General features: G+C 53.2%; 6 protein-coding genes across 11 annotated transcripts; 2 read left to right on the top strand and 4 right to left on the bottom strand.

The window, feature by feature from the left end:
* Positions 1 to 2,588: 2,588 nt before the first annotated feature.
* On the bottom strand, positions 2,589 to 39,655 carry LOC120392475 (bromodomain-containing protein 2-like). Of its 5 annotated transcripts, XM_039517253.1 has the most exons (16): positions 39,645 to 39,655; positions 32,846 to 32,852; positions 30,936 to 31,109; positions 29,019 to 29,170; positions 22,579 to 22,991; positions 20,918 to 21,013; positions 18,244 to 18,474; positions 16,503 to 16,525; positions 13,252 to 13,367; positions 11,800 to 11,832; positions 9,759 to 9,823; positions 7,626 to 7,844; positions 7,186 to 7,406; positions 4,860 to 5,170; positions 4,110 to 4,232; positions 2,589 to 3,768 (listed from the first exon to the last, which is right to left on the bottom strand). In XM_039517253.1, the coding sequence occupies exons 4-16, from the start codon at positions 29,107 to 29,109 to the stop codon at positions 3,665 to 3,667; spliced, it is 2,046 nt and encodes a 681-aa protein (XP_039373187.1). In that variant the 5' UTR covers positions 29,110 to 29,170; positions 30,936 to 31,109; positions 32,846 to 32,852; positions 39,645 to 39,655; the 3' UTR covers positions 2,589 to 3,664. The 5 variants fall into 5 exon arrangements, with proteins under 5 accessions (XP_039373187.1, XP_039373186.1, XP_039373185.1 ...); XM_039517252.1 differs by lacking the exons at positions 32,846 to 32,852; positions 39,645 to 39,655 and adding an exon at positions 32,496 to 32,557; XM_039517251.1 differs by lacking the exons at positions 32,846 to 32,852; positions 39,645 to 39,655 and adding an exon at positions 31,356 to 31,453.
* On the bottom strand, positions 39,501 to 83,385 carry LOC120392479 (E3 ubiquitin-protein ligase TRIM7-like). The gene is made up of 8 exons (XM_039517260.1): positions 83,239 to 83,385; positions 82,023 to 82,455; positions 75,971 to 76,066; positions 66,873 to 67,103; positions 65,021 to 65,043; positions 44,460 to 44,575; positions 43,049 to 43,081; positions 39,501 to 40,930 (listed from the first exon to the last, which is right to left on the bottom strand). Exons 2-8 carry the CDS (start codon positions 82,437 to 82,439, stop codon positions 40,398 to 40,400), a joined length of 1,449 nt encoding a protein of 482 aa, XP_039373194.1. The 5' UTR covers positions 82,440 to 82,455; positions 83,239 to 83,385; the 3' UTR covers positions 39,501 to 40,397.
* Positions 83,386 to 95,257: 11,872 nt separating this feature from the next.
* On the bottom strand, positions 95,258 to 115,432 carry LOC120392351 (tripartite motif-containing protein 10-like). The gene is made up of 9 exons (XM_039517067.1): positions 115,414 to 115,432; positions 113,064 to 113,297; positions 110,288 to 110,700; positions 108,337 to 108,432; positions 105,672 to 105,902; positions 103,969 to 103,991; positions 99,682 to 99,797; positions 98,023 to 98,055; positions 95,258 to 95,914 (listed from the first exon to the last, which is right to left on the bottom strand). The coding sequence occupies exons 1-9, from the start codon at positions 115,430 to 115,432 to the stop codon at positions 95,391 to 95,393; spliced, it is 1,689 nt and encodes a 562-aa protein (XP_039373001.1). The 3' UTR covers positions 95,258 to 95,390.
* Positions 114,437 to 173,425, bottom strand: LOC120392477 (E3 ubiquitin-protein ligase TRIM11-like). 2 transcript variants are annotated; one of them, XM_039517257.1, is made up of 14 exons: positions 173,369 to 173,425; positions 170,003 to 170,391; positions 133,339 to 133,434; positions 130,552 to 130,782; positions 128,299 to 128,321; positions 127,508 to 127,629; positions 126,005 to 126,144; positions 125,104 to 125,126; positions 123,437 to 123,519; positions 121,936 to 122,040; positions 120,484 to 120,597; positions 117,635 to 117,813; positions 116,629 to 116,732; positions 114,437 to 116,034 (listed from the first exon to the last, which is right to left on the bottom strand). In XM_039517257.1, the coding sequence occupies exons 2-14, from the start codon at positions 170,384 to 170,386 to the stop codon at positions 115,902 to 115,904; spliced, it is 1,737 nt and encodes a 578-aa protein (XP_039373191.1). In that variant the 5' UTR covers positions 170,387 to 170,391; positions 173,369 to 173,425; the 3' UTR covers positions 114,437 to 115,901. The 2 variants fall into 2 exon arrangements, with proteins under 2 accessions (XP_039373191.1, XP_039373190.1); XM_039517256.1 differs by lacking the exons at positions 170,003 to 170,391; positions 173,369 to 173,425 and adding an exon at positions 135,168 to 135,587.
* On the top strand, positions 146,873 to 164,076 carry LOC120392480 (E3 ubiquitin-protein ligase TRIM7-like). Its single transcript, XM_039517261.1, has 7 exons — positions 146,873 to 147,456; positions 149,391 to 149,486; positions 151,874 to 152,104; positions 155,449 to 155,471; positions 159,635 to 159,750; positions 161,176 to 161,208; positions 163,323 to 164,076. The coding sequence occupies exons 1-7, from the start codon at positions 147,046 to 147,048 to the stop codon at positions 163,835 to 163,837; spliced, it is 1,425 nt and encodes a 474-aa protein (XP_039373195.1). The 5' UTR covers positions 146,873 to 147,045; the 3' UTR covers positions 163,838 to 164,076.
* Positions 173,426 to 209,261: 35,836 nt separating the features above from the next.
* On the top strand, positions 209,262 to 220,128 carry LOC120392482 (E3 ubiquitin-protein ligase TRIM7-like). The gene is made up of 7 exons (XM_039517263.1): positions 209,262 to 209,678; positions 212,081 to 212,176; positions 213,822 to 214,052; positions 214,458 to 214,480; positions 215,944 to 216,059; positions 217,565 to 217,597; positions 219,465 to 220,128. The coding sequence occupies exons 1-7, from the start codon at positions 209,262 to 209,264 to the stop codon at positions 219,956 to 219,958; spliced, it is 1,410 nt and encodes a 469-aa protein (XP_039373197.1). The 3' UTR covers positions 219,959 to 220,128.
* Positions 220,129 to 244,697: the final 24,569 nt, after the last annotated feature.

The raw sequence follows: 244,697 nt of genomic DNA, 5'->3' as shown, positions 1-244,697 counted from the left end.
GGAGTTCCACAAGTTGACTGCGCTGCATGAAGAACTTCCTTTTATTTGTTTTAAACCTGCTGCCTAAGCATGACAAGCCAACCCACTAGAGACTCACCGGGGAGCCGGCCCATCGGATTTCCCTCACTCACCCCCTGCTGGGCTTGGGGGGGCGCCTATCCAGGGAGAGGGCTGCTGCCCATGGGGCTGGGAATGGGGGTCGCCCCTCGTCAGGGGCAGCAGGGCCCACAGGGCTGATCCAAACCCCACTGCCGTCGTGGGGAAGGTTTCTCTTGACTCCAGTGGGCGCTGGATTGGGCCCCGAGCCTGGCTGCTATTGGCCAGAGGCTGCTGTCAGTCACCCCAGGTAAAGTCCCCCCCAGCCATTACCCAGAAGGCTTTGGGCCTGATTCAGCCATTCCTGGTCAATGGGGTCCCTGTGGGGCGGGATCAGGCCCATGGCTGGGGGTGGGGCAGCCGCAGCGCCCGGCTAACGGCCCCATCGCACCCATGTGCGGCCCCCCCGGGGTCCAGCCCTGCTGAGCCCAGCGCCCAGCACGGGGTCTGTGTGGGAGGGGCCCCGTCCCTGTCCAGCCCCTGCCCTGTGCCCCGGGGGTGTCACAGCCCTGCGCCCCCCATCGCTCTGCAGCTTTGCTAACAGCAATAAAGTGGGTTTGGGGACGTTTCTGAGGGTTTGAGCGTGATTTAAAATCTGGTCAGTCTGGGCCGTGCCCGCGGCAGCCTGTGTTAGCCCAGCCCAGCCGCAGCCCGTCCAGGGGCACCGGGTTACACCGGGAGTTTGGTATGAGAGGTAAGGAAGGAGCCAGGACTCCTGGGTTCTCTCCAAGCTCTGGGAGCGGAGTGGGGGCTAGCGGGTTAGACCAGGGGGTTAAGAGTCAGGATTCCGGGGTTCTAGTCCCATTGCTGACTCTGACTTGCTGCATGCCCTTGGGTAAATTATCTTCCTCTGCCTCAGTTTCCCCTTGTGTGAAATGTGGCCGTTCCCTTCCTGGGGCGGTGCTGGGAGCTCTGGAGCAGAGGGATGGTCCATGGAGCACTTTGCGATCGTCCCATGGCCGGGAACCCTGGAGCAGGGCAGGGTTTATGGGCCAGGCTCCCCAGGACTGAGCCCCGCAGGGCGAGCGGCTGCAGAGAGACACTGGCCTGTCTGGGGGCAGTGGTGACGTCCCCCAGGCTGGGGTCACTGTGACGGGAAGGGCAGGTCCCCTCCCCCCCCCCCAACCATGGCACCGAGCCCCAGCCCAGCTTCCTCGCACCCCTCCCCTGGCACATGGTGGGAGACCCCACCCACCCCCAGCTCCCACCAGCAGCGATTGGCTGCTCCAACCAGCCAATAACGCCACCAATCAACCAAGCTCTCCCATTGGCCGCTGGAGCCTTGGACCAGCCTCCTGCACATTCCCATTGGCTGCCGCTGTCCAGCTATCCCTGGGAGGAATGTTCCCAGGTCCCTTTAGGCAGCTCCAGACACAGGCCCTGGGCCCCTGCTGGCTGGGGAGGCCCTGGGGGGCTGGGAGCGCGGCTGGAGGGGGGGGGCTGTTTCCAGTGGGGTGTGGCGGGGCCGGGCCCTGGGGCCGGGCTAGTCAGTAGCTGGGTGAGCCAAGAGACGCTGTAACCCCACCGTGGGGCGCGTCTGCAGGGACACTGAGGCTGGGGCATGGGGGGTGATGCCGGGACAGGTCAGTTACACGCAGTGAGCTGGGGCACACAGGGAGCTGGGCCCATTCCCACGTGTTTTCACACAGTCAGGGGCCAGGCTGGACAGCGAGGAACCGAGGATGTAGGTCCCTCATGATGGGGGTCAGGTGGGCTGTACCCTGGGACACAGAGACTCCGAATGGAGGTGGGGCTCAAGGCAGAACCCAACTGAACATGCGCTCCCAGGGCCGTGCTGTGGCTCAGGGGGCAGGTGTGACCCTGGGCTGTAGGAACCGGGGAATATGGGGCAGGCGCCGGGAGATGGTGTCACCTCTGCACACGGCCCTGGTGAGAGCGTCACTGGCTGCTGGGTCCAGCCCTGGCGTTGGCCCTGCGGAAAGGCTGAAACGTTAGTGGGGCTCAGAGGGGAGCCACGAAGGTGCCTCAAGGTCTGGAGAAGCTGCCTGTGAGTGAGCGACGGAAGGAGCCTGTTCAGTGCACGGCTCAGGGTGACCTGTCCCGTCTGTAAGGACCCCCCGGGGAGCTGATTGCTGGGAGCAGAGGGCGCGTCCGTCTCCCAGACAAAGCAGAACGGGAGCCAGCGGCTGGGGCTGACCTGAGATGACCTCGGACTAGAAACTAAGGTCACATTTTTCACAGGGGGGGCCCCCGAACCCCTGCGACGGCTGAGCCGGTGGGAGCACATTGCTCTCCAACCACAGCCAGACCCTGAGACTGGATCTGCACAAATAGCCCGTGTGTGGGGGGAGCCCCACTGAGTCCTGGGTCCACCCACCGGCAGGGTCCAGGCTTTGGGTTAACAAGGCGTTTTAAGAACACTGCCTGAATGGCTGGAACATGCAAACCCCGAGCTGGACGGAGCTCACAGCCCAGTCAGGGCAGAGACTGGGAAACAGGAAGTAAATGGCAAAGAGAAAACGGTGACTCACCTCTCGTAACTGTGGTTCTTTGAGATGTTGCTCACGTCCATTCCAGGCAGGTGTGTGCGCGCTGTGTGCACGGCCGTTGGAAAGTTTTTCCCCAGCAGCTCCCAGCGGGTCGGCTGTGAAGCCCCCTGGAGTCGCGCCTGCCTGGCGCCGAATATGTGACTCTGCCGAGCCGGGGCCCCTCAGTTCCTTCCTACCGGCTGCTCCGACAGGGGGGAAGGGGGCGGGTGTGGAATGGACGTGAGCAACACACCTCGAAGAACTCCAATAATATTTTCTTTATTTACATGTTCCAGGATGGAAAGGTCAGAACAGCTGAGCCCGCCCTCAGGGTCTGACGGGGCGGGCAGGGGACGGGGAGGGAAAAGGAAGGAGTAGAAAACAATTGTACAGTCAACATAAAAAACAGCCCCCCTCCCCTCCCCTCCCCGCCCCCCCCGGTAAGGAGCATGCTGCCCGGGCCGGGCCCCCACGGGCTCTGTACACTGCAGTCCTGGAGCCGGGCGGGCGACACCCGTCTCTGCAGGGCCTCGCGGCCCAACCGCTGCTCAAATAAATAAACCCTCCCCGGAGAAGGGGACGAGGCCGCCGGTGGGACGTGAGATGGGGGGGCCGGCGATGCAGCCCAGAGCACGTGAGGGGCTTGCGGCTTCCGTCTGTCCGGCCAGGCCCCCCCAAGCCCCCAGCCCCACCCCCCAAGAGCAAATCCAAACATGGAGACTTCCAAACCCTTTAAAACCCAAACTCTGCCCTGGGAAAAGCTCCCATGTGTCAGAACCAAACCAACCCAAACGTTAAAACCTGGCTGGGGTCGCGCCGGGGCCTGCACAGGCTGTGCCCGGCAGGTGCCTCTGCGCCGACAACCCCCAGGGGCCTGCGAACTGTAAACACTGGGGCAGTGCCCATGTCCGTGAGGGGGCAGTCACTGGCACCCTCCCTCGCCTTGGGGGTGCTGCCCACCGGGTGGAGCTGCTCAGTCCGGTTCACATGGGGTCCGGTCCCGCAGAGCCTCTTCTGAACCTGCCCACGCTTCCACCCGGCCACGATGCCGCCCGCCCACTGCCATCGCCGCCACCGTTCTAGCCGGAATCCGAGTCGCTGGTGTCCGAGGACGAGGAGCTGGAGCTGCTGGCGCTGAGCCGCGACACGGGCACCTGCTGGGCAGACTCCGGCTTCTCGCTGGCTGCAGGGAACGAGGGAGCCGGTCAGCAAACAGAACATGCCCTCTTTATCCTGCGCTGGGAGCCAGGCTGGGCTGGCGGGGGGCTGCAGGTCGGGAGTGAGGGGCACTGGCAGAGCTGGGGGGCAGGGCTGGGCTAGCAGGGGCTGCGGGTCGGGAGTGAGGGGCACCGGCAGAGCTGGGGGGGGGCAGGGCTGGGCTAGCCGGGGCTGCAGGTCAGGAGGGCACCAGCAGAGCTGGAATCATTCCCCCTCACCCAGCTCCGAATCCCTGCCTCGCGGACCCCAACGCTGACGCCCCACAAAGGGAAGGCAGGGACCTCCCGCCCCCTGCCCAGCACTCACCCTTCTTGGGGGGCTTCTTGGTGGAGTTGAGCTGGCCGCTCACATCCTGCAGCCGTTTCTCCAGCTCCCGTTTCTTCTCCAGCGCCAGCTCCTCCTTCGTCTTCCCCACTGGCTTCTTCATGGCTGCAGCGCGCAGGAGAGACGTGCTCAGAGAGCTCCCCGTGGCTGGCTGGCCTCCCTGAGCCCCCCTATGCCCACCCCGCCTGGGGAGCAGACAAGCCCACCCCTGCACTCAGCCCCACCCCATCTCTGTACAGTGTGCGCTGGGGCAGAGCGCACTGCTCCCCAAGGCTCCCCCAATGTCCTCCCATCCCTCGTAAGGCCGACGGGGTTGTGTACAGGCAGGACAGAGGGTCACTGCTGAGATCTTCCCTTCCCCGGCTAACTCACTGCAAGGCTCCCAGGCATCCCCCCTCACGCTAACCCCAGAACATCCCCCCATGCTCTCACTGGGGGGCACCAGACCCCCTAAGCTCCCTGATTTCCCCACCCTAACAACTTCATCCCCCTCCACCCTTGCTGCAAGGCTCCCAGCCCCCCAGCTTGTATCTAGCGCTTCTCTGCAGGAGGTCTTGGGGCGCTTTCTCGACCACGTCGTCTTTACCCCCTGGTAGCAGGGCAGGGCCTCTCTCACGTCAGCACCACGAGGCTCAGGGACTGGACGGGGGGGTCTTTGGCAGGGCCGGGAACTGAACGCAGGGCTCCCACATCCTAGGCCAGAGCCCAGCCCGGGACCACCCCCCCACTCACTCTCGCTGTAGGGCTTGCGCGGCTTCTTGCGGAGGCAGGACAGCACGTAGCGCTCCAGCTCCCGCAGGGTGGAGGGCTTGAGGGTCTCTAAGTTGATCTCGATCTTCTCGGGGTTGGGATCGCGCAGCGAGGGCTCCCGCGACTGGATGATGTGCACCACCCGCCCCAGCTTCTCCCCCGGCAGCTTGCTGATGTCCAGGCTGAGCTGGCGCTTCTCGTCGCAGGTCATGGGCTTGCTCTCCTCCTCCTCTTCCGAGTCGTAGAGCAGGGGGGGTGCCGGCAGCGCCGCCTTCGACACCTTACTGGAATTCCTGGGGGGGGAGGGGGAGGATGTCATTCATGGCCAGATACCCCTCTTCTGGGCCACTGTGTGCCACAGAGCCAGCCCTGCCACCCACACGGCCAGAGACCCCATCCGGGCCACCGTGCGCCACATCTCCTCACACACAGCCCGGCCACGGTGCGCCACAGAGCCAGCCCTGCCACCCACGTGGCCAGCGTGGAAATCAAAAAGAACCTAACCGGGAACTGAAAAAGCAGGACAAAGCTTGTTTATCCTTTTCCAATCTCTGAGGAGAACTTAGGTGTGAGAGAATCAAATCTACTGGTTCCGAAGGCTTGAAGGACACGGTGACCAGAAACAATCACCTCAGTTCACTAACTCGTTCACCAAATCAGTGGTAAACACAAAGTTTTTGATAAGCTTCTTTTCTTTTACATTTCCAAGACATTTGAGGTCATTTTACTGAATTAAAAATCAGTCCAAAAACGTGTGCCTTTTTAAATTGCATTCCAATTTCCATCAAAATAGATCACAGCCAATCTAGTAAATAAATGCATCATTCCCAATTTCTTTGCACAATAAAACACGCAATATAATGGCTTAAATAAAAATGTAGAGATCTACTGTTTCTTCGTGAACCGCAAGAAGTATCACCAAATTTAGCATAAACCTTATATTCAGTTACATAAACAACATAGGAATGGCCACACCGGGTCAGACCAGACCTTCATCTAGCCCAGTATCCTGTCTGCCGACAGTGGCCAGTACCAGGTGCTCCAGAGGGAATGAACAGAACAGGGAATCATCAATTGACCCATCCCCAGCTTCTGGCAAACAGAGGCTAGAGATACCATCCCCGCCCAGCCTGGCTAATAGCCATGGATAGACCTATCCTCCAGGAACTTATCTAGTTCTTTTTTGAACCCATTTATAGTCATGGCCTTCACAACAGCCTCTGGCAAGGAGTTCCACAGGTTGACTGTGTGTTGTGTGAAAAAAATACTTCCTTTTATTTGTTTTAAATCAGCTGCCTATTCATTTCATTTGGTGACCCCTAGTTCTTGTGTTAGGAGGAGTAAATAACACTTCCTTATTTATTTTCTTCACACCAGTCATGATTTTATAGACCTCTATCATATCCCCCCTTAGCTGTCTCTTTTCCAAGCTGAAAAGTCCCAGTCTTATTAATCTCTCCTCATATGGCAGCTGTTCCGTACCCCTCATCATTTCTGTTGCCCTTTTCTGAACCTTTTCCAATCCCAACAGATCTTGTTTGAGATGGGGCTGACCACATCTGCACGCAGGATTCAAGGTGTGGGCGTCCCATGGATTTATATAGTGGCAATATATTTTTGTCTGATTATCTCGTTCTTAATGATTCCCAACACCCTCTTAGCTTTTTTGCAAATCAACATGTTTTAATGGTTCTCAACTAACAAGAATGACCCTCTGTAGGAAAAGAACTAAATACAAGGGCAAAACAGGATTTCAATCCAGATTTTCTGCTTCTTGATTGAAATCAATCCACCGTGATGGCCACAAATCCACCTCCTGTGGGTATCGCAGGAGCCAGCCCACCACCCAAGGCCTCTGCTGTGGAACTCATGTGGGGCTGGGGGGCAGGTGGAAGCGGAGAGTTAGCAAGACCCTTGGCTCACACCCCGTCAGGAAGCTGAAGCTGCTGAGACAGGGATTCACGTGGCAGGGGAGAGGTGCTCACACACTGAGGTGCTCCTGGGGACCCTGGAAGCCCCTGTAGCCACAGTGCGGGGACGCCAGGAGCTGCCCACTGGATGTCAGACCCACGCTGTGCCAGGAGCAGCTAAGCCCAGCGAGGACCTGTACCCCCACCCAGCCAAGGGAGACGGCGGCAGGCAGCCGTCAGACAGGCTTTGGCTTGTTCACACAAGGTCATCGCCACGGTCGATCCGCCGGGGAAAGAGTCATCACGCAGCTGCCCTCGCCACTCCCCAGCTGGTTGGGGCACGGGCTGCCCTGCCACCTCCACGTATCGCCACCTCCACGTATCCCCACCCTGCTCACTTGGTGATGCTGCTGCTCCCGCTGGTCTCTCCACTGCTGCCCCCTGCCTTTTTGGCCTTCTTCAGCTGGGCCTGGTGTGCCCGCGCCTCCTCATCGCCTCCCCGGCCCTTGTGCTTCTCCGATTTCTTCTTCCTTTTCTTCTCCTTCCTCTCCCGCTTCTTTTTGGGCTTGGAGACCGGGCCCTGCGACAGGGCGGCCAGCTGCTCATGCACTGCCCGCAGCTGGGGGGAGAGAGACACACCAGTGAGAGGGGACCCAGAGATACATGAATTCTCACCAGCTGCAGCTGGAGAGGGACGACAAGGAGCAGAGGAAGGGAGCTCAGCACTAGCTCAGAGACAGGGCCCCCGTGCAAGGGGGCCAGGACAGAGCCAGGGAAGCCAGGGAAGATAGAGAATTAGCAGCCTCCACACCCGTATGGTCAGGGTCGACGGCCTCACCTGCTCCTGCAGCTCTGCCAGCCGGTTGGCGCGCTCCTCCTCCGAGCTCTCCTCGCTCTCCGACGAACTCTCGCTGCTGCTCTCCTCGGCGTCCTCATCCTCATCTTTGTCCTCATCCTCGGAGGAGGATTTCGAGAGGGCTCCAGACAGCCTGGCCGATGGCGGGTTGGTGTCCAGGGGCTCGTCCGGCATCTTGGCATAGCTGAACTGGAACACGTCCTGCGGGAGGGCGAGGGAGGCCAGGGTTAGCGGGTGCCGTGGGGAGACAAAGGCGTGCTGAGCCCTGGGGTGGGGGCGGGGGGAGGGGAGTGCCCCTGGCCCCGCTGCCCCACTCACCTGCAGCTTGCGAGCCATGGCCACGACGTCGTGGTCGGGCGGGTTGTACTGGTAGCAGTTGGAGAACATTAACCGGACGTCGGCAGCAAATTCCTGCGCGTCATGGTAATCCCGGTTCTCCATCTTCCGCTGCACCACAGGGTGAGCGGGGGTGGCTGCACCAGGGAAGGGGCACAGACCCCACCCCCCAGCCCTCAAACTCCCCCCCCAGAGCCTGCACCCCCACCCCTTCCCCCACACTCCTCCCAGAGCCTGCACCCCCACCCCACATACCCTCCCACCTCCAAACTCCCCCAGAGCCTGCACCCCACCCCTGCCCACAGATCAGTGTCCGATCCTCCCTTGTGTCAGGAACCACAGATCTCAGAGGGGTTCAGAGCAGTCGCCGTGTTAGTGTGTCCCAGGAAAAACAGCGCGGAGTCCTCATGGCACCTTAGAGACCAACACGTTTATTGGGCAGAAGCTTTCGTGGGCTAAACCCCCTTCATCGGCTGCAGGGAGTGGAACATACAGGGGGGAGGTATAAACACACGACACGTGAACAGAGGGGAGCTGCCGGACCGAGTGGGGGCTCAGTGCTAACGAGCCAATTCAATTAAGGTGGAAGTGGCCTATTCTCAACAGTTGGCGAGACTCAAACGCTGCCCCCCGGGCGCTTAGGAGCTCGTCAGTCGAACCCCCCACCCAGTGTCCTGCTAACGCAGCTGGAAGAGCCGCTGGAGGGGAGCAGAGGACTCCAGTCCTGGGCTCTGATTGGGGGAACCCTGGGGGGCCCGACGGGTCCCCAGCCTCTGTGCACCCCAAGCCAAGGGGCAGGACGTCGTCTGTGCAGCTGGGTCCTCCCTGCCCAGCTCTGCTTCCCCTGCGACACCTGCCCCTGGTCTCCTGGGAACCTCTCCCGCCTGGCGCCTGGTTTGCCCTCTGGCCTGTCCCCTCCAGCCCCCCTCTCCCGCCAGCCCTGCCCCCGCTCTCCCCTCCCCCAGCCCCTTCAGCCAGGCCTCCCACCCGCTCTCCCCTCCCTCAGCCCCTTCAGCCAGGCCTCCCCCAGTTAAGGGGTCTCTCCCTGGCCCTCGGCCGGGTCCCTCCCACAGAGGGGCTCCCTCCTTCCTTGGTGGGACCCCCACCCCCCCACACCCTGAGTTGACCTCCGAGGAGCACAGAGACCCAGTCTACAGCCTCCCATAGACCTCCACAGCCATAGAGCTACGGGGAGAGCATCACCCCCCTTCGGCCCTGTCTGCGTGTGGGGGGGCAGTGGCTGAGTCCTCCAGGTCAGAGAGATCGGGGAGTGGGGGCTAGAGGAGCCTGTTTCATGGGCACAGACAGGGCACCTCAGGGACACAGCGTGAGCCGCGCACCAGCACTAACCCAGAAGATCGGGCGGATTCCCTCCCCGGCGAAAGAGGCTGGCGGGAAAGTGACAATTGGGTCCCCGGTACCAGCATCGAAAAACGACACCTGCCCCCCTTCATAGTCCAGACACACCCGGATCCTGCGGAGTCCCTGGCTCGAGGACAAGGGGATGCTCTGCTCAGGGGACGTGTGAGCCCGGTACTGATCCTCCCTGCATAGCACAGCCCAGATCCCCTGCTCAGGGGTAAAGCTGATCCATCCCTTCCTGCTCACAGACGCTCTGGCCACCCCCACATCACAGACTCCCCACGTGTCCTCCACCTCCACCTCCACCTCCCAGTAGTGTCGGCCCGAGGTGAATCCCTCGCAGCCCAGCACACAGGGCTCAGTGTCAAATCTCTCAGGGTTCTTGAGCAGATCCTGCCATGTTTCTCCCCAGCTCACACTTCTCCGATCCGCAGACAGGATGAGCTCGGGATGGGCCGTGTCTGGATCCAGGGTCACATTCGCTGCAGAGAGAGAATCAGAGCGTGAGGGGCAGAGCTCAGCCCTGGGGCAGGGTCTGATCGTGTCAGTGACAGAACCTGCCCCAGATGGGGAGTGAACCAGGCAACCTCCCCTGTCCCGGATTTACCCAGCTCTGCATGGGGAGCAGCGCTGAGATCTCAGCCATGGGCCGGGGGGATTCACACTCCTGACAGAGCCAGTTCAGGGACAGAGCGAAAGGATCAGCTCGGCTGAGCCAGGCCCCAGACCCCGAGTCTGAGTCTCAGTGATTCCATCCTTGTGCTGGGGGAGAAGACGAGGGGGGTCAGAGGGAGCTGGTTTTAAGCCACCTTTGTCCTTCCTTTAGTCTGCCTGGCCCCTCGCTCCAGGGGCCTCAGGGCTGCGAAGCAGAGAGCAGCCAGAGTGTGATGCCTCCTGTCTGTGCCCCCGGCAGAGCCGCCCCTGGGGAAGGCAAATCGGGGCGACCGCGCCGGGCCCTGCGCTTTGGGGGCCCCGCGGGCTGGTGCGATTGGCTGGTGCAGTCGGTCCCAGAAGAGACGAATCCGTCACTTCCACCCCGGACCCCCCTAGGGCCGGCCCTGGCCCCCAGCCCACGGCTACAATAACGGCTGGGGGCAGAGTTGCTGAAGAGCCCCTCTGCCCTGGAAGCTTTCCCCACCTGCCCCCACCGCTCCCCACAGATGTGACCAGAGACCCTGGCAGCACAGGAGGCTCCCAGCAGATCACAGGGCCCAACAATCAGGACATTTTAAAGGATTCTGTTGTGGGTTTTAGCTCAGTCTCCTGATGTTTGAACCCCCCTGTCCCCTCCCCAGGGCTGTGCATGTGACAGTCAGTGCTGCCCACTCTCCCGCCTGTCCTGGAGAAGGGGATTTTGGCTCCTGCTGCAGGAGCTCTCACCCCACATCTGCCCATCTCCTGCCCAGCAATTAATCCTGTCCCCCAGCCCCCATCAGCTCTGTCCCCATCCAACCCCCTCAATTCAGTCCCCCAGCGCCATCATCACCCCCATCAGTTCAGCACCCCTCCCCCACCGCCCTCAGTTCACCCTCCGAGCACTCACCCTCTCTGCTCAGAACCCACCAGCAATACAGCCCCCCTGAGCCCATCAGCCCCCCAATCACGTCAGGCCCCCTGCAGCCCCCAGGCCATAATAAAGCCTCCCAGCCCCACCTCTGCTCCTCCTAGGGCTCTTCACCCTGCCTAGGCCTGGGGGCTACAGTGGGGGCCCCTCTCTGACTTCCCAGGCTGGCAGGGGAGCAGCCGCACTGGGGTGGGGACAGAGGGAGCCCCAGCCGCGCCCAGGACACCTGACAGGATTTCTAAGTAAAATTCAGACTCATTTTTAGAACTCTCAAATGTCGGGTGGGTTTTTTCAGCCGCGGCTCTATGGTGAGATCATGAGTGAGGCTTAATTTTACTGAGAAATCGCATCTCTCACGATTAATTCATGAGAGTTGGCCTGTCTGCTAATGGGTGATGTCTAACCTCTTTTGACATTTTTAACATTTTTTCTTTTGACCTATAAAGTAGAGAGAAAACAGAAATGTCTATTTTTGTATGTTGGATTTTCCCATTCTTCATTGTACCACTTGTGCATTTGCTAATAATAATAATATGGCCAGGGGATGTGATGTATGCGCATAAAGAGTTCTGAGAACGAGGTGAGATGTTCCTCTCTGACTTTCCAAAAGGCTCATTTTTAAACTCTTAGATCTCTGCGGAGATACACTGCTCGCCCCCTCTCCCATACCCCCGCCCATCTGGGTAACCCAACCGCTAGTTACAAATTCTAAATTCAAACAGAGAAAAGAATCGTCTTTTCTGTTTTTAGGAAAGATCTGGGCAGCCACCAGTAAAATGTTGCTCAGCTCCTGTCAAATGCAAAACTGAAACAAAACCTGAACTATGGTGCTGCCAATGAGCCCCCATAATTCATAGGAAAGTTTTCGCTCCCTGTTCAATACGAGAAATTTACCTTTGTCAAATCGCTGTCTAGACGACAGTGAGTCTAGAGGAAGAAATGGGTGAAAAAAGTCGAAATGTGAGGTTGTCGTGTTTAGGGATCTAGTCACATTGTTAACGTTCTAATATAAAAGCAAAATGAACAGAAAACAAACTTTATGAAGTTCTAGTGAAGGAGGTTAAGTGCAATTCAGACCAGTACAAACCGTTCCACACCTCACTAAAAATAACCCCAAACATTAAAAACTAAGGACACGACCTAAGGTGACATGACAGACCAGAGATGTTTTACCAGCAATTACACACCTGTGGCTGGCCCATGACAGCTGACTTGGGCTCGCAGGGCTGGGGCACTGGGGCTGTTTCATTGTGGGGTAGATGCTGGGGCTTGGGCAGAGGCCTGGGCTCTGGGACCCTGTGACGGGAGAGGGTCGCAGAGCCCAGGCTCCAGCCCGACCCCGAACCTTGTGAGCCGGAGTCAGCGGACACGGGCCAGCCACAGGTGTTTAATTGCTGTGTAGAGAAACCCTCTGAAACCAACACATCATTCACAGACAGACCAACACACAGACACTTTGTCACTGATTAGCATTCAATCATTAGTACTCAGTAAATCTGGCTCATCCTTTGGGAGTCTCATTCTCTCCAGCTCAGGAGGATAAAAGGTGGAGAATCTCTAACGCAGGGGTGGGGAACCTACCTCTGCGAAGAGCTTCGGGAACTAGGAACGCGGGGGGTTCCCATTTGCTGGCCCCGCACCCAGGACTCTGCCCCAGCCCCCAGGTGTGGTCCCAGCCTCAGCCCCCTTACCCCATCCTGCTCCCCCCCTCCCAGGGCCACGGCCCAGTCTTGGTCCCCGCTCTGGGGAGAGGGGGCACAGACAGGGGTAAGGGGGGTGCCAAGTAAAATGTTTGGGGACCACTGGCTTTCAGCTCCCCCACTGTAAAGATTCTTCCAGCGCCACTGTCTCTGCAATCCCTGCGCAGCTGGAGCCGCGCACGCCAGCTCAGCCTGCTGCGGGGGGAAGCCCCGAGCCTCCACACCCCCTTTCTGTCCCCCTGCGGGTGAGTGGCCTGCGATTGATTTTTTCTGTGGGTCAATGGCCCATGATAGAAAACAGGTTCCGCAGCCCTGCTCTGAAGCAAGAGAGGGACTGTGGTGACACCGGAGGCCTTGCAGACAAACAATCCAAACAAACATACTCCAGAAACAGTGAATTCAGCAGGAAGCTCACGCTCAGGTTAACGTTCAAAGCTGCTAAGAAAGGAAACCCCCAGGGGGTCCGAATGTTGCCCCCTACCCCAGTGTGTGTGGGCCGTACTGAGAGCTGGGTAGGGAATTCATAGCTTCCAAATGATTAGCTGACGATCTCCATCCACAATCATTGTCCCTAAGAGATTTCCCCAGCTCTGTCAGTTATCAGTGTAACATAGGTGAGAAAATCCCCCAGGTGACTGGTTATTACCTGTGAATTCCTTCATTCTGGTCTCCAGAGGTGCATTTCTTTGAGACGATTCCCAGATTCTCCATTTCAGGTCAGAAGAAAAGGCCACTGGGTTCTGAAACTTCTCCCTCTCGCATCTGAAGAACAACCCAGTGTTACTCGCTGTGGAGTTCGTTCACATTTGTGTTTTACTAACATGTATTTTACTCTAGTGAATGGCTGTAGCTCAGCAGACCCTGGAGGTTAAATTCTCTGTTGCCCCAGGAATAGGTCCAATCCCAGCTTGGACACTACAAAGGGACTTCATTCTGGCGAGACCGATACTGGAAAACTGCATCCAGTTCTGCTGTCCCCATTTTAAAATGGACATTGAAAAAGTGGAGCCAGTGCAGAGACCACCAACAAATCTGATGTGAGGGCTGGTGAAAATGCCTTGTCCTGAGAGATCCCTGGCACTTGAGTGTGGGGTATAAATGCCGATGTGACGCAGCAGGGACTGGGGAGCATTGACCTGGGAATGTTGCAGGGGAGTTTCACTGGGACTGTCTGCATTGGGGATGGGAGACGTTCCTTGAGGGAAGATACCTGGGCGCATAACATGAGAGCCCAGGAGAGGGGTTGGGCCAGGTGACACCTTCTGCCCGGGAAGGGCCAAAGGCTGGAGGAGGAGCTGGGGGGAGGCTGGGGGAGACGGCGGGAGCGGGGTTCAGTTCAGAGCTGGCTGGGGAAACGGAGGGAGCCCCAGGACTGGGGTTTAAGCTCCCAGCCCCACAGAAGGACTTGACTGAGGGGTTCTGGTTGTACCTTCAAGCTCTGTTTTGGGCTGTGTTCCTGTCGTCCAATAAACCTTCTGTTTTACTGACTGGGTGAGAGTCACGGTGAATCGCGGGAAGTGGTGGGTGCAGGGCCCGGACTCCCCCACACTCCGTGACAACCTTCATGGGGAGAACAGACTTGGCACTAAAGGGCTCCTCAGGTTAGGAAACAAAGGCAGAACAAGGACCAATGGCTGGAAGCTGAAGGCAGAGAAATGCCCGTGGGAATCAGACAGACATTGTTAGCAGTTTTCAGAGTAGCAGCCGTGTTAGTCTGTATCCGCAAAAAAAACAGGAGTACTTGTGGCACCTTAAAGACTAACAAATTTATTGTTAGCAGTGCGGGTGCATTAACCAGTGGCAGAAACTGCCCAGGGAAGTGCTGGATTCTCCATCTCCTGACGGGTGCCACAACAGGGGGGCCGTGGCCCCATCACTTTTTAAAGGTGGGCGAGCTCTGCTCTCTGCCTTGGTACCTGCCTGAAAGGTGAGTGATGGGGGGAGAGGGCAGAGAGGAGGAGTGGGTAGGGTCTTGGGGGAAGAGGCGGAGCAGGGGTGGGGCCAGGGTTTGGCACCGGTGCCCCCCCCACTTCTAGGGAGCTTCAGGTGTTACTGTCTGTTGATGTCAGTAAATCTAGGCTGAGCGGCTTTCTGGAAGGTGCTTTAGTCAACACACGTCAGGATTTAGTCAAATAGAAATTATTGGGCTGAACACAGGAATAACTGGGTGAAGTTTAAGGACCTGACACACGTCAGCACCGACTCTGTGGGGGCTCCGGGGCTGGAGCACCCGTGGAACAAAAATAGTGGGTGCTCAGCACCCAGCAGCAGCCCCACAGATCAGCTTCCACCGCTCCCCCCCCCCCCCACAGCTTTACACTAGTTGCCTTTCAGCTGCACTGAACGTCCCCTCGGTCTTGTACTGTGAGTGTGGGAAGCAGGATCCCCTGACGTATCCCATACACCATGGAAGGGAGATAATTAGCGACAATCCTTGTGGTGATGTAGATGCCCATTGTACCAGGACCTGGAGTGAGACCCACTATCCCATTCAAAGATAATTTATGTTCTTATCTAGCTCTTTGGATACATACAATGGTCAGTCCACTAGCTCCGGGGTTCTCAGCTTACAAAGGCCAGTGTGTGTCCACCCCACACTGGGGGACGGCAAACGACTGAATGAACCTGCACTGCCCAGGGAGCCGGGAGCAGTGGGAGTCGGTGCAGTTCTGGGGGGCAGGGCTGGAGCTGTGGGGAACTGGCTGGCGCCTGGTATTGCTGGTTCATCAATGGCTGGGGGATGAGCCATGTAACACGGCCGGGCGGGTCCCTGCCCGTAGGTGTCTGTGTCAGTGCAGGGCCTGGCTTGTAGCTCGACATCAGCATCACGGGGCGAGAGGCAGCCCAGGCTGGGGATCTGGAGGGCTCAGCAGTGCCACAGTCCAGGCTGCACCCCGGGACCCCGTCGCACTGATGTAAATCTCCCTTGTGGCCAATTAAACCGATTCCTCCTTGTTCTGCCCTCAGGGGACATGAAGAACAACTGGTCACCGCTCTCTGCAGAACAGCCTCAGGCAGATCTGGAGACTGTTATCAGGCCCTGCCTCAGTCTCCTCTTCTCTAGACTGAACACACCCATTTATTGCAACCTTCCTCACAGCTCGTCCAGTCTAAACCTCGGGTCACTTCTGTTGCTCTGCTCTCAACTCTCTCCAATTTCTCCACGTCCTTCTCACAGGGCGGTGCCCAGAACTGGACACAGGATTCCAGCTGAGGCCTCCCCGTGGCAAGAAGGGGGGAACAACGTCCTCCTGTGTCTGACCCTGACACTCCTGTTAACACACCTGTGCTGGGTGCTCACCCCACATCAGCCCCGGAAAGGGTGACGGAAGCAGAGAACGAGGAGATTGGGGAGACAGGCCACACACGGGGGGTTCAGGCCAGAGCAGTGACCCCTGGCTGGACGATGAAGCTCAGCTGAGCAGGTGGGGGCTGGGCTAGTGCAAAGCCAGGCAGGTGGCAGCAGAAATGGCTGCAGTGAGGAGTCTGCAGCCCCCCTGTGCACTCGACAGGGCAGGAGGGGACCCAGGCAGAGAACAGGCTGCTGGGAGCCGGGCCCTGGGGGAGGGAGTGTTAGACTCACAGGCCAGAGGGGGCTGCCTGGGACAGCATCCAACAGTGAAAAACTCGTTCTCCATCCCCGATCCTCTGAGGTCTCCGTTCCACCAGCCACACTACAAATAACACCCCCGTCTGTAGGTCAATCACTCTTTTCTCAGGCTGCTCTATTCTGGAGTCTGGTCACAATGACAACAGCCCCGAGATTAGATGTAACGGAGGGACATTGGGAACCAGCCCCACACTCTGCACTGCTGGGCCGTGGGGAGCCAGGTCTCATGTCCAAAATCCCTTCCCTGCCCTGGGAAGTGAAAGGGAGAGTGAGAAGGAGCCACCTACCTGCTCAAGGTGCCTTTGATGTCCTAGAGGGGAGAGAGAAAAGGAAATTCAGTCCCAGCTCTCACACTAAGGATCCCTCCTGCTCTGGAGGGGACTCACTTTGTCTTTACAGTTGTAAGTTCAGAGAGAAATTATTTGTTACTTATTAATGCAAAGAAAAACATTCAATGTGCTGCCTTTGCTCTTTCGGGGAAGTGCTCTGACTGCAGGAGCTGGGCCCAGGAAGTTTGTACACGGAGGCACACGGGCTCTCTGTGTAGTGACATTTGCATAACCGCCCGGCACATGGAATCAAAGGCTCAGTCTTGCGATGTGCGGAACAAGGATCTTTCTAACACTCACAGGTGTGGGGAAGATCCCCTCCTGCAGACTCCAGTGGGGCCAGAGGGAGGGATGCCCCCATGCTGTGCTGAACGCCCCTTGCTGTAAACTCTCTCCCCACTTGCCCACAAACACTCTGAGGGCCTGTCCTGTGGGCTTCTTGACATCCACAGGAAGGTGGGGCTGGGTGAGAACAGTGGGTTTGGGGTACAGAGTAACACAGGGCCAATCACTATCCTACACCCCAGGTTCAATGCAGGACACCTGAGGAGTGAAGAATGCTGCCCACAGCAGATACTGGTCGCAACAGAGAATCTGACTCTAGATATCAGCTAGAGACGTCCAGGAAGCTACGTTTTATTTCTCACCTTTTTTTCTTTTCTTTCTTTTGCCCGTTAGAGCCTTCTTTTGAAAAATAAAATCATGAGAAGGCTTTTGGAATTCTAACGACTACTTACACGTCCAGGCTACCATAAGTAACGAACAGCTTCCCTGTCTAACTTCAGCTCTGGCAGAGAAAATCACCCCAGCCTCAGACCTCATGTATCAGTTTGAAGGCCAATATTTTCCCTTTTTGTGATATGTAGGAAAAGTGGCAAAATCAGGCTTTAAACGGAATCTTAGCCTCAATCTTAGCTATTTCCATAATTAAAGACTTGTTCCATCTTTAATCTTTTGGTGTTAGTGTTTGGAACACAGGCAATGCCAGACTGGCTCAGACCAGACGTCCATCTAATCACTATTCTGTCTCCAAAGGTGGACAGTGCCAGATGCTTCAGAGGAAGGTGTAAGAATCTGCCCCCACATTCTCATCCTTCTCTCTAAGCAACTGGCTGAAGCAATGAAGTATGAGGTTTAATATCACTCTGGTTATCCACAGAAATATCCTCTCACTTTTTGAGTTTTGCTAAATGCTTGGTCTCAACAGCATCCAGTGGCAATGAGTTCCACAGTCTAATTACGTGATGTGTGAAAAAAAGTGTTCAATGGATGAGTTTTTTAATTTATCACCTTGTAATTTTATTGAATTTCTCTTTGTTCTTGCATTCTGAGACAGAGAGAACAGCGAGTTTAACTGGACACTGTAAGACGGAGGTTCCTAGGGTTGTGTCTGGGACCAGAGATATTGGCTAGTGTCATTCGGTTGCACAATCCAAGCAACGGCTGGCCAAAAGTGCACCCTCACTTAGCTGAGAGCAGCTTACATGCCAGAAGCTGTGCGTGAACAGCCCAGGAGTGGGGGTCTCACAGCGGAGCAGGGTAAGGCTGGATCCCAGAGTCGAGGACTGGAGTGACCTAGCAGATCACAGGTCCAGATAACACCAGGGGAACGTCACACACTCCTACACTGCAAGAGTGAAGGGTTAGGAGACTTTCTTGCTCTGTGAAAGATTATGGGGTGTTTCTAACACTGTCTCACCTGCAGGAATTCACTCGCCGGCAGCTGGCACTTCTGCTCCATCTCACTGATCAGGGAACTGAAAGAGGAGAGTTCCTCAGAGAGTTTGGCAACATATTCATCCCTCCTCTTTTCAATTTCCTTATTCAACTCTTCCAACTGGGCCAGCAGGAGTCGCTCTTGTTCCTCCAGAAACTGGCGCAGTTGCTGAAATTCAGCCACAATCTTTTGCCTCCCAGTTTTTAGCTGTTTCTGAAATGAAGAGATAGAAACAGAGAAATCATGGGTCAAGGACAGGAACACGGAGTGAGTTATGGGACATTATATAGCCTCATGTATGCACATGGGAGCATGTCATTGCAACCCCGTAGAATTTAACTCCTGATATTTTATGGAGAACAAACTCTGTGCTCAGTAGACAGATGATTTTCCAATGAATTCTGAAGAACCCTAACTGGTGTTTAGAATATGAATGTATCTTGTTGCATTAGAATATTTTGTTATCAGTGGTGTCTAGAAAACCAGATCCTTCAAATAACAGGAAGGACAGCAGGTGTGGGATCCAGAACGGGACAGGCCAGGATTACTTCTGCGGAGCAAACAGTAGAACCCAAACTCGGAAGCGCTAGACTTGAACTGGGGAAGAGATTCTCCCCACAAAATACACCTAGATGAATAGGGCCGTGTTTCTAAAACTGGCTTCAAAAATCAGAGCTCCAACAATTGCTCTGATGAGTTTTGAATGCACAGTTTAGGATACAAACATTTAGTCACATCATAAATCTCCAATTTTAACCCACACAGGGATTCTGAGCACAAACTGGGTGGCTGGCAAGACATCTATTTGCAGGTGCAAATCTGAGTTTGCAGGGCATTTAGAAACGTGCGTGTGAACGGGACTGAAGCCCACCAAGTCATGCTCTTTCTGGAGCTCTCTAGCGCCTGGTACCCCAGAAGCAAGAAACTTACATCATATTTCGAACCCAGATCTTCTTCACGGCAATGTCTAGCAGCGATATCGCTGGGCCTGTTCCAAAGCTCACCACAGTCAACAGGAGTCTTTCCAATGACTTCAGTGGGGTTTGGTCAGGTGTTAAGTGACCAGCCTTCTCCGGGGCAGCAGATTTCTATAGCGGCTGCCCGCACTGTTCTGTTGTGGTTATTGTTCGAGGGTTTCCCTTAACCCTCCCCTGGTTCTTGTCTTGCAGCCAGAAAGCAGGAGACCAAAAGTCCAAAGTGCAGGCAATGTGACGCTTACTGGGGTTAGTTCCAAGCAAGGATATCCAGAGCTCCACACGCCAGCATATCCAGAGCTCTTTACCCCGTATCGCCATTCCCAGCTCTGATGCCACAGAGCCTTCACCCCGCGTCCCCCTTCCTGGCTCTGACACCGCAGAGCCTTGCCTGTGTCCCCGTTCCTCCTTCTTAGCAGGTCCACATATACCTGCAGTGCGCACCCCTAGTCACACCGCTTACAACTTATGGTCCTGTTCCGTTCTGGAGGGTCGGGAGTCTGGGGTCCTCATCCCACTTCTTCTGTGCCCCATGGGAGGGATGAGGAGTAAGGTTGTGCTTGACCTTGGCTTGAGAGAGGAGCCGGGCAGCCTTCCACTGTGTGTCTTCATATGTTACACTCCCACCTACCCTGTAACACTTTCTCTGTTCATATCCGTTCCCATTATACTAACAAGCCCAGCCAGCCAGGCAGAAGCCACACACCGTGTCTTTGTCCTTTGTTCTTCACACACATTAGTAAGGATGTCAGAGTATCACAAGTCAAACCCAAAATTCTCTCTCAGGTTCACAAACAGGCTTATATGCCAACAGTTCTGTCTATTGACAGTAAAGCCAAAAACTGGGGGAGGAATTTGCAAAAATTTTTGAAATGTCAAAGTTGTTTCCATTTTTCAGTGTTCAAAATGGGACTTTTAATTTGTTCGAAAAATATCATGAAATAACTTGAAAAATTCACATTTCTGTTTCCCCTTTTTTCTAAAATGTAATAAAATAATGTCCATTTCCACCACCCCACTTGTTCCTTTTATTCCATTCTGTCTGGAACTCTTCAGAAGTTCTCCAATTTTAGAAAAATTGTCAAAAAGAAAAAGGAAAAACTAGGAGAAAAAACCTGGAAATTATTCATGTGACTGTATCAGTGGCAAAAAAGAGTAAATGGGGAAACAAAGGAATAAAAAACATTTAAAATTTTGAAAAAATTTCAGCTTTTTACAAGCAAAATAATACTTCAATTTGAAATGAAAGTAAACATTTTGTTCATTCTGAAATTTCCTGTCAAAAAACTGATTATTTATTTATTTATTTATTGGCAAAAGAGTTTCCCAGGGGGGAAAAAAGTGTTTTGTACTAAATCCCATTTTGCTACAGGACATTTTTGTGATTGAAAAATTTCGACCAGCTCTAGCTGAAAGACTAAAGGAGAAACTACTGTCAGCTAAACAAGTTATATTCACATTATCAATGGAAATATTTGGGTTATTAAACTTCTTTCCTTAATGCTCCATTTTCCTGTTTATACTCGATTAAAGCAGAACAGTTTTTCTTTACAATGAGAATAAACAAGCAATAATCTTTCATGGAAGGGAAGATGTTGCTCACTGTTCTTCTTCCGTTAGACTAAGCAGAGTATCAATAACGTCCCAGTGCACGGTTGCCTCTGAGTAAGAACGGCACCTACCAGTAATTTCCAGCTTGTTTTTTCCCCACTCGATTTATACGACAGAATCTCGTCTCTCTCTTTTTTCAAACTCTCCAAACGTCTCTGAATTTGTTCCTAACAAAAGAAAAACTGGTTTAGTTTTGGTTGCCTTTGGAGGGCTTTTCCCCCATTTATTTATATTTTCAAGAATATCAAATATATAATAAAATGGGCAAGTGCTCTAGCCACATGACTGTACAGTCCTTCTCATACTTGCAGTCTCTCTCTCTCTCCCACAAATGACTCTAAGTATTTATCCCCAGTGGAACAGCATCAACAGGAATGATGGCAGGAATATCCCATAGAGAGGTGGCAGGTCCCTGTTCAAATTCCTTCTCCTCACCAGCTGGAAGAGGGACTTGAACCCATGGCCTCCCATGTCCCCGGTGAGTGCTCTAAACACTGGGCTAAAGGGAGAGCTCTGTGTGTGTGAGCTCACCTGAGGGGCTTGAGGCCACCTACCACATTGTCACCCAGGGCATGTTTTGATGTATCACCGGCCTTGGCATTTCTAAGTGGGCCTGAGAAACAATCTTCCCCCCTTCCCCTACACATAATCAATTCCTGACCCCCCCCCCACCCGCACCAAACACTGGGATTGCCAGAGAATGTCGGGGAGAGTCAGTGAGAGGGGAGTCACTGGGACACCGTCCAAACAGATCTAACCCAGTGACACCCAGACACTGGGGGCATGTGGCAGCTTTAATTCTTCTTTACCCCCCACCCCCTACCCAAAAAGTGCAGCTGAGCTGCTTGAGCCCTGCAACCACAGTGATTACGGTACATCAGTGAGATTCTCAAGACTCCCTGCTAGAAAACGTATTTAAGGTGGCTCGGGTTTTATTATGGAGAGGGAGCAAGAGGGGTGTTGCTGGCTGAGGAGGAAAAGATGGCAAGGAACGGACATAGTTCCCGAAGCCGGCGGGTTCTTCTCCCTGATCCTCCCACTCCCGGATAACAGGACCCTGGATCTTCATTTTGAAAATATGGGCGCCCTGCCCCTGCCGCCGCAGATTTCAAGCCATCTGCTGGAATGGGCCAGGCCCCCAGCAGATGTCCATCCTGTATGAGAAGCAAACCCTGCTGCCCCCACCCTGCAAGGATTCAAAGGAAACTGTGTGAGCTGAAGCGGGTGGAGTTTCCTGCCCCCCCACAATGGATTTTTCCCTGCACAGGGGATGCCCTCGCTCTAGGGTGCACAAGTCATACCCTGCCTTACACATCCTGGTGCTATTACAGCCGTACAGCCCTGCTGGCGTGGGTGTAGTTACACCTCTATAACGGTGTATCGCCTAGTCCTGTATGGAAAGGGGAACAGGCCTTCCTGGCATCAGGCACCTTTATACCAGCACAACTTGTATCCGCACTGGGGGGGTTTGCTGACATAACTCTTTTGATTAACCCCCCCACACACACACCTCCCCAGCACAGATCGGTACCAAAATTATATGCAGAGCAGGCCTTAAAAACGTGTCTCCTCAACATCTTCCTGTATAAAATCCCTTGTTTCTCTACCTTGTGATTGTAGGAAGCTAGTTTTAGGACCTTGCTGAGTTTCTATTCTCAGATGGCTCTGGTCTGATTGTTCCAGCCTGTCTGGCCTGGGATGCGGCCCACATGCAAACAGGACTAATTCTTACCTGGTAATCCTGGGCCGCCTCCTCGATAGGAAGCACGGGGTGGTCTTTGTGGCTGCGGGACTCTCTGCACACCAGGCAGATCGGGGTTTGATCCACGTCACAGAAGAGTTTCAAAAGCTCCTTATGTTTTTCACACGCTCTCTCCCCGCTTGGCGCTGGGATTTTTTTGGCTATTTCAACGACATTCCTCAGCACCCGGTTAGGCGGGAACTCCCCTGCCCGGAAGGGGTCTCTGCACTGAGGGCAGGGATACGGCGGGGAGGTTTTGGACTCCTGGCAGTACTGAGTGATGCAGGCTCGGCAGAAGTTGTGTCCGCACTTGAGAATCACCGGGTCGTTAAAATAAGCCAGGCAAATGGAACAGATAACAGCCTCTTTCAGCTCTTGTATCCCCTGTTTTGCGGCCATGGCACCTACAAGAAAGAGGAAAGTAACTTTCACTTCCGCTTCGCTCAGCAATGTGTCTATCCTGGATTGAAGCTGGTCTCCGCCCTTCCCGCAGCAGCTGCCTCCTTGCTGATTTGATGTGAATGTGTTCGCTGGGCCTGGGATCCTTCAGCTCTGGAAAAGAGAAAATATAAGGAGATAGGAGAGAGAGAGAGAGAGAGATAAAATAATGACTATACTGAACTCCTACATCTGTACAGATTAAACTTGAAACAAATATTTCCCCCTGCTGTCCTAAACAGGATTAAGTCAAGCCACTGAAGAGATACAACCATTTTCCAAATAAAAGAGACGATCATAAAATCCCTCATTCCATGCCCACAAAAACTTTGTAGAGGCCAACAGTCTTGGCAGAATTATGCCCAAACTATGCCATTATGCGGTACTTTCCTTCAGCCATCAGTTAGAAATTATTTTTAATAAATTCAAAACAGGATGTGATGGGAATTAGAAATAGATCAGAGTCGCAATGTTAGTTTGATTGGGACCGGAACTTCGCCAACATTCTGGTGTTCTCAGTCTAATCAGATCAATTTCTAATACAAATAATAACAGATGTGATTATTACTGTATGTTGCAACATTTCAAAACTTCCTTTGAGTTATCTAAATAATTAAATTAACAATCCAACAACTAACATAGTGAAGATCATGTAAATGGAGTGAGATTGGCAGCTAAAATAAGGAAAGAACAAGTTAGGAATTACTTAGGCCTGGTCTACACTAGAATTTATTGTTGTATAGCTTGTTACTCCGGGGTGTGAAAAATCCATATCCCTGAGAGATGTAGCTATACCGACCTAACCCCCAGACCCCATCTACACTGGCCACCATGCCTGCTCCACGCACCAGGCGATCCCCCGCTTGGAGCAGTGCTGAGCTGCTGGACCACATCAGCATTTGGGGAGAGGAGGCTGTCCAGTCCCAGCTGCGCTCCAGGAATTATGATGCCTACGGACGGATTTCACGATGCTGACAGAAAGGGGCCGTGACCGGGACACTGCAGTGCAGGGTAAAAGTGAAGGAGCTGTCACCTTCATTAACATCCAGTGACTGTCAGCTACTTCTCCTGCCTCTCACACAAACAGGCCTGGAACAGTTTATTTTGGGGGCGGGGGGCAGGGATTGTTAGGAAGTTGGGGAGCCTCCCCCATGCAGACCCTGAGCCTCTTCCGTTCAGTCAGACACATCTACCCTGTTCCCATGTGTCCCTGGAGTTCTCCAACCCACCCCCCTGTGGCCCTGGAGCCCCTGCCCCCACCCCAGGTGACCCTGCACCCCCACTTCCATTCAGTCCCTGGCTCAGCGCTGTCACTGCACTAGTGACTAGTCACTGCTGAGGATGGTGCAGAGAGCTCACATCACATGGCGGCTCCATGCACCAAACACTCACACTTAGATACGCTGGAATTGTTGGATCTGCGGCTGGGTCTGTGGAGAGAGGGAAATGCAGTTCCAGCCCCGCTCCAGCTGTTAAACAGGGAAACTGCAACCTACCTGTTTAACAGGGCGAGATCCCTTGAGGAGATCTACTGGGTAGGGGAGAGGGGAATTTATGTCGGGGTCACTGTTGCAAAGTAGATACACAATTAGCCCCTCCACACCCAGACGTGGCTGGAATCGGGGGTGGTCGTTTAGGGGACCCCACCGCCAGAGTCAGAGTCCAGGGAGGGTGAATTGTCAGGCCGGCTGCTTTGCAAAAGGCCATGTGCCCTGGGGTAGGTCGGGGGAATCTGAATCACGGGAGGAGAAAGCAGGCTGGGTTTTCCCACGGGCTCTGAAGCATTTTTGCAGCTGGTTAGTGCTAACCCTCCTCCAGGGAAACCCCAGCGGTGTTCGTTACAGAAAGGGGAAATTGGTTCGCTGACTAGCGAACTGATTTCAGCAGCGAAGGCGAAAAGAGCTGCCGGGATTCCAGCTGGAGATATTGACAAGCAAGTGGAGAGAAGATATAGTCGCCGTGCTCTTGACTCAGCCGAATGTAGAGATTTTGGTGAGCAAAGACGGTCACTGAGCCTCAGGTGAACTGAACTCTTGAGTTTCTTCTCGCTGTGTTTCTGTGCGGACTGAGCGGCTGAGACTGAATTTTTCTTTATCTTCAGTTTTATATTAACAGAAATAACGTTGGTGGTTTATAAAGTAGCCAGGTCATAGGTGCCGACTTCCCCTCTGGTCGGTGGGTGCTCCACCCCCCCTCCGCCTCTGCCCCCACTCCACCACCTTCCCCAAGTCCCCATCCTGCCTCTTCCCACCTCTGCTCTGCCCCGCTCCCATTCTGCCTTTTATCTCAAGCCCCCGGCCCTGCCCTGCCTCCTCCCCTGAGCGCACCGCGTCCCCGCTGCTCCCTTTCCCTGCCGGGGAATCCTGAAGTTTTTGAACACAGCAAAACAGCTATTTCGCGGTGGGCCGAGGAGCTGGGAAGGAGGGGGAGCAGTTGGTCAGCGGTGCCGCCAGTGTACAGGATGCGCTGGAGGGAGGGGAGAGATTGGCTGCCGGTGGGTGCTGAGCACCCGCTAATTTTTCCCCGTAGTTGGCACCTAGGAGCCAGGTTACGTTGTAGAAATTAAGTTATTATTTTTATTTTTGTGTTTTCTATCATTATCAGGCTTTATAAAGTTGATACTGTTAGGGATAAATAAGTAAGGAATGTTAGTACTGTTTAATATGTTCAATTCGTTGTTTTAATAATGTATTTCTGAGGTAATGTTAAGTGAATCACTGGCTTTAATAGACTCTAATATGGAGTCTATGAACTATGACCCCTGGACTCCATCTCTGTAAGCGAACTTGTTTACAGCTTAGACACTGGAGTCGTCTGGCCTAAACCGGACAGAACCAGCTTTTCCCGCCAGAGCCAGCCCCCAACATTCCGTCCCCTCAGAACGTTTCCCGCCAAAAAGGCCGGATAAGAGCTTGCCCAGCGCCTGCGCGGGGCCGCCCATTCCAGCCCTCACAAAGGTCATAGAATCATAGAATTCAAGATCAGAAGGGACCATTATGATCATCTAGTCTGACCTCCTGCAAGATGCAGGCCACATAAGCCGATCCACCCACTCCTGAACTAATTCTCTCCCTTGACTCTGCTGTTGAATGCTCCAAATCGTGATTTAGAGACTTCAAGTAGCAGATAATCCACCAGCAAGCGACCCCTGCCCCATGCTTCGGAGGAAGGCAAAAAACCTCCAGGGTCACTGCCAATCTACCCTGGAGGAAAATTCCTTCCTGACCCCAAATATAGCGATCAGCTGAACCCCGAGCATGCGGGCAAGACTCTCCAGCCAGACCCTCTGGAAAAGGCTAACAATATCCCAACATTGACCCTTTGTACTAATTACCAGTGTGGCACGTTATTGACCTATTGACTAAACCCGTTATCCTATCATACCATCCCCTCCATAAACTTATCCAGCTTAATCTTAAAGTCATGGAGGTTCTTCGCCCCCACTGTTTCCCTCGGTAGGCTGTTCCAGAATTGCACTCCTCTGATGGTTAGAAACCTTCGTCTAATTTCAAGCCTAAATTTCCTAACTGACAATTTATATCCATTTGTCCTCGTGTCCACATTAGCACTGAGCTGAAATAATTCCTCTCCTTCCCTGGTATTTATCCCTCTGATATATTTAAAGAGTGTAATCATATCTCCTCTTGTCCTTCTTTTGGTTAAGGAAAACAAACCGAGCTCCTCAAGTCTCCTTTCATACGACAGGCCTTCCATTGCTCGGATCATTCTAGTGGCCCTTCTTTGTACCCGTTCCAGCTTGAATTCATCCTTCTTAAACATGGGAGACCAAAACTGCACACAATACTCCAAATGAGGTCTCACCAACGCCTTATATAACGGGACTAGCACCTCCTTATCTCTACTAGAAATACCTCGCCTAATGCATCCCAAGACCGCATTAGCTTTTTAACGCCACATCACATTGCCTACTCATAGTCATCCTACGATCAACCAGGACTCCTAGGTCCTTCTCCTCCTCCGTTACTTCCAACTGGTGCGTCCCCAGCTTATAACTAAAATTCTTGTTAGTCATCCCTAAATGCATAACCTTACACTTCTCATTATTGAATTTCATCCTGTTACTAATACTCCAGTTTACAAGGTCATCCAAATCTCCCTGGAGGATATCCCGATCCTTTCCCTAATTGGCAATACCTCCCAACTTGGTGTCATCCGCAAACTTTATCAGCCCACTCCTACTTTTGGTTCCGAGGTCAGCAATAAATAGATTAAATAATATCGGACCCAAAACCGAACCTTGAGGAACTCCACGGGTAACCCCCCTCCAACCCGACAGATCACCCTTCAATACGACCCTCTGCAGTCTCCCCTTTAACCAGCTCCTTATCCACCTCTGGATTTTCATTTCGATCCCCATCTTTTCCAATTTAACCAGTAATTCCTCATGCGGTACCGTATCAAACGCCTTACTGAAATCAAGATATATTAGATCCACCGCATTTCCCTTGTCTAAAAAATCTGTTACTTTCTCAAAGAAGGAGATCAGGTTGGTTTGACATGATCTACCTTTCGTAAAACTATGCTGTAATTTGGCCCAGTTGCCATCGGCCTCAAGGTCCGTAACCACTCTCTCCTTTATAATTTTTTCCATGACTTTGCATACTACAGATGTTAAACTAACAGGCCTGTAGTTACCCGGGTCACATTTTTTCCCCTTCTTGAATATAGGAACTACATTAGCTAATCTCCAGTCGAATGGTACAACCCCCGAGTTTAGAGATTTATTAAAAATCATCGCTAACGGGCTTGCAATTTCACTCGCCAATTCCCTTAATATTCTAGGATGAAGATTATCCGGGCCCCCCGATTTACTTCCGTTAAGCTGTTCAAGTTTGGCTTCTACCTCAGATACCGTAATGTCTACCCCCATATCTTCATTCCCATCAGTCCCTCTACCACTATTCCTTAGCCCTTCATTAGCCTCATTAAAGACCGAGGCAAAATATTCGTTTAGATATTGTGCCATGCCAAGATTATCCCTAATCTCCACTCCGTCTAAAGTTTTAAGCGGTCCCACTTCTTCCTTCTTGGTTTTCTTCCTATTTATATGGCTAAAAAACCTTTTGCTATTGGTTTTAATCCCCTTCACTAGGTCCATCTCCACCCGGCTCTTTGCCTTTCTCACTGCTTCCCTACACCCTCTGACCTCAATAAGGTAGGTTTCTTTGCTGATCCCTCCCATTTTCCAGTCCTTGTACACTTTCTGTTTTTTCTTAATCACCCCTCTGAGACGCTTGCTCATCCAGCTCGGTCTAAAACTGCTACCTACGAACCGTTTTCCCTTTCTCGGGATACGGGCCTCTGACAGCTCCTGCAACTTCAACCTGAAGTAACCCCAGGCGTCTTCCGCCTTTAGATCCCTAAATATGTTAGTCCAGTCCACTTCCCTAACTAGTCGCCTTAATTTAGTAAAGTTAGCCCTTTTGAAATCGTAAACCTTAGTCTCAGATGCAATTTTGTTTATCCTTCCATTTATTTTGAACCGAATTAGCTCATGATCACTCGAGCCAAGGTTGTCCCCTACAACTATTTCCTCAACAAGGTCCTCGTTACTCACCAAAATCAGATCTAAAATGGCATCCCCCCTCGTCGGTTCAGCAACTACTTGATGAAGGAATTCATCAGCTATCACGTCTAGGAAAAGCTGAGCCCTATTATTATTACTAGCATTTGTTCCCAATCTATATCCGGGAAGTTAAAGTCTCCCATGATCACACAGTTCCTATTAGTATTTACCTCCTTAAAAACATTAAACAGCTCTCTATCCATATCCAGGCGGTCTATAGCACACCCCAATCACTATCCCAGGAGACGCTCTAGTAATTTTCTTCCCCAATGTCACCATTGCCCAAACAGACTCCGTATTATCCATTGCATTGTTAGTTATTTCATTACATTTCACCTCATTATTGACATACAATGCTACTCCCCCACCTTTACCTTTGTTTCGGTCTTTCCTAAACAGCACATACCCTCTAGTGAGTCATTTGTGCTGACAGCCGCAGAGGGCACCAGAGACCTTCCTCTTCCAGCACCACCGGCAGGGTGCACCTTGGGCCTCATCTTAGTGAAATCCAGGCTTTTCCCATTCTCCAATTTCCACCAGAATCAACAGGGAGATTTCCTGGGATTTGGGAATGGATCGGAGGTGGCTTTCAAAAGCTGTTGTGTTGCAGACAGAGACTGAAAGGCCATCTGGTTGGTCCCCTCCCAGAGCCAGGGATAGAACCCAGGAGTCCTGGCTCCCAGCCCCCCTCACTCTACCCAGATAACAGGGAGGGCTGCCCCTTGAAGGCGAGCCAGCCTGCCCTGTTCTCATGTACTTTATCATCCTAACATCTCAAGCTAGTAAACACACCAAAATGTGGCCTACTGAAAACAGCTATGTAATTAAAACAAAGTCATGGGCATGAAGTAAAAGCATAAAAATGATGCACTAGAGGCCCAGTTTAATAATCTACTCCTAGCAGAGACCACTACAGGGAGAGAGAGCTCAGTGGTTTGAGCATTGGCCTGCTAAATCCAGAGGTGAGTTCAATCCTTGAGAGGGCCACTTAGGGATCTGGGGTAAAAATCTGTCTGGGGATTGGTCCTGCTTTGAGCAGGGGGTTGGACTAGACACCTACTGAGGTCTCTTCCAACCCTGATATTCTATGATTTAAGGAAAGCGGCTCTGAAAAAATGAAGCATCTGCCAAAACTCGAGCATGCTCTGGGCTTTTGCAGTTCACAAAACTATCCCTCTTGCAGGCGTATTATCTGCGCACACGCTCAGCTTTAAGATGCTAAACAGAGCTATGAGTCCACTAGAAATAGTCATGCTCTCCTCGCAAATATCATAAATATTGTCTGATACTGGAAAGGAGAGTAAAAGGCATTCGCTCGGGTTTACGCAAGTTCTCTGGGTTGTCACCTCTTACTTTGATGAATACTGCACACAGAGAACAGTAAACATAAGGAATCAAGCGACACGGACAGCAAAACACACATGACAAGACGAAGGGAAGGAAAACATCAAGTGGTTGGTGATGGGTATTTTAAATGAGTGTTTAGGATCCAGGCTGTGTAAATACAACAGAGCCCTGTAGAAAGAAACAGGCTAGTTTCAGAGAGAGAGAGAGAGAGAGAGAGAGAGAGAGGAAGAGGAAGAAGCAGCAGCAGCAGCCGCCGTGGAGCACGTTGACACTGGGCTTTGGAGTTTGCAGACAGATCCCTGCTTCAAAGAGCTTGCAGATAAGGCCGTCCTCCTCCAAGTATCAGGGGGTAGCTGGCAGGGCCGGCTTTATGCCCCGCGGGGCCCGATTCCAATACCCGGCGGCAGTCCGGGCCTTCAGCGGCACTTCGCGGCAGGGGGTCCACTCCGGGTCTTCTGCAGCACCGGACGCCCCCCGCCGCTGAAATACTGCCGAAGACCCCCAGAGCAGACCCCCCACCTCCGAAATGCCACTGAAGACCCCCAGAGTGGGGCCCTCTTAGGCGCAGGGCCCGATTCCGGGGAATTGTGTGAATGGGCTTAAAGCCGACCCTGGCAGCTGGGTGAGTCTGCATCCAACAACAAAACACCTAAGCACCACCCCTAGTGCTTGGTACCTCGGAGTCAATGGGAGCCCTCGGAAGAGCTGGAACTACACCAGATCGCAAAGATGTGGCCGTAATGGTTTCCAATACCTCTCCCCAAACAAATTCTGAAACTTCATGGCCATCACCTGTCTGGAACCCAACTCTAATTGAAAGGCCGAACAAATAAACAGTTCCTCCAGTTTTAACAATTTCCCATGTATTCATTAGTAACACCAGATCTTTTTTTAAAAAATCATGAGGATCACAGTTTTCAGCGTCTGCAACACTCCACAAGATTTCTGTTGTTCAAAGAATCCTTTTCTCTCTTACCTTAAGCCAGGAACACGTCCTGTGGAAACCGGGTTTGAGATGTAACCGTGCCAATGTCAGGAGCGAGGCCTCGCCACGTGCTTCCACTCCAAAATTCATTCACCAAAGCCCCGATCCCGCAAAGGCCAGTGCACGGGAGCCCTCCACAGGCAGAGCTGTTGGCGGGACCAGGATCTAGGACAGAGTCAATAGCATGAAAGCAGCTTCTTAAAGTGACACCAAGCAAAATACAATGACAGATTTCTGTTAACCGTGGCTTGCTGAGCTTTATCCATCAGATCACTCCCACGTAGCCACATCCCCCCCATGCCCCAAAACGCCAGCAACTCGCACCCCCTGCAAAGCCTGCGCCCCCCGCAGCCTGCTCTTGTCTGGCCTAGCCTGGGGCTGGGACACCCCGAACTCCCCAACCCCCCTCACCTTCTCCCTATTTCTCCCATCACTTCTTCTTCCACCTCTGCTCCAGGGTCCATGTCAGTGGCACCTAATTTGGGGGGCCAGCCTGCATTCCCACTTTGGCCCATCGCCCCCCCCCCCCCCGCCCCATCATGTTCTACTGCAGGGGGCTCAAATTCCACCCGCAGCCCACGAGCCTCCCCAGTGTGGCCCGTGGGACTCCAGCAGTTTTGGGGCCAAGTGGCCCCACCCGCTGCCCCCAGTGCTCTCCCTCGCCCCAGGGGCCCCAGCTCCACGCATCTGCTGGCCCCTTCCTGAGGCCCCAGGATGAGGCACCCCAAGTGCCCCTGCACCCAATGGGAAGCTGCAGGGCTGTGCCTGGGGGCAGCAGCACATGGAGGCCCCCCTGCCCCGCCTTGAGCCCCAGGTAGCGCTGCACCCCCAACCCCTCCCAAAGCCTGCACCCCACCCCACATACCCCTCCCACCCCACCCCTCCCAGAGCCTGCACCCCACCCCACATACCACCTCCCGCCCCAAACTCTCTCTTAGAGCCTGCACCCCCATCCCTTCCCCCACGCTCCCTCCTAGAGCCTGCACCCCCACCCCACATACCCCCTCCCACCCCCACACTCCCTCCCAGCCTAGAGCCTCACACAGAGCTCCACAGCCACAGAGCTACGGGTAGAGCGTCACCCCCCTTCAGCGGGGGAGGGGGGGGGCGGCTGAGTCCTCCAGGCCATAGAGATCGGGGGGTGGGGGCTAGAGGAGCCTGTTTCATGGGCACAGACAGGGCACCTCAGGGACACAGCATGAGCCGCAGACCAGCGCCAACCCGGAAGATCGGGCGGATTCTCTCCCCGGCGAAAGAGGCCGGCGGGAAAGTGACGATTGGGTCCCCGGTACCAGCATCAAAAAACGCCACCTGCCCCCGTTCATAGTCCAGATACACCCGGATCCTGCGGGGCGCCCGGCTTGGGGGGGAAGCGGATGCTCTGTGTAGGGGATGTGGGAGCCCGGGACTGATCCCCCCAGCACCGCACAGCAGGGCCGGCTTTAGGCCAATTCCACCAATTCCCCCGAATCGGGCCCCGCGCCTAAGAGGGCCCCGCACCCAGTGAGAATCTCTTCCCTGGTTAGAGGCGCCTTTTTAATTTTTACTCACCTGGCGGCGCTTCAGGTCTTCGGCGGCACTTCGGCAGCGGGTCCTTCAGTGCCATCGAAGACCTGGACCCGCCACCGAAGTGTCGCCGAAAACTCAGAGCACCGCCCAGTGAGTACAAGCCCCATGTGTTTTTTACATTTTTTTTTTTTTAATATATAGACATCTCGGCCGGGGCCCCATCGAAACTGTTCGAATTGGGCCCCGCACTTCCTAAAGCCGGCCCTGTCGCACAGCCCAGATCCCCCGCTCAGGGCTAAGCCAGCTCCCCCCACTGCCTCCACACCCCCCGCGGGGCTGGAGCCGCGCCCGCCAGCTCGGCCTGCTGCGGGGGGAGCCCCGAGCCGCCGCACCCCCGCTCTGTCCCCCGGCGGGTGATTTTCAATGTGGGTCAATGGCCCGTGATAGAAAAATGGTTCCCCGGCCCGGCTCCCTGTCCCCTCACCGCCCCAGAGACCCCACCCCACCCTCCCGGGACCCCCGCCCCTCTCCCGTCACTGCCCCCAGAGACCCCAGCCCCCAACCACCACCCGGAACCACCCCGCCTCCTCACCGCCCCAGAGACCCCAGCCCCCACCACCCTGGGACACCCCGCCCCTCTCTCTCACCGCCCCAGAGACCCCAGGACCCTCCACCCCTCTCCCCTCACCGCCCTGAGACCCCAGGACCCCCACCCCTCTCCCTCACCGCCCCAGAGACCCCACCCCCACCACCTCCTGGGACCCCACCCCTCTCCCCTCACCGCCCCAGAGACCCCCAACCACCCCTGAGACCCCACCCCTCTCCTCACCGCCCCAGAGACCCCCAACCACCACCCGGGACCTCCCGCCCCGTCTCCCCTCACTGCCCCAGAGACCCCCAACCACCCCTGAGACCCCCGCCCTCTCTCCTCACCGCCCCCAGAGACCCCCAACCACCTCCCAGGGACCCCCACCCCTCTCCCTCACCGCCCCCAGAGACCCCCAGGACCCCCACCCCTCTCCCCTCACCGCCCCCAGAGACCCCCAACCACCCCTGGGACCTCCCACCCCCTCTCCTCACCGCCCCCAGAGACCCCCAACCACCCCAGGACCTCCCCGCCCCTCTCCCCTCACCGCCCCCAGAGACCCCAGCCCCCAACCCGGGACCCCGCCCCCAGAGACCCCGCTGAGCCCTGACAGACCCCCGGAACGCCCATGATCCCCTGTCCTCCCCGCCCCAACCTCTGCCCTCCCGGCCCCTCACCCCGCTCCCTTCAACGCCTCCAGCAGCGTCCCCGGCCCGCGGCGCAGCGAGGCCCCTGAGCCCCGCCCCCTCCGAGCCGCGCGGTCAGGGGCGGGGCTGGGAGCTCGCGCCGAGCTCAGCCCGGAGCGCCCCCGCCCCGCCCCTCCCCGCGCGGGTCGCTGCGGCGCTGCCCGGGGCCGCTGCTGGATCCGCTGAGGCGCCGGGTGGGGCGGGGCCGGCGCTGGTCTCGTGGGGCCCCTGCGGCGCCCCGGGCGGCCCGTCCACCCCACCCGCGAGCCCGTGATCCCGGCCGGGGCCGCCCCGAGCCCGCCGGGGCCCCGGCTCAGCGCCCGGAGCGCGACCCTCCCCCGCGCGGGGACACCGGGCCGGGTCCCACCCGCGGCGTGGGCAGCGGCACGTGACACGCGTGGCTCCAGCCCCTCCCCCCTCGGCTCCCGGCTTCTCCCGCCGGCTCAGCCCAGGGCCCGGCCGGGCAGTTACGGGCCCGGCTCCCGGCCCGGCCGGCTCAGCAGCCCCGGTGCTCGGGGGCTCCCGGCCCCTTCGGTGGGTTCCGGAGCAAATGCAGCTGCCTCTGGGGCTGAGCCCCGGCCCCGCTGTGCCCCGCGCGCCGCGGCCGGGCGCTGCTCGGGCCGGGGCCGCCCGGGGCTCGTTCCCGCCGGGTCAGCGACTCCTTTGGGAATCAAACCATCCCCGCGTGTCACCGGCGCTCAGCGCTGCGGGGGCTCGGCTGGACAAGCCCCCACTCCCCGGTCGCCCTTAGTCAAGGGTAACAGACTCCTCCTGGTCTCTGTCGCCCGTCTGGGCAGGGGAGGAGAAAAGGGCTTGTGGAACCGTGGAGCGATTCTGCAGGGACAGCGGCCTAGGCGGAGTCAGGAAGAGCAACTGCGTTTTACGTTTGCACCTGGTCTTAATTCAAATTGGGCCTCAGGTGTAGACAAATCCTAACAGAACCCAGGAGTCCTGGCTCCCAGCTCCCCCATCCTTCCCTGCTCCAACCCACCAGACCCCCCTGGCCTTCCAGAGACAGGTTAGAACTCAGGCGTCCTAGGGATGGAGATCAGGGCCAGATTCAGTGACTCTGGTGTAAATCGAGAAGCCAGTGGAATTGCTCCAGTGTAACTGAAATCAGACCCAACGTTTCATTTTCCACCGGCTCCATTCCCCCAACGAGGCTGAGTCCTCCACACACTCATCTCAGCTGTGCCTCAAAGGGAGATCTCAGACCCCATGACCTGTTTCCTCTCCCACTTTCAGAGCTAGTGTGTTAGTTACCAAGCCTCCATCCACTCCCATTCTCCACCGGCACCTGGGACCGGCACGAGGGACGGATGATGGATCCCTGTGCCTTGATTTTCACCCGCCCGGGGGTGCTGAGCGTGGAGAACATCGCCAAGGTGCGGAATCGATTGGCGTCCCTGGGTGGCCTTTCTCGCCCCATGGAGGAGTGTCTGGACCACGCGCTGCTGACGATCAGCCAGGAGGTCGGCTGCCTGCAGGAGAACACCCGGCTGGTGACCCGCTGCGAGGGGCAGCAGCTGCTGTTTGTCTCAGGCCAGGGCAAGAGCAACATCCAGGTCTCCTGCGGCCATGGGGTGCCCTGCTATGAAGTGCCGCTCCCCAGCTTTAACAGTCCAGTAGAGAAGTTACCCAGTGGGATGTTGGTGCTGAGCCTGGAGAACCTGGACAAAGTGATGGTCAAGATGATCTGCTGGAGGGAGATGACCAAAGGGCTGAAGTCCTGCTTGGAGCGGGCACAGAATGGGTTCTCCAGAGAGCCCCAGTGCATCCAGGACAACACCAAGATGGTGATGAAGAGCGACGGGCGGGTGCTGGGGTTCATCTCTGGGGAAGGAGCAAACACCATCCACGTCTTCCAGCTCCAAGATGGAAGCACCCAGTACACCATCAATGTGTAGAGTACAAGCCCTGGAGCACATTGACACTGGGCTTCGGAGTTTGCAGACAGATCCCTGCTTCAAAGAGCTTGCAGATAAGGTCTTCCTTTCTCCTCCCAGTATCAGGGGGTAGCCGCAGGGCCGGGTCCAGGTTTTTTGCCGCCCCAGGCAAAAAAAATTTTGGCTGCCCCCCGTCCTAGCTCTGGGCTCCTCGCCACAACCCCCTGCTGCCCCAGCCCTGGGCTCTCCCCTCCCCCCCCCCCACCCCAACCCCAGCCCTGGGCTCTCCCCACCCCAACCCCAGCCCTGGGCTCTCCCCCTGCCGCCCCAGCCCTGGGCTCTCCCCTCCCCGCCGCCCCAGCCCTGGGCTCTCCCCCACACACACCCTGTGCTGTCCCAGCTCTGAGCTTCCCCTTTTCCCCCCACCTGCACCCTCCGTCTGCCGCAGCCCTGGGTCACTGGTAACTCGCTCCCAGGGCGGGTCATTCAGCAGGAATTTTGGATGTGCACAGAACACAGACAGGATTGGTTCCCATATGGTTACAGAGCTGCAGTAAAGGGGAACAATTTTCAGCTGGTGGGATTGGAGGAGATATGGATGCAGATTATAAGACTCTCCTCCATAAATGAGGAAAAGTTGAGGTGCCTTTATTATTGTTTTGTTCCACTCTTTCTTTCTATGGGGAATTTGCCAATGCAGTATCATTGGGGGGGGGCGGCTGTGGGTGCCGCTTGGGAGCACAGCAGCATGTAGGCAGCAGCGTGTCTGGAGCTGCACAGAGCCAGACACGCTGGTCTGAGTGGCTCTGGGAGCTGTAGTTCCCTGGTTAGCTCCCTGCCTATAGAGCCAGCCCCGGAGCAGGGAAAGAACTACATTTCCCAGCATTCCCTTGGCCACGACCCACTGGAAAGGAAGGGGAGGACCTTACGCTGCAGCCTGTGCTGCGACTGGAGAGTTGCACTGTGAATGGGGAGGGATACAGTATTTTAACATTAAAAAACAGGACACTGGGGGGGGGGAAGCCCCACCCTGCCACCATCCACTCCCTCCAACTGCCCCCCACAGAAACCCCAACCCATCCAACCCCCCGTCCCCTGATCACCACCTCCCGGGACCCCTGCCCCTAACTGCCCCCAGGACCCCACCCCATCTAAGCACCACTGCTCCCTGTCCCTGATTGCCCCTCCTGAGACCCCCAACTTCCCCAGGACCCCACCCCCTACCAGTCCCCAGACAAACCCCTGGGACTCCCATGCCGATCCCACCGCTCCCTGTCCCCTGACTGCCCCCTGAACCATCCAACCCCCTTCTCCCTGCCCCTGACTACCCCCAAACCTCCGCCCCATCCAACCTCCCCTGCTGCCTGTCCCCTGACTGCCCCCCCGGAACTCCCCGGAACTCCCTACCCCTTCTCCAACCCCTAGCCCCCTTACCGTGCCACTCAGACCAGCGTGTCTGGCTCTGTGCAGCTCCAGACACGCTGCTGCCTACATGCTGCCGTGCTCCCCCACGGCACCCACAGCTCCCCCCCCCCACGCCCCGCACCAACACCCCGCACCAGCCTTCCAGCTCTGAACACCTCACAATTCAGGAGTCCTCAAGCTCAGTTTGGGCAGCTGTTACTTCATTTCTCCCAAATCAAATACACTGATCCACTGTAACTTGCTGTAGAAAAAGTAGGATAAAATTGAGCAAGAAATGCTCCCCAGTGGTTCTCAGGACTGGAATTGCTATTTTCAACAGCCAGTGCCTTTTTTTTCTTCTTCTTTTTTTTTTTTTAAGTTTTATTTGTTTAAAAGGAAGACAGTGATATTGCATTGGCAAATTCCCCAGAGAAAGAAAGAGTGGAACAAAAGAATAATAAAGGCACCTCAACTTTTCCTCATTTATGGAGGACAGTCTTATAATCTGCATCCAGATCTCCTCCAATCCCACCAGCTGAAAATTGTTCCCCTTTACTGCAGCTCTGTAACCATATGGGAACCAATCCTGTCTGTGTTCTGGGCACATCCAAAATTCCTGCTGAATGACCCGCCCTGGGAGCGAGTTACCAGTGACCCAGGGCTGCGGCAGAAGGAGGGTGCAGGTGGGGGGAAAAGGGGAAGCCCAGAGCTGGATGGGTCAGGGGGGCAGTCAGGGGCCAGGCAGTGGTGGGATCGGCATGGGAGTCCCAGGGGTTTGTCAGGGGACAGGTCGGGGGTGGGGTCTCAGGAGGGGGCAATCAGGGGACAGGGAGCAGTGGTGCTTAGATCGGGGGCGGGACCGGGGGAGCAGTTAGGGGCAGGGGTCCCGGGAGGTGGTGATCAGGGGAGGGGGGGGTTGGACGGGTGGGGGTGTCTGTGGGGGGCAGGCGGAGGGAGTGGAGGGGGGCAGGGTGGGTCTTCCCTCCCCCTGGAGTGTCCTGTTTTTTAATGTTAAAATATTGTATCCCTCCCCATTCACAGCGCAACTCTCCATTCACAGCACACGCTGCCGCATAAGGTCCCCCCCTTCCTTTCCAGTGGGTCGTGGCCAAGGGAATGCTGGAAAATGTAGTTCTTTCCCTGCTCCAGGGCTGGCTCTATAGGCAGGGAGCTAACCAGGGAACTACAGCTCCCAGAGCCACTCAGACCAGCGTGTCTGGCTCTGTGCAGCTCCAGACACGCTGCTGCCTACATGCTGCTGTGCTCCCCACGGCACCCACAGCTCCCCCCCCCCCCCGCCCCGCACATACACCCAGCACCTGCCTTCCAGATTTGAACACCTCACAATTCAAGAGGGCTCAAGCTCAGTTCTGGCAGCTGTTACTTCATTTCTCCCCAATCAAATACACGGATCCACTGTAACTTGCTGTAGAAAAAGTAGGATAAAATTGAGCAAGAAATGCTCCCCAGGGGTTCTCAGGACTGGAATTGCTATTTTCAACAGCCTTTGTTTCTTTTTCTCTGTACTTTTCCCACTGTGGGGAGTATTTTCTCATGCATATAACCTTGATGACAGCATCTGCTTTCCGCCCATCGTATCTAGTATTGGCTGCATCTAGTGCCAACCGGCCTTGCAGCAGCTGCCAGCAGTCAGCACAGAGCGCGGGAGTTACAAACGTTTAGTGAGGCGAACAGACGCGCTTCACAGAGAGGTACTTGGGTTCACGTAGGCCCAGAGCCAGTCTCCCGAGTTACCTAGATTTATGCCTAGTGACACCAACACTCCCATCACTTCTTCTTCCCCCTCTGCTCCAGGGTCCATGTCAGTGGCACCTAATCAGTGGGGCCAGCCTGCATTCCCTCTTCATCCCGTCGCCCCCCCCCCCCGCCCCATCATGTGCTACTGCAGGGGGCTCAAATTCCACCCGCAGCCCGCGAGCCTCCCCAATGTGGCCCGTGGGGCTCCAGCAGTTTCGGGGCCAAGTGGCCCCACCCGCTGCCCCCCCCACAGTGCTCTCCCAGGGACCCAGCTCCACGCGTCTGCCGGCCCCTCCCTGAGGCCCGGGATGAGGCACCCCAAGTGCCCTGCACCCAATGGGAAACTGCAGGGCTGTGCCTGGGGGCAGCAGCACATGGAGGCCCCTGCCCCGCCTTGGAGCCCCAGGTAGCGCTGCCCCACCCCTCCCAGAGCCTGTACCCCACCCCACATACCCCTCCCACCCCCAACCCCATCCCAGAGCCTGCACCCCATCCCACATACCCTCCCACCCCAACCCCTCCCAGAGCCTGCACCCCGCCCCACATACCCCCTCCCAGCCCCACACTCCCTTGTAGAGCCTGCACCCCCACCCCTTCCCCACAAACTGCCTCCCAGAGCCTGCACCCCATCCCACCCCCAAACTCCCTCCCAGAGCCTGCACCCGCACCCCTTTCCCCAAACTCCCTGCCAAACACGCCCACCCCCTGGCCCACAGATCAGTGTCCGATCCTCCCGTGTGTCAGGAACCACAGATCTCAGAGGGGTTCAGAGCGGTCGCCGTGTTAGTGTGTCCCAGGAAAAACAGCGCGGAGTCCTTGTGGCACCTTAGAGACCAACACGTTTATTGGGCAGAAGCTTTCGTGGCTAAACCCCCTTCATCGGCTGCAGGGAGTGGAACATACAGGGGGGAGGTATAAACACACGGCACGTGAACAGAGGGGAGCTGCCGGACCGAGTGGGGGCTCAGTGCTAACGAGCCAATTCAATTAAGGTGGAAGTGGCCTGTTCTCAAGAGTTGGCGAGACTCAAACGCTGCCCCCAGGGCGCTTAGGAGCTCGTCAGTCCGAACCCCCCACCCAGTGTCCTGCTAACGCAGCTGGAAGAGCCGCTGAAGGGGAGCAGAGGACTCCTGTCCTGGGCTCTGATTGGGGGAACCCTGGGGGGCCCGACGGGTCCCCAGCCTCTGTGCACCCCAAGCCAAGGGGCAGGACGTTGTCTGTGCAGCTGGGTCCTCCCTGCCCAGCTCTGCTTCCCCTGCGACACCTGCCCCTGGTCTCCTGGGAACCTCCCCCGCCTGGCGCCTGGTTTGCCCTCTGGGCTGTCCCCTCCCTCCAGCCCCCTCTTCAGCCAGGCTCCCCCCCTGCTCTCCCCTCCCCCCGAGTTGAGGGGTCTCTCCCTGGTGCTCGTCTGGGTCCCTCCCACAGGGGGGCTCCCTCCTTCCTTGGTGGGACCCCCCCACTCCACACAGAGTTGGCCTCCCAGGAGCACAGAGACTGATCCTAGAGCGCCTCACACAGACCTCCACAGCCATAGAGCTCCGGGTAGACCATCACCCCCCTTCAGCCCAGGAGCGGAGGGGGGGGGGCTGAGTCCTCCAGGGTCATAGAGATCGGGGGGTAGGGGCTAGAGGAGCCGCACACTAACACCAACCCCACTACAATCAACAACCAGGAAGATCGGGCGGATTCTCTCCCCGGCGAAAGAGGCCGGCGGGAAAGTGACGATCGGGTCCCCGGTACCAGCATCGAAAAACGCCACCTGGCCCTGTTCATAGTCCAGATACACCCGGATCTTGCGGGGTGCTGAGCTTGGGGGGAAGGGGATGCTCTGCTCAGGGGACGTGAGAGCCCAGTACTGATCCTCACTGCATAGCACAGCCCAGATCCCCCGCTCAGGGGTAAAGCGGATCCATCCCTTCCTGTTCACAGACTCTCTGGCCACCCCCACAGCCCAGACTCCCCCCTCCTCCTCCACCTCCACCTCCCAGTAGTGTCGGCCCGAGGTGAATCCCTCACAGCCCAGCACACAGGTCCAAGTGTCAAATCTCTCAGGGTTGTCGGGCAGGACCTGCCATGTGTCTACCCATCTCACACTTTTCCGATCCGCAGACAGGATGAGGTAGGGACTGGCCGTGTCTGGATCCAGAGTCACGTTCGCTGCAGAGAGAGAATCAGAGCGTGAGGGGCAGAGCTCAGCCCTGGGGCAGGGTCTGATCGTGTCAGTGACAGAACCTGCCCAAGCTGGGGAGTGAACCAGACAACCTCCCCCCTCCCGGATTTACCCAGCTCTGCACGGGGAGCAGCGCTGAGATCTCAGCCCTGGGCCGGGGGGATTCACACCCCGACAGACCCAGTTCAGGGACAGAGCGAGAGGATCAGCTCGGCTGAGCCAGGCCCCAGACCCAGAGTCTGAGTCTCAGTGATTCCATCCTTGTGCTGGGGGGGAAGACGAAGGGGGTCAGAGGGAGTTGGTTTTAAGCCACCTTTGTCCTTCCTTTAGTCTGCCTGGCCCCTCGCTCCAGGGGCCTCAGGGCTGCGAAGCAGAGAGCAGCCAGAGTGTGATGCCTCCTGTCTGTGCCCCCAGCAGAGCCGCCCCTGGGGAGTGCGAATCGGGGCGACCACACCGGGCCCTGCGCTTTGGGGGGCCCCGCGGGCTGCTGCGATTGGCTGGCGCAGTCGGTCCCAGAAGAGACGAATCTGTCACTTCCGCCCCGGACCCCGCACCCCCGTAGAGCCGGACCTGGCCCCCAGCCTGGCCCCAACCCACTGCTACAATAACGGCTGGGGGCAGAGTTGCTGTGCAGCCCCTGTGCCAACTTCACATGGACCGGGGGGGGTGGGGCTCCCTGGCACCGGAGCTATTTTCTGGGGTCTGTTTCCAGGCACATCAAGACCCCTTTGCTCTGACAGAGCAGCACGAACGGGCCTGACAGTCAGGCCCTGGAACCTTTCCCCACCTGCACCCACCTCTCCCCACAGATGTGATCAGAGACCCTGGCAGCACAGGAGGCTCCCAGCAGATCACAGGGCCCAGCAATCAGGACATTTTAAAGGATTCTGTTGTGGGTTTTAGCTCAGTCTCTTGGTGTTTGCACCCCCTGGCCCCTCCCCAGGGCTGCGCATGTGACAGTCAGTGCTGCCCACTCTCCCGCATGTCCTGGGGAAGGGGATTTTGGCTCCTGCTGCAGGAGTTCTCACCCCACATCTGCCCATCTCCTGCCCAGCAATTAATCCTGTCCCACAGCCCCCATCAGCTCTGTCCCCATCCAACCCCCCCAATTCAGTCCCCCAGCGCCATCATCACCCCCCATCAGTTCAGCACCCCTATCCACTGCCCTCAGTTCACCCTCCCAGCACTCACCCTCTGCTCAGACCCCACCAGCAATACAGCCCCCAGCCCATCAGCCCCCCAATCACTTCAGGCCCCCTGCAGCCCCCAGGCCATAATAAAACCTCCCAGCCCCACCTCTGCTCCTCCTGGGGCTCTTCACCCTGCCTAGGCCTGGGGGCTACAGTGGGGACCCCTCTCCCACTTCCCAGGCTGCCAGGGGAGCAGCCGCACTGGGGTGGTGACCCCGGGAGCCCCAGCCGCGCCCAGGGCACCTGACAGGATTTCTAAGTAAAATTCAGCCTCATTTTTATAGCTCTCAAATGTCGGGTTTTTTTTTTCAGCCACGGCTCTATGGTGAGATCATGAGTGAGGCTTAATTTTACTGAGAAATCGCATCTCTCACGATTCATTCATGAGAGTTGGCCTGTCTGCGAACAGGTGATGTCTACCGAACCCCTTCTGACATTTTTAACATTTTTTCTTTTGACCTATAAAGTAGAGAGAAAACAGAAATGTCTATTTTTGTATGTTGGATTTTCCCATTCTTCACTGTACCACTTGTGCATTTGCTAATAATAATAATATGGCCAGGGGATGTGATGTATGCGCATAAAGAGTTCTGAGAATGAGGTGAGATGTTCCTCTCTGATTTGCCAAAAGGCTCATTTTTAAACTCTTAGATCTCTGCGGAGACCCACGGCTCGCCCCCTCTCTCGCACCCCAGCCCATCTGGGTAACCCAACCGCTAGTTACAAATTCTAAATTCAAATAGAGAAAAGAATCGACTTTTCTGTTTTTAGGAAAGATCTGGGCAGCCACCAGGAATATGTTGCTCAGCTCCTGTCAAATGCAAAATTGAAACAAAACCTGAACTATGGTGCTGCCAAGGAGCCCCCATAATTCATAGGAAAGTTTTCACTCCACCTTTGATACGAGAAATTTACCTTTGTCCAACCGCTGTCTGGACGAGAGTGAGTCTAGAGGAAGAAATGGGGGAAAGACTAAATGTCAGGTTGTCGTGTTTAGGGATATATTCACATTGTTAATGTTCTAACACAAAAGCAAAATGAAAGGAAAACAAACTTTATGAAGTTCCAGTGAAGGAGATTAAGTGCAAATCAGACCAGTACAAATCATTCCACACGTCACTAAATAACCCCAAACATTAAAACTAAGGACATGACCTAAGGTAACATGACAGACCCAGAGATGTTTTACCAGCAATTACACACCTGTGGCTGGCCCATGGCAGCTGACGTGGGCTCGCAGGGCTGGGGCACTGGGGCTGTTTCATTGCGGGGTAGATGCTCGGGCTTGGGCAGAGGCCTGGGCTGTGGGACCCTGTGACGGGAGAGGGTCACAGAGCCCAGGCTCCAGCCCAACCCGAACCTCCTGAGCCGGAGTCAGCGAACACCAGCCAGCCACAGGTGTTTAATTGCTGTGTAGAGAAACCCTCTGAAACCAACACATCATTCACAGACAGACCAACACACAGACACTGTGTCACTGATTAGCATTCAATCATTAGCACTCAGTAAATCTGGCTCATCCTTCCTGGCAGCCCTGGGGGTCTCATTCTCTGCAGCTCAGGAGGATAAAAGGTGGAGAATCTCTAAAGCAGGGGTGGGGAACCTACCTCTGCGAAGAGCTGCGGGAACTAGGAACGCGGGGGGGGGGGGGGTTCCCATTTGCTGGCCCCGTACCCAGGACTCTGCCCCAGTCCCCAGGTATGGTCCCAGCCTCAGCCCCCTTACCCCATCCTGCCCCCCTCAGAGCCACAGCCCAGTCTTGGCCCCCGCTCTGGGGAGAGGGGGCACAGACAGGGGTAAGGGGGGTGCCAGGTAAAATGTTTGGGGACCACTGGCTTTCAGCTCCCCCACTGTAAAAATTCTTCCAGCACCACTGCCTCTGCAATCCCTGCGCGGCCTCCACACCCCCTCTTTGTCCCCCTGTGGGTGAGTGGTCAGCGACTGATTTTTTCTGTGGGTCAATGGCCTGTGATAAAAAAACGGTTCCCCAGCCCTGCTCTGAAGCAAGAGAGGGACTGTGGTGACACCGGAGGCCTTGCAGACAAACGATCCAAACAAACATACTCCAGAAACAGTGAATTCAGCAGGAAGCTCAAGCTCAGGTTAATGTTCACAGCTGCTAAGAAAGGAAACCCCCAGGGAGTCTGAATGCAGCCCCCTAACCCAGTGTGTGTGGGCCGTACTGAGAGCTGGGTAGGGAATTCATAGCTTCCAAATGATTAGCTGACTATCTCCATCCACAATCATTGTCCCTAAGAGATTTCCCCAGCTCTGTCAGTTATCAGGGTAACATAGGTGAGAAAATCGCCAGGTGACTGTTTATTACCTTTGAATTTCTTCACTATGGTCTCCAGAACTGCAGAGTTTTGAGAAGATTTCCCGATTCTCCATTTCAGTTCAGAAGAAAAGGCCACTGGGTTCTGAAACTTCTCCCTCTCGTATCTGAAGAACAACCCAGTGTTACTCCTTGTGAAGTTCGGTCATATTTGTGTTTTACTAATGTAAGCGGGGGAATGGCCCCGCTATTGTGGGGAACTTTCCTGGCTTCTGTGCTACCCCGGTGAAGTGGGCTAGCAAAAGGATCTGAGTCCTCGCTCCCACTTCCTTTACCCAGAGGCCTCCCTGCCCTTGAGGACTCTCCTGTTTGGCAGAGTTCTCGTAGCCCCAACAAGACTGGGCCCAGGATTCCTGGGGGGCTCAACCCCCAACCCTGCTGTGGCCACCTAGGACAGGGGCTAAGGTGTCCCCACTCCGGGGTACCCTCTCTGCACTGGGCACCTCCCTGACCCACTGATTATTCCAGACAATTTAAAGCAAATACAAGTTGTTTACTTAACAATCAATTTAAAGAAAAGAATAAGAATAAATGGGAACGGTTACAGGTGTTAGGCCTGAATAAAGATGTAGCACAAAAACCAGTTATGCCAATCTGACTGAAGTCAGCATGTTTCATAAAGCCCTGGGAAAAAGTGAGATAAGAAAGGGAGGTGCATTCCTCAAGTTACCAGCTGCGTTAACTCCTGTCTTCCAGTGTCTGCTGCTTGGCAACTATGCTGATAAGAAAGTTGCTGGGGCATCACAACTTGCTTACATTATAAAGAAAGACAGATGTGCTTTGTTATTAGGGTTTGTTACTAACCAAAGGGGGGTGGGATATGGGTTGTGTGAAGTGAATAATTTATGACGTAATAAAACTGTCTATATAGGCTAGTACTAAGCTGTAAAGGCTGCTGGTTCTCTTCGGATACGAGCAGTTCTTTACTGACACGTGCACTTGTCAATAAAGAGCTTTTGTTTTGGACCTTGCTGGTGTTGCCTGTCTCTCTGCGGTCAGACAACGAACTTTGCTGTTGGGGTTCGAGTCCCCGACATCTTTGGCGACTCCGGTCGGGACTTTGTCTGACTCTCCGGCGGGGGATCAGACTCTGAGGCAACGCAGCGCGCATCCTCTGGTTTAGAGGAGCCTTGCCTGGTAATCTGATCTCTGCGTTGGCGATAAGGCGAGTTCTGTGAACCAGCTGTAGCTCGTAGAAATCCAGCAACATCCACCTACCTGTTGAGTAGGGTCAAGGTTGCCTGGGTTAGAGTCCCAGTGCAGATTGTCGGGGTTTGAGTCCCTGACAACTTAGGTCTGGGTTAGAATCCCAGTCCAGGTCTGGGTTAGAGTCCCAGTCCAGGTTTGCACAGGATCCAAGTAGTCTGGGTTAGAGTCCCAGCCTGGGTTTGAGTCCCAGTCCAGGTGTTCGAGTCCCCTGGAGAGGTAAGTGAGCGCTCGACGCGGGAGGTGGGGGTTAGAGTCCCTTTACCTCGACGCGGGAAAGAGGGGTTAGAGTCCCCTTATCAAATGGGACAAGTTGGCAGTAAGTGCCTGGGGGACGCCCCATTGTCTCTAATACTTAAAAATTGAAAGAAGATTTCTGGAACTGGGTAGCTTTTGGAGCTGTATGTTTAAAGCTGTATGGAAAGCTCTTGTAAAAAAAAAATCCCCCAGCATATGCCCCAGAGCCACACTGGGAGGAAGACTGTCCGTGGGGACGTCTGTCTCTGTTGGGCTCACGCCATCTGAATTTATTGACTGTGCAGCAAGATAAGATGCATCGTGGTAATAGGAAATAATGGCTTTGGTGTGTGTGTAAGTGGAAAATGGGGGACAGTCTAAATATTCCACCTCACCCCCTAAGGGTACCCCAGCATATTATATGTACGTACATTATGGTCTTAAAACCTGCAGGTATTTAGAGAATTGGAATCTTTACACGCATGAAAATCTATCTAAACAATGCCCATTAGAAGGTACCTTCAATCTAGATAAGATCATATATCTCAAAGGAGCTTTTAATCACCAAAGAAAAGCCTCTGACACAGTGTGAGCAATTTGTCTAGGAACGGGTTAATTTGAAATTCAGCTTGACTTGGTGAAACTGGAGAAGCCACAGGCTGGAATCTGAACTGGAATCTCTGAAAGAGACACCGCAGGAGATTCCAGGGTGTAAAGAACAGCTCTCCTGAGAGCGGGAGCATGTTGGAAATTCTGAACAAGCTGCATACAGGATAATCTCCTGTCTACCTATTCCCTTCTCTGAACGTTATATAGACGTGGCCAGTTTGGACATGTGTGAGTATTAAAGTGGCTTAAGGGTTGAAGCATTCATGTTCTTCCTGAGTAATGTGGGAGTGTTCCCAACACTCTTCATTGTTGTTTTATTATTTCTAATGAAGCTTTAAAATTTGATTATATGGTGTGTTTCCCCAATGTCCTGCAGTGTCAGTCTGATCACCTGACATGAGGCATAAATTGGTAACAGAAATTTGTCACAGTTTGGTGAGCAATTGAGAATGGGGGAGCCCTGCAGAATTTACACCATCTATTTGTTTTACCCTTGTTATTTTATGTTTGTTTTGTTTGGTACGGTTGGTGTTATATGTTGAGGATTGCATGATTAAAGGTGAGCCCACTCTCAGCTGCAGTGAGTCTGAGAACTGGAGAGGGGTTTAGCATTTTTCTCTCCACCCTGGTTGACCGGAAGGGTGGCAGGTGGATCTACCCCAGTCGTAGCAGGACTGGGCAATAGAGTAGTTGGAGAAAAGGGAAGAGATGTGTACTTGATAACTGGAATTGAGCAATTAAAGGCATAGATCATGAACCAGGCGGCAACTCAAACCTGTGCTAGGGCAAGTTGCAGGCCTTGAGACAGGACTTCCAGTTAGAAAAGGAAGCCCTGGCTAAGCAAGTACCAGTCCTTCAGGGACTTGTTAAAATTTAACCATTTGTGCTCAGCATACGCCGTAACAGCAGTGTGTTTGCTACAAGAGGAAATTGAATAGTTAAACGCCAATGAGCTATGCATTTTTGCCTAGGTGGCAAGCCTCACAAGGGAGGACTCGGGTAGTCTTGTACATAAAAATGTTTTAGGGCAAAGACCAGAAGGGTGGGGGCTAGTTACGAAGCCCACCCTCCTGGCTACACTTGTAGTGACGGTTCAGCGAGGAAAACAGGATCGGGCCCAGGCGAGCAGGCAACAGACAGAGAAATTGGAAAACAGGTTGAAAACTTTTCAGGGTGTAGTGACAGGAAGGAGTAAGTGACTATAAGCATGGGGATTTAAAATACTCAAAAGGATATTTGAAATGGCAATCTGAATTAATAAGTGGCTGTTAGGAGACAATCAAGTGATTTAACGGAGAGTGAAAAGTTAACTCTTTAGTTGCTGGAGGGAACAGCAGTTGAACTTTGTAAACGTACTAAAGAGAAAAGTTCTTGGTGTCTTTGAAATGTTTGTAAATAAATTCAGGCAAAGAAATTCTTAGATTGTAATCATTTGGCTATGAACAATTTCCTTAAATTAGCTGAAGAACGTATACAGTGCTATGTAATTAAAATTGTATTAGGCTCTAAGCGCACTGTGAGTGATGATGTTTTCTTTCAGTGTTTACAAGCAGGAGTTACAAGTAAAAAGCAAGCCAGAAAGCATCTGTGTTAATGCAAATTATCTAATTAATATGGGGTAATTCCCCTGTTTTGCCTAAAATCAACAGGAGTATTTGTATATTTTAAGTAATAATTGACTGCCCAGAAGGGGTAGACCCTCTGTTTTTGTCTTTCAGATAATTAAAGAAAACTGATGCCAGCTGAACAGCATTCAACGTACCATGATTTGATGGCACAGTAAAAATTATGTTTTTTGTTCTATGTTCTGTCTTGTGGTGTTTGTCTTGTGGCCAGAATTGATGTGTTTAATATTTTTATGGGATGGTCTGATTTAAAATCAAGCTGCAGTGTTGGATTGAAATGCAGATATTTGTTTTGTTCAACTTAGAATACAAAGTGTTTGGATACATCAGAAAAATGTGATATACTAAAGTCTTATACATTTTCTTAAGTAAGAGAAAGAAATTTTATTGGCCAAATCTTTTCATTGAAAATTGTTATTAGAATTTGCATACCAACAGTCTTTGGAAGCAAGGACATGAAAAGTTAACCCACTCCCCATATTGTACATGGGATCCTCCTGGCTACCTTAGACTGCTAGCCAGAGAGCTGGGGATGGTGGGAAGCTATTGGACTAGAGTTTGTACTGAATGAACTCATCAAAGTGGGTGTACTTGTCCTGGTTTGTTGTTTTAAAGCTCTGTAATAAGGTTATTTTAGTTAAAGGGTATATGTGGCATATATTAAATAATAACACTAAGGTACTGTAAAACAGCAATGTGTATGTGTTCATTGTTAACAAAAGGTGCATAAGTAAAAAGTAAAAGTTTCTTTTGTAGGTTACAAAAAAAAAAAAAGCCGAGGAGGGAAAAGGAAAAAGGACAAGTTGACTGAGAAAAAATAGTTAACATGCTTGGTTTAAAGATGAGACGTCAAGGACACCGCTCACAGTTAAGACTTGGCTGACTACCAAGGAAGGGGAGGATGGTTGCTGCAGTTAAACGAGATTGGTGTGCAATGGGCAGCCCACCCTCCTCCTTGGGGACCTTTTGTAAATATTCAGATTGATTTTATTTAAATGTCTAAATGTTGTAGGTATGAATATGTATTAGTTTTAGTTAATGTATTTATCACTTGGGTTGAAGCTTTTCCCTGCAGGAAAGCAGCTGTCAGGACTGTTGTGAAATTTTGCTTAAAGATTTGTACCATGTTTTGGCATCCCTGTGAGTATCAACAGTGATCGTGGAACTGATTTTACTGAACAGCTTGTCAAGGAGTTATGTGCAGCTTTGCAGATCCAACACAACCTTCGCTGCCCTCACAACTCATGGTCTGCTGGGACAGTGGAACGCCAGAACGGGATTTAAAAAAAAAAATAAACTGGCCAAGATTTGTGCTGAGACAAACTTAAAGTGGCCAGATGCCCTTCCTTTGGCACTGATGAGTATGAGAGCCATTCCCAATCGAAAGACTGGACTCAGCCCTCATGAAATTTTGCCAGGACGCCCAATGCGACTACCAGCTGTACCCCCACTAACCCTAGCTCAGATGACCATTCATTTGATGGATAACATAATACTTAAGTATTGTCAGGCACTAATGAAATGTGTTAAGTCTTTTTATACACAGGTGAAGGAAACACTACCGAAGGATCCTGTGCAACCCTGTCACTCCTTGGAACCAGGAGACGGGCTCGCTGTAATGGTCCATCAACGAAAGACTGCCTTGGCTCCACGCTGGAGAGGTCCTTTCCAAGTCCTGTTAACCACCAACACCGCTGTGAAGTGCCAAAGACTGACTGCCTGGACCCATGATTCTTACTGCAAAAAGACCCCTCCACCTCAGAAGAATTCTCCTACTGATGATTAGCCTATTTCTTTTTTTAGTTTTACTGTGTCTTCTGGTAAAAGCAGGGAAAACAGGACAAGGTGACGTGCTGGTTAAACCTCTCCCTTGTCCACAGACAAATCTCCTGTGCCTTTGAATTTTTCTAAAAGAAGCAAAACCATTACAGGGTGATGTACTCATAATCTTTTCCCTGTAGAATGCTGAACTACGACTGCTTCGGGAAAGGAGGAACACTCACTCCACTGACATTGCCAAAGTCCAGGAATTCCTGACTAAAAAGGACATTGAGAACTGACCCTGGTGAAGAAACAAAGAATTATACACTGGCAGAAAAAGAAAAAAAAAATTGTGTGGGACCCATGCTTGGCAATGTGATACTAATTGGATTTTGGTGTTTATTCCACAGGCTGCGCCCTGTGGTTTGGATAAATCCTTCAGTATGTATTGCCCTTCCTAATTGCATTTTGAATAACATTGTCCTTATCCAGTTTTTAGATCACTTCTACATACCCAGATTGCTCACAAGGGGCTGCCATTAGATTAGCACAACAGAGGGCCTGGGTTATTTCCTCTGGAAAGAAAGAGAATTGACCAAATCCCTGTGGTCTAGGGGCCAATGGTACACAGCCATTTGGAATATTCTTAAAGGCCAAGAACATGATAAGAAATTGGGCCGACTAGAAAAGGCCAATAGCCTTATTTTTGCAGCTCAGCTATCTTAAGTACAGGCTGGAGTTGTTGAGTTACATGTCATTTCCACCCTTAGTTCTATGACCCAGAAGTTACTGACAGAGATGGTATTGAATATCACTGAGGCTGGGAAGGCATTGCAGTGGAATCTACTATGTTTAAATTGATCCTGAGCACTGGACTTGGCCCACTGCCCTTACAGACACACAGGAGTACCATCTGATCTGTGGTCAGGAAAACATGCTTGGACACTTTCTGGGTGGAAGTGTGAACATTTACAGTGCTCCTTCCAAGCATTTGGACCGGTTAGGGTGGGTGTGGGCTCCCACATACCAGATCCTGCCGGGTCCATGGGGAGGATGCATGTGGGACTGAATTATTTACCGAGACATCTGGGAAATTAAACCACATGGTATACCTAACTGATTTATAGTCAGTGCCCCAGACCAATGACCTGTTACCCTGAAGGCGATTTAAAGCTTCGTCTGCAACTGAAGAAACGTAACCCGGTTGTGCCCTGCCAAGCGATCATTTGTTGTCCCAAGAGTCCCGTTGGTCCTCTAGGGACAAAGGGGGGATTGTTAGGCCTGAATAAAGATGTAGCACAAAAACCAGTTATGCCAATCTGACTGAAGTCAGCATGTTTCATAAAGCCCTGGGAAAAAGTGAGATAAGAAAGGGAGGTGCATTCCTCAAGTTACCAGCTGCGTTAACTCCTGTCTTCCAGTGTCTGCTGCTTGGCAACTATGCTGATAAGAAAGTTGCTGGGGCATCACAACTTGCTTACATTATAAAGAAAGACAGATGTGCTTTGTTATTAGGGTTTGTTACTAACCAAAGGGGGGTGGGATATGGGTTGTGTGAAGTGAATAATTTATGACGTAATAAAACTGTCTATATAGGCTAGTACTAAGCTGTAAAGGCTGCTGGTTCTCTTCGGATACGAGCAGTTCTTCACTGACACGTGCACTTGTCAATAAAGAGCTTTTGTTTTGGACCTTGCTGGTGTTGCCTGTCTCTCTGCGGTCAGACAACGAACTTTGCTGTTGGGGTTCGAGTCCCCAACACAGGGAAACACATCACCCTGCTCTGCGGCAGGGAACATTACAAACAGTGATTCTGGACATCAAGGCACTTTGCAGTCTGTTCGTTGTAGGCCCCAGGCCTCCTTCTCAGGCCCTGGCTGTGCTGCAGGGATGCTGTGGGTGGGACACTTGAAATGGTGGTGACCACACACCTCCGGGCTTTGGGTGGTGGGATCCTTCTTCCCAGTGCCAGCCCCCCAGTCAGGTTAAGATCCCCCTCCCAGCCTGGCCTGCATGGACCCCTGGCTGGGGTGTCTTCCTGCGCTGGGCCCTTTTACCAAGGTTCCCCCCCTTGGCTGGCCCCAGTTGCTCACCACACTCTGGCTCTCTGGCTGCAGCTCCGCTCCCAGCACAGGATCTGCTCCCCTGGGCTGTGCCTCTGGCTCTCTGGCTGCAGCTCTGCTTCCAGCACAGGATCTGCTCTCTCTGCGCTGTGCCTCTGGCCCCTCTGGATCTGGCCTGGCTCTGCTCTCCAGCTCAGCTTGGGCCCCTGCTTCCTCCTTAGCTCGGCCCCACTCTGTCTGACTCAGGCACATTCCTGCTCACACGGAGGACGGGACCCACCCTGGCCTTCTGTCTCCCTGATTAGCCGGCCTGCCCTGTCAATCAGGCTGACCTGGAGCATTGGCCTCTTGCCATTGTTCCTGGGGACTGTCAGTCTCAGGGTCCTGATTTGCCATCAATCCCTCCCCTTTTAGTGCTGGGAGCTAGCAGCCAAAACACCCCCACTGAATGTTAGTAAGGGGGCAACAGTCCCCTTACATTCCCCCCTGCTAAAATTCTGCCACAGCCACAATAGTTACACCAGTACATCCGGGCCCCATGAAAACAACATATATCCACATCATATTATATTAAAAACCCATTAACAATTACGAAAAGAACATTTAACATAGTTAACACTCCACATCTACTTCTTAATACTATACATAACAATATTCATCAACACACTACATAGAACCAATAACATAAGTATCTCTAAGTCTAACAGGAAGTACACCTTTATTAGCCCTCTGGGACCTCCTTAAGACTGGTGGTTCGTTACCCATATTTTCTGTTTCCCTATCCTCGGGTAATACTGGGTCAGTTTGAGGGATCTGGCCATTCTCGTTAGGGTTTGGGTTTGCCCCACTCTGTCCCCCTCTGTATTCGGTTTGTGGGACTAGAACCATTTCCCAACTGGTTTCAGCCTCCTCAGAGTGTACTGATCTACGCCTCCTATGGTCCCTGTCTGGACTAAGAGTGCAATGTTTCAACTGGTCCCTGTGTACTACTCTCTCAGGACCTCCGCGTTCAGGCCGAATGGTGTAAACTGGTAGCTCGGGATTGGTGTGAGCAACTACAATGTGGGGCTTTGACTCCCACTTGTCCTGTATTTTATTACGCCCCCGGTGTCTATGGTTACGAACTAGTACACGGTCACCGGGCCTGATGAGAGCCCCACTGGACTTGCGATCATAAGTCCTTTTCCTACTTTGGGCAGTGTCTTTAGTTGTATTGAGAGCAACTTCCCAGGCTATCTTCAGCCTGTCATGGTGACCTTTGACCCAGTCATCCAAATTGGTCACCTCATCCTTAGGAAAGATTTCTTGATGTTTCTCTGGCAACGCCCTTATGTTAGCCACATGTGCAGGAATCAGCCCTTGGCGTGCCACTTGAACAGGAACTGGCAGTCTCCCATCACATCTTTCTTGAAGAAAGGTAAAAGACGGTTACTCACCTGTAGTAACTGTTGTTCTTCGAGATGTGTTGCTCCTATCCATTCCAGTCAGGTGTGCGCGCCGCGCGTGCACGGCATCTCGGAACTTTTTTACCCTAGCAACCCCGGCGGGCCGGCTGGCGCCCCCTGGAGTGGCGCCGCTATGGCGCCCATTATATACCTCAGCCGGCCCGTCCGCTCCTCAGTTCCTTCTTGCCGGCTACTCCGACAGTGGGGAAGGAGGGCGGGTCTGGAATGGATAGGAGCAACACATCTCGAAGAACAACAGTTACTACGGTGAGTAACCGTCTTTTCTTCTTCGAGTGATTGCTCCTATGCATTCCAGTTAGGTGATTCCCAAGCCTTACCTAGGCGGTGGGGTCGGAGTGAGACGTGGCGGAATATAATACCGCAGAGCCGAAGGCTGCGTCGCCTCGAGACTGTTGCACCAACGCGTAGTGGGAGGCGAAGGTGTGGACTGAAGACCAGGTGGCCGCTCGACAGATGTCCTGGAGTGGCACATTGGCCAGGAAAGCGGCCGACGAGGCGTGCGCCCTTGTCGAGTGAGCGGTGAGGCGGCCTGGCGGCTCGCGAGCAAGCTCGTAGCAGGTCCGAATACACGCAGTGACCCAGGAGGAAATTCTCTGGGAGGAGACCGGCTCACCCTTCATGCGGTCGGCGACGGCCACAAACAGCTGGGTCGAACGCCGGAAAGGCTTTGTCCGCTCGATGTAAAAGGCAAGCGCCCTGCTGACGTCCAGGGTGTGAAGCTGTTGTTCCCGAGGCGAGGCATGCGGCTTCGGGAAGAAGACCGGGAGGAAGATCTCCTGGTTGAGATGGAAAGCTGAGACCACCTTCAGGAGGAAGGCCGGATGCGGTCGAAGCTGTACCTTGTCTGCATGGAAGACGGTGTAAGGTGGACCCACCGTTAGTGCGCGAAGCTCAGAGACTCGTCTCGCGGATGTAATGGCGACGAGGAAAGCTGTCTTCCAGGAGAGGTAGAGCAGGGAGCACGTGGCCAAGGGCTCGAAGGGGGGACCCATCAGCTTGGCCAGGACGAGGTTCAAATCCCAGGTCGGGGCAGGGCGCCGCACTGGCGGGTACAAGCGGTCCAGGCCTTTAAGGAAGCGGGAAACCATCTGGTTGGAGAAGATGGACCGACCTTCCAGCGATGGACGAAAGGCGGACACTGCTGCCAGGTGAACCCTCAATGAGGAGACTGCAAGACCTTGCTCCTTAAGGTACCAAAGGTAATCGAGGATGGTAGGTACCGGAACTACGAACGGATTCAGACTTCGCTGATCGCACCAAAGCGCGAACCTCTTCCATTTCGCGAGGTAAGTGGAGCGAGTGGAAGGCTTTCGACTCTCAAGCAGGACTTGCTGAACTGCCGCGGAACAGTCCCTCTCCGCATGGGTCAACCATTCAGGTACCAAGCTGTAAGATGGAGGGACTGCAGGTTCGGATGGCGGAGTCTGCCGAAGTCCTGGGTGATGAGGTCCGGCCACAACGGAAGGGGGATGGGTTCCCGAACGGAGAGCTCGAGCAGCAGGGTGTACCAGTGCTGTCTCGGCCAGGCCGGCGCTACGAGTATGACGTGGGCTCTGTCCCTCCGAAGCTTCAGGAGCACTCGGTGCACGAGCGGGAACGGAGGGAAGGCGTAGAGGAGGCGATCTGTCCAGGGGTAAAGGAAAGCGTCCGACAGGGAGCCTGGCGAGCGACCCTGGTATGAGCAAAACAGGTGGCACTTCCTGTTCTCTCTGGAGGTGAACAGGTCTACTTGGGGAAACCCCCACCTCCGGAAGATTGTGTGGACGACATCTGGACGGAGTGACCACTCGTGGGAGAGGAACGACCTGCTGAGATGGTCGGCCAGCGTGTTCTGCACTCCTGGAAGAAAGGATGCTTCCAGGTGAATTGAGTGGGTCACGCAGAAGTCCCACAGGAGTATCGCTTCCTCGCAGAGGGGCGAGGAGCGGGCTCCGCCCTGTTTGTTCACGTAGAACATCGCGGTGGTGTTGTCCGTGAACACTGTCACACAGCGGCCTTGCAGGTGGGCGCAGAAGGTGCGACAGGCCAGACGGATCGCTCGTAGCTCGCGAACATTGATGTGCAGGGCGAGCTCCTGGGGCGACCACAGGCCTTGGGTGTGAAGATCGCCCAGGTGCGCTCCCCAACCGAGCGCCGAGGCATCCGTGGTCAGAGTGGCGGACGGGCGCGGAGGGTGGAACGGAACCCCGGCACACACGATTTCCGGGTCGAGCCACCATCGGAGGGACTCGAGGGTCGCTCTGGAGACCGTCACCACCATATCGATCGGGTCTCGATGCGGCCAGTACACCGACGTGAGCCAGGACTGGAACGGGCGGAGGTGGAGCCGCGCGTACGCGGTCACATACGTGCATGCCGCCATGTGGCCCAGGAGGCGGAGGCAGGAGCGCACCGTCGTGGTCGGGAAGGTGACTAGGTCCATGATGATAGCGACCATCGTCTGGTGGCGGGCGCGAGGGAGACAGGCCCTGGCTATGGTGGAGTCCAGAACCGCTCCGATGAACTCCAGCCGCTGTGTCGGAATCAAAGTGGACTTCTCTGCGTTGATGAGAAGACCGAGCCGATTAAAGAGGGATATGATTTCTGACATCTGATCCATCACCAGTTGCCGGGACTGGCCTCGAACCAGCCAGTCATCGACATACGGGTAAACGTGCATCTGACGACGTCGGAGGGCTGCGGCGACTACCGCCATGCATTTGGTAAACACCCTCGTGGCGGTGGAAAGTCCGAACGGCAACACGGCAAACTGGTAGTGAGTGTCGTTGACCACAAACCGAAGGTAACGACGATGGGGAGGATAAATTGCGACATGGAAGTAGGCGTCCTTCATGTCGAGGGCGGCAAACCAATCTCCCGGATCCAGAGAGGGAATGATGGTCCCCAAGGTGACCATGCGAAACTTGGGCTTGAGCAGGTACTTGTTCAGCTCGCGAAGGTCCAGGATAGGACGCAGCCCGCCTTTTGCCTTGGGGATGAGAAAATAACGGGAGTAGAATCCCCTGCCCCGTCTGTCCTGAGGCACTGCTTCTATGGCACCCACGCTCAACAGAGTCTGGACCTCCTGCAAGAGGACTTGCTCGTGAGAGGGGTCCCTGAAGAGGGACAGGGAGGGTGGGTGGGAAGGCGGGGGCGAAATAAATTGTAGGCGGTATCCCGACTGGACTGTTTGGAGCACCCAGTTGTCTGATGTTAATTGGGACCACGCCGAAAAGAAATGGGAAAGGCGGTTGTAAAACAGAGGGGAAGGATCCGGTAGGGAGAGTGATGGGCTGTCCTCGCGCGTCCCGTCAAAAGGCCTGTTTGGCCCCCTGAGGGGCCTTCGAAGCGGCCTGGCCCTGGTTGCGGCGGTTGCCGGATGGACGACGGCGATTTTGGGCCGGACATCGGCTGTTGTACAGGCGATACCGGGACTGGTAGGCCGGTCGGGAGGGCTGTGGACGGAATGGCCTACGCTGCGTCGCTGGCGTATGCATGCCTAACGTGCGTATCGCGATACGGCCGTCTTTTAAAGTTTGGATCCTAGAATCCGTCTTCTCAGAGAACAACCCTTTAGTATCAAAGGGAAGGTCCTGCAACATATATTGGACCTCCGGCGGCAGGGTGGAAGACTGCAGCCAGGAGATACGCTGCATCGTGACCCCGGAGGCCAAGGTCCGTGCACCCGAGTCCGCAGCGTCGAGGGCGGCTGAAATGGAGGACCTCGACGACCTCCTTCCCTCCTCCAACATGGCCGTGAACTCCTGTCGGGAGGCTGACGGCAGGAGCTCGGTAAATTTCGCCAGGGACGTCAGGATGTCGAAGACGTACCTGGCGAGGAGGACCATCTGGTTGGCAATCCTCATTTGCAGGCCTCCTGCAGAATAGACCTTTCGGCCTAGCAGGTCCATACGCTTCGCGTCCTTTGACTTGGGCGCCGCAGCCGGTTGGCCGTGCCGCTCCCTGTCATTAACCGACTGGACTACCAGGGAGTCCGGGGTCGGATGTATATACAAGTACTCATAGCCCATGGGAGGGACAGAGTACTTTCGCTCAACACCACGGGCTGTAGGGGGCACGGACGCTGGCGTCTGCCAGATAGTAGTGGCTTTTTTCTGCACCGTCCGTACAAACGGAAGTGCAACTCGCACCGGCATGTCAGCCTCGACCACGTTGGTAATAGGGTCCTCATCCTCGTGTACCTCCTCTATGGGCAAGGCCATCGTCGTCGCCACACGACGAAGGAGGTCCTGGTGAGCTCTCACATCAATGGGGGGAGGCTCCTTAGTTGCTGCACCGGCCACCGCCTCATCAGGCGAGGACGAGGAGGACAACCCCTGGACGACCGCAAGAAAGAAGTGAACGCTAGGGATCGTGGAGAACGAAGAGCACTCCACAGTTCCAACTGGCCGTCACGGGCGGTAAGAAGGAACTGAGGAGCGGACGGGCCGGCTGAGGTATATAATGGGCGCCATAGCGGCGCCACTCCAGGAGGCGCCAGCCGGCCCGCCGGGGTTGCTAGGGTAAAAAAGTTCCGAGATGCCGTGCACGCACGGCGCGCACACCTAACTGGAATGCATAGGAGCAATCACTCGAAGAAGAACTCATCCTCCCTTCTCCCTCATCATCTGCAGCTCATTTTCTGGTACACCGCGGTGTTCATCAAGGATCTTCCCTTTCCACGGAGGAATAATGGTCTTCTGTTTTCTGCCCACTTTAACATTTCCAATATGCCTTGTGGGGCCCAGGGAATGACTCTGCCTCTCCGCTCGAGCCAGTACTCTACTCCGCACAGCATTCTTCGTATAGTGCTCGTGACAGTTCATCCTCCTGGTTCCTTCTCCTGGTAAGAGTAGCTCCTTCAGCTCACTAATGATGTTCATTCCTAGAATCCCTGGAACTTCTTCTCCCATATGGCTCCCTTTTGAGGCTTTGTCTTTCAGGATGAGGATGCATTTTCCTGGCAGCGTTTGGCCCATATACTCTATGTCTGCTTCAAGGCACCCCGCCACTGGGATTGCCAGTCCATTAACAGCTGTTAGACGTACAAACCGTGTGCTGTGCATGGTCAGGTCCTTGTCCTTCAAATATTTTTTAAAATGCGACTCTGTAATGGTGGTGACTTCGGAGCCAGTATCTAACAAACATCTGGTCTTCACCCCTGCTATATATACTTCAGCAGTTAGACAGTCTCCAAATGCTCGCTTACAGAAGTCGCTAGATATGCTGGCACTGACCACGTTCCTCTCACTGTATGCAGAGGGATTTTCCACCAAGGACAGGCCTAGGAATCCTTCTGCCACTGCTTGGCCTTCTACTCTAGATGGACCACTCGCTCCTGGTGCCCCATTGGTTTCGAGTGCCTGGGACTCTGTTCTCCTTCTCAGTGAACATTCTCGGCTAGTATGTCCTGGCCTGTCACAAGTGTAACAAATGTATCTTCCCAGCTCATCCTTCAGTGGGGCTCTTCTTCGGGGTCCTGGGGCCCTTGGATATCTTGGCATATTGGTGGGGTTTTTCCCTTTCATCACCTCAGTCATTACTTTCAGCATCTCCCCCTGTTGGACCGCCAGTTTTTGGACAGCTTCACTTAAGCTTTCCAATGTTAGCTGTGTTTGGGGCAGGGCTTTTTCCCAGCAGCTGCATTCACTAGGCCCCACTTCGTGTACAGGGGTTACTCTTGGCTGTCTCTGCCACAGGAACTTCCTCTTCTTCTGACCACATAATGGCAGCCTGCATGAGTTCATAGAACTTCTTACTGGGCTCTTCCTTAAACCTCCTTTTCATTTCACGTCGGAGGGAGTCATCACGAAGCCCCAACACCAGCTGCTCTTTCAGAGCTGTATCTGGGTCTGGAACTCGTTGAGGGTCTCGCCGCTCCACTTTGCTCATTCTCTCCTGGAGGTCATATGCATATGCCCGGATAGTTTCACCAGGCTCCTGCTTTCTCTCAAAGAACTCCTTTAGTCGGGTTCCAACAGGCACCTTGTCTCCATACACTTCTAGGAGGAGTTCAAATACCTTTTCCACATCTTTCTTGTCTGCCACTGCCATGAACTTTACTGTGGCCTTGGCCTGGCCCTTGAGATGTTCCTCTATGAAGTCCACATGGTCTTCTACAGGTACTCTTAGCACACGCAGAGCTGCCTTCACAGACTTGACCCACTCCTCTACCGTAATGTCTCCTGGTCTTGTCGGGAAGCCACCAAACTCTGTGACCTTCCGCTCCCGTGGGACATAAATAGTAGGGGGTTTCTTAGCTTCTGCTGCCTGTTGGTCTATCACTGCCTTAGCCAGTGATAAGGCTTCTCTCTGTTCAGTTCTAGCTTGTTGTAATGCCTCCGCTTGGTCTGATAATCTGCGCTGAAGTTCAGCAAACTGGGTTCGTAGTTCTTCAATTCCAGCCATGGTAGAGTGCTCAACCAGGCCTGGACAGTGCTACTAGAACTCAACCAGTAAACCAATGGGGTGGACCCTGTGGATAGGATCCTGTTAGTGACACCAATTATGTAAGCGGGGGAATGGCCCCGCTATTGTGGGGAACTTTCCTGGCTTCTGTGCTACCCCGGTGAAGTGGGCTAGAGAAAGGATCTGAGTCCTCGCTCCCACTTCCTTTACCCAGAGGCCTCCCTGCCCTTGAGGACTCTCCTGTTTGGCAGAGTTCTCGTAGCCCCAACAAGACTGGGCCCAGGATTCCTGGGGGGCTCGACCCCCAACTCTGCTGTGGCCACCTAGGACAGGGGCTAAGGTGTCCCCACTCCGGGGTACCCTCTCTGCACTGGGCACCTCCCTGACCCACTGATTATTCCAGACAATTTAAAGCAAATACAAGTTGTTTACTTAACAATTAATTTAAAGAAAAGAATAAGAATAAATGGGAACGGTTACAGGGAAACACATCACCCTGCTCTGCGGCAGGGAACATTACAAACAATGTCTCTGGACATCAAGGCACTTTGCAGTCTGTTCGTTGTAGGCCCCAGGCCTCCTTCTCAGGCCCTGGCTGTGCTGCAGGGATGCTGTGGGTGGGACACTTGAAATGGTAGTGACCACATACCTCCGGGCTTTGGGTGGTGGGATCCTTCTTCCCAGTGCCAGCCCCCCGGCAGGTTAAGATCCCCCTCCCAGCCTGGCCTGCATGGACCCCTGGCTGGGGTGTCTTCCTGCGCTGGGCCCTTTGCCAAGGTCCCCCCTTGGCTGGCCCCAGTTGCTCACCACACTCTGGCTCTCTGGCTGCAGCTCTGCTCCCAGCACAGGGTCTGCTCTCTCTGCGCTGTGCCTCTGGCTCTCTGGCTGCAGCTCCGCTCCCAGCACAGGATCTGCTCTCTCTGCGCTGTGCCTCTGGCTCTCTGGCTGCAGCTCCGCTCCCAGCACAGGATCTGCTCTCCCTGGGCTGTGCCTCTGGCTCTGTGGCTGCAGCTCTGGCCCCTCTGGATCTGGCCCGGCTCTGCTCCCCAGCTCAGCTTGGGCCCCTGCTTCCTCCTTAGCTCGGCCCCACTCTGTCTGACTCCAGCACATTCCTGCTCACACACGGAGGACGGGACCCACCCTGGCCTTCTGTCTCCCTGATTAGCCAGCCCGCCCTGTCAATCAGGCTGACCTGGAGCATTGGGCTCTTGCCATTGTTCCTGGGGACTGTCAGTCTCAGGGTCCTGATTTGCCATCGACCCCTCCCCTTTTAGTGCTGGGAGCTAGCAGCCAAAACACCCCCACTGAATGTTAGTAAGGGGGCAACAGTCCCCTTACATGTACATGCATTTTATTCTAGTGAATGGCTGTAGCTCAGCAGACCCTGGAGGATTAAATTCTCTGTTGTCCCAGGAACAGGTCCAATCCCAGCTTGGACCCTACAAGTTTCCCCTTTGTTTTGGTGAGGCCGATACTGGAAAACTGCATCCAGTTCTGCTGTCCCCAGTTTAAAATGGACGTTGAAAAAGTGGAGCCGGTGCAGAGAAGACCCACAAATCTGATTTGAGGGCTGGTAAAAATGCCTTGCACTGAGAGATCCCTGGCACTTGAGTGTGGGGTATAAACGTCGTCACGGGGAGAACAGACTTGGCACTAAAGGGCTCCTCAGTTTAGCAAACAAAGGCAGAACAAGGACCAATGGCTGGAAGCTGAAGGCAGAGAAATGCCCATGGGAATCAGACAGACACTGTTAGCAGTGCGGGTGCATTAACCATTGGCAGAAACTGCCCAGGGAAGTGCTGGATTCTCCATCTGTGGATGGGCACCAGAACAGGGGGGCCGTGGCCCCATCACATTTACAAGTGGGCGAGCTCTGCTCTCTGCCTGGGTACCTGCCTGAAAGGTGAGTGATGGGGGAGGGGGCGGAGAGGAGCGAGCAGGGGGCGGGGTTTCAGGGAAGAGGCGGAGCAGGGGTGGGGCCAGGGTTTGGGCACCGCTGACCCCCCCCCCACTTCTAGGCAGCCTCAGGTGTTACTGTCTGCTGATGTCGGTAAATCAGGACTGACTGGCTTTCTGGAAGGTGCTTTAGTCAACACACGTCAGGATTTAGTCAAATACAAGTCATTGGGCTGAACACAGGAATAACTGGGTGAAATTTAAGGACCTGACACACGTCAGCACCAACTCTGTGGGGGCTCCGGGGCTGGAGCACCCGTGGAACAAAAATAGTGGGTGCTCAGCACCCAGCAGCAGCCCCACAGATCAGCTTCCACTGCTCCCCCGCCCCCCCCAGCTTTACACTAGTTGCCTTTCAGCTGCACTGAACGTCCCCTCGGTCTTGTACTGTGAGTGTAGCAAAGAGTCCTGTGGCACCTGATAGACTAACAGACGTATCGGAGCAGGAGCTTTCGTGGGCGAATCCCCACTTCGTCCTGCTCCAATACGTCTGTCAGTCTACAAGGTGCCACAGGACTCTGCTGCTTTTACAGATCTAGACTAACACGGCTACAGCTCTGATATTGTGAGTGTGTGTAAGCAGGATCCCCTGACGTATATCCCGTACACCACTGAAGGGAGATAATTAGGGACAATCCTTGTGGTGATGTAGATGCCCATCGTACCAGGACCTGGAGTGAGACCCACTATCCCATTTCAAAGATAATTTATGTTCTTATCTAGCTCTTTGGATACATACGATGGTCAGTCCACTAGCTCCGGGGTTCTCAGCTTACAAGGCCAGTGTGTGTCCACCCCACACTGAGGGACGGCAAACGACTGAATGAACCGGCACTGCCCAGGGAGCCGGGAGCAGTGGGAGTCGGTGCAGTTCTGGGGGGCAGGGCTGGAGCTGTGGGGAACTGGCTGGCGCCTTCTATTGCTGGTTCGTCAATGGCTGGGGGATGAGCCATGTAACACAGCTGGGCGGGTCCCTGCCCGCAGGTGTCTGTGTCAGCGCAGGGCCTGTCAGGCCTGTAGCTCGACATCAGCATCACGGGGCAAGAGGCAGCCCAGGCTGGGGATCTGGAGGGCTCAGCAGTGCCACAGGCCAGGCTGCACCCCGGGATCCCGTCGCACTGATGTAAATCTCCCTTGTGGCAAATTAAACCGATTCCTCCTTGTTCTGCCCTCAGGGGACGTGAAGAACAACTGGTCACCGCTCGCTGCAGAACAGCCTCAGGCAGATCTGGAGACTGTTATCAGGCCCTGCCTCAGTCTCCTCTTCTCTAGACTGAACACACCCATTTATTGCAACCTTCCTCACAGCTCGTCCAGTCTAAACCTCGGATCACTTCTGTCGCTCTGCTCTCAACTCTCCCCAATTTCTCCACGTCCTTCTCACAGGGCGGTACCCAGAACTGGACACAGGATCCCAGCTGAGGCCTCCCCGTGGCGAGAAGGGGGGAACAACATCCTCCTGTGTCTGACCCTGACACTCCTGTTAACACACCTGTGCTGGGTGCTCACCCCACATCAGCCCCCGGAAAGGGTGACGGAAGCAGAGAACGAGGAGATTGGGGAGACAGGCCACACACGGGGGGGTTCAGGCCAGAGCAGTGACCCCTGGCTGGACGATGAAGCTCAGCTGAGCAGGTGGGGGCTGGGCTCGTGCAAAGCCAGGAAGGTGGCAGCAGAAATGGCTGCAGTGAGGAGTCTGCAGCCCCCCTGTGCACTCGACAGGGCAGGAGGGACCCAGGCAGAGAACAGCCTGCTGGGAGCCGGGCCTGGGGGAGGGAGTGTTAGACTCACAGGGCCAGAGGGGGCTGCCAGGGTCACCTGGTCTAACCCCCGTCAGAGAGCAGGGGGGAGACGAAGGCCTGTGGGAGGGGAGGGGGGAGCAGCCCAGGGAGGGAGCAGACGGTGCCTGCATGTGGCAGGGTCCCTGGGCTGGACCCTGGAGCAGTGGGCGGCTCGAGCTCCCCACCCAGCCCTGGCTGGAGCGGCATTGCCTGGGCAGTGGGGCCAGCGAGACTCTGCCCCCCAGCAGGGGAACCATCCAGTGACCTGGCTGGGGGCTGAGTCACGCAGAGGAAGCTGCAGCTCCTGGGGGGAGAGATGAGGCTGCAGAGTGAAAGAGAGACAAGGGCGGGGCGGGAGACGCCAGGGGAGGGGTTGGCCCTGGAAGAGCTAATCCCCAGAGCAGCCAGCAGGGGGCAGCACCTGCGGTGAATACAGCAACCTGGGACAGCCTCCCACAGTGACATCTGCCTTTTGCACAAGAGCATCACCCTGCCGCCTCCTTCACTGTGACCCACTGCAACCCCCAGAGCTTTTCCTGCAGTCCTGCTGCCGCCCCAGTGATTCCCCATTTCCTAATTGTACGTTTGATTTTTCCTTCCAACGTGCAGCACTTTGTCTTTATTGAATGTTCCCTTCAATTGATTTTAATCCTTCCTCCCTCCGCCCTGTGTCTCTTGTGTCTATTTAGACTGTAACCTCCCTGGGGCAGGGACTGTCTCTGTCTGCGTCTGTGCAGCACCCGGCACGTTGGGCCCTGGTTTTGCCTTGAGCCTCCATGCACTGCCATAGCGCTACTGATAACAGCACGTTATAAACTCCTCAGAGCAGGGAACGTCTCTGCCATCGTATCTCCTGCCCGCCCAGCACACGGCTAGAGCTCACTGCACAATTAGAAACAATTAACAAACAGCTCATTGAACAGTCATCAGATGACACTGACTTTCCATGTTTTATTTTATAATTGGAGATATACCAATCTCCTAGAACTGGAAGGGACCTTGAAAGGTCATCGAGTCCAGCCCCCTGTCTTCACTAGCAGGACCAATTTTTGCCCCAGATCCCTAAGTGGCCTCCTCAAGGATTGAACTCACAACCCTGGGTTTAGCAGGCCAATGCTCAAACCACTGAGCTATCCCTCCCTGCCTACCATCCCTGGTGGGGTTTGGAGTCTATGACCTAGAAATGAAAAGCTCATTCTCCATCCCCGATCTCCTGAGGTCTCCGTTCCACCAGCCACACTACAAATAACACCCCCGTCTGTGGGTCAATCACTCTTTTCTCAGGCTGCTCTATTCTGGAGTCTGGTCACAATGACAACAGCCCCGAGATGAGATGTAACGGAGGGAGATTGGGAACCAGCCCCACACTCTGCACTGCTGGGCCGTGGGGAGCCAGGTCTCATGTCCAAAATCCCTTCCCTGCACTGGGAAGTGAAAGGGAGAGTGAGAGGAGCCACCTACCTGCTCAAGGTGCCTTTGATGTCCTAGAGGGGAGAGAGAAAAGGAAATTCAGTCCCAGCTCTCACACTAAGGATCCCTCCTGCTCTGGAGGGGACTCACCTTGTCTTCACAGTTGGAAGTTCAGAGAGAAATTATTTGTTACTTATTAATGCAAAGAAAAACATTCAATGTGCTGCCTTTGCTCTTTTTTAAGAAGTGCTCTGACTGCAGGATCTGGGCCCAGGAAGTTTGTATAAGGAGGCACACAGGCTCTCTGTGTAATGATATTTGCATAACCACTCGGCACATGGAACCAGAGGGCTCAGTCTTGCAATGTGCTGAACGAGGATCTTCCTAACACTCACAGGTGTGGGGAAGATCCCCTCCTGCAGACTCCAGTGGGGCCAGAGGGAGGGATGCCCCCATGCTGTGCTGCCCCCGTGCTGTAAACTCTCTCCCCACTCGCCCACAAACACTCTGAGGGCCTGTCCTGTGGACTTCTTGACATCCACAGGAAGGTGGGGCTGGGTGAGAGCAGTGGGTGTGGGGTACAGAGTAACACAGGGCCAATCACTGTCCTACACCCCAGGTTCAATGCAGGACACCTGAGGAGTGAAGAATGCTGCCCACAGCAGATACTGGGCGCAACAGAGAATTTTATTTATCAAAATGCCATTCCTGTGTCTCTTCAGAACAGCGTGTTCTGTGCAGCTTTAGTAATAAAGCTAATTGTTACCCAGAATGCCCCATAAAAGATAAATTACCCCGGTTTTTCATTAGCATTATGTATTCTCACCTCTATGTTCAATATGTAATAATTTTCTATAGCCGTGAAACTTCAGAACTAGATACCAGCTAGAGATGTCCAGGATGCTACATTTTATTTCTCGCCTTTTTTTCTTTTATTTTGCTAGTTAGAGGCATTTTTTGAAAAATAAAATCTTCAGAAGGCTTTTGGAATTCTAACGACTACTTACACATTCAGGCTACCATAAGTAACGAACAGCTTCCCTATCAACTTCAGTTCTGGCAGAAAAAGTCACCACAGCCTCAGACCTTATGTATCAATTTTGGGGCCAATATTTTTCCTTTTTTGTGGTATGTATTAAGAGTGGCAAAATCAGTCTTAAAATGGAAACTCAGGTTCAATCTTATCTTTTTCCATAATTAAAGACTGGTTCCATCTTTAATCTTTTGGCGTTAGCGTTCGGAACACAGGAAATGCCAGACTGGCTCAGAGCGGACGTCCATCTAATCACTATTCTGTCTCCAAAGGTGGACAGTGCCAGATGCTTCAGAGGAAGGTGTAAGATAAGCTGACCCCCACATTCTCATCCTTCTCTCTAACAGTTAGCGATTGGCTGAAGCAATGAAGCATGAGATTTAAGATCACTCTGCGTATTCTTGTTATCCATATAAATATCTGATTGCTTTTGAGTTTTGCTAAATGCTTGGTCTCAACGACATCCGTTGGCAATGAGTTCCACAGTCTAATTACGTGATGTGTGAAAAAGCATTTATTGGATCGGTTTTGAATTTGTCACCTTCTAATTTTATTGAATCTCCCTTTGTTCTGGTATTATGAGACAGGGAGGACAGAGTGTGGAGTTGGCTATATTTGGAGGAGTCTTCTCCCACTAGAATTCAAAAGAAGAATTACTATTCATTTAGGTCTCGATCCAATGCTCATTGTATTCAAGAAGTACATTTCCATTGACTTTAATGGGCATTTCATCAAGCCCTTAAGGAAAAATAATGTATATTGTAGCAATACTGTATGTTCTGACCATTCACTCCTACACCCCAAAAGTGAAGGGTTAGGAGACTTTCTTGCCCTGAGAAAGGTTCTGGGGTGTTTCTAACACCGTCTCACCTGCAGGAATTCCCTCGCTGGCTGCTGGCACTTCTGCTCTATCTCACCGATCAGGGAACTGAAAGAGGAGAGTTCCTCAGACAATTTGGCAACATACTTAGTCCCCGTCTTTTCAATTTCCTTCTTCAGCTCTTCCAGCTGGGCCAGCAGGAGTCGCTCTTGTTCCTCCAAAAACTGGTGCAGTTGCTGAAATTCAGACACAATCTTCTGCTTCTCAGTTTCTAGCTGTTTCTGAAATGATGAGATACAAACAGGAAAATCACTGCTCCAGGACAAGACTACGGAGTGAGTCATGGGACATTTTATTCATGTGGCAGCATGCCATTGCAACGCCACAGAATTTAACTTCTGACATTTTATGGAGAACATACTCTATGCTCAGTAGACAGAAGATTTTTCAATAGATTTTCAAGAGTCCTAACTGGGGTTTAGAATATGAATTTTTCTTGCATGATTTAGATAATCTGTGATCAGTGGTTTCTAGAAAAGCTTCTAACAGGAAGCACAGCAGGTGTGGGATTCAGAACTGAACTGACAAGGATTATTTTAGTAGAGGAAACAGCAGAACCCAAACTAAGAAGCACTAGTCTTGAACTGGGGAACAGATGCTGACCAGAAAATACATAGAGACAAAGGGCATTTAAAAAAAAAGTACTACAATTTGAGCTCCATCATTTGCTCTCATGAGTTCTGAAAACAGTTTTCGATACATAACATTTGGCCCACCATAAATCTTGGATTTTAAGCCACACAGGTACCTTGAGCACAAATTGGGCTACCGGGAAGACCCCTTTTTACACATGCAAATCTGAGTTTGCAGGTTGCTTAGGACTGAGTGCGTGTGAACTAGACAGAAGCCCATGAATTCATGGTGTTTCTGGAGCCCTCTCTGGCCCCGGATACCCTAGGAGCCAGGAAATCAGACCAGATTTGGACCCAGATCTTCTCCATGGCAATGTCTAGCAGTGATACCAATCAGAGCCTGTTCTTCTTCGAGTGATTGCTCCTATGCATTCCAGTTAGGTGTGTGCGCCGTGCGTGCACGGCTCTCCGGAACATTTTTACCCTAGCAACTCCGGCGGGCCGGCTGGGCGCCCCCTGGAGTGGCGCCGCTATGGCGCCTGTTATATACCCCAGCCGGCCCGTCCGCTCCTCAGTTCCTTCTTACCGCCCGTGACGGCCAGTTGGAACTGTGGAGTGCTCTCTGTCCTCCACAACCCTAGCTCTCGCTACTTTTTCTGTACATAGTTCTTTCATTACTTAGTGTAGATAGTTCGTTCAGTTAGTTAGATAGTTTTAGGATAAGGATAAGGGGGTTTTTCCCCCCCTTTTCCTCTACCGGTGCGGGCTCATGCCCAAGGCACCGGGCTTTAAGCCCTGCGCATCTTGCCAGCGGCACATGCCGGTCGGGGATCCGCACGACTCCTGTCTCCGTTGCCTCGGGGAGAGTCACAGGACAGATAAGTGCCCTATTTGTTCGGCATTTAAGCCTCGGACGCGTAAGGAGCGGGACATTCGACTGAAGCAGCTCCTGATGGAGGCATCGCTCCAGCCCCCGGCACCGACCGCGCCGGCACCGAGGGCATCATCGGCGCGTAGCGCACCGGCGGCCCCGAGCCGCTCCGGCACCGAGGCTCCTCGACCTCAGCCAGCGGCACCGGTGACCCGGCACCGCTCCCTATCGCCATCCAGGAAGCGTAAGCCGGCGAAGGCAGCCGCAAACACCCACACTCAGGGTCAAGAAGCCCAGCCAATACCACCACCTACGGTACCGGCTGTGGCCGTGCACAGGACGTGCACCGTGCCGTTGCCTCCGGTGCCGTAAGGGCCGTTGAGTCCGGCACCGCCATGCTCCCCGGCGCCAACCACGGTTGAGCTGCAGCTGCCATCCACGCCTGAGACTTTCTCAACGGCGCGGGAGCTCATAGAGCTCACAGAGGCACCGAGCCTCCGGCCCCCGGCACCGCCGGTGCGGGCTGTTGTATCGGCGGGAAAGTCGGCAATGATTCGACCCCCTTCTCCGGACGGACGGCACAGACGGCGCTCCCGGTCCCGATCTCGTTCCCGGTCCCGACGAAGGTCACCGTCCCGCCGCTCAAGATCCCGGCACCGCTCACCATCGCGGTACCGGTCGCCGTCTCGACGCCGGTCGCAGTCCCGGTACCGTTCAACATCGCGGTACCGGTCGCACTCCCGGCGTCGCTCCAGGTCCCGATCGCCTTCACGTCGGCACCGATGGAGGTCCGCTTCCCGGTACCGATCCCGGCACCGTGACTCTCGCAGCCACTCCCGGCACCGCCGGTCCAGATCCCGGTCGAGTTCCCGGCACCGGTCGAGCTCCCGGCACCGCGGCGGACGTTGGTCTCGGTCACCATCCCGGTACCGTGATGACCGGCACTGATCCTCGGCACCGTCCGGGGACAGGCTGCCGCTTTCGACGGCGCAGTCCATCAGCGCCTCTGCATCCCCATGGCCATCTCGCCCCACGGTCGGTCGCTTCCGGGGCAGGCAGCAACGGGCACCTTCCGCCTGCTCCGCATGGTCAACCTCAGGGTGCACAGCAGTGGGGCTTCTGGGTCCCCTGGGCCCAATACGAGACTCGGGGGGTGCCTTTCCCTCCAAGGGCCCCTGCCTCCGAGCGCAGGGTACCAGAGACCACCATAAGTAGACTGCCCCCTTCGCCACCAGGTTCGGTTTCGATACTGCCTGACCCCCAGAGGCACCCTCAGCCCGAGCCAGCCGACCAACCGGTAGAAGATCCATCTACAGAGGCTGTAGTCCAGGGCTTATCCTCGTCGTCGTCACCTGACGAGGCGGTGGCCGGAGCATCTGCCACAGACCCTCCACCAATAGACTTGAGGGCCCACCAAGACCTGCTTCGCCGCGTGGCAAAGGCCATCGAGCTCCCCATGGCGGAGGTCCAGGAGGATGAGGACCCAGTAACGAACGTCATTGGAGCGGAGGCTCCAGTACGGGTGGCCTTACCGTTCATCCGTACGATCCAAAAGAACGCCACGACAATCTGGCAGTCACCGGCGTCCGTCCCTCCTACTGCCCGCGGGGTCGAGCGAAAGTACTCCGTCCCCCCCACGGGATATGAGTATCTGTATACTCACCCGGCCCCAGACTCGTTGGTCGTACAGTCGGTCAACGACAGGGAGAGGCATGGTCAGCCCGCCCCAGCGCCGAAGTCTAAGGAGGCGCGGCGGATGGATCTGTTGGGCCGCAAGGTCTACTCTGCTGGCGGTCTGCAACTTCGGATCGCCAATCAGATGGCTCTCCTCGCCAGGTACGCCTATGACATCATGGTGTCCCTGGCGAAGTTTACAAAACTGCTCCCAACAGCCTCCCGGCAGGAGTTCTCGGCGCTGATGGACGAAGGGAAAAAATCTTCCAGGTCCTCCATCCAGGCCGCTCTTGACTCCGCGGACTCGGGAGCAAGGACCCTGGCCTCAGGAGTGACTATGAGGCGCATCTCCTGGCTGCAGTCCTCCACCCTACCACCGGAGGTGCAGTACACACTACAGGACCTGCCTTTTGATACTCAGGGTCTGTTCTCGGAAAAAAACTGATTCCCGGATCCAGACCCTGAAGGACGGTCTCATAGCCATCCGCACTCTCGGGATGCATACACCGGCAACACAGCGCAGGTCCTTCAGGCAGCAACCTTCCCGGCCTTTCACTCAGCCACGGTACCGTCCCTACAACAGCAGGCGGCCTGGCCAAAATCGCCGTCGACCACCCGGCAACAGACGCAACCAGGCCCAGGCCCCTTCCAAGGCCCCTCCAGGGTACAAACAGGCCTTTTGATGGGACGCCCGAGGACGGTCCATCACTCTCCCTACCGGATCCTACCCTTTTGTTTTACAACTGCCTTTCCCATTTCTTTTCGGCGTGGTCCCAAATAACAATGGACAACTGGGTTCTTCAAACAGTCCAGTCGGGATACCGCCTTCAGTTTGTTTCACCCCCCCCTTCCCACCCACCCTCCCTGTCCCTCTTCAGGGACCCCTCTCACGAGCAACTCCTCTTACAAGAGGTCCAGACTCTGTTGAGCGTGGGTGCCATAGAGGCAGTGCCTCAAGACAGGCAGGGCAGGGGATTCTATTCCCGATATTTTCTCATCCCCAAAGCGAAAGGGGGGCTACGTCCTATCCTGGACCTTCGAGAGTTGAACAAGTATCTGCTCAAGCACAAGTTTCACATGGTCACCCTGGGGACCATCATTCCCTCTCTGGATCCGGGAGACTGGTTTGCCGCCCTCGACATGAAGGACGCGTACTTCCATGTCGCGATCTACCCTCCCCATCGACGCTACATACGCTTCGTGGTCAACAACGTACACTACCAGTTCGCAGTGTTACCATTCGGCCTATCCACCGCACCGAGGGTGTTTACCAAGTGCATGGCAGTGGTTGCCGCAGCCCTCCGCCGTCGTCAGATACACGTCTACCCGTATCTCGACGACTGGCTGGTTCACGCAACGTCTCGGTGGCTGGTAATGGACCAGATGTCAGAAATCCTGTCTCTTTTTCAACGGCTCGGTCTTCTCATCAATGCCGAGAAGTCCTCCTTAATTCCGTCGCAGCGGGTGGAGTTCATTGGAGTGGTCCTCGACTCCAAGTTGGCCAGGGCCTGCCTACTGCGATCTCGGCACCAGACACTGGTCTCCCTCATTCGAGACCTTGTCATCTTTCCTACCACGACGGTGCGATCCTGCCTCCGCCTCCTGGGCCACATGGCATCCTGTACGTATGTCACCGCGTACGCGCGGCTCCACCTTCGCCCGTTCCAGTCCTGGCTAGCGTCGGTGTACCGACCGCATCGAGACCCTGTCGACATGGTGGTCACAGTCACCAAGCCAACCCTCGAGTCCCTCAGCTGGTGGCTAGACCCAGACGTTGTGTGTGCGGGAGTCCCGTTTCACCCTCCTCGCCTGTCCGCCACTCTAACCACGGATGCCTCAGCGCTCGGCTGGGGGGCTCACCTGGGCGACCTTCACACCCAAGGTCTTTGGTCACCCCAAGAGCTCGCTCTGCACATCAACATCCGCGAGCTGCGAGCGATCCGTTTGGCGTGTCACACCTTCCGCACCCGCCTGCAAGGCCGCTGCGTGACAGTGTTCACGGACAACACGACAGCGATGTTCTACGTGAACAAGCAGGGCGGAGCCCGCTCCTCCCTCCTCTGCAAGGAAGCGCTGCTCCTGTGGGACTTCTGTGTGACCCACTCGATTCACCTGGAAGCGTCCTTTCTTCCGGGAGTGCAGAACACGCTGGCCGACCATCTCAGCAGGTCGTTCCTCTCCCACGAGTGGTCCCTCCGCCCAGATGTCGTGCATACAATCTTCCGGAGGTGGGGGTTTCCCCAAATAGACCTATTTGCCTCCAAAGAGAACTGGAAGTGCCACCTGTTTTGCTCGTTCCAAGGTCACTCACCAGGCTCCCTTTCGGACGCCTTCCTTTACTCCTGGAAGGATCACCTCCTCTACGCCTTCCCTCCGTTCCCGCTCGTGCACCGAGTGCTACAGAAGCTTCGGAGGGACAGAGCCCACGTCATACTCGTAGCTCCGGCCTGGCTGAGGCAGCACTGGTACACCCTGCTGCTCGAGCTCTCCGTTCGGGAACCCATCCCCCTTCCGTTGTGGCCGGACCTCATCACGCAGGACTTCGGCAGACTCCGCCATCCGAACCTGCAGTCCCTCCATCTTACAGCTTGGTACCTGCGTGGTTGACCCACGCGGAGAGGGACTGTTCGGCGGCAGTACAGCAAGTCCTGCTGGAGAGTAGAAAGCCTTCCACTCGCTCCACCTACCTTGAGAAATGGAAGCGATTCGCGCTCTGGTGTGACCAACGAGGCCTCAATCCCTTTATAGTCCCTGTCCCTACCATCCTGGACTACCTCTGGTACCTTAAGGAGCAAGGTCTTGCGGTCTCCTCCTTGAGAGTACACCTGGCAGCAGTGTCCGCTTTTCGTCCATCTATGGGAGGTCGGTCCATCTTCTCCAACCAGATGGTTTCCCACTTCCTTAAAGGCCTGGACCTCTTGTACCCGCCGGTGCGGCGTCCTGCCCCGACCTGGGATTTGAACCTCGTTCTGGCCAAGCTTATGGGACCGCCCTTCGAGCCTCTAGCCACGGGCTCTCTGCTCTACCTCTCCTGGAAGATGGCCTTCCTCGTCGCAATTACATCAGCGAGACGAGTCTCTGAGCTCCGTGCTGTAATGGTTAGTCCACCATACACCGTCTTCCACGGAGACAAGGTGCAGCTTCGACCACACCCAGCCTTCCTCCCTAAGGTGGTGTCGGCCTTCCACCTCAACCAGGAGATCTTCCTCCCGGTCTTCTTCCCGAAGCCGCACGCCTCCCCTCGGGAGCAACAGCTTCACACCCTGGACGTCCGCAGGGCCCTTGCCTTTTACATCGAGCGGACGAAGCCCTTCCGGCGTTCGACCCAGCTGTTTGTAGCAGTCGCCGACCGCATGAAGGGCGAGCCGGTCTCCTCCCAGCAGATTTCCTCCTGGGTAACGGCATGTATTCGGACATGTTACGAGCTTGCTCGCGTGCCGCCATGCCTCCTCACTGCTCACTCGACGAGAGCGCACGCCTCGTCGGCCGCCTTCCTGGCCCATGTTCCCATCCAGGACATCTGTAGAGCGGCCACCTGGTCTTCTGTCCACACCTTCGCCTCCCACTACGCGTTGGTGCAGCAATCAAGAGACGATGCAGCCTTCGGCTCCGCAGTCTTACACTCTGCCACGTCTCACTCCGACCCCACCGCCTAGGTAAGGCTTGGGAATCACCTAACTGGAATGCATAGGAGCAATCACTCGAAGAAGAAAAGACGGTTACTCACCGTAGTAACTGTTGTTCTTCGAGATGTGTTGCTCCTATCCATTCCAGACCCGCCCTCCTTCCCCACTGTCGGAGTAGCCGGCAAGAAGGAACTGAGGAGCGGACGGGCCGGCTGGGGTATATAACAGGCGCCATAGCGGCTCCACTCCAGGGGGCGCCCAGCCGGCCCGCCGGAGTTGCTAGGGTAAAAATGTTCCGAGATGCCGTGCACGCGCGGCGCGCACACCTGACTGGAATGGATAGGAGCAACACATCTCGAAGAACAACAGTTACTACAGGTGAGTAACCGTCTTTTCCAAAGCTCACTGAACTGACCTGGAGTCTTTCCAATGACGTCCTTGTGCTTTGTTTTAGGCACTAAGTGACCGGCCTCCTCTGGGGCAGGAGATTCCCAGAGCAGCTGAACTGATTCCAACAGAGATAACCACAGCTGGCCAGAGTGCAGCTGGCTAAAAAACTGTGGGGTGGGGGAATTTGCAAAAATAATTGAAATTTCAAAGTTGTTTCCATTTCTCTGTTTTCAAAATGGAACTTTTTTATTTCTTTAAAAAATATGTTGAAGTCAGTTTTGAAACGTCAAATTTTTCTCTCCCTTTTCTCAAAATGGAACAAAATAATGTTCATTGTTAATATATAGATATTCAGGCCTGTCTGCAAAGGCCTATAGTTTAAGAATGTAGGTGTATTTTTATTACTTAGCTAGTTATAGAGGTATAAAAGAAAGAATTAAAACCACTGTCTGTATGTGTAATGGCCTTTTTTTAGTGTGACAGCCTAAGGCCTGGTTCTTAGGCTAAGGCCTTCAGCTAAGCAGCAAAGGCAGCCATAAGCTGGGAAGTGTCTGGTCACATCCTCACATTCCAAACTAGTCACATTGAAATAAGGTGCTACTGGGCTATTAGGAATACAATCCTGCCCTGATATTCCTGTCAACTCCAGAGAAAGAGAAGAGCCTAGAGGATGTAAAAGGAAACTTAGTTTGATGGCATCCTGTCTGGCAAGAACTCACTTATCAATAGCTAGGATGTGAAATTTTTATTTCTGTATTGTTTTATTACTGTAGTTTTTACTTTCCTATTGTTTGTCTACATAACCTCTGTCTGGTTCTGTGACTGTTTCTGTCTGCTGTATAATTAATTTTGTTGGGTGTAAACCAATTAAGGTGGTGGGATATAATTGGTTAGATAATTATGTTACAATATGTTAGGATTGGTTAGTTCAATTTCAGTAAAATGATTGGTTAAGGAATAGCTAAGCACAACTCAGTTTTTACTATATAGGCTGCAGTCAATCAGGAAGGGGGGGAATGGGAACAGGGACTGTGGATGGGAAAATTGGGATAATGTTTTGCTAAGGGGGGATGGGAACAGGGACAGGGACACAGGCAAGGCTCTGTGGTGTCAGAGTTGGGCAGGGGGACACTAAGGAAGGAAACTAGAATCGTGCTTGCTGGAAGTTCACCCCAATAAACATCAAATTGTTTGCACCTTTGGACTTCGGGTATTGTTTCTCTCTGTTCATGTGAGAAGGGCCAGGGAAGTGAGAGGGTGAAGGAATAAGCCCCCTAACATTCATTCCCCCCCCCCCGTTTTTCTTTTTAGTACTTTCTCTCTGTACCTCTTCAAAAGATCTCCCAGTTTTGAAAAAGTGGCAAAAAGAAAAAGGAAAAACTGAGGGGAAAAAAAACCTGGAAGTTATTCATTTTAGCGCACGCAGTAGAAAAAAGGAATAAAAAGAGAAAGGAGATAAAAAACAAACACGAAAGTTTTTAAAATGTTCAGCTTTTTTAAAGCAAAATGAAAATTTCAGTTTGAAATGACACAAAAATGTTTAATTTTGAAATTTCCTGTCAAAAAATTGAAAATAATCTGTTGCAAGTGACTTTTTCCCCATGGAAAAAAAGTTGTTTTCTACTAATCCCTTTTATGTGTGGAAGCTTTTTTTGGTTGAAAATGTTCAACCAGCTTTAGTTGAAAGACTAAGGGAGAAACTACTGTTAAGTAAACAAATTACACTCTAATTATCAGTGAAAATATTTGGATTACGAAAACTCTCTTTAATGCTGCATTTTCCTGCTTACTCTCAATTAAAGCAGAACAGTTTTTCTTTACAATAAGAAGAAAGAAGTGATCATCTTTCACGGGTGAGAATGTGTTACTCACTATTCCTCTGATGACACTCAGACTAAGCCGTGGATTGATAATGTCCCTGTGCACATCTGCATCTCAGTAATAACGGCACCTACCAGCAGTTTCTGGCTTTTATCTTCCCCACTCAGTTTAAATGTCAGAATCTCCTCTCTCTCTTTCTTCAAAATCTCCAAACGGCTCCGAATTTGTTTCTAACAAAAGAAAAACTGGTTTAGTTTTGGTTGTTTTTGGAGGATTCCCCCCCCCCCATTTATTTACATTTGCAAGAATATCAAATACATAATAAAATGGTGGGTGCTCTAACCACGACTGTACAGTCAGTCTCACGCTTGTGGTCTCTCTCTCTCTCTCTGGCCCAGATGACTCTTTATCCCCAGTGCAATAGCTTCTACAGCGGGGAGGGAGGGAGCCCCACACCACAATACCCATGGGTAGGGCACTCCCCTGAGAGATGGCAGATCCCTGTTTGAATCTCTTCTCCTCATCAGGTGGAGGAGGGACTTGAACCAATGTTTCCTACTTCCCAGGTGGGCACCCTAACCCCTGGGCTAAGAGTCAGGAAGGAGGCTGCCTCTGTGTGTACCAGCTTGTGGGGCCTGGTCTGGCAGGTGTGTTCAGAGGCCACCTACCAGGTTGGGCCTCACCCTCTACCTAGGCAGCCGAACGCCTGTCTTCCTCCAGACTGTGAATCGCTCTAGGGCTTAGGTGGGAAATCGGCGTCTGGATGCCTAGCGGGAGGCAGCACTGCAGGGTGCGTGTCTAGAAATATAGGGATGGTGTAAAAGCTGGAACGAGCCAGAAAGGCCCAGACCAACATCTTAGTCAATAAAATTGTTGCAAAAACCATCAGGTGCTTTTACAGACAGTTAAGAACAATATTTTAGTGATGAGAACAGACTCATAACACATTGTGCTCCTGGGGGAATTCAGTGCCGCTGCGCAATGCAGGATTTTGCAGAAATTAATGTTGGGCACCGAAAATTTCCTTTTTCCCCACAGAAATGGGCTGCAGAGACATTGGCCACCACTAGGGGCTGCTGGACTTGGCAGAGCCCAGATCTCAAACAGAGACAATCCCAGGGGGAGGGAACGGGAGTGTTCCCAGCAGCTGCTGCGGTTGCCAGCCCACCCTGAGAGCAGGAAGGGGGCAGCAGCGAGCAGGAAACTCCGGGACCCAGCATCAGGCTGTTTCTCCTTCTGGATCCCTGGGCTCTGGGGGAGACGGGCTGTGAGTGTGTGGCCCCCCGGCTGGGCTCTGGCAGGGAGGAGGCAGTGAAGCAGGAACTGGGCTGTTGTCGGGGTTTCTTTAACTCTCTACCCCGGGGGGAAATTGTGTGTGTGTCTGTATTGTTACAGACAGACTTGCTGACAGGTGTTTTGAAATAAATTAAAAAAAATAAATGGAAACTGGTGTGATTGTATTGTGTTATTTTGACAAATAAAATTTGCAGAATTTTAAAATATTGTGTGCAGAATTCCCCCCGCAGTAACATTGTCATTAAGATATGGTTTTGAGCCAAAATGAGTTAAACACCAAAAAAACCCCAAAAGACCTTGTGGACAATATTTTACCACTGAGAACCCATTACTAGCACAGTTATTAACCCGTTCCAGCCCAGAACCAGTTTTTGAATGTTAATAGGAACCAGGAATACACAGTTCTGAAGTGGCAAAGGGACAACATTTATACAAATAGCACATTCCCTTGAGGACAGTAGTTTAGGAATAAGAACTGATTAGCAGCATGTTTTTGTTAACCCATTCCAGCCCAGAGCCACTTTTTAACACCAATAGGAACATAAGAACATAAGAAAGGCCGTACCGCGTCAGACCAAAGGTCCATCTAGCCCAGTATCTGTCTACCGACAGTGGCCAATGCCAGGTGCCCCTGAGGGAGTGAACCTAACAGGCAATGATCAAGTGATCTCTCTCCTGCCATCCATCTCCACCCTCTGACGAACAGAGGCTAGGGACACCATTCCTTACCCATCCTGGCTAATAGCCATTTATGGACTTAGCCACCATGAATTTATCCAGCCCCCTTTTAAACATTGTTATAGTCCTAGCCTTCACAACCTCCTCAGGTAAGGAGTTCCACAAGTTGACTGTGCGCTGCGTGAAGAAGAACTTCCTTTTATTTGTTTTAAACCTGCTGCCTATTAATATCATTTGGTGACCCCTAGTTCTTGTATTATGGGAATAAGTAAATAACTTTTCCTTATCCACTTTCTCAACATCACTCATGATTTTATATACCTCTATCATGTCCCCCCTTAGTCTTCTCTTTTCCAAACTGAAGAGTCCTAGCCTCTTTAATCTTTCCTCATATGGGACCCTCTCTAAACCCCTAATCATTTTAGTTGCCCTTTTCTGAACCTTTTCTAGTGCTAGAATAGGGACCTGGAACAATCGGTTCTGAAGTTGCACAGGTGTAGGAAATTATTACATATTGTACATAGAGATGAGAATACATAATGCTAATGAGAGACCCAGGTAATTTATCTTTGATGGGGCATTCCGGGTAACAATTAGCTTTATTACTAAAGCTGCACAGAACACGCGGTTCTGAAGAGACACAGGAATGGCATTTTGATAAATAAAATTGTTGCCAAAAAGAGCAGATACTGTGGCAGACATTTAAGAACAACATTTTAGTCATAAGGACAGACTAATAGAACATCACCATTTACCTGATCTGGCCCAGAACCTCTTTTTTATCCCCCAAAAGGACCCAGAAAACACAGTTCTGAAGTGGCTCATGGGACCAAAACTATACGCATAATACAACTCACTGAGAATAACGCCATCGCACAGAAAGAACTGTTCTTTCTGTAGATACAGACTAACACGGCTGCTACGCTGAACACTATCCCGCAGAAAACCTTTTGTGAACCCACCTTCAAGTGCCAGTTACAGGCAAAAAATAACTATTTTTTCTGAGGTGGCACAAGGGACCAACATGATTCCCATACAGTGGGGTGCCATCTATAAACACGAGCCTGCATTGCATGCCCGACCGCCTGTGCACTGTCTGACTCGGGGCCTGCAGGCTGGATCCGACACGCGGGATGATTCCTCCAGCCCCGACGTACAACACTATTTTGTTCTTCTCACAGCAGGACCTCACACACAGCGCATGCGAGATCATGTTTACACCGCATGGAGGACGCCATTTTGAACTGCCTAAGGCATGTGAGTTGTTGCCTGGCTTGCTAAACCTGTCACGGCCTGCGACTGTACACGTCATACAACTAACTGAGAACAACACTACAGGAAACCTTCGCTGAAGCCACTTTAGGGGCCCCTTCCAAGCTCCATCTGGCTTTATAAAGAAAACTGCCCAGAACGCTCGGTGCCGAAGAGACACAAGGAACAGAAATATGCCAGAAACATCTTAATAAATGAAATTGTTGAAAAAAACCCAACAGTGGATACTGTCAGAGCCGGCTCTAGGGTTTTTGCAGCCCCAAGCAAAAAAAAAATTTTGGCTGCCCCCTACCCCAGCCCTGGGCTCCCCTTCTCCCCCCGCACCTCCCTGCTGCCCCAGGCCTGGGCTCTCCCCACCCCCTGCTGCCCCAGCTCTGGGCTCTCCCTTTCCCCCCCACCAGGGCCCACCCCCCCCGCACCCCGCTGCCACCCCAGCCCTGGGCTCTCCTTTCCCCACCAGTGCCCTCCCCACTCACACCCCGCTGCCACCCCAGCCCTGGGCACTCCCCCCAACCTGCACCCTCCTGCCGCCTCAGCCCTGGGTCACTGGTAACTCGCTCCCAGGGCGGGTCATTCAGCAGGAATTTTGGATGTGCCCAGAACACAGACAGGATTGGTTCCCACATGGTTACAGAGCTGCAGCAAAGGGGAACAATTTTCAGCTGGTGGGATTGGAGAAGATCTGATGCATATTATAAGACTCTCCTCCATAAATGAGGAAAAATTGAGGTGTCTATTATTCTTTTGTTCCACTCTTTGTTTCTATGGGGAATTTGCCAATCCAATCTCACTGTCCTTCTTTTAAGCAAGTAAAACTTTAAAAAAAAAAAAAGAAGAAGAAAAAAAGGCAATAGCTGTTGAAAATAGCAATTCCAGTCCTGATAACCACCAGGAAGCATTTCTTGCTCAATTTTATCCTACTTTTCCTACAGCAAGTTACAGTGGATCAGTGTATTTGATTTGGGAGAAATGAAGTAACAGCTGCCCGAATTCAGCTTGAGCCCTCCTGAATTGTGAGGTGTTCAAATCTGGAAGGCAGGTGCTAGATTCCCTTTCTGAATATTAGCTAAATCTGGAAAGGAAAAGTCAATTTCTGGTTTCATGGCTCAGCAGTGGAAATCCTCCTACGTGCCTGGTGCTGTATCTAGAGCTGCCCAGGTCCAGTCAAGCCTCCCCTCCCTCACTTTTCATTTTAAATTCTAGTGAGATCCACGTACCTCCCTTGCCAGGCTTCAGCTAGAGAGGGGCCCTGTCCATTTAGTCCCCCCAATTCCTTCTTTGGGGGCTGCCAGGTGAGATCACACCAGTATCCCTCAGCCAGTCTGGGGAAGTCTTCTGAAGGGGATCTCTGCTTGGGCACACTTGTTCCCCATTCACAGGGCCACCCTTCTAGCAGCCGGCTCTCCATTCACAGCAAGCTGCAGCATGAGGTCTCAGCTACCGCACTCCCTCCCCCTCCCTTTCCTGCTGATAGTGGCCAAGGGAATGCTGGGAAATGTAGTTCTTTCCCTGCTCCAGGGCAGGGTCTCTAGGCAGGGAGCTAACCACGGAACTACAGTTCCCAGGGTCCCAGTTCTCAGCTCCCATGCTGGATCCGGACTGCTCCCTGGCTCCGCTTCTGCAGGGTTGTGAGAGAGGATGAAGTGAGTGTTATGGGGCACTATGGCCGGCCTCCAAGCAAAAAAAAAAAAGGATGGCCTGAATGCCGCCCCTGCAAATGTGCCGCCCCAAGCGCCTGCTTGCTTTGCTGGTGCCTAAAGCCAGCCCTGGATACTGTTACAGACACTTCAGAATAATATTTTATGCATGAGAACTGGCTAATTACATGCCGTGATTACCCCTTTCTTACTGAGAGCCATTATCTGAACACAAAAAAGGACCTGGAACACACAGTTCCAAAACCGCTTGGGGACCAAAGTGATACACACAATACGGGAGGTGAGATCAATACAAATGGATCCACAGAGGAAGACATCTTCTCCTAATGGGGGGAGCCTCTGGTAAGGAAGAGATATTTCCAGAGACTGACCGATAGAGATGGGTTTTTTTGTCACTGATACAGATATGAAGTTCTTGATGGAAACGTGGACAAAGTGATTGTTCCTTATTTGGGACAAGATGAAACAAACACCTGACCCATGTGTGCCCTATAGGAATATGAGAAAATATCCCTCGATATCTCATGGTCATATAACAGTCAAAAGTTGTGGAGCAGAAACATTTAGGCCTATCTAAAAATTACCCGTGAAAAATAACAGATTCTAATGTCTCAGCTGCACGTATGAGAGCGACTCTTCTCAAAACTACACAAGAAATAAAAAATAATGTATGAAAAACAGAAAAGCAGAATCAGTCCCAATGCTCAATGATGTCTAAGACCTTCACTGTCCCCTGGAAGGGTTTGTGTGTCAGTGCTGCTGAGTCCCTGAAATCTCTGCAAGTTGGGACTTTCCAGATGTTACTGGTATTTTTTCAGCGGTGACAATATTGAAGCCAACTACACTTGTTCATATGCCACATTTCAGCCAGGAGACTTTTCCTGTCCCCCTTCATGGGCCTTTTTCAGGAAGATCCAGCAGTTCCCGTGACTGTGCTGACTCATGACAAGTGCACAACACATGCACACAAGATGTTTTTTTCATTCCTAGTGGAATCTGTGTCCCAGGTCGGCAGCACTTCCACTGTAACAGCACTGGGCTGTAGGTTGTACATTTCCGCCCCTGGGCAATTCAGAGCTGACTTTTCTGGGTCCTTATTGGTGTTAAATATGGTTTGGGGCCAGAACAGATTAATAACAGTGTGTTAGAACTGTGTTCTCATTGGTAAAATATTGTTCGTAAGGGGGTCTAACCGTATCCACCATTTTTTTGCCTTAATTTTTTTTTATTAAAAAGCAGTTCCTGGCCATTCCAGCTTTTACACCGTCCCATGATTTCTTACCTTGTAATCCTCAGCAGCCTCCTCTATGAGAACTACAGGGTGTCCTTTGTGATCTCGGGACAGGTGGCAAACCACACAAATGGGTGTTTGATCCTTTTGGCAGAAGACGTCTAAAGCCCTCTGGTGTTTTTCACACACTGTCCCAACTTCTGGTTCTTTTGCTGGCTCCAGGGTCAGTTTTCTGGAAGCTTCTACAATATTCCTCAGCTGTCTGTTTGGTTTGAAGTTTCTCCAGGAGAAGGTTTCTCTGCACTCAGGACAGCGGAAGTCTGTACTCAATCCCTCCCAGCACTGAGTGATGCAGCCCTGGCAGAAATGGTGCCCACAATCTAGAGACACTGGATCTTTAAAATAATCTCGACACACTGAACAAGTCAGTTCACCTAGGAGCTGTTGTGCTGGATTCGCAGCAGCCATGGCCGCTTGCCTGCTTCTGCAGAGGAGAGAAGAATTTAGTTTCATTTCCCTGTTCTCGGAAATGGTCTGACTGTGAACGTTGCACAGGAAACAGGCCTTTCCTACGTGTATGTTGCCTCATGTTCCCTACACCCGGCGCCCCCTCGCCCAGAGACCTCCCCACAGGTTCCTACGCCCAGTGCCCCCTCGCCCAGAGACCTCCCCCCACAGATCCCTACGCCCGGCGCCCTCCCTGGCTGCATGGAGGTGGGAGATCCCTGCAGCCTCCCCCTCCCCCCCCCCGGGACAGGGACTCGGCAGTGAGGCTGAACCTGACCCTGACCCAGCACAAGGGCCAGGCCTGCCCCACAAACACCCTGGGGCCCTGCCCCTCTTGTGCCAGGCACCCCAGGCGTGGGCAGGGGCTCAGCCTGGCAGCAGGATCCGAGTGCAGAGGGACTTAGTGTGGGGGCTCCAGGTGGGGGTAAGAGGGTTCTGTGGGGGGCAGTCTGGGGGCAGGCAGCTCAGTGGGGATCTGGATGCACAGGGAGGTTGCAGGTGCAGGGGCAATGGGAGTCTGCAGGGGGGGCCAAGTGAAAGTGGTTGGAGCTGGGGGGGGTGTCTGGGTGCAGGGGAAGTGGGGTTCATTTGGGTGGGGTCCAGATGCAGGTGGTTGGGGCTCAGTGGGGGGGGGTTTCTGGGGGGCTCATCAGGGTGGTACAGATGCAGGGGAGGTGGGGGCTGTGACATTATGAGTGTGATATAAGATCTCATTGAAAGGTGACAGGGCCAGAAAGAGTTAATTACCTCCCAGACTGACCTGACCCAGGGGTGAACCTTGAGGACTGGTTAGGAAGATCTGTCAATGAACAGAGCTTAGAAATGCAGCCGCATTGCTAGGGGTAGAAGGGGAGGTGTTTGCTCAGGTCTTGGGATGTCAGCAAACAAGTCTGGTCTATCGCTAGAGCTTCAATTCAAAGATCAAAACAGGAATATTAACAGTTATGATGACACTTGAGTGAAATAGTATTATTGTCTATGTGTCTCTCTGAAAGTTGTGCTAACCTGTATCTGACTGTTTAATGGATAAATTACCCTGTGCTAATGGCCAGGATGTTTGAGAGAAGGAGTTAAGCCTGTTGTCTTCTCAGGCCGAAGGGCTGCTGGAAATGTATAAAAACCCTGGGGCACGATCCTGCTTCATCTCAGATCTGCTTTGGGTTTCAAGAGGGGGAAACCTTAAGCCACAAGGATCGAGATCCCCAGTCATTGACTGGAGCCACCCTGAATATGGACATTGCACTATAACCTATGGACTGTTTTGTGATGGTGCTGCCCGTGGGAGCCAGCTGAGGTCACTCAATCAGGGTGAACTGCAAACCAAACGGGGCAGACAAACCCCAAACGCTGGTGGTTATTCCAATACTTAGATTTACCAACCAGCACCAAACAGCTTCTACAGTACCTTACTGGTCACTTAGAAGTCCAAAGCCCGCAGTTCCCTTAAAGTGCCCAGCCTCAGGCCTCCGTCCAGACACACCTGTCAGATATGATGATGATTCCTGAGAATCTTACTTCATCATATAAAAGAAAAGGTTCTTCCAACCCCAAAGGATCAGCCACATACCCAGGTCCAATTATAACTTAGATCTTACCCAAAATACACGCTACAGCCAATTCTTATTAACTAAGCTAAAATTTATTAAAAAAGAAAAGAGAGAGAGTGTTGGTTAAAAGATTAATCTACAGACAGACTTGAATTCAATTCTTGAGGTTCAGATACACAGCAGAGGTGAGCCTGTAGTTGCCAAAAGTCCTCTTAGAAATAGTCCATAGGTTATAGTCCAATTTCCATATTCAGGGTGGCTCCAGTCAATGACTGGGGATCTCAATCCTTATGGCTTAAGGTTTCCCCCTCTTGAAACCCAAAGCAGATCTGAGATGAAGCAGGATCCTGCCCCAGGGTTTTTATACATTTCCAGCAGCCTTTCGGCCTGAGAAAACAATAGGCTCAACTCCTTCTCCCAAACATCCTGGCAATTAGCACAGAGTAATTTATCCATTAAACAGTTCAGATACAGGTTAGCACAACCTTCAAAGAGACACATAGACAATAATACTATTTCACTCAAGTATCATCATAAATGTTAATATTCCTTTTTTGATCTTTGAATTAAAACTATAGCAATAGACAAGACTTGTTTGCTGACATCACGAGACCTGAGCAAACATCTCCCCTTCTACCTCTAACAATGCAGACTTGCATTTCAAAGCTCTAGTCATTTACAGATCTTCCTAACCTGTCCTCAAGGTTCACCCATGGGTCAGGTCAGTCTATGAGTTAATTAACTCTTTCTGGCCCTGTCACCTTTCAATGAGATATTATATCACAGTCATAACGTCACATGTTTCTAAAAGGACTTTTGGCAACTACAAGCTCATCTCTGCTGTGTCTGAACCTCAAGAATTGAATTCAAGTCTGTCTGTATAGTGATCTTTTAACCAACACTCTCTCTCTTCCTGTTAATAAATTTTAGTTTCGTTAGTAAGAATTGGCTGTAGCATGTATTTTGGGTAAGATCTAAGTTATTGGACCTGGGTGTGTGGCTGATCCTTTGGGGTTGGAAGAACCTTTTCTTTTATATGATGAGATCAGATTTTCAGGAATCAGCATCGGATCTGACGTATGTGTCTGGATGGAGGCCTGAGGCTGGGCACTTCAAGGGAACTGCGGGGTTTGGATTCTGAGTAACCAGTGAGGTGATACAGACACTGTTTTGTGCTGGTTGGTAAATCTAAGTATTGGAAGATCCACCAGCGTTTGGGGTTTGTCTGCCCCGTTCTGTTTGCAGTTCACCCTGATTGAGTGACCTCAGCTGGCTCCCACGGGCAGCACTGTCACAGGGGCTTGTCAGGGGGAGGGTTTGATGGGCCTGCTTAACCGGGGAGCCCCAGCTGCTGCCAAGATCTGCATGCTAGGCCCCCCCATCCTCTCTGCCCCCAGTTCCCCCCATCCCCTTCTATTGCCCCGCCCCCACTGCTCCAGCTCCTCCCCATCCCACCCCCTTCCTTCCCCCTGCCCTGCCTGCCCCACCCCGGGCACTCACTGTTGCACAAGATGAAGGATGGCCCCCAGCGCACAGAAGGGAGCTCGACCAGCACTAGGACCCAGAGGGGGTGTCCAGCTGCAGAGTCCAGGTTGCCTGCGCAGCTCTGGGGTCACAGAAATGGGGGGAGGAGGGGGCAGTGTCATGTGACCTTGCACCCCCACGTGGCCCCAGGGAGCAGAAAAGCTGGTTCCTGCCTGGGAGGAACACCCTGCTTTGGGGGTGGCAGCGCCAGCCGCAGGGAATGGGGGAGATGGGGGGGCTCCATCTCTGCTCCCAGAAATAAAACCATGTGTTCACCACACTCCGGCCTGTCTGGAGCAGGGGTCTCAAACTGGGGGTCGGGACCCCTCGGGGGGTCGTGAGGTTATTACGTGGGGGGTCGTGAGCTGTCAGCCTCCACCCCAAACCCTGCTTTGCCTCCAGCATTTACAATGCTGTTAAATAGATAAACAAGTGTTTTTAATTCATTGGGGGGGGGCACACTCAGGGGCTTGTTGTGTGAAAGGGGTCACCAGGACAAACGCTTGAGAACCCCCCGGTCTAAAGCGCGGGCTGCATGCCGGGATCCCGGGGGAGAGTTTCCTGCCCTGTGCTGCGCAGGCGAGATCATCGGACGGGCTCTTCGTGGGTTTCACCCCCGCGCCAGCCCTGGGGCCTTGCAGGGAACCGGAGCAAGAGCCAGGAGAGAGGAAAACGTGAGAAACATCAGAGCTACTTACTGGGGGCAGCCGGCAGCGAATCTCCCCCCGTTCTCCCGGCTCCTCCAGCGCGCCGCGGGCGAAGGCTTCAGACCCGCCCCAGCTGGGACTATTTCCCCTTTCACTTTCCGGTGGGTTCACTGCAGATGCGCTGAGATGCTAGAGAAAAGCAGAAACTCTCTGGCTGGAATCCTGCGACGACCCACGACGTTATCACCGAGAATTCAGACACCGGCTGGTCCCGAACGCGGGGCAGCGACAGGCGTGTTCGCCAACGCCACGGGGGCGGGTTTTAACCAGGCCACAACTTCATTAGTTCCCCTCTTGCAGCCTGCCTCTCCCCCGGGCAGCGAGGAGCAGGAGAGCCGGATGCTCCCTAGAAGTGGGGGAACCACCGGCCCTGTCCCCTCTGCCCCTTCCCCTACGCCCGCGCCCCACTTGCTCCTCTCTGTCTCCTCCCCACATCGCTCGCTCTTAAGGCAGGAAAAAAGTCATGGGGTTACGGCCCTCTGGTCCCTCTGTTCAGGCGCCCCTGGCAGTGCCCCGGTAATAGGGAAGGGAGGGGAGGATGAAGCAGGAAATTTGAACAGATGTTGGGTGGGGCTGATGTTTGACAGCTGGGTCAGCTGGGTCGGGGTAAACTGAGGCTGGGCCAATTTACAGTGGGGAGGGGGAGCTGGGCCATCTCACCGGGGGCTGGGCTACCGTCCCCCCGTGACCCTGCCACAGAGGGTGTAGTACAGGGGAGGGGAAACTTTTTGGCCTGAGGGCCACATTGAGGTTGCAGAACTGTATGGCGGGCCGGGTAGGGAAGGCTGTGCCCCCCTCAACAGCCTGGCCCCCGCCTCCTTCCACTTCCCACCCCCTGACTGTCCCCCTCAGAACCCCCGACCCATCCAACCCCCCCGTTCCTTGTCACCTGAGCACCCCTGGACCCCACCCCATCCAACCCCATCCTGACTGCCCCGACCACTAGCCACACGCCCGGGAACCCCTCCCCATTCCCCATCCCCTGAATCCCTGCCCCCTCAGAATCCCTGATCCTTCGAACCCCCACTCCTTGTTGCCTGACCGCCTCCTGGGACCCTGCCCCTATCCAACCCCCGTCCTGACTGCCCCACCCCTATCCACACCCCTGACCCCTGACAGACCCCCAGGACCCCACCCTCCATCCAACCCCATTCCCCATCCCCTAACTGCCCTCCTCAGAATCCCGACCCATCCAACCCCGTCCCCACTCCTTGTCCCCTGACCACCTCCAGAGACCACCCGCCCCTAAACATCCCCCGGGAACCCACCTCTATCCAACCCCCTGCTCCCTGTCCCGACTGCCCCCTCAGAATCCCTGACCCTTCCTGTCCCCGATCGCCTCCTCCCGAGACCCCCGACCCTAATCACCCCCAGGTTCCACCCCTATCCAACCCCTCTGCTCCCTGTCTCCTGACTGCCCCAACCCCTATCCACACCCCCGACCCCTGACAGGCCACCTGGGACTCCCACACCCTATCCAACCCCCCTACCCCCCATTCCCTGTCTGCCCCCCCCAGACCCTCTTCCCCCATATGCAACCCCCTGGCCCCCTTACGGTGCTGCTCAGAGCTGCCTGTCTGGCTGGAGCGCTGAGGCTCCAGGGGAGAGGGGACAGCAGGGGAGGGGCTGGGGGAAGCCTCCCTGGCCGGGCGCTCAGGGGCCAGGCAGGACGGTCCCGTGGGCCGGATATGGCCCATGGGCCATAGTTTGCCCACCTCTGGTGTCGTAAGAGGAGGCCCTAAGATATAAACCTTGGTATCCGAGGCCCGGTAGGAGGCCTGAGGCCTGAGCTAAAGTCATGGTCCAGACTTTGCTAACACAAAGCAAAGCGAAGCCGTGAGCCAGAGCAGGCCCTGCTCCCAGACGCTGGCAAGGGAAGGGCTGATGCTGCAAAGAGACACATCCCGAAAAGCTCCTGGGCACTAGAGATATAAACATGTCAGGATGGTACCAGAAAACTCGGCTACTGGCACTTTCCACGCGGATAACACGGACCAGGCTGACCCAGGCTAAAGCCGGGGGCAGGAGAGTGATATGATGGACGGGGCTGTTTTGTTTGAACCAACTTGTACAAGGTGAGAGGCGGCACCTTGCTCCGTAGAGGGGCTGCACCTCAGCGTGTCAGGAGGGAGGTGGAACGTGTGTGCACCGGTGGGTAAGAATTCACCCCGGGGCGGTGTCTGTCCAGCCGAGGGGGCCGTGGAGAGTCCCGCCACTGACTGAGCCGGTCCATTGTCAGGGTATGTCCGGTAGCGTCTGCGGGGAACCATTCCTGTGCTTCCTTTGACAATAAACCTGGCCGGGGCCTTCGGACCTTAGCAGAGGCCATTGGGGGTTCTCTGCAGAGCCGGGGCAGCACCCAGAGGGGACACACACACGCAGCTGACCGTTATCATCGAACAAGAGCAGAGCACCACACTCGTGACATCGGACAACACCCCGTAGAAGTGGGGCGGGGGCTGTGGGGGGAGGAGTTATGGGGTGCTGGGCCGATTAGGTTGGGTACAGGACATGGGGGGCTGGGTAATCAGATTCAAAGAGCCCAGAGAAACCCCCTCTAGCCTTAGGTTCAAAGTTACAGCAAAACAGGGATAAACCTGCCTCTAGCAAAGGAACATTTGAGAAAACAAGTTGAGAAAACAAAGATCAAGGAACCCGCCTTGCCTGGCTGTTACTTACAAGTTTGAAATATGAGAGACTTGTGCAGAAAGATTCGGAGAGCCTGGATTGATGTCGGGTCCCTCTTAGTCCCAAGAGCGAATACACACACACACGCACACGCACACACACACACGAACACACACACACACACACGCGTGCGCGATCAGGGGCTTCCCCTCGCCCAGGGGGTAGATGAGAGAAGATCAGACCCCCCCGAGCTCAGGCACCCAACCAGCACCTCTCAGCAGTAGTGTGTTCAGGCAGCCGGGGGGCTCAGCACCCTGGGATGACTGGGGTGACCCCCCACTGTCCTCCCGGAGCCAGGATAGAACCCAGGAGTCCTGGCTCCCAGCCCCCCCCCCCAAGCTAACCACTAGCCCCCACTCCCCTCCCAGAGCCAGGGAGAGAACCCAGGAGTCCTAGGGATGGCGATCAGAGACAGACTCTGATCTCAGGGTCCCCGGTGTAAACCCAGAAACCAGCTTACTTCCGCGTAAGTAAAGGAAAAAGCAGCCCCAACGGTTCCTTTTCCACCGGCTCCATTCCTGCAGCGAGGCTGAGTCCTGCTCAAACTCATCTCCGCTGTGGCGCAAAGGGGGAGCTGAGAGCCCACGATCGATTTCCCCCAGCACTCTGTACTCAGTCCACCCGAGTCCCCACCTCCCTCCCAGCACCTTGAACCTGGCCCCCCAAACCCTCTGGCTCCCTGCAGTGCCCTGTTCTCATCCCCCCCAGCAGCCCCTGCCCCCCAGAGCCCTGCCCCTTGGGACCCAACTCCTCGCCCAGTGCAGGCGGCTTGTAACGGGACAGACAGACACACTCACCTGGGCCCTGCCTCCCCGGGCCTCTGGCCATAACCTGCTGTTTCTGAACCCTCAGGGCATCGCCAGGACGCCCCCCCAGCCTCTCCCAATGGCCCCTAACTTTCGATTTCCACATCAAGGCTCATCCAGACTCCTCTGGTTTTCTGCCTCCCGCCCCCCGGGCCAGGGAGTTGGTGTTGCCAGATTTCTACCGCATTAATAGCCCCATATCACTGACCAACTCCAAAAGCAGCCCGACCCGCGGCTCTCCCATCGACACGGAGTGTCTAAGGTCCTTGAGCGCTGCGGTTCTCCCTGGAACGTGCCTCCTTTCACACGTCCTTCGAGAAACCTCTCCAACAATCTGAGCCGAACCCGCCTGCAGCGATGCAACCACTCACCGGCGCGGCGCCTCCTGCTGGTCGTCCAGGAATTAGCTCTTTTGCCAGCACGGCGCGCCCTCTGCAGGCCGGTGTCTCGCCTGCCGCTGGCCCCATGTCCCTCCCAGAGCCCAGCGCCGCGTTCCCTTGGGGGGCTGCCCCCGGGGCGCTGCCCCCGCAGTAACCCCCAGATCTGGGTCTCCCCTCCCAGGGGAACCCCCAACCCTCTAAACCCACCTTGACTCAGTGGCTGCGGCCAGTCACCATCTCGCCCCCGCTCCCTGGGGCCGACGGCAGCCTGTGATGGCCGCTCATCATCGGCAAGGGGGTTGGACCAGCTGCCCCTGCCTAGGGCCTGGCTGCACCTCCACAACCCCAGTCCCTGTTCCGGCCCTCGCCAAGGCCTGCAGCCGGGGGGTTCCCAGGCTGGAGCGACCCAGCTCCCTCTGCCCTGGTCCCGGTCCCGGTCCCGGTCCCCTGCTCTCAGGCAGCCGCCCCACTGCACCGCCTTAAAACCAGGATGTTTTCTCCCCGATGGCCCCTCATTAACGTCCTGTGACCCAGCGCTACAAAGAGGCTCTGGAGACCCGAGGGGCCGGTGTGTGCGCAGGCGACTCTGGTCAGTGGAGGCGGCTGCGGCGTTCGGTCCCCGGGCAGCGCCCCTGCTCCCGCCGGGCTGGGGACCGAGGAGCCTGGGACTCCGCAGGAGGCCGGTGAAGGGCTGCAGGAGGCGGGGCAGAGACACGTTGTTGCTTCGCCCGTCTGGGACCGCCCGTGCCTCACACCCAGCGGCCCCGGGCAGGCAGCTGGGAGCAGAGGGGCCGCCCCTGCCCGACCCCGCACATGGGCCCGTGATCCCGGCCGGGGCTGCACCGAGCCCGCAGGGTGCCCCCGTCTCAGCCGCTCTGACGCGCCCGGGAGACGTCACGGGAGCAGCCGCGGGGGCAGCGGGCGGCGCGGGCCCGACGGGCGGGAGCCGCACGGGGCCTGGCGGGGGCGTCCCCGGGACCGGGCCTGACCCCGCGCTGCGGCTCCCGCCCCCAGTGCTGGGCGGATCCGGCCCGGCCCTGCCCGGGAGCGGCGCCCGGAGCGCGACCCTCCCCCGCACAGGGACACCGGGCCTAGCTCCCAACCGCGGCGTGGGCAGCGGCACGTGACACGCGTGGCTCCAGCCCCTCCCCCCTCGGCTCCCGGCTTCTCCCATCGGCTCAGCCCAGGGCCCGGCCGGGCAGTTCTGGGCCCGGCTCCCGGCCCGGCCGGCTCAGCAGCCCCGGTGCTCGGGGGCTCCCGGCCCCTTCGGTGGGTTCCGGAGCAAATGCAGCTGCCTCTGGGGCTGAGCCCCCCCCGGCCCCGCTGTACCCCGCGCGCTGGGGCAGGACGCTGCTGCGGGCCGGTGCCGCCCGGGGCTCATTCCCGCCGGGTCAGTGGCTCGTTTGTGCATAAAATCATCACCGCGTTTCACTGGTGCTCAGAGCTGCTGGGGGGGGCTCGGCTGGCTCCACACGGGGCTGACCAGCCCCAGCAGCCCCCCGGCTGTGACCGTCCCCCCCAGCCCAGCCCCTCAGGACACAGATCCCAGGGGAGGGAGCCTGGGCCCGGCCCCCGGGCTAGGACGGGGCAGCCCCACATCTGTGGTGAGAGCTGGGCCGGTGCCAGGGCCGGGAGCCAGGTAACCTCGCTAGGAGGAAACGGGCTGGACACAGGGGGCCGGGTTCAGTCCCTGCTCCGGAGAAATCATCTCACAGGGACCCCGATTCCCCCACTCAGACTCCGCTGGACACCGGAGCAGCCGTAAGGCCGGGAGGCTCTGTCCCCAGCTTCTAACCCCCGACCCCCTCCAGCCCAGGGCTCCCTCCAGCTCTGCTGGTGCCCCTCACTCCCAACCCGCAGCCCCTGCCAGCCCACCCCTAACCCCCAGCTCTGGCGGTGCCCCTCACTCCCGACCCGCAGCCCCGGCCAGCCCAGCCCTGCCCCCCCCCCCCCCGCTCTGCCAGTGCCCCTCACTCCCGACCCGCAGCTCCTGCCAGCCCAGCCTAGCTCTGCATGGGGCTGCAGGTTGAGAGTGAGGGGCACTGGCAGAGCCGAGAGGGCAGGGCTGGGCTGGCAGGAGCTGCGGGTCGGGAGTGAGGGGCACCGGCAGGGCTGGCCTAGCAGGGGCTGTGGGTCGGGAGTGAGGAGACCCCAACCCTGTGCCCAGCTCCTCCGTTGCTCTGAGATGCCACCTTTACCCGCCCTCCCAGTGCCTAATGTACCAGGACAGACAGAGCCAGAGAAATGGCCGAGGGCCCCGCCTCCCTGTGTCTCTGGCCAGGCGGTTGCTGTTTCTAAATCCCTCAGGGTGTAGCCAAGCCCCCCCGCACTCCCCGGTCGCCCTTAACTTTCCATTTCCCCATCAAGGGTAACAGACTCCTCCTGGTCTCTGTCGCCCGTCTGGGCAGGGGAGGAGAAAAGGGCTTGTAGAACCGTGGAGCGATTCTGCAGGGACAGCGGCCTCGGCGGAGTCAGGAAGAGCAACTGCGTTTCACGTTTGCACCGGGACTTAATTCAAATTGGGCCTCAGGTGTAGACAAATCCCAACAGAACCCAGGAGTCCTGGCTCCCAACTCCCCCATCCTTCCCTGCTCCAACCCACCAGACCCCCCTGGCCTTCCAGAGACAGGTTAGAACTCAGGAGTCCTAGGGATGGAGATCAGGGCCAGATTCGGATCTCAGTGACTCTGGTGTAAATCCAGAAGCCAGTGGAATTGCTCCAGTGTAGCTGAAATCAGACCCAACGTTTCATTTTCCACTGGCTCCATTCCCCCAGCGAGGCTGAGTCCTCCACACACTCATCTCAGCTGTGCCTCAAAGGGAGATCTCAGACCCTATGACCTGTTTTCTCTCCCACTTTCAGAGCTTGTGAGTTTGTTACCAAGCCTCCATCCACTCCCGTTCTCCACCGGCACCTGGGACCGATGATGGATCCCTGTGCCTTGATTTCCACCCGCCCGGGGGTGCTGAGCGTGGATAATATCGCCAAGGTGCGGAATCGTTTGGCGCCCCTGGGTGGCCTTTCTCGCCCCATGGAGGAGTGTCTGGACCACACGCTGCTGACGATCAGCCAGGAGGCCGGCTGCCTGCAGGAGAACGCCCGGCTGGTGACCCGCTGCGAGGGGCAGCAGCTGGTGTTTGTCTCAGGCCAGGGCGAGAGCAACATCCAGGTCTCCTATGGCCATGGGGTGCCCTGCTATGAAGTGCCGCTCCCCAGCTTTAACAGTCCAGTAGAGAAGTTACCCAGTGGGATGTTGGTGCTGAGCCTGGAGAACCTGGACAAAGTGATGGTCAAGATGATCTGCTGGAGGGAGATGACCAAAGGGCTGAAGTCCTGCTTGGAGCGGGCACAGAATGGGTTCTCCAGAGAGCCCCAGTGCATCTAGGACAACACCAAGATGGTGATGAAGAGCAACGGGCAGGTGCTGGGGTTCATGTCTGGGGAAGGAGCAAACACCATCCACGTCTTCCAGCTCCAAGACGGAAGCACCCAGTACACCATCGATGTGTAGAGTAGAAGCCCTGGAGCACGTTGACACTGGGCTTCGGAGTTTGCAGACAGATCCCTGCTTCACAGAGCTTGCAGATAAGGCCTTCACCCTCCCAGTATCACGGGGTAGCCGCAGGGCCGGCTCTAGGTTTTTTGCCACCCCAGGCAAAAAATTTTTTGGCTGCCCCCCGTCCCAGCCCTGGGCTCCTTGCCACAACCCCCTGCTGCCCCAGCCCTGGGCTCTCTCCTCCCCTCCCTCAACCCCCACCCCCTGCCACCCCAGCCCTGGGCTCTCCCCCACACACACCCTGTGCTGCCCCAGCTCTGAGCTTCCCCTTTTCCCCCCACCTGCACCCTCCTTCCGCCGCAGCCCTGGGTCACTGGTAACGCTCCCAGGGCGGGTCATTCAGCAGGGATTTTGGACGTGCACAGAACACAGGCAGGATTGGTTCCCATATGGTTACAGAGCTGCAGTAAAGTGGAACAATTTTCAGCTGGTGGGATTGGAGGAGATCTGGATGCAGATTATAAGACTGTCCTCCATACATGAGGAAAAGTTGAGGTGCCTTTATTATTCTTTTGTTCCACTCTTTCTTTCTATGGGGAATTTGCCAATGCAATATCACTGTCTTCCTTTTAAACAAACAAACAAACAAAAGGCAATGGCTGTTGAAAATAGCAATTCCAGTCCTGATAACCCCTGGGAAGCATTTCTTGCTCAATTTTATCCTACTTTTTCTACAGCAAGTTACAGTGGATCCGTGTATTTGATTTGGGAGAAATGAAGTAACAGCTGCCCGAACTGAGCTATAGCCCTCCTGAATTGTGAGGGGTTCAGAGCTGGAAGGCAGGTGCTGGGTGTATGTGCGGGGTGGGGTGGGGGCGGCTGTGGGTGCCGCGGGGGAACACAGCAGCATGTAGGCAGCAGCGTGTCTGGAGCTGCACAGAGCCAGACACGCTGGTCTGAGTGGCACGGTAAGGGGGCTCGGGGGTTGGAGAAGGGGTAGGGGGTTCCGGGGAGCGGGGCAGTCAAGGGACAGGGAGTAGGGGCGTTGGATGGGGTGGAGGTTTGGGGGGCAGTCAGGGGCAGGGAGAAGGGGGGGTTGGATGGGTCAGGGGGGCAGTTAGGGGCCAGGCAGCGGTGGGATCGGCATGGGCGTCCCAGGGGTTTGTCAGGGAACAGGTAGGGGGTGGGGTCCTGGGGGAAGTTGGGGGGGGTCTCAGGAGGGGGCAATCAGGGGACAGGGAGCAGTGGTGCGTAGATCGGGGTGGGATCCTGGGGGGCCGTTAGGGGCAGGGGTCCCGGGAGGTGGTGATCAGGGGACAGGGGGGTTGGGTGGGTTGGGGTTTCTGTGGGGGGTAGTCAGAGGGAGTGGATGGTGGCAGGGTGGGGCTCCCCCCCCCCGGAGTGTCCTGTTTTTGAATGTTAAAATACTGTATCCCTCCCCATTCACAGTGCAACTCTCCATTCTCAGCACACGCTGCAGCATAAGGTCCCCCCCTTCCTTTCCAGTGGGTCGTGGCCAAGGGAATGCTGGGAAGTGTAGTTCTTTCCCTGCTCCAGGGCTGGCTCTATAGGCAGGGAGCTAACCAGGGAACTACAGCTCCCAGAGCCCCTCAGACCAGCCTTCCCCGAGTTGGCCTCCCAGGAGCACAGAGACTGATCCTAGAGCGCCACACACAGACCTCCACAGCCATAGAGCTGCGGGTAGAGCGTCACCCCCCACTTCAGCCCAGTCCACCAGGGTCATAGAGATCAGGGGGTGGGGGCTAGAGGAGCCGCACAGTACAACTAACACCAGGCCAGAAGTATGGGCGGATTCTCTCCCCGGCGAAAGAGGCCGGCGGGAAAGTGACCATCGGGTCCCCGGTACCAGCATCGAAAAACGACACCTGCCCCCGTTCATAGTGCAGACACACCCGGATCCTGCGGGGTCCCCGGCTCGGGGGGAAAGGGATGCGCTGCAGAGGGGACGTGAGAGCCCGATACTGATCCTCACTGCACTCCACAGCCCAGATCCCCTGCTCAGGGTCAGGGCTGATCCATCCCTTCCTGCTCACAGACTCTCTGGCCACCCCCACAGCACAGACTCCCCCGCTCCCCACCTCCACCTCCACCTCCCAGTAGTGTCGGCCGGAGGTGAATCCCTCACAGCCCAGCACACAGGGCTCAGTGTCAAATCTCTCAGGGTTGTCGGGCAGGTCCTGCCATTTGTCTCCCCATCTCACACTTCTCCGATCCGCAGACACGATGAGTTGGGGATGGGCCGTGTGTGGATCCAGAGTCACGTTCGCTGCAGAGAGAGAATCAGAGCGTGAGGGGCAGAGCTCAGCCCTGGGGCAGGCTCTGATCGTGTCACTGACAGAACCTGCCCCAGCTGGGGAGTGAACCAGGCAACCTCCCCCCTCCCGGATTTACCCAGCTCTGCACGGGGAGCAGCGCTGAGATCTCAGCCCTGGGCCGGGGGGATTCACACCCTGACAGAGCCAGTTCAGGGACAGAGCGAAAGGATCAGCTCGGCTGAGCCAGGCCCCAGACCCCGAGTCGGAGTCTCAGTGACTCCATCCTTGTGCTGGGGGGGAGACGAGGGGGGTCAGAGGGAGCTGGTTTAAGCCACCTTTGTCCTTCCTTCAGTCTGCCTGGCCCCTCGCTCCAGGGGCCTCAGGGCTGCGAAGCAGAGAGCAGCCAGAGTGTGATGCCTCCTGTCTGTGCCCCCAGCAGAGCCGCCCCTGGGGAGGACGAATCGGGGCGACCGCGCCGGGCCCTGCGCTTTGGGGGCCCCGCGGGCTGGTGCGATTGGCTGGTGCGGTCGGTCCCAGAAGAGACGAATCTGTCACTTCCGCCCCGGACCCCCCTAGGGCCGGCCCTGGCCCCAGCATGGCCCCAGCCCACTGCTACAGTAACGGCTGGGGGCAGAGTTGCTGTGGAGCCCCTGTGCCAACTTCACACGGACGGGGGAGAGGGGGGGCTTCCTGGCACTGGAGCTATTTTCTGGGGACTGTTTCCAGGCACATTAAGGCCCCTTTGCTCTGACAGAGCAGCACGAACGGGCCTGACAGTCAGGCCCTGGAGCCTTTCCCCACCTGCCCCCACCTCTCCCCACAGACGTGATCAGAGACCCTGGCAGCACAGGAGGCTCCCAGCAGATCACAGGGCCCAGCAATCAGCACATTTTAAAGGATTCTGTTGTGGGTTTTAGCTCAGTCGCCTGATGTTTGAACCCCCCTGGCCCCTCCCCAGGGCTGCGCATGTGACAGGCAGTGCTGCCCACTCTCCCGCATGGCCTGGAGGAGGGGGGTTTGGCTCCGGCTGCAGGCGCTCTCACCCCATCTGCCCATCTCCTGCCCAGCAATTAATCCTGTCCCCAGCCCCATCAGCTCTGTCCCCATCCGACCCCTCAATTCAGTCCCCCGGCTCCCATCATCACCCCCCATCAGTTCAGCACCCCTCCCCCACCGCCCTCAGTTCACCCTCCCAGCACTCACCCTCTCTGCTCAGAACCCACCAGCAATACAGCCCCTCCGCCCATCAGCCCCCCAATCACTTCAGGCCCCCTGCAGCCCCCAGGCCATAATAAAGCCTCCCAGCCCCACCTCTGCTCCTCCTAGGGCCCTTCACCCTGCCTAGGCCTGGGGGCTGCAGTGGGGGCCCCCTCCCACTTCCCAGGCTGGCAGGGGAGCAGCCGCACTGGGGGGGTGACAGCGGGAGCCCCAGCCGCGCCCAGGGCACCTGACAGGATTTCTAAGTAAAATTCAGCCTAATTTTTAGAGCTCTCAAATGTCGGGATTTTTTTTTAAGCCGCGGCTCTATGGTGAGATCATGAGCGAGGCTTAATTTTACTGAGAAATCACATCTCTCACGATTCATTCATGAGAGTTGGCCTGTCTGCGAACAGGTGATGTCTACCGAACCCCTTCTGACATTTTTAACATTTTTTCTTTTGACCTATAAAGTAGAGAGAAAACAGAAATGTCTATTTTTGTATGTTGGATTTTCCCATTCTTCATTGTAACACTTGTGCATTTGCTAATACTAATAATATGGCATGGGGATGTGATGTATGCGCATAAAGAGTTCTGAGAATGAGGTGAGATGTTCCTCTCTGACTTTCCAAAAGGCTCATTTTTAAACTCTTAGATCTCTGCGGAGATCCACTGCTCGCCCCCTCTCCCGCACCCCAGCCCATCTGGGTAACCCAACCGCTAGTTACAAATTCTAAATTCTAACAGAGAAAAGAATCGACTTTTCTGTTTTTAGGAAAGATCTGGGCAGCCACCAGGAATATGTTGCTCAGCTCCTGTCAAATGCAAAAGTGAAAAGAAACCTGAACTATGGTGCTGTCAATGAGCCACCATAATTCATAGGAAAGTTTTCACTCCCCCTTTGATAGGAGAAATTTACCTTTGTCAAATCGCTGTCTAGACGAGAGTGAGTCTAGAGGAAGAAATGGGTGAAAGAGAGGAAATGTCAGGTTGTCGTGTTTAACAATGTGAATATATCCCTAATGTTCTAACACAAAAGCAAAATGAAAAGAAAACAAACTTTATGAAGTTCTAGTGAAGTAGGTTAAGTGCAATTCAGGCCAGTACAAACCATTCAACCCAGCCATGCAAATCAGGGGGGAGGGATAGCTCAGTGGTTTGAGCATTGGCCTGCTAAACCCAAGGTTGTGAGCTCAACCCTTGAGGAGGCCACTTAGGGATCTGGGGCAAAAACTGGTCCTGCTAGTGAAGGCAGGGGGCTGGACTTGATGACCTTTCAAAGTCCTTTCCAGTTCTAGGAGATTGGTATATCTCCAATTATTACCTATTCCACACCTCACTAAAAAATAACCCCAAACATTAAAAACTAAGGACCCGACCTAAGGTGACATGGCAGACCAGAGATGTTTTACCAGCAATTACACAGCTGTGGCTGGCCCATGACAGCTGGCGTGGGGTCACAGGGCTCAGGCACTGGGGCTGTTTCATTGCGGGGTAGATGCTGGGGCTTGGGCAAAGGCCTGGGCTGTGGGACCCTGTGACGGGAGAGGGTCGCAGAGCCAGGCTCCAGCCCGAGCCCGAACCTCGTGAGTCAGCAGACACAGGCCAGTCACAGGTGTTTAATTGCTGTGTAGAGAAACCCTCTGAAACCAACACATCATTCACAGCCAGACCAACACACAGACACTGTGTCACTGATTAGCATTCAATCATTAGTACTCAGTAAATCTGGCTCATCCTTTGGGGGTCTCATTCTCTCCAGCTCAGGAGGGTAAAAGGTGGAGAATCTCTAAAGCAGGGGTGGGGAACCTACCTCTGCGAAGAGCTGCGGGAACTAGGAACGTGGGGGGATCCCATTTGCTGGCCCCGTACCCAGGACTCTGCCCCAGCCCCCAGGTGTGGTCCCAGCCTCAGCCCCCTTACCCCATCCTGCCCCTCCCCTCCCGGAGCCACGGCCCAGTCTTGGTCCCCGCTCTGGGGAGAGGGGGCACAGATGGGGTAACAGGGGTGTCAGGTAAAATGTTTGGGGACCACTGGCTTTCAGCTCCCTCACTGTAAAAATTCTTCCAGCGCCACTGCCTCTGCAATCCCTGCGCGGCTGGAGCCACGCACGCCAGCTCGGCCTGCTGCGGGGGGGGAGCCCCGAGCCTCCACACCCCCTCTCTGTCCCCCTGCAGGTGAGTGGTCAGCGACTGATTTTTTCTGTGGCTCAATGGCCCGTGATAGAAAAAAGGTTCCCCAGCCCTGCTCTGAAGCAAGAGAGGGACTGTGGTGACACCGGAGGCCTTGCAGACAAAAAATCCAAACAAACATACTCCTGAAACAGTGAATTCAGCAGGAAGCTCAAGCTCAGGTTAATGTTCACAGCTGCTAAGAAAGGAAACCCCCAGGGGGTCCGAATGCAGCCCCCTAACCCAGTGTGTGTGGGCCGTACTGAGAGCTGGGTAGGGAATTCATAGCTTCCAAATGATTACCTGACGATCTCCATCCACAATCATTGTCCCCAAGAGATTTCCCCAGCTCTGTCAGTTATCACTGTAACATAGGTGAGAAAATTTCTCAGGTGACTGGTTATTACCTGTGAATTCCTTCATTCTGGTCTCCAGAGATGCATTTCTTTGAGAAGATTCCCAGAGTCTCCATTTCAGTTCAGAAGAAAAGGCCACTGGGTTCTGAAACTTCTCCCTCTCGCATCTGAAGAACAACCCAGTGTTACTCGCTGTGGAGTTCGGTCATGTTTGTGTTTTACTAACATGTATTTTACTCTAGTGAATGGCTGTAGCTCAGCAGACCCTGGAGGTTAAATTCTCTGTTGCCCCAGGAACAGATCCAATCCCAGCTTTGATCCTACAAGTTTCCCCTTCGTTTTGGTGAGACCGATACTGGAAAACTGCATCCAGTTCTGGGGTCCCCAGTTTAAAATGGACGTTGAAAATGTGAAGCCGGTGCAGAGAAGACCCACAAATCTGATGTGAGGGCTGGTGAAAATGCCTTGTCCTGAGAGATCCCTGGCACTTGAGTATGGGGTATAAATGCCGATGTGACGCAGCAGGGACTGGGGAGCATTGACCTGGGAATGTTGCAGGGGAGTTTCACTGGGACTGTCTGCATTGGGGATGGGAGACGTTCCTTGAGGGAAGATACCTGGGCGCGTAACATGAGAGCCCAGGAGAGGGTTTGGGGCCAGGAGACACCTTCTGCCCAGGAAACGGGCCAAAGGCTGGAGAAGGAGCTGGGGGGAGGCTGGGGGAGACGGCGGGAGCGGGGTTCAGTTTAGAGCTGGCTGGGGAAACGGAGGGAGCCCCAGGACTGGGGTCTAAGCTCCCAGCCCCACAGAAGGACTTGACTGAGGGGTCCTGGTTGTACCTACAAGCTCTGTTTGGGGCCGTGTTCCTGTCGCCCAATAAACCTTCTGTTCTACTGGCTGGGTGAGAGTCACGGTGAATCGCAGGAAGTGGTGGGTGCAGGGCCCTGACTCCCCCCACCCTCCGGGACAACCGTCCTGGGGAGAACAGACTTGGCACTAAAGGGCTCCTCAGTTTAGCAAACAAAGGCAGCACAAGGACCAATGGCTGGAAGCCTAAGGCAGAGAAATGCCCATGGGAATCAGACAGACATTGTTAGCAGTGCGGGTGCATTAACCATTGGCAGAAACTGCCCAGGGAAGTGGTGGATTCTCCATCTCCTGACAGGGCACCAGAACAGGGGGGCCGTGGCCCCATCACTTTTAAAGGTGGGCGAGCTCTGCTCTCTGCCTGGGTACCTGCCTGAAAGGTGAGTGATGGGGGAGGGGATGGAGAGGAGTGAGGGGTGGGGTCTCAGGGAAGAGGCGGAGCAGGGGTGGGGCCATGGTTTGGGCACCAATGGCCCCCCCACTTCTAGGCAGCCTCAGGTGTTACTGTCTGTTGATGTCGGTAAATCAGGACTGACTGGCTTTCTGGAAGGTGCTTTAGTCAACACACATTAGGATTTAGTCAAATATAAGTTATTGGGCTGAGCACAGGAATAACTGGGTGAAGTTTAAGGACCTGACACACGTCAGCACCGACTCTGTGGGGGCTCCGGGGCTGGAGCACCCGTGGAACAAAAATAGTGGGTGCTCAGCACCCAGCAGCAGCCCCACAGATCAGCTTCCACCGTTCCCCCCCCCCCCAGCTTTACACTAGCTGCCTTTCAGCTGCACTGAACGTCCCCTCGGTCTTGTATTGTGAGTGTAGCAAAGAGTCCTGTGGCACCTGATAGACTAACAGACGTATTGGAGCAGGAGCTTTCGTGGGCGAATCCCCACTTCGTCCTGCTCCAATACGTCTGTCAGTCTACAAGGTGCCACAGGGCTCTCTGCTGCTTTTACAGATCCAGACGAACACGGCTCCCCGCTGATATTGTGAGTGTGGGAAGCAGGATCCCCTGACGTATCCCGTACCCCATGGAAGGGAGATAATTAGTGACAATCCTTGTGGTGATGTAGATGCCCATCGTACCAGGACCTGGAGTGAGACCCACTAACCCATTTCAAAGATAATTTATGTTCTTATCTAGCTCTTTGGATACATACGATGGTCAGTCCACTAGCTCCGGGGTTCTCACACACACACAAAGGCCAGTGTGTGTCCACCCCGCACTGGGGGACGGCAAATGACTGAATGAACCGGCACTGCCCAGGGAGCCGGGAGCAGTGGGAGTCGGTGCAGTTCTGGGGGGCAGGGCTGGAGCTGGGGGAACTGGCTGGCGCCTTCTATTGCTGGTTCGTCAATGGCTGGGAGATGAGCCATGTAACACGGCCGGGCAGGTCCCTGCCCGCAGGTGTCTGTGTCAGCGCAGGGCCTGTCAGGCCTGTAGCTCGACATCAGCATCACGGGGCGAGAGGCAGCCCAGGCTGGGGATCTGGGGGGCTCAGCAGTGCCACAGGCCAGGCTGCGCCCCGGGACCCCGTCACACTGATGTAAATCTCCCTTGTGGCCAATTAAACCGATTCCTCCTTGTTCTGCCCTCAGGGGACGTGAAGAACAACTGGTCACCGCTCGCTGCAGAACAGCCTCAGGCAGATCTGGAGACTGTTATCAGGCCCTGCCTCAGTCTCCTCTTCTCTAGACTGAACACACCCATTTATTGCAACCTTCCTCACAGCTCGTCCAGTCTAAACCTCGGGTCACTTCTGTTGCTCTGCTCTGAACTCTCCCCAATTTCTCCACGTCCTTCTCACAGGGCGGTGCCCAGAACTGGACACAGGATTCCAGCTGAGGCCTCCCCGTGGCGAGAAGGGGGGAACAACGTCCTCCTGTGTCTGACCCTGACACTCCTGTTAACACACCTGTGCTGCGTGCTCACCCCACATCAGCCCCGGAAAGGGTGAAGGAAGCAGAGAACGAGGAGATTGGGGAGACAGGCCACACACGGGGGGTTCAGGCCAGAGCAGTGACCCCTGGCTGGACGATGAAGCTCAGCTGAGCAGGTGGGGGCTGGGCTCGTGCAAAGCCAGGAAGGTGGCAGCAGAAATGGCTGCAGTGAGGAGTCTGCAGCCCCCCTGTGCACTCGACAGGGCAGGAGGGACCCAGGCAGAGAACAGGCTGCTGGGAGCCGGGCCCTGGGGGAGGGAGTGTTAGACTCACAGGGCCAGAGGGGGCTGCCAGGGTCACCTGGTCTAACCCCCGTCAGAGAGCAGGGGGGAGACGAAGGCCTGTGGGAGGGGAGTGGGGAGCAGCCCAGGGAGGAGCAGACGGTGCCTGCATGTGGCAGGGTCCCTGGGCTGGACCCTGGAGCAGTGGGCGGCTCGAGTTCCCCACCCAGCCCCGGCTGGAGCGGCATTGCCTGGGCAGTGGGGCCAGCGAGACTCTGCCCCCCAGCAGGGGAACCATTCAGTGACCTGGCTGGGGGCTGAGACACGCAGAGGAAGCTGCAGCTCCTGGGGGGAGAGATGAGGCTGCAGAGTGAGAGAGAGACAACGGGGGAGAGACGCCAGGGGAGGGGTTGGCCCTGGAAGAGCTAATCCCCAGAGCAGCCAGGAGGGGGCAGCACCTGCGGTGAATACAGCAACCTGGGACAGCATCCCACAGTGACATCTGCCTTTTTCACAAGAGCATCACCCTGCCGCCTCCTTCACTGTGTGACCCACTGCCACCCCCAGAGCTTTTCCCGCAGTCCTGCTGCCGCCCCAGTGACTCCCCATTTCCTAGTTGTAGGTTTGATTTTTCCTCCCAACGTGCAGCACTTTGTCTCCACTGAATGTTCCCTTCAATTGATTTTAATCCTTCCTCCCTCCGCCCTGTGTCTCTTGTGTCTATTTAGACTGTAACCTCCCTGGGGCAGGGACTGTCTCTGTCTGTGTCTGTGCAGCACCCGGCACGTTGGGCCCTGGTTTTGCCTTGAGCCTCCAGGCACTGCCATAGCGCTACTGATAACAGCACGTTATAAACTCCTCAGAGCAGGGAACGTCTCTTCCATCGTATCTCCTGCCACGCCCAGCACACGGCTAGAGCTCACTGCACAATTAGAAACAATTAACAAACAGCTCATTGAACAGTCATCAGCTGGCCCTGACTTTCCATCCCTACCAACCTGGGTGGGGTTTGGAGTCTATGACCTAGAAATGAGAGACCCATTCTCCATCCCCGATCTCCTGAGGTCTCCGTTCCACCAGCCACACTACAAATAACACCCCTGTCTGTGGGTCAATCACTCTTTTCTCAGGCTGTTCTATTCTGGAGTCTGGTCACAATCACAACAGCCCCGAGATTAGATGTAACGGAGGGAGATTGGGAACCAGCCCCACACTCTGCACTGCTGGGCCGTGGGGAGCCAGGTCTCATGTCCAAAATCCCTTCCCTGCCCTGGGAAGTGAAAGGGAGAGTGAGAAGGAGCCACCTACCTGCTCAAGGTGCCTTTGATGTCCTAGAGGGGAGAGAGAAAAGGAAATTCAGTCCCAGCTCTCACACTAAGGATCCCTCCTGCTCTGGAGGGGACTCACTTGGTCTTTACAGTTGGAAGTTCAGAGAGAAATTATTTGTTACTTATTAATGCAAAGAAAAACATTCAATGTGTTGCCTTTGCTCTTTTTTAAGAAGTGCTCTGACTGCAGGATCTGGGCCCAAGAAGTTTGTATACAGAGGCACACAGGCTCTCTGTGTAGTGATATTTGCATAACCACCCGGCACATGGGACCAGAGGGCTCAGTCTTGTGATGTGCTGAACGAGGATCCTCCTAACACTCACAGGTGTGGGGAAGATCCCCTCCTGCAGACTCCAGTGGGGCCAGAGGGAGGGATGCCCCCATGCTATAAACTCTCTCCCCACTTGCCCACAAACACTCTGACATGCACAGGAAGGTGGGGCTGGGTGAGAGCAGTGGGTGTGGGGTACAGAGTAACACAGGGCCAATCACTATCCTACACCCCAGGATCAATGCAGGACACCTGAGGAGTGAAGAATGCTGCCCACAGCAGATACTGGTCGCAATATAGAATCTGACCCTAGATATCAGCTAGAGACATCCAGGATGCTACGTTTTACTTCTCACCTGTTTTTTCCCTTTTCTTTTTTTTTTTCTCGCTAGTTAGAGCCTTTTTTTGAAAAATAAAATCATCAGAAGGCTTTTGGAATTCTAACGACTACTTACACGTTCAGGCTGCCATAAGTAATGAACAGCTTCCCTGTCTAACTTCAGTTCTGGCAGAGAAAATCACCACAGCCTCAGACCCCATGTATCAGTTTTAAGGCCAATATTTTCCCTTTTTGTGATATGTAGGAAAAGTGGCAAAATCAGGCTTTAAATGCAATCTTAGCCTCAATCTTAGCTATTTCTATAATTAAAGACTGGTTCCATCTTTCATCTTTTGGTGTTAGTGTTTAGAACACAGGAAATGCCAGACTGGCTCAGACTGGACGTCCATCTAATCACTATTCTGTCTCGAAAGGTGGACAGTGCCAGATGCTTCAGAGGAAGGTGTAAGAATCTGCCCCCACATTCTCATCCTTCTCTTTAAGCAACTGGCTGAAGCAATGAAGCATCACTCTGGATATTGTGTTATCCACAGAAATATCCTCTCACTTTGAGTTTTGCTAAATGCTTGGTCTCAACAGCATCCAGTGGCAATGAGTTCCACAGTCTAATTACGTGATGTGTGAAAAAAAGTGTTCAATGGATCAGTTTTTTAATTTATCACCTTGTAATTTTATTGAATTTCTCTTTGTTCTTGCATTCTGAGACAGGGAGAACAACGAGTTTAACTGGACACTGTAAGATGGAGGTTCCTAGGGTTGTGTCTGGGACCAGAGATATTGGCTAGTGTCATTCGGTTGCACAATCCAAGCAGTGGCTGGCCAAAAGTGCTCCCTCACGTAGCTGAGAGCAGCTTACATGCCAGCGGCTGTGCGTGAACAGCCCAGGAGTGGGGGTCTCACAGCAGAGCAGGGTAAGGCTGGATCCCAGAGTCGAGGACTGGAGTGACCTAGCAGATCACTGGTCCAGATAACACCAGGGGAACGTCACACACTCCTACACTCCAAAAGTGAAGGCTTAGGAGACTTTCTTGCCCTGAGAAAGGTTCTGGGGTGTTTCTAACACCATCTCACCTGCAGGAATTCACTCGCTGGCAGCTGGCACTTCTGCTCCATCTCACTGATCAGGGAACTGAAAGAGGAGAGTTCCTCAGATAGTTTGGCAACATATTCATCCCTCCTCTTTTCAATTTCCTTATTCAGCTCTTCTAGCTGGGCCAGCAGGAGTTGCTCTTGTTCCTCCAAAAACTGGTGCAGTTGCTGAAATTCAGCCACAATCTTTTGCCTCCCAGTTTTTAGCTGTTTCTGAAATGAAGAGATAGAAACAGAGAAATCATGGGTCAAGGACAGGAACACGGAGTGAGTTATGGGACATTTTATAGCCTTGTGTATGCACATGGGAGCATGTCATTGCAACCCCGTAGAATTTAACTCCTGATATGTTATGGAGAACAAACTCTGTGCTCAGCAGACAGATGATTTTCCAATGAATTCTGAGGAACCCTAACTGGTGGTTAGACTATGAATCTATCTTGCATTATTAGGATATTTTGTTATCAGTGGTCTCTAGAAAACCAGATCCTTCAAATAACAGGAAGGACAGCAGGTGTGGGATCCAGAATGGGACAGGCAAGGATTACTTCTGGGGAGCAAACAGTAGAACCCAAACTCGGAAGCGCTAGACTTGAACTGGGGAAGAGATTTTCCCCACAAAATTCATCTAGATGAATAGGGCCGTGTTTCTAAAACTGGCTTCAAAATCAGAGCCCCAACAATTGCTCTGACGAGTTCTGAATGCACAGTTTAGGATACAAACATTTGGTCACATCATAAATCTCCAATTTTAACCCACACAGGGATTCTGAGCACAAATTGGGTGTCTGGCAAGACACCCATTTGCAGGTGCAAATCTGAGTTTGTAGGGCACTTAGAAACGTGCGTGTGAACGGGACAGAAGCCCACCAAGTCATGCTCTTTCTGGAGCTCTCTAGCACCTGGTACCCCAGGAGCAAGAAACTTATATCATATTTCGAACCCAGATCATCTTCATGGCAACGTCCAGCAGCGCTATCGCTAGGGCCTGTTCCAAAGCTCACCACAATCAACAGGAGTCTTTCCAATGACTTCAGCAGGGTTTGGTCAGGTGTTAAGTGACCAGCCTTCTCCGGGCAGCAGATTTCTATAGCGGCTGCCCGCACTGTTCTGTTGTGGTTATTGTTCAAGGGTTTCCCTTAACCCTCCCCTGGTTCTTGTCTCGCAGACAGAAAGCAGGAGACCAAAAGTCCAAAGTGCAGGAAATGTGACGCTTACTGGGGTTAGTTCCAAGCAAGGATATCCAGAGCTCCACACGCCAGCATATCCAGAGCTCTTCACCCCGTATCGCCCTTCCCAGCTCTGATGCCACAGAGCCTTCACCCCGCGTCCCCTTTCCTGGCTCTGACGCCGCAGAGCCTTGCCTGTGTCCCCGTTCCCCATTCCTCCTTCTTAGCAGGTCCACATATACCTGCAGTGCGCGCCCCTAGTCACACCCCTTACAACTTATGGTCCTGTTCCGTTCTGGAGGATCTTGAGTCTGGGGTCCTCATCCCATTTCTTCTGTTCCCCACGGGAGGATGAGGAGTGAGGTTGTGCTTGACCTTGGCTTGAGAGAGGAGCCAGGCAGCCTTCCAGTGTGTGTCCTCATGTTACACTCCCACCATACCGTGTAGCACTTTCTCTGTTCATATCTGTTCCCTATACTAACAAACCCATCTGGCCAGGCAGAAGCAACACCTGTCTTTGTCCTTTGTTCTTCACACACATTAGTAAGGATACAGGAGTATCAAAACTCAGAACCAAAATTCTCTCTCAGGTTAACAAACAGGCTTATATGCTAACAGCTGTGTCTGTTGGAAGTAAAGCCAAAAACCAGGGGAGGAATTTGCAAAAAATTTGAAATTTCAAAGTTGTTTCCATTTTTCAGTGTTCAAAATGGGACTTTTAATTTGTTAGAAAAATATCATGAAATAACTTGAAATACATTCACATTTCTGTTTCCCCTTTTTTCTAAAATGTAATAAAATAATGTCCATTTCCACCACCATCCCATTTGTTCCTTTTATTCCATTCTCTTTGGAACTCTTCAAAAGTTCTCCCATTTTAGAAAAGTTGGCAAAAAGAAAAGTGAAAATCTAGGAGAAAAAAACTGGAAATTATTCATGTTATTGTATCAGTGGCAAAAGGGAGGAAATGGGGAAACAAGGGGATAAAAACATTTGAAATTTTAAATAAAATTCAGCTTTTTAAAACCAAAATGAAAACTTCAATTTGAAATGAAAATAAACATTTTTGTTCATTCTGGTTTTTCCCTGTCAAAAAACTATTTATTTATTTGCAAAAGACATTTTCCCCATGGAAAAAAATTGTTTTCTACTAAATCCCATTTTCCTACAGGATATTTTTGTGGTTGAATTTCGACCAGCTCTAGTTGAAAGACTAAAGGAGAAACTATTGTAAGCTAAACAAATTACACTCGCATTATCAATGGAAATATCTGGATTATTAAAACTCTTTCCTTAATGATCCATTTTCCTGTTTACACTCGATTAAAGCCGAACAGTTTTTCTTTACAAGGAGAATAAATAAGCAATAATCTTCCATGGAAGGGAAGATGTTTCTCACTGTTCTTCTTCCCTTAGACTAAGCAGAATATCAATAACGTCCCAGTGCACGGTTGCCTCTGAGTAAGAACGGCACCTACCAGCAGTTCCTGGCTTGTATTTTCCCCACTCGATTTATACGACAGAATCTCGTCTCTCTCTTTTTTCAGACTCTCCAAATGTCTCTGAATTTGTTCCTAACAAAAGAAAAACGGGTTTAGTTTCGGTTGCCTTTGGAGGGTTTTTCCCCATTTATTTATATTTTCAAGAATATTAAATGCATAATAAAATGGGTGAGAGCTCTAGCCACATGACTGTACAGTCCTTCTCACGCTCACGGTCTCTCTCTCTCCCACAAATGACTCAGTATTTATCCCCAGTGGAACAGCATCAACAGGAACATCCCATAGAGAGGTGGCAGGTCCCTGTTCCAATTCCTTCTCCTCACCAGGTGGAAGAGGGACTTGAACCTGTGGCCTCCTATGTCCCAGGTGAGTGCTCTAAACACTGGGCTAAAGGGAGAGCTCTCTGTGTGTGAGCTCACCTGAGGGGCCTCAGGCCACCTACCAGGTCAGGCCCCACACAGGAGTTCGGTGCCCTAACACTGATCTTCCCTGGGGCTCAGGTGGGAGACGGGCATCGGGATGCAGTGAGCAGGGCCAGAAGCAGAAACACAGGTGCTGAGGGAACTAGTTACTGAACACACAGACGCCGAGGGAGTTTAGGCACCGACAGGGCTCAGCAGGAGTTTTGTGAATTGCAGTGGAGGCTCCAACGGGGGTTTAGGCACCTAAGTAAATACTGTGAATCTAGGCCTCCCGGACAGGGAAACTGAGCTAAGGACGGGCTGGACGGAGGCTTCACTCCTCACTGCACAGGTGTTCACACTCCGCTCATGCTCACTGCGACTTTTCTGAGCAGTCTCCGAACCACATTCTCATCCAGGGCATGTTTTGATATATCACCGGCCTTGGCATTTCTAAGTGGGCGTGAGAAATAATCTCCCCTCCCTCCCCCGACGCATAATCATTCCTGACCCCCCCCCTCCCCACTAAGCGCTGGGATTGCCGGAGAATGTCGGGGAGAGTCAGTGAGATGAGTCACTGGGACACCGTCCAAACAGATCTAACCCAGTGACACACAGAAACTGGGGGCACGTGGCAGCTTTAATTCTTTACCGCCCCACCCCCTACCCAAAAAGGGCAGCCGAGCTTGAGCCCTGCAACCTCAGTGATTACGGTACATCAGTGAAATTCTCAAGACTCCCTGCTAGAAAGGATATTTAACGTGGCTCGGGTTTTACTATGGAGGGGGACCAGAGGGAGCAAGGGGGGTGTTGCTTGGCTGGGGAGGAAAAGACGGCAAGGAACAGACATAATTCTTCCCCAGTTCCCGAAGCCGACGAGTTCTCCTCCCTGATCCTCCCCCTCCTTCCCCCGGAAAACAGGACCCTGGATCTTCATTTTGAAAATATGGGCGCCCTGCCCCTGCCGCCGCAGATTTCAAGCCATCTGCTGGAATGGGCCAGGCCCCCAGCCGATGTCCATCCTGTATGAGAAGCAAACCCTGCTGCCCCCACCCTGCAAGGAGTAAAAGGAAACTGTGAGCTGGAACGGGGGAGTTTCCTGCCCCCTGCATGGATTTCCCCCTGCACAGGGGATGCCCTCGCTCTAGGGCGCACAAGTCATACCCTGCTTTACACATCCTGGTGCTATTACAGCCGTACAGCCCTGCTGGCGTGGGTGTAGTTACACCTCTATAATGGTGTATCGCCTAGTCCTGTATGGAAAGGGGAACAGGCCTTCCTGGCATCAGGCACCTTTATACCAGCACAACTTGTATCCGCACTGGGGGGTTGCTGACATAACTCGTTAAAAAAATAAATCCCCCCCCCCAGCACAGATCAGTACCAAAACTATATGCAGAGCAGGCCTTAAAAACGTGTCTCCTCAGCATCTTCCTGTATGAAATCCCTTGTTTCTCTCCCTTGTGACTGTAGGAAGCTCGTTTTAGGACCTTGCTGGTTTTCTATTTCCGAGATGCAAAAATTACCTGGTAATCCTGGGCCGCCTCCTCGACAGGAAGCACAGGGTGGTCTCTGTGGCTGCGGGACTCTCTGCACACCAGGCAGATCGGGGTTTGATCCACTTCACAGAAGAGTTGCAAAAGCGCCTTATGTTTTTCACACGCTCGCTCCCCGCTTGGCGCTGGGATTTTTTTGGCTATTTCCACCACGTTCCTGAGCACCCGGTTAGGCTGAAACTCCCCTTCCCGGAAGGGTTCCCTGCACTGAGGGCAGCGATACGGGGGTGAGGTTTTGGACTCCTTGCAGTACTGAGTGATGCAGGGTCGGCAGAAGTTGTGTCCACACTTGAGAATCATCGGATCGTTAAAATAAGCCAGGCAAACGGAACAGATCACAGCCTCCTGCAGCTCTTCTATCCCCCCTTTTGCGGCCATGGCACCTACAAGAAAGAGGAAAGTAACTTTCACTTTCACTTCGCTTAGCAATGTCTCTATCCCGGATTGAAGCTGGTCTCCGCCCTTCCTGCACCAGCTGCCTCCTGCCTGATCTGATGTGAATGTGTTCGCTGGGCCTGGGATCCTTCAGTTCTGGAAAGGAGAAAACATAAGGAGATATAGACGTAAAATAATGACTATATTGAACTCCTACCTTTGTACAGATTGGACTTTAAACAAATATTTCCCCCTGCTGTCCTAAACAGCATTAAGTAAATCAAGTCACTGAAGAGATACAAGCATTTTCCAAATAAAAGAGCCGATCATAAAATCCTCATTCCACGCCCACAAAAACTTTGTAGAGGCCAACAGTGTTGGCAGAATTATGCCCAAACTATGCCATTATACGGTACTTTCCTTCAGCCATCATAGTTAGAAATTATTATTTTAATAAATTCAAAACAGGATCTGATGTGAATTAGAAATAGATCAGAGTCGCAATGTTAGTTAGATTGGGACTGGAACTTCGCCAACATTCTGGTGTTCTCAGTCTAATCAGATCCATTTCTAATACAAATAATAACAGATGTGATTATTACTGTATGTTGCAACATTTCAAAACTTCCTTGGAGTTATCTAAATAATTAAATTAACAATCCAACAACTAACATAGTGAAGATCATGTAAATGGAGTGAGATTGGCAGCTAAAATAAGGAAAGAACAAGTTAGGAATTACTTAGGCCTGGTCTACACTAGAATTTACTGTTGTATAGCTTGTTACTCCAGGGTGTGAAAAATCCATATCCCTGAGAGATGTAGCTATACCGACCTAACCCCCAGACCCCATCTACACTGGCCACCATGCCTGCTCCACGCACCAGGCGATCCCCCGCTTGGAGCAATACCGAGCTGCTGGACCACATCAGCATTTGGGGAGAGGAGGCTGTCCGGTCCCAGCTGCGCTCCAGCCATAGGAATTATGATGCCTACGGACGGATTTCACGATGCTGACGGAAAGGGGCCGTGACCGGGACACTGCAGTGCAGGGTCAAAGTGAAGGAGCTGCGGAACGCCTACCCGCCCTCTAAAAATTGGGTCTTTTTGCAGAGTATCAAACTGGGCAAACAAAAATCCCAAATCTAGGACCTACTTGTTAGAAAATCAGCCTAACTAAATTTTGCTTTGCTTCTAACTAAAATGTTCATTTTGTTTTTCTAACCTCAACCATTACAAAATTTTGGATTTTTGTTTTTTTCCTTTTCTCCCCTTTCCATTCCCTCCCCCCATCGTAGTTATTTAATTTATTTGAAATCTCTGATTGTAATTAGCTGAATGAAGTTTAGGATTGGTGGTAGTGGTGTGGGTTCTAATTCTTTTCTCTCCCACTCTAATTGTTCAAAACTCCAACCTGGGAAAGATTACAAAGAGGCCAATCAATCAATCAAAATACAGCTCCTATCGGAGGCGGATTAGGATTTATTGGAGCCCTAGGTATAAAGAACATTTGGGCCCCTCACATCCTCCCCTGCCATGGGGCCCTGCCCCCTGCTCCCCTCCCCCATCCCCCAAGGTCTCCCGCCCCCTGGCCTGGCCAGAAGACGGGCCATGGTAAGAGCTGTCCAGGGAGCCCAGATCACTGTGGGGAGCCCTGGGCCCTCTCCCTGCTGGGGGCGGTGCTCCCTGGAGGGCAGGGACACAGGCCGGGGGCTGCTCTTGGGCCCCCAGGCCCCCACCCAAGGCAGGTGCAGGGTCAGGTGCTCCTCACAGCTGCCCAAGCTCCCTGGGTGGCTCTCACCACACCCTAGGGTGGTGCTCCCCAAACTGTGGGGCACAACCCATGGGGGGCAGGGAGGAACGTTTGCGGGGAGCACAGTGGGCCCAGCCCTGCCCCCAGCTCTGTTCCGGCCCCACCCCAGCCCTGCCTCCAGCCCCAGCTGTGGCTCTGCTCCCGGCCACACCCCAGTCACAGCCCCCAACTACAGGGGCATCTCCGGGGGGGGGGGGGGCGCGCGCAGACCTGGTAAGCTGGGGGCACAACTGAGAATGTTTGGGGATCCCTCGCCTAGGATGAGCGTATGTCCCTGTAGGCGTGTGCTGTTGGGGTCGCCCCCCTCTGGGGTGGCTGGGGGCCAGGCCGCCTCACTGCCCATGTCCGGTGAGTCGGGGAATTCGCCTGGTGGGGCAGGGGCAGAGCACAGAGTTCAGTAACATGCCCAGGCCCCGGTCCTGAGTGTCGGGGCGAGGGGGAGATGCCACCCGGGAGTGGGGTGGCAGGGGGGACGCAGACCCACCCACTCCACTGCGTGTGCCGCAGCCAGACTGGGGTCGGCTGCCCCCGAGCCACTTCCGACCCCCCTCTAGCAGTACCCGCGTCTGGTCGGCGTCTAGCACCATGGGCTCCTCGGGGCACTCTGCCGGCGGTGAGCTGGGCAGCGCCTCTGGGTCCCTTCCGGCTGACTGGCTCCTCTGGCGTCTGGTCGGTGTCTAGCACCACGGGCTCCTCGGGGCACTCTGCCGGCGGTGAGCTGGGCAGCTGCTCTGGGTCCCTTCCGGCTGACCGGCTCCTCCGGTGGCGTCCGGCCTCGGCGGGTACGGCCAGTCCTCGGGGCAGTCGCAGGCGGCGGGAGTCTCCCCAGCGGGAGCTGGGGCACCAGCGTCCGGCCTCTCCGGCGGTCCAGCCCCTTCTGAGCCCTGGGGCTGGGCTTCTATACTTCCTGCCCTGTGCCGTGACCTCTGGGGGGCAGGCACAGGCTCCAGCGGCTCCGCCCACTTGGGCACCCGGAGGGGCTTGTCCCTCTCTGGGGCGGCTGGGAGCCAGGGCGAGGGGCTTGGGTGAGCGAGCTCTATGCCGTGCGTGGCAGGGGGGAGGCTCGGGCCAGTTTAGCATGGGGCTCCCCGAGTCACTCAGCCAGCTCTGCCTGGGGGCAGGGGAAAATTGCTCACCACCCTGACCCACAAGCTGTGGGCTGGGCTGGAGGCGGGGCCTCAGGGGGAGAGGAGGAGCGGGGCAGGAGGAGAGGGGCAGGAGGCAGAGGTCTGGCTGCTCCTGCAGGGCCCGGGCCCCATCGGCCTTTGCTGTAATCTGCCACTGGCCCTTATAACTTTGCCACTTGAGGAAAACTGCCCCCAGCTTGACCCGAGTTCTCCCAGGAAATGACATTCAGTCTTAATGCCTTGTGGTGTCAGTGCCCTGCTGTCACCTTAATTAACATCCAGTGACTATCAGCTACTTCTCCCGCCTCTCACACAAACAGGCACGCTCAGTGCTCTCTGTCATCACCTCTTCTCCTCACTTCTGGTTTGCTTCTCTACACACAAGTGGCTTATATTGCTGTAACTGCTCCTGGCGGAATTCTGCACCAAAAAAATAAACAAACATTCTGTGCACCATATTCTAAAATTCTGCAAAATTCCACATATTTTATTTGTCAAGATAATATAATCACACCTGTTTCAATTATTTTGGTAATTTATTTCAAATAAATCTGTCAGCAATTATGTCTGTAACAATACAAATAAAAAAATCAGAAAGTTTTTTTGGACCAATAGTTTCCTTACTAGGCATATTAATACCGAACTTTCAGTAATTCATTTAAGCTACAATGCAGAACCGTATTTCCTGCACCCCTCAGAAGCAGTGCAAAGGCTTGGGGGGGTCAGGGAGGAGCTAAGGGAGAGGGAAGGATCCTGGGAGGTGTCGAAGAAAAACTAAGTTCTCGCTTTTTGTTTGGGTACAGCAAAATCAAATACTTTATTAACTTTCTCTAGTGCTCACAGGAGGGAGAGAGAGTGTCATAGGAAACTGGGTTGCCCCTAGTCCCGGACGGATCTCTCTCAATTAGTAAACAATCATAACAATCATTTATACCTTTGTAATAGACAATGGCTATCAATCCTGGAGTCATTAAAGGAAAACATTTGCATTTGTTTATACATAAGCCTATTCGCTATCTTATTTGTCTTCAATACTAGAACAAAAACAAGACTGCATTTTACAAGGTCGTAATGACTTTTCACACAATTCACTCTGTACCACATTATCTTATTTCTACATATCTCACAGCAGTTAGGATCACAGTCTAACTCCTGCTAAATTAGCCAACATACATTAAGATCTCTTCAAACCTTTATTAATCATTTCTTGGCCTCCACACTTGGAACCTGGAGGGTTGTTGGGTGTGGGTGGGAGAATTACGGAACAGTTTCTTTTGGGGGAGGGGGGCAGGGATTGTTAGGAAGTTGGGGAATCTCCCCCATGCAGATCCTGAGCCTCTTCCGTTCAGTCAGACACATCTACCCTGTTCCCATGTGTCCCTGGAGTTCTCCAACCCATCCCCCTGTGGCCCTGCAGCCCCTGCCCCCACCCCAGGTGACCCTGCACCCCCACTTCCATTCAGTCCCTGGCTCAGCGCTGTCACTGCACTAGTTATTAGTCACTGCTGAGGATGGTGCAGAGAGCTCACATCACATGGTGGCTCCATGCACCAAACACTCACACTTAGATACACTGGAATTGTTGGATCTGCTGGGTCTGTGGGGAGAGGAAACTGCAGTTCCAGCCCCGCTCCACGAAGGGCCACGAATGGGACACACAGCAGTGCCGTGCGAAGATAAAGGAGCTGAGGCAGGCAAGGGACGTGAACTGTCACTCTGGTGTTGCGCCAAAGACCTGCCACTTCTACAAGGAGCTGGACGTCACCCTCAGCAGTGACCTCACCTCCGCCCGAGAGCCCCATAGGTACTTTGGGCAGGGGGTGGCTGGAGTCAGAAGCCGGCTGACTCAACCCGAAGGACGAAGTGGTGGACAAGGAAGTGGAATTGGAGGATGAGGGACGTCTGGTAATTTGGTGAGCCAGGATCTCTTCTCGTCTCCTGAGGGATCAAGCCGGTCCCAGCACTCCGCCTCTGGCATGCATGATGCAGGAGAGGGGAGCTCTGGGAAGGGCTTGTTTGGTTACATGAGGTAGCTCTGTCCTTTGCTTCACTGTGTGCTAGAAGTGGGTTAAGGGATAGAAATGTACAAGACTAGCAGGACTGATTCTGTTCTCATTTGCATCAGCTTCACACTGGGGAGACAAGATTTAACAGCATATTTCCCAACATTGTGAGAGTAACAAACCGAACAGGAAAAAACAAAAACCAAAAAAGTCTTTTTCTTGGTACCCCAGGAAGCAGTGAAATAAAAATGGCCCATGTTCCTAGTTCTTAAGCAATCTTTCTCTTTGCAAATTCATCAGGTTTGCTACAGATCCAGTTCCTCCGTCTGTAGCACTCTGAACTGCTGATAGTGATCTGGTACATATAGGCGCATTCTCCTCCTCCTCCTCCTGTTTCAACCCTGCAAAAACATAAGAGCAACGAAGCTACAATCAGTCAGGGATCAGACCCTTCCTTCTCGTCTCAGAGGGCTTCCGAGAGGATGAAATTGACCCCTGTGTAGGAGGCCATTACGTGTAGAGGGTGAATAATGGATTTTTCAGTTCACTGGCGATTCCAAAAAATAAAAATAAAAAAAAATGAATAATTCCAGGTCAACCTGAAAACGACATCAAGGTCATACAGGGAGTCTGTGGCAGAGCAAAGAATTAAGCCCAGGTCTCCTAGTGTCAGGTCAGCGCTGTAACCACTGGTCCATCCTTCCTGCTAAGGGAGCAGCTCTGGTCTCCGTGAGCCTGCACGGCCTTTGAGAATCAGCCAGAGCCCAAAGGGAAGGAAATGCTCTGACTGATGCCGGAGGGGCACTGGGACTGGGCATTTGCCAGTGAAGGTGCTGGAGTGATTTCCGGGGGAACTCCTGCCTCCCCCAGGACTGTAGGGGGGTCTCCATCTGTCCCACACAAGGGCTGGGAGTTTAGAACCGACCCACAGACACGGGAGCCCCCACCACAGCTGCCTGTGACCCACGGGAATGAAGAGAAAGAAAGTGACTCACGGGTGGTTGAATACTGAGCCATTGGGCCACTTCCAGGGCTGGCCCGGTTCCCGCCTGAGGCTGATCCAGGGATCAAGGTAGCCCTTGTGTCGCATCAAGAAATCCTGTTAAAGAATGTAAAGGGGAAACAGACACTATGAACCGACCCTCTGGGACTCATCCTTCCCTCCCTCCCCAGAGTCACAGGGCCTGATTCTCCCTGATGCTAAGGCAGGGCAGTGTGACAGGGCCTCAGCATCACAGAGAACTCAGACCCTAGATCCGAAAGGGACCATCAGATGACCCAGCCTGACCTCCTGCACAACAAGGACCAGAGGAGTGACCCAGCGACTCCTGCATCCAGCCCCTAACTTCTGACACACTCTAGCTCAGCCAGTCAGAAACTCACCCACACGTGATGTAAAGACTGCACGTGACGCAGAATCCACGACCTCCCTCTGGAAGCTGCTCCCAGGGGTAATTAACCACTGACAAACAGTCGTGCCTTACTTCCAGGTTGAATTTATCTAATTTCAACACCTCTGGGTCTTCCTCTTCCTTTACCCGCTAGACTATTCTAGTGCCCGATATTCTCCCCCTGTATAGATAAGGCCAACCCTGAGCCCTTTCAAAGAGCCTGCCCATATTCCCTCAGTTCCTCATCTGTAAAATGGGGATAATAATCTCCTCTGTCTGTTGTGAATATTTAGAGTGTAGCTCACCACCATAGGGACTATCTCTCCCTGTCTGTCTGTGCAGCGCCCGGCACAACGGGGCCCTGATCTCAGCGGGGGCAGGGCCCGTCTCTCCCTGTGTGTCTGGGCAGCGCCCGGCACAACAGGGCCCTGATCTGAGTTGAGTCTCACTGCTACAGAGCAAATAAGTATAATTTTTATTTTGCATTCAGAAATGGCTTCACCCTGTTTTGGACGTTAGCAGCTGCCTCATTCAAAGGGGTTTTACTCTTTTTCCTCCTGGGCTGAGACAACTTTAATTTGTACTGAAAATCATTTTTTTATTTCATCACCTTTTCCTGACGGGTGTCTAGCCAAGCCAAGGAGGCACCGTGGGAAGAGCAGAAAAGTTGGCTCGAGGTCCAGTTTGCTTCATCCTCAGAGAAAAGGTAACATTTTCCTTGGTACCCGATCCACTCTTCAGGGCAGCAGGTGGCAGGGCTGTCGGGAGGAGTCACACTGGCCTTTGACGCTGAAAAGTAAAAAGCGGTAAGAGCATCTTTCTCCCACCCCACCTCTGTATCCGCTGGGAATCAGAGGGCAAGAACCCTTCAGACACAGGCTCCAGAACGTCTGCTGGCTGCTGCGAGGGACTAAAAGCATCAGCAATAAAACAGGGTGAGATTTATGGAGAGAAACAAGCCCCAAATCAAAGTCAAGCTCCCACTCTGAAATCAGGTCGTGTGACAGAACCCCCTGGACTGTACAGCGAAAATGCCCATCTACCAGATTTATTCACACGACCTGTCCCGGTATGGAGTGTCAAGTGTTTATGGGAGCACCACATGGAGAAGCGTTTCCACTTTTGCAGGCAAGTCTTATGGGTGGAGTCTTTTCTACTATGCAGCAGGACATACCGGACTGGCTCAGAACAGGCTAGTTCGTGGTTCTGGAAGCATGAAGGAACCAAGCTGTCAGGTGGAGTTTCTGGAGCTGCGGGTGAAGAAGCCGGCCGTTGTCCTGAGAAAGCAGATCTGGTCTGTTGGGGAGAGTCCGTGGAGAACGGATGGACATGCAGAGCAGGTAAGGATGCCATGTCTGTCTCGGCCAAGCCGGGGCAATAAGTATGACCCAGGCCTTGTCTCTGATCTTGCACAGGACCCCGTGTATCAGAGGGATCGGTGGAAAGGTGAACATGAGAGAGTTGTTCCACAGGATGAGGAGCACGTCTCCTAGGGATGCAGTCCCAAGTCCCGCTCTGGAGTAAAATAGGTGGCATTTGCCACAACCCAGAATTGCAAAGAGGTCTATCGATGAGGTGCCCCGGTGGGAGAAGAGCTGTTGTAGTATCATGGGATGTAATTCCCATTCATATTCTTTGGAGAAGTGTCAGCTGAGAGTGTCGGCGGTAGTGTTGTGACATCTGGGTAGGTATGAAGCGGTAATTTCTATGTGGTGTTGTATGCACCAATTCCATAACCGGATGGCCTCCATGCATAAGGAGTGTAATTGTGCTCCCCCGTTGTTGATGTAGAACATACATGCTGTATTGTCCGTTAGGACCCGGATAGATTTGTTCTTTATGATGGGGAGAAAGTGAAGGCAGGCTTGTCTTACTGCTCTGAGCTCTAGGAGATTTATGTGCAGACGCGTCTCAGGCACGGACCAGCAGCCTTGTGCCGTGTGTCCCCCCAGATGTGCTCCCCAACTGATCAGGGAAGTGTCCGTGGTGAGCATGAGCATCGGGGAGCGTTGCTGGAAGGGAACGCCTATGCAGAGGTTCTCTGGTCGTGTCCACCATTGTAGGGAAGCTAGAACATTTGCTGGAGGAGTTAGCGTCATGCAGAAGCTGTGTCTGCTGGGTTTGTTGTTGGAGTTGAGCCAGCCCTGACGACATCTCATGTGCAGCCTGGCGTACTTGACCACGAAGGTGGTGGCTGCCATGTGGCCAAGGAGCTGTAGGCAAATTCTTGCCTGTATCCCGGGACGAACAGAGAGCGTGTGTATGATAGCGAGGAATCTGCTGTGTGGGAGTGAGGCTCTAATAGTGCAACAACTATTTCTAATTCTATGTCTTTGTACTCGTTTCCTTCAGAGACCAGGGAAGAGGATCAGCACTGCCCCGAGTCCTGTCTTCAGCCGAGGACGGTAGAGAAGGAACTGAGGGGTGGGGGGTATGGGAACCGCACTCCCAGACAGACTCTAATGAGACCACGAGACAGCAGCTGAGCACGTGCGTCCTGACCAGGCATTGCTACCGAAGATTTCCAATCAACAGCGCCGGGACGCACCGTCACCTGGGAGTGGAGCACCCACAGGGACAGCGCTCGAAGAACCACCCCTGGGTTCTTTTGATCTGAACTGCTGCAGGGAAGGAAATGCAGAGGGGAAAGGAGCAGAAAAACAACAGGGAAGAGGAAGGGAAACAGAAAAGAGGATGGGAGAGGAAAAGCAACAAAGAGCAGGAACAGCAACAGGGTCCCAGAGAAAAGCAAAAAAAGAACAGGGGTCCTTGTGGCACCTTAGAGACTAACACATTTATTTGGGCAGAAGCTTTTGTGGCTCCAGCATCTGATGAAGTGGGTTTTAGCCCACGAAAGCTTCTGCCCAAATAAATGTGTTAGTCTCTAAGGTGCCACAAGGACCCCTGTTCTTTTTGCGGATACAGACTAACACGGCTCCTGCTCTGAAACCAGAGAAAAGCAAGTTCCCCCACTCAGTGCTGCTGAATGTGTCAGTAAGTGACTGACTTAGCGATACAGCATGAGAATAATCAAGCGCTTAGTTAGTACAAAAAGGCCAGATTCCACCTCGATCGCATTCAGACCTACCACGGACATCACTGGGAGACCAGTTACAGACCATAATTAAAAATGGCATTTGGCTCTCTTCTGCCAAAGAGTTTGACAGCCCTGCTTTGAGAGGCATGCAGTTTAGATAATCAATCGCTAGGTGTCACTGTTGCCTGGCTGTAAACATAAGATGCAAGAGGAGAACTTCAGAGGCGGGGCACAGACTGGTCAGACCAGTGGTCTCTATATTGCTCTGACTGTGCACGTTTAACCCTCGGAGGCTCTGTTCTGGCTGGAGTGGCAATAGAAGGAGCAGGAGGCCCCGCAGCGAGGCTGTGGCGTTGTAACTGCAGCTGATGTGTGTGAAGCCAGAGAGGAATGGAAAACGCAGAGCTGGGTTACACACTCACCCGACCAAGCAATCACCGCGGTAAGGAGAACTGCAAGTAGAAGAACTGAAGCTACGACAGCAGCTACGATCTTCCATGCACCACGTCTCCTGAGCTTGGAGTCAAACCAGTGACCTAAAAAAGAAAAACAAGCCACCAATACTCACTGGGCTGCTCTAGAGGTGAGGGTGGGTCACTGGGGATAGGAACATAGGAACTGCCAGATGGATCAGACTATCAGGTCCATCTCGCCTGGTGTCCTATCTCTGACCACGGCCGACACCAGCTGCTCCAGAGGAAAAAGCAAGACCCCGCGGTAGGAGATCTGAGACAACAATGTGCCCCCAGGGACAATTCCCTCCTGACCATTAGTTAGAAGCTGCCTTTAGCCCTGAAGCAGAAGAAGAGATGGACAAACCAGCTTTGTAAAGTTAAGACACCACCACCACCACGAAGCCTGACCCGTTTCTAGAAGTAACCCTGCTTTGAAATTGGGACAGTCTCCCCTCTCCCCTCGCAGAGGCAGGGCTCTGACCACTCCCCACCCATTTCGACCTTCTGTGGGCTCAGGGGTCTTTAACCCACTCAGGATTTTCATGAGTGCCATGGGCAGGCATGACCCTCCTCCCAGATCTTCAGGGGTGGAAGTTTGCAGAGCCTATAGGAGGACTGCACTGTATCTTAAATGTCGGCACATCTAGGCTGCCTATCCACACTCCCCCCGCTTACAACTAAGAGGTGAAGATGCGGAGCCAGCAGAGTAGGAGCAGTGCTGGGGGGGATGGACGGACACACACACACCTGCTGAAGCCTGGCCTAGAGTGTCAGCTGCTGGATCAGCTTTGGCACACACAGGGCTGGGCTGCTCCATGCAGGAGGGTCTTGGGCTCTCCCAGGGCGCTGGCCCGGCCAGAGGCAGCGGGGGAGGAAGGAGCCCACTGGCCAGGCTGCAGGTGTGCTAAGCACTCCCCGCAACGGCTGGATCGCTGCACAGCGCGGGGAGTGGGCGTGCCGCCCTGGGGGGATATGGACAAGTAGAGGGGCTCAAGGAGGGGGCAGCGAGGAGGGAAGCATGTAAAGGGCAAAAGAGGCAACGTGTGGGGTGGTCATGTGACCCCCAGCTTTTAAATTGCGCCCCCACCACACACTATCAACAGTTACGTGTCGCCTCTGGTCTCAACAGCTCCATTCACTAAGTGTCTGACTGCCCCATCGTTTCCCACAACACGGAAATTTAAAAATGGATTAAAATTTAAAAAATGCTTAAAAACAAACATCGATATCATCCGTCACAATCATAAAAAAAACAAAAATCAGATTCTGCCAAGGCTAATGTTACGCATGTGCGCGAGAGCTTTGCAGGACAGGGGCCTTAGTGCTGAAGATCCCAAGTTCAAGACCCACTGCTGACTTGTGTGGGGGAGCAATTACAATACAAAATAAAACTGAAATATACAGAAGAAAAGGGCTTACCTGGACCACGATGTCCCACCCGTTTCTTGTCAAGCAGATTTAAGGTACCACCCCCACTCATGAATGAAATGTCTGGAACAGGCTCAGACACTAAATATTCAGCATCTAAAACAAACATTTGTAAAACAAGTATTTAGCTATTTGTGCACAGATCAGCCTCCCTGACCCAGCTGTTAGTGAAGAGTGGGAGGTGATAGGCCCTGCCTAGGGGGAAGGAGGTACTGAACTAAACGGGTAATTGCGCTCTCCTTAGTCCTTATACCTCTGAAATGTCTTATTCGACATCAGTAAATATGGTGGCTCCTTTGGCCTGAGCGATGTACCAATATTCGTGGGGTTGGAATGATGTTTCCATTAGGAGGAGAAATCAATGATACAAGTCAGATGCACTATGGAGCAATCAGTGTGGCTTATCGGAGAGCGCCCTCGACCACCACCTAGGGTCAATTCTTGGAGCTGTTACCGGCCTAGGGTGACTAGATAGCAAGAGTGTAAAATTGGGATGGGGCGTGAAGGGTAATAGGGCTTGCTAAAAGCTGCGTGGTGTAGACAACACGGCTGTGTTGACACAGCCCTGTCGCTAAAAGTCAGCGCGTGTAAACGCTCTTTGTCGTCACTTTTGACGACAAAATACTTCCAGCCCCATGAGCGGCGTTAGCTTTGTTGGCAGGAGAGCGCTCTTGCCGACAAAGCTGCGTTCACACTGCCACTTACGTCTGCAAAACTTTTGTCTTTTGCGGAGGGGCTTTAAGTACCCGTGAAAGACATAAGTTTTGTCGACAACTTCGCAGTGTAGATGTACCCATAGGAAACAAAGCCCCCAATATTGGGACACTCCCAATAAAATTGGAACGTCTGATCACCCTATACTGGCTTGTCAGGTGACCTTGGACAAGTCACTTCAAAACTCTGTTCCTCAGTTTCCCCCATCTATAAAATCATATAATGATCGTGACCTCCTTTGTACAGCCCTGGATAAAAGCTGGAGATAATTAATCTTGTCTGTTTACAAAGAAGGCTGCCACAGTCCTGTCTCCCCAAACACTGTAGCAACAAACAGCAGCAGGCCTTCTCCTTGCTCAGAAATCCCCATGTCTGCCCCTCCAGCAAGCTCAGTGCCCAGAAAGCTCTGTCTCTCTGCTCCCTCTCAGGGTCACTCTCACTTCTCCAAGTTTCCTGCTTCCAGCACACCCAGGCTGCAACCGATATGCTTGCTAGTCCCTGTGTTTGCAAACAGGGAAGCCCTCAGCCCACACAGTTGAGCTGTGCAGGGCCAGGTGCCTAATCCCATGGACAATGCTACAATTATCTGCATCTCTCTTCACTTCATAAAGGGACTTGATTGCTCCTTTTGTTGAGCCTGAAGGAAGGTGCTTGGCTAATCCACCGTCTTAAACAAGGTCTGTGATGGTCTTTGGATCAAAGACTCACTTGATGGGAACCACTAGCAGCTTTCAGCATAACAATTTAGTACCAAAATACCCCAAAGATCATCCTTTACCTACGTCTCCCTCTGGCTCAACATTTATGAAGTCAGTTACATTATTCTGTCTCTCAGTAGGGACAGCTTCTTGCTTCTGACAGCTGTAGAGAAAAAACAATACATAGATACATTCCTGTTATTTCTTATTCTGTGACAGCTGGTTGAGAATTCAAATTTTGACAATAAAGTGTGCGTGTGGGGGGGGGAGGTCAGGGGAGAATTGATGAAATTTGTTGTTTTCCTCCCAATTTTTGATTAAATTTAGAGCTGGTCAAAATATTTTAAAGTCTTGATGAAAACTTTGCTTGGAATGTTGACAAAAAAAAGTCCCAGAGCAATCCCCTGCCACACACAATTTTTACCCCATTTTTCAACTAGATCTACGTTGTTTCGTGCAGTCAACCGAAGTATGTGGGATGCTGAAAAACTGTTCACTCCAAAAGGTTACGGCCAGTTGTGCATCCAGCAAGACTCAGCAGTGCAGGGAAGGGACATAAGTAGAATTGGTCAAAAGTTTTCCAACTGAACAATTGGAAAATGCTGATTCAACAAAATCAAAGTATTTCACGGGACTGTTGATTTTGTCAAAATTGTCTATGGGAATGATTGAAATTTTGCATTTTATTTATAATATACTGCAGAATCACATCATTCCGGGATGTATTAGCAGGATTATTGTAAGCAAGACACAAGAAGTAATTCTTCCGCTCTACTCTGTGCTGATTAGGCCTCAACTGGAGTATTGCATCCAGTTCTGGGTGCCACATTTCAGGAAAGATGTGGACAAATTGGAGAAAGTCCAGAGAAGAGCAACAAAAATGATTTAAAAAGTCTAGAAAACATGACCTATGAGGGAAGATTGAAAAAATTGGGTTTGTTTAGCCTGCAGAAGAGAAGATTGAGAGGGGATATGATAAAAGTTTTCAAGTATATAAAAGGTTGTTACAAGGAGGAATAAAATAGTTTTTCTTAACCTCTCATGATAGGACAAGAAGTAATGGGCTTAAATTGCAGCAAGGGAGGTTTAGGTTGGACATTAGGAAAAACTTCCTAACTGTCCGGGTTGTTAAACACTGGAATAAATTGCCTAGGCAGGTTGTGGAAACTCCATCATTGGGGATTTGTAAAAGCAGGTTGGACAAATATCTGTCAGGGATGGTCTAGATAATCCTTAGTCTTGTCTTGAGTGCAAGGGACTGGACTAGACGACCTCTCAAGGTCCCTTCCAGTTCTATGATTCTATGGCATAAAAGTATTGTTTAAGAGTAGGAGAGAGTATACAAGTAACAGGAAAGCGTGTGTGGTGAGATGGGAATTCTTGGCACATTGGTGAGGAATCATCTCTCCGGGACAAGGGATCGGAGCCCCATTACAGAAGTCCAATTGGACAAAGCCCTTGAGCACAGACTGTAGGGAATGATCCTGAATTGTCTAGGTTTGGTAGAGGAAGGATGGATGAGCTATGATTTATATAGGAATTAGAGGTTGGAAGACCCTATGGATTGACCCTCTTAGCCACTGTGTGCTGGAGCAGTCCTATCCTCAATCAATTCCTAACACCTCTTTCCAACGTAGGGCTCACCCACAGCTCACTGGTGTCAATGGAAGGACTCATGTTGATTTCAAGAGCATTGGATCCACCCTGTAGTGAAGTATGTGTGTGACAGAGAGGAGAAGACACTTACCTGTCTGAGTTGAGTTTGTCATCCTAGAAGGGAAAGAAAACAAGTCACTCTATGGAGATCCCCTTGTGATCTGCATCTCTATTCCCAGGTCAATTGTTATAGGAAATTATACATTGTTTGGTACCTCTGGTTGGGAATTTTCTATCTACATTATATTTCAATTTTCTATTGGGAAATCACAATGAAATATTTTGTTTTGGGTTGGTTTGACCCAACTTGAACCACTTCTGTTTGGTGAATTGAATCAAAACATTTTATTTTGAGTCAGTTTGACATTGAACTGCATCTTCCTACCATGCTTTGATTCCTTATGGGAGCTGTAGTTCAGTTGCCTCATGCCCATGTTCTCACCTATGGGCCAGGCACCTTGGTTGGACTACATCTCCCATGAGGCACTGCACTCCCCCCTCTGACTGAGCCACATGGTGCATCATGAGACGTAGTCCAAAAAGAGGATCAGGCCCATAAGGGAGAATGGGGGCATGAAACACCCAAACTACAGTTCCCATGAGGCACTGCAGTCAAAGGCAGATGCAATTTAATGTCAAAACTGACGCGAAACGTTTGGAGATTTCCAAATCAAAATTTTTCAGAACTTTCCATTTGGTGAAAAAAAATTCGATATTTTGACTGTCTCGATTCAAGAGGAAAACAAATGTGGAACTATCAAACAGAAATACTGACTTTCACTCAACCTTACGCTAACATTTCTAAGGGCCACATGAAGTATCTTATCACCTCCCACAAAATTGATTTACACTGGTGACGTCCCTAGTGGACTCAAAGGGCAGATCCTCGGCTGGTGTAGATCATTGTAACGCCACTGACTTCAATCCACTCTGCCGACCACTAAAGCCCATTCCTGGCACCCAGCTCCCCGAACGGCCACAGAATACAATACCTCCCAATCCAGCAGGCAAACAGAAGTGTCCTCTTGTTTAGGGCTGTCAGGCACATCCTCCGTCGGGTCTTCACCACTCACTTGTCCCTGAACCTCAGAGGAAATGTTTTCAAGAGGACCCAATTCTGGAGCCAATTCCACTGGGGAAAAAAGAGACTGAGAATCAGAACCATAGTTGTGCACCAGTTAACAGTGAGCTTTCTGGAGCAGGGCCTGTCCTTGACACAAAGGGTCCCTGACCTGCTTGGCCTCCAGGCGCGAACAGAATCTAAATGTTATATAATCAATAAGGAAGAGTTCCAGCCCAGTTCACTGCTGTGGTAGAATATTGTTAACATCGGCTCCCGAGGGCCAGTTACTCTGTTCCTGTGCCTGGGGGCGAACAGGGGGCCGAGCATTAAGCTGTCTTTGCCCTTCCTGTATTCTGGGTTCACGCAGGGGCTGCCCACTGTAGGATTAGATCGGCATATAAAGGGTTACAATAGCTTGGCTAAGGCAAACACATGCTTTGCAGTTTGTGTGAAGTGCAGGTCCTGTTAGCAGCGGTGGGGAGGCCTTGAAAGAATGTGGCTGAGTTGGAAACATTGGACCTGGAAGGTAACTGATAAGGGAGGAGGAAAAGTCTTTGGAGAAGAGGCCCCAGTTATCAGGAGTGGTTCTAACTAGTTTAAACAACGAAAATAATTAAAAAGAGTCACCAGTAAAAAAAGGTATAAAAGCTCTTAGAGGATTCACTGCTAGTACCTGCGGGCCACTGTTGGAGCCGGCCAACATGGGGTTAAGGACGTCAGCTCTAGTCCTGTGCAAGTACCTGCTCCATACTTATAACTGCAGGATACTATAGGGGTGTGGTTACTGCTTCGGCATTTACGGCACATTTGGAGCAGCTGTATAAATACCACTGGGTCTTTAGATTTAATAAAGGGATTTATGGCTAAATTGGCGCATAGGTGATACCCTGTATTAATAAATAATAATAATTCCAACATACACGCATGGGTGTAACTAGAGCAGCCCCAGGGCTGCATGAAATGTTAGTTTGTACTGACTTCACTAGCACTCTTTACGCAGCCTGTTATAAAACTAGGCAAAAATCTAAATGAGTTGATGTACCCCCTGGAAGACCTCTGCGTACCCCTGGTTGAGAACCACTGCTCTAGGCTATGGTCTGCTCCCATGGCCTCTGGGCAGCAGAGAATAGCCAGAGGACATCCTGGCCACACCCCTGATCTGCCCCCTGCTCTGGAGGCTGGGAGCAGTGCCGGCTAAAGCCCGTATACCAGCTCCACGTTGGCGGGGGATTCTCAGAGGGCCATTTCTACCCCACTGAAGGCCGCTTTAAGTTTCATACCAAGGCTTGAGCGTGACTGGGAATCAAACTCTCAGTGATCCCTACTGGGAACCACCCTCGCAAATATTTTAAAATTCAAAGACCCTGCGGGAATACTTACCTTTTATTAACAGTTATTAGTAGAAGCAGTAACATTAGTGTTACAACTTTACCTCTGAAATTCTCCAGCAGATCACGTAGAACTGTCTGGCTTTCCGAGAGAGCCTGCACCCTGCTCTCCACTTCAGTCAAAGAATCAACAGGCGCCTCCTCCTCACCGTTCACCTGCTCACACCTAACGCCGACAGAACGAGGTGCCTGTCAGAATGCGCCTTCCTAACCGCTGAATCCACTCAGCGGGAAGACAGGACACGGGGGCGAGCGCAAGCTCTGAGCATGCTGGCCCGGTGTGTTATTTAGAACAGAGAACAATGTAAACTTGGGAATTAAAAAGAACATGAGGATTCCTCACCTGCCCCCGCTCAGCCCCTGCCTGGGCCTCCTGTCCTCAGTTCAGGGCCACTAGATGCTCAAGACGATGATCGCTATTGAGCAGACTGTTCACCCCTGTTGTCCCGTATCATAAGACTAGTATTCAAGCCACAATAAGCAGCATCTTCATTCCTAGGATTCCGGCTTTGGAGGACAAACCAATGTCTAGCCATGGGGGTTAGGGAGGGAACTCCCTCTAGGGCAGGTTATCCCATAACTGGCCACTAGGGGGAGAACCCGCATCTCTCTGTGAAGTAGCTGGCCCTGGCCACTATCAGAGACGGGATACCGGGCTAGATGGGCCCTTGGTCTGATCTGCTCTGGTAATTCCCACGTTCCTGGGATGCTTTCCCTGTTCCATCCTCTTAGCCACGAGGAGGATGAGGTGGGAGGGGGCATTATACATTCCCAGCTGGGCTCTCCAGCCTTCCCCAGTGTGATGAAGCACGAGGCTGACTAAGGAGACACATACCTGCTTAAGGTGCTGTCAATGTCCTAGAACGGGAAAAGCAAACAAAAAGAAACTCAGCTCATCAGCCACAAACCTGAAATCCCTCCTAGGCAGGGGATTCACTTTGCCTTTATTTTTGATTCCTACAGGAAGTTGGGTATGTTTGGAAACTTCATGCGTGGCTCTGTTCTCTTCCCAGCTCTGCCAGTGCCCTGCTGGGTGACCTTGGGCATGTCACTTCCCCTCCCCAGATGTAAAATAGGGATAGTGATATTGACCTTCCTTTGGAAAGTGCTTCGAGATGTACTGATGAAAAGCTCTAGATAACAGCCAGGTGTTCATATTATTACTGTTTATGTCAGAGCTATTTGAAATTTTTTGTAAGATTTTGACCTTTGGATGACATGGGAAATTTTTGATTGAATTGTTTTGCAGATTTCTCCCCCCCCCCCCAATCTTGTTTGACCAACCATGGAGCAGGTGAGAAATAAATTTGACATTTGAATTTAAAAAATTTAAAAAAAAAGGAAAAATCAGGAGGAAATTATGATTCCACTCCTCTTTCCCCCTTTTTTTAAATTCAGCCATCTCTACCATTTATCTAAACGGTCTGTCTCAATCTGTCCGTCTCAGATTACAGAAGGGCTGTCAAATATCTGGGCTGCTTGACATGGTAATGGGGCCTGCATGACCTATGCAGATACTAATCAAGGCTGAGATTCTGCAGTAAGAAAAATATATATGTTTACAGCCTTCGTGAATGCAAAAAAAAAAAAAAAAAAAGTTGTAAAGGTGATAAAAGTGTGACCAATGCAGTGAGAGCTACAAAGAGCCTGAAACAATAGCTCTGAGGGGAAGAACTCCCTTCTTTAATCTCACTGGTTGTTGACCCTGAAGCCTAGTGATTACAATTTGATGTCCGCATTAACTGTTTCATTGCTGATCATTTTAACAGATGAGATAGGGAAGGGAGCCAGTGAAGCTCACAGAGAGACAATTATAACAGCAGGAAGTGTATCTGTGTGTGTGAATGCAGTATGGAATCAACCAGCTCAAGTGTGCAAGACAGTTGGACAGAATCAGATTTGCTGTGTGGGGGTGGGGGGGGGGGGGCAGGCAGAATTTGGTGCAATATATAAATATCCAGCAAAGTTTTATGCTGCACTGAATACGATGGCACCTGAACACTTCAGACACATTTGTTCTGTATATGATACACAAAGGGCCAAATTCAGATGCAGTGTAAATAGTTGTGCTGCACTGAAATCAAAGGACTACATACTTCAGGTCATTGGGTAGGTCTGCAAACTTCTGTACATTTTACTCCCTCAACGATCCCGTGCACCTGACCTTTACTAAAAAAAAAGAACAGGAGTACTTGTGGCACCTTAAAGACTAACAAATTTATTTTAGCATGAGCTTTCGTGAGCTATAGCTCACTTCTTCGGATGCATAGAATGGAACACACAGACAGGAGACATTTATACATACAGAGAACATGAAAAGGTGGAAGTATGCATACCAACAGGAAAAGTCTAATCAATTGAGATGAGCTATCATCCGCAGGAGGGAAAAAAACTTTTTGAAGTGATAAGTAAGATGGCCCATTGTTTAGGGAATGGTTGGGTCATTACACTAATTGAATCTATTTCCCTATGTTAAGTTCTCCTCACACCTTCTATGGGCCATCTTACTTATCACTTCAAAAAGTTTTTTTCCCTCCTGCGGATGATAGCTCATCTCAATTGATTAGACTTTTCCTGTTGTTATGCATACTTCCACCTTTTCATGTTCTCTGTATGTATAAATGTCTCCTGTCTGTGTGTTCCATTCTATGCATCCGAAGAAGTGAGCTATAGCTCACAAAAGCTCATGCTAAAATAAATTTGTTAGTCTTTAAGGTGCCACAAGTACTCCTGTTCTCTTTGCAGATACAGACTAACACGGCTGCTACTCTGAAACCTGACCTTTACTAGTTACACTGTAAGATCTTCGGGCAGGGACTGTCTGTGTCTGGGCAGCACCCGGCACAACGGGGCCCTGATCTCCGCTGGGGCAGGGACTGTCTCTCCCTGTGTGTCTGGGCAGCACCTGGCACACTGGGGTCCTAATATTAATTGAGGCCCAGATTTTTAAAAGGTGTTCAGGCACTGCTAGGGTCAGCACTGCAACTCCCAACTGAGTTAGGAACCTAAATCTCATTTTCTAAAGTGATTTAAGTACTTAGGAGCCTAAATCCCATGGACAATTGGAAACTTTTTTGACAGGTCTTACCTTGAACAGCTCAATCGCTGGCTGCTGGCACTTCTGATTTATCTCAGCTATCAGGTTATCGAGATGTAATAGCCCCTCAGAACGTCTGTTGGTACTTTTATTCCTCGTCTTCCCAAGGTCCTGTATCATGCCTTCCAGGGGGTCACGCAGGAGCTGCTCTCTCTGCTTCAAAACCTGGCGCACTTGCTTGATTTCAGACAAACTCTCCTGCTTCTGGCATTCTAGCTGTTTCTGTCATGAACAGATATAAACAGGGCAGTGACAAAGTGAAACAGGATTCCCAGTAGGAACTGCATTTCAGCTGTGAGAGATTGAGCCCTGTTAACACAGGGCAGAACTTTGGGCGGGAGGGGGAGAAGCAGATTCTCGGCGGGGGTACATCTGCACAGCCCTATGGTCCTTACACATCAAACTGGAGCCAGTCTCACCTGGAGGGGTCTAAACACAATTTTCAGCATAAGGTGCCTACCTGTGCGATTTTTCTAGGGAGCCTAGATCCAAAGGAGAGGGAATCCGAAAAGCACTGAACAATTAGGCCCCCATCTTCCACTAAAGATGCTTTTGAAAATGTTTACCTGTACTCTGGCCTCAAATCCCCAGTCCCAGGATTTTCAAAGTAAGAACCTAAAATTAGGCTCCTAAATCCATATTTCGTAGAGCTAGCTGGGAACCGTAGCTTCCATTCCATGGGAAATTCTGACATTTTAAAAAAATTCATTCTGAATGGGAACGAAAACCCAAAATTTCAAAATTTCCTATGAAACAAACATTCTGAAAAACTGCGTTTTGACAGTGTCGGTTTGAAGCATTTACTTTTGATTTTAATATTATTTAACTATTATGTAGCTGTATTATACAGGGGCCAGGCAGGGAGCTGAGGGGGCAGGATGGAGCCATTCCTCATGCCGGGTGAGGGCGGCTGGGCTAGCCACAAAGGGGTGGGGGGGAGGCTCCGGCTCACTCGGCCCCTGTCCCCAGCAGCCAGGCCCGGGTGGGGAGCAGGCCACCGCTCCCGCCCCAGCCGGGTTGTCTTGCAGACAGAAACTGCATTGCACGGAGGCAACAACCCGGAGTAACCTCCCACACACGGTGGGAGAAGTAGCTCCATCCTTCTCCCTCTGCTCCCCGCCGGGCCCTGACTGTCAGAGACCAAGCCGGAAATGTACCAAGCGAAGGTGCAGCAGGAGAAGGACAAATCCTCTCCCCTGCCCGAAACCCCCCCGCAGGTAACTCTGGAAGGGAGAGTGCAGTGCCCTTAGGATGGGTGCAGGGTGGGGGGTCACTGGGGAAGGTGCTGGGAGCAGGGTCCCTCTGCTCAGCCAGAGGTAGGGGCGTTGCCCGCACCTCTCGCCCTGCTGAGGCGTCTGCAAGGGCACGGGAGCTCAGGGGAGACACTGGTGCTGTGAGTCAGCCAGGGCCAGCCCAGAAGCACCAGGCCCCGTGCCTTTGCCCCAGCCCCCCAGGAGCCGGGGAGATTGGCTGCCCTGGTCCATGGAGGTGGGGTTGGAAAGTTCCTCCCAGAGGCGACACGTGGGGCAGTCACATGCTCCCCCCTTTACACTGTCCCCTCCACTGTCAGCACCCAGGAGCGGTCTCTGGCTGCGATGCACTTAACCCACTCCCTGCTCCAGGGGCTGGGAACGTGACTGGTGTGGCTCGCTGCATGGGGAGGACTCTGAGTCAGGGGGACTTTCTGCTCCTTTGAAGGCTCCGTCACATGGCCAGGATGGCATGAGAACCAAGCCCAAGCACCTCACTGCAGCTTGAGTGCAGAACAAACGGGGATAAACGGCGTGAGAGTAAACGGAGGCTGGAAATTAGGTTTCTAGCCAGCCGAGGAGGTAGGTTCGGGAACAGCTTTTTAATAGGAACCCGGGGGGGCGGGGGGAATGACATCCTACCTAGTTTTAAGATGGAGCTTGATAAGTTTAGGAATGTGGTGGTAGCAGGAACCGGACTCAGTCACCCAGGAGGCCCCTTTCAGTCCTGTGTCCCTATGAACGTGAGATCTACGCTTTCGTCCAGAAGTTCCCTGATGTAAACTCACCTGTGATCAAATATGCAGCTGAAACCACCATGAGAGGGGCAGTGAACACACAGGAGAGAGCCAGGCTGGAAGCCACCGGGACGGGAGTGCTCGCAGGAGGGGGGCTGTGGCGGGACAGCTTCCCACCCCATTCAGGACGGATTTAAAGAGCTGCTCTGGGTGCAGTCAGCCCCAGCCCCCTGCACCTCTGGGGCCTGTCAAACCCCCGAGGGGCTGCTCCTCAAAAGGGAGGGTCGCACTCCGAGGTGGCACCAGAGCTCGAGCGCCTTAGCCCCACAGAGCCGGGGCTGCTTGCCCAGAAAGCCACTGAAGAGCATCTGGGCCCTCTGGAGACACAGAGGAACCATGTTTACTTTGTACTTTTAATTGGGCCCCGGGGCAGTCAGCCTGGGTCCCTCAGACACGCCCAGCGGGTTGGGGGCCCAGCCCCCTTCAGAGACCACTTCCCTTCCGCCCCGTGAGGCGCAGCGGGGGAGCCTGGACTGGCGTGTGGGCTGCAGGTTATTTTCTTTGCATTTTTAGTTTTGGACAAAACCAGAAGGTGGGGAGCTGCCTTCCTAAGACATTCGGCCAGAGCGTGCGCCCCACACTGACTCTACGGCCAGGGAAGGGCATCTGGGAGGAGAGAGAGACGCCCCCATTCCCACCCCAAGGGGGCGCCCTGGAGGTACATCCTATGACAGGGACTATTGTTAACCCTGGCGACTATCAATGGATCAGGATGAAGCGTGGACGCTTACCAGTAGAATTCGATATTTCCCTTCTTCAGCAGCTGCCCGTCCCCCTCGCTCGTCTCTCACACGCTGAACACGAGCCCGATGACTCAGAAGTTGCTCCTGCAACAATCCCCCCAAAAAATCACTTGAGCTTTAAAAGTGACCTTAAAAATAGCCGTCAGCCTGAAACGTGGCCTGGCGAGGATCTGTGTGTTTTAATTGGGCGTGTGCCCCACAGGGCTTCTTTGTGATGGATAAAGAAAACCTGGACATGGAGGGAGGGTTTTTTTTGGTGGGGGGTGAATAGAAATAATAGGTGGGGGCTTCCTGTGATGGGGGTTGTGGTGGAGTAGGGACTGTCTATGTGGGGGATGGGAGAGCAGGGAGGATTTTAGGTGAGAGGCAGGTATGCAGACTGTAACATGAGCTAGGCCTGGGGGAGGGGAGGTGACACCTCGGCCCAGGAGCTGGACAAAAGAAAAGGAGCTGAGTGGAGAGGGTGGGGTCAGTCTTCGGTTTTGGGACCGGGGTGGTGGGTTTGCAGGGGAACCTGTGCTGGAATCCAGACACCCTGAACCCCCAGAGAGGCCAGAGTGAGGGGTCCTGGCTCTGAACACGAGCTCTGCTGTACCCTGTGTTCCTGTTGTCCAATAAACCTTCTGTTTTACTGGCTGGCTGAGAGTCACTGTGGGTCCCAGGAAGAGGGGGGCAGGGCCTGACTCCCCTACACTCCGTGACAGGGGTTCATCCCACACTAGCCCTGAAGGGGTTAATGGGGGCTCAGGAAGGGGCCAGTTAAGCAGACAGGCTCAGGTGCGGGGAATCGGGTGGTGTAAGCAATCCCCTGAGTGAATAATGGGGGGTCCCCGCTGAGGAGGAAGGAGCTGGGCTGGGTTTATAGCAGCAGGAAGATGACGGAGAGAGAGGCAGCTGCAGAGAAGGAGTCTGCAGTCACTTCCTGGGAGGACTGAAGGGACGCCATTTTAGATGTTAGGGTGTTTCTCCTGGCCGTGGAGAGGAGCAAGGGACTGGGGGAGGGCTCCTGCTTGGTGAGGGGCACGGAGGAGCAGCAGGCAGGGGACTGATGCTGGGGGGGGGCAGTTTGAAGGAGATGGGGAAAGAATAAGCAGTAAAACAGGCCCCAAAACATTCACCCACTTTTTGGGGGAGGGGTGTTTGGGGGCTGCAGGCCAAAGCAGCCGACAGTTACTCGCTGGCAGAAGGAAGTTTTGGGGGAGCCAGAAGGTTCGGAAAGACTCAGGAAAAAGGCAGGAAGGTCCAGAATGGGACAGACCTTGGTTGCTGATTAAAGGGGCCCTGAGCTGGAACCCGGAGTAGAGGGTGGGCCTGGGTTCCCCTCCCGGCCACTGGGGAAGCGGCACCGGATGGCAAGGCAATAAAATAAATATATAATGAAAGCCTACAGAGAAGAGGCCTGTAGAAATAATTAAAAGGGACGTAGAGGGGTAAAGACTGTCTATCCCTAGGCCTCCTACAAGTCCCCAACCCCGGAAATCTTTATCAGCCAGACACCAGGCCTGGTCCTCCCCACCTCCCACTTCCAACAGCAGCAGCTGGGACAGGAGATTTGGGATTTCTGGTCCCCCTAGTCCCAGCGAAGGGATAAATAACCCTGTGGGAAAAGGCAGGTAAAATAACCCCGATTTCCTCCCCCCACCCCTGCTTTGCATAGTCACATACACCTGTGAAAAATGGATCTCAAACGCTACTATTCTGATCCAGTAACATTTTACACGCACTTTGTTCCAATGTAAATGACTAATATGCAAAGCAGGGGAGTTGTCTCCAAATCAATCTAAGCGCCCCCTCTGATTTCTACCCAAATAACCTACCTTCAACTCCTCTGCAGCTGCCTCAATGGGAATGACGGTGTGAGCTCTGTGTTCTCGAGACTCTTTGCAAACCCTGCAGATGAGGGTCTGGTCCTCTTTGCAGAAGAGCTTCAAATCATCTCGATGTTTCTTGCATTGTCCTTCTAGGCGTCTTGCTATGCCCACCACCGCCTCCACCTGCTTGTTAGGCCTCAGCGCTGCCTCGGGGAGAGGTTTCCTGCATTGGGGGCAAAGGCCTGTGCCCGAGGCCCCCCAGCTGCCAGTGATACAGGCTTGGCAGTAGTTGTGCCCACAGTCTAGAATCACTGGGTCTTTAAAGGGCTCCAGGCAGATGGCACAAACCAGCTCATCCTGGAGCTTTTCCCCCCAGTTCGGAGCCGACATGGCTGCTGTGAAAAAGACAAACAAACTTTACTTTCACTTTCCTCTCCAATGTTTGTTGAGAACTGGAGCTGCCCCCACCCTTCCTGTAGCCGCTTTAGTGCGGTTAGTTCTGATCCCTCGCAAGGGGGGGAAATGGCAGACAGATGCAGGCCCAGTAACATCTGCTGAAGCTGCTGCCCTCGCTTGGGTTAAAATCTGCTGCCTGCTGTTCACAGGGGCTAAAAGGGGACAAATCAGGGGTGGGTTGGGCAGAGTCTGAGCCGGGGGTGGAAACTGACTGTGGGAGGGGGGCAAACAGCTGGGGGCAGGGGCAGGGGAAGAGCTGGGTTAAGCCCAGGGGTGAAGGGCTCCCAGACGGCGGCAAAGGGAAAACGCCTGGCACAGGGGAGTGCAGAGGGGAACAGTTACCCCGATGGCCTGAAACACCTGCCATGGTTGCAAACAAAGGGGGTGGGGCAGAGGAGATTTTTTTATTTCCCCTCTCAAAGGACAATGTGTCTCAGGACCCACTTCCCAGGGCCGTGTCCTGAAGGGCACAGGGCGTCCCAGTGCCTAGACACGGCAGTTCCTCCTGATCCTATATAACGTCCTGAGGTGCTACCAGAGAAGTCAGAAATACTTTCTACCCCAACCCCCGCAAAAACCCTTGTGTCGCACAGTACAAGTAGTTAAAAGAATCCCTTACCGTATATACGTCTGCGCACAGTCTCATAACGGTTCACGGGTTTGTCTTACCTGCTGCTTCTAATTGTTCACTTTTTAAAATGTTATTTTTATTACTCTGAGCACTTCACCATAGACCTTTGTCAGCACTGTGCCCATGAGGGACCCTTAGCATCACTCCTATATTTCATATCAGCCCATCATTCCTCCTCTTGTTACGCCTTTACATCTTACGCTGGGCAGCAGACGGGCTTTCAGGTCTCTGTTCATTTCATATATACCTGCCCTGGATATTTCCACTACATGCAGCCGACGAAGTGGGTATTCACCCATTAAAGCTCATGCTCCAATATGTCTGTTAGTCTGTAAGGTGCCACAGGACTCTCTGCTGCTTTTACAGCGGTTACTAAGGTTCTGGGGTTTTCACTCGGGGGTGTTTCTCCAGGCTCTTTTTTTTTTTTTAATTGAAACACACATGTAAAAATGTTAAATAAAGGGCTCTGTCTTCAGATAGGCTTGTCTGTCCAAGCGTTTGTTCCTTTACAAAAAACTTTCACTTGTAGTTGTTAAAAAGTCAGGGAAGAAGCAGCCTTCTTCTCTCTGATCCACTGACTCCCAGATGCTGGTTTTGCTAACAGGGGCTTTGCTGAAAAAGCAAATTGCTTCAAATTGTCCTTACTGAAAAATGACCAAGGTTAGTGTGACAAAGTTCCTCCTCTACCGTGGTGGGTCCTGCGCTTAGTGGCAGATTTGCTCACCTCAGTGATCTTCCCCCCAGTCTGGGTCAACCCCTCCTGTGTCTGATCAGGAGTTGGGAGGTTTGGGGGGAACCCGGGCGCAGCCTCTACTCCGGGTTCCAGCCCAGGGCCCTGTGGATCGCAGCTGTCTATAGTGCCTCCTGTAACAGCTGCCTGACAGCTACAACTCCCTGGGCTGCTTCCCCATGGTCTCCTCCAAACACCTTCTGTATCCTTAGCACAGGACCTTCCTCCTGGTCTCTGATAACACTTGTACTCCTCAGTCCTCCAGCAGCAGCAGCAGCACTCCCTCACTCTCAGCTCCGCACACCTCTTGCTCCCAGCTCCTCACACACGCACCCCACAAACTGGAGTGAGCTCCTTTTTACACACAGGTGCCCCGATTGGCTGCCTTGATTGGCTGCAGGGGATCTAATCAGCCTGGCTGCCTGAATTGGTTCTAGCAGGTTCCTGATCACTCTAGTGCAGCCCCTGCTCTGGTCACTCAGGGAACAGAAAACCGCTCATCCAGTGACCAGTATATTTGCCCTCTGCCAGACTCCTGCACCCCACTGGCCTGGGTCTGTCACATAAGTCTAAAACATAGGGGGGAACTTTTAAAAATTGTTTGTTGCTAAGGGCTTATGGTTTTAACTTTTATTAAAGCCCCTATGGGAAAAGGCTACATGGCAGGAAAGATGCTTGGGGGGGGGTGTCTGTTTCTTTAGATAAGTATAAGGTAGTTAAAGGTGGGGGTGGGGTCATGAGGGGAGGGACGGGAGATGGGTCTTGTTTAAAAATCCTGTGACACTGGGATCGGTTCAGGAAAATGAATTCTCTGACACTGCTGTAGAAGCACATTGGATCGGTCCGATCCAAAGGTGGCGATAAGCAGCCTGAGGGGCTGTGAACCTGGGAAGTTGCCTCTTCCTGCAGAATCCCTTGGAGGGGTCAGATCTCTCTCTCCGACTCAGCCACGTGCTGTCTATCTTTGCCCTTTTCCTGCCCTCTTCTCTCCTCTAACCTCTGCTTAACCCAGCTACATGTTTCTCTTTTATTGAATAGTTTGAAATGCTCTTTTCTTAACCTACCCTTGTCTTTAATACTTTATATGTTTCTTTTTTAACCTGCCTTTATATTTTATACCATGTACTGTGGCAAATTGCCAGCACTATTGTGATGGGTCTCACACTTTCTCTTGGGGGGGGGGGGGGAAGCAGGGTTCAGGGCACCATTTCTTGCCCCTGCAGTGGCATGTGAACTGCCCCACTAGTGTCCTAGAGGAGGGGAGTGGAGAGGGAGGGACCTGGGCCCGCCCTCTACTCCAGGTCCCAGCCCAGGGGCCCTGAGGATACTGGTGAACCACTTGAACTGGTGGTTCCTTCCCCCGGGCTACTTCCCTCTCCTGCCCTTCAGCCAGGGGGTGGGCTTCCTGCCCTCCCTCTGCACAAGCCAGGTGCCCCTTACCTAGGGTCTGGGACTTCTTAGCTCAGCGCAGCACTTCTCCAAACTGTCCTCTGCTTCCCTTCAAACTATTCTCTGCTCCAACTCCCACCCTGTCTGATTGAAGCAGGGGGTTTTATCAGGTGACTGATTGCAGCTGCTCTAATTGGCGTCAGGTGCTCTAGTTAATCTATAGCAAACCTTCCTCCCCTTACAGGGAATAAGGCTCCCTTGTAACCCTCTGGCCATGCTGTATCACAGTACTTGCTAAATAGTTTCTGCTTCAGTAAATGCCTGGTTTTTTGCCATGTGTGTTCTTTTCAAACCTATCGTTTTTAATCCATTCTTTCAAACTAACCCTTTAAAAACAAAAATCTGTATTTTTCTTTAAGTTCTCTTTCTATTCTTTAATAACATACCAAACTCGGCCTTAAAATCATCTCTCCTTACAAAACCTAATTTAAAAAAAAACCCTAATCACTTTGTCCAGGTTCGCCAGGCTCAGCACCAAGATCCCGCTGAGCGACCTCTCTCCTGGGGAAGCGGCACCCAATAGTGGGGCACCCCCTGGATGTAGGAGACCTCGATGTTGTTCTTGCCCTGGCCCGAGACAAACACCAGCTACTGCCCCTCGCAGCGGATCACCAGCCGGGCGTTCTCCTGCAGGCAGCCGACCTCCCCGCTGAACATCAGCAGCGCGTGGTCCAGACACTCCTCCATGGGGCGAGAAAGGCCACCCAGGGACGCCAACCGATTCCGCACCTTGGCAATGTTCTCCACGCTCAGCACCTCCGGGCTGGTGGAAATCGAGGCACAAGGATCCATTGGTCCCTCGCACTGGTTCAGGGGCTGCTGGCTGATGGGAATGGATGGAAACTTGGTAACAAACTCACAAGCTCTGACAGTGGGAGAGGAAACAGGTCATGGGGTCTGAGATCTCCCTTTGAGGCACAGCTGAGATGAGTGTGTGGAGGACTCAGCCTCGTTGCGGGAATGGAGCTGGTGGAAAATGAATCGTTGGGTCTGATTTCACCCGGAGTTACACTGGAGCAATTCCACTGGCTTCTGGATTTACACCAGAGTCACTGAGATCCAAATCTAGTCCTGATCTGTATCCCTAGGATACCTGGGTTCTCTCCCTGGCTCTGGGAGGGGAGTGGGGACTGGTGGGTTAGAGCAGGGGGGATGGGAGCCAGGTCTCCTGGGTTTTCTCTCTGGCTCTGGGAGGGGATCCGAGTGAGGTCTAGGGGGCTAGAGTGGAGGGGGGAGGGGGCTGGGAGCCAGGACTCCTGGGTTCTATTAGGTGTTGGCTACAGCAAAGCATAATTTGGATTAAGGCTGGGTGTGGTCGCAGCATGTAGCCACAAACCCTTTTCTCCTCCCCACCCGGAGAGAGAGAGAAACTCCTAGGAGTGTCAATTACCCTTGACGAGGAAATCGAAAGTTAAGGGAAGACAGGAGAGGCTTTGGGGTTCCGAGTTTAACCTTGAGGGGTACAGGAACAGCAACCTCCTGGCCAGGGACACAGGGAGGCAGGGGGCCCTCGTCCATCTGTCTGCCCTGTTACACCCCCCACCCCTGGGCACTGGGGCCACAGGGAGGGCTGGGTACAGGGTTTGGTGGGGGCTGGGGGCAGCGGAGAGGGGACATTGGGGGCCTGGGTTCAGGGTGCTGGGGGGGCGCAAAGGGCGATGAAAGGAGCCAAGGGGTTCTGGGGAGTGGGGGCTAGTGGTTAGAGCAGGAGGGGGCTGGGATCCAGGACCCCCGGCTGTCTGAACCCACTGCTCAGTGCTCGTAGGTGAGAGGCACCTGCAGCCACAAATCTCAGGGGAGTGTGGTGCGGAATCAGGCGCGGAGATACAACCCCCCACTCCAGCCACAGCCTCGCCCTGAGTACAATGAAAATCCCCCCCCCCGATCTGTGTTTGCAGCTAATCCAGCCCCCTCCCCCGCTCTAACCCACAAGACTCCCCTGAGAGAAAGGGGGTACTGCCAGGGGGCAGCACCCTGGCTAACAGGGCACCGGGGTCCTGGGAGGGACACGGGGGCCAGAGGACAGGCGGATCCCTGGCCTGCAGAGGGCGCTCCGGAGCTGGAATCGAGCTAATTCCCAGAAGTCACCAGCAGGAGGCGCTGCAGGGGTGAGTCTGCTCGTCTACACCCTTGTACTCCAAAATGCCAGCAACTCACCAGAAGTCTTGGCACCCCCTGCAAAGCCTGCGCCCCCCCACCCCCTGCTCTTGTCTGGCCTAGCCTGGGGCTAGCACACCCTGAACTCCCCAACCCCCCTCACCTACTCCCTATTTTTCCCATCACTACTTCTTCCACCTCTGCTCCAGGTCAGGAGGCACCTAATTAGTGGAGTCAGCCTGCAGGGCTCCACTAATTAGGTGCAAAGTCCTGCATTCTCTTGTTGTCCCTCCCCACCCAATCGTGTTCTACTGCAGGGGTCTCTAATTCCCGGCCTGGGGGCCCCTGTGGCCCGCAAGCCTCCCTAATATGGCCCGTGGGGCTCCAGGAGTTTTGGGGCCAGGTCTCTTGCTTGACCCCACCTGCTGTCCCCCGGGCACTTCCCCCCCCAATGCCCCAGGGGCACTGGCTCCATGCATCTGCCAGCCCCTCCCTGCAGCCCCTGGACAAGGCTGGGCCTCCATGTGCTACCCCCACCCTGAGCACCCCTGCAGCCAATGGGAAGCTGTGGGGCGGTGCCTGGGGGCAGCAGTGCATGGAGGCCCCCCGGCCCACTCCACCTTGGAGCCCCAGGTAAGCACCGCATGTTAGGGGGCTTATTCCTTCACCCTCTCACTTCCCTGGTCCTTCTCGCATGAACAGAAAGCAACAATACCCGAAGTCCAAAGGCGCAAACAATTCGATGTTTATTGGGGTGAACTTCCAGCAAGCACGATTCTAGTTTCCTTCCTTAGTGTCCCCCTGCCCAGCTCTGACACCACAGAGCCTTGCCTGTGTCCCTGTCCCTGTTCCCATCCCCCTTTTAGCAAAACATGATCCCAATTTTCCCATCCGCAGTCCCTGTTCCCATTCCCCCATTCCTGATTGACTGCAGCCTATATAGTAAAACCTGAGTTTTGCTTAGCTATTCCTTAACCAATCATTTTACTGAAATTGAACTAACCAATCCTAACATATTGTAACATGGTTATTTAACCAATTATATTCCACCACCTTCATTAGTTTACACCCAACAAAATTAATTATACAGCAGACAGAAACAATTAGAGAACCAGACAGAGACCATGCAAATAAACATACAAAACAATACAGAAGTGAGGATTTCACCACTACATCTGTACAGACATAAGGGTTCTCCAGCTGTGTCTATTGATAAGTGAGTTCTTGCCAGACAGGATGCCATCAAACTAAGTTTCCTTTTACATCTTCTAGGCTCTTCCCTTTCTCTGGAGGTGACAGGAATATCAGGACAGGATTGTATTCCTAATAGCCCAATAGCACCTTATTTCAATATGACTAGTTTGGAATGTGAGGATGTGACCAGACACTTCCCAGCTTATGGCTGCCTAACTACATCTTAGCTGACGGCCTTAGCCTGTCACAGTAAGAGAATGCCATTCCACAGACAGTGATTTTGATTCTTTCTTTTATACCTCTATAACTAACTAAGTGATAAGAATACACCTAAATTCTTGCAGACAGGCCTGAATATCTATATCCTAACACCGCACCACACATCCCCCTCCTGGAGCCTGCACCCCCACCCAACATACCCCCTCCCAGAGCCTGCACCCCATCCCCACACCCCTCAACCTCCATCCCCATTCCCACCCCCGCAGAGCCTGCACCCCCAGCCCACAGATCAGTGTCCGATCCTCCCTTGGGACTGTGTCAGGAACCACAGATCTCAGAGTTTCAGAGGGGTCGCCGTGTTAGTGTGTATCAGCAAAAACAGCGAGGAGTCTTTGTGGCATTTTAGAGACAAACACATTTATTTGGGCATAAGCTTTTGTGGGCTAAAACCCCCTTCATCGGATGCATGGAGTGGAACATACAGTGGGGAGGTATAAACACACAGCACGTGAACAGAGGGGAGTTGCCGGACCGAGTGGGGGGGTCAGTACTAACGAGCCCATTCAATTAAGGTAGAAGTGGCTATTCTTAACAGTTGACAAGACTCAAACGCTGATGTGGTCAACACAACGACCGAGCTGCTGACCAACCAGGCACTGTGGCGATGGAGCCGAGGAGGAATCGAGTCCACAAGATCCCCGGGCCGCAATGGGAGGGGCCAGGCACTCGTTATCATTGTTTTATAGAAAACAAGGAGCCGAAATCTCTCCCCTGGGCGCAGACGGAGATGTCGCCAGTCTGGTCTATTTGGGGCCTTATTGGGGTCTGGCTGGGGTCTTGCCCACGTGGTGGGCAGAGGAGACTGGCTGGGGGATGTTGCTGGAGTTGGGGGATGAGGGGCCAGGGTGAGGCAGGGACCAACCAGAGGGAAGTTGACCAGAGTGGGGGCCGAATGGCCCAAGTGGGGGATGGGGAACTTGGTTGTAGTGGGGGGGGGGGGGCAAAGGGCCTAGCTGAGTGGGGGAGGGGCTTGGCTGTAGGGTGGGGGGGGGGAGGGGGGTCCAGACGGAGTTGGGGGAGGAAACCCAGGGCCCGGCTAGGGTGGGGGCAGGGTGACTGGGGTCCCGCCTACATAAGTAACCGGGAAACTGTAACCTACCCTGTTGGGCAGGGGAATTTGTGTCAGGGTCACTGTTGTGAGGTAGATGCACAATTAGCCCCTCCACACCCAGACATGGCTGGAATCGGGGGCGGTCATTTAGGGGACCCCACAGCCAGAGTCAGAGTCCAGGGAGGGTGAATTGTCAGGCCGGCTGCTTTGCAAAAGGCCACGTGCCCTGGGGTAGGTCGGGAGAAACTGAGTCACGGGAGGAGAAAGCAGGCTGGGTTTTCCCCCAGGCTCTGAAGTATTTTTGCAGCTGGTTAGTGCTAGTGTTAACCCTCCTCCAGGGAAGCCCCGGCGGTGTTCGTTACAGAAAGGGGAAATTGGTTCGCTGACTAGCGAACTGATTTCAGCAGCGAAGGCGAAAAGAGCTGCTGGGATTCCAGCTGGAGATATTGACAAGCAAGTGGAGAGAAGATATAGTCGCCGTGCTCTTGACTCAGCCGAATGTAGAGATTTTGGTGAGCAAAGACGGTCACTGAGCCTCAGGTGAACTGAACTCTTGAGTTTCTTCTCGCTGTGTTTCTGTGCGGACTGAGCGGCTGAGACTGAACTTTTCTTTATCTTCAGTTTTATATTAACAGAAATAACGTTGGTGGTTTATAAAGTAGCCAGGTCATAGGCGCCGACTTCCCCTATGGTCGGTGGGTGCTCCACCCCACCCCCCTCCTCCGCCCCCACTCCACCACCTTCACCAAGTCCCCATCCTGCCTCTTCCCACCCCTGCTCCGCCCTGCCCCCATTCTGCTTCTTACCTCAAGCCCCCGGCCCTGCCCTGCCTCCTCCACCGAATGCACCGCGTCCCCGCTGCTCCCTTTCCCTCCCGGGGAATCCTGAAGTTCCTGAACACAGCGAAACAGCTATTTCGCAGTGGGCCGAGGCGCTGGGAAGGACGGGGAGCAGTTGGTCAGCGGTGCCGCTAGTGTACAGGATGCGCTGGAGGGAGGGGAGAGATTGGCTGCCGGTGGGTGCTGAGCACCCGCTAATTTTTCCCCGTAGTTGGCACCTAGGAGCCAGGTTACGTTGTAGAAATTAAGTTATTATTATTTTTGTGTTTTCTATCATTATCAGGCTTTATAAAGTTGATACTGTTAGGGATAAATAAGTAAGGAATGTTAGTACTGTTTAATATGCTCAATTAGTTTTAATAATGTATTTCTGAGGTAATGTTAAGTGAATCACTGGCTTTAATAGACTCTAATATGGAGTCTATGAACTATGACCCCTGGACTCCATCTCTGTAAGCGAACTTGTTTACAGCTTAGACACTGGAGTCGTCTGGCTCAAACCGGACAGAACCAGCTTTTCCCGCCAGAGCCAGCCCCCAACATTCCGTCCCCTCAGAACGTTTCCCGCCAAAAAGGCCGGATAAGAGCTTGCCCAGCGCCTGCGCGGGGCCGCCCATTCCAGCCCTCACAAAGGTTACACAACCCTCTAGTGCATGGGCGCCAACTTATATGGGCTCGTGGAGCTAAAGCCCCAGGAATATTCATAATCAGGGGCTCTGCTCCACCAATATTTGGAGCTAGATTTTTCCCCCTCCCCGGAGCTTCCCTGCCTGAATGTAAAGAGAGCGCACAGCGCGTCTCTCTCTCCTTTGCTGCTGCTGCCGGTAGCCTAAGGGCTGCAGCATTAGCATAAGAGGAATGCTAACGACTGCTGAAGCACTCAGGAGGGGGAGGGGAGTGGAGGGGGCCTCCCCTCTCCTGCCCCTACCTGGAGGAGACACAAACGGGCCAGGAGACAGACATCATTCACCTTAGCAGCTGCTGGGGCTTCCGTGAGTGTTTGACCCTATGATTCCCCCCCTGCCCCAGCCCCTACTCCTACCCCCAGTGAGGCGCAGCAGGCTGCACAGGGGAGGCAGGAAGCCACATGTGAAGGCAATGCCCCCTCCCCCAGCACCCACCAACCCACCCGCCACAGGAGGGATGGGAGAGGGAGGCTTCCTAGACCTGAGCAGCTGGGGCTTGGGTGAATTTTATGACACCCTGCTCCCCCACCCCATAGCCAGCCACCACCCTGCCTACCCCACTTCTGCCCCATGCTGGGCAAGGGGCAGCCCCATCCCCCATCCACAGTGAAGTTATGGTGAGGGGCAGCAACATGGAAGGCCACCTGTGCCCCCCCCCAGTACCCATCATAGGGGAGGGGAGTGAGCTTTCTGGACCTGAGAGGGGCTCTAGGAGCATGTGCAGAGTGTGTGTGCCATGGGGGGCAGGAGGGGACCCTCCCCTGGAGCTTGCTGCTGCCAGTGGTGGTGATGGGGAGTCCTCTCTGGCCCTAGCCCTGGGGCAGCCTGTCTGCACCCCAAGTTCCTCATCCTCAGCCCTGCCTCACCCCAAAGCCTGCACCCCCAGCACCGAGCACGCTCCTGCACTGTGAACCCCTCATCCCCAGCCCCACCCCAGAACCCTCACCTGAGGGGAAAAACATGCAACTTAAATTTGGTGGTCAGTTTGGAGTATCATTGTATTTAGCACAATATTTGATTACTTTACACCCTTCAAAGTATGTAACTGGTCGTATACAGGTGTTTTCTCTGAATACTGTCGGTGTGCCTCAGTTTCTCCAATGCATTTCTTAAGGCTCTAGATGGTGGGATAAGGGGGTGTGATTGTTGTAAAGCCCTAGAGGGCCAGTGTGATGCCGTCTGCACAGAGAATGGCTGCAACCCTGCCTCCAGGCAACTGATGGCCTGGGCCACTCTCCTGCAAGCTGCCAACTGAAGGTGTTGGAGAACAAAGAGATCAGGTGGCCTCCTAATGCCTGGAAAAGAGACAAAGGCCGGAGGAGGGAGTGTCAGTGCCTGTGCAGACTTCCGGGAAGCGCATGGTGTGGAAGGGGATGCTGGGATGCTTTGGAACATCTCCATACAAAGTCAGTCAGGACTCTGGGGGAGCCTCCTCTCTCGGAGCAGACTGTCTGCAGGGCAAGAAGCTCACACCTTCCTGGGTCTGACCTCAGAGCATTCAGCCCTTCCTCACTGTGCACTTTCCGCAGCGAGTCTGCCCAGGCTGGTCCTGGGGCAACCAGAGGTCCCTGCACCCCAACTCCGCAGTCAGATGTGACTCTCAGCCAGACAGTAAAACAGAAGGTTTATTAGATGACAGGGATACAGTCTAAAACAGAGCTTGTAAGTACAGAAAACAGAACCCCTCTGTCAGGTCCATCTTGTGGGGTGGGGAGCCCAGAACCAAGTTCTGGGTCTCTCCCCTTTTCCCCAGCCAGCTCCAAACTGACACTCCCTCCTCTGGCCTCTGTGTCTCTTTCGGACAAGGAGGCCACCTGATCTCTTTGTCCCCAGCACCGTCAGTTGGCACTTTGCAGGGGAAACTGAGGCACCCACACAGTATTCAGAGAAAATATTAAGGACATTCCCACTTCATCACAACAGGTGCAACAAAATATAATACTGTATATTGAAGCAGGCAAGTGCTGCTTCTGACTTTCCACTTTTAATTGACCCTTGTAATCTTGTGGCACTGATGCATTGTAGCTTCATTTTATATCGGCTTACAGGGTGGGAGCGGGGGGGGGCACCATTTTGGGCCCCACCAAAAATTATACAAACCTGCCGCCTATGCCTGCCTCACCTCAGCTGGGGGGAAAGAGTCACACTCACAGGTGAGCTCCCTCCCCTTTCCAGAGACCCCAGCAGCCAGCCCCCTCCCTCAGCCTGTGCTGCATTGGGCTCTCTCTAGGACCCAGCAGCCCTGCTCTTACATGCTCCACTGCTTCCCCTCTGTCCTGGCTCCCAGCAGAACCCTATCTCATATTTTCTCCTTTCCACAGCTGAAGGATCCCAGGCCCAGCGAACACATTCACATCAGATCAGCAGTGAGGCAGCTGGTGCAGGAAGGGCGGAGACCAGCTGCAATCGGGAGAGACCCATTGCTGAGCGAAGCGAAAGTGAAAGTGACTTTCCTCTTTCTCCTAGGTGCCCATGGCCGCAAGAGGGAGGATACAGGAGCTGCAGGAGGCTGTTACCTGCTCCGTTTGCCTGGCTTATTTTAACGACTCGGTGATTCACATCAAGTGCGGGCACCACTTCTGCCGAGCCTGCATCGCTCAGCACTGCCAGGAGTCCAGAACCTCCCCCCGGTGTCCCTGCCCTGAGTGCAGGGACCCCTTCCGGGCAGGGGAGTTCCAGCCCAACCGGGGGCTCAGGAACGTGCTGGAAATAGCCAAAAAATTCCCAGCGCCAAGCGGGGGGAGAGCGTGTGAAAAACACGAGGAGCTTTTGAAACTCTTCTGCGAAGTGGATCAAACCCCGATCTGCCTGGTGTGCAGAGAGTCCCGCAGCCACAAGGACCACCCCGTGCTTCCTATCAAGGAGGCGGCCCAGGATTACCAGGTAAGAATTAGTCCTGTTTGCATGTGGGCCGCATCCCAGGCCAGACAGGCTGGAACAATCAGACCAGAGCCATCTGAGAATAGAAACCCAGCAAGGTCCTAAAACGAGCTTCCTACAATCACAAGGTAGAGAAACCAGGGATTTTATACAGGGAGATGCTGAGGAGACACGTTTTTAAGGCCTGCTCTGCATATAGTTTTGGTACTGACCTGTGCTGGGGAGTGGGGGGATATATATATATATATATATTTTAAATAAAAGAGTTATGTCAGCAAACCCCCCCAGTGCGGATACAAGTTGTGCTGGTATAAAGGTGCCTGATGCCAGGAAGGCCTGTTCCCCTTTCCATACAGGACTAGGCGATACACCGTTATAGAGGTGTAACTACACCCACGCCAGCAGGGCTGTACGGCTGTAATAGCACCAGGATGTGTAAAGCAGGGTATGACTTGTGCGCCCTAGAGCGAGGGCATCCCCTGTGCAGGGAAAAATCCATTGGGGGGGGGGGGGGCAGGAAACTCCACCCGCTTCAGCTCACACAGTTTCCTTTTACTCCTTGCAGGGTGGGGGCAGCAGGGTTTGCTGCTCATACAGGATGGACATCGGCTGGGGGCCTGGCCCATTCCAGCAGATGGCTTGAAATCTGCAGGGGCAGGGGCAGGGCGCCCATATTTTCAAAATGAAGATCCAGGGTCCTGTTATCCGGGGGGGGGGGGCAGGAGGGGGAGGATCAGGGAGGAGAACCCGCCGGCTTTAGGAACTGGGGAAGGATTATGTCCGTTCCTTGCCATCTTTTCCTCCTCAGCCAGCAACACCCCCCGTGCTCCCTCTGGTCCCCCTCCATAGTAAAACCCGAGCCACGTTAAACACCTTTTCTAGCAGGGAGTCTTGAGAATCTCACTGATGTACCGTAATCACTGTGGCTGCAGGGCTCAAGCTCGGCTGCCCTTTTTGGGTAGGGGGTGGGGCGGTAAAGAATTAAAGCTGCCACATGCCGCCAGTGTCTGTGTGTCACTGGGTTAGATCTGTTTGGACTGTGTCCCAGTGACTCCTCTCACTGACTCTCCCCGACATTCTCCGGCAATCCCAGCGCTTAGTGGGGGATGGGGGGGTCAGGAATGATTATGCGTAGGGGGAGGGGGGAAGATTATTTCTCAGGCCCACTTAGAAATGCCAAGGCCGGTGATATATCAAAACATGCCCTGGATGAGAATGTGGTTCTGTGAGACTGCTCAGAAAAGTCGCAGTGAGCATGAGCGGAGTGTGAACACCTGTGCAGTGAGGAAGTGAAGCCTCCGTCCAGCTCCTCCTTAGCTTAGTTTCCCTGTCCGGGAGGCCTAGATTCACAGTATTTACTTAGGTGCCTAAACCCCCGTTGGAGCCTCCACTGCAATTCACAAAACTCCTGCTGAGCCCTGTCGGTGCCTAAACTCCCTCGGCGTCTGTGTGTTCAGTAACTAGTTCCCTCAGCACCCGTGTTTCTGCTTCTGGCCCTGCTCACTGCATCCCGATGCCCGTCTCCCACCTGAGCCCCAGGGAAGATCAGTATTAGGCCACCGAACTCCTGTGTGGGGCCTGGCCTGGTAGGTGGCCTGAGGCCCCTCAGGTGAGTTCACACACACAGAGCTCTCCCTTTAGCCCAGTGTTTAGAGCACTCACCTGGGACATAGGAGGCCACAGGTTCAAGTCCCTCTTCCACCTGGTGAGGAGAAGGAATTGGAACAGGGACCTGCCACCTTTCTATGGGATATTCCTGTTGATGCTGTTCCACTGGGGATTTGTGGGAGAGAGAGAGACCGTGAGAAGGACTGTACAGTCATGTGGCTAGAGCTCTCGCCCATTTTATTATGCATTTAATATTCTTGAAAATATAAATAAATGGGGGGAAAACCCTCCAAAGGCAACCGAAACTAAACCCGTTTTTCTTTTGTTAGGAACAAATTCAGAGACATTTGGAGAGTTGGAAAAAAGAGAGAGACGAGATTCTGTCATATAAATCGAGTGGGGAAAATACAAGCCAGGAACTACTGGTAGGTGCCGTTCTTACTCAGGCAAATGTGCACTGGGACGTTATTGATACTCTGCTTAGTCTAAGGGAAGAAGAACAGTGAGAAACATCTTCCCTTCCATGGAAGATTATTGCTTTTTATTCTGATTGTAAAGAAAAACTGTTTTGCTTTAATCGAGTGTAAACAGGAAAATGGAGCATTAAGGAAAGAGGTTTAATAATCCAAATATTTCCATTGATAATGTGAATGTAATTTCTTGAGCTGACAGTAGTTTCTCCTTTAGTCTTTCAACTTGAGCTGGTAAAAAATTTTCAGCCACAAAAATGTTCTGTAGCAAAATGGGATTTATTAGAAAACACTTTTTTTTTCCCCTGGGAAACTGTCTTTTGCAAATAAATAAATATATAAATAAAAAACATTTTTTTTTTACAGGAAATTTCAGAATGAACACAATGTTTATTTTCATTTCAAATTGAAGTTTTCATTTTGCTTGTAAAAAGCTGAAAGTTTTTCAAAATTTTAAATGTTTTTTTTAATTCCTTTGTTTCCCCATTTACTCCTTTTTGCCACTGATACAATCACATGAATAATTTCCAGGTTTTTTCTCCTAGTTTTTTCCTTTTTCTTTTTGACAATTTTTCTAAAATGGGAGAACTTTTGAAGCGTTCCAGACAGAATGGAATAAAAGGAACAAATGGGGTGGTGGAAATGGACTTTATTTTATTACATTTTAGAAAAAAGGGGAAACAGAAATGTGATTTTTTTCACGTTATTTCATGATATTTTTCAAACAAATTAAAAGTCCCATTTTGAACACTGAAAAATGGAAACAACTTTGACATTTCAAAATTTTTTGCAAATTCCTCCCCCAGTTTTTGGCTTTACTGTCAACAGACAGAACTGTTGGCATATGAGCCTGTTTGTGAACCTGAGATAGAATTTTGGGTTTGACTTGTGATGCTCTGACATCCTTACTAATGTGTGTGAAGGACAAAGACACGGTGTGTGGCTTCTGCCTGGCTGGCTGGGTTTGTTAGTATAATGGGAACGGATATGAACAGATAAAGTGTTAGAGGGTAGGTGGGAGTGTAACATATGAGGAGACACACTGGAAGGCTGCCTGGCTCCTCTCTCAAGCCAAGCTCAAGCACAACCTCACTCCTCATCCCTCCCATGGGGCGCAGAAGAAGTGGGATGAGGACCCCAGACTCCCGACCCTCCAGAACGGAACAGGACCATAAGTTGTAAGGGGTGTGACTAGGGGTGCGAACTGCAGGTATATGTGGACCTGCTAAGAAGGAGGAAGGGGGACGCGGGGTAAAGGCTCTGCGGCATCAGAGCCAGGAAGGGGGACGCAGGATAAAGGCTCTGCTGGCATGTGGAGCTCTGGATATGCTTGATTGGAACTAACCCCAGTAAGCGTCGCATTTCCTGCACTTTGGACTTTTGGTCTCCTGCTTTCTGTCTGCGAGACAAGAACCAGGGGAGGGGTTAAGGGAAACCCTCGAACAATAACTACAACAGAACAGTGCAGGCAGCCGCTATAGAAATCTGCTGCCCCGGAGAAGGCTGGTCACTTAACACCTGACCAAACCCCACTGAAGTCATTGGAAAGACTCCTGTTCATTGTGGTGAGCTTTGGAACAGGCCCTAGCGATATCGCTGCTGGACATTGCCCTGAAGAAGATCTGGGTTCTAAAGATGATGCAAGTTTCTTGCTCCCGGGGTAGCAGGCGCTAGAGAGCTCCAGCAAGAGCATGAATTGACGGGCTTTTGTCCAGTTCACATGCGCACGTTTCTAAGTGCCCTGCAAACTCAGATCTGAACATGCAAATAGGTGTCTTGCCAGCCACCCAATTTGTGCTCAGAATCCCTGTGTGGGTTAAAATTGGAGATTTATGATCTGACAAAATGTGAATTCAAAACTCGTCAGCAATTGTTGGGGCTCTAATTTTGAAGCCAGTTTTAGAAACACGGCCCTGTTCATCTGGGTGTATTTTGTGGGGAGAATCTCTTCCCCAGTTCAAGTCAAGCGCTTCCGAGTTTGGGTTCTACTGTTTGCTCCCCAGAAGTAATCCTTGCCTGTCCCGTTCTGGATCCCACACCTGCAGTCCTTCCTGTTATTTGAAGGATCTTCTTTTCTAGACACCACTGATAACAGAATATCCTAATAATGCAAGATAGATTCATAGTCTAACCACCAGTTAGGGTTCTTCAGAATTCATTGGAAAATCATCTGTCTGCTGAGCACAGAGTTTGTTCTCCATAACATATCAGGAGTTAAATTCTACGGGGTTGCAATGACATGCTCCCATGTGCATACATGAGGCTTTACAAAATGTCCCATAACTCACTCCGTGTTCCTGTCCTTGACCCATGATTTCTCTGTTTGTATCTCGTCATTTCAGAAACAGCTAAAAACTGGGAGGCAAAAGATTGTGGCTGAATTTCAGCAACTGCGCCAGTTTCTGGAGGAACAAGAGCGACTCCTGCTGGCCCAGCTGGAAGAGCTGAATAAGGAAATTGAAAAGAGGAGGGATGAATATGTTTCTAAACTATCTGAGGAACTATCCTCTTTCAGTTCCCTGATAAGTGAGATGGAGCAGAAGTGCCAGCTGCCGGCGAGTGAATTCCTGCAGGTGAGACGGTGTTAGAAACACCCCAGAACCTTTCTCAGGGCAAGAAAGTCTCCTAAGCCTTCACTTTTGGAGTGTAGGAGTGTGTGACGTTCCCCTGGTGTTATCTGGACCAGTGATCTGCTAGGTCACTCCAGTCCTCGACTCTGGGAGCGAGCCTTGCCCTGCTACGCTGTGAGAACCCCCACTCCAGGGCTGTTCACGCACAGCCGCTGGCATGTAAACTGCTCCCAGCTACGTGAGGGAGCACTTTTGGCCAGCCACTGCTTGGATTGTGCAACCGAATGACACTAGTCCAGGGGTCGGCAACCTTTCAGAAGTGCTGTGCCAAGTCTTCATTTATTCACTCTGATTTAAGGTTTCGCATGCCAGTCACACATTTTAATGGTTTTAGAAGGTCTTTTTCTATAACTCCATTATATATAACTAAACTATTGTTGTATGTAAAGTAAAAAAGGTTTTTAAAATGTTTAGGAAACTTCATTTAAAATTAAATTAAAATGCAGAGGCCCTTGGACCCGTGGCCAGGACCCAGGCAGTGCGAGTGCCACTGAAAATCAGCTCGCGTGCCAGCTTCGGCACTCATGCCATAGGTTGCCTGCCCCTGTATTAGCCAATCTCTCCGGTCCCAGACACAACCCTAGGAACGTCCATCTTGCAGTGTCCAGTTATGCTCGCTGGACACTGCAAGCTTATATGAGTTTGTCAATTTAACAAAGAAACTGGTATGTACCAGGCTTGTTATCCCAAGGGGAGTTTCTGACACACTTCAAACCAAACACACTGCTTCAGGTAGACTAAACCAACAGATTTATTAACTACACAGATTTTAAGTGATTGTAAGTCAAAGCACAAGAAGTCAGATTTGGTCAAATGAAACAAAAGCAAAACGCATTCTAAACTGATCTTAACACTTTCAATGTCCTTACAAACTTAGATGCTTCTCACCACCGGCTGGTTGCCCTTCAGCCAGGCTCTCCCCTTTGATCTGTAGATGTAGGTGGAAGAGACAGGAAGAGCCTGGCAAACATCTCTCCCTTTTATCATGTTCTTTCTTCCCTCTTGGCATTGCCCCCCCCCCCCCACCAGAGTCAGGTCAGCATTACCTCATCACAGTCCCAAACTGACCAAGGGAAGCGGGTGACTCACTTGAAAGTCCAAAAGATCCTTTGTTGCTGCCTAGGCCAGTGTCCTTGGTTCCTGTGAGGCTGGGCTGGGGATGTCCCATCCATGCCCTGATGAGGTGTGAACTGCCTCTCTGCTCCTGGAGAGTTTTGCTTGGGCTTGTTTTAAGCCATGAGGACACATTCTCAGCCATATGACTATATAGATGAACTTACAACCTATAACATCACTGTAACAACAATTCTCAGTGCATCATGAGCCTTCTGAAGACACCCGAGATGACAAACTTTGCACTGGATACCCCACAATCATGTTATAAGGATGAACATGGACGTGCAGGGTGTTCCCCCGAGCTGCAGAGCATCACAGAGTGAAAGGTCAGAACATACAGTATTGCTAAAATATACATTAGTTTTCTTTAAGGTCTTGATAAAATGCCCATTAAAGTTAATGAAAATACACTTCCGGAGTACAACGGGCATAGGATCAAGTCCTAAATGAAAAAAAATCTTCATCTGAATTCTAGTTAGAGAAGGCTCCTCCAAAACTGGCAATCTCTGAATTCTGTTCTCCCTGTCTCATAATGCCAGAACAAAGGGAAATTCAATAAAATTAGAAGGTGACCAATTAAAAAACTGATCCAGTGAACACTTTTTCACACATAGCGTAATTAGACTGTGGAACTCATTGCCACTGGATATTGTTGAGACCAAGCATTTAGCAAAACTCAAAAAGTGAGAGAATATTTCTGTGGATAACACAATATCCAGAGTGATATTAAACCTCATGTTTCATTGCTTCAGCCAGTCGCTTAGAGAGAAGGATGAGAATGTGGGGTGTAGATTATTTTACACCTTCCTCTGAAGTATCTGGCACTGTCCACCTTGGTAGACTGAATACTGATTAGATGGACGTCCGGTCTGAGCCAGTCTTGCATTTCCTGTGTTCCAAACGCTAACACCAAAGATTAAAGATGGAACCACTCTAATTATGGAAATAGCTAAGACTGAGGGCTTGGCTACACTTACAAATTTGCAGCGCTGCAGCAGGGTGTGAAAACACACCCTCTCCAGCGCTGCAAATTGCGGCGCTACAAAGCGCCAGTGTAGTCAAAGACCCAGCGCTGGGAGCGTGGCTCCCAGCGCTGTCCATTATTCCCCACAGGGAGGTGGAGTACGGACAGCGCTGGGAGAGCTTTCTCCCAGCGCTGGCGCTTTGACTACACTTAGCGCTTCAAAGCGCTGCCGCGGCAGCGCTTTGAAGCGCTAAGTGTAGCCACAGCCTGAGGCTAAGATTCCATTTAAAGCCAGATTTTGCCACTTTTCCTACATATCACAAAAAGGGAAAATATTGGCCTTAAAATTGATACATGAGGTCTGAGGCTGTGGTGATTTTTTTCTCTGCCAGAACTGAAGTTAGACAGGGAAACTGTTCGTTACTTATGGTAGCCTGGACATGTAAGTAGTCGTTAGAATTCCAAAAGCCTTCTCATGATTTTATTTTTCAAAAAACGCCTCTAACTAGCAAAAAAAAAAAACAACAACAACAAAACAAAAAAAAGAGAAATAAAACGTAGCATCCTGGACGTCTCTAGCTGATATTTAGGGTCAGATTCTCTGTTGCGACCAGTATCTGCTGTGGGCAGCATTCTTCACTCCTCAGGTGTCCTGCATTGAACCTGGAGTGTAGGATGGTGATTGGCCCTGTGTTACTCTGTACCCCAAACCCACTGCTCTCACCCAGCCCCACCTTCCTGTGACTGTCAAGAAGCCCACAGGACAGGCCTTCAGAGTGTTTGTGGGCGAGTGGGGAGAGAGTTTACAGCTCGGGGCAGCACAGCACGGAGGCATCCCTCTCTCTGGCCCCACTGGAGTCTGCAGGAGGGGATCTTCCCCACACCTGTGAGTGTTAGGAGGATCCTCATTCAGCACATCACAAAACTGAGCCCTTAATTCCATGTGCCGGGTGGTTATCCAAATGTCATTACACGAAGAGCCTGTGTGCCTCCGTATACAAACTTCCTGGGCCGAGCTCCTGCAGTCAGAAAACTTCCCCGAAAGAGCAAAGGCAACACATTGAATGTTTTTTTTTTGGCATTAATAAATAACAAATAATTTGTCTTTGAACATCAAACTGTGAAGACCAAGTGAGTCCCCTCCAGAGCAGGAGGGATCCTTAGTGTGAGAGCTGGGACTGAATTTCCTTTTCTCTCTCCCCTCTAGGACATCAAAGGCACCTTGAGCAGGTAGGTGGCTCCTTCTCACTCTCCCTTTCACTTCCCAGGGCAGGGAAGGGATTTTGGACATGAGACCTGGCTCCCCACGGCCCAGCAGTGCAGAGTGTGGGGCTGGTTCCCAATCTCCCCCTGTTACATCTAATCTCGGGGCTGTTGTCATTGTGACCAGACTCCAGAATAGAGCAGCCTGAGAAAAGAGTGATTGACCTACAGACAGGGGTGTTATTTGTAGTGTGGCTGGTGGAATGGAGACCTCAGGAGATCGGGGATGGAGAATGGGTCTCTCATTTCTAGGTCATAGACTCCAAACTCCACCCAGGTCGGTAGGGATGGAAAGTCAGGGCCATCTGATGACTGTTCAATGGGCTGTTTGTTAATTGTTTCAAATTGTGCAGTGAGCTCTAGCCGTGTGCTGGGCGGGCAGGAGATACGATGGAAGAGACGTTCCCTGCTCTGAGGAGTTTATAACGTGCTGTTATCAGTAGCGCTATGGCTGTGCCTGGAGGCTCAAGCCAAAATCAGGGCCCAACGTGCCGGGTGCTGCACAGGCACAGACAGAGACAGGCCCTGCCCCAGGGAGTTTACAGTCTAAATAGACACAAGAGACACAGGGCCGAGGGAGGAAGGATTAAAATCAATTGAAGGGAACATTCAATGGAGACAAAGTGCTGCACGTTGCGAGGAAAAATCAAACCTACAACTAGGAAATGGGGAGTCACTGGGGCGGCAGCAGGACTGCGGGAAAAGCTCTGGGGGTTGCAGTGGGTCACACAGTGAAGGAGGCGGCAGGGTGATGCTCTTGTGAAAAAGGCAGATGTCACTGTGGGAGGCTGTCCCAGGTTGCTGTATTCACCGCAGGTGCTGCCCCCTCCTGGCTGCTCTGGGGATTAGCTCTTCCAGGGCCAACCCCTCCCCTGGCGTCTCTCCCCTGTTGTCTCTCTCTCACTCTGCAGCCTCGTCTCTCCCCCCAGGAGCTGCAGCTTCCTCTGCGTGTCTCAGCCCCCAGCCAGGTCACTGAATGGTTCCCCTGCTGGGGGGCAGAGTCTCGCTGGCCCCACTGCCCAGGCAATGCCGCTCCAGCCGGGGCTGGGTGGGGAACTCGAGCCGCCCACTGCTCCAGGCTCCAGCCCAGGGACCCTGCCACATGCAGGCAACGTCTGCTCCCTCCCTGGGCTGCTCCCCACTCCCCTCCCACAGGCCTTCGTCTCCCCCCTGCTCTCTGACGGGGGTTAGACCAGGTGACCCTGGCAGCCCCCTCTGGCCCTGTGAGTCTAACACTCCCTCCCCCAGGGCCCGGCTCCCAGCAGGCTGTTCTCTGCCTGGGTCCCTCCTGCCCTGTCGAGTGCACAGGGGGGCTGCAGACTCCTCACTGCAGCCATTTCTGCTGCCACCTGCCTGGCTTTGCACTAGCCCAGCCCCCACCTGCTCAGCTGAGCTTCATCGTCCAGCCAGGGGTCACTGCTCTGGCCTGAACCCCCCGTGTGTGGCCTGTCTCCCCAATCTCCTCGTTCTCTGCTTCCTTCACCCTTTCCGGGGGCTGATGTGGGGTGAGCACCCAGCACAGGTGTGTTAACAGGAGTGTCAGGGTCAGACACAGGAGGACGTTGTTCCCCCCTTCTTGCCACGGGGAGGCCTCAGCTGGAAAACTGTGTCCGGTTCTGGGCACCGCACTGTGAGAAGGATGTGGAGAAATTGGGGAGAGTTCAGAGCAGAGCGACAGAAGTGACCCGAGGTTTAGACTGGACGAGCTGTGAGGAAGGTTGCAATAAATGGGTGTGTTCAGTCTAGAGAAGAGGAGACTGAGGCAGGGCCTGATAACAGTCTCCAGATCTGCCTGAGGCTGTTCTGCAGAGAGCGGTGACCAGTTGTTCTTCACGTCCCCTGAGGGCAGAACAAGGAGGAATCGGTTTAATTGGCCACAAGGGAGATTTACATCAGTGCGACGGGGTCCCGGGGTGCAGCCTGGACTGTGGCACTGCTGAGCCCTCCAGATCCCCAACCTGGGCTGCCTCTCGCCCCGTGATGCTGATGTCGAGCTACAAGCCTGACAGGCCCTGCGCTGACACAGACACCTGTGGGCAGGGACCCGCCCGGCCGTGTTACATGGCTCATCTCCCAGCCATTGGCGAACCAGCAATAGAAGGCGCCAGCCAGTTCCCCCCAGCTCCAGCCCTGCCTCCCAGAACTGCACCGACTCCCACTGCTCCCGGCTCCCTGGGCAGTGCCGGTTCATTCAGGCGTTTGCCGTCCCCCAGTGTGGGGTGGACACACACTGGCCTTGTAAGCTGAGAACTCCGGACCTAGTGGACTGACCATCATATGTATCCAAAGAGCTAGATAATTTATGTTCTTATCTTTGAAATGGGATAGTGGGTCTCACGCCAGGTCCTGGTACGATGGGCATCTACATCACCACAAGGATTGTCCCTAATTATCTCCCTTCAGTGGGGTACGGGATACGTCAGGGGATCCTGCTTCCCACACTCACAATATCGGAGGGGAGCCGTGTTAGTCTGTAAAAGCAGCAGAGAGCCCTGTGGCACCTTGTAGACTGACAGACGTATTGGAGCAGGACGAAGTGGGGATTCACCCACGAAAGCTCATGCTCCGATACGTCTGTTAGTCTATCAGGTGCCACAGGACTCTTTGCTACACTCACAATACAAGACCGAGGGGACATTCAGTGCAGCTGAAAGGCAACTAGTGTAAAGCTGGGGGGGGAAGCGGTGGAAGCTGATCTGTGGGGCTGCTGCTGGGTGCTGAGCACCCACTATTTTTGTTCCACGGGTGCTCCAGCCCCGGAGCCCCCACAGAGTTGGTGCTGACGTGTGTCAGGTCCTTAAATTTCACCCAGTTATTCCTGTGCTCAGCCCAATGACTTGTATTGGACTAAATCCCACGTGTGTTGACTAAAGCACCTTCCAGAAAGCCAGTCAGTCCTGATTTACCGACATCAACAGACAGTAACACTTGAGGCTGCCTAGAAGTGGGGGGGGCCAGCGGTGCCCAAACCCTGGCCCCACCCCTGCTCCGCCTCTTCCCCTGAGACCCCGCCCCCTCCTCACTCCTCTCCGCCCCCTCCCCCATCACTCACCTTTCAGGCAGGTACCAAGGCAGAGAGCAGAGCTCGCCCACCTTTAAACTGATAGGGCCACGGCCCCCCTGTTGTGGTGCCCTGTCAGGAGATGGAGAATCCACCACTTCCCTGGGCAGTTTCTACCAATGGTTGATGCACCCGCACTGCTAACAATGTCTGTCTGATTTCCCATGGGCATTTCTCTGCCTTCAGCTTCCAGCCATCGGTCCTTGTTCTGCCTTCGTTTGCTAACCTGAGGAGCCCTTTAGTGCCAAGTCTGTTCTCCCCATGACGGTTGTCATGGAGTGTGGGGGAGTCAGGGCCCTGCACCCACCACTTCCTGCGATTCACCGTGACTCTCACCCAGACAGTAGAACAGAAGGTTTATGGGGCAACAGGAACACGGCCCAAAACAGAGCTTGAAGGTACAACCAGGACCCCTCAGTCAAGTCCTTCTGTGGGGCAGGGAGCTTAGACCCCAGTCCTGGGGCTCCCTCCATTTCCCCAGCCAGCTCTAAACTGAACCCCGCTCCCGCCGTCTCCCCCAGCCTCTCCCCAGCTCCTCCTCCAGCCTTTGGCCCGTTTCCGGGGCAGAAGGTGTCTTCTGGCCCAACCCCTCTCCTGGGCTCACATGTTACACGCCCAGGTATCTTCCCTCAAGGAACGTCTCCCATCCCCAATGCAGACAGTCCCCGTAAAACTCCCCTGCAACATTCCCAGGTCAATGCTCCCCAGTCCCTGCTGCGTCACATCGGCATTTATACCCCACACTCAAGTGCCAGGGATCTCTCAGGACAAGGCATTTTCACCAGCCCTCACATCAGATTTGTGGGTCTTCTCTGCACCGGCTTCACATTTTCAACGTCCATTTTAAAGTGGGGACACCAGAAATGGATGCAGTTTTCCAGTATCGGTCTCACCTAAACGAAGGGGAAACTTGTAGGGTCAAAGCTGGGATTGGACCTGTTCCTGGGGCAACAGAGAATTTAACCTCCAGGGTCTGCTGAGCTACAGCCATTCACTAGAGTAAAATACATGTTAGTAAAACACAAACATGACCGAACTCCACAGCGAGTAACACTGGGTTGTTCTTCAGATGCGAGAGGGAGAAGTTTCAGAACCCAGGGGCCTTTTCTTCTGAACTGAAATGGAGAATCTGGAAATCTTCTCAAAGAAATGCACCTCTGGAGACCAGAATGAAGGAATTCACAGGTAATAACCAGTCACCTGGGGAATTTTCTCACCTATGTTACACTGATAACAGACAGAGCTGGGGAAATCTCTTCGGGACAATGATTGTGGATGGAGATCGCCAGCTAATCATTTGGAAGCTATGAATTCCCTACCCAGCTCTCAGTACGGCCCACACACACTGCGTTAGGGGGCTGCATTCGGACCCCCTGGGGGTTTCCTTTCCTAGCAGCTGTGAACATTAACCTGAGCTTGAGCTTCCTGCTGAATTCACTGTTTCTGGAGTATGTTTGTTTGGATTGTTTGTCTGCAAGGCCTCCGGTGTCACCACAGTCCCTCTCTTGCTTCAGAGCAGGGCTGGGGAACCGTTTTCCTATCAGGGGCCATTGACCCACATTAAAAATCAGTCGCTGACCACTCACCTGCAGGGGGACAGAGAGGGGGTGTGGAGGCTCGGGGCTTCCCCCCGCAGCAGGTCGAGCTGGCGTGCGCAGCTCCAGCCGCGCAGGGATTGCAGAGGCAGTGGCGCTGGAAGAATTTTTACAGTGGGGGAGCTGAAAGCCAGTGGTCCCCAAACACTTCACCTGGCACCCCCCTTACCCCTGTCTGTGCCCCCTCTCCCCAGAGCGGGGACCAAGACTGGGTCGTGGCCCCGGGAGGGGAGGGGCAGGATGGGGTAAGGGGGCTGAGTCTGGGACCACACCTGGGGGCTGGGGCAGAGTCCTGGGTGTGGGGCCAGCAAATGGGAACCCCCCCCCCCGCGTTCCTAGTTCCCGCAGCTCTTCGCAGAGGTAGGTTCCCCACCCCTGCTTTAGAGATTCTCCACCTTTTACCCTCCTGAGCTGGAGAGAATGAGACCCCCAAAGGATGAGCCAGATTTACTGAGTACTAATGATTGAATGCTAATCAGTGACACAGTGTCTGTGTGTTGGTCTGTCTGTGAATGATGTGTTGGTTTCAGAGGGTTTCTCTACACAGCAATTAAACACCTGTGGCTGGCCCGTGTCCGCTGACTCTGGCTCAGGAGGTTCGGGCTCGGGCTGGAGCCTGGGCTCTGCGACCCTCTCCCGTCACAGGGTCCCACAGCCCAGGCCTCTGCCCAAGCCCCAGCATCTACCCCACAATGAAACAGCCCCAGTGCCTGAGCCCTGCGACCCCATGTCAGCTGTCATGGGCCAGCCACAGGTGTGTAATTGCTGGTAAAACATCTCTGGGTCTGTCATGTAACCTTAGGTCATGTCCTTAGTTTTTAATGTTTGGGGTTATTTTATAGTGACGTGTGTAACAGTTTGTACAGGTCTGAATTGCACTTAACCTCCTTCACTAGAACTTCATAAAGTTTCTTTTCTTTTCATTTTTCTTTCGTGTTAGAACATTAACAATGTGAATATATCCCTAAACACGACAACCTGACATTTCGTCTTTTTCCCCCATTTCTTCCTCTAGACTCACTGTCGTCTAGGTGCCGGTTGGACAAAGGTAAATTTCTCCTATCAAAGGGGGAGTGAAAACTTTCCTGTGAATTATGGTGGCTCATTGGCAGCACCACAGTTCAAGTTTTGTTTCAATTTTGCATTTGAGAGGAGCTGAGCATCATATTACTGGTGGCTGCCCAGATCTTTCCTGAAAACAGAAAAGTCGATTCTTTTCTCTGTTTGAATTGAGAATTTGTAACTAGCGGTTGGGTTACCCGGATGGGCTGGGGAACGGGAGAGGAGCGAGCAGTGTATCTCCGCAGAGATCTAAGAGTTTAAAAATGAGCCGTTTGGAAAGTCAGAGAGGAACATCTCACCTCATTCTCAGAACTCCTTATGCGCATACATCACATCCCCTGGCCATATTATTATTATTAACAAATGCACAAGTGTTACAATGAAGAATGGGAAAATCCAACATACAAAAATAGACATTTCTGTTTTCTCTCTACTTTATAGGTCAAGAGAAAAAATGTTAAAAATGTCAGAAGGGGTTAGATAGACGTCACCTGTTCGCAGACAGGCCAACTCTCATGAATGAATCGTGAGAGATGCGATTTCTGAGTAAAAGTAAGCCTCACTCATGATCTCACCATAGAGCTGTGGCTTAAAAGAATCCCGACATTTGAGAGCTGTAAAAATGAGGCTGAGTTTTACTCAGAAATCCTGTCAGCTGCCCTGGGCGTGGCTGGGGCTCCCGCTGTCACCACCCCAGTGCAGCTGCTCCCCTGCCAGCCTGGGAAGTGGAAGAGGGGCCCCCACTGTAGCCCCCAGGCCTAGGCAGGGTGAAGGGCTCTAGGAGGAGCAGAGGTGGGGCCGTGAGGCTTTATTATGGCCTGGGGGCTGCAGGGGGCCTGAAGTGATTGGGGGGCTGATGGGCTGGGGGGGGGGGTTGTTTTGCTGGTGGGTTCTGAGCAGAGGGTGAGTGCTGGGTGAACTGAGGGCGGTGGGGGAGGGGTGCTGAACTGATGGGGGCTGATGATGGCGCTGGGGGACTGAATTGAGGGGGTTGGACGGGGACAGAGCTGATGGGGGCTGGGGTCAGAATTAATTGCTGGGCAGGAGATGGGCAGATGGGGGGTGAGAGCTCCTGCAGCAGGAGCAAAAATCCCCTTCTCCAGGACAGGTGGGAGAGTGGGCAGCACTGACTGTCACATGCGCAGCCCTGGGGAGGGGCCAGGGGGGTTCAAACATCAGGCGACTGAGCTAAAACCCACAACAGAATCCTTTAAAAAGTCCTGATTGTTGGGCCCTGTGATCTGCTGGGAGCCTCCTGTGCTGCCAGGGTCTCTGATCACGTCTGTGGGGAGAGGTGGGGGCAGGTGGGGAAAGGTTCAAGGGCCTGACTGTCAGGCCCGTTCGTGCTGCTCTGTCAGAGCAAAGGGGCCTTAATGTGCCTGGAAACAGTCCCCAGAAAATAGCTCCAGTGCCAGGGAGCTCCCCCTCCCCCCCCCGTCCGTGTGAAGTTGGCACAGGGGCTCCACAGCAACTCTGCCTCCAGCCGTTATTGTAGCAGTGGCTGGGGCCAGGCTGGGGGCCAGGGCCGGCCCTAGGGGGGTGCTGGGAGGAAGTGACGGATTCGTCTCTTCTGGGACCGACCGCGCCAGCCAATCGCACCAGCTCGCGGGGCCCCCCAAAGCGCAGGGCCCGGTGCGGTCGCCCCGATTCACCCTCCCCAAGGGACGGCTCTGCTGGGGGCACAGACAGGAGGCATCACACTCTGGCTGCTCTCTGCTTCGCAGCCCTGAGGCCCCTGGAGCGAGGGGCCAGGCAGACTAAAGGAAGGACAAAGGTGGCTTAAAACCAGCTCCCTCTGACCCCCCTCTTCTTCCCCCCCAGCACAAGGATGGAATCACTGAGACTCAGACTCTGGGTCTGGGGCCTGGCTCAGCCGAGCTGATCCTTTCGCTCTGCCCCTGAACTGGCTCTGTCAGGGTGTGAATCCCCCCGGCCCAGGGCTGAGATCTCAGCGCTGCTCCCCGTGCAGAGCTGGGTAAATCCGGGAGGGGGGAGGTTGTCTGGTTCACTCCCCAGCTGGGGCAGGTTCTGTCACTGACACGATCAGACCCTGCCCCAGGGCTGAGCTCTGCCCCTCACGCTCTGATTCTGTCTCTGCAGCGAACGTGACTCTGGATCCAGACACGGCCCATCCCGAGCTCATCCTGTCTGCGGATCGGAGAAGTGTGAGAGAGGGAAACACACGGCAGAACCTGCCCAACAACCCTGAAAGATTTGACAGTTGGACCTGTGTGCTGGGCTGTGAGGGATTCACCTCGGGCCGACACTACTGGGAGGTGGAGGTGGGCGTTGGGGGATTCTGGTCTGTGGGGGTGGCCAGGGAGTCTGTGAGCAGGAAGGGATGGATGAGCCTTACCCCTGAGCAGGAGATCTGGACTGTGTGGTGCAGTAAGGATCAGTGCTGGGCTTCCACGTCCCCTCTGCAGCGCATCCCCTTCCCCCCGAGCTCAGCACCCCGCAGGATCCGGGTGTATCTGGACTATGAACGGGGGCAGGTGTCGTTTTTCGATGCTGGTACCTGGGACCCGATCGTCACTTTCCCGCCGGCCTCTTTCACCGGGGAGAGAATCCGTCCATTCTTCTGGGCTGTTGATTGTACTGTGCAGCTCCTCTAGCCACCACCCCCTGATCTCTATGGCCTGGAGGACTCAGCTGCGCCCGCCCCCACCCCCCACAGGGCTGAAGGGGGGTGACGCTCTACCCGGAGCTCTGTGGCTGTGGAGGTCTGTGTGAGGCGCTCTAGGATCGGTCTCTGTGATCCTGGGAGGCCAACTCTATGTGGGGGGGGGGGTCCCACCAAGGAAGGAGGGAGCCCCCTGTGGGAGGGACCCTGCCAAGGGCCAGGAAGAGACCCCTCAACTGGGGGGGGAGAGCGGGGGGGGAGCCTGGCTGAAGGGGCTGGGAGCGGGAAGCAGGCGGGAGGCCTGGCTGGGGGGGAGGGGAGAGCATGGAGGGGGGCCGGCTGAAGAGGGGGCTGGAGGGGACAGACCAGGGGGCAAACCAGGCGCCAGGCGGGAGAGGTTCCCAGGAGATCAGAGGCAGGTGTCGCAGGGGAAGCAGAGCTGGGCAGGGAGGACCCAGCTGCACAGACAACGTCCTGCCCCTTGGCTTGGGGCGCACAGAGGCTGGGGACCCGTCGGGCCCCCCAGGGTTCCCCCAATCAGAGCCCAGGACTGGAGTCCTCTGCTCCCCTCCAGCGGCTCTTCCAGCTGCGTTAGCAGGACACGGGGTGGCGGGTTCGGACTGACGAGCTCCTAAGCGCCCGGGGGGCAGCGTTTGAGTCTCGCCAACTGTTGAGAACAGGCCACTTCCACCTTAATTGAATTGGCTCGTTAGCACTGAGCCCCGACTCGGTCCGGCAGCTCCCCTCTGTGCACGTGCCGTGTGTTTATACCTCCCCCCCTGTATATTCCACTCCCTGCAGCCGATGAAGGGGGTTTTAGCCCACGAAAGCTTCTGCCCAATAAACGTGTTGGTCTCTAAGGTGCCACAAGGACTCCGCGCTGTTTTTCCTGGGACACACTAACACGGCGACCGCTCTGAACCCCTCTGAGATCTGTGGTTCCTGACACAGGGGAGGATCGGACACTGATCTGTGGGCAGGGGGTGGGGGCGCAGGCTTGGGAGGAAATTGGGTGGTGGGAGGGGGTATGTGGGGAAGGGGTGTGTGCAGGCTCTGAGAAGGAGTTTGAGGGCTGGTGGGTGGGATGGGGTGCAGGCTCTGGGAGGGAGTTTGGGGTGGGAGCGGGTATGTGGGGTGGGGTGCAGGCTCTGGGAGGGGTTGGGGGTGGGAGGGGGTATGTGGGGTGGGGGTGCAGGCTCTGGGAGGGGGTATGTGGGGTGGGGGTGCAGGCTCTGGGAGGGGGTTGGGGGGGCAGCGCTTACCTGGGGCTCCAGGGCAGGTCAGGGGGGCTTCCATGTGCTGCTGCCCCCAGGCACAGCCCTGCAGCTTACCACTGGGTACAGGGGCACTTGGGGTGCCTCATCCCGGGGCCTCAGGGAGGGGCCAGCAGACACATGGAGCTGGGGCCCCCGGGGGCGGGGGAGACCGCTGTGAGGGGGCAGCGGGGGGGGGCACTTGGCCCCAAAACTGCTGGAGCCCCACGTGCCACATTGAGGAGGCTCGAGGGCTATGGATGGAATTTGAGCCCCCTGCAGTAGAACATGATGGGGCGGGGGGGCAACGGGACGAAGAGGGAATGCAGGCTGGCCCCACTAATTAGGTGCCACTGACATGGACCCTGGAGCAGAGATGGAAGAAGAAGTGATGGGAGAAATAGGGAGAAGGTGAGGGGGGTTGGGGAGTTTGGGGTGTCCCAGCCCCAGGCTCGGCCGGACAAGAGCAGGCTGCGGGGGGCGCAGGCTTTGCAGGGGGTGCGAGTTGCTGGCGTTTTATGGGGGGGATGTGGCTACGTGGGAGTGATCTGATAGATAAAGCTCAGCAAGCCACAGTTAACAGAAATATGTGATCGTATTTTGCTTGGTGTCACTTTAAGAAGCTGCTGTCACGCGATTGACTCTGTCCTAGATCCTGATCCCACCAACAGCTCTGCCTGTGGAGGGCTCCCGTGCACTGGCCTTTGCGGGATCGGGGCTTTGGTGAATGAATCCTGGAGCAGAAGCACGTGGCAAGGCCTCGCTCCTGACATTGGCACGGTTACATCTCAAACCCGGTTTCTACAGGAGGTGTTCCAGGCTTAAGGTAAGAGAGAAGAGGATTCTTTGAACAACAGAAATCTTGTGGAGTGTTGCAGAGGCTGAAAACTGTGATCCTCATGATTTTTTTAAAAAAGTTCCCGTGTTACTAATGAATACATGGGAAATTGTTAAAACTGGAGGAACTTTACCGCGGGTGCTGTTTATTTGTTCGGCCTTTCCATTAGAGTTGGGTTCCAGACAGGTGATGGCCACGAAGTTTTAGAATTTGTTTGGGGAGAGTTATTGGAAACCATTACGGCCACATCTTTGTGATCTGGTGTAGTTCCAGCTCTTCGGAGGGCTCCCATTGACTTGTAGATACCAAGCACTAGTTGTGGTGCTTAGGTGTTTTGTTGTTCTTGGATGCAGACTAACCCAGCTACCAGGGCCGGCTTTAAGTCCATTCACCCGATTCCCCGGAATCAGGCCCCGCGCCTAAGAGGGCCCCGTGCCTAAGAAGGCCCCTCTCCGGGGGTCTTCGGCGGGATTTCAGAGGTGGGGGGGGTCCTTCAGTGCTGCAGAAGACCCGGAGCGGATCCCCCTGCAAAGTGCCGCTGAAGCCCCGGACTGCTGCCGGGTATTGGAATCGGGCCCCGCAGGTCATAAAGCCGGCCCTGCCGACTACCCCCGATACTTCGAGGAGGAAGACCTTATCTGCAAGCTCTTTGAAGCAGGGATCTGTCTGCAAACTGAAGCCCTGTATCAACGTGCTCCAGGGCTTCTACTCTCAGTTTTTGAGTTGCTGTCCCAAACACACACACACACACACTCTCTCTCTCTCTCTCTCTCTCTCTCTCTCTCTCTCTCTCTCTCTCTGAAACTAGCCTGTTTCTTTCTACAGGGCTCTGTTGTATTTACACAGCCTGGGTCCTAAACACTCATTTAAAATACCCATCACCAAGCACTTGATGTTTTCCTTCCCTTCGTATTGTCACGTGTTTTTGTGAGTTGGTTTGCTATCTGTGTCGCTTTATTCCTTATGTTTACTGTTCTCTGTGTGCAGTATTCATCAAAGTAAGAGCTGACAACCCAGAGAAACCGCATAAACCCGAGTGAATGCCTTTTACTCTCCTTTCCAGTATCAGACAATATTCATGATATTTGCGAGGAGAGCGTGACTATTTCTAGTGGACTCATAGCTCTGTTTAGCATCTTAAAGCTGAGCGTGTGCGCAGATAATACGCCTGCAAGAGGGATAGTTTTGTGAACTGCAAAAGCCCAGAGCATGCTCGTGTTTTGGCAGATGCTTCATTTTTTCAGAGCTGTTTTCCTTAAATCATAGAATATCAGAGTTGGAAGAGACCTCAGGAGGTGTCTAGTCCAACCCCCTGCTCAAAGCAGGACCAATCCCCAGACAGATTTTTACCCTAGTTCCCTAAATGGCCTCCATAGAGATTGAGCTCACACCCTGGGTTTAGCAGGTCAGTGCTCAAACCACTGAGGTATCCCTCCCCATTGTTGTCTCTGGTAGGAGTAGGTTATTAAACTGGGCCTCTAGTGCATCGTTTTTATGCTTTTACTTCATGCCCATGGCTTTGTTTTAATTACATAGCTGTTTTCAGTAGGCCACATTTTGGTGTGTTTACTAGCTTGAGTTGTTAGAAAGGATGACAAAATACACGAGAACAGGGCAGGCTGGCTTGCCTTCAAGGGGCAGCCCTCCCTGTTATCTGGGAGGGTGAGAGGGTCTGGGAGCCAGGACTCCTGGGTTCTATCCCTGGCTCTGGAAGGGGACCAACCAGATGGCCTTTCAGTCTCTGTCTGCAACACAACAGCTTTTGAAAGCCACCTCTTATCCATTCCCAAATCCCAGGAAATCTCCCTGTTGATTCTGGTGGAAATTGGAGAATGGGAAAAGCCTGGATTTCCACTAAGATGAGGCCCAAGGTGCACCCTGCCGGTGGTGCTGGAAGAGGAAGGTCTCTGGTGCCCTCTGCTGCTGTCAGCACAAATGACTCACTAGAGCATAGGCGGCAGGTTCGTATAATTTTTGGTGGGGCCCAAAATGGTGGTCCCCGCCCCGCTCTCACCCTGTAAGCTGATATAAAATGAAGCTACAATGCGTCAGCACCACAAGATTACAAGGGTCAATTAAAAGTGGAAAGTCAGAAGCAGCACTTGCCTATTAATACCTAATATACGGTATTAAATTTTGTTGCAGCTGTTGTGACAAAGTGGGAATGTTCTTAATGTTTTCTCTGAATACTGTGTGGGTGCCTCAGTTTCCCCTGCAAAGTGCCAACTGACGGTGTTGGGGACAAAGAGATCAGGTGGCCTCCTTGTCCGGAAGAGACACAAAGGCCAGAGGAGGGAGTGTCAGTTTGGAGCTGGCTGGGGAAATCGGGAGAGGCCCAGAACTTGGGTCTGGGCTCCCCACCCCCAAGATGGACCTGACTGAGGGGTCCTGTTTTCTGTACTTACAAGCTCTGTTTTAGACTGTATCCCTGTCATCTAATAAACCTTCTGTTTTACTGTCTGGCTGAGAGTCGCATCTGACTGCGGAGTTGGGGTGCAGGGACCTCTGGTTGCCCCAGGACCAGCCTGGGCAGACTCGCTGCGGAAAGTGCACAGTGTGGAAGGGCTGAATGCTCCGAGGTCAGACCCAGGAAGGTGTAAGCTTCTTGCCCTGGAGACAGTCTGCTCCGAGAGAGGAGGCTCCCCCAGAGTCCTGACTGGCTTTGTATGGAGTTGTTCCAAAGCATCCCAGCATCCCCTTCCACACCATGCGCTTCCTGGAAGTCCGCACAGGCACTTTGTCTCTTTTCCAGGAATTAGGAAGCCACCTGATCTCTTTGTTCTCCAACACCTTCAGTTGGCACCAAGCTCCAGGGGAGGGTCCCCTCCTGCCCCCCACGGCACACACAGTCTGCACATGCTGCTAGGGCCCCTCTCAGGTCCAGAAAGCTCACTCCCCTCCCCTGTGATGGGTACTGGGGGGGGGGGGCACAGGTGGCCTTCCATGTTGCTGCCCCTCACCATAACTTCACTGTGGAGGGGGGATGGGGCTGCCCCTTGCCCAGCATGGGGCAGAAGTGGGGTAGGCAGGGTGGTGGCTGGCTATGGGACGGGGGAGCAAGGTATCATAAAATTCACCTAAGCCCTAGCTGCTCAGGTCTAGGAAGCCTCCCTCTCCCATCCCTCCTGTGGCGGGTGGGTTGGTGGGTGCTGGGGGAGGGGGCATTGCCTTCACATGTGGCTTCCTGCCTCCCCTGTGCAGCCTGCTGCGCCTCACTGGGGGTAGGAGTAGGGGCTGGGGGGGGGGGAATCATAGGGTCAAACACTCACGGAAGCCGCAACTTCTGCTAAGGTGAATGATGTCTGTCTCCTGGCCCGTTTGTGTCTCCTCCAGGGGAGGGGAGGGGAGGCCCCCTCCCCTCCCCCTCCTGAGTGCTTCAGCAGTCGTTAGCACATTCCTCTTACGCCTGTCTCCACCACTCCGGGTTCAGATCGGGATCTGAACCCGACTCCCTTTCGATCGGTCGTTAGCACATTCCTCTTATGCTAATGCTGCAGCCCTTAGGCTACCGGCAGCAGCAGCAAAGGAGAGTGAGAGAGAGGTGCTGTGTGCTCTCTTTACATTCAGGCAGGAAAACTCTGGGGAGGGGGAAAATCTAATATTTCCAAATATTGGTGGAGCAGAGCCTACAGAGAAGAGGCCTGTAGAAAGAATTAAGAGGGACGTAGAGGGGTAAAGACTGTAGAAGGCCTAGGGATTGACAAGTCCCCAACCCCAGAAATCTTTATCAACCAGACACCAAGCCTGGTCCTCCCCACCGCTCCACTTCCAGCAGCAGCAGCTGGGACAGGAGTTTTGGGATTTCTGGTCCCCCTAGTCCCAGCGAAGGGATAAATAACCCTGTGGGAAGAGGAAGGTAAAATAACCCTGATTTCCTCCCCCCACCTCTGCTTTGCACAGTCCCATACGCCTGTGAAAAATGGACATCAAACGCTACTATTGTGATCCAGCAGCATTTTACACCCACTTTTCTTCAGTGTAAATGACTGAGCAAAGTGAAAAAGCAGAGGGGAGTTGTGCCCAAATCGATCTATCCCCATCCCTGATTTCCACCCAAATAACCTACCTTAAACTCCTCTGCAGCTGCCTCAATGGGAATGACTGTGTGAGCTCTGTGTTCTCGAGACTCTCTGCAAACCCTGCAGATGAGGGTCCGGTCCTCTTTGCAGAAGAGCTTCAAATCATCTCGATGTTTCTTGCATTGTCCTTCTAGGCGTCTTGCTATGCCCACCACCGCCTCCACCTGCTTGTTAGGCCTCAGCTCCGCCTCGGGGAGAGGTTTCCTGCATTGGGGGCAAAGGCCTGTGCCCCAGGCCCCCCAGCTGCCAGTGATACAGGCTTGGCAGTAACTGTGCCCACAGTCTAGAATCACTGGGTCTTTAAAGGGCTCCAGGCAGATGGCACAAACCAGCTCATCCTGGAGCTTTTCCCCCCAGTTCGGAGCCGACATGGCTGCTGTGAAAAAGACGAACAAACTTTACTTTCACTTTCTCAGAATTGGAGCTGCCCCCGCCCTTCCTGGAGCCTTCAGTGCAGTTAGTTAGTTCTGATCTCTCGCAAGGGGGGGAAATGGCAGAGAGCTGCAGGCCCAGTAATATCTGCTGAAGCCGCTGCCCTCCCTTGGGTTAAAATCTGCTGCCAGCTGTTCACAGGGGCTAAAGGGGGCAAATCAGGGGTGGGTTGGGCAGAGTCTGAGCTTGGAGGGGGGCAAACAGCTGGAGGCAGGGGCAGGGGAGGGGACGAGCTGGGTTAAGCCCAGGAGTGAGGGGCTCCCAGACGGCAGCAAAGGGAAAACACCTGGCACAGGAGAGGGCAGAGGGGAACAGTTACCCCGATGGGCTGAAACACCTGCCATGGTTGCAAACAAAGGGGGTGGGGCAGAGGAGATTTTTTTATTTCCCCTCTCAAAGGACAATGTGTCTCAGGACCCACTTCCCAGGGCCGTGTCCTGAAGGGCACAGGGCGTCCCAGTGCCTAGACACGGCAGTTCCTCCTGATCCTATATAACGTCCTGAGGCGCTACCAGAGAATTCAGAAATACTTTCTACCCCGACCCCCACAAAAATCCTTGTGTCGCACAGTACAAGTAGTTAAAAGAATCCCTGACCGTGTATACGTCTGCGCACAGTCTCGCAACGGTTCACGGGTTTGTCTTATCTGCTGCTTCTAATTGTTCACTTTTTAAAATGTTATTTTTATTACTCTGAGCACTTCACCATAGACCTTTGTCAGCACTGTGCCCATGAGGGACCCTTAGCATCACTCCTATATTTCATATCAGCCCATCATTCCTCCGCTTGTTACGCCTTTACATCTTACGCTGGGCAGCAGACGGGCTTTCAGGTCTCTGTTCATTTCATATATACCTGCCCCTGGATATTTCCACTGCATGCAGCCGACGAAGTGGGTATTCGCCCCCGAAAGCTCATGCTGCAATACGTCTGTTAGTCTGTAAGGTGCCACAGGACTCTGCTGCTTTTACAGCGGTTACTAAGGTTCTGGGGTTTCACTCTGGGGTGTTTCTCCAGGCTCATTTTTTTTTAATTGAAACACACATGTAAAAATGTTAAATAAAGGGCTCTGTCTTCAGATAGGCTTGTCTGTCCAAGTGTTTGTTCCTTTACAAAAAACTTTCACTTGTAGTTGTTAAAAAGTCAGGGAAGAAGCAGCCTTCTTCTCTCTGATCCATGAGTCCCAGACGCTGGTTTTGCTAATAGGGGCTTTGCCGAAAAAGCAAATTGCTTCAAATTGTCCTTACTGAAAAATGACCAAGGTTAGTGTGACAAAGTTCCTCCTCTACCTTGGTGGGTCCTGCAGTTAGTGGCGGATTTGCTCACCTCAGTGATCTTCCCCCACAGTCTGGGTCAACCCCTCCTGTGTCTGATCAGGAGTTGGGAGGTTTGGGGGGAACCCGGGCCCGCCCTCTACTCCGGGCTCCAGCCCAGGGCCCTGTGGATTGCAGCTGTCTATAGTCCCTCCTGTAACAGCTGCATGACAGCTACACCTCCCTGGGCTGCTTCCCCATGGCCTCCTCCAAACACCTTCTTTAGCCTCACCACAGGACCTTCCTCCTGGTGTCTGATAACACTTGTACTCCTCAATCCTCCAGCAGCAGCAGCAGCAGCCCCTCACTCTCAGCTCCTTGTGCCTCTTGCTCCCAGCTGCTCACATACACCCCACAAACTGGAGTGAGCTCCTTTTTACACACAGGTGCCCTGATTAGCTGCCTTGATTGGCTGCAGGGGATCTAATCAGCCTGGCTGCCTGAATTGGTTCTAGCAGGTTCCTGATTACTCTAGTGCAGCCCCTGCTCTGGTCACTCAGGGAACAGAAAACTGCTCATCCAGTGACCAGTATATTCACCCTCTGCCAGACTCCTGCACCCCACTGGCCTGGGTCTGTCACATAAGTCTAGAACATAGGGGGGGACTTTTAAAAATTGTTTGTTACTAAGTGCTTATGGTTTTAACTTTTATTAAAGCCCCTATGGGAAAGGGCTACATGGCGGGAAAGATGCTTGGGGGGGGGGGTCTGGTTTTTTTAGATAAGTATAAGGTAGTTAAAGGTGGGAGGGGTAGTGAGGGGAGGGGAGGGAGTTGGCTCTTGTTTAAAAATCCTGGGACTCTGGGATCGGTTCAGGAAAATGAATTCTCTGACACTGCTGTAAAACCACATCGTGTCGGGCCGATCCAAAGGTGGCAATAAGCAGCCTGAGGGGCTGTTAACTTGGAGAATCCCTTGGAGGAGTCAGATCTCTCTCTCCGACTCAGCCACGTGCTGGCTATCTCTGCCCTTTGCAAAGGGGATTTCTCTTCCTTTTCCTGCCCTGTTCTCTCCTCTAACCTATGCTTAACCTGGTGTCTGATAACCAGCCTGAGGGGCTGTGAACTTGGAGAATCCCTTGGAGGGGTCAGATCTCTCTCTGACTCAGCCACATGCTGGCTATCTCTGCCCTTTTCAAAGGGGATTTCTCTTCCTTTTCCTGCCCTGTTCTCTCCTCTAACCTGTGCTTAACCGAGCTACATGTTCCTCTTCTATTGAATGGTTTGAAATGCTCTTTTCTTAACCTACCTTTATATTTAATACTTTATATGTTTCTTTTTTAACCTGCCTTCATATTTTATACCATGGACTGTGGCAAATTGCCAGCACTATTATGATGGGTCTCACACTTCCTCTTCTTTGGGGGGGGGCAGTTTCAGGGCACCATTTCTTGCCCCTGCAGTGGAATGTGAACTGCCCCACTAGTGCCCTAGAGGAGGGGGGTGGAGAGGGAGGGACCTGGGCCCACCCTCTACTCCAGGTCCCAGCCCAGGGGCCCTGAGGATAGTGGTGAACCACTTGAACTGATGGTTCGTTCATTCCTTCTCCTGCCCTTCAGCCCGTGGGTGGGCTTCCTACCCTCCCTCTGCACAAGCCAGGTGCCTCTTACCTAAGGTCTGGGACTTCTTAGCTCACTGCAGCACTTCTCCAAACTGTCCTCTGCTCCAGTCCCTACACTGTCTGATTGAAGCAGGGGGTTTTTATCAGGTGACTGACTGCAGCTGCTCTAATTGGCGTCAGGTGCTCTAGTTAATCTATAGCAAACCTTCCTCCCCTTACAGGGAATAAGGCTCCCTTGTAACCCTCTGGCCATGCTGTAGCACAGTACTTACTACACAGTTTCTGCTTCAGTAAATGCCCATTTTTTTTGCCATGTGTGTTCTTTTTAAACCTGACTTGCATCCGAAGAAGTGGGTATTCACCCACGAAAGCTCATGCTGCAAAACGTCTGTTAGTCTATAAGGTGCCACAAGATTCTTTGTTGCTTTTACAGATCCAGACTAACACGGCTCCCCTCTGATACTTTTTAAACCTATCGTTTTTAATCTATTCTTTCAAACTAACCCTTTAAAAACAAAAATCTGTATTTTTCTTTACGTTCTCTTCCTATTCTTTAATAACATACCAAACTCGGCCTTAAAATCATCTCTCCTCACAAAACCTAATTTAAAAAACCCCTAATCACTTTGTCCAGGTTCGCCAGGCTCAGCACCAAGATCCCACTGGGCGACCTCTCTGCTGGGGAAGCGGCACCCAATAGTGGGGCACCCCCTGGATGTAGGAGACCTCGATGTTGTTCTTGCCCTGGACTGAGACGAACACCAGCTACTGCCCCTCGCAGCGGGTCACCAGCCGGGCGTTCTCCTGCAGGCAGCCGACCTCCTGGCTGAACGTCAGCAGCGCATGGTCCAGACACTCCTCCATGGGGCGAGAAAGGCCACCCAGGGACGCCAACCGATTCCGCAGCTTGGCGATGTTCTCCACGCTCAGCACCTCCGGGCGGGTGGAAATCGAGGCACAAGGATCCATTGGTCCCTCGCACTGGTTCCAGGTGCTGCTGGCTGATGGGAATGGATGGAAACTTGGTAACAAACTCACAAGCTCCGAAAGTGGGAGAGGAAACAGGTCATGGGGTCTGAGATCTCCCTTTGAGGCACAGCTGAGATGAGTGTGTGGAGGACTCAGCCTCGCTGGGGGAATGGAGCTGGTGGAAAATGAAGTGTTGGGTCTGATTTCACCCATAATTACACTGGAGCAATTCCACTGGCTTCTGGATTTACACCAGAGTCACTGAGATCCGAATCTGGTCCTGATCTGTATCCCTAGGATGCCTGGGTTCTCTCCCTGGATCTGGGAGGGGAGTGGGGGGCTGGTGGGTTGGAATAGGGGGGATGGGAGCCAGGACTCCTGGGTTCTCTCCCTGGCTCTGGGAGGGGAGTGGGGGGCTGGTGGGTTGGAGCAGGGGGGATAGGAGCCAGGACTCCTGGGTTCTCTCCCCAGCTCTGGGAGGGGGTCCGAGTGAGGTCTAGGGGGCTAGAGGGGGCTGGGAGCCAGGACTCCTGGGTTCTATTAAGCGTTGGCTACAGCAAAGCGTAATTTGGATTAAGGCTGGGTGTGGATGCAGCACGTAGCCACAAGCCCTTTTCTCCTCCCCTTCCCGGAAAGAGAGAGAGAAACTCGGAGGAGTCTCAATTACCCTTGACGGGGAAATCGAAAGTTAAGGGCAGCCAGGAGAGGCTTTGGGGTTCCCAGTTTAACCTTGAGGGGTACAGGCACAGCAACCTCCTGGCCAGGGACACAGAGAGGCAGGGGGCCCTCGTCCGTCTGTCTGCCCTGTTACAATCCCCCACCCCCGGGCACTGGGGCCACAGGAGGGCTGGGTACAGGGTTTGGTGGGGGCTGGGTTCAGGGTGCTGGGGGTGGGTGGGCAAGGGCGACGGGAGGAGCCATGGGGTTATGGGGAGGTGTGGGGCCCTGGGAGGGGGCTGGGTACAGGAGACAGGGTATGTGCGCCCCTGCTAGCTCAGACCTGCCCCTGCCCCAGCTCTGTGGGTGCCCCTCACTCCCGACCCCTGTACCGGGCTCTTCCTACAGGGCACTGGGTACCCTGCCCCCTCACCCAGATCCCCTCAGCACTGCACCCAGACCCTGTCTCCTGTACCTGGCCCCCTCCCCAGAGCCCCACACCTCCCCATAACCCCATGGCTCCTCCCGTCGCCCTTTGCCCACCCACCCCCCCGCACCCAGAACCCAGCCCCCACCAAACCCAGTACCCCGCCCGCCGGTGGCCCCAGTTCCCGGGGGTGGGGGATTGTAACAGGGCCGACAGACGGACGAGGGCCCCCTGCCTCTCTGTGTCCCTGGCCAGGAGGTTGCTGTGCCTGTACCCCTCAAGGTTAAACTGGGAACCCCAAAGCCTCTCCTGGCTGCCCTTAACTTTCGATTTCCCCGTCAAGGGTAATTGAGACTCCTCCGAGTTTCTCTCTCTCTTTCCGGGAAGGGGAGGAGAAAAGGGCTTGTGGCTACGTGCTGCATCCACACCCAGCCTTAATCCAAATTACGCTTTGCTGTAGCCAACGCTTAATAGAACCCAGGAGTCCTGGCTCCCAGCCCCCTCTAGCCCCCTAGACCTCACTCGGACCCCCTCCCAGAGCTGGGGAGAGAACCCAGGAGTCCTGGCTCCTATCCCCCCTGCTCCAACCCACCAGCCCCCACTCCTCCCAGAGCCAGGGAGAGAACCCAGGAGTCCTGGCTCCCATCCCCCCTGCTCTAAACTACCAGCCCCCACTCCCCTCCCAGAGTTGGGGAGAGAACCCAGGAGTCCTGGCTCCCAGCCCCCCTGCTCTAACCACCAGCCCCACTCCCTCCCAGAGCTGGAGAGAGAACCCAGGAGTCCTGGCTCCCAGACCCCCTGCTCTAACCACCAGCCCCCACTCCCCTCCCAGAGCCAGGGAGAGAACCCAGGAGGCCTGGCTGTGGCTCCCAGTCCACCCTGCTCTAAACACCAGAGCCCCCTCCCCTCCCAAAGCCAGGGTGGAACCCAGGCGTCCTAGGGATGCAGATCAGGGCCAGATTCGATCTCTGTGTCCCCTGTGTAAACCCAGAGCCCAACTGACTCACTTCTACATAAGTAAAGGAAAACTCTGCCCCAACATTTCATTTTCCACTGGCTTCATTCTCCCAGGGAGGCCGAGTCCTCCACAAACTCATCCCTGCTGTGCCTCCAAGGGGGAGCTGAGAGCCCACGACCGATTCCCCCGTCCCTCAGAGTCTGCCAGCTGCATCCCAGTGCCCTGAACCTAACTGCCTGCACCCAGCCCCCCAGACCCTCTGGCTCCCTGCAGTGCCCTGTACTCACCCCCCCCAGCAGCCCCTGCCCCCCAGAGCCCTGCCCCCTGGGACCCAACTCCCCGCCCAGTGCAGGCGGCTTGTAACGGGACAGACAGACACACTCACCCGGGCCCTGCCTCCCCGGGCCTCTGGCCATAACCTGCTGTTTCTGAACCCAGAACACCCTCCCGCAGACACACAGAAACACCCTTCCCGCAAGACCCTACCTTTCGATTTCCCCGTCAAGGGTAATTCAGACTCCTTCTGGTTTCAGCCTCCCCCCGGGGCAGGGGTGGAGAAAAGGGCCTGTTGAAACGTGGAGCGATTCTGCAATGAGAAGGCGCCTACATGGAGTCACCGAGTGCAAAGGCAGTTCACGTACGCACCTGGCCCCCATCCAAATTAGGCTTCAGTGTAGCCAAGTTCTAACAGGACCCAGGAGTCCTGGTTCTCAGCCCCCTCTGCTCTGACCCACCAGCCCCCACTCCCTTCCCAGAGCTGGGAGAGAACCCAGGCGTCCTGGCTCCCAGCCCCCTCTGCTCTAACCCACCAGCCCCCACTCCCCTCCCAGAGCTGGGGAGAGAACCCAGGAGTCCTGGCTTCAGTCCCTGCCTCCTCTAACCACCAGACCACATTCTCCCATTGATAGGTTGTATCAACCCTATTCTGATGACGGAAGTGCTTTGGGGCCAAGAGTCCACACCCCCTCGCCCTTGCTGGGCATGCGCCCGCCAGCGGAGGGAGGGTATAAAAGGGACCAGCTCGGCTCAGTCTGCACTTGCCGGGGAGGAGAGTGGCCGTGCGCTGCGAGCCCCTGCTGAGAAACCACCGGGATTCCAGACCTGCAAAGCCGAACGCCCAGACTACGGCGCGGGAGCCCAGTCAGTTGCAGGCACCGAAGGGGACGTCGAGCTGTTACCGGTGGGAGAGACGCTCGAGACACGACTAAGGGTAGGAAGTGGCCCAGCAGATGTCTTTCAATATGCGGTGACCTGACCCCGGGTAACGGGTTTCCTAGGGCCCTGGGTTGGAACCCGGAGGATAGGGTGGGCCCGGGTTCCCCTACCCTGCCCAACTTGTGCCAATAGGCAACGCTGATTCGGGAGAAAGGGCGGCTCCTTTGAACCCGTGCCAATAGGCACCGTGGCTGCTCAGGTAAGCTGCCAGAGAGGGGTCAGCCCCTGTGATAAATAAAGTGGGGGGAAGCTCCCTTTGACAGACACCCAGCCAGCCAGTTAGCTGTAAAATCCCGCTGGGTAGCTGTGTCACAGAGTGTGGGGGAGTCAGGGTCCTGCACCCCCACTTAGCAGTCAGACGTGACTCTCAGCCAGCCAATAAAACAGAAGGTTTATTAGACGACAGGAACACAGCCCAAAACAGAGCTTGTATGTACAGAAAACAGGACCCCTCAGTGGGTCACTCTTGGGGTGTGGGGAGCCCAGACCCCGGTGCTGGGCCTCCCCCTGTCTCCCCAGCCAGCTCCAAACTGAAACCACCCCAGCCCCTCCTCTGGCCTTTGTCTCTTTCCCGGGCCAGGAGGCACCTGATCCCTCTCCAACCCCTTCCATTGGCACCTTGCAGGCGAGGGCCCAGCCAGGAGACAGGGTGTCGGCCATTGTCCGTGCAAACCCCTGCACACCTCTGCCCTCTAGGGTTCTGCAACAATCACAAACCCTGATCCCACCACCCATCGTTCATTACCAGGTCCAGGGTCCCCACTCTCCTCCCAGAGCAGCTCGAAAGGGAAGAACCCTGTGGATTCCTGGGGCACTTTCCCTGTACTGCAGGTGGGGCAGGCACTTGTCCCAGTCCCACAGATGCTGATTCATAAAAGTTCTCAGCATCATCCCCAGGGTCCCATAAACTCTCTCCACCAGCCTGTTGGACTGAGGGTGATCTGCAGAGGCCCAGGTGTGCCAGACCCCACATTTCTCCCACAAGCCCCAGAGCGGGGCTGACATGAAGTGGACCCTGGTCTGTAAGGACCTCGCTGGGGACCTCCCCTCTGCTGAAGATGGGCAGCATTGCATCTGCCATGGTGTCTGCCTCGGTGGAGGACAGAGTCACTGCCTCTGGGTAGCGTGTGGTGAAATCCATCACCACCAGGATGTGCTTCTTCCCCGACCGGGTCGCCTGGAGAAGGGGCCCCACTATGTCCATAGCCACCTTCTAGAAAGGTTCCTCTAAGAGGGGCAGGGGTCTCAAGTGAGCATCACTCTTACTCCAGGCCTTCCCCCCCTCTGGCAGGGGTCGCAGGGCCTGCTGTACTGCTGGACATGTCACAGACTCCGGGCCAGTAACAGTTCTGCAGCAGCCGCTGCATCCTGGTGTCCTGAGAGGGACATCGGGGGCCAGGCACAGCAGCTGGCAGCAATACTTCCGGGGCACCACCCGCTGCCTCCTGTTTCCCCACAACTCCACTTCCCCTTGGGGAGCCCATTCCCGGGACAGGAACCCCTTCTCCCGCAGGACTCTGTCCCGCCAGCCTTCCCCAAGGGGGGTTGCAGCGCTGTGGCCAGCAAGTTCCCTCAGCTTCTCCAAGGAGGGACCCTTCTGCGGCTCGGCCTGGACCCCACAGCTGGGACAGGGAGTGGGACCTGCTCCTCTCGCTGGCTGGGCCTGAGGTCACAGCCCTCCTGAGCTCTGTCCCTGGTAGCTCCCTCCCTGCTGTGTAATCACTTCCCAGCAGCACGTCTGGACCAGGCAAACCTGCTCGGCAGCCGACCTGCCCTGCCTGGGGGTCCCCCAACTCAGCTGGGGTCTCAGCTCCCCCCGTGCTGTCCCAGTGGGGGAAGGCAGCGAGTGCTCTGCTCTGGTCACAGCATCAGAGCCAGCGTGAGCCCCCACTCCGGTGTGCAGGGGGGCGGGGAGCATCTCTCCCTCCCACTCAGCCCCAGGGGGCTGGTTACAGGTAGGCAGGTATCCCGAGCCCTGCAGGTCCTCCCCCCTGCCAGCCAGGTCATTTGCATTTTCACTGACAATTTCAGGCTCTGCTGATTGGTTCCCTGGATTCAAATTCAAATCCTCTGCCATTATGGGAGCAGGGCCTGGATCCTGTCCCAGAGAGACACAGTCACCCCCCAACAGGGCCTCACAGCCGATATCCTGGAGAACCCCAATGACCAGCTAACCCCTGCCCTCTAAGGCTCTACAACAATCACACATCTTTATCCCAGACCTAGATACTGAAGAAATGCATAGGGAAAACTGAGGCACCCACACAGTATTCAGAGAAAATATTAAGAACATTCCCACTTCGTTACACATGGAAACCAGGCCTTAGAGAAACCCAGTGCCATGGAAACCAGGCCTTAAAGAAATCAGGTGCCATGGAAACCCGGCCTTAGAGAAACCCAGTGCCATGGAAACCAGGCCTCAGGGAATCTGGGTGCCATGGAAACCAGGTGCCATAGAAAGCAGACCTTAGACAAACTAGGTGCCATGGAAACCAGGCCTCAGAAAAACCAGGTGCCATGGAAACTAGGCCTTAGAGCAGGGGTAGGCAACCTATGGCACGTGAGCTGATTTTCAGAGGCACACTCACTAACCGGGTCCTTAAATTAGAGTGAATAAATGAAGACTCGGCACAGCACTTCTGAAAGGTTGCTGACCCCTGCCTTAGAGTAACCAAGTGCCATGGACACCAGACCTCAGAGAGACCCAGTGCCATACTACCAGGCTTCAGGTAAAACCACAACCATGGAAACCAGGCCTCAGAAAAACTAGGTGCCATGGAAACCAGGCTGTACAGAAACTGGGCCTGAGAAACCAGGCTTCAAGGACAACAAGCCTCAGGGAAACAGGCCCACAAAGAAGCTGGGTGCCATGGAAACGAGACCTCAGGGGAACCAGGCTGTGTAGAAACCAGGCCTCAGAAACCAGGTTCCAATGAAAACAGGCTCAGGGTCTCCAGTTGCCATGGAAACCAAGCCATAGGGAAACCAGGCTATACAGAAACCAGGCATCAGGGAAACTGGGTACCTTGCCAACCAGGAATCAGGGAAATCATGTGTCATGGCAACCAGATCTCAGAGACACTGGGCCATGGAGAAACCCAGCATCAGGGAAACTGGGTACCATGGAAATCCAGCCTCAGAGAGATCCAGGTGCCATGGAAACCAGGCTGAACACAACCCAGGCCTCAGGAAAATGGGCACCATAGAAATCAGGTGTCAGGGAAAGGGGCAGCAGAAAAACATTGCCCGAAGGCCATCGAGACACCAGGGCCCAGGGAAATCAGCTCATGGAGCCGGCAGCCAGACAGCGAGTCTGTTTTCATTACTATTTGACAGCAAATAAGTTGCCAGGCACTGTAGGTAATTCCCACGTGGGGCCCAGTAGCAAGTGATTGTATAGGCCAGTGGTTCTCAACCAGGGGTTCAGGGCCCCCTGGGGGGCTGCGAGCAGATTTCAGGGGCTCCTCCAAGCAGGGCCGGCATTAGATTTGCTGGGGCCCAGGGCAGAAAGCCAAGGCCCCACCATATGGGGCAGAAGCCTGGGGCCCTGAGCCCTGCCACCCGGCTGACGCCAAAGCCTGAGCAACTTAGGCTGAATTCACCTTTCTCTCCCCAGGGGGTCCGGCCTTCCCATCTTTCTCTGTTCTGAGATCCCCCCGAATTTCTCTTCTTCGTTAAATCCGACTCTCTCTCCTTCTGGAAGGCATTTGACTTAGGTATTAAAGCTATGTCAACACAGCTAGGTCGAGCAGCAGTGTGAAAAGTGCACACCCCGGACCGACATCGCTATGCCAACAAAACGCCAGGGTAGATGTGCAGATGATACAAAGACTGAGGGGGAGTTGGGTGCTTTTAGCCAGGGTGGGAGTGTAACGAATGGCTGGTTCTGAAAGGAATTCAGCAAACTTAACTCTAAGTGACGGAAGTTGTTTGCGTGGGGGAATAACAAATAATAACTAATCCCTGTTAGGCGGCTGGAATTGCCCTCAGAGGGAGCAGGGCTGGGAGCGGGAGGAGGCTCCCTGTATCCAAGACAGCTGATGTGACAGTGCCTGGCCCAGGCTGCTGGGGGAATTTCCATGTCCTCCATATGTCGCTGTCCCTTCCTTTCAGAACCAAAGAGCTTGGACGGGAATCTCAGGCAGCTCGGGCCGGGTGAAGGGCCTTACACCCTGCGCTGTGTCTCTCCCCTCCCAGCACAAGTGGCAGGCACAGACCAGAACTAAACTCCGTGTTTACAATAAGTGACACAGCGGTAGTGGAAAGTGGAAAATCCAGCTCTGTGGGTCTAATTTGATTTCAAAGTCCATGTTGATCAGAAAAAGCCCAGCCCCAGTTCTGAGCAGCCTCTCTCGGGTGGTGTCTGCTGTCATTTGGCAACTGAAAATTTAATGAGGATAAAGGCGTCGGCCGTTCCCAGGCCAGGGGAGAGAGATGGAATTGGGGCGATTTCAGGGCTCTCCCCTGGAGCCCACCTGTGGGTTGTTTTTAACCCTAATTTGACACAATCCTCTGAAGTTGTGGCGACCCATGAGGCCCTTCATCCTCCAGCCATCTAAGAGGCTCTTGCTGCCTGGAGAGACCTGTGGGTCACCCCTCTGCTACTTCATGGTTCAGACAGAAGTGGGGATTTAGCTCAGCGCTGGACCCTGGATTTCAGGTGTTCCGAGCAGTGACACAAAGGGCAGAGTTAAGGACACTTGGGTGGCCTCAGCTGTGTATTTCACAACATACCCCAGTGTGTTTCTTTCCTTGAGGACCAGGCTGTCGCCTGTTTTCAGATGATCTAAGGAGGGTGACACATAGTTGTTTGGTGACCTTATCTGGGCATTTCCAGTGTTTGTTTATCTCCTCCAAGTGAGCGTTGTGTCCCCCTCTGGCAGCTGGTCCAAACAGCAGATAACAGCCCACCACTGCTGACAGCTCATGGTATAAGCCAAACCCCAAAGCTCGTTAGAGCGTTTCCCAGGCTGTGGGAGACCCAGGATCCAGTCCCCCTGCTCCAATCACTCTTCAGTTATTTATCCACCATGCACCCCTCCCACTGGCTGGCTTAGGCGGCCCCCTGCCCACCCTGCTGGCTTTTGTGAATCGCTGTCTCTGTGCCTGGCTCTCCCCGTTCGTTGTGTAGGAGCCCAGGCACCGAACTCAGGCGCGGTGAATGGCAGGGATCTGCCAGACACCTGCAAGTCAGGCCTGGTGACACTCAGCGTCACAGCCCCTCAATCCTTTGGGGCTTCCGCTCCCAACCCCTGCACAGTCTGAACACGTCCTGCAGCCACGTCAACGCAGAGCGAAGGCTGGATCCGGCCAGGCTGCATGTTGGACACCCGGCCTGGTGCCATTACAGACAGAAAAACTTCTCTTCTCTGGCTGCTCCATGGGAGCGTGTAATCGTTCGTGCCGGGGCTCGACCCTCCTGAGGGCGGGAGGGGAGCCACACTGACTCACTCCACATCTTCTGTTGAACAGGCTGGGCAACAGTAAACAGTATTAGGAAGCTCAGGCCCTCTGGCGCAGGGGCTGAGCAGCAAACAGTACAAGGAGCTCAGGCCCTTTGGGGCAGGGGCTGAGCAGCCACAGACTGTAGTTATATAGGCCCAGGTCCCTAGACCGGAGCGTTGGGTGAGGGGGATAACTGCCACCCATGAGTGGGGTGGCAGGGGGGACACAGGCCCACCCACTCCACCGCGTCCCAGCCCGGGGCCCTAGGCAGCGGCTATCACTGCCGCTGGTCAGTGGGGTCCTGACCGCAACACACTGACATCGGGACCTCTGCGTCTGCAGCCGGACAGGGGTCGGCTACCCTCAGGCTACTTCCACTTTCCCGCTCAGGGCCTACCTCGTCCGTGGCACTGGGTCCAGGCCAGTCCACCAGCATGGGCTCCTCTCGACCCGGGCTTGGTGGCAGGTCCGGCAGCTCCTCGGGGAAGTCCGGCCAGGCGGGCTCAGGCGGCTCCTCCGGGTAACAGCAGGGACGGGGAAGCTCCGGCGGCTCCTCCTCGTAGTGGGCGCGAGGAAGCTCTGGCCAGTCCGGACAGCTGCCTCGGGTCCTGAGGGGTTCCCAGTCAGGAGCTCCCGCCGGCACGTCTGCTCCCTGCGGCGGCTGGGCCCTGACTGAGCTCGGGCGACCGGCTTTTCTACTTCCTGTCCCGCCCCTTGACTTCCGGGGGGCGGGGACAGGTGGTGGTGGCTCCACCCACTTGGGTGTCTGCAAGGGCGCTCCCTCTGCTGGGCAGGAGGGGAGCCACACCGACTCACTACAGAGCCATTGCCTGGGGCTGAGCCCTACAGCTCGGGGAGACTCCAGACTCACCCCCCCGACCACAGGCACTGACTTTACAACGTCTTGGGGGGTTCTCAACGCCTGGCTCTGCCCCAGGCACCGCCCTCCCTCCACCCCCTCCTCCAGAGCCCCACCCCTACCTGCCTCTTCCCACTCCTGCCCCTTCCCTGCCTCTTCCCGCCTCTCCCTCGAGTGCCCCGTGTCCTTGTTCCGCCTCCTTCCCCCCCAGAGCCCCCAGCACACTGCAAATCAGCTGATTGCGGTGGCAGGAGGAGCAGGGAGAGAGGGGGAGGCTCTGATCTGCGAGACCCACCGGTGGGCGGGAGTGGGGGGCAGCTGATGGGGGGGGCTCTCGGTGGGTGCTCAGCACACTCACCATTTCCCCCCCATGGGTGCTCCAGCCCCAGAGCACCCACAGAGCCAGCGCCTGTGCCCTGACAGTGTTCTCCAATTGAAATGGGCGTCTCTCGTTTGGTTCTCAGGACCTGCTGGAGCAGGGCAGGAGAGAAGCTGAGCGGAGCCCTTGGGAGGAGGACGCCCCAGAAGGACTGAACTGAATCCATGGGACCTGCATCTCCTCCACCCTGAGAACCTGGTGGGAGCTGCAATCCCAGGGGGACGCGACGGAGGAGCTGAGAGCCCGTTTCAGCCCTGCTCTGCAGGACTCCGACCTAGAGCCCTACTAAGGGCAACACAAAACCAGCCTGTGACCCGGATCTCGGCCCGTGGAGCGGGTGCGTCTCCATAGTCAGAGAGGGGAGAAGGCGGGAGGAACGGGCAAGTGACAGATCGGGCTGTGGATCGGCCTTCATCAGGCTCCAACCCAAAGTCCGTGAGTGTGATAAGTTGCACGTCACAGCACAGAGAGTGAATCACCAGCAGGAAGCGTCCAAATCCCGGAGAAGCTGCTTCGACTAAGTCCAGCAGGGAGCCCTCGTGTGAGGGGAAGCGCCAGGATGGGCGACCCCAGCGAGGGGGCAGAGCTGACCCCCACATCAGGGGAGGGGCAGTGTGAGATGTGCGTGTGTGACACCGATGGGGAGCCCCGGTGCCACGTCGCTGAGCCCACGGGGGACGTGTGTCTGGCCAGGTTACGCACCATGACCCGCCCCCAGGCACTGAATATGGAGACCCTGCAGGGCGTGCGGAATGGACTGGAGCGGTGCAGGGAGCTGGGTGAGGAGCTGGGCAGTTGCCTGGACCTCGCCCTGGAGAAGTTCCGACGGGAGCCCCGGTGTGTGCAGGAGAACGCCAGGCTGCTGATCCGGTGGGGCGGGGGGGAGCTGGAGTTCATCTCCGGCCAGGGGCAGTGTGAGATCTCGGTGCTCCTCGCCGATGGGGAACCCCAGTATCACATCACAGAGCTGGGAGGGGACAGGCCAGTGACTTGGTCACACACCAGCCCTGAACCGCTGAGCGTCGCAGACCTAGCGAGGGTGCGGGACAGACTGGAGCCCTCTCAGGGCCTGGGTGAGGAGCTGAGGAGCTGCTTTGGGGAGGCCATTTCCCAGTTCAGCCAGGAGCCCCCCTGGGTGCAGGAGAACGTCAGGATGAGGTTGTGTTGGGATGGGGGCAGCCTGGAGTTCCTGTCAGGGCAGGGGCAGTACATTTTCACTGTTTCCTACCAGGAAGGAAATCCCCGTTATCATTTTCATGTCGAGACTCTCCCAGTGCACTTGTATGTGGCCCGGTTACGTTCCCGCAAGGACCCACTCACTGCTCACAGCCTGTTCAAATTTTACACTGAGCTGGGTCTCTGTCGGGGAGACACTGCTGCGCTGAGGGCCTGCTTGTACACAGCCTGGTGGGGGTTCAGCCGGGAGCCCTGGTGTGTGCAGGAGAACGCCAGGCTGCTGATCCGCTGTGACGAGGGGGAGCTGGAGTTCATTGCTGGCCATGGGCAGTGTGAGATCAGCGTGTCCTGCAGCGCTGGGGAGCCCCAGTAACACATAACTGAGAAGAGCTGGGATGTGTTTTTGGCTTGGGCCCAGTCACACCCAGAACTGCTGAAAATAAAAAACCTGGAGAGGGTGCGGGACAGACTGGGGCGCTGGGGAGTGCTGGGCGAGGACCTGAGCGGCTGCTTTGAGGAGGCCATTTCCCAGTTCGGCCGGGAGCCCCCGTGTGTGCAGGGGAACGCCAGGATGAGGTTGCGTTGGGACAGGGGGAGCCTGGAGTTCCTGTCAGGGAGGGGGCACTATGAGATCTCTGTTTCCTACCAGGAAGGAAATCCCCGTTATCATTTTCATGTTGAGACTCTTCCAGTGCACTTGTATGTGGCCCGGTTACGATCCCGCAATGACCCACTCAGTGCCGACAGCCTGTTCAGATATTACACTGAGGTGGGTCTCTGTCAGGGAGACACTGCAGCGCTGAGGAGCCGCTTGCACAAAGCCTGGGAGGGTTTCCACCAGGAGCCCCAGTACGTGCAGGAGAACGCCAGGCTGCTGATCCAGTGGGGCAGGAGGCAGCTCAGGTTCACCTCGGGGGACGGGGAATGTGAGATCTCCGTGCGCTGTGGGGACGGGGAACCCCAGTACCACGTTAGGAGGATCCCAGTGCATGTGTACCTGGCTCAGCTACGCGCCCACCAACAGTCACTGAGCGCTGACACCCTACAGAGAGTGTTGAGTGAACTGGGGTCCTGTCATGGAGACACTGATGTTCTGGCCGCTTGTTTTGACCGAGCCTGGCAGGATTTCCGCCAGGAGCCCCAGTGTGTTCAGGAGAACGCCAGGCTGCTGATCCGGTGGGATGGGCAGGAGCTGGAGTTCGTCTCCGGCCAGGGGCAGTGTGAGATCTCGGTGCTCCTCACCAATGGGGAACCCCAGTATCACATCACAGAGCTGGGAGGGGACAGGCCAGTGACTTGGTCACACACCAGCCCAGAGCCGCTGAGCGTTGCAGATCTAGTGAGGGTGTGGGACAGGCTGGGGCGCTGGGGGGCGCTGGGTGAGGAGCTGAGCTGCTGCTTTGGGGAGGCCATTTCCCAGTTCAGCCAGGAGCCCCCATGTGTGCAGGGGAACGCCAGGCTGAGGATCAGGTGGGATGGAGGGACCCTGGAGCTCCTGTCGGGAGAAGGGCAGTGTGAGATCTCCGTGTGCTGTAGGGACAGGAGACCCCAATACGAGGTTGGGGAGCTCCCCATGCACATGTACGTGGCTCGGTTACACACCCGCCCAGAACCACTGAGCGCCGACACCCTACAGAGAGTGTTGAGAAAACTGGGGTCCTGTCAGGAAGACACCGGTACCCTAAGGGCCTGTATTTCCCATGCCTTGGACCAGTTCGTTCAGGAGCCCCGGTGTGTGCAGGAGAACGCCAGGCTGCTGATCCGGTGGGGTGGGGAGGAGCTGGAGTTCGTCTCCGGCCAGGGGCAGTGTGAGATCTCGGTGCTCCTCGCCGATGGGGAACCCCAGTGTCACATCACAGAGCTGGGAGGGGACAGGCCAGTGACTTGGTCACACACCAGCCCAGAGCTGCTGAGCGTCACAGACCTAGCGAGGGTGCGGGACAGACTGGGGCGCTGGGGGGCACTGGGTGAGGAGCTGAGCGGCTGCTTTGGGGAGGCCATTTCCCAGTTCAGCCGGGAGCCCCCGTGTGTGCAGGAGAACGCCAGGATGAGGTTGTGTTGGGACAGGGGGAGCCTGGAGTTCCTGTCAGGGCAGGGGCAGTACATGTTCTCTATTTCCTATCAGGAAGGAAATCCCCGTTATCATTTTCATGTTGAGACTCTCCCAGTGCACTTGTATGTGACCCGGTTACGTTCCCGTATGGACCCACTCAGTGCCGACAGCCTGCTCAACGTTTACACTGAGCTGGGTCTCTGTCAGGGAGACACTGGTGCGCTGAGGGCCTGTTTGCACAGAGCCTGGGAGGGGTTCAGCCAGGAGCCCCGGTGTGTGCAGGAGAACGCCAGGCTGCTGATCTGCTGCGACGAGGGGGAGCTGGAGTTCATTGCTGGGCAGGGACAGTGTGAGATCAGCGTGTCCGGCAGCGCTGGGGAGCCCCAATACCACATTACAGAGAAAACCTGGGACATGTTTGTAGCTTGGATTAATTTGCACCCAGAACCGCTCAGCATCAAAAACCTGAAGAGGGCTCGAAATAGACTTCGGTGCTGGGGGGCGCTAGGCAAGGAATTGAGCAGCTGCTTTGGGGAGGCCATTTCCCAGTTCATCCGGGAACCCCCGTGTGTGCAGGAGAACGCCAGGCTGAGGTTGTGTTGGGACAGGGGGAGCCTGGAGTTCCTGTCAGGGCAGGGGCAGTACACGTTCTCTGTTTCCTACCAGGAAGGAAATCCCCATTACCATTTTCATGTCGAGACTCTCCCAGTGCACTTGTATGTGGCCCGGTTACGTTCCCACAAGGACCCACTAACTGCTGACAGCCTGTTCAAATTTTACACTGAGCTGGGTCTCTGTCGGGGAGACACTGCTGCGCTGAGGGCCTGCTTGCACAGAGCGTGGGTGGGTTTCAGCCAGGAGCCGCGGTGTGTGCAGGAGAACGCCAGGCTGCTGATCCGCTGGGGCGGGGGGGAGCTGGAGTTCATTGCCAGCCAGGGGCAGTGTGAGGTCAGCGTGTCCGGCAGCGCTGGGGAGCCCCAGTACCACATTACAGAGAAAACCTGGGACACGTTTGTGTCTTGGACGCATTCGCATCCAGAACCGCTGAGCATCAAAAACCTGGAGTGGGTTCAAAACAGACTGGGGCGCTGGGGAGTGCTGGGAGAGGAGCTGAGCCGCTGCTTTGGGGAGGCCATTTCCCAGTTCGGCCGGGAGCCCCCGTCTGTGCAGGAAAACGCCAGGATGAGGTTGTGTTGGGACAGGGGGAGCCTGGCGTTCCTGTCAGGGAGGGGGCACTATGAGATCTCTGTTTCCTACCAGGAAGGAAATCCCCGTTATCATTTCCATGTCGAGACTCTCCCAGTGCACTTGTATGTGGCCCGATTACGTTCCCGCAATGACCCACTCAGTGCCGACAGCCTGTTCAAATATTACAGTGAGCTGGGTCTCTGTCGGGTAGACACTGCTGCGCTGAGGAGCCGCTTGCACAAAGCCTGGGAGGGTTTCCACCAGGAGCCCCAGTACGTGCAGGAGAACGCCAGGCTGCTGATCCAGTGGGGCAGGAGGCAGCTCAGGTTCACCTCGGGGAACGGGGAATGTGAGATCTCTGTGCGCTGTGTGGACAGGAAAGCTCAGTACAATGCTGTGAAGATCCCAGTGCATGTGTACGCGGCTCAGCTACGCGCCCACCAACAGCCACTGAGCGCTGACACCCTACAGAGAGTGTTGAGAGAACTGGGGTCCTGTCAGGGAGACACTGACGCTCTGACCACCTGTTTTGACCGAGCCTGGCAGGGTTTCCACCGGGAGCCCCGGTGTGTGCAGGAGAACGCCAGGCTGCTGATCCGGTGGGATGGGCAGGAGCTGGAGTTTGTCTCTGGCCAGGGGCAGTGTGAGATCTCGGTGCTCCTCGCCGATGGGGAGCCCCAGTATCACATCACAGCGCTGGGAGGGGACAGGCCAGTGACTTGGTCACACGCCAGCCCAGAGCTGCTGAGCGTCACAGACCTAGAGAGGGTGCGGGACAGACTGGGGCGCTGGGGGGCGCTGGGTGAGGGGCTGAGCGGCTGCTTTGGGGAGGCCATTTCCCAGTTCAGCCGAGAACCCCGGTGTGTGCAGGAGAACGCCAGGATGCTGATCCAGTGGGGTAGGGGAGAGCTGGAGTTCATCTCCGGCCAGGGGCAGTGTGAGATCTCGGTGCTCCTCGCCGATGGGGAACACCAGTATCACATCACAGCGCTGGGAGGGGACAGACCAGTGACTTGGTCACACACCAGCCCAGAGCCGCTGAGCGTCGCAGACCTAGCAAGGGTGCGGGACAGACTGGAGCACTGGGGGGCGCTGGGTGAGGGGCTGAGCGGCTGCTTTGGGGAGGCCATTTCCCAGTTCAGCCAGGAGCCCCAGTGTGTGCAGGAGAATGCCAGGATGAGGATCAGGTGGGATGGAGGGACCCTGGAGCTCCTGTCGGGTGAAGGGCAGTGTGAGATCTCCGTGTGCTGTAGGGACGGGAGACCCCAATACGAGGTTGGGGAGCTCCCCATGCACATGTATGCGGCTCGGTTATGCACTCGCCCAGAACCACTGAGCGCTGACAGCCTACAGAGAGTCCTGGAGTCCTGTCAGGAAGACACCTTTATCCTGAGAGCCTGTATTTCCCACGCCTTGGACCAGTTTGTTCAGGAGCCCCAGTGTGTGCAGGAGAACGCCAGGCTGCTGATCCGATGGGGCGGGGAGGAGCTGGAGTTCATCTCCGGCCAGGGGCAGTGTGAGATCTCGGTGCTCCTCGCCGATGGGGAACCCCAGCATCACATCACAGCACTGGGAGGGGACAGGCCAGTGACTTGGTTACACACCAGCCCAGAACCGCTGAGCGTCGCAGACCTAGCGAGGGTGTGGGACAGACTGGGGCGCTGGGGGGCGCTGGGTGAGGGGCTGAGCAGCTGCTTTGCGGAGGCCATTTCCCAGTTCAGCCGGGAGCCCCCGTGTGTGCAGGAGAACGCCAGGCTGAGGATCTACTGTGACAGGAATAGACTGGAGTTCCTGTCAGGAGAGGGGCAGTGTGAGATCTCTGTGCGATATAGGAACAGGAGAGCCCAGTATGAGGTTGGGGAGCTACCAGGGCACATACACCCGGCTCAGTTACACACCGTACCAGAGCCAGAGAACCAACCGCCTGTGACGCCGCATGATTGAAATAGGACCGTATCTCTTTGCTGCTACCACTGTTGTACAATTGCACCAAAACTTGTAAGAAATCAATGGAAAAGTTACTCTCTATCAAGTATGATTCTCCTGTTCATATTCATGTATCATCCTTGTATCTGAAGTGATAAATATTGACTTATTCTGGCATCCTACCTGTGTGCTGTATTCCCGAGCAACACCCGCAAGGCAGTTTACATCCAGTCAACCAGCCACTTTGAATGGACTAGTCAAGTTGATGGGCCGTTAAAGAAAGCCATTTAACTCTCTCAGAGAAGAAGCTTGTCCCAGTCAAATAAGCCTTCCTGTGGCTGCTTTAGCCAGAATATGGATAATGGCGGCTTCTGTGACTCATCGAGGGCCTGTGACGTGCTCATGTGACCCTGGACTCCATCTTGTGCCTGTAATTTTCCACAAATAAAGACTGAGAGCATCCCCTCCACATGGGAGAAGGTAGAAAAGACCCTGGAAGCATCTCTAGTTTGCCTCTTTCCTGCTCTGATCTCTGGACTTACTCTAAAAGGAGCATATTGACTATGGACTGAGGACCTTCCAGTCTTTAGGATATTACCAGAGACCGTACACGCCAGCAGACCGTAACATCACTGCTACAAACCTGAACCAAGAACTTTGCAATGATGATATGTACATGATTTCTTTAAGCGTTTTAACTCTCTCTTTCTTTTTGCTTATAAATAAACCTTTAGATATTAGCTACTAAAGGACTGACAGCAATCCGATAATTGGGTAAGATCTGAGTGACAGATTGACCCGGCTGTATGGCTGCTCTCTCGGGATTAGAGGACCCTACGTGTGATAAAATTGGTTTTCAGTAACCACACGCCATAGAGTCCAGTGTCTGGGGGTTGAATCCAGGCCTGGAATGCCTAAGGAGGCTGCATGTCTGACTTCTTGTTTGCCAGTGTGCCGGTTGGGGGGGAGAGCCCAAGGCTGGGGCAGCAGCAGGGTGCGGGCGGGGGGAGCCCAGGGCTCGGGTGGGGAGCAGCCAAAAATTGTTTTTGCTTGGGGCAGCAAAAAACCTATAGCCGGCCCTGCCCCTGCCCCAGCATAACTCCCCTTCCCCCCCGTCCAGGAGAGGCAGAATCAGATCGAGACGGGGGGAGAGGGGCAGCGAGCAGCTAAGCGATCCCACAAGGGCGTGTAATCCACACAGGGCTGCCGGGGTTGGCTCCCTCTGAGAGATGGAAAGAGCAAAATCTGTGGCTTGGCCAGAGCACGCGCGGGGATGCTACAGAAACCAGCCCTTGGGGACAGTGGGTGCGATGGACTCCAGCTGTGTAGGAACTGGGCTGTAGGGAACGGAGAGACCCAGGTGATGAGGGTGGTCGGCATGAGGGACACGAGGCCTCAGAGTAGCCCGGCCTCAGGAAATCAGGCGCCATGGAAAGCCGGCCTCTGGGAACCAGGACCACGGAGAACCCAGGCTTCAGGCAAACTGGGCCACAGGGAAACTAGGCCTCATGAAGCCTGGGCCACCAGGAAGGTCAGCACCTGGGAAACCGGACCGCAGAGAAACCAGATGCCATCGAAACCAGGCCTTAGAGAAACCCAGTGCCATGGACACCAGACCTCAGAGAGACCCAGTGCCATGCAACCAGGCTTTAGAGAAAGCAAGTGCCATGGAAACCAGGCGTTAGACAAACTAGGTGCCATGGAAACCAGGCCTCAGAGAAACCCAGTGCCATGGAAACCAGGCCTTAGAGAAAGCAAGTGCCATGGAAACCAGGCGTTCGACAAACTAGGTGCCAGGGAAACCAGGCCTCAGAGAAACCCAGTGCCATGGAAACCACACCTCAGAGAAAGCAAGTGCCATGGAAACCAGGCCTCAGAGAAAACAGGTGTCATGGAAACCAGGCCTCAGAAAAAGCAAGTGCCATGGAAACCAGGCCTCAGAGAAACCAGGCCTCAAGCGAAATGGGCCACCAGGAAAGTCAGCACCTAGCGGATGCTGCTCAGGCAGTGGGTTGATGGGTCGTGTTTCCTGCCCTTTCTCCCCGCCCAGCTCCGCAGCAATGCCCAGGGCAGGCGGGCAGCTGGCTGTGTGCTGGGGATGGGGCAGACGCCAGCTGCAGGGGGCAGACACCAGGAGAGAGTTGCCAACAATACAGGACAGAGCTCAGCTGTTCCCTGTCTTGACTTGAGCCTCTGGGGGGGCCACTCCCGCCATCTCCTCCATCCTTCCTAGGGGGTCTCTCTCTCCAGCTCTGGGTGCTGCAGCCACCCCAGGGTCTCTGGCGCTGGCTGGGCAGCCGCTGTGGCTCCTTTTCAGGCTCTGTGTGGGCACCGAGTCGGAGGCTGCGGTTGCTGGTCTCCGCCCGCTGCGGAGCTGGGCATGGCCGAGGTGGGGCTGAAAGGAGGGGTGTGGACTGGAGGAAGGCAGCAGCTGGAGAAAGCTTTGCTGCAATGGGGCCTCACTTCAGATTTCCATGGGAAGGGGGTGGCTTTTGGAGGGGCGGCCGCCAGGCTGAATTTGAGTGGCCTTGCGACCCTGTGCGCCGGCCTGCGTTGCCAGCCTGTGGCACTTTGCAAAATAAACTGCTGGAGGCGCAATTCTGGACTTCATGTGCCGGAGGAAGATGCTGGACCTCTCTGTCGGCACTTGGCTGCTTCCTGCGCCCAGATTGAAATATGGGATAAAAGTCATCCCGTATTGATTTAGTATGAGACAGTCCTTTATGACGTGGGACTGACGGCCACCCTGCACCGGGGCACAGCCGCCCCTGCTGGCCAGAGACTGGCTGGAGGAGCAGGATTATTATAATAATTCCCTCTACTTCCCTGTCACCGGCTTCGCAGCTAAGTCCTGGGCAGCTTTAGAACCAGTCCAGAGGATCCATGAGCAAGAAATCAGCTGAGAGTAAAATATCACTGAGCCTCCGCACCCAAAAAGTGACTCCGCCCCAGGAGGAGCTGTGACTCACTCCCTTGATGGGCTGAGTCTATGGAAACACCAGAACAAATGTGACTGTGATTTCAGCAAACACCTGACCTGCTCCCCAGTGCTGCTGAGGCAGGGTCCGGTCCTGGCTGGGATGATGTCTCTGAAATGCCGGCACCAGAAAGGGATACTAAGGGACACAGCTGCAGCGACTTATTTTTTCAGTGAAAGTTTCTAGCCCTTTACTTCCAGAGAGAGGCTTGAAAATGTGAACTAAGTGTATCCCAAAGGCACAGAAAGAAGAAGGTAACTAAAAAGAAATTTATACTTTTTTTAACGAATTGTAACACGATTTGGCCAATCTCATGAATTGGGCGGGGGTGTGTGTCTGACTCAACATTTTTGAATGCTTGGAGTTGGCAGTACTGATGGGGGTGGGGAGGGAACTGTAGAAATTTCAAAGTTGTTTTTATTTTCTAGCTTTCAAATTTAACCTTTTTTCCATGAATATTTTATCCAGCTTTTTAACTGAAATGTTTGTCATTTTCACAAATTGATACACTGTATTATTTAGATGTCTTTTTAAAAAAATGTAATTATTGTCATTTTTGGAGATTTTTTCACATATAGGGAAACTGTCTTATTTAGAGAATTTTTAGTATATGGGGAAATTATTATATTTCTACAATGTTATTAAAATGGGGAAATTTACAAGTTTTTAAATAAATGCATAAGTTGGCTTATCTAGTGATGTTTTTAAATAGGAAAATTGTCATGTTTAAAGGTTTATAAATGGAAACATGGTCTGATTTCTAGAATTTTTATGTAAGTGGATAATTTAATTAATTTTGTTTCATAAATGGATTGATTGTCTTATTTAGAGAATCTTTGTTATAAATAAGAAAATTGTCTTATTTTCATCTCGTATCCAAAAATGACTGCAAGCATTTTCCTTTCAAACACTAAAAAAAAAAGCCAAATTTTTACGTGGGGAAAAATATTTCAGCACAAAAAGATCATTTTTCAAGGGAGGGGGGAGTCAGCTCTGTGTTTAATGAAACTGTCAGGCTGTAAAATTTAAAACAGATCAAACAAAATACCTTTTCCATCCAAAACACAGGAACTCGTGGCCACAAGATTTCATTGGAACCAGTAGTTTAGCAGGATATGAAACAGGACCAGACATTTATTTGGACAAGAAAGTTAGAATAGTGAAGGTTCAAAATTAAGGCTGTCACTTAATCACAGTTAACTCACGCAATTAACTCAAAAAATTAATGCCGATTAAAAAAATTCATTGCGATTAATCGCACTGTTAAATAGTAGAATACCAATTAAAATGTATTAACTATTTTTGGATGTTTTTCTACATTTTCATATTTATTAATTTCTATTACAGCACAGAATACACTGTATATTATTTTGATTACAAATATTTGCACTGTAAAAATGATCAAAGAAATAGTATTTTTAAATTCACCTCATACTGTAATGCAATCTCTTTATCGTGAAAGTTGAACTTACAAGTGTAGATTTTTTTTTGTTACTTAACTGCAATCAAAAACAAAACAATGTAAAACTTTAGAGCCACAATAGCGGGACTATTCCCCCACTTACATGCACTTGCCACTGCCATGCTGGAGCCTCCACATTTATTCATTGACAAAATTTGCAGAAATGTGCTGAATTTTAAAACATTGTGCCCAGCATTTAATGTTTTGGTGCTGAATTCCCTCAGGAATATGGGGTGCTGGGTAGTTGGGGGGAGGGGCTGTGAGAGGGGTGCTGGGCGGTTTGCGGGAGGGCTTATGAGGGGGCGCTGGGCAGTGGGGGGATGTCTGTGGGTGGGGTTGCTGGGCATAAGGGGGTGGGAGGTATTGGGCAGGGTGGTGGTGTGTGGGGAACGCTGGTAGCGCAGGGCTGGGTTTGGGGGTGCAGGTGGGAGGGAAGTGCAGGGGTAGGGGGTGAAAGCAGCACTGTGCAGAGGTTAGGGGTGAAGCCAGCACAATTAAACTCTTTCTGATAAAGTGCACATGGCAAGTTTTCCAATACTGTCAGCTTCTGTTTGTGTTGCTAGGAGCAAGTCGGGCAGGGGGCATCAGTTTCATAATACTGCATAGTGTCCCATAATCCTAAGGTCGGCCCTGCTCCTACCCCACTCCCTGCAGCAGCAGTGTGCCGGCCGCTGAGTTCCTAGTGCCGGGCACAACTGGAGCATTCCCATGGTTTGCTCTTTGTTCCCCAAAGGGAGCAGCACACTCAGCTGTCAGATACTTCCCCGCATTGAAAGGGGAGAGGCGCCTGCCTGCAGGGCAGCAGAGATCAAACCAGTGCCTGTGGGATACTGACGGAAGCCAGTTCTGTCTACAGAACAAACAGCAGCATCTACACTGACTCTTTGTCACTTTAACTTTGCTGCAAAAGGCTTCATGCCTGTCCTTGAGGTGGTTTGGCTTTGTCAGCAAAACATCAGAGTTTTGCAGCCAAAAGTCGCTTTGTAGTGTGTGCACCTTCCCTCTTTTGTCGGCAAAAGGCAGCTTTTGCCGACAAAGCTTTCTCGTGTACACAAAGCCTAAGTACAGGAGACAGACAGACAAAAATGATACAATCGACATCTGTGAACTGGAGCAATTAACACTCCTTTGAGGCTGTGACCTGAGATAGCGCCACACTTGCAAGAAAAATTCACATTCTAAACACCAGTTCGGACTCTTGAAAATCTATTGGAAAATCTATTGGAATATCTTCCATCTACGGACTACAGAGTCTGCTTTCCTGTCAGAAGTTAAATTCTATGGGGTTGCAGTGAGATGCTTCCAAGTGCCTACATAAGGCTTTATAAAGCGTCCCAGGACTCGGTGGTTCTCAACCACGGACCCTGAAAACTGACTGAACAGAATTCAACTATATATGCAGACAATACGTTTCCATAGGGGTCCACATCTCCATTCAAAAATGTTTTAGGGGTCCGCAAATAAAAACAGGTTGAGAATCACGGCCATAATTCAATCCATGTTCCTGTCCTTGACCTGTGCTTTCCCTGTTCATATCTCCTCATTTCAGAAACAGCTAGAAACTGAGAGGCAAATAATGCAGGAGATTGTGTCTGAATTTCAGCAACTGCACCAGTTTCTGGAGGAACAAGAGCGACTTCTCCTGGCCCAGCTGGAAGAGCTGAATAAGGAAATTGAAAAGAGGAGGGCTGAGTATGTTGCCAACTAATCTGCGGAAATATCTTCTTTCAGTCACCTGATCAGTGGGATGGAGCAGAAGTGCCAGCAGCCAGCGAGTGAATTCCTGCAGGTGAGACGGTGTTAGAAACTCCCTGGAATCTTTCTGAGGGAAAGAAAATCTCCTAAACCTTCATTTTTGGAGGGTAGGAGTAAGGTCAGAACATACAGTATTGCTACAGTAGACATTATTTCTCCTTAAGGGCTTGAGCCAATGCCTATTACATTCAATGGAAAAATATTTCTTGAGTAAAGTGCGCATTGGATCAAGACCTAAATGAAAAAAAAATTCGTCTTTTGAATTCTAGTTGGAGAAGTATCAGAGGGGTGGCCGTGTTAGTCTGGATCTGTAAAAGCAGCAAAGAGTCCTGGGCACCTTATAGACTAACAGATGTTTTGGAGCATGAGCTTTCGTGGGTGAATACCCGCTTCGTCAGATGCATGAGAAGACTCCTATGAAAATGGCAGACTCCAAACTCTGTTCACCCGGTCTCCTAATGCAAGAATAAACAGACATTTAATAACACTAGAAAGTGGGAAATTCAAAACTGACCCAAAGAAACACTTTTTCACACATTGTGTAATCAGACTGCAGAACTCATTGCCACAGGGTGTTGTTGAGACCAACCCTGTAGCAAAACTCAAAAAGTGACTGGACATGGCAGTGCCTGGAGGCTCAAGGCAAACCCAGGGCCCAGCGTGCCGGGTGCTGCACAGACACAGACAGAGACAGTCCCTGCCCCAGGGAGGTTACAGTCTAAACAGACACAAGGCGGAGGGAGGAAGGATTAAAATCGATTGAAGGGAACATTCAGTGGAGACAAAGTGCTGCACGTTGGAAGGAAAAATCAAACCTACAACTAGGAAATGGGGAATCACTGGGGCGGCAGCAGGACTGCGGGAAAAGCTCTGGGGGTGGCAGTGGGTCACACAGTGAAGGAGGCGGCAGGGTGATGCTCTTGTGAAAAAGGCAGATGTCACTGTGGGGTGCTGTCCCAGGTTGCTGTATTCACCGCAGGTGCTGCCCCCTCCTGGCTGCTCTGGGGATTAGCTCTTCCAGGGCCAACCCCTCCCCTGGCGTCTCTCCCCCGTTGTCTCTCTCTCACTCTGCAGCCTCGTCTCTCCCCCCAGGAGCTGCAGCCTCCTCTGCGTGACTCAGCCCCCAGCCAGGTCACTGAATGGTTCCCCTGCTGGGGGGCAGAGTCTCGCTGGCCCCACTGCCCAGGCAATGCCGCTCCAGCCGGGGCTGGGTGGGGAGCTCGAGCCGCCCACTGCTCCAGGCTCCAGCCCAGGGACCCTGCCACATGCAGGCAACGTCTGCTCCCTCCCTGGGCTGCTCCCCACTCCCCTCCCACAGGCCTTCGTCTCCCCCCTGCTCTCTTACAAGGGTTGGACTAGACTAGACTGGCAGTCCCTTCTAACCATATGATTCTGTCGGGGTTATCTTTATCCCAGACTTTTCAGGTTCGGTGTCTGACCACAAGAGAGACAGGCAACCCAGCAAAGTCCGAAACCAAGTTCTTTATTGATGCATGCACGCAAGCAACAAAGAACAAGCCCGTTCTCCACAGAGAACCAGAACCAGCCCCCCCTTTCTTCAATACAGCACAAATTTATATAAGCAAGTTTACATCACAGTTAAAGCATTTAATTGCCTGCGGTTAATTAACGGCACCTGGTGAAGCATTTGATCACAAAATTCATGGCCTTGAGCAGTTCCTGGCGCACAAGCAGCTTCCTTATCAGTACTGAGAACTTTTTTATCGGCACTTCCCAAGCGTGAGTGCAAGTGGGGGTTTATCCACCCAGCTCCTGCTTGCTGACTTCATTCACCCACCTTCTGAGCCCCCCTTGTTCATGCATCAAGCATGTGGTCACCTGCTCAGCCTATCTTGCGGGCCTTCGGCAGGGCCGGCTCCAGGCACCAGCTTATCAAGCAGGTGCTTGGGGCGGCAACTCTGGAGCGGGGCGGCACTTTCAGGTATTCGGCGGCAATTCGGCGGAGGGTCCCTCACTCCTGCTCGGAGCGAAGGACCTCCCGCTGAATTGCCGCAGATCAGGATCGCGGCTTTTTTTTTTTTCTGGCTGCTTGGAGCGGCAAAACCCCTGGAGCCGGCCTTGGCCTTCGGGCTCACTCTAAAGCATCCTATCTATCAATCCCCCCTTTGTCCCTAGAGGACCCGAAGTGGGGACTCTTGGGACACATATCCATTTATATATATTGAGGTTTACTACCTGGTAGGGCCTTTTAACCTTGGGGGCTTCTTTCCATAGTTGATCACCCACACAGCATCCACACCTTATGATTACATACAGCAATAAAAGCCCACAAATAATAATAGCAGCACTTTAAAGCAGATTATGTAGCCATCCGCCTACATCAGGCAACCAGCTAAATAAATCACTCCATCAGGAGTTCCAGCTGGGTCGCTTTCCTCCATGATCCCTTGCAATTTTTTCAAGATGTTTTGCTCTCTCCCATGTGGCGTTATAAACATCAGGAATATACACGCAACATTCTTGTCCCTCCTTGTGAGACTAAGAAAATGTCCAGGGCCATTCTATTTTGAAGAACCATTTGCCTAAGCTGTTTTTGCTCGATAGCCAGTCATATCCCCTAGTTAATCCAACCACCAATGAAGAAAAATAACAAACAACACACAAATGAGTCCACCGACTCCCCAAGCGGCTATTCGTGGCCATCCCTTAGGGAATGGGCACAAATCTACTTCTTCTTCTTGAGTTTTAGCCTCAGGTCGCCCAAAGGGGTAGCAGTCCATGTGTCCTGGGCACGGAGGTCGTCTGCTTCTGGCTCACCCGGTTCGCGGTGGGGTGAATGTGCGTGGCTCCCTCGAAGTCAGAAGCCATCTGCTTCTGGGGAACCCTTCACCAGGTCGGGCTCCCTAGCGAGGCTCCGTTTGACTCTGGTATGATGAATCCAAGCGGGAAGTTCCTTGACCCGACCAGCAGTAGGGCTCACCAGGATAGTCTCGAACGGTCCTAGCCACTGGGGTTGAAGTGGAGTCTTTCGGTAAGTTTTGCTCTACACTGGGTCACCTGGCGAAATAGAATGAACAGCTTCCCACAATGGTAAAGATTGAGCCTGTGCTGAGTACTGTTGTAATGTTGTTAAATGCTGCTGCAAAGCTTTTACATAAGCGTCCGTTTCACAGGTCAGATCAGTGTCACTAGGCATTGAAACCAGAGAAGTAAAGGAAGGTGGTACATGTCCAACAAGTGTCTCAAAGGGCGCGAGCTTAGTCCTAGAATTCGGGGTAGTCCGGACAATATACAAAGCCAAAGGAAGAACTTCAGTCCATTTCATCTTGAGTTCCTCACACGGCTTAGTTAGGGTGGTCTGTAGAGTTCCATTCATACGCTCCACCTGGCCTGACTCTGAGGGTGCCAGGGAGCATGAAAAACCCATTTTGCCCCAACCGCTTCAGTGAGTTCCTTGCAAATTTTTGCTGTAACATGCGTTCCCTGATCAGAATCAATTTTTTCAGGAGGGCCAAATCTTGGCATGATCCCATTAAGAAGCACCTTGCAGACTGCTTGGGCAGTGGGAAAGGCCTCTACCCGTCCTGAGAGTTGATCTACAATTACCAACAAATGCTTCTTTCCTTCTGAGGTGGGTAATTCAGTAAAATCAATTTGAATGTGCTGCATGGGCCTATGAGTCCATTTGCACCCACCAGGTGGCGCCTGTTGGCGTGTTCCCTTAGGATTACCGGTACATTGCTGAGAAAGAATACAACTTTCCACTACCCTTCTAGCCATTTCACTTAATCCAGGGGATACAAACTGCCTAAGAACGATTCCAACCATTTTATTCACTCCTAGGTGGGTGTTACTGTGAACCTTTAGCAGCACCTCACGCTGACAGCTTCTGGGTAGGGTAGGACGATCATCACACTCCCAGATTCCCACTGGATTAAATTGTGAAGCCCATTTTTTCCATGTTGCCTTTTCGGTATCTGAAGCTTGTAATTGCCATTGAGCTAAGGGAGAGATCAGGTCCAATTGGGCCCCTTGGAAGGCTGCTGCCTTGGCCGCCCTGTCAGCCAAGCGATTTCCCATTGCGACTGGATCAGTCTGCCTGGTCTGAGCTTTGCAGGGCATCACCGCCATCTCCCTAGGAGCCTGAATGGCTTGAAGCAGTTCAGCAATTTCCTTTCCATGGGCAATCTGAGCTCCAGACGAGGTAATGAAACCTCGTTCCTTCCAAATTGCACCCGTGGCATGGCACACCCCAAAAGCATATTTTGAATCCCTATAAATATTAACCCTCTTCCCTTTAGCATGAGGGCAGGCTGCGGTTACGGCTTTCAACTCACCCCGGGAGAAAAAGCTTCCCCTATTAATACAGTCTTGCTATCAGTAACTGCGTATCCAGAGTGTCTGATTCCCTCTCGGACAAAAGCAGATCCATCCACAAACAACTCCATTTCGGGGTCTTGGAGGGGAACATCAGTAAGGTCGGGGCGAGGGGTAGAAATTAAGTCCCAAACTTGCAGACAGTCATGCACATATCCACTACTTCCCCCCTGGGGCAACAAGGAAGCCGGGTTTAACGTGGCCCATCGTTTGCGGGTTACCCCATGAGTCATTAGGAGAGCAATTTCATATTTTGGGACAATCGTTGGTTAGTTAGATGCATATGCTGCTGCGAATTTAACAAGCATGAGGCATATGCACCAGGAGGGGGTGTCCTAGAACTATTTCTTGAGCCTTTTCCACAATTAAAGCAGCTGCTGCAACATTTCTTAGGCAGCCTGGATGGCCTCGAGCTACAGGGTCTAATTGTCCTGACAAATAAGCAGCAGGTCGAGGAGAGCCTCCAAACGATTGTGTTAACACTCCCGGCGCCCCTCCTTGAGATTCACAGACATACAAGTCAAAGGGTTTGTTATCATTAGGGAGCCCTAGTGCGGGAGCCTGAACAAGGGGCTCCTTGAGTGCTCTGAAGGCTCTTAACTGCTCAGCTCTTGGCTGTAAAGGCTCCTCCGCCCCTTCTTTAGTTAACTCATGTAACGGCTTCAACAATTCACCTGCAGCCACTACCCATGAACGACAAAATCCAATCGTGCCAGTAAAGCCTCTCGTTCCTCGTTTGGTCGTGGGACAAGGAATATCTAAAATCGCTTTTACCCGCTGGGGATCTATGCAACGAATTCCAGGCCCTACAGTACACCCCAAATACTTGACCTCTTGTCTTGCCCACTGCAGTTTTGTGGGGCTGACCTTGTGTCCCTTCGTTGCCAACTGATTAAGTAGAGAGATGGAATCAATCTCATTATCTTCCTGTGTTTTTGATGCCACTAAAAATATTTTGTGGGGCTGAGGATGAGGGGTTCATGATGCAGGGGGGGGCTCAGGGCTGGAGCAGAGGATTAGGGTGCAGAGGGATGAGGGTTGGGGCTGAGGATGAGGGGTTCATGCTGCGAAGGGGGTTCAGGGCTGGGGATGAGGATCAGGGTGCAGGGGGAGGAGGGCTCTGGCTGAGGATGAGGGGTTCATGCTGCGGGGGGGCTCAGGGCTGGGGCAGAGGATTAGGGTGCGGGGGGATGAGGGTTCTGGCTGGAGCTGGGGGATGAAGGGTTGTAAACGGGTCAACTCACCCCTGCGGCGCCTCCTGCTGGTTGCTCTTCGTATTTAGCTCAGTCCAGCCCTGGAGCACCCTCTGCAGGCTGGTGATCCACCTGTTTGTAGGCCCCCCGTGTCCCTCCCTGGACCCGGTGCCCTTTCACATGGGGTGCTGCCCCCTAGCAGCAACCCCTTTCTCTCTGGGTCTCCCTTTCTCTCTCAGGGAACCCCCACCCTCTATCCCTATCTTGCCTCAGTTTTTGGCTACTGCCAGTCATTGTCTAGCCCCACACTCTGGGGCAGGCTGCAGTATCAGCCACTCATCACAGGCAAAGTTGGGTTTGGACCTACTGCCTTGGCCTACCCCTAGGTTGCCCTCTGCAACCCACAGTACCTGTTGGCCCACTGCTAGGCCACAGCCTGGGGCTTTCTGGGCTGGAGCTCCCCAGCTCCTCAGCCTTCCCCAGCCCTGCTGCACTCAGGTATCTAGTCTCAAGCTCCTAAGCAGCCAGGCCCTTCTCTCTCTATAGCCAGAGAGAGACTGTCTGGCTTCTGGCTTCCCTGCCTTTTATAAGGCCCTGTTCTTCAGTTTGGGGCATGGCCCCCAGCTGCAGCCACTTCCCCAATCAGCCCAGCTTTTTGGAGCAGCAGCTCTCAAGCCCTGCTAGGCCACTTTTAAACCCCTTAAAAACCCCGGAGCAGGGAATCCACCCTGCTACAAGGGTTCATGATGTGGGGCGGGGCTCAGGGCTGGTGCTGAGGATTAGGGTGCAGGGGGATGAGGGCTCTGGCTGGGGCTGAGGGTTTGGGGTTGGAGAGGCTCTGGGTAAGGGCAGCCTGCCTTGCCATTAGTGACTGGCAGGCACTAGGACCCTGCGGCAGCAGACAGCCGTTCTGCAGGGAGCCCAAGCAGGCAGGGGAGAGGCGCCGCGCTGCGTTCTGCCAGGCAGGGACGCGACGCGACGCGGCGGCGGGGAGAGACCCGCGGGGGCCGGGGCCCGATCCAGGCAGGGCCGGGGGAGAGACCCAGCTCCAACTATTGCTGGAGCAGGGCCCCCGGCCCTGAATATTCCTGGAGCCCGGGCACCGCACACAGATATAACCCGCCGCCTATGCCCTTTCCATGGTCAGTTTCAGGATTCAAATTCCCACGCTTTCTAACTTCACAAATCAGTCAGGCACAAAAGTCAGAGGGGTGCTCGTCTGGACGCTGAACACAAGCAGTCACCTTGCTCCAATTTGCAGTAGCCTCTGCTGTGTCCCTAATGCCACTCAAAACAGCTTTCAAAAATCCGTCCAGCTGTACCTTGCCAGCCGGAGTGTTAGGATCCCAATTAGGGTCAGTAATTGGCCAAGGAACGTCCAGATGACCTGCAGATTTTTCTTTTACTTTTTGTCTTTCATCTTCGGTCATGAGAGCATCTAATAACTGATTAACATCTGCCCAGATGGGCACATGAGTGGACAAGATTGTACGGAACATTCTTTCCACTGCCTCAGGATTGTCCCATAGGCGAGGCATAGTACGTAACGTTGCCAATTAAGCAAATCTGAAGTTGCAAACGGGGTGTGGGTAAAGACCATCTCATGTCCCCCAGCGACCAGTGGAACTGGGTAAGTTCTTAATGGGGCTTGTATTGTCAGGTCTGTCTCAGAGGCATCCCCCCCCATGGATCCAGAATTCTGAATTTGATGAAGACTGGCTGAAGACTGGGCGGGCGGGGGGTGAGACTGATCTCTCTGAAGACGAGGGAACATTACTCTGAGCTCCCCCTTGATTCTCCTCTGTCCCTGAACTGTCCCTAGCCTGCTCTTGAATCCTTGCACTCCGCCGGACAGAGGGAAGAACAGGAACAAAATCGTCCTCCTCCCGGTGTGGCTCTGGGGCATATGGTGGGGAATTTTTGCAAGAGCTCTCCATACAAACAGCTTCAATAGCCACTCGTCCCTCCGTGGGTTTATAATTATACCACACAAACAAATAATCCATTTGTCCCGGTCTAAGATCGACCAAAATATCCCTTAAGGAGTTCATCCTCTCTGTGGAAAAGGTTCCACCCTCGGGCCAGTCTCTAGTCGGGGACAAATGGAAGGTAAATGACGGCCATTGGATCCGACACAAATCTCTCATCTTAGCCTTGGACAATGCGGCCATCCTGGATATATCCTTCCGCTCTCTCAGAATGAGAGATAACGGGGCGTTCCCCCGGGCATTGACTGCCACCCAGTCCCATTTTCCTGTACCGAGCGCTCACTTACCTAGTTCCCGGGACTCCTGCTCAAAGGGCAGGTGGACAGGTGGACATTGCTGGATTTAAACGGGCTCAGGCTGGTTCATAAGATGACGCCTTATCGCCAGCGTGAGATCTGACTCCTGGGCAAGGCTCCTCTCAATCGAAGGATGCACGCTGCGTTGCGTTCAGAGACGGACTCCCCCGCCAGAGTGTCAGACGGGTCCCCGAGGAGTCGCCAAGTCTGTCGGGGTTATCTCTATCCCAAGTTATTTATTGATGCATGCACGCAAGCAATGAAGAACAAGCCCGTTCTCCACAGAGAACCAGAACCAGCCCTCCCCTTTCTTCAATACAACACAAATTTATATAAGCATATTTACGCCACAGTTAAAGCATTTAATTGCCTGCGGTTAATTAACGGCACCTGGTGAAGCATTTGATTACAAAAGTCATGGCCTTGAGCAGTTCCTGGTGCACAAACAGCTTCCTTATCAGTACTGAGAACTTTTTTATCGGCACTTCCCAAGCGTGAGTTTTTTTAATTTACATGCAGGCACCAAGAAACAAACTTGTAAAACAGGAGCGAAGGGTATTTATTCCTAGACGGACTTACCGCTGCCTCCTCCCAAGCGTGAGTGCAAGGGGGGGGGGGGTGTGTTATCCACCCAGCTCCTGCTTGCTGACTTCATTCACTCACCTTCTGAGCCCCCCTGGTTCATGCATCAAGCGTGTGATCACCTGCTCAGCCTATCTTGTGGGCCTTTGGGCCCACTCTAAAGCATCCTATCTATCAATTCTAAGTACAGGTGCTCCCGTCCCCCAGGGCCCGGCTCCTAGCAGACTATTCTTTCCCTGGGTTCTCTCTTTCTCTCTTTCCCTCACTAATGCACCCAGGGGGCTGCAGACTTCCTCACTGCAGCCATTTTCTGTTGCCAGCTTCCTGGCAATATACTAGCCAAGGCCACACCGGCTCAGCTGAGCTTCATCTTCCAATCCCGGGTGGCTTCTCCGGCCTAAACGGCTCATGTGTGGCCTGTCTCACTAATCTCCTCTTTCTCTGCTTCCTTCACACAATTTAGAGCCATCTGGAATAAGGGACAGCTTATCACAAGAACAGCTCTGCAAACATCACTAGATGTAGCAGACTTGGCAGCCAGAACAATATCCGCAGCCATGGTTATGCATACAGCATCTTGGTTACGATCCGCAGGAATACCTAAGGACCTCCACATTATGTTGAAGACCTACCTTTCAACAGAGAGAAACTGTTTTCCACAGAAACAGATGAGGTGCTTCATTCTATGAAGGATTCACGTGCCACTCTATGTACTTCGGGCATTTACACACGCCACCTACAAAAAGGTGATGATATCAGCCGTACCAGAGAAATAGAGATTCTTCATCTAACCACCCACAATAGAGGCAATACAAGACCCAGAGACACAGACAACGTCCTCAGAGATGGAGCGCACCCCAGTCCTAACCATCGACATCTCAAACAGCTCCACCCAAACAGCAGTTTTGATCGAGGGTCCGAGCGACCTCCCTCACCAGAGACATTAAGTATTTTTCCCAGAGTTGCACCAGGGGATCAGTAATTGAACCCAGGTCTCTGTAGGAACCCGTTGCTTTAGCCACAAGACCATCCTTCCTCTCACAATGGTTCACAAGCGGTGGTCTACAGTGCACTTGCTGGTGGTTGCAGAGTGGTGGCGGGTCACTAAGTGCTCCTTTTGTTCCTTATTTCCAGTTGCTTCTACCATTAAAAATATCTAACTAGACACTAACTGCTTCCTTAATATGACTTTATCCATCTAAGCAATTGCTACAGGTGCCATAGGAATGGTATGTGATCACAAATGGAACAGGAAGTGAGCCACAAGATTGTGAATGGATGTAGCCTGACCCAAAGCTGGGTATATGTAATTGTAACTTGAGGATTAACAGGTTCTTTTCCCAAGATCAGGCCCAGTAAGATTATGTACAATGATCATAGAATTTGGGAACCCTGCTATGCACAGGTGCAACACTCACACTATAGGAACTCTCTCTATATATTTACAAATATATGATTTATTAATAATTTAGCAAAGTTATACACACCCTTAAACTTAACAAGGCAGATAGAGATAATACAGAAAGTATCTCTGGACATCCATACTTACACCCTTATCTATCTTAACCTACTTAACCATTATCTTTCTCATCACCGTCATCGTCCTCATCTTCCCCGGTGGCCACCATTCTGGCCCCTCCCAAGGTCTACATCTCTCCAGCCTCTCTGCTGCTCCTGGGATGTTACTTTTATAGTCGGTTACGCTGACGCCGCCATGTCCAATGCATAATCCATAGAGGTCCTTATCTGTATTTCCTCCCCTTAAGGTGTCCGTGTTCGACAGGTTAGTGTGTATGACGTTACCCTATTAGCCTACACGTCCATTTGCTGTCATGGCACCTTTGCGGTCGGACATTCTGTCCAGAACCTTCCGGATGCTGGTGTCAGCTATGTTCTGTGGGTGGCTGATGTTGGTATTTGGGACCAAATTCTCCCTCTCGCATGCTACTTTCAGTTCCCTGTAACTTATGAGTTACTCAGGCCTCACGTCATCTACTAAAGCCAAATCTTACAGGATAAAAGCCTGTAGGTTCCTTGCATTACTATTAAATATAATAAAACGGGATAACAAAGCAATGAATATTTTATTAGAGTGAATGTTTGAAATGAAATATACACAAGTTGAGAGGGAAGGTACTGTACATCTGGGGTCAGGCTTGGGTTATGGGGGGTTACAGATATCGTTTCCAAGGATGAAAAGATACATACATAGCGCATAACTGGCATAGACCTAGATTGGGGTGCAAGGGTCTTTAAAGTGTCAGTGGATAAGTGGGCTTGGGTACACCACCCATGGAATGAATAAGGAGTCCAAGTCAGTATCGGTGTAGCAGATAAATACATGGGTGGGGTGCATCCCTTGGTCCGTCAGGGAAGGAAGTGGGTTATTTCCCTGGTCGGCTGTCTCAGTTATTCGGTGTGGTATTGGCGGTGTCCGGTGATGTGTTCCGTATAAATGTCTCTGGCCCACTGGGCTACAGGGAGAGGAGATGTCTGCTAAGCAATCGCTCTGTTGAGATGTGGTTTGGGTCTATGAAAGAGTTTGGGAACCTCTGTGCGAGTAGACTGAACATTGTATGTATCCAAAGAACTAAATAGCATAAATTATCTTTGAAATGGGTTAGTGGTTCTGGCTCCAGGTCCTGGTACAATGGGTATCTACATCACCACAAGGATTGTCCCTAATTAGCTCCCTTAAATGGTATACAGGATATAAGTCAGGGGATCCTACTTCCCACACGCACAATACAAGATCGAGGGGACTTTCAGTGAATCTAAAAGGCAACTAGTGTAAAGCTGAGAAAAGGAAATACTTTTTTCTTACACAACTCATGATTAACCTGCGGAAATCACTGCCAGACAATATTCATAGATTCATGTCATTTAGGCCAGAAAGGATGATAAGATCATCTCATTTGACCTCTGGTATATCACAGGCCCTTAAATTTCACCCATTTATTTCTGTATTGAGCCCAATAACTGATATGGAACTAAAGCTGAGCTTGTGTTTAACTAAATCATCTCCCAGAAAAGCAGTGAGTCCGGATCTGAAGACATTAAGGGAGGAAGACTCCACCACTTCCCCTGGGAGTTTCTTCCAATGCTTAATTGCCCTCATTAGTAAAATGTCTGCCTTATTGTCCATTTGAATGTGTCTGGCTTCTGCTTTCAGCCATTGGTTCCTTTTACGCCTTTATCTTCTAAATTGAGGAGCCCTTTTGTATCCAGTATATTCTCCCCAAGAAGGTATTTATACCCCACACTCAAATGCCTCTGTTCTCTCAAAGTAAGGCATTCTCTACCAGACCTTTTTGTCACTTGGAACAGCTTTGCCGATCAGGACTTTGCAGACGTTAGATGGCGGCTAAGAAGCCCAGCGGTGCCTCATGCAAAGCCCTTGGCACAAGATATCAACCTGTTTTCATGCTGCAGTTGGTGAGAATCAGGCAGTGACTCCGGCCCCCATTGTTCCAGCCCCCCTGTTTTCCCTCTTCCTGAGTCGCAGACCAGGTGTCTATCCCCTGCTGACCTCTGGGAACCTGGCTAGGAAGACGATATTGAGAGATTATTGTATCAACCACAGAGGGCAAACACTGAGCAGAGAAAAAGATGGTCACTGCCCCAGTCATTGGGTTGGAGGGGAAGAAGCGTGACGCCCCTTCCAAAGGCTGGAATACCACTGGCAGCCCACAGCACTTTGTAAATGTTCCCAGCACCACCTGCTGCAGGGAGCTGTGCCATGAGCTAGGCTGTAGGTCCCTCTGCAGTCCCACAACAAGTGATGGCGGGAGAAATGCTGTATGGAGCTCGGTGTGGATGTGGCAGGTGCTGTTTTTCAATCAGCTGTTCTGCAGAGTGGCCAGGCTGCACCATTGCAGGGAGCGACAGCGTCAGGTGCTGCCAGTCCACAGTCTGTCCTGGTGCCTCCTCCAGGTGCTAACTCAGACCAGAAGGAGTTTCCAGCCTCCCACGAGTAACACGAGGCAGCGTATACGTAGGAAACGCCCGTTTGGTGTGAAAGTTCAGAATCAGCCCATTTCTGAGAACAATAAAAGGACATTAAATTCCTCTCTTCTCTGCAGAAGCAGGCAAGCGACCATGGCTGCTGCAAATCCAGCACAACTGCTCCTCGCTGAACTGACTTGTTCAGTGTGTCTAGATTATTTTAAAGACCCAGTGTCTCTAGCTTGTGGGCACCATTTCTGCCTAGCCTGCATCACTCAGTGCTGGGAGGAATTGAGTACAGATTTCCCCTGTCCTGAGTGCAGAGAAACCTTCTCCCAGAGAAACTTCAAACCAAACAGACAGCTAAGGAATATCGTAGAAGCTTCCAGAAAACTTACACTGGAGTTAACAAAAGAACCAGAAGTTGGGACAGTGTGTGAAAAACACCAGAGGGCTTTAGATGACTTCTGCCAAGAGGATCAAACACCCATTTGTCTGGTTTGCCATCTGTCCGGAGATCACAGAGAACACACGGTGGTTCCCATAGAGGAGGCTGCTGAGGATTACAAGGTAAGAAATCACGGGACGGTGTAAAAGCTGGAATGGGGAGGAACTGTATTTTAATTTAAAAAATTACGGCAAAAAACAGCGGATACAGACCCTTATAAATAATACTTTAGCAATGAGAACAGACTTGTTAGACACTGTTATTAACCTGTTCCCACCCAAAACCATTTTTAACACCAATAAGGACCCAGAAAAGTCAGTTCTGAATTGCCCAGGGGCGGAAATGTACAACCTACAGCCCAGTGCTGTCACAGTGGAACTGCTGCTGACCTGGGACACAGATTCCGCTAGGAATGAAAAATCATCTTGTGTGCATGTGTTGTGCGCTTGTCATGAATCAGCGCAGCCACGGGAACTGCTGGATCTTCCTGAAAAAAGGCACATGAAGGGGGACAGGAAAAGTCTCCTGGCTGAAATGTGGCATACGAACAAGTGTAGTTGGCTTCAATATTGTCACCTCTGAAAAAATACCAGTAACATCTGGAAGGTCCCAACTTGCAGAGATTTCAGGGACCCAGCAGTGCTGACACACAAACCCTTCCAGGGGACAGTGAAGGTCATACACATCACTAATCATTGTGACTGATTCTGCTTTTCTGTTTTTCATACTTTATTTTTTATTTCTTGTGTCTTTTTGAGACATGTCACTCTCATACGTGCAGCTGAGACATTAGAGTCTGTTATTTTTCACTGGTAATTTTTAGATAGGCCTAAATTTTGACAGTACAGATGGCAGTGTATGAGCATGAGAGATCAAGGGATATTTTTCTCATATTCCTATAGGCACACATGGGGCAGGTGCGTCATCTTGTCCCAAATAAGGAGCTAGCACTTTGTCCACCTTGTCGGGTTGAACTTCAGATCCGTATCTGTGACACAAAATCTCATCTGTATCAATCAGCCTTTGAAAATATCTCTGCCTTACCAGAGGCTCCCCCCGTTGGGAAAAGATGTCTTCCTCATGTTTGGAAGCTAACTGATACCGTTTGGTTTAGGGCCAACCACAGGGCCAAAACAAGGCTATTCAGAGTTGAGATGGGCGCAGTACAGAGGAAAACGTGACATGTCAGTTGGCCACGTTCTGATCTCACTTTCACCAGATTTACACTGAGGCCTCTGAGATCAGTGACGGTAGTGGAATCACCATCCCATCTGACACCCTCAGTATCAGCAGCCATCTCCCCTTCGGCAGAGCGAATCATCCAGAGACCAAAATGTCTCCGCTCAGGCTGCTGGAGGAGCAGGTGGGGAACTGAACGTTGAAGCTGTCGGTCCAAGCTGGGCTGTACTGGGGTGCAGTGTGGGACGTGGCAGGAGGAGAAAGGACAGGCCGCTCCCATTCCCCTGTTAGCCCATTCTCGCAAGGCTGAGGTCACTTCACTGTAAAATCAAGCAGGAGGTTTATTGCTTCTTCCATGGAAATCGGCGGTGTTTAACGTTCATGGGAACTCACTGTTATGTTTACAAAGTTCTGAAACACGTGTACCGGGCACTCCCGGAGATGTGTTAATTGCTTCCTAGGAACCAAGATGAGTGGATCCATCGGTTAATGATTGCCAAGCCGTTTGGTCCTTGGACAAAGTGCTAGGCAAGATTAACTGGTTACAGCGAGTGAAAGTGGGAGTCAGGACACCTGAGTTCTGTCCCCAGCTCTGGGGAAAGATTGGGGTCCAGCGGGTTAGATCAGGGGAACCTATTAAAATGGGAGGCTTTATCCTGGAAAGCAGTGATGCTCTAAGGGACTTTGCGCCATAGAGGCCAACTGAGCATGAATTCCCAATGCGGTGCTGTAACTAAGAGCACTAATGTATAAGCAGTGGAATACCGGAGTAGCGGACTGGTGTTACCTCTGTATACGACATTAGTGCGGCTGTTACTGGATACGGGTCCTGTTCTGGTGTCCGCCTTCCAAAAGGGACATTTGGTAAATTGGAAAGAGCCAGAAAAGGTCTGGAAAACCTGCTGTACAGAGAGAGAGACCAAAGGAGTTTAATCTCTTTAGCTCACGGAGGAGAAGGTTAATAGGTGATGGTCTATAAGTACCTACGCAGGGATAAGAGTTCTGGCAGGAGACACTCGTTAATGTATCAGACAAAGGCTGAACGAGATCCAATGGTTGGAGACTGAAGCCAGACAAATTTAGCTTAGAAATAAGGTGAACATTTGCAGGGTACGTAAGAGTCGGAACAATTTCTCTAGGGAACACAATTTTCTACACTCTGGGTCCTAGTGACACCGCCACCCCCAGTCTGGCACCTGAGGTGGCCACCTCAGTTCGCCTCATGGTAAGGCCAGCCCTGACCACAACCGTTATTATTATTTAGTTGATATTCTTGCAAATATAAATAAATGGGGGGAAAATCCTCCAAAACCAACCAAAACTAAACCAGTTTTTCTTCTGTTAGGACCAAATTTGGAGCCGTTTGGAGAGTTTGAAGCAAGAGAGTGAAGAGATTCTGACATTTAAATTGAGTGGGGAAGATAAAAGCCATGAACTGCTGGTAGGTGCCGTTATTACTCAGATGCAGATGTGCACAGGGACATTATCAATCCACGGCTTAGTCTGAGTCATCAGAGGAACAGTGAGTAACACGTTCTCACCCGTGAAAGATGATCACTTCTTCCTTCTCATTGTAAAGAAAAACTGTTCTGCTTTAATTGAGAGTAAGCAGGAAAATGCAGCATTAAAGAAAGAGTTTTAATAAGCCAAATACTTTCACTGCTAATTCGAGTGTAATTTGTTTACTTAACAGTAGTTTCTCCTTTAGTCTTTCAACTAAAGCTGGTTGAAAATTTTGTATCATTTCAAACTGAAATTTTCATTTTGCTTTTAGAAAGATGAAAAATTTGAAAACTTTCACGTTTCTTTTTTATCTCTTTCTCTTTTTAGTCCTTTTTTCTACTGAGTGCACTAAAATGAATAATTTCCAGTTTTCCCACCTTTGTTTTCCTTTTTCTTTTTGCCACTTTTTCAAAACTGGGAGCTCTTTTGAAGAAGTACAGAGAGGAAGTACTAAAAAGAAAAATGGGTGGAAATAAACATTATTTTGTTCCATTTTGGGAAAAGGGAGAAAGAAAAATGTGACATATTTCAAAAATTATTTCAACATATTTTTCAAAGAAATCAAATTAAGTTCCATTCTGAAAACTGAGAAATGGAAAATGCTTGGAAATTTCAATTATTTTTGCAAATTCCCCCACCTGCAATTTTTTGGCCAGCTGCACTTTGAACAGAGAGAACCGCAGCTGGCCAATCAGTGCAGCTGTTCTGGGAATCTGCAGCCCCAGAGGAGGAGGCCGGTCACTTAGTGCCTAAGACAAAGCACAAGGACGTCATTGGAAAGACTCCGGGTCAGTTCAGTGAGCTTTGGAACAGGCCCGGAATGGTATCGCTGCTAGACATTGCCATGGAGACGATCTGGGTCCAGATCTGGTCTGATTTCCTGGCTCCTAGGGTATCAGGGGCCAGAGAGTGCTCCAGAAACACCATGAATTGGTGGGCTTCTGTCCAGTTCACACGCACTCAATCCTAAGCAACCTGCAAATTCCTATTTGCATGTGCAAATAGGGGTCTTCCCGGCAGCTCAATTTGTGCTCAAGGTACCTGTGTGGCTTAAAATCCAAGTTTTATGGTGGGCTAAATTTTATGTATCCAAAACTGTTTTCAGAACTCATGAGAGCAAATGAGGGAGCTCAAATTTTAGTACTTTTTTTAAAAATGCCCTTTATGTCTCTATGTATTTTGTGGACAGCTTGTGTTCCCCAGTTCAAGTCTAGTGCTTCTTAGTTTGGGTTCTGCTGTTTCCTCTACTGAAATAATCCTTGTCAGTTCAGTTCTGAATCCCACACCTGCTGTGCTTCCTGTTATTGGAAGGATCTGGTTTTCTAGAAGCCACTGATCTCAGATTATCCGAATCATGCAAGAAAAATTCATATTCTAAACACCAGTTAGGATTCTTGAAAATCCATTGGAAAATCATCTGTCTACTGAGAATAGAGTTTGTCCTCCATAAAATATCAGGAGTTAAATTCTACGGGGTTGCAATGACATGCTGCCTCATGCATAAAATGTCCCATGGTTTTATAATTTGCTCCGTATTCATGTCCTTGACCTGTGCTTTTCCTGTTCGTATCTCATCATTTCAGAAACAGCTAGACATTGAGAAGCAGAAGATTGTGTCTCAATTTCAGCAACTGCGCCAGTTTTTGGAGGAACAAGAGCGACTCCTGCTGGCCCAGTTGGAAGAGCTGAAGAAGGAAATTGAAAACGGGAGGGCTGAGTATCTTGCCAAACTATCTGAGGAACTATCCTCTTTCAGTTCCCTGATCAGTGAGATGGAGCAGAAGTGCCAGCTGCCAGCAAGTGAATTCCTGCAGGTGAGATGGTGTTAGAAACACCCCAGAACCTTTCACAGAACAAGAAAGTCTCCTAACTCTTCACTTTTGGAGAATAGGAGTGAACTGTGAGTGTTAGAAAGATCCTTGTTCAGCATATCACAAGACTCAGCACTCTGGTTCCATGTGCCAGCTGGTTATGCAAATGTCATTACACAGAGAGCCTGTGTGCCTCCTTATAGAAACTTCCTGGGCCCAGCTCCTGCAGTCAGAGCACTTCTCCGAAAGAGCAAATGCAGCACATTGAATGTTTTTGTTTCCATTAATAAGTAACAAATAATTTCTCTTTGAACCTGAAACTGTGAAGACAAAGTGAGTCCCCTCCAGAGCAGGAGGGATCCTTAGTCTGAGAGCTGGGACTGAATTTCCTTTTCTCTCTCCCTCTAGGACATCAAAGGCACCTTGAACAGGTAGGTGTCTCCTTCGCACTCCCCCTTTCACTTCCCAGGGCAGGGAAGGGATTTTGGACATGAGACCTGGCTCCCCGTGCAGGGCCGGCTCCAGGCACCAGCTGAGCAAGCTCGTACTTGGGGCAGCAGATTCTACGGGGCGGCTTCCGCCCAAACCTAGGGCGGCACGGCCGCTTTTTTTTTTTGTCTGTGTGCTGCTCTGGCCCCCCAGTAGGGCACAGAGGCGGGGCGCTACCCCCCCGCGTCCTTCCTCCCCGCCGACCGAGCGTACAACTTCTCTGGCCTAAACCCCTCATGTGTGGCCTGTCTCCCTAATCTCCTCTTCCTTAGCTTCCTTCACCCTTTCCGGGGGCTGATGTGGGGGGAACACCCAGCACAGGTGTGTTAACAGGAGTGTCAGGGTAAGACACAGGAGGACGCTGTTCCCCCCTTCTTGCCACGGAAAACTGTGTCCAGTTCTGGGCACCGCACTGTGAGAAGGACGTGGAAAAATTGGAGAGATTCAGAGCAGAGCAACATAAATGCTCAGAGGTTTAGACTGGACGAGCCGTGAGGAAGGTTGCAATAAATGGGTGTGTTCAGTCTAGAGAAGAGGAGACTGAGGCAGGGCCTGATAAGTCTCCAGATCTGCCTGAGGCTGTTCTGCAGCGAGCGGTGACCAGTTGTTCTTCACGGCCCCTGAGGGCAGAACAAGGAGGAATCGGTTTAATTTGCCACAAGGGAGATTTACATCAGTGCGACGGGTTCCCGGGGTGCAGCCTGGCCTGTGGCACTGCTGAGCCCTCCAGATCCCCAGCCTGGGCTGCCTCTCGCCCCGTGATGCTGATGTCGAGCTACAAGCCAGGCCCTGCGCTGACACAGACACGTACGGGCAGAGCTCTCCCACTTTTCAAAGTGACAGGGCCACAGCCCCCCTGTTCTGGTGCCCCTTCAGGAGATGGAGAATCCACCACTTCCCTGGGCAGTTTCTGCCAATGGTTAATGCACCCGCACTGCTAACAATGTCTGTCTGATTCCCATGGGCATTTCTCTGCCTTCAGCTTCCAGCAACTGGTCCTTGTTCTGCCTTTGTTTGCTAAACTGAGGAGCCCTTTAGTGCCAAGTCTGTTCTCCCCATGACGGTGTTTGTACCCCACACTCAAGTGCCAGGGATCTCTCAGGACAAGGCATTTTCACCAGCCCTCACATCAGATTTGTGGGTCTTCTCTGCACCGGCTCCACTTTTTCAATGTCCATTTTAAAATGGGGACAGCAGAACTGGATGCAGTTTTCCAGTATCGGTCTCACCAGAATGAAGGGGAAACTTGTAGTGTCCAAGCTGATACTGGACCTATTCCTGGGGCAACAGAGAATTTAACCTCCAGGGTCTGCTGAGCTACAGCCATTCACTAGAGTAAAATACATGTTAGTAAAACACAAACATGACCGAACTCCACAGCGAGTAACACTGGGTTGTTCTTCAGATGCAAGAGGGAGAAGTTTCAGAACCCAGGGGCCTTTTCTTCTGAACTGAAATGGAGAATCTGGGAATCTTCTCAAAGAAATGCATCTCTGGAGACCATAATGAGGACATTCAAAGGTAATGAACAGTCACGTGGGGAATTTTCTCACATATATTACACTGATAATTGAAAAAACAACAGGGAGTCCGGTGACACCTTAAAGACTAACAGATTTATTTGGGCATAAACTTTCGTGGGTAAAAAACCTCACTTCCTCAATCTCTTAGGGTTAATGATTGTGGATGGAGATAGGCAACTAATCATTTGGAACCTACGAATTCCCTACCCAGCTCTCAGTACGGCCCACACACACTGGGTTAGGGGCCTGCATTCGGACTCCCTGGGGGTTTGCCTTTCTTAGCAGCTATGAGCACCCACCGACAGCCAAGCTCCCCACCCCGCCGCCCGCCTCACATCACCTCCGCGTCCTCCCCCAAGCGCGCCGTGTCCCTGCTTCTCCCCATAGCTCTCAGCGCTTGCTGCCACGAAACAAGCTTTGGGAAAGAGGGAGGAGGAGCGGGAACACAGCGAGCTCAGGGGAGGAGGCGGGGAGAGGTGGGGCCCGGGCAGAGATTGGGTATGGGGTCTAATTGGGGCTGGTCGGGGGGGGCTTGGGGTGGCGACTTTGGGGAAGGGGTTGGAATGGGCCGTGGCTCCGGGAGGACGGGGGGCAGTGTGTGGACAGGGGTAAGGGGGCTAAGGCTGGGACCACATCTGGGGTGGGAGCAGAGCCCCGTGTGTGGGGCCAGCGGCTGGGACCCTGCACAAAACCTGGGGGGTGTTGCAGCACCCTCCGCACTCCTAGTTCCCATGGCTCTGTGCAGAGGCTCGGGGCTTCCCCCGGTGGCAGGGTGAGTTGGCACTCGTGGTGGGGAAGGGAGGGGTGCTGGGGCCGGATGAAATTTAGCAGCAGGCTGGATGTGGCCCTGCTTTAGAGATTCTCCACCATTTATCCTCCTGAGCTGGAGAGAATGGTCTGTCAGGAAGAATGAACCAGTTTTACTAAGTACTAATGTTTCAGGGGCAGGTTTAAAGTTGACTGAATGCTAATCAGTGAAAACATTTCTGTGCTGTCTGTGAATGATGTGTTGGTTTCAGAGGGTTTGTCTACACAGCAATTAAACACCTGTGGCTGGCCCGTGTCCGCTGACTCCGGCTCAGGAGGTTTGGGTTCGGGCTGGAGCCTGGGCTCTGCAACCCTCTCCCGTCACAGGGTCCCACAGCCCAGGCCTCTGCCCAAGCCCCAGCATCTACCCCACAATGAAACAGCCCCAGTGCCCCAGCCGTGCAACCCCACGTCAGCTGCCATGGGCCTGCCAGAGGTGTGTAATTGCTGGTAAAACATCTCTGGGTCTGTCATGTCACCTTACGTCGTGTCCTTAGTTTTTAATGTTTGGGGTTATTTTTAGTGAGGTGTGGAATGGTTTGTACTGGTCTGAACTGCACTTAACCTCCTTCACTAGAACTTCATAAAGTTTGTTTTCTTTTCATTTTGCTTTTGTGTTAGAACATTAACAATGTGAATATATCCCTAAACACGACAACCTGACATTTCGTCTCTTTCACCCATTTCTTCCTCTAGACTCACTCTCGACCAGACAGCGGTTGGACAAAGGTAAATTTCTCCTATCAAAGGGGGAGTGAAAACTTTCCTAGGAATTATGGGGGCTCATTGGCAGCACCATAGTTTAGGTTTTGTTTCAATTTTGCATTTGACAGGAGCTGAGCAACATATTCCTGGTGGCTGCCCAGATCTTTCCTAAAACAGAAAAGTCGATTCTTTTCTCTCTTAGAATTTAGAATTTGTAACTAGCGGTTGGGTTACCCAGATGGGCTGGGGTGCGGGAGAGGGGGCGAGCAGTGGATCTTTGTAGAGATCTAAGAATTTTAAAATGAGCCTTTTGACAAATCAGAGAGGAACATCTCACCTCGTTCTCAGAACTCTTTATGCGCATACATCACATCCCCTGGCCATGTTATTATTATTAGCAAATGCACAAGTGGTACAATGAAGAATGGGAGAATCCAACATACAAAAATAGACATTTCTGTTTTCTCTCTACTTTATAAGTCAAAAGAAAAAATGTTAAAAATGTCAGAAGAGTTTAGGTAGACGTCACCTGTTCACAGACATGGCAACTCTCATGAATTAATCATGAGAGAGTCGATTTCTCAGTAAAATTAAGCCTCACTCATGGTCTCACCATAGAGCCGTGGCTGAAAAAAAATCCCGACATTTGAGAGTTCTAAAAATGAGTCTGAATTTTACTTAGAAATCCTGTCAGTGCCCTGGGCACGGCTGGGGCTCCCACTGTCACCACCCCAGTGCGGCTGCTTCCCTGCCAGCCTGGGAAGTGGGAGAGGGGCCCCCACTGTAGCCCCCAGGCCTAGGCAGGGTGAAGAGCCCCAGGAGGAGCAGAGGTGGGGCCATGAGGCTTTATTATGGCCTGGGGGCTGCAGGGGGCCTGAAGTGATTGGGGGGCTGATGGGCTGCGGGGGCTGTATTGCTGGTGGGTTCTGAGCAGAGGGTGAGTGCTGGGAGGGTGAACTGAGGGTGGTGGGGTCGGGGTGCTGAACTGATGGGGGGTGATGGTGGGGCTGGGGGACTGAATTGCGGAGGGTATTCTGCTGGGAGCCTCCTATGCTGCCAGGGTCTCTGATCACATCTGTGGGGAGAGGTGGTTGCAGATGGGGAAAGATTCCATGGGCCTGATTGTCAGGCCCTTTTGTGCTGCTCTGTCAGAGCAAAGGGGCTTTAATGTGCCTGGAAACAGTCCCCAGAAAATAGCTCCGGTGCAAGGGAGCCCCCCCCCACCCCGTCCATATGAAGTTGGCACAGGGGCTCCACAGCAACTCTGCCCCCAGCCGTTATTGTAGGAGTGGGCTGGGGCCATGCTGGGGGCCAGGGCCGGCCCTGGGGGGGTGCGGGGCGGAAGTGACGGATTCGTCTCTTCTGGGACCGACCGCGCCAGCCAATCGCACCAGCCCGCGGGGCCCCCCAAAGCGCAGGGTCCGGCGCGGTCGCCCCGATTCACCCTCCCCAGGGGGCGGCTCTGCTGGGGGCACAGACAGGATCCATCACACTCTGGCTGCTCTCTGCTTCGCAGCCCTGAGGCTCCTGGAACGAGGGGCCAGGCAGACTGAAGGAAGGACAAAGGTGGCTTAAAACCAGCTCCCTGTGACCCCCCTCGTCTCCCCCCCAGCACAAGGATGGAATCACTGAGACTCAGACTCGGGGTCTGGGGCCTGGCTCAGCCGAGCTGATCCTTTCGCTCTGTCCCTGAACTGGCTCTGTCAGGGTGTGAATCCCCCCAGCCCATGGCTGAGATCTCAGCGCTGCTCCCCGTGCAGAGCTGGGTAAATCCGGGAGGGGGGAGGTTGCCTGGTTCACTCCCCAGCTGGGGCAGGTTCTGTCACTGACACGATCAGACCCTGCCCCAGGGCTGAGCTCTGCCCCTCACGCTCTGATTCTCTCTCTGCAGCGAACGTGACTCTGGATCCAGACACGGCCCATCCCGACCTCATCCTGTCTGCGGATCGGAAAAGTGTGCGAAGGGGAGACACATGGCAGGACCTGGCCGACAACCCTGAGAGATTTGACAATTGGACCTGTGTGCTGGGCTGTGAGGGATTCACCTCGGGCCGACACTACTGGGAGGTGGAGGTGGAGGGAAGGGGAGTCTATGCTGTGGGGGTGGCCAGAGAGTCTATGAGCCCTAATGCTGAGCAGGGGATCTGGGCTGTGCAGGGCAGAGGAGATCGGTACTGGGCTGTCACGTCCACTGAGCAGGGCACCCTGTGTACCCCGAGCCGGGCGCCCCGCAGAATCCGGGTGTATCTGGACTGTGAAGGGGGCTGGGTGGCATTTTTTGATGCTGGTTGTGGGGAGCCAATCATCACTTTCCCATTGACCTCTTTGGCGGGGGACAGAATCCGCCCGTTATTCCAGGCTGGGGTTAGTGTGCGGCTCCTCTAGCCCCCAGCCCCTTGATCTCTATGTCCTGGAGGACTCAGCCAGTGTCCCCCCTATACAGATGGGGCTGAAGGGGGGTGACGCTCTACCCGTAGCTCTATGGCTGTGGAGGTCTGTGTGAGGCTCTAGGCTGGGTCTCTGTGCTCCTAGGAGGCCAACTCTGTGCCGTGGGAGGGGGGTGTCCCACCAAGGAAGGAGGGAGCTGCCTTGTGGGGGATGGACCCAGCCAAGGGCCAGGGAGAGACCCCTCAACTGGGGTGCAGGGAGAGCAGAGAGTTTAATTGTTGGGTTGACCATTGTCAGCTAGAATATAAATTTCACTTTCTTTATGATTAAACTACGGTTGTACGAGTCAGCGTTTTCTGAGGGCTTCAGGGCAGATGCTGCTTCTTAGAGCTAGGAGAAAAATATTTTCTTTGCCAAATTAATTTTAAACATTAAAAAATTGAAGGAAATTTTAAAAATGCTGTTTTTGTTGGACAATTTTTGTGGAATTTTTCCTGAGTTGAAAAAAATTAAACCATATTGAACAAAACATTTCAGTTCTTTGGTTGTCATATTCCCTCCACCCACACTTTTCTCTCTGCCTTTTCTCTCCCTTGCATTGGAAAATGGGGAGTGGGGGAGGAGAGAAAGAAAAGTGAGCAGACACACCCACAATTCCAAGTTTCTTTCACTTTTTCAGAAGCCAAGACTCACAAAGGCATTTTTGATTCAAAAAGTTAAACAATTTGTCATTTAGTTTAATAAAAAAACTGAAAAATTTCAAAGGAATGAAGAATTTCCGACCACATTTTTCATTTCCCTTGAAACGCCAGTTTTCAGTGAAAAAAAAATCTAACCTGTTCTACTGCTTCTGAAGGCTGAAGCATGGGATACCTATTTTGCCTCAGGTCTTTACCAAAATGGTTAATTGTGACCAGGTGCTTCATATTAACAACAAGGGGAAAGGATCTCAGACCAAAATAGGGAAAGAACCGATTAAAGAAATATTTAGGTAAGTTAAATACATCTAAGTTTGTGGGTCCTGCAGAATGTTCACCATAGGAACCAGCTGAAGCCATCTTGGAACCATTAGCAGGTATCTCCAAGAACGTATGGAGGACTGGTTAGGTCCCAGAGCTCTGGAGAGAGGCGCTATGTTTGCCTGTCTGAAAAAAGGAAGATCAAGGGAATTCGAGACCAGCCAGCCTAATTTCAATACCCAGAAAGGTACTGGAACAAATTGTTCTTCTTCGAGTCCCTATGGGTGCTCCACTGTAGGTGTATGTGTCCCTGCGCCTCTAATCGGAGATTCTTGGTAGCGGTGCCCGTTGACCCAGCGCATGTGCCCTCCCTCCCTCATTGTCTACCGCGAGGCTATTTAGCACTGCAGGGGCGGTGGGAACCGCCCTCACTTCCTCCTTCCTAAGTTTGGTTTGTTACTGTTGTCTCCTTAAAATACTTAGGTGAGTGTTTCTTCCCCCCGCCCCCAAAGGAATAAAATAAAATAAAGAGAGAGAGAAAGGACGAGAGATCCAGTTTCCTGTCCTGCCTGGGGGCTTCGGAACAGCCTCCCCCAGCCCCACTTCCGCACTGCTGGGGAACGAAACAGCGTGAGGCTAATGGCAGCTTTGGGACGACACTGGGGCCCGACAGTCGCTCCCAGCCTGGTGCAGAGAGACAAACTGGGGTGGTTTCAGGGATCCTGTAGCGGGGTGGTCCCCCGCTCCTGCCCTTCGGGGCTTAAAACAGCCCAGGAGAGGGCTGGGGCTGGGGCAGAAGCCTGGGCTGATTGGGAGAAAGCAGCCTCAGCTGTGGCCAGGTCCCAGTCAGGCCAACTGGCCCCAATAAGAGGCAGTGAGCCAGGAGCCCAGACACTCTCCCTCTGGCTGTAGAGGGAGAAGGGCCTGGCTGCAGGGAGCTGGACCCAGGGTACCTGAGTGGAGCACGGCTGGGGAAAGCTGGGGAGCTCCTGCCTGGAAAGCCCCAGGCTGCGGCCCAGCAGAAGTCCAAGAGGTACTGGGGGTTGCAGGGGCAGCCCAGGGGTAGGCCAAGGCGGCAGGTCCAAACCCCTTTGCCTGTGATGAGTGGCGGATACTGCAGTCTGCCCCAGTGCATGGGGGTAGATGGAGACTGGTCAGTAGCCAATACTGAGGCAAAGTGGGGATAATGGGGTGGGGGTTCCCCTGGGAGGGGGAGACCCAGTTAAAGGGGCACCGGGGTCCTGGGAGGGACACGGGGGCCAGTAGCTGGAAGGTGGATCACCGGCCTGCAGAGGGCGCTCCGGGCTGGATTGAGCTAATTCCCAGGATAACCAGCAGAGGGCGCCGCAGGGGTGAGTCCACACGTCCACAGATCCCCTGAGCCCTGTACGTAGGTGACATGGTCTCTGCATTCCTCGTTCCTCTTCTCCTGTGCCAGCAGGTGCATATGCAGACTGGGGTTTGGGGGTGTTGGGGGAGAGCTAGGGGGACCATATCTGCATTCTGGGCAGTTTGAGGGGTTTCAACCTTCATTCAGAGCTCCTCTTTTCTGACCCCTCTCCAATTTATTAACATCCTCTTTGAATTCTGGGCATAAGAACGGGACACGGGCTTCCAGCAGCAGTCACACCAGTGCCAAATACAGAGATAAAATAGCCTGGCTGTTCCTACTCGTTACACCTGTCGCTCCCTCTAAGGATCACGTTAGCGCTTTTGGTCACAGCATCATCCTGGGAGCACATGTCCAGCTGATCATCCACCAGGTCTTCTAAGACTTACCTCGTCTCAGGACCGAGGCCGCCCCCCGCCCCCGCTGTATCTATTCCCACATTCTTTGTTCCAACTCTCTAAGTGCATTCAGCCGTATTAATACTCATATTGTTTGCTCGCACCCAGCTTACCAAGTGATCCAGTTCGCACAGTATCAGTGACCTGTCCTCTTAGTTGTTCACCAACCCCCACCCCCAATCTTTGTGTCATCTGCAAACGATTAGGGTTTTCATTCAGGTCCTTGATAAAAGCATTCAACAGCACAGGGCCAAGAACTGATCCTTGCAGGATCCCCCAACTTTAGTGGGGTCACCCTGGATTTACACCAGGGTCACTGAGATCAGAATCTGGCCTGACTCCATCACAGTCCCTCTGGATCTCATTGTGGTCAGAGATCTGAATAAACTGAGGCGGTCGGGCTGGATGAACTAACTGTCCTGTGTAGCTTTGTGTTCTGTGAGGCTGCCTGTTTGTCGGGTGCAGCCTTTATTCCAAGGAGATGACAATGGTTTGCAAAGCAAAAGGAAACGAGAAGAAACCCATGTTTTGGGAGTGTTTGAATTCCTTCAGCTGTTTACACCCTGGAGAAGACAGGAGAAGCAGGGGAGCTTTTCTGGTCTTTTCGCATCATCCCACCTCCGTAAGCAGGTGACATTTCTCACATAGTCTCTTTTGCTCCGATTCCCTGTCGAGGGTCATGGCTCTCCCAGATGTTAGAGCTAGAAGGGAGCCTTATGATAACCACACTCCACCATCTAAACCACCGCAGACGCTCCCTTGTGCCTCTCTCTCTGTTTGCCTTTGACTTGTTAAGATCCCTGCCAGTCCATGTTTATATCACGTCTGCATTATAATTTAGCAGGTGTGTCTATTTTGAACCAGTGTTCAAACATTAGGGGAAACTTGAGGAGAGTAAATCAGATTGTCTACGGATGATAATTAAAGGGAGAAGGATTAATATATTAGTACGTTTATTGGGCTAGATGTAGAGGCGATGCGTGGGGGGTATGTGGGGTCACCCCCTACCCCCGAGTTGCTGCTTGGTTTGTACTAAGTGTGCTCAGTAACACCTGCTGAAGCCGTTGCCCTCACTCTGCCCACCCCCGTCAGTATCAGCAACTCTCACTAGAAGATGGTGTGGGTGGGGTTAATAGCTGGGGGAAGGGGGAGTCCAGTCTGGGCCATTTTGTTAGTGAGCCTCTTCCATCATTAACCGATTCCGTTCAGTGTACTTGGCTTGTGGAAGAGCTAAAAGAGCCAACCAAGCGGCACAAACTTGGACTTCAACCCAAGTTGAACCATATTCTTCAGCGTTTCCAAGAGCCATTCAGCCGGGATGTAGCTGACCATCTCTGCCACACTCTTCACAATCACCCTGCTGCAGACTCTGACTGCAGAAGCGTCCCACCGGGTTATTTTGATGTTGTACTGGACCTCCTCGTTCAGATAGAAAATGGATATTTCATTCTCCTGCTTGCCAGTTGCAAAGACCAGCACCGTAGTCCCGCTTTGGATGGTCATCCTGGCGTTCTCCTGGATGCAGAGCGGCTCCTGGGAGAACTCGCTCAGCGCCAGGTTGAAACAGGCCTTGAGCTCCTCGGTCAACCGCTTCCGGGACTCCAGACGCGCCCGGACCCGAAGGAGTTGCTCAATGCTCAGGGGTTCTGGGGTAGTGCATTTAGGCACACACCCACCCATGCTGCTGGCACTCAGTCATAGGAGACCAGTTTAATCTGCAAAGGAAAGCAATCAGAGCTAGTTCCCTGGAGACCTGGGTTCACACCCCTTCCCTGGCCACAAGCAAGATGAGTTTCCATGCAGTCTCAGCTAGTTCAGTTAGTAGATGTAGTTGAAATAAATTGGATGCAGACCCCCTCATGATATAGATGCTGCTTCTGAGTTCTAGGTTATTTTTCTGCTTAAAGGAGTCTAGTGGTTAGAGCAGAGAGCCAGGACTCCTGGGTTCTCTCTCTGGCCTTTCCACTGACTATATAATTTCCCCATTTTACAGCTGGGAAATGGAGACACAGAGGGGGAAGGATACCCTCCACCTTTGACAAGTGCTCTAAGATCTGCCAAGAGAATACGCCATTGTGCATCCTTCAAACCATCACCCTTACGCCTGCCCCCGACAAGTGGGTGATGAACGGGAGTCAGAACCTGAACGCTAGAGCTGGCCCTGAAATAGTTTTCCCATCCTGCAGATTTCAACAGATTTCCCATTCTACACTGGGACTCCAGTGAGCCCTTGCCCAGTCTTCCATGAGAGATCAGAGAGAAAGGCACCAGCTCAGAGAGGAGGGACATGGGCAGAGGTGAAAGTAAGTCAGTACGGTCCGGTCCGGAGTACCAGCAAGAGCCAGTACACCATGGCGGACCGCACTGGCTTCCGCGGCAGGGATTTAAAGGGCTCAGAGCTCCCACGGCTCCGCGGCGGCTGGAGCTCCGGGCCCTTTAATTTGCCCCTGAGCCCCGGGGGCTCCCAGCCACCTCTGCAGCTGGGAGCCCTGGGTTGATTTAAAGGTCCTGGGGCTCCCAGCCACAGCTGGTGCCCCAGGGCCTTTAAATCTTGAGAGGCCCCGCCTCTTCTGGTTGAGGCCACGCCTCTTCCAGATGAGGCCACACCCCCTCAGGACTCCGGCAATACTGGTAAGTCCTGTAAGTTACTTTCACCCCTGGACGTGGGGTACTAGGGTGACCAGACAGCACGTGTAAAAAATTGGGACAGACCTCCCCCCACCCCTTCCCTCCTAAAGCCAGGAATAGACCCCAGAAATCCTAACCTTAAGCACTAATGTAATGCAGATGTCTAAAGCAATCCCTCTATTTAAATATCCTGCAACTTCATAACAGACTACTGGCAGTTATAATGGTTAAATAATCAGCCAAAAAAATTCCCCCCATACAAAACACCCCAAACAGTAAACCATATTCAGCCTCTTACCACTACAAGGAATTCTCCACTGCTTTCCAGACAAAGCGCCCCAGACAGCACATTACTGGCTTACACTAACACAGTAGCTCACAAACACACAAAGCGATGGAATGGAAACACACCCAACTTCATCCTTTTTATAGGCAAGGCAGTTGGCAAAAGGCTCACTTTGGACAGGGCAGGCAGCTGATTGGACAGGGAAGGAAGTGGGAGGCATGGCAAAGTGCGTGAATATTATCTAAATAAGTTACTGGAATCCTGACATTGCTTGAGTAACTTTTCCCTTACCAGAAACTAAACTAGAAGATGATAACATCATAATCACCAAATTAGCTCACCCTCTGAGCCCAAGACATGTTATGGGAACATGGAACCAGAGCGAGACTTATCATGGTAAAAGAATTCTGACAAAAACTGAGCACCATGCCAAATCAATTCAGTTCTGATTAAATGGACTAAAAACAAATCAATTCAGTTCTGATTAAATGGACTAAAAACTGGTTAATGGCTAGTGTTGTCAGAGTGTAATCCCAAAACTCAGCCGAGGCATCGTCCCTTTTTCTTTCAATGAAAGTGAAATAATTAAGATGCTGAAGTGATTGTGCCCTTAGACAGTGTTTAGGGCAAAGCTAATATTGACAGATTGTGTTATAAAGTTTAATTGTTGAGCTAATTTCACTTTCTTTATGATTAAATGACTGCTGTATGAGTCAATGTTTTTGCAGGGCTCCAAGACAGTAGCTGCTTCTTAGAGCTAGGAGAAAAATATGTTCTCTGCCAAATTAATTTAAAAAATTAAAAAATTGAGGGAAAAATGCTGTTTTGTTTGACAATTTTCACAGAATTTTTCCTTAGTTGAAACACCACCCCAAAATTTAATAAAAAATGCAGTTCTTTTGTTCTGATCTCTCTCTCGCGCCCACACACACACACACACACTCTCTCTCTCTCTCTAATGCTCAGCCTTTTCTCCCCCTTCCAGTGGAAAATGGAGGGGGGGGGAAGAAATGTGGGACAGACACACTCAACACTCCAAGTATGTTTCACTTTTTCAGAAGCCAAGGCTCACAAAAACATTTTTTGATTAAAAAACTTAAACAATTTGTCATTTAGTTCATTAAAAACCTGGAATATGTCAAAGGAATGAAAAAATTTCCCACAACATTTTTCATTTCCTTTTAAAAGCTAGTTTGCAATGAAGAAATTCTAACCTGTGCTACCGCTTCTGAAGGCTCCAGTGTGGGATACCTATTTTGCTTCAGGTCTTTACTAAAATGGTTAATAGTGACCAGATGCTTCATATTAACAAGGGGAAAGGATCTCAGATCAAAATAGGGAAAGACCAGATTAAAGAATATTTAGATAAATTAAAAACCAACAATGTGTCCCGTGGCACCTTAAAGGCTAACAGATTTATTTGGGCATAAGCTTTCTTGGGCAAAAACCCACTTTGTCAGGTTTCCTCCGGGGGGCAAAGGGGGGAGATGAGCAGGAGGGGGCCCGGCCTCATGGCAGGAAACAGGGCTCATTTGAGGGTGGCTCCGGCACCATTGTAAACCTGCTCCTGCCCAATGGCCTTCCTCTCTATGGCCGAGAGGCCCCATATGGCACCTCCAGCCCCCTCGTTCTCCCACCTCCGTAGCCCCGAGATCCATGTGTCCCTTCTAGTGCCCTCCAGCCCTCTCTGCCCCAGCACGGTGGGCTGGCATTCAGGACAGCTCCACCCTACCAAATCTCGTGGGAACAGCTCCCCGATCGACTCTCCCACCTGCCCCTGGGGAGGCCGTGCCCTTCACAAAGATAACAGGCCACCCCAGACATTAGTGTCGCCCCTCTCCAAGATGGAGGCCGCAGCCGGCAATCTAGTCACCCCTCACAAAGATGGCAACTCCACTCGGCCCACGGTGAATAACGGGTTGAACAAGCCCTCGCATGGAGCCACATGGGAGGGCAGGGGAGTAACTTCTGTCACCTCCACGGGGAACTCTAGGCTCCCTCTCTCTGGACAGATCCTCATCCTGGCGTTCCCCTGCAAGCACGGCAGCTCCCAGCTGAACTGGGAAATGGCCTCCCCAAAGCAATCGCTCAGCTACTCAGCTGGCACCCCCCAGTGCCCTAGTGCTCCCCCAGCACCTCTCCCCTGCACCCCCCCCCCCCCGTGCAGCGAGAGGCAGAATCAGATCAAGACGGGGGGAGAGGGGCAGCGAGCGTGTAAGCGAGCCCACAAGGCCGTCAAATCCACACAGGGCTGCCGGGGTTGGCTCCCTCTGAGAGATGGAAAGAGCAAAATCTGTGGCTTGGCCAGAGCACGCGCGGGGATGCTACAGAAACCAGCCCTTGGGGACACTGGGTGCGATGGACTCCAGCTGTGTAGGAACTGGGCTGTAGGGAACGGAGAGACCCAGGTGATGAGGGTGGTTGGCATGAGGGACATGAGGCCTCAGAGTAGCCCGGCCTCAAGAAATCAGGTGCCATGGAAAGCCGGCATCTGGGAACCAGGGCCACGGAGAACCCAGGCTTCAGGCAAACTGGGCCACAGGGAAACTAGACCTCATGGAGCCTGGGCCACCAGGAAGGTCAGCACCTGGGAAACCAGGCCTCAGAGAAACCAGGTGTCATGGAAACTGGGCCTCAGAGAAACCAGGTGTCATGGAAACCAGGCCTTAGAGAAACCAGGTGTCATGAAAACTGGGCCTCAGAGAAACCAGGTGTCATGGAAACCAGGCCTTAGAGAACCCAGGCCTCAGGTGAACTGGGCCAAAGATGAAACCAGACCTTACAGACCCTGGGCCACCAGGAAAGTCAGCACCTAGAGGATGCTGCTCAGGCAGTGGGTTGATGGGTCGTGTTTCCTGCCCTTTCTCCCCGCCCAGCTCAGCAGCGAGGCCCAGGGCGGGCGGCCGGCTGTGTGCTGGGGGTGGGGCAGACACCAGCTGCAGGGGGCAGATACCAGGAGACAGTTGCCAACAATACAGGACAGAGCTCAGCTGTTCAGTGTCTTGACTTGAGCCTCTGGGGGGGCCACTCCCTCCATCTCCTCTGTCCTTCCTAGGGGGTCTCTCTCTCCAGCTCTGGGTGCTGCAGCCACCCCAGGGTCTCCGGCGCTGGCTGGGCAGCCGCTGTGGCTCCTTTTCAAGTTCTGCGTGGGCGCCGAGTCGGAGGCTGCGGTTGCTGGTCTCCACCCGCTGCAGAGCTGGGCATGGCCGGGGGTCGGGGCTGAAATAACGGGTGCGGACCAGAGGAAGGCAGCAGCTGCAGAAAGCTTTGCTGCAATGGGGCCTCACTCCAGATTTCCATGGGAAGGGGGTGGCTTTTGGAGGGGCAGCCGCCAGGCCGAATTTGAGTGGCCTTGCGACCCTGTGCACCAGCCTGCGTTGCCAGCCTGTGGCACTTTGCAAAATAAACTGCTGGAGGCGCAATTCTGGATTTTAGGTGCCGGAGGGAGATGCTGGGCCTCTCTGCCGGCACTTGGCTGCTTCCTGCGCCCAGATTGAAATATGGGATAAAAGTCATCCCGTATTGATTAGTATGACACAGTCCTTTATGACGTGGGACTGATGGCCACCCTGCACCGGGGCACAGCCGCCCCTGCTGGTGGAGCTGCCAAGCGCCTCTCGGCTGGGTCACTCGCTCTGCCACGGAAATTGCCCCCCGGTCTCTTACCGTGGCCTGCTTCAGGCCTGGCCAGGGGTGGGGCATCGGGAGGAGAGGAGGAGCAGGGGTCAGGGCCCTGTGGCTAAGGCCCACCTCTGCCAATCCGTGCCTGCCCCAGGCTACTGCGCTTGTGTTAAAACATGGGTTGCTGTGAGGGACCCAATGCAGAGTATTTTGATGAAGGTTGAGTTGTTAAACCCACTCTACCTCCCTCGTTCACAGTAGCGGACACCTGAAGCAGCTGGCACCTCTGGGGGCTGTTTGCAGTATTCAGTGACTCCCTCTTAATCCCACACACCCTTTCAAATTCCTGGAGGACTTGTGGGACCCTCCCCCAAGGAGGAAGACCCAATCACACATAAACCTTTCATAAATGTCTGATACAGTGGTCACCAAAGACAGTGCGTGGGGTTGCAATGTGTGTCACAACATGTCTAATGGCCAGTCAGAACACAGGACTTCCTAATGCTGTTTTGCCATTTCCCATAAATTATAGAGTCACCCTTCCCCAAGAATAGGGATGGGCTGGACTTCAGCCTTCAGATTAGCAGTGATAAGGTCAGATGAAACTATAATGCCCATAAACTCTTGCCACGCACTATGATGTTTACTCATCATATTAGCTCTGTCCTCAGAATGAAACCTCCCAACACAAAGTGCAAACTTGAATGGCTTGTGTTGTTTTAACAGTTGGAAGAGCAGCTCAGAGATCTCTCTCCTTAACTTAAGAATAGAAGCTTGTGGCAGCCTGCATGAAAAGGTGCTCAGGGCAGACAGAACATTGCAAAGCACTATCCTACTATCTGTGGGATCCCCCTAGAAAGAAAAGGACAAAGCCACTCGAGTGTAGCGCTATGAGTTACAATTCACCATAGTCAATATATCAAAGACGTCTGACAGATGTACAAGAGTCAGCGTGATTGACTTGATCTTCACCCACGATCTGGAGAAGGTCCATTACCAATGTAGTCTGTGTGCTAAACGCTGGCTAACAACCGGACTGACGGGAGTCAAGGAAATCTGAGGTCCCCACAACTAGCACTAGAGTCGCCTTGACAGAATATTCTGGATGAACTTTCCCTTAAAAAGGAGCTAACAGACAGGGCAATAACTGAGAAGATTTTTACTGTCAGAAAATGATGTCTTTAGTAAGGGCCAATCGGTCGCTTTCTTGCCCTAACTCTCTTCTGATAATAGTCCCAATGTCTCCCAGCTGGATTTTATTAGAGTCCAGCTCACAGGTTATAACCCAAAGAGCAGTAGGAACTTCCACTCCCTTGGCCAGTGACAGTGGCTCATACTCAAGCAGAGATGACAGCGTTGCTCCCTGTAGTGAGGCGGCCTGGCTCCCGGCCGCACCTGAGAGGGAGGAGCCAGAACAGCCGCCACAGTGGGCGGAGCCACTGCCACCTGTCCCCGCCCCCTGGAAGTCAAGGGGCGGGGCAGGAAGTATAAAGGCCCAGGCCCAGCGCTCAGTTGCAGCCCGGCGGCCGGAGAGGACAGACGCTCCTGACCGAGCTCCTGCTGGGCCGAGCCTTCCCCGAGCCCGGTACCCTGAGGAGGACGGGCCGAGCCTGCCCCAAGCCCGGTACCCTGAGGAGGATGGGCCGAGCCTGCCCCAAGCCCGGTACCCCGAGGAGAACTGGCTGAGCCTGCCCCGAGCCCGTTACCCCGAGGAGCTGCCCGAGCGTCCCCCCGACCCGAGTCCTGAGGAGCAGCCCGACCTAGCCAGCCCTCAGCACATCGAGGAGCCCATGGTGTGGGACCCCGCAGCGGACCCCAGAGATGAGCAGGTACCCATGGAGGGGGAGATGGGAAGTAGCCCGGGGGTAGCTGACCCCAGTCTGGCTGCAGCAGACTTTGAGCCGATGTTGGTGTGTTGCGGTCAGGACCCCACCGGAACAGCAGCAGACTGACTGCCGCTGTTAGGGCCCCGGGCTGGGACACAGTGGAGTGGGTGGGCCTGTGTTCCCCCTGCCACCCACTCACGGGTGGCATCTCCCCCTCACACCAGCGCTCAGACATAGAAGTCTGGACTTACCGGCTGTTGGCTCAGCCCCTGCCTCAGGGTCTGAGCCCAGAATTGCTGTCTCTCGCCCGCCCTAACTGAGGGCTTGGGTTTAAATTGCTGCCTGTCTGGCTCAGCCCCTGCCTGAGGGTCTGAGCCCTTGAACTACTGCTTGTTGCCCCGCCCTGACTGAGGGCTTGGGCTTCACTGTTTGTTTGTTTTGCTCAGCCCCTGCCTGAGGGCCTGAGCCCGTGACCTACTATTTGCTGCCCCGCCCTGACCTAGGGCTTGGACTTCAGAGACTGAACGGATTACGCGGCCCCGCATAGTGAGGCGGCCTGGCTCCCGGCCGCACCTGAGAGGGCCAAGCCCCAACACCGGACGCTTACGCTCCCCCACAGACAAATCCACCGCTCTGGGATCTGAAAGTTTGGTCTGAATCTGCAGGTTATTTTCTGAGAAATGGGTTAAAACCCCTCACAGTGAAAACTACTTGATTGCATATGTCACTGGAAGCAACACAGATCCACCAGGCCTTTTTGTCACTTGGAACAGCTTTGCCGATCAGGACTTTGCAGAAGTTAGATGGAGGCTAAGAAGCCCAGCGGTGCCTCATGCAAAGCCCTTGGCACAAGGTATCAACATGTTTTCCTGCTGCAGTTGGCGAGAATGAGGCAGTGACTCCGGCCCCCATTGTTCCAGCCCCGTTTTCCCTCTTCCTCAGTCACAGACCATGTGTCTATCCCCTGCTGACCTCTGGGAACCTGCCTAGGAAGACGATATTGAGAGATTATTGTATCAACCACAGAGGGCAAACACTGAGCAGAAAAACAGATGGTCACTGCCCCAGTCACTGGGTTGAGGGGGAGGGGCAGGACTCTAGGATCCCCCTTCCAAAGCCTGGAATACCACTGGGAGCCCACAGCACTTTGTAAATTTTCCCAGCACCACCTGCTGCAGGGAGCTGTGCCCTGAGCTAGGCTGCAGGTCCCTCTGCAGTCCCACAACACAGTGACACAGCGATGGCGGGAGAAATGCTGTATGGAGCTGGGTGTGGGTGTGGCAGGGGCTGTTTTTCAATCCGCTGTTCTGCAGAGGGGCCAGGCTGCACCATTGCAGGGACCAACAGCGGCAGGTGCTGCCACTCCACAGTCTGTCCTGGTGCTTCCTCCAGGAGCTAACTCAGACCAGAAGCAGTTTCCAACCTCCCAAGAGTAACATGAGGCAATGTACACGTAGGAAAGTCCTGTTTGGTGTGCAAAGTTCAGAATCAGCCCATTTCTGAGAACAATAAAAGGAAACTAAATTCCTCTCTTCTCTGCACAAGCAGACAGGTCTGCTGCAAATCCAGCACAACTGCTCCTCACTGAACTGACTTGTTCGGTGTGTCGAGATTATTTTAAAGATCCAGTGTCTCTAGCTTGTGGGCACCATTTCTGCCAGGCCTGCATCACTCAGTGCTGGGAGGCATTGACTACAAACTTCCGCTGTCCCGAGTGCAGAGAAACCTTCTCCCAGAGAAACTTCCAACCAAACAGACAGCTAAGGAATATTGTAGAAGCTTCCCGAACTCATATACTGGAGTCAGCAAAAGAACCAGAAGTCGAGACAGTGTGTGAAAAACTCAACGAGGATTTAAAAGTCTTCGGCCACGAGGATCAAACACCCATTTGTGTGGTTTGCCATCTGTCCCAAGATCACAGAGAACACACGGTGGTTCCCATAGAGGAGGCTGATGAGCATTACAAGGTAAGAAATCACGGGACGGTGTAAGGGCTGGAATGGCCAGGAACAGCATTTTAATAAAAAAAAAATTATGGCAAAAAGCAGCAGGTACGGTTAGGCACCCTTACGAACAATACATTAGTAATGAGAACAGACTTATAACACAGTTATTAACCTGTACCCGACCAAAATCATATTTAACTCCAATAAGGACCCAGAAAAGTCAGTTTTGAATTGCCCAGGGGCAGAAATGTACAACCTACAGCCCAGTGCTGTTACAGTGGAACTGCTGCCGACCTGGGACACAGATTCTGCTAGGAATGAAAAAACATCTTGTGTGCATGTGTTGTGCGCTTGTCATGAATCAGCGCAGCCACAGGAACTGCTGTATCTTCCTGAAAAATGGCACATGAAGGGGTAAAGGAAAACTCTCCTGGCTGAAATGTGGCATACGAACAAGTATAGTTGGCTTCAATATTGTCACCTCTTAAAAAACACCAGTAACTTCTGGAAGGTCCCAACTTGCAGAGATTTCAGAGACTTGGCAGTAGTGACACACAAACCCTTCCAGGGGACAGTGAAGGTCTTAGAGATCACTAATCATTGGGACTGATTCTGCTTTTCTGTTACCAAGAGCTTTGGGTTGAAAGAACCCCAGGTAACACCAACTGGACAATTGCCAAGGTGCAACTAATGATTAAACTAGAATAATGTTTTGCAGTTAAGCAACACACACTCCCAGCTCAGTGATTGGCAACAAGGGATAGGGACCTAGGAGGTTAGTGGCCTATTCGGAACCTATTTATGTGCCATGCAACTGTACACACCCTGAATTTCCACACCCTCTAAGCAGCTCTGTGCATCCTCAACACCGACTGAGAGGTACGGGCCGGGGGGAAGGTCATGGTTCCAAACTGCGGAGGAGCAGAGGTGAAAATGGGGTGAAAACAGGTGTCCCCACGGGTACATGCGTTCTGAAGCAGCAAGAAAGCAAGTGTTTGCCCCCATGGAATACCCACCCTGTCCCCCTCACTCAGGCCCGACTCCAGCTTTTTTGCCACCCCAAGCGGCGGGAAAAAAAAAAGGAAGAAAAACCCGACTGAGCTGCCGGCGAAGAGGAAGACAGGGAGTGAAGGACCCGCCACCGAATTGCCGCCGAAGACTGAAGCAGGCCGACTGAGCTGCCGCTGAAGTGCCGCTGCCGCCGACCCGGATGTGCTGCCCCAACAACTGACAGACTGTCGCCCCTTTCTATTGGCCAGCCCAGGCACCTGCTTCCTTCGCTGGTGCCTGGAGCCGGCCCTGCCTGCTCCCTGGCCCCATTTCTGTGGTAACATCTGAGCTGGTCTGGGAGGGAGCACTGGAAGTGCTCCGTGAGGGAAGACTGAGATCAGGGTAAGGAAATGGACTTACAGGAGGCAAAGAGACAAGGTGGGGGAGGTGATATCTCTGATTGGACCAACTCTGTTGGTGAGACAAGCTTTTGGGTAATGTGCTCTTTGTATAAAAGTTGTCCCTTTGCCGCTTCGGAACTGCGTATTCCTGGTTCCTATTAGCATTCAAAACTGGCTCTGCGCTGGAACGGGTTAATAACAGCGTGCTAGGAATCAGTTCTCAGTAGTAAAATATTGTCCTCAAGGTCTTTTTGGGGAGTTTTGGGCTGCTTCCTACTCACCTCCCACAGGCTTTCTTCTCCCCCCTGCTCTCTGACGGGGGTTAGACCAGGTGACCCTGGCAGCCCCCTCTGGCCCTGTGAGTCTAACACTCCCTCCCCCAGGGCCGGCTCCCAGCAGCCTGTTCTCTGCCTGGGTCCCTCCTGCCCTGTCGAGTGCACAGGGGGGCTGCAGACTCCTCCCTGCAGCCATTTCTGCTGCCACCTGCCTGGCTTTGCACGAGCCCAGCCCCCACCTGCTCAGCTGAGCTTCATCGTCCAGCCAGGGGTCACTGCTCTGGCCTGAACCCCCCATGTGTGGCCTGTCTCCCCAATCTCCTCGTTCTCTGCTTCCTTCATCCTTTCTGGGGGCTGATGTGGGGTGAGCACCCAGCACAGGTGTGTTAACAGGAGTGTCAGGGTCAGACACAGGAGGACGTTGTTCCCCCCTTCTTGCCACGGGGAGGCCCCAGCTGGAATCCTGTGTCCAGTTCTGGGCACCGCCCTGTGAGAAGGACGTGGAGAAATTGGGGAGAGTTCAGAGCAGAGCGACAGAAGTGACCCGAGGTTTAGACTGGACGAGCTGTGAGGAAGGTTGCAATAAATGGGTGTGTTCAGTCTAGAGAAGAGGAGACTGAGGCAGGGCCTGATAACAGTCTCCAGATCTGCCTGAGGCTGTTCTGCAGAGAGCGGTGACCAGTTGTTCTTCACGTCCCCTGAGGGCAGAACAAGGAGGAATCGGTTTAATTGGCCACAAGGGAGATTTACATCAGTGCGACGGGGTCCCGGGGTGCAGCCTGGACTGTGGCACTGCTGAGCCCTCCAGATCCCAGCCTGGGCTGCCTCTCGCCCCGTGATGCTGATGTCGAGCTACAGGCCTGACAGGCCCTGCGCTGACACAGACACCTGCGGGCAGGGACCCGCCCGGCCGTGTTACATGGCTCATCCCCCAGCCATTGACGAACCAGCAATAGAAGGCGCCAGCCAGTTCCCCCCAGCTCCAGCCCTGCCCCCAGAACTGCACCGACTCCCACTGCTCCCGGCTCCCTGGGCAGTGCCGGTTCATTCAGGCGTTTGCCGTCCCCCAGTGCGGGGGGGGACACACACTGGCCTTGTAAGCTGAGAACCCCGGAGCTAGTGGACTGACCATCGTATGTATCCAGAGAGCTAAATAAGAACATAAATTATCTTTGAAATGGGGTATCACAGGTCCTTAAATTTCACCCAGTTATTCCTGTGTTCAGCCCAGTAACTTGTATTTGACTAAATCCCACGTGTGTTCACTAAAGCACCTTCCAGAAAGCCAGTCAGTCCTGATTTACCGCCATCAACAGACAGTAACGTTTGAAGCTCCCTAGAAGTGGGGGGGGGCCCTCACTGGTGCCCAAACCCTGGCCCCACCCCTGCTCTGCCTCTTCCCCCGAGACCCTGCCCCTTGCTCGCTCCTCTCTGCCCCCTCCCCCCATCACTCACCTTTCAGGCAGGTACCAAGGCAGAGAGCAGAGCTCTCCCACCTTTAAAAGTGATGGGGCCACGGCTCCCCTGTTCTGGTGCCCGTCCAGAGATGGAGAATCCACCACTTCCCTTGGCAGTTTCTGCCAATGGTTAATCCACCAGCACTCTTAAAAATGGGCCAGCCACAGGTGTGTAATTGCTGTGTAAAACATCTCTAGGTCTGTCATGTAACCTTAGGTCATGTCCTTAGTTTTTAATGTTTGTGGGTATTTTTAGTGAGGTGTGGAACGGTTTGTACTGGTCTGAATTGCACTTAACGTCCTTCACTAGAACTTCATAAAGTTTGTTTTCTTTTCATTTTGCTTTTGTGTTAGAACATTAACAATGTGAATATATCCCTAAACACAAGAACCTGACATTTCGTCTTTTTCCCCCATTTCTTACTCTAGACTCACTGTCGTCTAGCCAGCAGATGGACAAAGGTAACGTTCTCGGATCAAAGGGGGAGTGAAAACTTTCATATAAATTATGGTGGCTCATTGGCAGCACCATAGTTCAAGTTTTGTTTCAATTTTGCATTTGACAGGAGCTGAGCAACATATTACTGGTGGCTGCCCAGATCTTGCCTAAAAACAGAAAAGTTGATTCTTTTCTCTCTTAGAATTTGTGACTAGTGGTTGGGGTAACCAGATGGGCTGGGGTGCAGGCAAGGGGGCGAGCAGTGTATTCTGACAAAATTCCTCCTCTGCTCTGGTGGGTCCTGCACTTATTGGCAGATTTTCTCACCACAGTGATCTTCCCCTCTGGTGGAACCCACAGTCTGGGTCAACTCCTCCTGTGTCTGATCAGGAGTTGGGAGGTTTGGGGGGAACCCGGGCCCACCCTCTACTCCGGGTTCCAGCCCAGGGCCCTGTGGATCGCAGCTGTCTAGAGTGCCTCCTGTAACAGCTGCATGACAGCTACACCTCCCTGGGCTACTTCCCCATGGCCTCCTCCAAACACCTTCTTTGTTCTCACCGCAGGACCTTCCTCCTGGTGTCTGATAACGCTTGTACTCCTCAGTCCTCCAGCAGCAGCAGCCCCTCACTCTCAGCTCCTGGTGCCTCTTTCTCCCAGCTCCTCACACGCACCCCACAAACTGGAGTGAGCTCCTTTTTACACACAGGTGCCCTGATTAGCTGCCTTGATTGGCTGCAGGGGATCTAATCAGCCTGGCTGCCTGAATTGGTTCTAGCAGGTTCCTGATTACTCTAGTGCGGCCCCTGCTCTGGTCACAGGGAACAGAAAACTGCTCATCCAGTGACCAGTGTATTTGCCCTCTACCAGACACTGGTTTGGGTCTGTCACAGTATCTCCATAGAGATCTAAGAGTTTAAAAATGAGCCTTTTGGCAAATCAGAGAGGAACATCTCACCTCATTCTCAGAACTCTTTATGCGCATACATCACATCCCCTGGCCATATTACTATTATTAGCAAATGCACAAGTAGTACAATGAAGAATGGGAAAATCCAGCATACAAAAATAGACATTTCTGTTTTCTCTCTACTTTATAAGTCAAAAGAAAAAATGTTAAAAATGTCAGAAGGGGTTAGGTAGACGTCACCTGTTCGCAGACAGGGCAACTCTCATGAATTAATCGTGAGAGAGTCGATTTTATGAGTAAATTAAGCCTCACTCATGATTTCACCATAGAGCCGTGGCTGAAAAAAAATCCCGACATTTGCGAGTTACAAAAATGAGGCTGAATTTTTCTTAGAAATCCTGTCAGCTGCCCTGGGGGCGGCTGGGGCTCCCGCTGTCACCACCCCAGTGCGGCTGCTCCCCTGCCAGCCTGGGAAGTGAGAGAGGGGCCCCCACTGTAGCCCCCAGGCCTAGGCAGGGTGAAGGGCCCTAGGAGGAGCAGAGGTGGGGCTGGGAGGCTTTATTATGGCCTGGGGGCTGCAGGGGGCCTGACGTGAGCAGGGGGGTGGATGGGCTGGGGGGGCTGTATTGCTGGTGGGGTCTGAGCAGAGGGTGAGTGCTGGGAGGGTGAACTGAGGGCGGTGGGGGAGGGGTGCTGAACTGATGGGGGGTGATGATGGGGCTGGGGGACTGAATTGAGGGGGTTGGATGGGGACAGAGATGATGGGGGCTGGGAACAGGATTAATTGCTGGGCAGGAGATGGGCAGATGGGGGGTGAGAGCTCCTGCAGCAGGAGCCAAAATCCCCTTCTCCAGGACAGGTGGAAGAGTGGGCAGCACTGACTGTCACATGCGCAGCCCTGGGGAGGGGCCAGGGGGGTTCAAACACCAGGAGACTGAGCTAAAACCCACAACAGAATCCTTTAAAATGTGCTGATTGTTGGGCCCTGTGATCTGCTGGGAGCCTCCTGTGCTGCCAGGGTCTCTGATCACGTCTGTGGGGAGAGGTGGGGGCAGGTGGGGAAAGGTTCCAGGGCCTGACTGTCAGGCCCGTTCGTGCTGCTCTGTCAGAGCAAAGGGGCCTTGATGTGCCTGGAAACAGACCCCAGAAAATAGCTCCGGTGCCAGGGAGCCCCCCCCGTCTGTGTGAAGTTGGCACAGGGGCTCCACAGCAACTCTGCCCCCAGCCGTTATTGTAGCCGTGGGCTGGGGCCATGCTGGGGGCCAGGGCCGGCCCTAGGGGGGTGCGGGGAGGAAGTGACGGATTCGTCTCTTCTGGAACCGACTGCGCCAACCAATCGCACCAGCCCGTGGGGCCCCCAAAGCGCAGGGCCCGGTGCGGTCGCCCCGATTCGTCCTCCCCAGGGGGCGGCTCTGCTGGGGGCACAGACAGGAGGCATCACACTATGGCTGCTCTCTGCTTCGCAGCCCTGAGGCCCCTGGAGCGAGGGGCCAGGCAGACTGAAGGAAGGACAAAGGTGGCTTAAAACCAGCTCCCTCTGACCCCCCTCGTCTCCCCCCCAGCACAAGGATGGAATCACTGAGACTCAGACTCGGGGTCTGGGGCCTGGCTCAGCTGAGCTGATCCTTTCGCTCTGTCCCTGAACTGGCTCTGTCAGGGTGTGAATCCCCCCGGCCCATGGCTGAGATCTCAGCGCTGCTCCCCGTGCAGAGCTGGGTAAATCCGGGAGGGGGGAGGTTGCCTGGTTCACTCCCCAGCTGGGGCAGGTTCTGTCAGTGACACGATCAGAGCCTGCCCCAGGGCTGAGCTCTGCCCCTCATGCTCTGATTCTCTCTCTGCAGCGAACGTGACTCTGGATCCAGACACGGCCCATCCCGAACTTAGGAACGTGACCCTGGATCCAGACACAGCCCATCCCCAACTCATCCTGTCCGAGGATCGGAGGAGTGTGAGATATGGAGGCGTATGGCAGGCTCTGCCCAACAACCCTCAGAGATTTGACAGTTGGCCCTGTGTGCTGGGCTGTGAGGGATTCACCTCGGGCCGACACTACTGGGAGGTGGAGGTGAAGGTGGAGAACAAGGAGTTCTGTTTTGTGGGGGTGACCAGAGAGTCTGTGAGCAGGAAGGGACAGATCTGCCCTAAACCTGAGCAGGGGATCTGGGCTGTGCAGGTCTGGGAGGATCAGTACCAGAATACCACATCCCCTATGCCGGTCATCCCCTTGTCCCCAAGCCAAGCACCCCGCAGGATCCGGGTTTATCTAGACTATGAAGGGGGCCGGGTGCAGCTTATCGATGCTGGTAGCAGGGAACCGATCATCACTTTCCCGCCGGCCTCTTTTGCTGGAGAGAGAATCCGCCCGTACTTCCGGCTAAGCACTATTGTCCCGCACAACCCGGCTCGGGCTACAGTGCGGCTCCTCGAGCCCCCACCCTCCTGATCTCTTTGACCTGGAGGACTCAGCCAGTGTCCCTGACACAGACAGGGCTGAAGGGGGGTGATGCTCTACCCGTAGCTCTATGGCTGTGGAGGTCTGTGTGAGGCTGTCATAAAGTGAGAATGTTCTTAATGTTTCCTCTGAATACTGTCGGGGTGCCTCAGTTTCCCCTATGCATTTCTTAACTCGCTAGGTGGTGGGATAAGGGGTGAGATTGTTGCCGAGCAAAGGGCCAGTGCACATAAATGGCTGACACCCTGTCTCCTGGCAACTAGTGACCAGGGCCCTTCCCCACTGAAAGGGGATGCTAAAGGTGTTGGAGAATAAAGGAATCAGGTGACCTCCTGGCCCAGGAAAGGGACAAAGCTCAGAGGAGGAGGGGCTGAAGGGTGAGTCAGTTTGGGGCTGGCTGGGGACGAGGAGTAAAATGCAGATGTGGGGTCTGGCTCACTGCCCCCAGAATGGACCCGGCCGAGGGGTCCCGTTCTCTGTACCTACAAGCTCTGTTTTAGACCCTGTTCCTGTCATCGAATAAACCTCTGTGTTACTGGCTGGCTGAGAGTCATGTCTGACTGCGCAGTGGGGGTGCTGGGGCCTCTGGCTTCCCCAGGAGCCCGCCTGGGCAGACTCGCTGTGGGAAGCGCATGGAGGGGTGGGGGAGGCTGAATGCTCCGGGGTCAGACCCAGGAGGTGAAGCCGTGTGAGCTTCTTGCCCTGCAGACAGGCTGCTCCAATGGAGAGGAGGCTTCACCAGAGTCCTGCCCAGCTTCGCAGGGAGCAGTTCCCGAGCCCAGGGACTCCGTGACAGAGGAGCTCTAGACTGGGTCTCTGTGCTCCTAGGAGGCCAACCCGGTGTGCAGTCGGGGGGGGGGGGTGTCCCACCAAGGAAGGAGGAAGCCCCCCTGTGGGATGGACCCTGCCGAGGGCCAGGGAGAGACCCTCAACTTGGGGGGGAGCAGTGGGGAGGCCTGGCTGAAGAGGGTGGGGGGAGGAGGGAGCAGGGGGGAGCCTGGCTGAAGAGGGGGCTGGAGGGGACAGACCAGAGGGCAAACCAGGCGCCAGGCGGGAGAGGTTCCCAGGAGACCAGGGGCAGGTGTCGCAGGGGAAGCAGAGCTGGGCAGGGAGGACCCAGCTGCACAGACAACGTCCTGCCCCTTGGCTTGGGGTGCACAGAGACTGGGGACCCGTCGGGCCCCCCAGGGTTCCCCCAATCAGAGCCCAGGACTGGAGTCCTCTGCTCCCCTTCAGCGGCTCTTCCAGCTGCGTTAGCAAGACACTGGGTGGCGGGTTCAGACTGACGAGCTCCTAAGCGCCCTGGGGGCCAGCGTTTGAGATCTGCGGTTCCTGCCACAGAGGCAAGGGAGGGATTGGACACTGGTCTGTGGGCCAGATGTTTCACAGGGATTTAGCCTTTAAATATCCGGTGCTGTGAGCTCTCTTGTCAGAATAAACAGCTCAATATCCTGTGTAATCCAGAAACTCAACCGAGGAATCGTCCCTTTCCTAGCAAATGCAAAAGAATTAAGATGTTGAAGTGATTGTTCCCTTAAACAGTGTTTATGGCTAAAGCTAATATTGGCAGATTGCGTTATAAAGTTTAATTGTTGGGCTAACCATTGTCAGTTAGGGTACAAATTTCACTTTCTTTATGATTAAACTACTGTTGTACGAGTCACCGTTTTCTGAGGTCTCCAAGGCAGGTGCTGCTTCTTAGAGCTAGGAGAAAAATATTTTCTCTGCCAAATTCATTTTAAAAATTAAAAAATTGAAGGAAATTTTAAAAATTGTGTTTTGTGGGACAATTTTTGTGGAATTTTTGCTTAGCTGAAAAAAATTAAACCAAACTCAAGAAAACATTTCAGTTCTTTGGTTGTTATATCCCCCCGCCCACATTTTTCGCTCTGCCTTTTCTCTCCCTTCCATTGAAAAGTGAGGAGTGGCGGGTGGGGAGGAGAGAAAGAAAAGTGAGAAGACACACCCAAAATTCCAAGTTTGTTTCACTTTTTCAGAAGCCAAGACTCACAAAAGCATTTTTAATTCAAAAATTTAAACAATTTGTCATTTAGTTTAATAAAAAAAACTGCAAAAACGTCAAAGGGATGAAAAATTTCCCACCACATTTTTCATTTCCCTTGAAAAGCCAGTTTTCAATGAAAAAAATCTAACCTGTGCTACTGACGCGTGGGATACCTATTTTGCCTCAGGTCTTTCCCAAAATGGTTAATTGTGACCAGGTGCTTCATGTTAACAACAAGGGGAAAGGATCTCAGACCAAAATAGGGAAAGAACTAATTAAAGAAATATTTAGATAAGTTAAATACATTTAAGTTTGTGGGTCCTGCAGAATTTTCACCATAGGAACCAGCTGAAGCAATCTTGGAACCATTAGCAAGTATCTTCAAGAACGTATGGAGGACTGGTTAGGTCCCTAAGCTCTGGAGAAAGATGCTATTTGGTATTCATAAGAAGGATGAAAATTGCCCCGGAAGCTTTTAAGTTATTTGATTCAAAGCTGTTAGGTTTGATGCCTATCTGAAAAAGGAAGATCAAGGGAATGAGAGACCAGCCAGCCTAATTTCAATACCCAGAAAGATACTGGAACAAATTATTACACGCTCAATTTATTCAAACCTAGTAGATAATAGGGTTATAAGAAACAGCCAATGTGGGTTTGTCATGAACAGATCATGCCAAACCAATCTGATTTCCTTCTTTGACAGCATAACCAGCCCAGTGCATGGCAGAAAGCAGTAGGTGTGTTATACCTAAACTTTATTAAGGCTTTTGACACAGTTCCACATGACAGTCTCATAAACAAAGGAAATATGATCTACATGAAATTACTATAAGGTGGGTGAACAACTGGTTGAAAAACTGTTCTCAAAGAGAGGTTATCAATGGTTTTCTGTCAAATGGGAGGACGGATTGAGTGGGGTCCCATAGGACTCTGTCCTAGGTCTGGTACTCTTCCATATTTTCATTAATGACTTTGCTAATGGAGAGGGACCATGGAGTGGAGGGCATGCTTCTAAAATGTGCAGATTACATCAAGCTGGGAAGGGTGGTGAGCACTTGCGAGGACAGGATTAGAATTTAAAACAACCTTTACAAATTGGAGAATTGGTCTGAAATCAACAAGATGAAATTCAATAAAGACAAGTGCAAAGTATTATACCTTGGAAGGAAAATCTAATGTGCCATTACACAATGGGGACTAACTGGCTAGGCAGCAGCACTGCAGAAAAGGATCTGGGGGTTATAGTGGATCACAAATTCAATATGAGTCAACACTGTCAAACTAGTTCAGCTCTGGAACAGGCTTCCAAGGGAGGTTGTTGAATCCCCGCCATTGGAGGTTTTAAGAATAGGTTGGACAGACACCTGCCAGGGATTGTCAAGGTTTACTTGGCCCTGCCTCCGTGCAGGGGACTGGAGTTGATGATTTCTTGAGGTCACTTTCAGCCCTGAGTTTCTATGACTCCATGATCATCCAATCACACCTCAGGCAGGACTGATTTTGGCTTATATCAATTTAGTTTAAATTGATCTCTTCTCAAATTAAATTACAATGATATAAATCACTAGGATAGTCACAGGCAATGAATTCACTGGAAGTTCAGTTAGTAGATAAGATAAAAGCAGATGTCTGTGTTCTCTGAGAATGAGTTATTCACAACCTGACCCAGCTATCTTTGTTGGCCTAAAATAAGGATGCAAGGCAAAGTGCACAAATATTATCTAAATAAGTTCCTGGAATCCTGACACTGCTTGAGTAACTTTTTCCCTTACCAGAAACAAAACTAGATGAAGGTGATAACATTCATAACCACCGAACTAGCTTGCCCTCTAAGCCCAAGATGTTATGGGAACATGGAACCAGAGCGAGATTCATTGTGGTAAAAGAATTCTGTCAAAAAATTAGCACCATGCAAAAGCAATTCAGTCATCATTAAATGGACTAAAAATTGGCTAACTGATAGATTTCAAAAGGTAATGATAAGTGGGGAATTGTCATACAATGGGGGTGTTTCTCGTGCAGTCCTGCAGGGATCTGTTCTCAGCCAATGCAATTCAATAACTTTATCAACGCTCTGGAAAAAGATATAAACCACTACTGGTAAAATTTGCAGGTGACATAAAAAAAATGGTGGATTGATAAGTAATGAAGAGGACAGATCACATATACAGACTGTTCTGGATAGATTGGAAAGGTGGGCTCATCTGATCAACATTTTCCTCACTCAGGGCGTTACATCCAACACAGGGGAATTCTATATGAGATTTCATCTGGACAGACGAGGAATTCAGAACTAACAGATTTATTTGAGCATGGACTTTCTTGGGCAAAAACCGGCTTCATCAGATTTCCTCCGGGGGACAAGAGGGGAGATGAGCAGGAGGGGGCAGGGCCCATTTGAGTGTGGCCCTGGCACCATTGTAAACCTGTTCCTGCCCCATGGCCTTCCTCTCTATGGCCGAGAGGCCCCATATGGCACCTCCAACCTCCTCGTTCTCCCACCCCCGTAGCCCCGAGATCCATGTGTCCCCTCTAGTGCCCTCCAGCCCTCTCCTCCCCAGCACGGGGGGCTGGCATTCAGGACAGCTCCACCCTACCAAATCTCATGGGAACAGCTCCCCAATCGACCCTCCCACCCACCCCTGGGGAGGCCATGCCCCTTACCAAGATAACGGGCCACCCCAGACATTAGTGTCGCCCCTCTCCAAGATGGAGGCCGCAGCCGGCAATCTATTCACCCCTCACAAAGATGGCGA

The sequence above is a fragment of the Mauremys reevesii genome, unplaced genomic scaffold (assembly GCF_016161935.1).
Source record: "Mauremys reevesii isolate NIE-2019 unplaced genomic scaffold, ASM1616193v1 Contig1, whole genome shotgun sequence".
NCBI classification, from domain to species: domain Eukaryota; kingdom Metazoa; phylum Chordata; order Testudines; family Geoemydidae; genus Mauremys; species Mauremys reevesii.
The sequence above is the reverse complement of the archived record's forward strand: the minus strand, read 5'-3'. Positions and strand labels throughout refer to the sequence as shown.

What these genes read in the sequence shown, in the direction of transcription:
- LOC120392351 (XM_039517067.1), bottom strand. An exon ending in ATACAAGCCAGGAACTGCTG is followed by an intron (nt 105,903 to 108,336) that starts GTAGGTGCCGTT and finishes TCTTCATTTCAG; the next exon opens with AAACAGCTAAAAACTGGGAG. An exon ending in CAGCGAGTGAATTCCTGCAG is followed by an intron (nt 103,992 to 105,671) that starts GTGAGATGGTGT and finishes TCTCCCCTCTAG; the next exon opens with GACATCAAAGGCACCTTGAG.
- LOC120392480 (XM_039517261.1), top strand. Translation starts at nt 147,046, where the DNA reads ATGGCCGCAAGAGGGAGGATACAGGAGCTGCAGGAGGCTGTTACCTGC. An exon ending in CGGCGAGTGAATTCCTGCAG is followed by an intron (nt 152,105 to 155,448) that starts GTGAGACGGTGT and finishes TCTCCCCTCTAG; the next exon opens with GACATCAAAGGCACCTTGAG. An exon ending in CAGAATGAAGGAATTCACAG is followed by an intron (nt 159,751 to 161,175) that starts GTAATAACCAGT and finishes TTCTTCCTCTAG; the next exon opens with ACTCACTGTCGTCTAGGTGC.
- LOC120392482 (XM_039517263.1), top strand. Translation starts at nt 209,262, where the DNA reads ATGGCTGCTGCAAATCCAGCACAACTGCTCCTCGCTGAACTGACTTGT. An exon ending in ATAAAAGCCATGAACTGCTG is followed by an intron (nt 212,177 to 213,821) that starts GTAGGTGCCGTT and finishes TCATCATTTCAG; the next exon opens with AAACAGCTAGACATTGAGAA. An exon ending in ATCAAAGGCACCTTGAACAG is followed by an intron (nt 214,481 to 215,943) that starts GTAGGTGTCTCC and finishes GTTGTTCTTCAG; the next exon opens with ATGCAAGAGGGAGAAGTTTC.
- LOC120392479 (XM_039517260.1), bottom strand. Translation starts at nt 82,439, where the DNA reads ATGGCTGCTGCGAATCCAGCACAACAGCTCCTAGGTGAACTGACTTGT. An exon ending in ATCAAAGGCACCTTGAGCAG is followed by an intron (nt 44,576 to 65,020) that starts GTAGGTGGCTCC and finishes GTTGTTCTTCAG; the next exon opens with ATACGAGAGGGAGAAGTTTC. An exon ending in CATAGTGAAGAAATTCAAAG is followed by an intron (nt 43,082 to 44,459) that starts GTAATAAACAGT and finishes TTCTTCCTCTAG; the next exon opens with ACTCACTCTCGTCCAGACAG.
- LOC120392477 (XM_039517257.1), bottom strand. Translation starts at nt 170,386, where the DNA reads ATGTCGGCTCCGAACTGGGGGGAAAAGCTCCAGGATGAGCTGGTTTGT. An exon ending in GGAAATATCGAATTCTACTG is followed by an intron (nt 130,783 to 133,338) that starts GTAAGCGTCCAC and finishes TGTTCATGACAG; the next exon opens with AAACAGCTAGAATGCCAGAA. An exon ending in CAGCGATTGAGCTGTTCAAG is followed by an intron (nt 128,322 to 130,551) that starts GTAAGACCTGTC and finishes TTCCCGTTCTAG; the next exon opens with GACATTGACAGCACCTTAAG.
- LOC120392475 (XM_039517253.1), bottom strand. Translation starts at nt 29,109, where the DNA reads ATGAGGCCCAAGGTGCACCCTGCCGGTGGTGCTGGAAGAGGAAGGTCT. An exon ending in CACAAATGACTCACTAGAGG is followed by an intron (nt 22,992 to 29,018) that starts GTATGTGCTGTT and finishes TCTTTCTTGTAG; the next exon opens with GTGCCATGGCCGCAAAACAG. An exon ending in GCGCAAGCCCTACAGCGAGA is followed by an intron (nt 4,233 to 4,859) that starts GTGAGTGGGGGG and finishes TGCGCGCTGCAG; the next exon opens with CCATGAAGAAGCCAGTGGGG.